This window comes from Coloeus monedula (genome assembly GCF_965178545.1).
Source record: "Coloeus monedula genome assembly, chromosome: 4".
Classification (NCBI taxonomy): domain Eukaryota; kingdom Metazoa; phylum Chordata; class Aves; order Passeriformes; family Corvidae; genus Coloeus; species Coloeus monedula.
The window spans coordinates 18823110-19111467 of record NC_138784.1 but is presented as its reverse complement, the minus strand read 5'-3'; the positions used below and the strand labels follow the sequence as shown (position 1 = coordinate 19111467).

The window sequence follows — 288358 nt, the reverse complement described above, 5'->3', positions numbered from 1 at the left end:
CTGCCAGGACAAGTGGCTGAGTGCAGGGGGCAGCAGCAGCCTGGAGATATGCCAAATTAAATTTAGCATATAACCACAGCTCTGGAGTCCCTACAGGCAACAAAACCTTGTCTGGCATCAGAATGCCACCAAACTGCAGGAAATTAAACTCGCACCAATTAAAAACTATAGAAAGTCAAAATATTAACGCTTTATAATCTGACAGGTAGCACATACTTAAGGCAGGAAAGAAGCAAGATTTCCAGCATAGAAGCACATTAAAAAAACCCCAATGAAGTTAACACAGTGCAGGAACAGCACCTCTAGCAGGTCACTGCAGAAGACACTGTATGGAGGACACTGATTTCAAGCAGAATCTGGGCAATTAAACCCAAGCCTTGCCTGCGGAGACCCTCATAAACCTAAGCACACACACCACGAACACCTTAAAGTCATTCCTGCAGAGAAGATGTGCAAGAATTCCATGCCTTCACAGAACCTCAGTGACTGCTGGATGAACTCAGCTGACTGACCAACAGAGAAACCTGTATCAAGCTCTGTCTCAGCATATATAGGTTACCCCATCCACATTCTTTGTTTTGAGATTAAACAGCTTATCTGTATACAACATTCCTTTACTTGACTGCAGAAATAAGGAATAGTTGTTTACCTCTAAAAAAAAAATTCTTATCAAAGACAATAAACACACCATTTATTATCATCTCTAAAGACCACAGATGTGAACTTCCCCACAGGCAGGATCTGTGCAATGTGGCGAGCAGAAAGCAGGGGCCTGCCTCACTAGTGCAGCCATGCTTCAAGAGGCCTCTCAGTCTAGACCAACTACTTAGTTCAAATTTGCAGAAAATACTCCAAACCCAATGCAGATACATGGAAATCAATGTGAGCTATGCCAAGTATTCTAGATACATTGAACCGTCTCTTACCATGGCATATTAAATTTAGTTTGAATGGTTATTAAGATTAATCACATTCTTTTCAAAAAGCTGGTTGATATTCTCATAGTACATTACTGATCTGCAGTTTAAACAATTAATCATTTAAATTATAAAGGCTTTCACAGTAATTCTACTTTATAGGAAACTATAAAACATTTATTGGCTACACCATGGCAACTATAATCTTATCTTCAGTGCTTTAAGGTGCGAATAACAATCTAACTGTACTCTTTGCTAGCTATTTTTCTTTTATCTTTCAAATGAAGTATTTTATTCCTGTGCTGCTTCTAACTTCCTCCGGAACACAAAGGAATTTGACATTGACAGACAACGCAGAAAATAGAAATTTTCAGTTCCCCTTGAAGTTGCAAGATAGAAATTAAAAGACTAACTAGCAAATTAGCTAAAAGAATAAAAAAGTAGACACACAGGATGCTAAATGTAACTGGAACGAGTGGATAAACAGATAATAGAGAATATAGTGGCTTTTGTGCCAAAGTTATGTAACAAGAAGCAAGAGCGCATGCCCTAAGAGAAGTTCAAGGCAAAGTCATCTTTTGCAGCATTGGGGACACTCGGTGACCACCAGAGACCCCTTCAGACGACCCTCTAGGACCATAAAAGGACTTCTAATAGGAGGTGGATGCATGCAAATTAGTTCTAGGAAAGTGATGTTTATGTATTAGCCAGGAAGTACACTTTAAAGAAAATGTATGTGCATGATGGAATAAACATCTTGTTTTAAAGTGTCACGACACTTTATCCTCCAGATGTCTCCGGCTATGCAATAAAGAATGCCTGCTTTTTAATACTTCGAACTGTGTTAGAAAATCTGAACATGAAGAAAAACTCAAAACAAAACACCATTCACTGGATTCTCTGGGGCCAGGTGAAGCCTGGGATCCTCAGCCGCTCCTCCACATCCGGATCTGTCAAGGATCATCCCGTTACCTTCCTGCCAAACCTCGTCACCCCTGTCACTCCTGTCATTCCCTGTCACCTGTCCTGTACCTCCTCCCAATGGGGCACCTCTGACAAACCCTGCCACCTCTCCTGCAGCTCCTGACCGCTGCCGAACCCTGTCAGCACCCACACTCGCTGCACCCGCTCCGCCGCCGCCGCCAAAGGCCTGCCGAGCCCTGCCCCCCTCCCCGTCCCCCGGCCCGGCCCCTGTCACAGGCCGGGCAGGCGGGAGCGTGTCGGGGCGGCACTCACAGGTCCAGGAGGAGCCGGACATCCTCGCCGGCGCCGTCCCAGCTCATGGCGGGGAGCGGGGAACACGGCGGGGAGCGGGGAATGTGGGGACGCCGGCCCGGCTCGGCGGTCGGTGCCGAGATGGCGGCGGCGCTCGGGGATGACGGGAGATGTAGTCCCGCTGCCGGCCCGCCTTGGAGCGCCTCGGGGTTGCGCGGGGAGCGCCTTCCGAAGCGGCTTGGAACGCTGAAACACCCCACAGCAAAAAAACCGGGGCTGTCACTCTCCATTTCCAGAGCTTAACAGTTAGGAGAAAGTGTCCTGCCAAGCCTGGAAGAGGTACAGGGGAGGTTGGGAACCTTCAGGCAAGGGGCACAATGGTTTTAAGGGCCCTTTCCCTCCTTGCTGCCATCAGCGGAGTCATTCCACAGCAGCGGGTTTCCTATTACCTCCATCCATCTGCAGCGGTAAGAGCCTGCTGTCTGCCAGCTCTTTCGTCCTGCAATCAATTTTGTCTTTGGTTCTGGGTTTTTTTCCCCTTTTTACATTTCTGCCTAGATGGTGTGATATAAATTGAGACCACACAGTCCTTAAAAGTTAGCAGCATTATTAATAAACACTGCATCATCCTCTTCAGACCCAAGACCTGCCACCTACCCCTACTAAAAAGACCAAGTGATTGACTAACAGAAGGAAACGTCTGTTTTCACAAAATTAACTGAAGGATCCATATCTATGAGAAACACAGGTTGTTGCTGATGCCTGATAACTTTGTTAAGTCAGCAGCTGAAACATCTGGATAAACAAATAAACCACAAGGATGCTGATGCGTGATGATGCTGCAAGGCCTATAAAATATACTTTGTGACTGGATAATTAGAAATATGCATTAGTAGGTAATTGGATGATTAGAATCATACACTTGCAGTAAAAGCTATAAAACCCCCTAAAGAAAAATTGCTTGTATGTGACCAATTTGGCTGGGACACCTCATGCACATAATTAAATATTTATTCTTGCAATGCTATTCAGTCATCATGAGCCAGTTATTGAAACAAAGGTCAACAGACAAACAATTTTTTCTGTTAAAAACACATTTATTAAGCCAGCTGAGAGAAAGCATTAGAGCCCATGCTTTATGAAATGCTTCTCTGTTCCATATAGAGTTCAGTGGGTTTATATAGCATTTTTACTACATTTCCTTATTTCCTTTTTTTGGTTAGTGTTCAATAAGCAAGTGGTTAGGTATACATTGCATCAAGCTACTATATTTTTAACCTATTAATGCAAAACCAGCCGGTTTTCCTTATCTCTTGCCAGCACAGGGGTATAGGTATACATTACATCCAGCTGCTTGTCTTCCTGTTTTACCAGTTTTGCTTACTAAATTTTCTTCCCATTTTTAGCTCTTCTGTTATCCTGAATTTAAAGTCTTTATTTTGTTCACTTATAATCATGTCAATACTTTATTTCACATGTGTGAATTACAAGCTCCTGGTTTCATTGGCAGGCCTCCCTGGAGGTCCCTTTCCTGGCGTCAGGAGACATGATAAAGCTGTAGCAAACTGTGTGGTACTGACATAATCTCTGTGCCTGAGTGACAAACCTAAACAGCACACAGGCCTGGCCGACAAGCAGCCAATTCTCTTCCTATTTTTCATAAGACTCAGTTCACCACTTTCTCTGTCAGTGAACCTGGAAGGGGGTAGTCTTGTGCTGAGGGTAGCTTCTCAGCTGGAAGTAATTAAATAATTACTAGCCCAGTGACTTTAACTAACCTCAGGAGCTGCTTCTGAAGCAGCTCATGAACTGCCAAACTTCACACACCTATGCTGTATCTCAAGCTAGCATCAGGTTATCCCCAGGAGCAGACACATGCTGCTTTTACACTGGTTTGACTGCAGGCAGCTGCGGGAAGGACTTCAGCCACATCAGCTTGAACATAGTGAGAAACTACTGATAAAGCACCGGGCTATAAAGAGTGACTCATGAAACACTCAAACATAGACTCTCTGCAAAGAGTGAGGCCTCAGCTTGTACTGGTATATGGGGTTATTCCTCCACAGGTGCAGAACTTCACTTGCCTTGGCTGAGCTTCATTAGGTTCCTGTCTGCTGATTTCTCCAACCTGTCAGTTGTCCCTGTTCAGAGGGACATCATCATGTTGCCAGATGAAAAATCATCTACACGTGGTGGGGTAACACAGTGCTTATTCTTCAGAAGCCACTGGCTTATGGAACTGCACAATTTCCATTCTCCAAGAAGAACTGGAGCACAACCAGCTCACGTGCCAGCTTCTACCAGTTCACCAGGCAGTCAGGTATCACTTTGGGGTCAACCACCACAGACCGCCTGAGAGACCCCCAGGACAGAAGAGTATGTGCATAAAGAGGAGGGAAAATATGTTATGATTTCAGGGAAATTATCATTGTATGTTTATTTTGGGAAAATCAATGACTATGCATGTAAAATACAGTATATAAACAGGAGCTTTTCTTTATTCAGCATTCACAGAGGAGATGTCCCCTTGTGCATCCAGCATTGAATAAAGAATGCCTACTTCTTAATGCTATATTGGTGTTAAAGGGTTTTTTAATTTTTACCCATTTTTGGTAACAATCAGGAACATCAATCATTATTCCTAGTTTTGAATATCTGCAAACTTGTGTGCATGTACTCTTTGCATATCACATTGTCAAGGTCCTTAAGGAAGTTGTTGAGTGATATGACCTTAGTATTGACACAAGGGACTGGTCTCCAGCTTGTCTTTGTGCTGCTGATCCTTTGAACTCAGAAGCTGAAGCTGTTTCCAATCTACCTCACTATATAAATATCTGTACTGGGCTGGATAGAAACCTGATCAAGCTCAATGGAAACCTGATCTAGTTAAACATGTGCCTGCTCATTGCATGGATGTTGCACTAGATGACCTTTAAAGATCCCTTTCAACCCAAACTGTGTTATAAAGACTGAGGCAAATAAGGCATTGAGAACCTCAATCTTTCTATGTCTGCTTTGTAGTGTGAAGTCCTGGCTCTGTTAGATCTCAAAAGGAAAAAAAAGCACAAGTTGCTTAAGAGAAAAAGGTGTTCTTTAAAGTTAGTCTTACATGTCTCATGCAAAGCTGGGAAACATGCAATGCTGCAGATCTGGACAGTCCTCTCTGGTGGAGCCACTGCTGTACAGAGTTCTGTGGTGAGGTTCAATAGCTTCATTGTTCCTCACATCTTTACAGTATTCTTCCAAGTAAAACAAATCCATCCATCTCCTGCTGTACAATACTGAATGTTCTAGAGGGTACAAACTGAGGTCTGCTGTAAGCATTACACTTTCACACATTCCCGTGGGAACAAGCCCTTACAAAGAGTACACACAGACTGCATTTTTAGTGGCAGCACACCTTGTATGCTCAGGTTCAGCTGTCCCTCATGCTAACATATGCTTCTCTGTGACCAAAACCTACCACTGAATTCTGCCTAAGTTCTGCTTGAAATCCCTCTCCTTTATAATACCTTCTGTGGTGGCCTACTGCAGTGTTCTTTTTTACTATGTCCCAGTCACATTCAGGGGCAGGTGCACATTTTCTGTTGTAGAAGCATTTCTTATTGTCTTTTACATCCCTTTACCAGATTGATTTGGTTTTCCTCTCATCCTTGCACAGTTAAGACAATGGCTCTATTCCTTCTGAGTAACCTGTGCTTATGTCCACCTCTTGCATGCTTCTTTTTCACGGTTGACTTCAGTCAAGCTCTCCTTGCACATCCATGCAGAGCCTCCTGCACACCAGAATGGGCCATTCTTGAGCTTGTAGGAAGTGAATTCCTTGTGAGATACAAAAAAATCCAACCAATCAAAACCAAAACATCTCTTCTGGACTTGTTCCCTTTTCAGGACCATATCAAGTAGATCCCTGAACATGCTGAAGTGTGCCCTCTTGAAGTCCAGGACAACAGTCCTGGCTTATGTCTTCTTCCCTCCTTTCAAGATCCTGAACTTCATTCCAATGGAGTTCATTTCCAGTAAAAACACTTTTTAGTGTTGAAGGATGCTGAGATCAGCCTGACCAACAATCCTAAATTAAACTCATCACAGGGATGTGAAAGATAGATGTTTCCTGACAAAGACTGGCACAGACAAGGATGTGAAAGACAAATGCTTACGAAAGGAGAAAAACAAACAAGTGACAACATCTTATTTAAAAATAAAGCTGGCATGGCAGTGACTAGCCTAGCAACAACCAATCACTTTGTGCTATAAAGGCATAGTCCTGTCTTCCAGCAGGGAGGACTTGTAGGAGTGTGTGTGGAGATTCCTCCCTTGAGTGGAGAGGCCCCTTAAGGTTAATCCTTAGGCCTGAGCAAAAAATACTTGCTCTTGGTCATCAGTATGGGTAACATCAATCGACTTGATAATTATTAAGACAGCTTTGAAACTTAGTTTCAAAGTTTAAAAAGCAAGGGAATCCTTTCTGAACCTTGTGTTTATATGCATGTACTTGGGTAACACCCAAGTTGATGATAAACTCCATTCTGTTTGCACAAGCCCTCATCATTTGCTTGATAACCACATCCATCACATCTTCATTTGATTGGCATCCTCTCTTCCCCATCATTCTTAGTTTAAAGCTCTTCTTACCAGCTTCACCATCCTGTTGGCAAGGATGCTCCCCCACTTTAGTCCAGCCCTTCCAAGCAATATTCAGGCCTCACAGAGCAAACCATATTCATAGAAACCAAAACCCCATTGTAGTTGGCCAGCAGGGCTGAGAATACACCAGATGGGCTCTTATGCCCTCCACCATCACTCCAGAGCTATATTTGTCATATTTGATGCTATCCAGGTCTGTCCAGTAATTAGAGAGCATTTGATGCCCACATGAAAAAGCAGCAGGCATCAATAATCAGAGAGCCAGAGAGGCCTCTGCAGGCTCTCCATGATAAATCAGAGTCCCTGAAAAGCAGGAAAGTTCCCCCAGACAACAGGTCAGCAGACAAGCCCCTTCTCTACAGCAGAGGGGTCAGCATTAAGGAAGCAGCCCTCAGTGCTTCCTTCTGGTGCTCCTGTAGGGCTTAGGCAGTTCACTTGGCAGAGCTCCCAGCCTCTTTTCTCCAACCACAGCACTGAGCATATTTTATACTTACAAACGTGCAGGCAGAGCATAAGCATTCGTCCTAGCAGCAGGAATGACAAACGTGCAGCTTTCACCATCCTCAGAGTTTTTACATCCCACCCTGACACATAGACTCAGCCTGGCCTCCTTCAGTGCATAACTCTATGGTTTCCTGAAGCTGTAGGGCCTCAGAGAAGATCCAGTCTTTCACAACCTCTGATGATGCATAGCACACTAACATCCTCCTGCAGCTCAATGAAACATTTCCAAAGGTGCGTCTCTCCCTCTGCTCCACACAAGCACCCTCCTTCTGAAGGTGTGTTGGGGTTGAGACCTCCAACATTACAGGGGAAGTTTTTCCAAGAGCTGCTGAGGACAACAGCTTCTGGCACACCCTCAGCACTGCAGAGGAAGTGTATTCTGCTATGAGATAAGACACCAGCCCTTCCCACACCAAATGCCTCAGAAAGTCTGTGTGTTTCAGGCCCAGCTCTTATATAGCCCTCAGGCTGAGTGGGGGACCAGACCCTAATCAGTGTCAGCTGAAACAAAACCTCCAAGGGCCTCTTAAATCAAAGAGAAGTGGTAGAGCTCACTAGCCTTGCTAGAAGTCAAGGCCTCCTGTAGCTGTCTATTCCCAATAGCTTTAGGCAACCTCAAACTTCCACAAGGCTTCCTAGATGTCCCTTGACAATGATCCCAGAAGGCCACACATCTAGAAGCATGAGCCCATGCACTGCTGCTCTGTTCACTGTCTTAGCTGTGCTTAACAAGGGAGATTTTTCTGGCTATTAAATTTTGCTAGCAAGGGTGCTAAATCTTGTTATTGCTCTGTATTAATGTGACTGAGAATTATGTTGGCAAGGAACAAGGTACCAGAATGCATGTTGGAATAGTAATTTTAAAACTTGAAACAGCTGGAAAGGTATATTGCAATATCATCATGATCTGATCCGACTGGCAGCCTGTGCTGACATCTGGATACAAAACAAGGAGTTGGGAGGGGGCACAGCTGGGACAGCTGATCCTGACTGGCCCAGGGGATATTCCACACCATATGGCATCATGCTCAACAATAAAACTGGGGGGAGTTGGCCAGGGAATGGTGGCCCACTGCTCAGGACTGGCCTCAAGAGCCGGATACTTGATCCTATACAAGCATTTGTCGTTTGTTTTCTTTAATGATAGCAAGATAACACTTGCAAGCAAAGCATTGAAGAATGCCAGACGGATTCTGCAGACCTAGTTGTGAAACAATGGTGCACGCATAACTAGTTCATTTTGGAATATAAAGATCATGCTGTTTCTAATGGTTGTTATACAATCCTTGTCCAAAATCTATGTGACTCAGTGGTTGGCTGATATTCCAACAGGCAGTGCCTTTCTCTCTTAGACATCCTTCAAGATACACTTTTCTGATAACATGGACAGTGTTTTGCAGGTGTGGCATCATAACAATCTTTGCTTATGATACTTATGCATAACATGCATACCCTTGATTTAGGGTCAGTGGATAGATTGTGCATGCATTCTTGCCCAAGGTTTAATTTGTTTCAGAGACTATATATATACACACACTGCTTTTGCATTATAGTTATTACTATTTGTTTAGTTATGGCAGTGTTACTGTCACAGTGATGTATCAGGTTTACTTAAATGTATTTGATTCCCTTCAGGTTCTGACACCAGATGGACCTATACTGAAGTAAGTAATCATAAATCCTACTTGATTTGCAATTCAGAGCTCTGTTTACTGCTTAAAGAGCCAGGAGGTCACTGAGCTGTATAAAAAAAAAAGAAACATTGTCAGAGTTTAAATAGTAGTAAAACAATTTTATAGTTTCTACTCTGTCTTGTTTGACAGCTTTTTTTTTTTTTTTCACTCACACAGTGATAGCTTGGTTCTTCAGGCACAAGAGATGATAGGATTCACTCAGTGAGGGCTTCATTTTCCATGATTTTGAACCCATGTATTGTGTGGGGTCTTGAAAGCTTTAGCCAGCCCAGCTCAGCTGCAGAGCTTCAGAATGACAGCCATAATGAGGGATCCGTACAGACATCCCAGTGTGGGAGACTGTGGTTCTCAGACATAGTAAATGCATCACATATACAGGGTGTCTGGAATGCTTCATTGTAAAGGATGAAATCTTTTCATGTCCTGGAACAAGATACACAGATAAGGACATCTGGCTAAATAGCCTCCTAGGAAAGAAGGGACATTTAGGCACCCCTAAGTAATTTTTAGTTGATTATTTATTTACAACTGGCAGACTTTTATTATACCACAGATTAAATCTTATTCATCTGTCATACTCTGCTTGAAACCTTCAGAATGCCTTCCATTTTTTTATACTACAAATCTTGTGACTGTTAACTATCTATATATTGTTTACATAGTGCCTTTTAGCCCATAGCATGTATTAAGGAATTTCTAATTTCTCATGTAAGTTCTGGTTTTTTTGGACTACCACATATAAAACCACCTGAGTTCTTCAGAGTGATGCAGCAAGTGTAATATGTTCAGTTATGTTCATTGAGGTCAACAAGAGTGGTCTCACTGCATAATTTTATTTTGAAAATAATATTCATGATACTTCCATGGATAGTTCATTGCAGTTATCACATGGTGTGAAGAGTGAAAAAAATGTAACCTGAAAATGTCAAGTCTTTTCCAAGAGTACCTGCTTTTTTATTGTTGCAATATGTAATTGTACAGAAATAGCAATAGACTGCTAGAACAATTTACCAGAGACAGTGACAGTTCACGGGCATTTTGAAAGATCCTCCATTTTACATTAACTTAGAGAAGATAAACACACATAGAGGTCTATTGCTTTGGCTTCCCAGCTGAGATTTGTAGTAAGAGTATTGCAATTACTCTGAATGGATTATGAATGTAACATTTGTATGTGAAAGGAGGAGGAAAAACAATAGAGGAAGGGTTAAAAGAGTGCCTTGTGTTGGTCTCTAAGTTCAAGATGACTAAGAGCAGTAAAACTGGTAAGCACCAGGAACATACTGTCCAAGGGTATAGCATGTACCTGATCTTGGATGCCAGAAGGTTTCTTTGCCTAGCAGTCACTAACTGCTACTGCTTTCTGGTTCATTAGCCTGTATGAATTGTAAGATGCTCTTTTCATGCTAACAAGCATAGTATTTTTCTTAGGAAAATTGTCTCATGTTAGCCAGTGTAGTTTGTGTCTGATCAGTGGACTCTGTCACTTGAAACTGGAATTGCTGCATAGAGAGCAGACCTTGTGTCCTGCTTTTGTCCCTTCAAAGGGTGACTGTAAGTCAGTGATGGTGGCCCAAATCACAGGTAATGGGCAGGTGAGGGGAAGGTAGTTTGTACAGCCCTCATTTCAGAGCTGCAGCTGAGGTGATATTGGTGTAGGAGACCACAGGCAGTGCTGGGGTACAGTGAATTCTGTAGTGGCTGAAGTAAAACCAGGTTTTGTCTCCAGCTATTCCAGAAATGGCCTAACCTAAAGAGACAGAGTAATCTAATGACTTACTTAACCCTGGATTGCTAACTGTTAAGAGTTTCAGGTATGGACAAGTTAGGGCAAGAATAGTTCAGGAAGCCAAAGAGCTGAAGCTGGCCTGGAGAAGCCCAGCAGCGCAGAGAAATGTGGCACTGAGATGGATCCTGGGCAGGGCTCGTGAGGAAAGGCTTTGCTGGGGCAGAAGCTGATCAGCCAGGGTGTCACTGTGGTGAAATGTTTTAGAGAAGGAGCTGAGTCTCTTGGAACAGCTTTTCTCTCTTGCTTCTTTTTCACTCATTTTCCTATTGCTAGCTGGGAGATGGGCTTCACTTGAACTCCTTTCTGCTCACCCCAATGGTCCTACACACATGCTGTATTTTGCATTATCTCCTTATAATGGTCCAATCAACATTTATCACCCTTGTGCATCTTCTTAACAGACATTTTCCAGCAGTTCTTGTCTCCTTTTATTTTGCAGCTGTTTGGCTGGCTCATGCTGTCGGCCTTGCTTAAAATGCTCCATCTCCCTTTTAGTGCTTATGTTAGGTTAATTCACAAAAAATAGGTACGAGTGCTCAATTGCTTTGTCCCGGTAGGAATAAGTAATTAACTTCATTTCCATGAGCCTGCACTAATTCACAAGCCCATTGATTGTTTTGTGTCTAGTCAATGATGCTACCTCTGAAATGATGGTGAGATGACAACTATAATTATCTCAGTGGTGGTCTGAATTGTAAATGCTTAGATTTACTTTGGACCTCTCTGTTGTGAGTTGATCTCTACAGCCACTCACAAGTCTTGTGAATTCTAACAAGGGGGGTAGGAAATAGGGCTTTACCACTGAGAATAATAATGAATTTGACTGTAATGTAAAAGGAGAACAAATTTAAATTGTGTAAATGGGGCAAGCGTGAGAAGGGATATCATGGGAAGATAAATACCTATGAACTATAGAAAATTTGTGGTGTCCAGTGAGGGCTTGGAGCTGCTTGACATTTCTCCTTGCCTCTGTGTGGTGATGAGAATGCTGGGGCTGCAGGGTAATACTGAAATTGGCTAGGGAGGAGGCTTTCTAACACAATTTTGAAGTATTAGAAAGCAGGAGGTTTTTATTGCACCATGCTGGACACCTGGAGGATATTTCCTCTAATCTGGTGTGTCATGAAACTTTAGAACAGGGTATTTATTGCATCTTTAGTATGCATATTGATTACAGTGTATTTCCTGGCTGATACATACACATCACTTTGCCCAGAATGAATTTGTATGCATCTGCCCCTTACTGGAAGTCCTTTAATGGTCCTTAGAGGGTCATCTGAAGGGGTCTCTGGTGGTCACCGAGTACCCCGACATTATAGATGATTTTGCCATAAATTTCTTTTAGTGCTGTTGTTTCTTATTTCATGGCTCTGCCACAAAAAACACTATATCCCTCTTTATCTCTTTATCCACTGGTTCCAACTGCATTTAGCATCCTGTGTGTCAACTTTACACATTCTGCTATCTACTTCTTTGAACTCATTGTTCCCTTACTCAGACAAATAAGGCATCATTATATTCCATTCCTTTTATCAATTGCATGTCACCAGGAGTGTGTAAGGGGGGCAGCTCCCCAAAATACTCTTCTCCCTGGCTGCAGGAAGTGGCTTGGGTCACGGGCCCAGCTGGTGGACATAAGTTCCCAGTACTGAGCAGTGAACAAAGTTTTGTGTGCTAAACTGAGGCACTTCCTAATTTTTCCAGGCCTGTTATGATCTGTAAGTGCTTGTGGTTGTTTATCAGGCTGGTAACTTAAGCTGAACAAGATGCCCCTGCTGCTCAGGTGATTGTGGATGACAACAGGCAGCAATAAAGAAATGATTTGTGAGGCAAATATAGATCTACTGCCTGGTTTACAAGTCTCAAACAGAAGCAAGGCAATACTGCTCACATTGTGCGCAAAATAAACATCTTTTGGGAAAGAACATGAGCTACTGCTATGAACTATTCAAGCAGTAGTTAAAGGTGATTGAATATTTGGCACACTGCGAAGGCTCTCGAATGAAATAAAACTTAACGGGCATACCATGTATATATGTGAGGGAAGTGGAGAGTAATTGGATTAATGCAGGTCTTTTAAGAGATGCAGGTGTAGAGCAATGGGAAAAAGTATGTCTAAGAGCAATTTGAGGACTTGATATTGGTTGCAGGTGAGTTATTTTAATCAAAATCTTTGCAATGAGTAAGTTTTTGCTCTGCTTTTTCTGCTTAGCTTGGAAACTGTCAAAGATGACAAAGCTTGAAAATTCCCGCACATAAAGTTCTGTTCTTTAATTAAACTTAAAATTAACATAAACGGAACTTTCACCAAACACCCTAGGGTTTATAAGTGATTGCAAGAAATGGCTGGCAGATTCTGTTGGCTGACCAAGCAGTATGGGTGGACCAATACTGGCTGCACATGTGAAGGAAAGAAATATGTTTTTTCAACTTCATTGCTTCTCTGAGGATAGCATCCATCAGGAATTTCTGCACTTGTCTCCCTGTTCTCTGCTTTGCATTTCTTTAGCTTAAGCTTAACCCTTTGAAACTGTCAGCCTGGCTATCAAGTCCTTGCCCTTCCCCTTCCCCTTTTAAATCCAATTAGCTGACATATGTTGTGTAATTGAGAGAACTTCCATATCAATCATACTTCCAGACTGATTTGTTTCTGTGAAATTCACACCAAACTTGTAACACTTGCTGCTGAAGAAGTAATGTACCAGCAAGAGGTAAAGGTGGATGATGCTGCCTGTTCATGCCATACAGAAATGTGTATTCTGTGCCAGATGTTAATACAAATCTTTCTGGGATATTCTGTTTAAAGCAAAAGAAAGGCTTGCAGAAACAGCTTCATGGAATGTTTAATTAATGGTTGCTGTAGGAAAAGCAGCTGGGACATGGTTGTCAATAATCATGCACTAGGTAGGAGACAACAGGAAAGTGTGTCATGGGAGGAAACCACAGGATAGAGATTTCAGGATGAAGGTCAGAGAACATATGCTTTTGTCTGCTTAGACATCTGTGAGATCTGTAAGAACTACCTAACCTATTTTAGCTTAAATAAGGAGAAGCTTCCTCTTAACTACATAGTTACGTAATAGTGAAACTTGGGTTTTCTTCAAGTGTCTTCCTCTTTGGTGGTGGTGGGGGGAAAGAAATTAAAATAGAGAACTAAATGTATTTTACAAAAACTAACCACAAAAACCAATGGAAAAAGGCTACTTCTCCTTGAACATAGATTGAGTAAACCTCATTTCAGAAAAGTCTAGTCTTATGACTCTTAACCAACCACACACATGCTCACACTTTGCTCTCTCTGCTGCCTAGTTTTGTCTTGTGCAAAGCCACATTACCTGTTACAATGCTTTGTGTCTAAAATTTACCAGAAATATTGTACTGTTAAATTACAAGAGCATAAATGTTGAGGAATACACATAGTGCAAGTAGGTTGGGTTGCAAGCTGCAGGTTGAGCTCTGTGTGCTGGGAGCCCCAGGCAATGAGAAATGACCTGTCTCCAACCCTTTGCACAACAAAGGGCACCACGGGGACATGTGGGGTAACTGGACACCCAGAGACACACCAGGAGCCCAGGACTCAAAACCCCAGACTATCACAGGCTTAGACAGTGAGAGTATAAAGGCCCAGGGATTCTTTTGTTTGCGGTCCCTTCTTGGAGGCACCAGCTCGAGCTGTTGCTCAATTGTTGCTGCACCACAGTTAAGTCACTTAAAGGAACCAGACATCTGAGGCTCTGCTATGGGCAACCTGGAGTTGAACCAGTAAGGAAAACTTGTCTGGCTATGTGAGTGTGGGGTGTGTGGGGAGCCAGGTGGGGACCTGTGGGGTCACTGGAGCTGCTGCTGCAAAGGGGCCTCAGTCCCAGCAGTGGAAGCCTCTGGTGGTGGGAGTGTGACTGCCAGAGTGGCTCCTGCATGGTCAGACAGGAAAATTTTGTCAATTATATAGTACACTTGTATATTGGGGTTTACCCTGCAGGGATGGGGTAATGTGATGGATGCACTTGACCCTTACCTGTCCTTTGTTTCAGACTCATGAAGAAAAAACAGGCCTCGTGTCCTTGGGGAGCACTTGCAAGCTGTAAAGCCCCTGTCTCACCTACAGGGGAGTGAAGGCATTTTGAAAATATGAAAACATGGTTTCAGCACCCAAAGGTTCAAGATAACCAGAAGTACAGAACAAGATATCAGAGCCAAAACAAGATATTTGTCCTGTTCTTGCTGTTGACTTGCAGCCAACTACTTCACTATACAAGCACGGACAGCCTGTGCAAAGCTTTGAGCTCCCTTTGCTGAAGCAGAGACTTCATGGCAATGATACCTGCCTGAGGTTACTCCTTGAACTTGAGAGACCCCTTAGCCAGGAAAGCTTCTCACAAAGGGTCTGAGAGTATGCTGAATTCATACTGTGAAGGATTACTGACCTATGTAGCTGCTCAGGTGTTATGGTGTGGGTAATTCTTTAGAAGTGAACCATTGACTGAATCTCAGACTAAGACAGGATCCAGCTGTACCTAGGCTCTGGAAAGGAGCAAAGGGGTCTACTCTGCACCTCGTGGCTCAACAGAAGGGTCCTTCTTACTCTTCATACCTCCAGTCCCTGTCCGAGCCATTCTAACTCAATTTTTCTTTGTATGTCTCCTCCATACAGTAATTAATAAAGAGAACTTTGACATTGAACTTCATCGAAAATCATGGTTCTACCTCAACAAAACATATTACTGCCTCTCTCTTTTGAGTGAGGTGCATCCTTCTTGCATGATGGAATCTTCAAATATTTAACTTAATTTTGGACAGTGCATCTGATTTGATAGCCAGCTTGTCTCTAAATGGATGTACTTCACACTTATTATGAGCACAATAAAAACAGTAGGTGAAGTTAGACATTTTATTCACCCACTAAAGTGAAATTATTCTCCTTCACTGAAAGTTCTGCAAGATTAATCAATAGAGCTGTAACCACTGAGTTAGCAGAGCAGAGTTTATTGGGCATTATAATTAGTCCTTTTATTAGTCTAAGTTTTAAAATTGCTTTTTAACAGTTATTATATATAGTAACAATGGCTCAAAATGGAAAATGGGGAGTTGCTTTTCAGTCATGATCTGTAGGGCCTGGGTCACCTTGAATCAAACAACTGGCACCTTGTAATGTGGGGAAGAACTATCAGTTTTATTGATTGTGTCTGAACTTCATCGTATGAGCACACAGAACTGATTTAGTGCCAAGAACCCATCTCCTGACATACTGAGTTCACTGCAAGTTCAGAGGTGGATTTTTCTGGGCTCAGCCTCTCTCTCTGCCTGAGAAGGACTTTATTTGATCACACTGTTATATGCTAGAATGAAAGGTTGTACAATGGGCATCCCTATTAACTGCTTTTCACGGTAGCAAGTATTAATTTTAAAAAAAAATTATTATAAATAAAACAAGTTAAAAATTTGTTTCATCAGGGTCCCATTCTCCCTCATCATAATTTTCATCAGACCTGACTATAAAAATGTGTGTATTCAGTTTGTTGCCTGCAGCTGTCCCCCCTTGATAGGCCCTGTGACTCAGCATTCAGGTCACAGCCCCATATGGTAAGAGTTAAGATGCAGCACAAGCCTGAGAGCAGGTCAGTTCCATTAGCAAAGTATTTCCTTCATCCAGATAACCACAAACAGAAAGGATTGAAGATACTCTTTTTGTGTGGTGTAGAATACATCAGCAAGGGATAACACATTGAAAGGTTATTTAAAGTAATACAAAACTGGGTTATGTCAGAGGTTGTGATAAGTGTATGAAATCAGGCAGAAAATAACCCCTCTGGCATTCCAGCTTGTCCTCAGATCAGAGGGGTTGGGTGAGGCAGGTTTTAATTTCGGATTATAACCAATTTGGCACTATAGGTCATGTTCAATAAGAACTTTCATGATCACAGGTTAACAAAAGGTGTAGTTTATTCAAGCAACAGGTTGTAGATTTTTGTAAGATTACTGGTGATAAATGCACTAGGTCTACAAAATGTAAGTGTATAGTGCCATGTGTAGGTGTTCCCAGGTATACTCCAATGCAGCTGGAGGTGCAGATCTTAAAAAAGAGGTGTTGCTGCTCTGGGGAGGACAGAGGAACCAGCCCACAACCTTGTCTGCAAAGTGGGGTCATATTCTTGTTCTCCAAAAGTAGAGGATTTGAAATATAAAATGCATACTTTTGGAAAAATGGAGATGTGACTATAGTAAAATAGGATTGGTTCAGGAATATCATATCCTGCAAATGCAGGATTCAGTTTGGGAACAGTTGTTTTCTCATGCTGTTATTGGTGGGGATATTTTATAATATGCAAATGAGAGACAATGAGGGTCTTTGGTTACCTTTGGTAAAATGGAGTTACCTGACTTACAGAGAAGCAAAGACAGAACAGAACCATGACACTTCAGGACCCTCCTCCTCTGGCTGAGGCAGCAGCAGAGGCCATCTGACCTTCACCAGAGAGTCTTTACATCCTTATCTCCTCAGAGGACCAGAGTTATAACAAGGCTCCCATGGATGAGGGGGAGTGAGGCTGGTACAGTGACACTGTTGTTGTTCTGTGCTTCTCAGAGACAACACTGGGCTGTGAGACCTCTGCTTCCTCACAGACAATGTTCTGTTGTTAAGCCTTGCTCCAGCCAGGTGCAAAATAAGCATGGCTTAGCTCATGTTTTTCCTCAACCATCCTCAATACTTCATGAGAATTTTGGCTGGCAAATCACAGCACTTATGAATCCTGACATAGCAAGCCTGGCAATTTTCCACAAATATCACCTAAAGAGCAAATCAGAAGTGTGGATGTGAGCATTTAGAGCTGTTATGAACATTTTATGGATGTGATGTACTCCTGCATGGGTATGTTTTTGAAGTGCCACTCTGGCACACAGCCCAGTAGTATGGTTTCCTAGCCCATTTTAATCTCTTAAAAATTTAATGTTGACGTTTTGATATATTGAATACCATGGGAATCAACAGAGTCCCTGATAAGAGATCAGCTTGCAATGGGTTTCAGTGGAAAAGGTCACAGGGATAATTATGTGATTAATCTTTGACAAGACTGATTGTCAAATTATTAAAAATATTTTAGAATCATGGTAGGTCATAACAAAGTGATACAGTTGCTCTAATATTAATGTTTTGTGTAATGTGTTAAAGATTACCTGTATTCAAAAACAAAAACCAAAAAACAAAAAACAAACAAAAAAATCCTTGTGTTCTTTAATTGTTTCTTTTTTTAATATAAAGGATTTCAATGTCTTACCAAATTTGTTGGTTTGGGTTTTTTTAACCTTACTATTTTACCTTAAAGTTGTGAGATAATGACGGAGAAAGTTACCTAGTCTCACTATCTGAACCAAACTTTGCAGGTTTTTTTGTTGTTAATCAGTAGCTATATCTAGGCAGTTAGGATTAAGCAACTGCATTGTGAAACTTATAGAAACTTGTAGGCTTGGCTAATCCTTTGTTTTAAGGAAAAGGGAGCACAATCCCGAGATGAATGGGCTGTCTGGATGAGAGCCACCAGTAGTGAAGTCAGCAGGACTGAGCCATAACTGGGGGAAAAGTAGTTCTGGCAGGGGAATGGAGACCACTGACCCATTGACTGCCTCCTCAAAATGGACACCCAGTCCATTGGAGGGAAGAACTATCCATGCTAATGTGGACTAATTAGCATCAGAAGTGAGAGATACAAATTAGCAAATACAGGTTTGAGTACTAAATAATGGAAAAGCTATGTAATTTGTAACCAAGCCATGCTGATACCTTTGTTTGTTAAAATGTATAAATAGTATAAAGTTTTGATGACTGGGGAGTCAGCCCTTTGGGGGCTACTACACAGCTCCCGACTTTGTGCAAACTGCAATAAAGAAATAGAAATATCTCTCCTTGGCATGTGAATTTGAGTTGCCCACTGGGTAATGACCCCGCATTTGGGACAATAAAAGCTCAACGAGGACACAAAAAATATGTTAGAACTGTTATTAACGGGGTAAATGTAAAACTTCATTTGTAGGAGTAATGATGGTCTCGTGAGGATGGAAAAGGGCTCTTCTGAAGTCAGCTAAGTTGGAGATGGTTAAAAGATTGGATTGACCTGAAGAGGGTTTGGTCACAGGAAATACTAGCGCAGTGTTGTATGAACTGCATAGGAAATACCCTGGTGAGAACTTACAGGGGGTGACTTTGTTTAGAACAAACTGAAACAAACCTACTTTCAGTACTCCACACATGCACCAGAGGTTTGTGGTGTCCAAGGAGGCTACCCAGATTCCAGATATCAGGGCCTGGGTGTTCAAGCTGTGTGACCACCAGCCAGGCACCATGACACCATCCAGGTGTTGTATCCAAGATCTGTGACAGGGAGGACAAGTGATGCTAACTACTACTAAGTACTCCCAGCCCCTGGGTGGTTCTTAGGCTGACGACCATGGGCAGGGTTTGGATATGTAGTTTGTAGTTTGGTAGTTTACTATCTTCGAAGTGATCAGTTGTGTTTCTATCTCTGTGCTCATCAGGAGTCGTTACAGTTCTTTGTCTGCATGTCTGTCCTGTGAAACCGGATGGTTCTTGATGACCTGCTAGTTGAGGGCTGTTAACACAGGCTCCTCTTCCTGATGGATGCACTTAGCTGTCTCCACACCCAGACATTCCAGTTTATGTTCCATTCGCACCAATTTTAGCCTTTCTATCACAGTTCTCACAGTTAAACTCGTGGACATGGTTGGTGTCAGCTAATAATGTTGCAGAGATAACACCTAAGGCCAGGCCTACATTCCTTTACTTTGACCCAGAGCACTGTTCATCACCAGGGTGCTTTTATTTATTTTGTAGTGATGCAGCTGTATTGACAGAAACTAAGAAGCCTCAACTAAATTAATAAAAGAGTGATCCTGCCAGCATACTTGTGCCACTGAGAAAACCTATATGAATTATACATAATTGTCTTCAGCTTTTCTTCATCTTCCTCTTGTTTTTGTAATAGCTATGCCCTGCTTTTATTATAGTTACCACGTAGTATAAACGTGTATGAATATACGTACACATATGTGTGTGTGTGTATATATATATGTAGATAGTTACTGTATAGTTACAGTCCATAAATGACTAGTGGCTTCTTGTTCCACTGCCAGCCTGAGATATGTGTGGATGCAAGGTGTGATGCTCCTCATTGCCCAAAAATTGAGGTAAGAAATGCTTCACCACAGCAGTTGTGGGAAGGATGTCAGCAGTTGTTCCTTCCAATAACAGAACACTTCGTATATGTAAGGACGCTGATCAGGATCCAGAATTCTGCACACCCAGTCCTGAAGAAGACAGGAATCCAAGCAATGTTTCTTGCAGTCTCACACCCACACTGTACAGGCACTTCCACCTCAGCAGTGAGAATGGTTGATTTTTCTCTGGGAGGTTGGGGTTTTCTTTAGCTTGGTATCCTGTTTATCTGTAGATCACCCAGGAGAAGACTGTAGCTAAGAGTCTTCATGCATTCTTGCTAATCAAGATAAGTTTGTTAACTTCAGACAAAGACTAAGGGTCTTTCAGATGTTGCTGTAGGTGTCACATTTTCCTAAGAGTGATTCCAGATAGCCCTAATACCTTCTTTGTCTTGTATAGCAGCTTAGAGATCCCAAGTTTCTCAGAATTCCTGAATATTCCTATTGCATACCCTTTGTTATTTAGTTTACAAATTGAGCTGCAAATGGCTGGCAAATCCAAACGTTCTTTCTCCTTCCCTGCCTTCTGAACATACTTACCTGTCCTTTACTTTTTAAGTTCATCAAACAAAACTGTTAAAGCCAAGGAAAATTAAATAGTCTAAAGACCTGTTTGTCTGGCTTTCCTTCCAAACCTACTCCACCCTGGTCATCCACCCTTTTCCTCCAGAAATAATAAACAAGAATGAGCTTTGCTGATAAAAATTCAATTAACTTGTGTTAAAAAGTTTGTTTGTTTTTTCCTAAGAAAAACTCGTGGGTTTTGGCCTGCTGATGCATTTCAGTGGTGCACTGAAGCAACATACAGTGTTTGTCCTTAAAGCAGAGGGAAAGGTACAGGTGGCCTGAGAGCAAGAAGTTCAATGGGAAGACTGATCAATGACAGCTTCAGAGGTGAGTTAGCCCCCATAATTTTTTTCAGTCCATAACTTGAAAATAATTGAATGGGAACAACTCATGACATGATATAGGCTCATATCCTACAGAAACAGGCTGACCACGTGATGGGAAAAGCTCAGGCACAAGCCCAGGCAGAGGTGATTACTGAAGTTTATGAAGTGGTATTTGGGTGGGCAATCACAGCTTTCCAGAGACAGTGCTTGTTTACCTGTCCTCCATGGGGGAAGGCCCCTCAGGCTTTAGGCAGCAAAAAGAGACTCAGCCCGTTTATAGAAAAGTCCCTTGACTCTGTAGGGATCTGAGGGACACAAATATGCTGGTGCTGTGTCCATCTGCTCCATTCCTGTATGGTGAATGCATCTGTCCTTGGAGGAGGAGATGCTGCTGTCTGTGAGGCTCTGCTACTACAGCTCTATCTGGCACAGCCTCACTGCTCAGTGTAGGAGCACGTGTCCCACCTGACCTCAAAACAGCTGTCAGGATCTGCTGCTTTCTTGTGCACACAGGGTGAAGCTTTTGCAGCAGACTGTGCTAATGCAGCCCTTGGTATAACCTTTTCTATATTCCCACTCTAAGATGCAATAAGAAGCTGCACTTTTAGGGAATTTCCAGTAAGCCCTTTCTGAACTGTCTTCTTACCAGAGAGCAGAGAGAACCCAGATTTCCTCTTGGGGCCACAGTTGATAATAGGCTGGATGAGCCTGGCATGTGTCTTCCTGAGGATTATTGTCCCTTTCAGAAAGTGATCAAAGTGTGTGTGGGATGGAGGTCCTGTCATTTGTGTAATTCCAGTGGAAGGGAAGATCTTTGGGAATTATCAAAAAGCTGTTGAGGATTGATGCCCACAGCTGATTATGGTGGCAGCAGGAAAACACCCTACAATGATTTATTTTCTCTAGAGACAGAAACTATTTTACTGGCTTTCAGTGAAGATATCCTTACATTTCCCATGGAGAATAGCAAGCAGGAGCCAAACATATTTCTCTCTGTAAGAGGAGACAGCAGAATATATTCAGCAGAATATATCCAAACAGTTCAAGACAAGGCAAAAGCATGATGTACCTGAAACAAGTAACCCAGACCCAGGTAATCCTGGTGAACCAACCAGGCAAGACAGCAGAGTTGAAAAGTCAGATAGACAAATACCTGATAGAAATTAATGGCACTTTCCAACCCCTTTAAATTATATGTAAATAGCTGAACATGCTGGTACTACTTCTCTTAAGGCATGAACCTGTATAAATCCATGAAACGTATCACAGCTTTTCCATGTTTTGAAAGTTCAGCCTTGAGAAAGGAAGTCTTACTAGTCTGCTTTTTATTCAGTGCTTATGTCACTGTGAGAACATGTAATGCATTTTTGGGAAAGGCTCTTCATTTGGTGTAGAGAACATGACTGTACACTGCCAGTAATTTTTCTTATTAGTGAAGAGAGAGAGAGAAAAGGACTGTGAGAATACTGGCTCTATATACATTTTGGTTGGGCTAGTCAATCTTTAAAGGTCCCTTCCAACCCACTCTGTGATTCTGTGATTTTAGCATATATGCCAGGCATTCTGGCAATGTATGACATTTGATTTAACAGGGTTAAAAAGCAAAAGCTATAGGTACATGGATAGAGGAGAAAACACAGTTTACTGTGGAATAATTGGCTACTTAATCTATGTTTAAATTCTTGGGCTGCTTCTCCTTTACACCTGATAGGACTAAATGCTGTTTGCAGGAGAAAAATGTCCTGCTACTGATCTGTATTATTTTGATAGAAGTGCCTCCCTAAATATATTTAGTGATAATATGTATCCAGGAAAACAGTGGGATTTTATCAGTTTGTTCCCATGAGATGCAAGTAAATCACAGCTCCTCTGTGTGACCTTGCCTCCCCACGTTGCTTTTCATTTTTCAAGGCAGGAGGGTTTACAGTGTGCTTTGAGACAGCATTAGCTTAGTTGTCCTTTAATGAGCTGGTTGTATTCTAGCAAAAGAACGGCTATTCACTCATGAGAGATCACAGCCAAGACCACATCTGTCTTTAGCACTACAGGAGACATAAGCTCACTAAAAGATGCACCTCTGACACAGAGTGGTCCCACCAAATCCTCTGAAGCCCTGTCTTTCCCCAGCAGATGATCTCGGACTGAGAGCCATGAGAACATTCAGAGAGTGAAAAAAATAAAAGTGGTTTGAGAAAATTCATTCAAATGGTACCTACATGCTTGGGATCTCCAAGGTCCCGGGTAGCAAGCATGCAGGTTTAATGTCCAAGTTCCCAGTGAGACACACAAACCATGATGGTCAAAATCAGAGTCTTACTTGACAGATCAAATACAGGAACAGGAATGTATGAGTGTACACATTTTTGCTACAGGTCTTGTTAAACATTGTCCCCGGTTGTATGGGTTAAGAGTTGCTGCTCAGTGTACGTGGAAAATTGCTGGGTTATGCCAGAAGGTCAAGATGACCTAAAGAATCAGTAAAGGATTCAAAAGCATACCAAGGCCAGCCTATAGATCTTGGCTTCAAGACCCATCTTAAATCAAGAATGTGAACTACATAATTAACTGCTTTGGCTCAAAACCAGTGTCCTTAATGGAAAAGTAATTCCAGCAGTGGGAGATTGTGACCACCAACTCACAGCCCACCCACTCAAGAAACCCCCTGACTCAAAAGATGAGCAGTAGTTATGTTGCCTGCAGGACTAGTTAACAAACACAGAATAGCTGTTAGATAGGGACAGAGAGGCAGATCCAAAGTGTATGATTATGCATATATTCTTCAGATGGGGTGCTAGCTTTGTGGAATTACCTCCTAGCAGCCACCTTGAGTCTTCAGTCACGTAACTGACACTCCTGCTCCCGTTTGATATGGACCTGTTTGTCTTCAGCCACACAACTGAGGCCCCTGGCTCCCCCCGATAAGGGCTTGATGAGCAAGCCCATGCACCCAGATCGCTAACATGGTTAACCTCACTTTTAGCTCCTCATTTTACAACAAGCAGAGTCAAAGTCCATTGTGTGGGACTTGGACAGTCCTGCTCTGCTGCCTTCTGCTATTTACATTGATTCTTAAGAAGATTTTTTAGGCTTACCCTCTTTAACAGAAAGGGGCTCTTCATTTGGAAGCAGTGTTTGGGGCAGCACCAGCAGAGAATGCAAGTCCTGGGCTGAGTCAGGAGTAGTAGCTGGCTGCTTCTCCTGGGAACAAAGTCATTGGGAGAATCATTCCCTTGAAAGGCCACTCAGGGCAGAGGCATTAGCAGCTAACAGCTCTTTCAGCAAGCTAAAAGCTCTTTCTAGGCACTTGTGGTACCATGCCTGGAAGGGGAACTGCACCATGATGCATCCCCAGTCCATGCCCATCAAAGGCTCTGGGATTCCAGAGCTTCCAGGGAAGAGGGTCCAATTGATTCAGTAGCTCTTGAACCTGATTGCTCATCCAGCTCATTTCCTTTTCTTTATTGCCAAAGGCTCCTGCCCACTCACCCTCAGGCACGCTGGGAAACCCTTCCTGCTTAACCCTTGCTGACGTTCTGTGAGTCAGTGGACTACTCAGGAGGCAAGCTGGAGCTTCGTGTTACACAGCAGTTTTCATCCAAGGTTTTTGGGGAGTGTTCATTTCCCGTCCAATCAGGTGCCTCTCCAGAATTTTCATAATGTCTTAGTTCTTTATTTAGTGATAAACACTTATCACCTGGTCTGTGTAGCCCAAGTACAGTATTCACCTGATGTGTTTAGATTCACTCACTTTTTATTCTCCTGACCTCGTGGCTGACCCTGGTGAGATGCCTGCACTACTGTGAAGGGGCAGAGAGATGCACACAGCCAGTAAGAGCTATAGAAATATTAAAGTATTCTCACAGTCTTTCACTCATATAACTAATAAGCAAAACAGCTGGCAGCCATGAGTTCATGTTCCCTGCAACTGAAGAGTCTGGCCCAAAGATGCAATCTATGTTCTTCCAGAAAAATGAACCTAAAATAAAAGGTGATGATGAGTCATGAGAGTGGCTCAGCCCTATCATGCAGCTTTACCTTGCTGTGGTTTCACAAGCAGATGGGTCCGGATTAGGTCTCACTTTCCCGGACCTCACCTTGCCTCTTATCTTCGTGGTGCCAACCTCACCCTTGCACTTCTGATTTCAGTGAGAGCTGATGAAAATAGCCACCTACCCTGTATGTGGCTTTTTTTTCAGTGTAATTACTCCCCTGTATTAAACAAATTTCGTACAGTGGATTTTAAAGTGGAAACTACAATGTGAATGGCAACAATCAGTATAGTGGAGGTGTGGTTTCACACACCCCCACACTCCCTAAGGCATAGCCATCACCAAGATGCATCCAGCTTACTCTGGACTTTGGGGGATGGATGGCAACATGGTGACCAAGTTCTCTCTGAAACAATGACCCAGATGTCTTGCTGATCTGCAAATGTGACTAAAAGTCAAACATCCTGCTGCATAAGTACTGTACAGCCCAGGGCCCACTGAGCATTCCTGCGGGTCAGCAGGCTGCACACTATACCCATGGAACAAGGATGCCTCTCAAGGTTATTCTCCAGGGCTGAGAGATTCCTTGCCACATTAGGTTCTTGGTGAGTGATTGATAGCATGCTAAACTTTGAAATCTTAGCTAAATGATGTAAAGGATTGATTGTGCACATAAAATCCTTCAGACACAAACCTTGACCAAGTCTGGTACTAAGTCTGGATCCAGCTGCACCCAGACTCCTCCCTGAGAAGGAGTTCAGAAAGCAAGGGGGTCCTTTCACCAATTTGTGACACAGTGGGAGGATCTCTCTGTTTGACCCTGTTCTCCATGCAATAAGTAACCAAATGTACTTTACTTTACTGAATCTCGTTAAACCACTGTCACATTTGCTTTTTTAACTCACTGCTTTATATCGATAAATTATGTTGTTGATTCTCCCTTACAAGTGAAGTGCATCACTCCATCCATGACAGCATGGACCTGAGACAGCTGGGACACAGTTGAAATCCACACCAAAGGCACTAACTGCAAAAGTAATGTGCCCCACAAGAAAGACTTTTTTCTAAGGTGCCTAGAAAATTAGAGCAATGATGATGTTCAAGGGAGAGTGAGCTCAAAATTTATGCTGCTTCTTAGAAATTAATAGATTTGTGAGATGAGGGTGTTTTCTTGGAAGTGGTGGATTTGCTTTTGATTCAGGAACAGGAGTGTTAGGATGCACCAGAATTATGTTAGGATCCCACTTCTGGAATAATGTTAATGTTCAATTATTAAAAGATGCCTCTGCCTGAATTAAGGTGCAAACAAGACCATATGCCAAAGTCAATGGTACAAATAGTACTTAACAATGAATGTGAGGTAGAGAGAGAGAGAAATAGGAAGAGAAGGGGGGGAGAAAGAGAAAGAGAGAGGGACAGAGAAAGATTGTAGTCACCACCACATGGGTTCTCTCACGCAAACTTCTTGCATGGCAAGAGACATAAAATACCTTTCCACACCCTCCACATATACTTCCACTTGCTCATCTACTCAGAATTTTGTGCCTAAATCTGTTCAAGTGATGTGGTTAAAACAGGTGCTTTGTGGCTCAATTTGTCTGTGACAAACATCATAAGATTAGTCAAATGATATAAAAGAAGTCATCATAAGTGTACTATATGACATAACGTATGTGCACATGGTTCTAAAACCCCACAGAAGTGCTGAAAGATGTTTGTACTGGTCATAGCAGATAGGAGTTGATCCAACAGTCTTGAAAATCCTCCAAACAAGCACTAAATACCTACACTCAGGAAAACAACCCCCAAAACAAACCAGTACTAAATACCTATGCTAACGGAAAAAAACCCCACAAAAATCTCCAATGCCCCAAGACTTAATTAATCAGCCTAATTAAGGCTTAATTAATGAGCCAAAGGAGAATAAAAATTCAGTACCACAAGACCCAGGGTCATCACCGTGACTTTTGCATCACTCATGCAAAGTTCCTGCAAACTACAGCAAGGAGAAATAACTGTTTACTTTTTTGTCTTATGCTTTTACTTTAACTTTTTATGTCTTTGTTGATATCATTAACCATCTAGACTGACACTCCTAAAAAAATATAGCATGGAGGTTTATGTCCTTCCAATACCTGACAGAATACATGGTTTTCAGAGGAGGCCCTTTCATAAAATCCAGTCATACTTCAGAGAAGAATTAGTTCAACTGATTTGTTAAAAAGGGGTTATAAAACACACTTGCATTGTACTAGAAAATCCTCAAGTTGACGGGGATGCAGAGAAACCAACTCAAACCTTTAGAAAAACCTGAAAGGAAACAGCAACTGCAACATTTAAATTACCACAGATCCCAGAGGCTGATCCTCTACAAAAGCTTCAGCCAAGCTCAGCCTGTCTGAATCAATGACTAAATAGCAAAGGTACCCCCCTCAGGGCTGGGGTACTCCAGACAGCCTCAGACCCTTCTCTCAAGAGACCAATTTGCAAATAAACTGGGCTGCAAGCTGGCCCTTGAAAGGCAGCATTCTGTTTAGCATCTAGGTAGAAAGCAAGTGTGTTTAAAGAGGGATTTTTCTCAGCAAAGGGACAGATCTCTAAATTACCTCTGAACCTTGCCCTGTACAGGCAAAGCATTACCAGTCTTGCTTTGAGATGAAATATTTCCATCAGACTATATTGTCACTGGGACTCTTCCTTGTGAAAATTATGGAGACCCAACAGAGGAGCTGAACAAATGGTGAGTGGTGTTGTAATAAACCCTATCTCTGCAAGATAACCATCAGAAACCAAGAATCAAGGCCCCACTGCAGAGAAGTGAGAACAAGATGACACCATAAATCTGCCAAACAAGGAGATAACACTGGAACAAACTGTTGATAAAGCCAAAGAAGAATTTTGGTTGAACTTTTGTGCTAACCTTTAGTTATTTGCATAGTAAAATACACACCCATAGGCTATACTATCCCCTTATTCAGATAAGCCCCTTCCCCATAGAGCATGCATGCTAAAATAAATGGGTGCTGTGCCTTTACATGAAGGTGGGAAGATAGATTCACAATGGATGTGGGTTTAGACTGTTGTGTGTAGGGGAAATGTTTCTCTTTCACAGTCTGAAGTGCATAAAAGCAGGTAGTTGGCATACTAAGTGGGTGCTAGCTTTGGATTTACCACCTTGCACCCACCTCTGTGCAGAAATAAAATAAATATCTCTACTCTGTGTGAACTGGCTTCTTGCACTGGCTTGGTAGAACCCATATTTGGGGCTGCACTGGGACTGTTGTAGCTGGCAGTCACCAGCTGGTTTTGCTCTTGTTTTGTCACAAAATGCTCTGTAAGGTCTCAAGTCCTCTGCAGTGTTGTGCATGACACACATGTTCTCCAGAGGGGTGACCCAAGAAAACTGTAGGGCTACTTTTAGGGCATTTGATATGCTTCTGTTCTTAAGACACTACACAATCCTGGGTTGCTGGGTCCACAGATACTAAATATGCCTTAGCAACTTTTAAAACAGTGTATTAACCTATACTGAAAGCATTTTTAAAATTCTTAAAAAGATCCAAAAGAACTGGAAAGCATAACAGAAAAAACACCTCAGAAGCAAAGAGCTTTCCTGTGGTGAGTCCAGCTAGAACTTGTTTGACAACAGAATAGACAAATAGGACTAGCAATTTAACTTTTATACATTATGCTAGTGATTGATGGCATTCAAGTAGAAAGCAGCCTGGAATCCTAATCTGTCAATGAACCCCAAACTTTTACTTGGAACTAACGCAGACATTTGCACCATGAATACTCAGGTTGTTCTGGAAGTGAGAGTGGAAATGTGTTTGGGCAAGTGGAAACATGAGAAGAAACAGTAGAACAAGAACTAAAATAATGACCTATATTGTTATCTAGGGTCAGAAGTTCACCTGGATCACAGTGCAACCTATGAATGGTTTCAATCAATAACCAGAGAACAAGAAAATGAAACCATGAGATAAGATGACAGGAGGATAAAGGAGCTGGGCTGGAGCCAGAATGGAACTAGAAAAGGAAAACAAAAGCAAAACAGTGACCCAGCAGTGTTGTCTGAGACTCACGTGCAGTGAAACTAGATACCAAGATTAGAGGAACTGTTGACTCAAAGGCTAGCCAACAACAGTGAAAAGGAAGTAGCAAATGTAGACAGGATTCAGTACTGGCATGCCCTGTCCAACATGTTGTGCACAAACTGTCCTGGCCAGATTACCTGTGTTGGAGTGAAAGCTTCTCTGGACTCAGGCCCAGAGGGAAGCCAGAGCACAAGGGTTGAATTAAAACATTTAGACAAGCTGAGATACATGAAGCTACACCAAAGTGAAACAGAAATATAGATTTTTAACTTTTAGTAGAAATATGCTAAGTGCCTTAAACATTAAAAAGCTGCAGCAGTGTTACCTTTTCACAGAGTTCTTTACTTTAGACAAAATATAGATAGAATTACACTGTTCACATTTTTTAGATAAAGTGTTCACATAAACAATAAGGGCTGATAGAAACTGTATATGCAAATCTGTGTGATACCTATGTAACACTTGTGTAAGGCTTATGACTGTTAGACCAGGATAGGTTCAGAAAAGAAAGCTAGAATCATGTGTTAATCTTGTTGGTCAGTTAACAAATATAATCCACACTTCTGTAAGAAAAAAAATAAAGAAGAAACTAGAATTAGAAGAAGAAGCTGTTTTCTGCCTGCTGTTTGCCTGCTGCTTGGCTTCATCATGTAATCCCCTTCGAACTCTGCCTTCAAGAAAGCTGTGAGACTATGAAATAAAGAACTTAGCAGAACAGCAGCCTCCTCTGCTCTCTTACCCTGGTCCAAGAAGGAAAGGTTGCACCTGCTCTATGATCTCCATAATTGTGGCCTTGGCCTTCATGTAAGAGCTGAGTAGTGAAGTGCCCCTTGACCATACTGGGAACTCTTGCAAAGCTGAGGTGGGAGCAGCACTGACCCTACCAGGAACTCCTGCTGCCTGGTCAAGGTGGGAGAGGAGAGCAGGAATAATCTGTCATCCCCTGACAGCCCAGAAACATCCCTTATCTGAATTGTAGCCTGAGTGGAACCGTACCACCCTTATTGGAATTTTGAAAATTTCAGTAATTTCCAGGCCTGGATTGCAGCCAGGAAATTTACTGGTGACTGAAGCCAACAATCTCATGACCCTATAAACATCATTCCTTTAAGATCTTCTGAACTGCAGTGGGCTGCACCAGCATCTCCCTCTGAGTGGGACCTCTCAGAGCGTGTGAACTCCCAAGTTTGTGAAACTTGGAGGACCTTTGGCTGGTAATGGGACTTGGGCTAATATTCCAGCTACTTGAGGCTCAGCCCCTGCCACTGAGAAATGCCAAAAGGCATTAGATGGGGGTATCTCAATCATTCCTGAGGGAAATTTTTAATAGGTGTACCTTTGTACATATACATATCTTGGTGTGTGTGTGTGAGTGTGTATTGACTTGAACACCCTACAGCAAATATAGTATACATGTTATTATCTTGAATGCATAACTGTCATTATTGTCATGATTGTAGTTGATTATTGGTTAATTTAACATTTAAGGGCTGCTAAATCCTTTAGATGTAAACCATTGACCAAGTCTGAGCCTGAGTTTGTATCCAGTTGCATCCAGACTCCTCTCTGAGAAGGACTTTAGAGAGAATTGCCCTTACCCTTTTCTGCTTTGCCCCTTTTACCTCCCTGTCCTCCATATAAATCACTCTAAATAGGTTATATTTTGCTTTTCCTTTATATGTATAATCTATATAATAAGTAGTAGGGCGGACCTTGCTGTCAAACTTTGTTGTGCTTTTGCAAATTCATATTAAAGTCTGTTTTCACTGATACCTTCGACAGTGATTCTTTAAGCAACTGAAACCACTCATTTTGTTACAGGTCCAAGGCAGGAAGAGGCTGTAAGACAATTGAAACTGGCAACTTTTCAAGCTGCAAGACTAAAAATGCCACATTCAACACATCCTTCAACGCCGTGTCAACTGCATTGCCAAAGGCAATAGTCCTGTCACCAAACAACCATCAGAAAGGCAAGCTGGTCCCACCTACAATCCCCAAAAAACCAATCAGCCACAAATCAGGTGATATGGTCCATGTTTGGAAATGTTTAGAGAAAACAAATATTCTGGGTATATATGGTCAGAGATCCTGAAATCCCCTTTGGGGCATAGATTATCAGATTGACTGGGAGGAAAAAGTTTCTGAGATTTGTATTGCCCGAACAGGCAAATACTCCTGAAAATTCATCTCTTGGCCCAAATGGTTGCACCCATATTCCAACAGTTACTTCAAGTGGAAGTAATGAGAGACAACACAAACCTCAGAGGTGTATTTGCCTTTACTAAGGTAAAACTGAAATAGACAGCATGATTATAAAATGGTAGTGGTTGATTCTGCACACCTGATTCTGAAACAGTGATGCCTGTGCCATCTGTATTTAATATATATATTATTATATAATTATATTATATTATATGGAGTTATAACTGTTACCCTGCTCGTGGTGTGTGCGCTTTGTTGCAGTCATAAGCGTACACCTAAAGATGCTTCCAGTTCTGATACCAGTCATACACATCCTCAGCAGATCCTGGTGGTCATGTTACGGGTCCCTTGTGCAATGTGTGAATTACAGGGTTTTGGTTTTCTTCAACACTGGGCTGCAACGTGTACCATTTGTGTGGGCTAAAGAAATAACTTGTACCAGCACAATTTGTGACTAAAGTAACTGAAGTCTTAACAGCAAAGCATTGCTATCTGTCTGGTGACAATGGTAGCAACATTAATAGTCTAAAGAATATAAATTTTACAGTAAAAGCCACATTAGTTCACAGTTAAAACAGCTGTAGGGAAACTTCCTAGTACCTGTCCCTCTTCTCTGGTGTTAGAATCACCCTCTCATGACCCCTCTGGCCCCAAAGGTTGACCGTGAAATAGGAGATTTGTTTGTGTCCCTTGTTCTTCGCTGGAAGAAATTTGATGCTGATGGTGGAAACATCCTCTCTCTAGGGTCTGTGCTTGGATTTATTTTTATATATTTTGTAACGTGCACCACATCTTCCTCTTTCTTTATTGCCTCACAATTCCTTATTATAACAAAATTCACTGTCTGTGGTTTAGTTTACATTATGTTAGATACTTGCTCTTTGTTCTCACTCTTTTTTTTCTTCCCTTAAACAGGTTTTATCCAGCTCCCAAGGCTACATTCCTTTAGTGACCAGTAATTGAGTACTGGTAATATGTTTATGACCCTGTGGTCTCTGGTATCATCACGTGCCTGGACTTTCAAGGCCTCTGCTATCATCCTGCACTCCTACTCTTCTAGGCAATTCTAGGTCACAGACACAGAATAATGACCTATTTGCACTAACCATAGTTGCACAAAAAACTTCAGTAACAGTACAGCATACAATTGCACAAAGTACCTAATGTCAAAATAATTTAGATAGTATTATATGTAATCTGATTGTTAGGCAACTGCTGTTACATCTAAACAAACAAATGCAAAGCCCCTTGCAGGCCAAAATGATCTCAGACAAAGCAACTGTTGGCAAATCTCAGCCTTGAAGCAGTACAATACTAAAGTGCAGCCTCCTGCCTCTGCACCAGCAAAGGCAACACCAATTTACTTGGGCTTCAAGGCTACACCATCAAAATACAGTGTCCTGACAGCATTTCCATTCATGACTCCATGGGTTTTACATCTATCAAGATACAATGCCCTGGTAGCACGGCTCATGTTTTCTCTGATGTAACTTGAGGTACTTCAATAGAAGGTATCTGGATAGTTTTATCTGGGTATAGAGTTCTAATAGTCTTAGCACATTCGACCTTCAAAGTTCCCTTTATGTATTAATGGTAATACAATACATGCATACAACACTGCTTTTTTCAACTGCTTCTCCTTAATATCTGTCTCATTATGGCATATTACTGGTATGAGTTTAAATTTTATTCTGTTCAGGTTATGATTCCGTGCCCTTAGTAATGAAGGACCAAAACAAGAATGCCCAACCACTGTAAAAGAATACCATGTGGGTAGAAGGCTTTGAGGCAAGAACATGTAATTTCAGCACAACCAAAATGTGGCTGACTACTGGAAGTTCAGTGTTAAGTGCATTGGGTGTGCAGCTGTGAACATCCACGGGGATGAAATTCTGGGCAGATAATCCCAGTATGCAGGCCTGACAGTGATTTTAGAGGTCATGAAGTGATAAAGGGATGAGTGGTTTGAGACTCAGATTATTGAGCGCAGGGATTATGGTTCTGGATATTTGCTTGAGCCAAAATGTGGTGGAGAGATGGGATATGGGAAGATTATTTCAAGCAGGATCCCTGTAAAGAGATTGATAAATGGATGAATCAGTCTGGGAACCATTTGTGGATCAGATGTGAAAGCTCACCAGAGAAACAGGATTAGGAAATTGAATGAAAAAATAGTGGCTGTGCCTGTTAGAGAGACTGCCAGCCTGAGGCATGTGATACGGTCAGTAACAGCAAACCTCGGTGCCCAACAGAAACATGAAGATTAAGAAAACAGGAAACTGGAAACTGGAAATACGCCCCACATGTGTGACTCTACAAGTTACTGACTCAGCTGGAGGCCTTTGCTTCAGGGGTTTAGTGACCATGACCAGCCTCCAAGGTCTGAGGATGAAGCAAGAGTTGCAAGTGTTGAGTGACCTTCAGCCATCCTGACTGCATAAGTGGTGCATGAAAACAGCTAGAGCGTTGTTAGAGAAGACAGTAGGCAGGAGTGGGAAGAACTGAAATTACCAGTTATCCCCGACTTGACGGTTTCAAGAAACCCAGGTTGATTGGCATTGGGGATTTAATTTCTTGAAACCCTTTTCTACAATGAAGATGCTGTTCTTTATGCCCTTAACTTCACTAGAAACTCCTTCAGAGCGAGATATTTTAACCTGGATAAATGAATTGCATCAGGAATAGTCAGAGATACAAAATAACATAGGAAAATGCAAGAGTAGAAATGATGGAAGTGAAGGTGCCCTCTGGAATATGTGTATATGCAGCTTTGTGTTTGAAGTTGTTGACAGAACACAATTTTCAGGATAAAGGTGAAGGTCCTGCTGTGACTATAAATAGGATGGGTCGTCTGTCATATAAAATCAATGAAATGTCATAATGAAAAATGAGTACTTGCACCACAGTTAAAATGTGTAGACTACTAAAAATATTCTGCTGGTTTATATCCCTTTGATAGCCGTGTTATTCACTGCGAGGGGAGGACTTGGAATATTGGCAAGGAGTCAAGGACAGGGCTTGGTGTGTATGATCCAGACTCAGTTCACAAAGCGAACATCCTGACAACTATCAGTTCACAGTGACCCCAGCCTCTAATTACTGCAACATTGAATTGTTTCACATGCAATTGTGTGGGAGTGATAATCTGCTGTCAGAAAGGAAGGAGTGTGTAACTGGGGATGGGGACAACCCTGAGCTGAACCTCAACTGGATGCCTTCCCCGACTGTCTGCTTTTGCCATGGGCAGTGGGGCAGGGCTGGCAGGTGGGTTGGACACAGCCCCAGGATGTCACAGCAAGGGCCAGGGGATGGACACAAGTAAGGCCACAATATGGATCTAGGTAATAAAAACTGGATCCTGTTTGACAGCACCTCCATAACAAGTGGAACACTGTTTCTTTCAGTGAAAACAGGCTTTCCTCTTATTATTAGCAAAAAATCACGGAAATAACAAGTGTGGGAGTATGTCTGGGAGCTTCATTATTCTGAGAATTCATGTGTGCCTTCATTATTCTCAGAATTAGGGAAAGTCAGTGCAATGGATCAGTAATGTTTTTTGTGTTTCAAGATGCAGGGAACAATACTGTTACTGATGCTGGGTTTTGATTGGAATAAAATTAACTTTTTGTGGACTACAAATGATAGTAATCTGACCAGTTAATACAGACTCAATCTTGTCAAAAATCAACATAGTGTAGAGTGATTATAAATGGAATCTGGGTACCTAGATGAGCTGAAACACATGAACAAGACATGCCATGGACTGCGTGTGAACTCAAGACAATGGAAATTGAAACCAGGATGTGTTTAGTCCACAGTACCTGGATTTTTGAATGCCACCATCCATAATCACTCCCAGTCCTAGTGCCAAAAGATCTCACCCTTCTTTGTCTTTACTTCATATCTAATTACCCATTTTCTCTTTCCCTGAGCCCACCTTTTCATTGTCCCTGCACGTACCTGCTTGCTTCTGCCCAGATTCCTCCCAAAAAACCCAGAATTCCCCATATTAATTCTTTCTAATTGGCCTTAATTCTGCTACTCCTGATGTTCCTTCTCAGCCTGGTGTTTCCTACACTGTTACCTTGGCAATTTGGCCCAATGCAGAATAACGCATATAATTGCAGAACTGCATCAGCCTTCAAGTAGAGCATCCTGACACCACCTTCCAATAACCAATTCATGGTGGTTATGTTTCATGGACTCCCTTACTTTTTCAGAGTGCTCTCCTGTCCACAGTTCAGCCATGGCACACACCAGGGCTCAGTACAGCCGATTCCTGCAGAGTACAACGTGTAGGTTTCCACAAATCAAGCACACAGAGGGGCAGAAAGTTATCTCTTTTACATAGTAAAATTCACATGAACCCATCTAATACATAGTCTCTGCCTACCTATTTATTTATTGCATATTTATTAGGGGATGTAATCATACACAATGCTTGAGTGATTTGGGTGAATCTTACCAGTTGAGGAAAACAAAGTTCTTCATTAAACAACTTCTATTGTAGAAGTTATCTGACGACATCAGTTATGTTTACAAAAGGTGAGAAAATTCAGCCTGGGGGGCAGATAACTTGACTCACAGAGTGCTGGTCACACACCTCATTGTAGGCAGCTCCTCTCAGTGAAGAACTTTATTGTGCAAGTATACATACTTGACCAAGGAGAGACCATGCCTGACAGTGGAGGAAGGGGCAGGGGTGCCACACCAACAGCACTAGGCTGGGAGGCATGCTCTGATAGCTTGGAACCTGGAGAATGCAAAGGTCTAGGATCCCCAAAAGATTAAGCACTGACTGGCAAGGAAACCATAAAGCCTTGGGGAACAAGTAAACCAGTACACAATAAGCACCCCAAGTGCATCTGCTGCAACAAACTCCTGCTATCTCTGCTGTAATGGGAAGTTGTGAAGTGCCTGTGAGGGTGTGGGTATGTGTGCAAGGGTAATTAGAAATGTACCATGATATTGAGTTTGTTTTAATACAGAAACAAGTTTTAATTCCTCATTTGCACGGGCTCTTGAAACCCGTCTGGCATGTTGAGGATATTCAACTCTGTAGCAACTGATTTTCAGATCGCAGAATCACAGTATACCTCAAGTTGGAAGGGATTCATGAGGATACTCAAATCCAACCCCCTGCTTCTCACAGGACTTTCTAAAACCAAACCATATGACAAAGAGCATTGTTCAGATGCTCCTTGGATTCTGACAGAATCGCAGCCACAAGCAATTCCTTGGGAAGATTGTTCCATTGGCTGACCATCCTCTCAGTGAAGAACTTTTTCCTAATGTCCAGTCTGAACTTCCCCTCACACAGCCTCATTCAATTTCCTATCACTGGTCACCAGAGAGAGAGGAGATCAGCACCTCCTCCTCCACTGCTCCCCTGCATTCCTCCCCTCCTCAGACTACTCTACAATCTCAGGAATTTTCATTAGGATTAAGCCTTGAGGAATGATTTAGGCAATGAAGCTTCCCTCAGTCTTATCAAGAACTCATGCATGACTAAAGTGGGAAGGCACTGTCCTTAGCAGAAGCTTTTGTTGCCTAACAAAGGACAAGAGATAGTCAGCCATGCCCTGACAGCCCTGGAACATTAGTTGCCTGAATCATCCTGGAGACTAACAGAAGACTGAAGCCAAGCATTTTGCAACCCTGTAAGCAGCAGTTTTAAGTGAGACCCTTGGAGCTCTCCTGGACCAGAGTCCCAGCCTCTCACTCTCAGTGGGACACCTTTAAGAGCCAGCCAACTCTCACACTCTGATACTTGGAGAACTATCACTGAAAGCTGACAATGGGGCCTGGGTTGATACCCCACTCCTCAAGGCTCAGCCTGCTGAGAGATGCAAAGGTATTCCACATGAGTACTTCACTGACCTTGGTGTGGGGGGAATTTTTAATAGGTACCTTTGTACATATTGCCTTATGTCTGCATGTTTGAGCATCTGAGTGGCTTTAAATACCCTAGAGCAAGTACAGTATGAATATTGCCAACTTAGATTTATAGTTCAGTTACTTTGCTTTTAGTAAAGTCTATTGAATAATTTTGTAAGTGTTAAATTAGTTAATGATTAAGTGCTTCTAAGTACTTTACACATAAAACTCTTGAGCAAGCCTGAGTGTGGTGATGTGATGTTTTTATTGTATTTTGTATGTTCTTTGTACCCTAATGGTTCATCCCTACCTTCCCCACTTCTACTCCCAGTTGGTCTGCCCCAGATCCAAGCTGCTCCCCAGTGCTCCCGATGCGGTTATCCCCTCCCCTTGTTCTGGCACCTTCCCTGTCAATCACCCAAACCTCTCCCAGAGTTCTAGACTGTTCTGTGCCTGTCACCAAAGCCCTCCCTAATTACCCTTATATGGTCCCCGTCAATCCCCCGAGACCCTGCCCCCTCGGATACATCCCCTCTTGGAAATCCCCTAAACCTCAAGGCCCCATTGGGGCATGTGACCCCTTTCCCTCCATCCCTTGAGACTATTGGTCTGCGTGAATGTCTATCCCTGTCCGTATCCCTCCCCCAAAGACCCTTATTGGTCCCCTGTCGGGCCATCCCCGTTGTAACACCTCCCTTTATAAGTTGTTGCGCAGGGTCTGATCTCTGTTGGTCCTCCTTAGACTCTCTTCGGCCCGTAAGGCTGAAACTGTATTCAAAGGCAAGCCTCCCCGCAACTTTCTATCCTCTCCCTCGTCGGGGCTGCTGACAGCCACAGCACCTGGAGCTTCAGCTCCCCTGGGCACAGCTGAACTCCAGAGGAGCAGCTTTAAAGCCTCGAGCCTTCGGCTGCTCCCCGCTCCTGCCGCACACCGCAGGGGCTGGCCGGGCTGAAGAGAGCGGTCACTGCGACGCCTGAGGGTAAGTTTGGCAAGGGAATCCCTTCTGAATATTGTGACCCAATGGGAGTGTTTCCCTTACCATGTAGCACTCTCATCCTTTTGTAACCCAGAGTCTGTGAAAGTTACTTAAAATATGTTCTGATCCAGTTTTTCTTTATATGCTTTATTTTATGTGGTAATAGGGTAAACTTTGCCACTGAATTCTGTTAAGTCATGCTTTCGCAAACATATTAAAACCTCTTTTTCTAATAACATAGATGGTGATTCTTTAAGTGGCCAAAATACTCATTCGTGAACATCCCCTTCAAGGAAGTTGTAGGCTGCAATGGGGTCACCCTTCGGTCTTCTCCAAGCTGAAGAAATGAAGTGGCCTCTGCCACTGTTTGTAAAGGTGGCACTTGAGGCTGTTCACCATCTTGGTCACTCTCTAATAATTTGATGTCATTCTTATACTGAAGTGGCCAAAACTACACACAGAACTCTCCCTATATACAGAGGTGAGGTCACACCAGTGCAGAGTAGAGCTGGACAATTGCCTCCCTCAAACAGCTCAAAGTGCTCAGCTTGATATCCAGCCCATGACATGGTTGGCCCTTTTGGCTGCCCGGGAACACTGTTGAGTCATACCCAACTTCCCTTCGATCTGAGCCCCCAGATCTCTTTTTGTGAGGCTGTTCTTCAGCCTCTCGTCCCTGTTACCAGTGACAGATGCCTCTGCCTGAATTAAGGTGCAGATGAGACCATATGCTGGAGTAAACTGTATGGATTTTATTTAACAACAAACATGAGGTAGAGAGATAGAAAAAGAACTAGAAAAGAGAGAGGGAGAGAAAGAAAGAAATCAAGCAGAAGATCCACCATCCACAGATCCAGGAGTGTCCCATTGGTCCTTCCTCACCCTGGGCTTCTCAGTGGTGGGGGTCCCAGGTCGTTCTTTTGGTGGTACCACCTTTATACAGTCCAGGTTCTGAGTATCTATGGAGATGTGTTCCTAATTTACATGGGAAGCGAGGTTGAGCATGCCTTCATTGCATGCTAAGTGAGCGTAAGTGAGGTTCTCTTTCTGAGCATGCTTCCTCCAAGGTTTTGAGGGGCTTTTGTTGGTTGCAGATACTGTCTGTCCCATAATATGGGGTGATCTTTGTTTGACCAGTGATGTCCATATGAGTAGTTGCTTCCTTTCACACAGCTTGCCATGGCAGAAATTTTTTGTCCGGATGCATTAACCAGGATGTGCTAACCAGATATAGCCTCCACCAGGCCTGGAATTAGCACCTTCCTGTTGCAAATTCCTCCTTTCTGTGCTTATCTTATGGCAAGTTCTTTGTCTAGCCTTAACATTAACAGTGTTTCAGAGAGGCAAATGTACTTTTTAACTCCTTACAGTCCCCAGTTTGCATATATAACCAAGATTACCCTATCTCAGGTGATGAATTCAGCACTTGCTCTTGTTATTTCATACAGCTGATGATTGCTAAAGCTCTCCAGTCAATCTAGATCTCTCTGTAGGACCTCTCTAGAAATGGGTTGTGGGAGGTTGAGGGTCCTTGGTGGTCTCAATCCTTTGGTCAACAGCTCATGCCCACTTCTTGACCTCATCTCGGCACTTGCACTGTGTTTTGTGTTGTGTGGTCTTCATGGACCAGAATAGGGAAGAATGGCTGTGGAGACCTTTAGGAGAAATGCGTCTTAATGTCTCTGTGAACACCGAGCAAGTTACAGAACCTGGACAGTTTGACCCAGACAGTTGGATTTTCTGAGCTTTAGGGTAATAGGAGTAGTGGGTCCGCACAAAGTCTATTGCAGAACCCAGAGAGCCTGAACTTTAGGAGAAAATGACCATACATGTTCAAGAGGGAAAATGTAGTAGGTGGTTCAGGAAGTCTGTGCCTTCCTAGTACCTCAGCCAATAGGGAAAGGAAGAGGAGGGCATCATGGGGTCAGGGGTTTAGATAAAAGGAGGCTGTGTGCTCCAGAACCTTGAGAGTCACTCTGTGGGGGCATGGCCTAGTGAACTCTCTCCCTTCATTAGAATACATTTGCAGAACTCCGCTGTCTCCTTTATGGATGCTGGGTTTTCTCAGTTTGGCTTTTCTGCACAATGTGAATAGGCAGACACTTCTTTATTTCGGTGCCAGGAACACGGGGGATTACTCCTCCAAGCGTGTTCTGCTTAGTAAATAAAATCCATCCATTCTATATACTTTTTCTGGTGAGTCATTGTTACATAAGTTCTTTTACATACTATGCATAATATGCCTGCTCTTAAATTTAACCTTTACCATAGCTGGTTTTGCTACTCAAATAACTTCATCAGTATTCCTACCCTAATTCAATCATTGGGCATCTCTACTGAGCTCTACTGATTGGAATCCTGGATATTCCAATCAAGATGGGAAGGGTAGGGGGTTTCCAAGCAGCGTAACTGGTGCGTATGATGGTCTCAAGAGTTTCTTGAACAAAATGTAAGATATCCAGTAGCTTCTCGGCAAGGTTTCTGTGGTTGCATATTGTAAACACGGCACTCCTGACATTCCTATGCCTTACACGTCACAATTTTCTACTTGCAATCATAACTAACTCTTTTGTATGATTAAATCGATTATTTTATCAGAATATTTACAAGATTTCTTCTACCTGAAGTCTCAAGTGGTCCTCAGCTCGTGGCGAAATGTGAAAAAAAACACTGTATTTTTCTTTAAAAATGTGATGCGCTTGAAGCAGGGAGCTGTGGGGGTTCTCTGGAGAGCTGAGAAGGCTGGAAGGGAGGCAGAGAAAGCGGCAGGGAGGAGGGGCTCAGCCCGGAGGGCCCTGAGGAGCGGGAGGCTCAGTCTGTTGCCGCTGCCTGCGGCACTGCCCTCGGCTTCCCCGCGGCCGCGGCCCCGCATACCCCGCGCTGGGCGGGCAGGACGCGCCGGCCCCGCCTCTGCCCCCGCCCCGGAGCTCCCGCCCCGCTGCCCGGAGCCAGGGTCTCTTTCCGTCTCCGATCGGGGCCGCCGGCTGGGGTTGCGGACGAGTGGTCGGCCGGGTTCGGTGAGGACGTGCGCGGCGGCGGGGAGAAGGAAGGAAGGAAGGGAGCCGGGTGGGGAGCGGCGGGGGCTGTGCCGTCCTGTCCTCCCCTCCCCTCCGCCCGCGGGGCCGGCACCCAGCGGCTGCCTGGGGCCGCTCCCCGGGAGCTGCCGGCCCCTGCGGAGGGCTCGGGGCCGGCGGGCGGAGCCCCTTCCGTGGCTGGGCCGGGGAGCGGGGAGGCCGCGGGGGCCGCGCAGCGCCGGAGCGGGGTCGCGGTGGGGCGGGGGGCCCGGGCGGAGCGCGGGGCCCCGCAGCTAGTCCGCTGCTCGTCTCGCGGAATCAATTAACATCAGTTAATAAGAGTCCTGCGAGTGCCTGAACAAGGACAATGCGATGCGCAGGCTCCGGAAACATCCCCGCCCCGATCACCTTAAGGACGCAGAGGTTTGTTTGCTGTGTTTCTCCATAGGGTATGGCAATCCGGGGAGATGCGGTTGAAAGGTATTTAAAAAAACCAAAAACTAAACAACGAGGAAATCCCCCTCCCCCCCCAAACAAAACAGACAAAAAAGAGTAATCACTGTCAGGGTTGAAGACCAGGTATTTCGAGTGTCCTGTGTTTAAATTCTGCGATGAAAGTCCAGCGTTAGTGATTTTTTTGCTTCAGACTCTCAGATGGCATCACAAGGTGTGCGGTAAGGAGCCGGTGCTCTGCTCTGTGTAAGAGGGACATCTGCAGTCTTGTATTGTGGTTGAACTGATAAAACTGTTTATATTACTCAAGAAGAAAAAAACGGTTTTTAAGAGGTATAGGCTCACTGTTTCTGCTTTGGGTTGTCTGAGTACTGTAGTTGATAGAATTAACTTGCTTATTCCATCTGCAGAGGCAGATGGAGATGTGGGAAAAAAATGCAAGTACCCCATCAACGCGTAGCAACTTTCCTCCTATGCTGTGGGAGATGTGCTTTGTGTGCCCGTGGCATAAAAAAACCAGAGGCATCAGGTAGAACATGAGTAGATTTTCCCCTGGAGCACTGGATATGTTTCAGAAGCCCATAGGAATGCTGGTGGTTGTTTTCCTAGAAGTTGTTAGTAGGTTGACTCAACTCATTCTAGGAGCTCTGTGATAAGTTTGGGCATTTCCCTGCTCTTAACTAGCCTCCTGGGAGGACTTAAAAATAGAACAAAACAAACCCAGCTCATCATGACTCCTGGTAAATATTTTCTCCCTTTTGCATCTGAGAATGATGGGGAGTAAAACTTGCTACTAACATCAAAAACTCCTAACTGGGCTCTTATCGCCCTGTTCCCTTGAACTAGCCAACTGATGTCCCAAAACATTTAGATATTCCTGGCAGAGAAAACAGACTTGTGATAAAGATTGCTTTTATGTTACTGTCTGTGAAATTAAATCCATTACTCTTGATGCCCGTGCCAGTATAAAGGTTCCCCTGAGTCTCAAGGTGCAAAGTCTTGGAAAATGTACTGAGGTTGTTCCCAAGATGTTTACCAGGAACTATTAGTTCAGTGTTTGTGTGGATTACTGCATTGAGTTGGGAGGCAGAGTTCAAGAATCCAGCTCCTTTGTAGTTCGAGCTTAAACAGTATTTTTTCCCCACGAAATAATATATTGTCTGATGTTTTGGCAGAAGAAAAAAAACATTACAGCATGCTTTATATCAAGTCTATTCTGGGGTGTTTTGGTTTCCTTCTAAATAGAAGCTAAAACTTTTTCCAGTTCATTGGTCTGCTAGATTTTTAGAAGAAGTTTTATTTTGTCATTTTGGTTCTGTTTTCTATTTAAGGCACAGCTTTTTTGCATTTCCCCTTTCCCACTAGTCTTAAAAAAAAGTAGTTGTAAAATCAGTAAAATACTCTGATTTTCAGGAGGCTGTCTCTCAAACACTGTCTCTTTAAAAGCCAAAAATTGCTGACTTAGATTGTTTTCTGCAGGCTAAGGTGATTTGGTAGGAGAATATTTTTGTACATTTCTAAAAATGACACAAAACAATCTTTCCCAACTATTTTATTTGCCTTTTCTTGTTCGGTTTCATTTGCTGCACCCATATCAGTGAGTTGGAGATGTGACACTTTGTCATAGCATTTGTGGTCTTTCTTGTAATAATTAACCTGTTTGTTTGATGTTGAGCCTTTCTTCTCTGTATTGAAGACTAAGAGTTGTCAGAGGGAGAGCAGTACTCCCCACTCCATAATTGAAAAGGCATGGCTGAAGACAGCAAAAGGAGTAAAGGAGGGAGCAGAAAACCATGAAGGTGCAATTCAACTCTCTTAGTTCCTAGAGCAGCTCCTGCTTTGCTGAGCATAGCTATGAGAGCTTGTGAAATACCTTAGACCCTGCTGGTGACTCTGACGAAGAGGAAGGAAAAAAGCAAAGGCAAGGAAAAATGGTGAAAACAGCCATTGTGGTTGTTAGCATTAAGTAATGCTAATCTTTGCCTGTATAAACTGTTACTGGGCACTAATGAAAGGAGACTGGTGCTTCACAGCAAATTGGAATTCAAAATCTGCCAGGGGATCTTGTGATATATTACTGGTAATCAGGACATAGGAGACTCTGGTGGTCTTGTTGGTACGGGTCATTGCTCCTTTGGTAAAAGCAGCACTTCAAGCTTATTGGCTGTTGTCCCTTCTAGGAGCCAAGACCAGTGAGGAGCTCCTTTTCCTCCGGTGAGTGCTCCACCTCTGTCTGAAGAGACACACAAGATTGCTGAAGTAAGTGATCTTTTTTTACTTTTTAAAGTGAAATTGTGGGAGCTATTTTACTGTCTAGTTTGGTTCATCCTGAAGCACCACAAGTAGCAGCATCAGTGCAACTGAAGAGGTAGAAATGGGGAAGAAAATAGGTTTGGGGAAGATATAAAGTTACTTACCTGTCTTCGTTACTCAAAGCATTTCTAAGTTATATTCAGTACTGTTACAGCCAGTTTTTTAAAGAGCTGTAGTACTTTCCTATTGCTGACAGGGAATGGATTTTTATTTTTTCACACATTTGATTGCTAGACACTACTAGGATGTTTCTGACTACCATTTGTGTTTCTGATAAACATAAGCAACTCAAGTTCTCAAGAGTTTCAAAACTGCATAGGGCAGTGGAAATGTAGAAGAAAAAAGCTGTCGGATTTTATACTTGGAGGAATTTCAGGGAAGCTAATTTAATGGAAGGATTGATATTGTAACTTATAGTAGGCAGGAAACTTCACCAGTCAGAAGAGAAGCTGTACTTTTAAAAAATACTCCTGATCTTGAAGGTAGCGCTGTGCCTTCATGCTGGATATAAATGGTCTCCATAAAATGCAGATATGCCAAAGAGCTCTTCCAGTACTGCTCGTGGAAGATTCCCAAGACTGAAATTCAATTAACTTCCTAATTTGCACTTCAGTGAGTATCCTGTACATAGATTGCAAGCTTGTCTCCAATGAGTAGTCATTAGACATTAAGTGATTAGGGAGCAATACTTCTAAAAGGGGATGTCTACAACTACTGGGGATGTAAGACAGTTGTTGAAATGTGCCTTGAAACTTGAAAAGAACTTGGAAATTCTTCAGAGGTTGAAGCATGTTCATGGTTTCTCAGTGTTTCTCTTGTTTCTGTGAAGCGTGTGAAATACTGAGGCCTGGAAAACAGGCCCTGAGCTGAAGTTGACTCTCAATGAACCTTCCAACCAAACATTGTATAATGGTATCCTCTTATTATCAAAAGATGCGTGATCATTAGTGAAACATGTAGTGTGATAGGAACATATTTCTTTCTGTGTTCAGAGGCCCTTCAGGGCCGTGAAATCAGATATCTGGCCTTATTTGGAGGTACATGGTCAAAGCCAGCTGCCTTGGTTCCTCCTTGGGCCCTGGCCAGGCTTTGTGTGGAACCCAAGAGGACAATTGTTACAAATGGAGAGGGGAGTTGTAAACAATTTTCTGCCTCTCCCCAGGCCTCTGGCAGTAGACAGTAACTTTACTGAGGTGGCCAGCACCCCAAAACCCACTCTGGTTGCAGGTTCTTCATAGTGACCGATCAGGCCTATTACAACATGGATTATTTATTGAATAGCCCAAGAAAAACAGAAGACTTTAACCAGACTTCTTACTACACAGGATAAACAAAGAAACACTACTAGTAGATAACATACAGTGCACGGTTAAAGTACCCAGTTTTACAGCTAGCAAAGACATAGTAAAAGATTAGGATGCAGTGTATCTTACCAACCAGTTCCTCATGGGGCATACATCAAATCCTTCCTCTCAGTTTCTGGAAAAGTATCTATGAAGATGCATCCCAAGTGTCATAAGAGAAGTCCTACACGTTTCCAGGGAGTGTGTAAGAGGCTTTTATCTCCATAATAATTTGTGTGGCTTTTATAGTTGTAAAGAGCAGTGTCTTTAGGTCAATAGTGTTTACTTTTTTTATCTCCTCGCACATCTGCTCTCCAGACCACCAAGATGTTGATTCTTAGTCAGAGGATCTCAGCCCTCTTGGTGCCAGAGATGACTCCTTGCTGGGCCTTTGACCTGGCCTGGGTTATCTCTTCCGTGTACACCAGCCATCTGTGATAGAGATGGGGGGGAACATGTCCTGCCACAACAATGAAACCAGGTGTTCCTGCACTAGAAGGTATGGAAGCTTGTTTATTCAACAACATGAAATCTGGACCCTCTCACAGCAAAGATGGAGACCTCACCAGTGGGTGGACGCACCTGAAGAATTTCCCGGTTACCAGGAGTGGCTCTCCAGTCCTTTGCTGTGGCTGGAGCTTTCCAGCTGAAGTGCAGATCTGGATGATGATAAAATATTAAGATAACTGGTGATGTACCTTCATTAATCACTATAGGCAACCTGCTGTAGTAATGATTAGGTGCATTGCTTAGCTTATCCTTTTGTAATCATTTGCTGTTTTGAGCTATAGTAAATTACACTTACTCCTTCAAGTTGTTGTCTGTGTCTTTTGTGCTGACCATGTCAACTGGCAGAACAGTGTGATGGTAAATAGAAATTTGCAGCTGAAGCATAAGGGGTATAGGTATTTTCTAAAAAATGTCATTCCATCCAAGAAAAGGCAGCTTCATCTTTAGCTGACCCTCACCCATCGTGGTAATACTCACAACTAGAAAAGCATGAGCTAGAGATAATACTTACAGATATGTGTTTCAATTATTTACATGAACTTTGCTACAGAAGCAAGGATATTCCTGTATAAAGGAGTCTGATGCTACTAGTAGAAAAGCTTTCATCTGTAGGATTCTGAATAGAATGTCAATTTGTCTGATGAGTCCAGTCCCTGTTATTAATGCATTTTCCCTGCAAATCTTTTCTGTTAAAAATTGCTTTCTCAGGCTTACAGCTATTACTCAAAAGTGAACATTTTTTTTCTCTCTGAGGAGTGTAAGCAGTGAATGCGTGGTTGAAACAGTCAAGCAATACAATCTTGAAGATTTCATTTTGTTCTGAACAGTGACATCGCTTTTGCTGGTGCTGTTGCTTGGTATCATGGAGAACTAGAAGGTTAAAATTCCTTGTGAAGCATGGCTCCTCCAAATGCCAGGAGTTCATAGTGTTTGCAGAAGATTCACTTCTACATTTCAGAATAACCTCTTGGAGCTCAGTTTTGATGCTGCTTATGACAAATTCAGATTTTTCTGTATCTAGTGCTTCTGGTTGTTGGTATGTGGAATGGTGTTTATCTGTATTAGCTCATTTGTGGTGAGAAGAATGACTTCTTTATTCTTGACCCGTTGACCATGACCACATTTCCCATGACACTTGTGGCAGTGTTGCTGGGTACAATTATTAGCTGTAGGACAGTGGATTGGGACCATTGCCAGATACCATGGAATGCTTATTCCTTGACTTTTGATTTTTGTACCATCCCTGAATAAGTCTTAAAGTGGAATTACATAATTGTAATTTCTCAACTGCAGAATTTCCAGATTCCCTCCAAGATTTAAGGCACATTCAGAGATTGAGGCTTGTTTCATTGTTTTTCTACATTTGTTTTGCCGATGGGCAGGGCGAGAAAAGACACAGGCACCAACTATAAAGGAGTGAGTGTAATTTACTATAATATGAAACTGCAAAGAATTGCAAAAGGATAAGATAAGCAAAGGATAAGCATCAGCTGGGGGAAGCCACTGTCACAGCAAAGGACTGGTACTAGGTACTAGGAGGTACCACTCCTGGTAACTAGGAAATACTGCAGGTGTTTCCACCCACAGGAAATGAGGCTTCCGACTTAGCGGTGAGAGGGTCCCATTTTTATTCTGTTGAATAAACAAGCTACCATAATTTCTAGTGCAGGAACATCTGGTTTCTTTCTCCTACTGGATTTCTTCCAAAGCATGGCTAAGGCTCAAGGAGGAACCAAGGGAGTTGTCTTTGATCCTGTACTCTGAGGCTAGATTTGGCCTTGCCTGGTTTCTAAATACTGAAACCATGTTTTTCCAATGAGTGGATACATGTATCAAATTGTTAATTATTTGGTAATGAGCAGATACCTATAATATTTGGTTGGAAAGTTCATCTAGAAGTCAACTTTTGCCCAAGGTCTGTTGTTCAGGCCTTAGTACTTCATCATTTTGCTGGTGGTACCATGAAGTGTGATAAGTAGAAATCTGCAGCTGTAGTCCTGCACCAAACATCTTTATTGAAACCAAATTTCAAATTTTTCTAACATAAATACTGAAATTGGGAACTTGTGAGTGCAGCAGGATGTTCTTTCTGTATAAGTGGGGGTGAAACAGCTTGAACTTTGCCCTACTTGCAGAAATCACCAGTGATGGAGGGAGGGTGGTCATGTTGCTTTTGGTGTTGAAGAATGCTGATATCAGCCTGACTGAAACACCTCAAAATTAAACAATATGAGGAAGTGAAGAAACTGGTGTTGTTTCCTGACAGGAACTGGCACTGGCAGGGATGTGGGAGACAGATGTTTCCTGATAAAAGGAACCAATGAGCGGTAGTGCTAATCATATATTTTAAATGCCCTTGTTAAATTTGATACAGTTGATGATTGCCCATACCTCTGATCTGTCCAGGTCTCTCTGAAGGGTCTCCCTGCCTTCAAGTGAGTCAACAGCTCCTTCTACTTTAGTGTCTTAGACAAACTTACTTAGTATTCCTTTGAGTCCTGCATCCAGGTCGTTAATGAAAATGTTGAAGAGCACAGGGCTGAGGATGCAGCCCTGTGGAACCCCAGTAGGTGACAGGTCACCAGTCTGATGTCACCCAGGTCACTACTATGCTTTGTGCCTGACCTGTGAGCCAGCAGCTCACCCATCACATGATGTGTTTATCCAGCTGTGTGCTGGACATTTTGCCTGAAGGACACTGTAAGAGACAGTATTGAAAGCTTTACTGAAGTCCAAAAAGATGTGTGTACTGGCTTTCCTAGATGAACTAGGTGGGTTACCCTGTTGTAGAAGGAAATCAGGTGTGACAAGCTGGCTTTCCCCTCATGAAGCTGTGCTGGCTGGGCCTGGTGAGTGTTGTCCTCCAAGTGTTTTTCAGTATCTCCCAGAAAATGTTTTCCATGATTTTACCAGACACTGAAGTGATGCTGATAGGCCTCTACTTTCCAGGGTCCTTCTTCTTGCCCTTCTTGAAAATTGGGACAACGTTCGCCAGCTTCCAGTCAGCTGGGACTTCTCTGGATTCCCAAGATCACTCAAAAACCATCAAGAGAGACTTTGCAATGACATCAGCAGCTCTTTGAGGATTATTGGATGAATCCCATTGGGATTTGTCAGAAGTTGATAGGTAAAAGGGGGAAATACACTGTTGGAAATGGTGGAATGGGAATCTACAAAGTGAAGTGACTACTAATCTTCCTAAGGTTAATGTAAATACACTGTGATTGACTGGCAATCTGAGATTTGTGTAATTTCCAACAAATAATCCCCTATTTCACTTCTAAGAATTTTGGGGCAAGAAAACTCAGGTGTGCTGGTGCTGTTGTGACATCTAAAATACAGTTGTAAAGAGAGGAAAATGAGAATTATGGGTGTTTATGTACTCTTTTCTTTGGGCATATTTAGTTGATTCAGGCCGTCTTTCTCTGACACTGTAAGTCAAACATGCTGAATTAGATTTAAATGCTTTAGGTGAAATGAGACATGCTGCTGCAAGTCCAGAAGCAGAAACAGGAGAGCAAAGTGTTGCTGGCCTGCAGCTGAACTTTAGTCCTTTCAGTTCCTGGAATCTTCTGTTTGCTGAACTACGTTCTGGAGAGGTACAAAATAGCTGTGATCACAGTGGCTGGCTTTGAAATATGTATGTTTATAGAGTTTTGGTTCTATTAAAGGGAGCTTTTAGCAATGAATAAGAATATTTTAGAGCTATTGTGAGTGCCTCCATTACACTTGTTGCGGAGGAGATTTAGACCACTTAGGGAACCACTGGCACAGGTAGCTGGAAACGTGGTTTTACTGAAGTAAAATGATGTAAAAGTGAGGCTTAAGAAAGTGCCCTGGCAAGGTTTTACAATGATAGTAATAATTCAAAAGTATTCATACATTATCATAATGCCCTATGATAGAAAGTTATGCACGATACCAGTCACCAAAGATCTGCAGTTGGTACGGGGTCTTTCAGCCTCAAGGAGTAACTTGGAGGCAACGCAAGGGGGGGTTACAACCATGCAGCTGGCTGCTTAGCAGGGAGAGATCAAAAAAAGGCTCCCTTGGGCTTTCATATTTGTGGGTTGAAGTGGTTGGCTTGTAGTCAAATTGAATGCCATGGAAAAGGTAGGCATAAGAGTCCTTGCACTCACAGCTTCATTTGTTCCTTACTAATTAGTCCTGGAAGAACTACCTGCTATTCATGTCTTACTCGCATGACTGGTGTTCCGGTTTCCCAGCTCTTACACATCAGAACTCTCTGTGTCACCCTGTTCCTGTGTGGGTTTTCAAAGAACAGGTTGGAACTAGAGAAGTTCTTGACCTGGTCGTGGCCTAGGCTTTTACTTCCTTGTGAGCCTAAGCCAACCTCAATAATTTGGTCTGGGAGTTGAGCTCATCCCTATGACTACAGTCAATCCACTTTATTGACCCAAAGAGTGGTAGTACAGTTACCTCTTGCCTCTGTCATCAGTGTGTGTTGTATTGCACATAAGTGGTGAAGGTACAGTTATTTGATGAGTTGCTTAGCTTAAGGATTATAATTAATGCTTGTTATGTACCATTGCACAAACAGATACTGATTTAGGAGAAGGGTTGGAAGTGTTGGCTCATATTCCAATCCCAGGTGCAATGTGTGCAGAGCAAGGAATAGAGAGGGTGGCCTAGCTGACCTGGACCTTATCACGACAAAAGTTTAGAGCCTAGGAGACTTAATATTTGCATTTGGAGGAGGGAATAGATTGGGTAAAGAAAACAGATTGGGTAAAGAAAACAGACTGCAAGACACTTTCAGAAATACCTTTGGTACTGGCATACAAAAAGACTCCTTTAAAATAACCCCAACACTTTACATTCTGGGCAGGACCCTGGCATTTACCAGGGAGAGAAAAAGTTCCTGGTGTTCTTTGAGGGCTGAAATTTGGGATTGTATCTTACGTATCATTCCCATATGTATGTGCTAGGAAAGTCAGCAATATCCTGGTGATGAGACACACATCAAGAATGGGAGAAATTTTAGCTAATATTGCTCAAGCTATCTTAGCATCAATGGTAGGACTATAGCCATAGCCTGGAGGTAGATGAGTAAAGGTATAATTAATGCCATTCCAAGTACAAGCAAAGTGAGTTTGGTAGGCCTAGTGGGTTGGACACTGGAGGAATGTCTTTAATGTCTAACCTGACGATGCACAGATAAGAGGAAAGATAAATGGCATTGATTGTTTTGGCAGCTTTCGAGACTGCAGTATGAGGCAGAGAGGGGGCAAAATTTATGCCTAGGTAGCCATCACAGGCAGAATGGAAGCTTCACACAAGGTTTATCAGGGTGACCTTTCTGATGAGTCACAGGGTGCAGAAAGGATCCCGTTGCTTTCTAAACTCCTCAGAGAGGAGTCTGAGTGTAGCTGGATGTGGTTAGCCCCAGGCTGAGTCAAAGGTTTATGTCTAAAGAATTATACAGGTGTAGTTGAATCTTTATACAACTTCATCCCACAGGATAAAGGAAGGCAGACCAATATGGAAAAATTATTTATTTTTATGGTGTTAATAGTGATGAAAATATTGATCATAATACTGGTTAGACTAAAGGACCTTAATTAGAATTAGATGCTACGCAGTTCAGATAGTTAACTATAATTACAGTGGCAATTTTAAAGCTGGCAAAATAATTAAATACAAATTGATGTTGCTCACTCATACCATGTCTTTGGGCATATCTCTTTAACTCAGCTTCAAGAAATAACCTTGAAGGTGTCTCCATTCAAAGGAGGAATCTCCACACACAATTCTAGAAGGGCGTATGTTAAGAGTGTTGGAAGCATAAAACAGTGAAGAAAATAGCAAAGCTCAGTATGAGGTGGGGCCCACACATCAGAGCATCAGTGATCAGAGCAGACGTGGGAACCTGATGGAGGTTTGTGTTGCCATGGCATCGGGGAGGAATGTAAAGTGGGAAAGGAGCAGTGCAGTCTCAATACCAGGAAATGTTTTGTACAATTGCTACCAGGTATACCTCCTACCAAGAAATACTGCATACAACACAACCACAAAGAACAGAAAATTTGACCACCCACAGCACTTTGGACAATAATGGCTGATAAGGTATGAAAGGACCCTGATTTTGTGTTTAGCTGGGGGATGACAATTTGAAATGAAAATTTTAGGGACTCATCTTCCTCGCCTTCTGCAGAAAGGGCACCTTTTGGTAAGACTTGTGTCCTCGGCTATGCTGAGTGTTTTGACGTGATTGCCACTGTATTGTTAGGGCTGCTCTGCAGTTTATGCAGATACCACTGACAATCCAAAAGAGCCATGTATGTTGCATTTAATATACCACAGTATTTGTGAATCTGACTCGTTCTTTTGAATGCAACTGGACTTACAGTTAATAGACTGTTGGAACACCTAGTGCCAGGCCCTTAGTTATGTTTTCGTAACAGGTTCCTGCTGTTAAAAATTGGGACTGGGCTTTTATAGTGATTGACTTGTCAGTCAGATGTTCCTGGCCAGCTGTTTCCACTCAGTAGCCTTAAGCTCAGCAGTGTCAGGTAAATTACCAGTATTATCACTTCTTGTTTGCTTTATCAGGAGCTTTGTTACATCCTCACCTGTGCCCATTTCTGCCAAGAAACATTGTTCTTCACCTCCTCAGAGTGTTTAACTTTGGGATTATTGGATGAGGCTGGTCTCAGCATTGTTCTACACCAAGTAGAAGCAGCATGATCCCCCTTCTCCATCCATCACTGCTAACTTTTACAGTCAGGGTATTGTTTGAGCTGCTTTACCCCCACGGAGGCAGTGTGTCCTGCTCCAGTAGCCCTGGTCAGATGCCAGGAGCCATTGGACTTGTGAGCTGACTGGCTGGGGCTGTGAAAAGGGGAAGTGGGTGCAAGTGAACACTCAATGTTTTTTCAGTTCTCTGAAAATTTGATGAATTTTGGGGCTTGCAGGATTGCAGGGTGTTAACAGCATGGGTCACTGGAGGTAGGGGAGGTGCTTCTCAGAGTCCCTAAAGTAGGGGGAGTTTGATTCAGAAGTACCAGGAAATTGTACCTTCCCTGGAGCATTATGGAGGGTCTGGTCTGTGAGTGGTTCTGTCTGTGGAAGTAAAAAAGCTAATGGCCTTGTAGGCCTTGGTAGGCCTTTCTGGTTAGAAATATCTGCAGTGTTGCCTAATGGCCTCACTGAGTAAAAGTGGCTGAATTATTGGAGTGAAATACTTGTAAAAGGATGTACTGTCTGGAGCTTATCTTACGTAACCTGTATGTTACCATTCTTTCTGGTAACTTACTGCATCTTGCTTATCTGACATGTAGTCCTGTGAAAAACAAGGCATGTAACCCAGAGGTATATAAATATAAACTCTATCACTGCCCCAGCTGGGCAAGGTTCAACTCGGCAGAAGCTGTTATTTGGCTGCTCTTGGTGGTGCCCAGCTCTGCAGCTACATGCAGTGATAAACTGCTGCTGTGCAGGCCTGACTAGAATTGTGTAAGAGCAACTCCACAGTGGAGGTTAGAACTTCCCAAAAACTGCAGCTCAGCAGGCTGGCTGGCTCTTGGGGAAGTCACACTTGACTGACCTTGAGAAGGGCTGAAGGGGCTCCTGTAACTCATGGACTGCTGCAGAGGGTGAGAGAAGTGGTCCCCTCCATTGTGATCAACTGAAGGCAGAATTTTGACTGCCCATGAGGACACACGGATGATGATACCATTGATGATGGCATGCATCTCTAGATGGGAAGTCTCTGTAAGGTGTGCTCTCCATGGCACCTGAGAATGATTATCAGGTTCTGTCTGGGATGCTGATTTTATGTCTGATAAGTCTGGGTAACCAAGGGCTGGGGGGTTTCCAGTTAGAGGGGCACTAGGGCCCTTGCTAATGCTCTGGTGGGAAAAGGTGCAGCATGGGGGCTTGTTGGCAAAAGCCAGTAAAACACGTGTTGGGACTCTGTGGGCTGCCTGGTTGGGATACCCGGGGCTGAACAGGCTTTCAGAGTTCCTTTGGTCAGGACTCTTTAGCACAGGCCTAGGGGGGTTTTAACTACCTCGACACAAGGGGTTTGGTGGTAACTGTGTCTGCATCCTGACAGAGTAGGCAGGATGACAGAATGAGCATAGCACTGGCTTTACAAATAGCTGGGGCTGTGTGGTGCTGGGCACTGTGCCTGCTGATGTTAATGGGCTCCGAGTGGGCCAGGACTCTTTCGCTAGTGGGTGCTGCTGGACCTCAGATGGATGACAAACTCATAGGACTTTATCTGGCTCACAGAGGCTACATCTATAGAATGATTGATAACCAGCCTACCTGTGCTTAATCCCAAATTTGTGGGAGTGCCCCAGGAAATAGTCAGGGGACCTTGGTCATCTCAAGGCCTTTGTCTTTGAGTATATGCTAGTGATAACTGAAATATAGCCTGTGTTTTCCGATGGAGTTTGTAGTTAGATTCCAGACCCTACAGGAGGGCCCAGGCTTCTGATTCTGAAATTCAAGGGCTATCTGCCTGTCATGTGACATGTTTGCAATTCAGGTTAAATAGCACACAATAATAGATTTGTGAGAGTGATCACCTGATTTGGCTAGGGTTTATGCCTGTGAAAAAGCACACAGAGACACAGTCATGATGCCTCCATTGACGTAATACTCAGTTTAATAGTTCGGTCTGATTCATAAGCCCAGTTGGGCTTCAAGGAGGGAGGAATATGACATATGATTGTCTGAAATTGAACTGGACCAAGTATTTCTGTCCTGATTGTCTTGATGAATTTTTGTTTCAGAAACTCACTTTCAGTCAGCTTCCAGCCACCTGTCAAGCTTTTCCTGGGCAGATACTGCCATTGCAGGGACCCTGTGGCCCTCTGATTTCTCCACAGTCACCTCAAGGCTTCTAACACAGACAGTGGCAAGAGTCGTAGAGTTGTGTCTATTCCAGCCTAAGTGTCCAGACAATTCAGACAACTGTTGTTTGTAGGAAGATAACTTGGGCTTCACCTGCATTCAGATAGTGGTCAGCATTTCTAAGACCATGAGCTAACACAAATAGGCAGGGTAACTTTCCCTTCGCTCTTTTATCTTTCTGACTTTTTCTGTTCTAAGAAGGGAACAAGTAGTCTCCTCCGTAAGAGCATCTGGCACCCACAGGCAGAGCAAGGCCCCAAAACAATCAATTCAGGCACCTGCTGCAAGGCTCAGGCCAGTCGTGATGCCATCCCTCTGTTGACACCGGAATGGAGGGACTTGATGCAGCCTGGGAGAGTTAGATTTGGAATATAGTAACAAACACCAGACCAACAGCTTTAGGGATAAACAGTTTATCTTAAAACAACAGATGACTCTAGGGGGTAGTACTGTATGGTTTCTCTTACAGTAATGATTTACCAAAACATGGGTGTGGATCTAATATCAACACCCATCTGAGACGGACAAAGACTCTCTAACAGTTTAGAGTTAGAAGGTGTATGTTTATTCCAGTGCTGGGCAGCTGTGTGGAATAGCTCCCTAATACGCAGTGCAAAGTTACAAGCCAATATAGAGTCTATTTATCTACAAAAGTTATGAATATCCAAAATACAAAGGCATATTTATAACATTGATACCTCCCATTCTCTGCTTCATTTGGTAATTAGCTTCAATGTCATTAAGCATGCGTGGTATGTTCTCTGAGTTGGGTCAGTGATCTTTTTATTTGGGGAGTGGTCTTGGGGGATGAAGTAAACCCTATCTTCCTTGTTTGACCTTTCTGTTTGTTTGGTTTTTGACAATACAAATTACTCCTTGGGGACGTCCAGTTCCCCTCTCTTCGTGACTTCTGAATAGGTTCCCAGATGGAAAAATTAGTAATTATCTTCATTTCTTTGGATCTATTTATCAGTGTTTCTGTTTCTCATTATAAGCACAGCTAAGCAAATATAAGAATGACAAGTAATCAGTTACTTACAGCTTAAGAGCATATTTCAAGTCCAGCTCTTATTAACTCTTAACTAATCCCAGCCTGGCTTACCTATCTATCTATTTTAACTAATTTCCACAAAACTAATCTTTAGCTAAAGTCTTAATGTTTCTTTTAAAAATCTATGTTTCAGTAATTCCTGTAACACACAAATCACGGCTTATAAGAATTTCAGGGTGCATCCATTACAATATCCACACCCGGTCCTTTTGGGCCAGGTTATAGGGTTTAACATTGCTATGAACCCCCTCCCTTTGTCCCCAGCCTGGCTGCAACAAGGGGTTCCTAATTTTTTTTGGTCTTGATGGTGACAATAATTGGATTTTACTCTTGGTGAAGTTGTGTGCTGCATGGAGTCAAAGTTCCTGCTCTAGCAAGGATTTTGCAGTTACTAGTGGTTGGCATCTTAGTCTTGTTTGTCTCTTTCACAGTTATGTTCCCAGAAAATGTAAATGTCTTATGTTTCCTCAGCATTTGTCTAATTCAAGAATGTGATTGTTTTATCCCTAATCATTTTTCAGGAAATACCCAGTGTACCATTAGCAGCCTGAAAGGTTCACCTTGGATGAAGAAGCCTGTTTTCTCCTCTAAGATTCCTGCATCACTGTAAGTATTGCCTTAACACTGCTGTTGATGCTTTTTACGAATTTCATGTGCAACTTTGTTTTCCTGTTTTCTTTTGTTATTGGTGTCTTATGAGAGCAGAGAAGGTAAAAGAGTGAAGAAAGAGCTGTCTTTGAATCTCGAAAATAACACCCAGAAAATTGTAACACTGGGTCTCTTATTTTTTTATAGGCTAGATATGAGAGATACTTCTGATTCTCAAATTTGAAATCAAGAGTCTTAAAATCTAAAAGAGCCCATGAAGGAAAGTCAGGAGCCTTGGGTGATCTGGGAGAAATGGCACGAAACATTTTGTTGAGAAACTGTCTTAACACCCTGCACAAAGCAAGGTGTTTCTTCTGTCCTAGCTGAGTTTGACCATACTGAGAGGAGCTTGTCAAGATGCAGACAAGCATTCATTCTTGTGGGTTGGCATGGGGGTTTTTGTGCTTTTTGTGCATTTTTGAAGTCTGAAATAGTGTTTGGCTTTGAAGGCATTGTCTCTGACAGCTTTACAGAGTAACCTGCTCACCCAGTTGGGTTTGCTGGTAATCCATGTGCATTCTGGAATATAACACATGAAGACTTAGAGATACATGACTTGGTCACCTCCTGAAGGTGTACGTACTGCAGTAGCAGAAGTGTTGCTGTCATCTCTGTGCTTCATGCCTTCTCCCAGCTGAGTAAGTTAATGCTACCTACAGAATTAGGTAGCAGCTCACTAGAGGCACAGTCATATTTCTCAAAATTAAACTAGTGGGCCACATTATTATGAGAGATTTTTACTAAACACAAAGTATTTTTTCATTTCTTCTGTTGTAGTTGAAGGTATAGTTGAAATTGAGTCTTACTGTCTGAAAACCCTGCTCTGTATTTTATTCTTCAGGTGTTTCTTATGTTCATCTCTTAATTATTGTTTATTGTGTCATGTTATACACATACCTTGGGAGTTTTTTCCATTGTTTTTGGATGAAGAAGGTAAATATAGCAATCTATTGTTAAATTAAAAGGTTGAATGATAATAGCATTAGCAGAATAATGTGAAGATTTTGTTAGTCATTAGATAGTCAATAGAATTGTTAGTTGCTTCTCTTTTTATACTTTAACTGTGTTCTGGGAAACAATTTATGCAACTTGACATTGACAGCATTCATGTCCATTAGGGTTGTGCTAATGGGGTTGCTCTCCTACCTAGCAATTATAGTTCAACAGTTCTGTTCATGATGCATTTTAAATCACTTCTTGGTAAGCGACATAGGTCTTGGTCAAAAGGTTGTAATTTTTGTAAAATTTTTTTTTAGCATTTTGGTTTTGCCTGAAGAAAAAGAAAACAAGAAAATATGGACTGGAATGTAAGGCCAGTCCAGAATGCTGATGCAAATACAAATATGCAAAACAAAGGAGCATGTTTCACTCAGTTACTTTCTAATGGACATGCCTTTCCTCAGACAAATGGCAGCTCCTCGAAAAATGCATGCACTTATGCTGAAAGCAACCAAATCGTGTATGTGCCAACTGTCAATGTTGCCTTCCCTGCTGTAAATGCTGAAGGATTCAAAACTTCAGATCAAACCTCACCAGGAGCATCTGTAACCGGTAATAATTTTTTTATGTCAAAGTACTCAGTTACACAACATTCACAGATGTACGTGACAGCTCCGAAACCTCCCATTCAGAATTCACCTTTGCGGGCACAGATGACTCCGACTTCTTGGCCAGTCTCTAATCCCTACAGTTATCCCTGTAGAAATTTACCTCCCCTGTCCTCTCAAATGAACGCAGGGAACAACGTAAGGAACGTCCTTGGGGAGCCTCAGTATGGCACTACCAACACTTACACTGTGCAGCCAGAAATGCTGCAGCATAATTCTGTGAGACTTGCCTCACTACATCAAGGTGGCATTCATCCCCAGAATAATTCTCTTCCTCTTGGTACTTCCGGGCAACATGTCCAACCCCAAATATTTAATTCCAATACTCAGTGTAAAGTTTTGTACTCAGTGAATCAAAATACTGGAACAAATGTACAGCTGCCACAATTTCAACCAAATCAGATGGGATCAGAAGCTCCTAGAGGATGTTCTGCACCATCTTTGTTGCCTGCCAACTGTGTTTCAAGACCCGCAGCACAATCTTCAATGGGTGTACCACAGGAAGTGCAAAATGTACCTAATGGATACATTGGCCAGCAGAGGTGCCCACAGGATGCAAAAAATGCTCCTGGGTTTAACAGTATCCAGCAACACTGTCAGAAGCAGCAATCTGGAGAAGTCAGTCAATCAATCAGGAATGTCTGTAATCCAAGTGGAAGTGTGACAGCAAATAGGTCTTTTAATGAAAGCTCTGTGCCATCCCCTGGCATTCCCAAAGAACTGCTTGATGTTGTGAAAGAAATAGAAGCTCTTTCTTCAAAGCCACTGAGTGATCCTGCTTCAGTTCCAGAGAGCCAGACTAGTAGTTTGATGAATGGGCCTGTTAATGCTCAGATGTCTTCATCAGCAGCAACACGTGGAGTAGCAATTACAAAGGAGAGACTGGCTTGGGAAGCTGAAAAGCTGAAATGTCTTAAAAAGAGGGTTGTTCTGCTTGAAAGGGTTCATAATTATAAAAAAAAAATCTATCGTGACAAAAATGCTCTCCTTCCTCCTTATCCATGTCCTCCTGCTAATTGTCTTCCATGTGTGCCCAAACAAAATGTACCATCTTCCCCATCTGAAGCAGTGAGGACAGAGAGGCCTGTGCTCAAGGTTTCACTTGAAGAAAGAAAGGACAAAAATCCAGCTAGTGCTGATAACAGAAGATTGGAGGTGACTCAAGGTAACCCTCAGGTGGAGCAGGGCAGCCTTTCATCAAGCTTCACTCCTGTTGCCTCTCAGAGCAAAGTCCCAGCTCAATTTAATAATCCTGAGAGCACCTTGGAACAAAGGGATGTGTATGCCTTGGCCTCTTCTCAAGGAACTGTGACTTCCTCGAACAATGCTTCGTGTTTTACTCAAGCAGGGAGCTCTGTCAAGACTGCATCAAAGAGTGTGCAAATTGGCCCCGAGAACTCATCATTTCTTCAGTTTGTATTGAGCAGCACAAATGTATTGAAAGAGAAGACAGCTGGTGCCACTGCTGATAAAATACTGACGAGTCTCCTGTGCAGTGAAAAACCACTGCTCGATACATCTCTCTCAGGTGGAAGCTTGCTAAAAGACACTAGTGAGAAGAACGTAGAAAGTTTGAAAGGTGGGCAGGCATCTGTGGCTCACACAAACTCTCCTGCATTAGAAACAACAGCATCTGTTGATGCTAAATTCCAGAGTGAGGTAGCTCAGAAAAAAACTCCATTTACTGAAAATAGATCCTGTAACCAGAGCAATTGTAGTTGCTCTGTGGAAGAGCTGGCTGCATGCCTGCGCTTGTGGGGGAAGTATCCATCAGAATCTGTAAGTGTGCAAAATAAACAGTCAAATGAAAGCCCCACAGCAAATCAGATTTCACCCTCCAGCCAAAGCACGAAGAAGAGAGGGGAAAAAAATGTTCTGGCTAGCATGGATGAGGCAGTTTTGCCTGTAACAACTACCTCTGTGGCACAAAAACTCGATACATTGAGTTCCAATTTGATAAAAAATTTTGAACCCCAAGTTGCAGTTGTCTCTCCTTTAGTACTTTGTGAACAGAGAACACTAGGTGAGCAGGCAGGCAAGATTCCAACACCTGAAGGTAAAACCTATCCAGTGATTGACCCAGGGAGCATGTGTAGTTTGCAAGAAGAAGGGAAAAATGGTTTAAGTGTGGCAAATGCTGCCAAAGGAACAACAGAAAATGCTTGGTCATCACCCAGTGATTATGTTCTGGAACAAAACGTGGACTCAGATTTGCAACAGATCAAATTAGATGATGAAAACCACAGGAAAGTTAGTCAGTCTGCACAAGATGCCAGAAAAAATCTGCATATTAGATTACAAAACAAGACTTCTCTTCCTGAATCAGACATAAATTTTTGTAGTCAAAACTCTCAAGAAGGTAAGAGACACCATGAAGACAAGCAAGCTGTGTTAGAGGCAGGAGATACGTCCACAGCTGTGCTGGAAAATGAGATGTTTTGTATTTCTAGTGTATGCTCTCTTGTTGAAGGTGATAAATTTTATAATCCACAAATAGCAGGCATCTTCAGGTCAGTCTATGAGACGCATGCATCAGAAGGAAATGCATCTGGTGCAAGGCAAAAGGAACAACATCTGGACTTACGTAAAACTGAGCTGAGCAATAACAGTCCCCAAAGAGAGAGCTTGCTGCTAAAGATGTTGGAAGAATCATCAAGTAATTTGGAGAAGGAAAGTGGCAATCCTCTTAAAGCAGTTTCTACCTCTGAACAAAACCTGTCATTCAAGGCATCTTTCAAGCATCCTGAAAATGACTTAGAAAGTCTTGCTAATATAAACCAGAAGTTAGCTCAAAATTCACTAGATTCCTCTATTAGCATAAGTGCTAAAACAAATGCATCTGCTGTTCCAGGAGACCACAGTAAACAAAATTCCATGCCCAGTAAAAATAGCACAGAGAAGGAGGTGAACTTTTTTGGAACAGAACCTAGTAAATATCTAAAAGATCAGCTGTTTGATCTAGTGAAAGAGTTTCCATATGGCATTGAAGGTGCTGATATGCTAAAAAAAGAAGCAGCACAAAATCGTTCTGTGGCTGAAGGGATGGAGATTCAATCTCAAAAAGAGGTTAGAATTTGTGACAAGAATTCTCATTTGAAGGATCCAGTAAATCAGATTAAAATTGCAGTGTTAAGCTCTGATCAGGTTCAAGAACCGTCTCCTGGACACAACCAGTGTCCCTCTAGTGACAGCAAGAAAGCAGCGAGTCAACAATCAGAAAAGGCTTCAGCTGACAAGGACAACCTTGAAGACAGTGTCCAGCCTAGTCAGAATCTATGTGAGAAGGAAAAAGACCCACAAGAAACTTCTAACCCCAGTGAAAAAAGTGAAGATGGCTCTTCAACAGGTTGTGTATCTGTAGCATGTGAAACACCACATAGTCCCTCTCAATTAGAAACATCTGGTTCAGAGAAAAATGATTGTCAGCTTTCAAAAGCTGAAAGTACTGGCTCTGCAGAGAGAGAAGACAACAACAGTCAGTCTGATGCCTTGAAAAACTGTGCAGTGGGAAGCCTGACAATTTCTGAAAAAATCCCAGACAGTATTAGCAAAAATAAAGATATTTGCAATTACACTTCTGCAGTGAACGAAAAATCTAGGCTGAAGGTAGATAATGAATACAAACTGCCTACAACACAGCGGGAAAATACTGGGCCACTTAATTCCTTTGAAAACCAGGATGTTGATAAATACAAAAGCAGCAGTTGGAAGGAAAAGCGGCAAATTGACAAAGGAACCCAATTGTCATATAAAGAACTTCATTGTGACAAAAAAGAGCACCAGACAGCATCACCAGAGTTACCAGAGAAAACTGATCATACATACGCAGACAACATGGCAAAGCTGTCCGGAAAGAAGGAGAGAGTTTTCAAAACTGAGCCGCTTTCAAACGATATAACCACACCAGGTTTGGCCACGGACATTAACCAGTTGGTGAAGTCAGACACTGTTGAAATTAAGCACTCTGAAGTCAGTCAAGGACAAAAAGTTAACACTTGTGAAGAGAACTCAACTGAAAGACAAAACAGTAAGAAACAAAAGGAGATGCTTGGGCAAGATGTAGGAATTAGTGTCAAAGAGCAAGTGAAATTACCAGCAGAAAGAAAACATAAAAAATTGAATAGTTACCAAACCGATGCTGTAAACTTCTCAGATAGTAGCACTGTAGACTTCAAATCAAGAAACATAAAATGTTCTCAGCATAAATCTGTGAAAGTTCATCCTTTGCAGGACCAGCCATATAAACGGAAGATGAAGGAAAATATGGTTGGGAAGAGAGAACTTAAGAAACTAAAGCTAGAAGAGGAAAGACTGAAACACTCTGAAGCAAAGAGTTCTAAGCAGCTTGCACATAATTGCATGCTAAATGCTGACAAAGCTAAAAAACTGAATGGAGAAAACGGTTGGAAACCAAGGAGTTCCTTAGCAGATTGCTCTGTGCTTAAACTGCAGAGGAAAAGGGCTCGATCTTCTAGCATGTCTAAAAACTACTTTTCTAACAAAGAAAGATGTCTCGATGGTCAAAACAAAGACAAGTGCTCTGACAAAATGTTTCCTGATAAAAATCTTCTATACCTAAACAGAAGAAATAACAGACTAAAGCTGCATCTTCAAAAGGAACCCAAAAAACACTACCTGAACAGAGTGGCATTTAAACGTACAGCACAGGAGCGCATCTCTCTGACAAAATTAGAGACATCACCTGTCAGACCTGTCTGGCATAGAACCACCAAAGTGCCACAAAACAGCGACTCAAAAAGAGATGTGTCTGTCTCAACAGTTGAGAAATCATGCAAAAGGGAAAAACTTGAGTTCAAGCTGTGTCCAGAGATACTGTTCAGAAATGCAGCCCCTGGCGAAGAAAGCTTAGCTGCAAAGAATTCTCCAGAAAGAGATAAAGTCGTTGTAACAGGTATGATGCTATCTTGGTTATTCATTTGTAAGTAAAAAGTCTGTATTCATTTTTAAATTCATGTTGCACAAAACTACAGACAGTGAAAACCTGGGGGACTGTAGAGGCTAAAGGCTGAGATGTCCTAACTTGTTCTCTGGCAGACCACAGCTGGGTGTTAAGCTGAAAAAGAACATGGGACTTTTCCTTCAGTTTTCTGTAAGTCTTAGAAAATGAAATTAGAATACTCTAGAGCATGGCAGTTTCAAATAACTTTGGGGAGAAGGCTTCCTAAAGTACTTGTAGAAGATAGCTTGACTTGGTTGTAGAAAGTAGATTCCCTTGGCATAGTTACCAAAGGTGATCTGATCTTTAATCGCTGTTAGCCTGGTTGTGCTTAAGTCTGGCTGGGGAGAGGAGGGAGTGATCTTTTGTGACATTGAGGAAGACAAGGCTTAGGCCAGATGTATCCTGCACACAGTCCCCATAACCTTTGCCATCTTTGCTTTAAGCATCCCTTTTTCCTTCTCTTCTTCCCTACCCCATTTTTCAACATTTTACATGGTGCATTCTGAAGCATATTTATATCAAATGTTGAATTTGATTTTTAAATAAACCCAAATCTTAAGGTGTATATATCAGCCCTTGGAGTAATTTTCATACCCAAAGGAAATTTCCTTTTGCATGTGCTAGTATATGTGTTAGAATTTGATGCTGAATAGAGGCCAAAACTTGTGATAGAGGAACTCAGAAACATTTTTTAAATTTTCTTTTTAGGTGTCAAGAGTAAAAAAGAAGATTGGTTAAAATGTGAACCAGTGAAGCAAAAAAACCAGGAAGAGATCTCTACAGGTGAAGTGACTTCTGAGTGTCCCATTTGAAATACAAGTTAAATCCTCTTTGCTTGGTTTTAAATGTTCCTTTACAGTAGTAAACCTTAATAAAGCATTTTAAATTATTATTTACTAGTTCTGCTGATTAAATGGATACCGTAGAATAGACATACAAGTCTCAAAGATTTGTGGAGCTTTTTATTGCTTTATGAATATGTTGTTGGAAATGTTGAAATTTTCCTGTGCTGTTAACTTGGATGTAGCACTGGTAACAGCATTTAAATACAGTTTTAAGTTGTGTATGAAGACTCTTTCGCACTTTCGAATGTAGGAAGTGATGTAACAGAATCTAGTGAAAGGCTTTAAAAACAGAAAGTGATTTTTAAAAAAAATCTGTCTTTCACAGTACATCGCTGCTGTCCACACATAACACATGTGCTCACAAGTTCCAGGACCTGTGTGTCCCAGTAATCTGGACAACATTATTTGTATGACACCCAGAGGAAAAGTGGGGCCACTATTACATCTTCCTTGTTTCTCTTGATTAGCAATTTGCTTTTTGGATGGTCTTTTATACCCTTTAGGAGTCAAGTGTTACAACAGTGGCAACTTTCATCTCAGGATCTTGTTTGTTCCATCCTTTGTAAATCTTGGGTGAGGTTGCTCCGAGCTGTCCTTGTTTCTTTGCTTTAAGTACCTTTCTAGCTTTAGTCTGGTTTTTCTACTGGTCTGACAGGAAACAAAATGCATGCTGTAGCTTTGTTGCCATCTGCTGCTTAACTTTCGAGCAGAGGGTTTGCATGCTCATAGCTGTGCTGTGGTATTGCAAGTAACATATTTTGCAACCTTTGCATCTTCTGTTGCTGTTGCCTGTGTCCTTAGGCTTTGGTGTCTGCCATCTTTTTAGCCCTTCCCCTTGCTTCTCCTCTTACTTTCACAGAGGCACGTTTTCTGTCACATCTTTCTTAATACTCTCCAGAAATCTCTCTTGCGAAGGCACGCAAATAGCCATTGTGTGTGTAAAGATGCACTGGAGATGGTTTTAAATCTGAGGTGCCTGGTGCTTTAGGAAGGAAGTTTGTAGCATCCTTTTTGACACTGGAAGGTCTTAAGTACCACATGCATAAGGAGTAGAGTCCTTTGAGACTCTTGCTTTAATGTGCTTGTCTATCTTGCAGCTGAGGACAGTATTCCCCTTGATACAGCTATACAGATCCTGGATGGAGATGGAGAGACTCTTCACGTTCCTGTCAAAGACTCAAAAGAGATGTTTCAGACCTACAGGAAAATGTATCTGGAAAAAAAGATGCAAAAGTCTTGATAGCACTCCTGTATCAAAGGTCTTACTATCACTGAGAAAAAAAATGCCAACACTAAAGTTTTTTTTCTGTTTACTTCATATTGCTGAATAATTGTAAAAACCCACAGTTTTCTGGTGGGTGTTGAAAATTTCCCTACCTATTTTCCTCATGTTTGTGAATAATGAACGTCTTATTCTGTATTTATTGTGCAAATATGCTTTGGTGCTGTAAATGCTGTTTTAAGTGTATTGTTTCTTTCGGCATATTTGATTTTATTTTTTTTTAAGATAGAGGAACTCATTGAATCTTGACCAAAAAATAACAGACTCATTTAAATTGTCATAGCCTGTTTTCTTTCCTGATTCTTGATAACTTCTACGTGTTACACGTTCCATTGCTGGCAGTGGAGAAATATTTCTGCTGCAAAGGGATTGCAGTGGATTCCCAAGCATTACACCTTTATTTCCCTGTTACGATAGTCTGCTTGTTTTGCTCCTAAAAAGGCTTTCTGTTTCCGTAGAAACTTAATTTTGTAAACTGGGAATAGAAATACAAACCCCTCAAGTCAAGCATACTGATCAGGGGCATTAATGAAGTATTTATGCTGCTGCCGAGTTTTGTTACGTTTCTTTTTGTGGAGCTTGTATGGACTGAACTCTGAGTTCTTAGTTTGAGCACCGTGCTGCAAACCGTTAGTTTACTGAAGAATTCTCTTGTTTTTCTTTCCCTCTGCTTTCTTTGCACTTGAAAGAAAAGTGCTGTTGTTGAAGTGCAGGGAGTTCGAATTCTCTTGTCTGGATTATGTTGCTCAGTTTAACTAGACTGTAATTAATTTCTTCGTTTATAAAGTGTTAGATTATGTTTGATTACACATTCACTGTGGCGTAACAGTTGTATTTGTCGTTGGGTATCTTTTGTTTAAGTGCCTTTTCACTGTTACTCAAAATTTTAAATCAAATCGTATTTTTACAGAGATTTGGTACTTGATTCTTTCTATCTTATTAAACCTTTATGCTGAAAGAAAAACCTGTAGATACTTCACTGAATGATTTTTATACTTGAAATAAACTTTTGAGGACTATACCTTGTCTTTTTTTTTTTTTTTTTTTTTTGTTCTAAAAGTATGAAGTTGTGTTTATGGCAGTTAGTTAAATAGGCCTTGAGGATATTCCTGTAGATGAAATGCAGCTTTAAAATGAGTGATGGATCTTCCTTGTTAAAAGTAAGTAGATCTGAATTGTTTGTTTTTCCTCTCTGGATGCCAAACTATTAGTCTGTGGGGAATGTTGTCACTGGAGCATTTTGTAATAATGTCGTCAACTCTGAGAAGGTTTTTCATTTTCTTGGCAGTTTAGTTACCTGTATTACACCGCTTGCATTAAGGAAGGTTTATTGTTGCCTTAAGTGTACCCAGTGCAAACAACACAGAGTTCCTGTCAGGAATTTAGTCTGGGTTTTGTTCTGCACAATGATACATGAAGCTGACATAAATGCTTGAGTGAATTCTTTTCAATAGGAAGTTATTCCATCCATTGACCCATGTTGTTTATGTTCTAAATATTTGGAGAAGTCTTCTCACTGACCTTGAGCATCCAATAAGTGAGAATGCCAGTTTTGAGTCCCACTGGACACAGCTGTGTCTTCTTCCTTTCTTATACCAAGAAGTGAATCTTGGCTCTGACAGTGTTTACATGGTGACTTGTGCCTACACTGATTTGGTATGGCTGAGATCTTTGGGATAGGATGGCCATGTGCCTTCTGCTTGGTTCTTGTGTTGGTTGGTTGTTGTACAGTCAAGAGAGCCATGGATGAGGTTCCAGATAAGTGTCAAGAAGAAATACATATATATAATTTACCACCCATTTTCAAAGACAAGAACGTGACCCACAAAACTACTGGTCAGCCAGTCTGGCCACTTTGGGAATTGTATTGAAGAAGCCTTGTAGCCATGACTACCAAAGTACGGTAAGGAGAAAAAATTGGAACAATCAGATTGGATTTGCAAAGTAAGATTTGTAAATCACACCTGCTCACTCTGATGGCCTTCTGTGATGAGATGAGAGATTCTGTGGACAAGTGGACTGTACAAAATATTTAACAAGACTCTAGATATGGTTCCTCAGAGTATTCTTGTAGCCTGTTCACCTTGGAGAGAGGTGGTTTGGAGAAGTGACCCATTGCTGTAGGTGGAAAATGAGCTGACCAGCTGGGTTTTGGATGGATACCTTTTGTGACCAGTGGTACAAAGTCCAGCTGGCATCTGATCACTGCTGCACTCTTCAGCAATTGATACCCAGGCTGTAATTACTCACCGTCTTCATTAATTAATTGGAGAATGGGATATAATGAACTTTTGCAGGTTTGCATGGAGGAATGCAGGTCTTCAGAAACTCAAGGGTAACTTAGTGAAGGAGTTGTGAGGAGAGGGACACTGTGTGTCTCCCAGGAACATTTGCTTCCTCTTGCTTGCTCCAACAGGTAAAAGTAGGGATACTCACAAGAGCTGGTTCCTAATGGTGTGATGAGGCTGTGGCCTGTCCAGCATGTCCCTGTCTTTGGCTTCAGGCAGCAATGCCTGTGTAAAAACAGATCTGCCCCAGAGCCTGATAAGGACCCCCTGCCCTAACCATCCAGTGATGTGATGCTCAAGAAGGTCAGTAGGGTGGAAGGCAGTGTAACAGTGGCCATTGACTTCACATAATTGTCATGACATGTTGTAAATCACACCCGTTGGTTTGCCATGTGTTACAATGTGGTTTAGACCCAGAAAAGCAAAGCAAGCTAAGTCTCTGAGCATAAACCGGAAAGAACTTAAAAGGTTCTAAATATCCCCAGAAATGAGATTAAAACCAAACGAGGTTAGATGTTGTTGCCAAAAAAATGGATGTATTTTATTTAATAGTAAAAGAGGCAAAGAGAAGGAAAGAGAAAAGAAAGAAATAGAAAAAGAAATGTGCATGGGGGGTGGGGGAACAGGGCGAGGTGACAGGGGTTAGGTGGAAGCAGATCACCCATCTGAGGGTCCCAATGACGTCTCCTTGCTCCCCTCCATCTGCTCTGCTGGCGCTGAGGGTCCCCCGTCGCCCCCGTGGCCACGCTGCTGCATGCTGCCACACCACACACTGCCACACCACACACTGCCACACCACACACTGCCACACCACACGCCCAAGAGTGCAGAATTCCATGGATTAATACACCCTGTGGTCCAGGTGGGAATGCCCATGTGCCTCTCTTGCAGGGGCCAGCTTGACACAGTGTCCCTTGCAGCACTGAGGGTCTGTTGCATCATCTCTGGTGCAGCGTCTGGGGACCTTTTGAGGGGGGCCCCTGTGATGGGCCATGTCACCCCTTCTGCTGTGGATAAGCTTCCTCCCTCCCGGTGAGCACCCCTCAGCTGCACAGTGGAGGATGGGCAGTCACTGCACTTCTGACCAGAGGCTTTTCCAAGATACCCAGAGCCTCTCCTCCCTCCACCCCTTGGTGCAAGGGTCTGTTCGAGCCTGGCAGCTCATAGCCCTGGGGCTGTGGTCTCCACCTTGGAGGTGTTAAGCCTGTGCTCAGTGAATGTCCCCAGCCCTGAGTTGCTACTTTATCTTATCTTAATCATCAAGCAGTGTCAGGCCTCAGTCAGGGCCCAATTCAGGGTGTGGGAGTCTTCTCTTCAGCTTTTGTAATACAGTTTTAAAAGTGCTTTAAGAAAATGTTTAAGTCATAAAGTATAATATTTCAGTCTCTGACACCATGTGTCCAGTCATGCAGTGATCTGGTCCTTGTAAACCAAGAATAGAGCCAGGCACCAGGAAAAAACAAACAAACCACTGAGGAGAGCATGCATTAGCAAGTACTAGGCTTGGAAGCAAGTTACCACCACATTTGGTATGAACTTTCCTTCCCAGGTTATCTTAATAATTCTTTTTCCTATTGCTGAGTTGATGAGGCATTAACATGAGTGCTAGAAAGGTGTGTGCTCTGTTTTCCAATCAAGAGTGATTTTCTTGGTGGCAGACAGGTGAGCTCTAATCTGCAAATCAGCCTTTTTTCTAGAAACCTGATCCTTCAAGCTTAATCCTCCTTTAAACCTGGCCTTAGTGGCTACACTTGCCTCCCTGTCTCAGTCCTTGTCTCTCTGCCATTCTAGACCTAAATATTTCGCCCTACCTTTTGAAAACCTTGCCTTTTTCCTCACTTTTTTTCCCCCTGCGGCTTCTTGTTTAATGTGCAAGGTTGCCATTGCCACCTTCTTTTTAAAAATATTTTTCTCATCTTCCTGAGCTCTGACTTGTCTTCTACTGCCTGCAGGCCTCCAGCCTGGTTTCATCCCAGCAAGGATCTCAGTCTTTTCCTGGGCTCTCTGTCAGCACCTCAGTCCCAGTGCTGAGATTTTGTGAGGGGGGACACCTTCTACTCATTAAGGCTGTGATGATGAAAACTGCTGTTTGTTGAAGTTCAAATGAATGCAGGCCTTGCAGTCTTTAGTGTTAAAGGTAAAATTCACCACAGTGTTTCCACTTAAGGAATAGTAGGAAGACAAAGATTTCTACCTTTGGCGTAACTGGGGCATAAATATACTCATACAGTGCAATAGTGGACTTTGCCAAGGTGTCTCTTTTCTGTAATGTTGCTTTCTGTGACTCCATGCACATATTTTGCAGTACAGATTAGTTCACTCCCTGTCCTTGTCATGGTGCTGTGATAACTGATGAGTGTTGCTTCTTGGATCCCTGGGGGACTATCCTCTTTCCTGCAATCATCAGTGCTATTAAAAAAGTCATACATAGCATTCTCCTGCAAAATAAATAAATCCCTCTGCCATGCAACACTTGTTCAGTAGTCTACAACTGAAATTTAGAAGCAGTAAACTGCAACAAAATAATCCCATAATAAATCAACATAGAAGTGGTCTTCAGAACAAAACATGGAGATACAGCTGATGAGTAAAAAAATAATTGCTATGTTAATAGTCCCAAAGTCTTTCCCTTACATCACATTAGGTATTTTTTCAGGAAGAAATTAGCCTGGCACTGTGATACCTAAAGGGTTAGAAATAGTTAACAGCTCCCCAGAGAGTTACAGAGGATGAGAAGGGGGTTGTGGAACAGGGCCTGCCTTATCAGTCGCTTACTGATGATGAATCCCACTTTTAGGACTGTAACTGTGCTCTCACCCAGTAACTTTGGACTCTGTTGATCAATACCAGCAAAAACCATAGAAGATGACACTGATGGCTGATTTGATAAAAGAAGAACCGAGTCCTTCCTTCCCCCAGCACTGGTAAAGGCAAGGCCACCTCAGCCCTCATGTTAGCCCACAAATGACGTGTGGTTCCCAGGTAGACTCAAAGAGATGCTGACTTGTACCTGTAGCAGGATGCTCTGGCTGGAGTGGGGCTAAGACAGCTTGAGCAATACTCTGTTTGCAGAGCTATCAGTGGTGAGTGCTTCTTCAAGAAGGCTGAAAACAGCCTGACTCATCAACCCCAAAGCTAAACATCCTGAGGAAGAACAATGACTCTGGATAGAAACTGCCACAGGTGAAGATGTGGCAGACCTGATAAAATACCTCATAAAGGAACTAACAAGTGACATTACTGATAGCTTACCTAAAGCCTCTGAGCTGACACAGCTGGCCCTGACACATCTGACCTTTATTTATAAAGGCCCAGTTCCATTTTTTAAGGGTAGGTTTTTCTAATACAGTTCTTTTTGGTGTGTGGAGATTCCTTCCTTGAGTGTTGACACCCCTCAAGGTTACTCCTCAAGGCTAACACTGAGCTCACCTATTGGTAAGTAGCAGCAATGTCTACTTAAGAATTGTTTTTTGCTAGCTGTAATATAATTACTTCAAAACTAATGTTCTGTAATGCTAGTAGTTTACACTTTACTGTGTACTAAACAATTTTGATTACAATATTTTAGTCTAATCATTATAATAATTCATATAAGTGATTTATTATTATAAATATATTTGGTTTGCCATTCCTAATCCTGAGGGAGAAAGTTGTATAAGGGTTCAATTACACCTGTATAATCCTTTAGACATAAACTATTGTCTCAGTCTGGGGCTAGGATTGGATCCAGCTGCATCAGACACCTCTGTGAGGAGGCATTTAGAAACAAGTCTGGTTCTTTAATGATTTAATTACATAGGTTAAAAAAATCCACTGTTTTTCTTGTGCTTTAAAAGCTCAGAGTCTGTCCCAAATCTCAGGCACTGCAGAGACAAGCTGCAGTGTTGTCAGAAGCAATAGAAGCAGCCTAGGCAAAGAGAATCAATTGCAGGATTCACCTTTGAACCAAAACTAAGTTTTGCATAGAAAGGTGATTGCTCATGGTCAAAATTAGAACAGTACAAATACAAACCTGAAAGATGTTTAATTCATAGTGTTCTCTCAGAATGGCTTCAAGGAACCAACAAAACAATATGGATTGGAAATAACAGGCTATAAATACAAGGGATAAGAATGAAGACTAAGATACTCTACCTGTCCATGAAATCTTTCTGCAAGTAACAAGAAAAAAGAATGCTCATTTTAGACACCAGCAGGAAAAAGATTCTGGCCCACCATGCAAATTAATGGTCTGGGATATTTAATTAGAAAAAAAAATGTAATAAATATTTGATGGACATAGACATATTCTGTAGGTGGATGGAAGTTTTCCTAATACAAACCAGCAGGACCAGCACATCAGCTGATCAGCTGATAAAGCATTCTTTACCTGCAGAATCCTAACTGGATCTGGTTGTGTGCTTTACAGGAAAAACCTGTCCATAAACATAACATAAGAGATTAATGTTCTTTGTGCAGGAGAAAAGACAAATGGATAGCTCACGCCAACATTAGGAATCCCTGTGTCAGTAAAACTGCAAAGATTATCTCTTTCCAAGTATGAACAAATATCAATGTACTCAGAAAAAGACAAAAGCAAAAATCACACAGGTAGAAAAAGAGAAAGCAGGTTTTTTCTGTTCATTACCACAACTGACTTTCTGAGGCATATTGACAAAGGGAAAATGGTCTGATCTTACCAACATGGAAGAATTAGTTCAGTGGTAGTTATCCTTGAGATGTGTCAGGGTTGTCATAGACTTGTAATTTGTCAAGCCCCGTAACAGATGTCCTTTAACATAATGTGGGTTCAACAGGCTCATTGGGTTCAATTATGCCGTTTTCAGCTGGTTGCCCTGTGCAGTTCCACTCTCCAGTGTAGTCACATCATAGCAATTTTTACCAATATTGGAATCTCTCTGATAAATTGCTGTGGCTCATAAATTGGCCACTATCCATTCAGACAGCAGCTGGAAGGAAAATATCTGTAAGGAACAGTGTTAGGGCTGCAAGGAGTACCTACAGGGAAAAGCCTGGAGACCATCTGCTCCACAGAATGAGCACTGTGGATATGTGCATAAATGTCACATGTAAACATCACACCTTCTTGTGGTCGTGCTAGCTTGACAGACAGATACAGAACAGATACAACTGTCTCTAGCACTGCCTGTTTCACCTGTGGGCATCTCCAGCAACTGCCAATATGAATGGGCAGTCACAGGAGCCAACATGAAAAGCTTTCCATAGGGAAGCCTGATGCTGCTTCTCAGCATTTCTGCTCTGCATCTCATGCAGCTAACTATGGTTGAACCTGTTCTGATGTACAAGTACATCCAACACAAACTTCTCCCCTGATAAGACCTTAAGCAGCTACTTAAGACAAGACTTAAACATGCATGAGTCCCTAAACCTTACATTTAGAAGGGTTGTTACGACAAAAAGATGATATTTGTTATAGAAAGAGTATGGGAAGGAGAGTTCGAATAAAGGACAAAATTGGCAAGCTTAATATTTGGAGGTGACTGTTCAATAAATAAGGTAAGTTCTAAGGGTTTAATGGCTCTGTAAACTTTGCTGGTTTTGTGGACTTGTATTCATTTAGCACTGTGATGATAAGTTTCCATACACAGTGTAAGGAAGTTTCTCAGGGATTAGAAAGTGCAGTAAGATGAGAAGCCCCACTGCTGCCTGGTGGGAGGCACTCTGCTGGGTTAGTGCAAGGGGCTTTCAGCTTTTCTGTACTCCTGGGAGGCTTTGTGGCAAGGGAGACAAGAAACTGCAGAGTTGTTCCACAGTGTTTTGATGAGAACCTCACTTATTCCATTGTTCTGTGTGTTGGGAACAGGAGAAGGTTCAAATGCATAGTTAATGAGGACTAGACATGGATGCTGTAGCTGCAAGTGCTATTTCCTGTATGGAGCTGGTCAGAGGTCTTCCTGGGATTCCAGCAGAAGAAATCCCTGTTGTCTTTTCGTGGCCCTGCTCTGCCATTGCCTCAATGAAAGAACTGAGTGTATTGCACCCTGCAGTGATTGCAAGAGGGGGAGGAGAGGTGCCTGGGGTGATGGAGTGAAGCTGGGCCTGGAATGGGGGAGGAAAAAGGTTTTACCCGTGCACAAATGTTTGTTTCTTTTTTTTGAAAGAAAAATCCAAATCACTACTCAAATGTTTTTATTTACTGGAAATTAAGTTAAATTCCCTGAGAAAAGTCTGTTCTGCCTGTAGCAAGATGCTCTGCCTGGTGTGGGGGTAAACTAGCTCAAACCTATTTGGAGAGCTCTCAGTGGTGAATGCAGACCAGGGTGTCATGCTGCTTCCCCCCAAAACTGAGCTTAAGCACAAGTACTAAAGCAAGTATATCTACATGCCTTACTTGGGAGACTTGGTCTGTGTATTTGTGATAAGATACAGGAGGAGAACTCTGTTCTGAAATAACTGTTCTCCTGTCCTGCCTTCTGTTACTCCAGTGGCCCTTTCAACAGGGACAGGTTTCTGTTAAAAGCTTGGTGACAGGGTGGATTAGCTGTCATCTCCAAGGGAGTGGCTGCCTGCTAGCAAGGTCTAACACAGACTTGACTTCCAGCAGTTGTTCTTAGCTCCTAATTCCTTGTCCTTTTTGTGTCCTATCCTTCATTTGCTTACCATCATTAGAGTCGATCTAAATTCTTGAAAATTAATTGCTGAAGAAGCCAACCCAGGTCTCTCTAAAGGAGGTTTCTGCAGTCCCAGCTTTTATTTAGGAGTCATCCATGAATATGAATTTCTCCCTTCTGCTGCACGTCAGTGGCCTCATATTCTTTGTTTACTACTTCTGACAAGTCATTTTCCTTCCTCTCTCTGTTTTTGTAAGAGAAGCTGCAGGTAGTGGAGGGTCACAGACCCCTGCTACAGAAAAGGGACCACTGAGTTGAGATGGGACAGTATCAAAATTGCCAAAGCAGCACAAACATATTTAGCATTCCTTCTATAGGACAGAGACTGGCCAAATCACAGACTTACTATAACTGCAAAGCAGTAAGAGAATTGCTGATCTGGAGATAATATATTTAGCTAATTGCTGATTTAACATGTGGTAGACCATAGGGTTGATGTTGCAAAATCACAGTTCTTGAACCAGCTGCAGAGTGAAGAAGTGATCAGTTGTCCCTGTGTGAGCCTGGGGAGCTGACTCCTCAGGAAGGCAGCTGTGGGATGTGGATGGAGTGATGGGCTGCCTCTGGGACACACTCAGAGCTGACTCCCAGGAATGAGGAGCTATCTGGCTCCATAAATGAGGTAGTACAGAGGGTCACAGGTCACTGCAGCTGAGAGGATGAAAAGGAAAATCAAATATCAAGAGGTAGGCTTAGCAAAATAGGATCAGCATTGAAAATCCCACTGTCTGGGTGAAACATGGGTTTTAAAAGAAATATTAAGATTTTAGTTAAAGGTTAGCTTTGTTGAAATTAGTTAAAATAGATTAATAAGTAAGCCCAGCTGAAATCAATTAAAAGTTAATCATTAGGACCTGAAATGAGCTTTTAAGATGTAAGTAACTGATTGCTTGTCACTCTTATATTTGTTTAGCTGTTCTTATCATGAAAAACAGAAACACTGATAAATAGATCTAAAGAAGTGTAAACAATTACCAACTTCCTCCATCTGAGAACCTATTCAGAAGTCACGAAGAGAGGAACTGGAAGTTTACCAAGAGTAATCTGTACTGTCAAAACCCAGAAAGGTAGAAAGGTCAGAGTGAGGGAGAATAGTTTTACTTCATCTTCCAGGACCCCTCCCCAAATAAGGAGACCACCGACCCAATTCAGAGAACATACCACGCATGCTTAATGACATTCAAGCTAATTACCATACGAAGCGGAGAATGGGAGGTATCAATGTTATAAATATACCTCTGTATTTTGGATATTCATAACTTTAGTAGATAAATAGACTCTGTATTGGCTTGTGGCTTTGCACTGTGTATTAGGGAGCTATCCCACACAGCTGCCCAGTGCTGGAATAAACATACACTTTCTAACTCTAAACTGTTAGAGAGTCTTTGTCTGTCTCAGTTGGGTGTCAATATTAGATCCACACCCATATTTTGGTAAATCATGGGAATCCACAGCTACAAACATCTCCAGGCCACCTTGACACATGAGGTGGGACACTCCTCATGAGCATGGAACCAACAGCTGCATCATGCAGACTCTCTTGAAGTGGGAGAACTCAGGATTTTGGGGGTGATTGTCACGGTCATAACTGCACTTTGCTAATATTTGTCATACCTGCACACTGCTAGGTTTATTGTTGTTCCGTACTTGTTAGGTTTAGGCAAACATAACTGGCATAATTGTGTGTCATAATTTCCTTGTGTTTGGAGTACTTGAATTTATCTGGCAGTTTCTCAGAAAAGGAGCCTGCAAACTGTGGGGCTGGAGCCTGGAGAGGCAGAGGCACTGTGTAGATACAGACACCCAGTGTCTTCAGCCTGTAGAGCTGTCTTTGAAGCCTGAGGGGTAGAGGGCACCTACATCACTCATATAAATCTCTCAGGGGATTTATTCTGTCCTGCATGCACGTGAAACTTATGTCTACCTTAATTTAAGGAAAAGATAGAATCTCCTAAAAGAAAGGAAAACACATTCTGCAGTCACTGGCTAGCAGTGGGGAACTAGCCTGCCCGGGAATTACAGTAACCCAAAGAAAAAGTCGTTGTTGTATAAACGGTTTAAAATGAAGAGAATGCGATTATTGTAAAAGGGGGATTCAGAAAGGAGAAATCCCAAGAGAACTGGGCGAGAAAAGGCAGAAACTGTACAGGAAAAAGAAAAAAAAAAAAAAGATGTTTAAGCTGCAGTTATGTTCAGTGAAATTACAGTGTAGTATTAAACTGAGCTCCGGCTATCACCACTAAATCCACTAGATGACGGTGTGGAGACTGCATTCAGCGTGACAGCAACATCTATCTGTTCCTTACGGGCCTGTTGCCATTGTCTCGCTGCTAGAAAACCAAAGTTTGCAGTGTGCCCCTGCTCCTGCGCAGGGGCTTCACCCCTGTCCGTGAAGAGAAGGTTGTCTTGGGCAGTAATAACAATAAGGTAACACTGGCGTGAAGGATTGATCATCGTTTCTCTGGCACTGGCTGTTTTTTCCAAAGCCTAGGGGTCTGGGGACTTGGATTTGGGGAGTGGTAATGGAAAGTGGTCTGAACGATGGAGGGACACCTGCCATCTCTCTTGCTGTGCCTTGCAACCAGGCATGGAGGGGGACAGACATTTTAGCAGAGCCTGTTGTGACAGGACAAGGGCTAATGGCTCTAAACTAGAAGAGGGTAGGTTCAGACTAGATAAAAGGAAACGATAAGAGTGGTGAGACACTGCATAGGTTGCCCAAAGAGGTGGGGAATGCCCCATCCTTGGAAACGTTAAAGGTCAGGTTGGATGGGGCTCTGAGACTCCTGGTCTTTGTGTGGTGGCCTCCCTGGGGCAGGAATGTTGTGGGAGGCACTAGTCAGAGGGCACAAAACCATCTCATTGCTGGCAGTGAGGTTAAGCTGACCAGCTTCTGCTATGTCTCTCCCCTATTCAAAAAGATGCCTTAATTCTAGAGACAGGAAATAGTAATCTGTTGGGCCATTTATTCTAGCGCAGCATGCACTGGAATCTCAAAGTGCCCTGACTTTTGTCTTAGCCTCATACAGATGCCTTGAAACTGGCACTTGGCAATTGTACTGGTGATTTTATAACACCCAGGGTTTTAGGATTTTTGATGCATATGCTGCATAAACTTGCCCTTATATGGGATAACATGGAATTCCACGAGTGAGAACAGATGGATTTTCTTTTGCCCTGCTTTTTCTTTCCATCTAGGGGAAGATTTGTCAGTCTAATTTTCCTTACTGCCTTTTCTGTGGCTAGAAAGAGGAAAAGAAATGCCATGAGTGATCTCAATTAATAACAACCAGTCTTTCATGGCCTTTGTATCAGGCAGCTCTGTGGAAAAGGATTTAAAAAAGCAGCATGTCTGTGAATCTTCCTTTTCTTCTAAATTAACCATATATTGCAATTTCATAAACAATTATTTCAGTCTCTTTACTTCTCAAACACAGTATTATTTATCATTAAAGGCTGCTTTGAACATAAAACTATTAGGATGCCCCTTATTAGAGTGGCTTACTGCAGCTCCCTTTCTAATGAATTTTTTGCTTTATGACTTGCTGGCTGAGTTTGGGCTCTTACTTTAAATCACACAATTGATTCAGTGTTCAAAGTCAGTTTATCAGACCGTATCTTCATGAAATTGCCTGCCAGAGAGCAGCCAAGGCAATGAAAAATTAGGATGGAAAACAAAGTAACCTTGTTTTTATAAATTGTCAAATGTTTGGGATTTGCTTCTGCAACCCTGAAACTCAGAAGGGTGGGGAGCTTCTGACGCTAGCCCAACAAAGCCAAAAACAATCCTTGGGAGTGGCAGTGCTTCCTTCTGGAAGGGGTAATGGACAGCCTGTGACTGTGGCAGCTTCTCTGATGGGTTTGTCACATGGCTGGCTCCCTCTTCCTAATTTCCCAGGGAGATGTCTGCAAATGCCTATGCTGCAAATTCATTTTCCCAGTGGAGTGCACAGGGAAGGTGTCAGGCCCCAGGAAAGCCACTGCTAATGCATGTGAGTCTCCTTACCTGCCATAAAAAACTATGAAGTAGCAAAAGACACTTTACAAGAAATTGTAGTTGAAGTGATGATGAAAGACATCATTGGAGAGGACGAGGTTATGATGGATACTTCAGGAAAAACATTTGTCTTCTCTCAGCTAGTCTGGTCTTACCTTGGTGAGGCAGAAATTGAGGGATGTCACGAGGGAGACACTTAAAACTGTGCTGGGTACAGAGCTGAGGGTGGTTTGTACATGGGAGATCTGCAGTCATGGAATCATGGAATCATTTAGGCTGGAAAAGACCCTTAAGATCACGGACTCCAACTATTAACCCACCACTGCCAGCCCACCACAAAACCATGTCTCCAGGTGTCACATCTACACAAATTTTAAATACCTCCAGGGATGGTGACCCAGCCACTTTCTTGGGTAGCCCGTTCCTAGAGTCAAGGGTAAAAGCTCACCTGCCCAGGGGTCAGACAAACATCTCATCACCTTGATAATCAAATTTATCTGCTTTAATTTTTCAGTGCATCAGTCACAGCTGAGCCGAGGCTTGGTTTCACACACATCTCAGTGGTTTGTAGGCAGGGACAGAATCTGACCCTTCAACAAAAGAAAATTCCATGATGCAAAATCTCTTGGTACTTATGGATTAAGAATTACCATGGTAAGTACTTCCTGAATGTGCAAATGCTTAATTTGGGTACTTGGGCAAAAAAATGCCTTGCACTGTGGTGCAGTATAAACTTACAAATACTTGACTGCACAATGCTGCCAAAACAATTTGTAATTTGCCAGCAGAACAAGGAGTTAAATAAGATCCAGAAAAATCCTGTTTTTCAAAGAAATATCTCATTTTGCATCTTCTTCTCAGAGAAAATGATTTGTATTAAATATACATCAGATCCCTATACAGCTTTTAGTCACTTTGTATTGGGGTTTTTTTGTGTGTGTGTGGTTTTTCCTGTTTGTTTGTGTTTTTGTTCATTTGGTTTTTTAGAAGTATGTTGAGGTTTGGTTAGTAAAACCATGTGCTTCAGTGCCTTGGTGCTGAAATAAAAAACTGGATTGCTATTTATGAAAATTACTTCATTTGTAAGCCACAGTAGAGAGAATAATGACACAGACTGGGTAAGAAAAGCAGCATTAGAAGACAGCGTAGGAGTCCCATAAAAATGCTTTCATGAAGAGGAGACCAATGGCTACCAAAAATCTCAGGGAAAGGATTTTACTCATCAGTGAAGGCTGCAAGGCAAATATGCAGGTGGAAATATGAAATATTGTCAGCCTCCTAGCTGAACTCACAGGCAGCTTTGAGACTCTAAGAGGTAATTTCTAGAGCTGGGTGAAGAGAGATCAAGAGAACTTGATAATGCAGTATTAGTTACGACCCAAATTAAAATGCAAATATGAAGTACTTTCCCTTCAAGATTTTGTTATAGAAGTGCTAAAAATTTGCATCAAAACAAAGCAGCTGGGCATTGAGCAAGGGGATCACATTTTGCTCTAACTTCTCGTGAAGTTACAGTAACACAGACCAAATTTTGGTTTTAAATAAGGTAGTGGAGCCCCACTTGTCAATTTGTTGTGACTGATAACAGGACTTGGTTCTATAACCAATAAATGTTGCTGCACTGTATAATAATCACATGAATAACTTCATAGGACAAAGTCATATTATCTGGAAAATAGCTCTTGATTTAAAAAATACTTCAGAGTGATTTGTCACATGCAGCTTTTCCAATATTGTGATTGCATCTTGGATGTTGCTTTTGAATAAGCTGATGCTCACTATAAGGCAGAATTTTCTGGTCAGACACATTTTCCATAAGGCTATGAAAGTCCTGTGGCTCCCACAATGAACCATTCATGTTTTTTAAATAAAGAATGCACTGAGCTGTGTCAGGGAAACCAAGACATTAAGAAAGAATGGAGATTGACACTCTAATTTGTATCATGCAAGGCACTGCAACCAGCAGTTGCAATTAATTGTAGAAGTGGTTCAGAATGAAACGTTTTGGGTAACTTGGAAAAACCTTGAACTTCAACTTCAGTATATTCTGCATTGAGTACAATGAAGATAATATTTCAATTATTCTAATTGTAAACAAAGTTTTCTTAGTGGAAAATTTTGATTCTGCAAAAGTTGGTTTTGTATCAGGAAAGGAGCCAACCGTTTAATGCCAAAAAGACTTTCAATCAACTCTTCAGTACAGGGTCCATATGGCAGAAAATAAGGCCTGTAGTCTTTGATCTTATTTGGGTTTCATCAGAAAGAAGGAAACACATGATCAAGACTATTCTGAACTGTAATTAAACATTGTCCTCCTGTTGACCCAGTTATCAAAAGCTACTTCCTCATGTGAGCTGGAAAAATCAAAGTAAGGTTGGTATGACAAAGTAATGCATCTGGGTTTGGAAACTAGCATGCAGTAACTGTGCTGCTCTAACAGGCCAAAAGAAGTCAGAAATGCCTTAATTGTCACATTCATGGTGCTTGATGAAAAATACATACCAGCAAAAGCAGGAAGGGTCATAATGAATTACTTTTAACTGGAACCTTAGATCTTTGGGTGTTGCCTTAATATTTTCTGCAGAGCAAATAAACAAAGATCTAGTTAAAGTAATCTGAATAACTTTGTCTCTTATCTGAGGAGCATGTGACAAGCCTTGCATTACCTGGCAAGGCGTGGAAGTCCTAGAGGAAAGCCATCAGGTAACAGAAGGCAGGGGATTTTTTTAAAAAAGGAGTTCTTTGTTGATCAGTTTCTGGAGAGAGTAAGAAGGTGAAGACCTGGCCTGGAACTGGGTGGAACAGAGCCAAAGCTCACTGCCTGGAAGTTGAGGATTGAAGGGGTGGAATGTTGAAAAATGCTGAGGAAAGGAATTGCTTGCAGGCCTTGCTGTTAGCAAGCTTTAGCTTTGTACAATCTCCTGATCAGTTTTTAGTGTAAATCTAGTGTTTAGATACTCCTCTGAAGGCTCTGTGAGGAACTTGCTCTATCACATCCCCCATGAACAAGAAAACCAGACCCAGCCTGGGGCATCCTTGGTCTGTGCAGAAGCTGCAGGTAAGATATGGATGAGCCAGGAGTTGCTTTCTAGGTCAGGTAAATGAAGTACATCAAATTGGTGGCTACAGAGCATTTATTTGGCTTAGGAACTGAGAGCCCTGGGTATGAAGGACACAGCAGTCATGAACAGCCAGTCCTATGAACACAAGATACAAGAAAATGGAAGTTCAGCCTCAGCACTGTAGCTTTTGCACATGAAGCTTACCCATGGCTTTACCAATTGGATTAAAGTTTATTAATTCTGGTAAAAAGTAGTGGGAGTAGAGGATAAATAGAGGAAGAGACAGGAGATGGCAAAGAACTATTAAAATCTGCAAATCATTATATGAGTGCCTGTTCTGGATTTAAATGTGTTAATATAAATTAATTATGAACTTGCAATCAAAGGGAAAAGTGGAGTATTTATGGAAGGGTTACAAAGTAGCATAATCTAAAAATAAAGTAGTTTGGGCTGAATAAGAGGAAAAATGGGGCCAAAAAACTTCCAGTCATCTATCTCCAGCTTCCATGTGTTGATGATAATTTGTCTGAGTTTGTTCTCCAGTGCTGCAGAGTATTACAACATCAAAAAGGCTGACCCACATGGAAATTTCTGCTGGAAAATAAAAGCTATTCCTGCTGCTTTTCTGACACGAGTGAGGTCTGATAACAATGCAAATCACAGGAATATAGAAATATGCAGCTGAAAAAAATTATTTTAGGAGAACTTCCTTTTCCAACGTGTCTTTTGAATATACATACACCCTTCTATCTGCACACAGACACCAGGGATACGGGTCTTTGGGGGCAAGAAAATCCCATGAAAAAAAGCAGATGGAATTTCTTAGGATTCCCTCTAAAAAAAAAAAAAAGGTATAAATGACCCACCCCCCCAAGGAAAAATGCTGAAACATTTCAGTTGAAATATGCTGAAAGCAACCCAAATAAAATACCTACCCCTGTGCCTAAGTTTTAGACTCTGAAAGGATTTAAAAATATACAGACATTAAATGGAAGCAAAACTTCCCTTTGTATCTGGGCCAATTAACTGGACATGGCATTGCATTGAGACACTACTTAGACCTTCATAGCTGGTAATGTGATTTAAATTTCAGTAATATGTGTAATAACAAAAATGACAAATAATCACCGTCTTTAAAGAAAAACCTTCTAAAGCTGCAAGACTCAGTGGAGATATAAAGAATCTCTAGTCTGTACCTGAATAATCTGAAGTAATTTTTAGGTTGAGATAATTAATCTAGTTGTCCTGTGAATGGAGATGACATTATAATCTTTCCTGGGCATGTATCATTTGAAAAGTCTCTTCTCAAAATCTGTTATAGAGGCACTGAGGTAACCAGTGCTTCTATAACCAGTAAAACCAGTTCATTATTTTAGCTGGAGAAACAAATTTCTCTTCTAGTAATACTGATTTCTTGCAGTACCTATCTGTCAAGATGGTCCTAGCAATTATAGTTCCTTATCAAAATGAAAATAAGGTCTCTTGTTGATGAAATTGCTAATATATCTTTGGCACTGGCTGGGATGTGAGCTGGAAGGTAAATTAAATGCTGATGCTTAAGGCAGTACTTTGATTTAAGTCTGTCTTAAATTCCTTGGCATCACCTTTAGAAACAATGTGAAGAAAATAACTGGTTGTACATGGGTGCTCCACACTCCCTTCTTATTATTTCTGTGCATTTCCTCAGTTTATATGATTTGACTACCAAAGTCTAAGTTCAGTCAGCTTTTTTGGGGGGGAAAAAAAGTCTAATTTTTCCTCCTACCCCTAATTAGAGAGAAAAATGACAGATATGTAAATGTCTTCATTTTGCCCTATTGACTCCTTGCAAAATTTAATCCTGCACATGAAAACAATGCTGCAAACAATGGAAAAGTTCACACTTTCATTGGAGAGCAGGTATCAACCTCACAGGAGGTCTACTTCATTGTGTGCTCTATTTTTTCCCTCACTTGTATAAATTTCTATTGTTGTCATATCTCCGCTCCTCCAACTTTAAAAGTTCAAACGTTCTGTATGATTCAAGACATGTAGATTTTATTTAAGGGAAAAGTAGTGTTGTTTTTGCATGCTTGATGTTCTCATGGAAACAATGTCAATTACTCTGATTTCCCATTTCTGACTATATAGCTTTTGTAAATAGTCATTCTGATGAAACAGAAGACAAACTGTATGCTGTTCTGCATCCATATACCCCATCTGATGTATTGCCTTTCTACTACAGCCACTGGTAGTAAAGAAAAAGTCATAAACCCAATCTTGGATTCATATTTTTTCCAAGATACTTCTCCAATTTCCGGCAAGTTTTAGCTTAGAAACTTTCTCATCTAGAAATTGTATCTATGTGATGTTGTCTAACTGTCCTTGACAGACCTTTTTTCTAGGAATCCATCTAGTAGCTTTCAGAATTTATTTATACTTTGGGCATCCAAACAAATTAGGAAATTATAAAATAACAGGATGTTACGTCCTGCAATACAATTAGGGACTACATGTGCAGTGCTTTTTTTTCATTTGTCTTTGACCTGCTGCTTAATGATTTCATTTAGTGCCCTGTGGTTCTAGGCTCATGAAACATAATGACTAATCATTCCCTTTCTACCTGCTCTGTCATTTATGTTTTTCTAGACCTCTGTAGTGTCTTCAGTTAATCTCTTCTCAAACTGAGAAAACCAAATGTTTTTGCTCTCCCCTACAGCAGAGATTTTTCCCTATTTCTCACCAAGCTGACCCTCATAACCTGTATGCTTTCTAGTCGTAAAACATCATTTTTGCTGTGGCCAGAGCCTCTCAGAAAGCTGGGTACACCACAGCCTTATGGAGTACCAGAAGATAGTTTCTATTCCCTTCCTGGTCCGTTCGCTGGTCGGGGCATAGAAAGCTTCCTCTTCCAAAGCGCTGTCTGTAGCGACGTAGAACGCCTGGTGACAAAAGCTGACATGAGAACTCGCTGTTTGGAACATGGAATTAAGGTCACTTCACCGTGTGCACTGCTTTGCATTCATCTGTGCTGCTTTTCTCTTGCTGCTTTGTTAGCTGAGCAGTCCTGGCAGATCTTCCTGTAACTCCTGGCTAGCAAGTTAGGTGCTGTCTCTCTGAAGCACGGGCCCTTCCGGATAAAACACCCAAGCCCAGAAGTGATAGAGGTTTATGTGCCACATCTCTTGGAAGGGTTTTTTTCCTCCCCTTCTGTTTGCTTCCAGTTGTTCAGCAGCCTAGAGTGAAAGAAACAAAAATAAACACAAGAATTCATTTTTTTTTCTCAACTTACTTTGCTTCCAAACTGTCAGGCAAACCCTTTCCTTCAGTTACAAACTGAAGGCAGAGACCACAGGTAGGTTCCCTGACCATGGAGGCTCCATAAGTAAAATTTTCAGGACCAGGCTAGAAAGCTGCAAGGAGTGGCAGAATAACTGCTGGGAGTGAGAGGTCTGTCTGAGAACTCCTCTGATGCTGCAACTAGAACAGCCTGAGACATGGGATCGATTTGTTCACAACGAGTCCTGGCTGGCTTTGGCACACTTCATTATACAGAGTGAGAAATAATTGGTCTCATTGGTATATAGCTCTTTTATATGTGTTTTTAAGGATGGAGATACATCACATGTATATTTTATCAGTGCCCTGTCAGTACACAGCAGCTGAACCCAGCAGCAATGACAGTATTATTTAGATTACAGTTTATATATAGAAATGCTATGAATTTTCACTTTATTAATGGCTTTGCAGGACTTCTTGTCTTCTATGCAGTATAAATATGAAATTAAATCACGTAAAGAAGTGTAGCTTTTGTTGTACAGCTTAATAGTATCAGTGCTAGGGTGGCAGGAGAAACCTGAGGAAAGCAGAGAGAATAAAGGGGAACAGAGAGAGGACAAAAAGAAGAGGAATATGGAGAACAGAGTGCTACATGGTGTTAGAGGAGGATTTAAGAAAAACAAAGCTGCTCAAAGACCAAAAGAGAAGATGTTTTTGTCTCCCAGGGAACCAACTGAAGCTTCTTGGGAACTACTGGCATATAAACCTGTGAGGAAGAACAGAGAGCAGAAATGTAAAGCATCCATGCCTATGGCAAATAATTCTTGCAGTAGGCAGGAGCTAGCCCTGCCTGCTGCTCCCTGCTGTTCAGAAATGTCTGCAAGTGATGCAGTGGGAAGTGCAGGAACACATCTGGAATGTACCACAGAAACCTGCCCTGGCCACTTGAGAGACCAAGCACCCTGGGCACTGCACAGCTCTGCTGTCCCTGCATGTGAGCGTGGAGCTGGGTTAGTGGTTAAGATGATGAAATAGTCTGTGGAGAAGGTAAAGGTGATTTTTCACATGTATTGGCAGATCTGCAACATTAACATGAAGGATTGTTTAGAGACATACTCATTTACTTCAGATCTCATTCCTAACTTAAGGAATAAACACCATTAATTCAGAGCCATTCACTGTAAACATCAGATCTGCGTGACATGGAGAAAATGAAACAAAAAACTGCAGAGACCTTTATCTTTAAAGGCTTTTTTAAAATTCACCCTGACAGTCAGTACCTCACGCTCCAAAGATTGAAGCATTTATTCATGTAGAGGTTAAGTGCAGTCAGAGCAAGCAGTTTAGCCATGCTCAAACTTATCCAAAATTGGGACAGCCTGTCAGTTTAGGTGGGAGGGTGCCTGGGGATCCGTGCCTCAGGCATTGCCTGATCCCAGCGTCCCAGCATCCCCATCCTCCCAGCTCCCTGAGCCAGCCTGGCAGCTTGTGATGCTGTGCACTGAACAGGGCCAGGGAAGTAATCCACCAGGAAATTCTGGTCACCTGTAATATATTTTGCTTTTCTCTTTAAGCAGATCACTGGTTAGAGGGAAGATCAGGAGTCTCAGAGCAGCTAATGTAACCTCTACCTACATTTGTTGTATCCAATCATTACAACCACAGCTTATTAATAGCAATAATTGAAAAGAAACATTGCTTAATAGTGAGGTTTCTTTTCCCCTTAGGCTGCCAACAGCTTTCCCGTATATAATCTCATTTTTCAACATCATTTCATCTATCAGGCTGGCTATAATAAGTCTTTTACTTCATTTTTTAGTGCTTAGTCACCCAAGTAAGTTTTCTCCTGATATTTTTGTTCAAGCTCCTCTATCAAGACAGTAGAATCTGGAGCACACACAGACCCAGACTGAAGAGAGAGCTGTGCAGGGGAGCAGGCAGCTGGCTTGTCATGCCAAGCAGCTCCTTTCCTGACATCCATTTCCCAAGAGTATGGCAGCAGCAAGGTACTGTTTTCTGAAGGGACAGGAAGGGAGGACCTGTTTCACTCTGCAGTCACATCCCCAGACATTACTGACAAGGATCAGATGGCAGATCGCCATCTCTGAGGACAAATCCCTACCACCCTCAGTTCTGTCTCTGATTTACCCACAATTCTCAGCCACTCACTGAAGTCTCACACATTTTCCATAAACTTTCTGATTTTATTTTTGTCTTATTGCCACATTCACAAAGATTCCATCCCTCTTTCTCTTTTCCTCCCCCTATTTTTCTAGTTCCCATCTATCACAGGTGGAAGAGAAACACCAGACAATGTGCTACTGCCAAGCTCAACCAACTTAGCTCTCCAAGCAAGGGACAGGCTGCATGGGGAAGAGCTGCAGAAATAGGGCTCACACATGAGAATTAACTAGGATCTTCACCAGGTGCAGTGAATTGGCACAGTTAGTCCTGGAGGAACGTGAAATTGCTCTGCCCAATCTGTCTCTGTGTTGGGCAATGGGCAAATCTCCTTCCATGAGATGTTGGATGTTTTCAGAGCAACGCCTCCCCCTAACTTCTATTACTCTTTGGTGCTCAGGGAGTTCTGGCTGGATGTCAACATAGGCCACCAGCAAATCTCTCTACGAGACCACCTTCCCAGCAGTTTTAGATACTGTTCTCCAGTGGCTTTTTGATCCACAGCCCATTCCAAGGCTCATCTCACTGTATTTGTATTATCCTGTCACGCACAGCCCATGACAATCAGTAACTCAGCCCCTGATCAAGGCAAAGTCATGATTCTCCTGTAATATTATTTATAAACAAGTGTATAAATAAATGTGTATCTGTGGGTGTTCAAATCTTGTTTTGTATTTACTTAACACCACATCTCAACTGCTTTTTGTAAAAGATGATGAAAAAAGTATTCTGCTTGCACTTTTCTTTGGATAATCTTGGAGTGTATGTGTGTACATGTCTGCTGCAGCTTTCCATGCATTCGTGTCAAAGGAAGTCATTCAAGAGACTTGACTGCCCTGACCATTCCTATGTTCTAAACAATTCCCTCATCCTGCTAATTCACTTTCAAAACATGTTTCTACTCTGACAGATCCCTTGCAGAGAGAGTCTGTGATGAGTTTGCAAATCAAGCTTCCCCTCTGCATCTATCAGTAAATTGTCAAATCCCTTAAAATTTAGCAGGTGCCATTTTCTCACAATATTAAGGAGAGAGAATACTCTTAGGGAAAAGTAAGGAGGAGAGAAGGGTTAGGATTTGGTTTTCTCCTTTTAGCTGGGCACTCGTATTGTCTTCTCCATGGTGGTGACTTCTTGTGGAAGATGTTTCCTATTTCTTTGGTTGCCTGTCAGTGGCAGCTTTGAGTGATCTGCAGCTGACAGCACAGCAGCTGTCAGTCAGGAAGAAGCAGGAAGGCGCTCAGGTGCCCACATTTATTTTTCCACAGTTGTACTGAATGCTCCAGACTACCATCTTTCTTATGGGGAAGTTGACGTCCCCGTGTTCGCAGACATTGTTTCAGTCATATCCTACAGATAAATGTGGTGATAGCAGCTGCCTGAGTTTTCAGACAGCCTGAAAAGCAGAAAGATTCATGAACTTATTAATTTTAAAAGGAATAATAAATGGTAGTCGTCAGGCATCAATGTTATGTAATATCAAGATATATTACCTCTGCTTGTCAAAGCAGGCAAGAGTGAGAGGTGATCAGAGATGATGTCAGTAGCAGAAGTGAGATGTTCTGCAGGACTGTGCAGCCTGGTACCACAGCTATTGTATGAGCTTCCTGTGGACTTTCCTTGCAGCCAGGTTTTCACAAGCTGTTCTCACTGGTGTATTCCATGCAGAACATCAGGGAGCAGCTGCTTTGCATGTTGTCCTACATAACTGAGTTGCTTCAACTTTTCACAAGCCTATTTTGGGATAGGATATTTCTTTTACCAAGAGCTGAGCAGAAGGACAGCTCCCTTCTCGTAGTGTCCCTTCCACAAGCAGAGCTACTCTCTCTTCCATCTTCTCCCATGCAGCCCACAGTCACATTTGCCTCTCACAGCCTGTTTCTGAAGCTTTTCCACACAGTATCTCCAGGAGCTTGTAATGGGGAGCAGTAGCAGATGGGTTCCTTGCATCAAAGGAATTACCATCTGTTATTTCTCTTCTCAATTTTGTGCACTGCTGGCAAGAATTTGACTGTTTCTCCTATTCTCCCTTGATCCTCTGCTGCCCAGCTGGGCAAACAAAGGTAGGCAAATAGCAGCATCCCTCTTGCCTTTTCCCCTGGTTGTATCAGGAACTGCTGTGAGCAAGGGTAGCATTCAGCACCCAAAGGTGGCTGTATCCTCACTTCATATACTCCCCATGCCAAGCTCCATCTGCTGTGCTTTCAAAAACTCCTCATCATTCAAGAAGGAATAAAAAAAGCCTAGCTTTTTTTATTCCTTCTTGAATAAAAAGACAACCTCGCAGAAACTCCCAATTAATTTTACCCCCCTCCCAAATGGTAGCACGTATCAGGAAAGGCTCTGGCACTACAGGATTGGTTTTTTTATTCTTTGTATTACTGTTTCCCAGCTAGACACATTCAGATAGCTACTGTTAAAGTGAAGCACAAAGCCTTTCTACATATCTGCATTGACAAGACTTTCTTTTGAAAGAAACATGTTCCACCCAAAAAAACCCTTACCACGTTCCCCTCCAGGAGACCTCTAGGAATTCAGTCATGTTTTGGGGTCTGTAAGGTCAGGGTTGGAAACTGCTCCATGCTCGCTGTGTTTTTCTAATTTGCAGGCTTAGTTAGAGTCTATCTCTCCTGAACCTCAAAAGTTCATTCAATAATCTGATGGTGATTTTTTTTTTCCTTCAGTTTTGCAAGAATAAAGCTCTTGATTGTAAGGAAACCTGGAACAAGGTACCAGCCAGTCTTGATCTGGCTCAGAAAGCATAAGGCAAATAAAACCAGTCCCAAATATTGCATCAAAACAAACCACAAAGAAAACACTGTTAGGAATTTTTATGGATTTTGATTTCTTTAAAGGGTTAAATTTCACAATACAGCATTCACATTAAATAACTTTATGCAGTACTTATTTTAGCTATTCCAATCATTGTTTGTATGTTGAATAATGTGTTTATTATAAGAAGAAGCATTTACAATACAAATGCAATTATTGAAAAAAGTTGTAGAGAGGATTTTTAAGTAGTTAAGCTTGCAGTACCCTGCATTGTGATAGACTAATCATTTAATTCAAGATATACCAAAAGAGAGTGGGAAAATTCCCACTGAAGTCAGTCTCCAGTTCAAGATCTTAATCTACTAATTGGACTTTGACTCCTCTCTTAGCTGAGGAAAATAATTGTAGCTTTGATCCAGATGCCTTCTTTGTAATCCATTGTTTTAGTGTTCTGAACACACACCACCCATTCCGTATTAGGTATTTTGATAAAAACTTAACAAAATCCAAGTTTATAGGATAGAGTCATAAACCTGGCACCTTTCCCAAATGCCACACTCACTTAATAGAAATGTAATGTAATTTTCTTTGTGTTGTGGGTTCTGCATTCATTGTGTGTTTAGAAGCTGAGTGCTGAAATATTAGCTCAGAGCTCTTGAAAAAAATCACTAAATCATGTGCTTTTTTTAGTATCTTAATCAAATTTTCTTCACATTATCAACACAGCATTACAATTAGATTCCACATAAAAATTTCAATTTCTCTTTCATTTACTGTCTGTAAATGTTTTTAGTCACTGATGCACGATAAGGAATGTAAGGCAAATGCCAACTTTAGCAGAAATAAGTGGTTTTTGAAGCAATATTTAATAGGTGCACTGCAGATTCTAGGCTTTGAATTTCAAGACAGGGCATATTGTTATATAGAAATACATTCTCCTCTCACACTAATCACTTCTGAGGAGAAACACTAGTCAAAATGGGATCATGACCTGCAATCTGGTTCTTATTTCATAGTCAGATCACATTTCAAGTGTGAGATCTACCTATTATTCTGGTTTTGCCAGCTGCTTTTGCCCATGCTGTGGTGGTAAGAGGAAGCACAGGAAGCGAGCAGCTCTGCACATCCACTCACCCCAAAGATGTTGGTGGTGACTTGACATAACAAAAGGAAGAAGGAGACTGGAGGAATAATGTATAACCTCATTTCACTTCCCAGAAACACACTAAAGATGACTGAGAAATTGATTTGTGAGAGTCTGGAAAAAATACAACAAACCAGAGGGTTTAAAAAGTGCCAGGGTAGAACTGCCAAGAAAAGAGGGCATCATCCTGTTCCTTTTGGCATTAAGGACAGAGCTGGCTGGGGGTGTAAGCAGCAGTGTGAGGCTTGGGGCACCACTGCTGGAGCAAAAAGCCTCTGCTCTGTGGAGGGACCAGGTGTTCCAGATAGAAAACTCCCTTGGTCATCCCCACAGGTGCTTTACCCACCTCAGGAGGGTCATTGCTGACAGCCTGGCCACAGTGTGACAGCCTTCCCCAGGGTGCTGGGGAGCAGGGGGTGGGCAGTTTGACAGCCTCCAAGCACTCAGGGCTCTGCTCCGGGGGATGCCAGCGGGGCAGAGCCCCCAGGCTGCAGCTGGGCTGATGGGGACTGGGAGAAGATGTGGTGAGAGGGAGTGGCCATTACAAAGCAGGGAGAGCCAGGGACTGTGGCCAGCAGACAGGCCCCGAGGAGCACTCCAGGTACTTGCAGTTCTTGGAGTACTTCTGCTGTATATCCAAGATAAGCCATGTTCTCCCTTCTCCTCTCAGGTTTACATCTGTTCAGTAAGGAACACAGTGACACTGATTTATCTAGGCCAAATTGCTGACAAGTTGTTTGGACAAAGTATTCTGAGTGGGCAGATCTTCCTTGTGTCACAGGAGAGTGCAGGGCAGTTTAAACAGGCATAATAATCCTTTCTGTGCTCCTTTCAACCATGTTTTATTTGTATTCTGAGTCTCTGCATAGAATGGCATAGCAGTGTCCTGGATCTTGAGCCTGGGGGCAATGCTGTCAATTAAAAGACTCAGCTTACATTTGTGGAGCTGAACCAAGACCCATGTGCAACACTCACTGAAAGCAAAACCCTTTCAGGCTGAAACGATATTATTCAGTATAACAGTTATTAATTCACATTCTTTGCTGTAGTCTGTAGTTTTTCTATATGCAAGTATCACTTTGCTGCTTAGTTATTGCTGACTGTATTTTCTAAATGTCCTTATGCTTAATTTTTTTTGCAGTTTTTCTGTAAAACTCATTTTTGATTCTCTAACCCCTGCTTATTACATGCAAAACATCCTGCCAACCATTTTTGTGCAGCCCTTTTCTCTAATTTCCATTGTTGAAGTGTTCTGTTTTACTCCATTTTCCTTTCAGGTTCCATATGTTCTGCCTAAGTAGTTTTCAACCTCCAGATTTTTGGAGCCCAAAATTATTCTGGGGGAATTATGGTTTCCTGTATACCACATTCAAGTCCACCTGATAATAGGCCTTAAAAAAAAATCATTTACCTTTGCAGATCCTTTAAAGGCAGCTCACAGAGGGCTCACATAAGGACAGTCCTGTTTGAAAGCCTTTTTTCTGAATACTGACACTGATTCATCAGAGAAACATCATTACTTTTCATTATATGCATTATTGTTTACTAGCTCCTGTGTTTAGTTTCTCTTAACATTCTCCATAAACTAATTTTCTTAAAACCCATTACCATTTCTATTTCACTAGGATCTCGAAATACCTTTTTAAAATTTCATTTTCTTCCCAGTGTCTCCCTTTTATCTCTAGGCTGGCCATTCATTACAAAGGTGATGTTTATATTCAGCACTCGAGAAGGATGAAGCTTTGGCAGTGTAACAGCCACTTGTTTATTCCCAAACCAGACCCAGCACAGTTCCCATAGAGCCTTCCCTCAGTGCTTTTCCCTTCTCTTTTCTTTCAGGAAAACAATCCCATTTTCATTAACAATGACAGATTGGTCCTCATACCTTTATATTTTTTTGGTTTTTTTTCCCCCTTTGGCCATTCCGGTGAGCCTGCTAGACACTGCTAATTAGCTGTTGCTTCGATTTGGGCTTTGGTCCTCTGAGATGCTCCATACAAATGGACTCACAGGGATGTCTGTGCATGCTGTAGGTGCAGATTCAGCCTTCTGCAATACAGTACAGGGTGCTTTTATAGCTGCATTGTCACTAAGGCATAGAACCAATAATTCATTTCATATAGGTCATGAAATACTTCTTAAGTGATCTGAAATTTAAATAACCTCTTGAGCAAGATTTGAACTGCATAATTTTCCCTGTCCTTGAATATCTGATTGTTTCAAAAAAATGTGTAATCAGTACTGGAACCTATTATCCTTAGTTTAGGAATCCACTAGTATGACTTATCAGGAATTCAAAGGAATTCAGTTTCATGCCCATGAAATGGATGTAGTCAGAAGGAAGCTTGTTTTATGAAGGCATGTGCAATGACATGTAGACAAAATTACTTTAGACTTGTTTGAAATATTCATGTGAAGGTGGTACACAGGGCAAAATGAAGGAGAAAGAACAATGCAGGGTGATTTGCCAACCTTTAATAAGACCAGGGCATGCTTTTTGAGCTTGGGAGGGCAGAAAACGTAAGAGCATTGTAGCAGGACTTAAACCAATGTGAGGTGATCGCACCAGGGCAGTGAAACTATTTAAAATGTCAATATAATTGTTTTAGGGCTATCTGCACTGATAAGTGAGCTCCTAAAGGTACCAGAACTGTGACTGAGACCAGGACTTTGCTGGCACCACTGTACAGTAACTTCAATCCATACTTTATCATAGGTGCTCCAGAAGGCCAGAGATCTCCATCAAAGGAGGTCCCACTGCCTCTTTATGAGATCATCCCTAGGGAATGACCACCCTTGGGTCATGCTGCAGCACCTCCTTCTTTAATGAAGACTTTGGCTAACACTTAGATGCTATTATATTGTAAGATCATCCATCTTTTCTCACCTCCACAGAGTCAGGAATGAGGCAAAACCAGAGCTCCTCACAGAAAGGGAAAGGAGCTTGAATATTTTTCAGATCCATCAGTGACCTTAGTAGTCCATTACAAATACAGATGGAGGATCTTGATAACGGAATGTAGGTGCTGGTTTTAAGGCCTAAGAAAAGACTGAGAAGTGAAAGATGGGATTCATTCAATTAAATATGTATGTCTGAATGTATCCATGTTTGTGCTGCCCAGCCCAGGTGTAGGCAGCACAGAGAAACTGACAACTGACAACAAAGTCCCCTGACAACTGGGGACTTTTAAAAGAAGACTTCTACAGAAGTAGATTTTTAAAACCAAGACAAATATCACCGAAGAAGCCCGGTTTGATATTGCTTATATTTAGGAGGCAAGAAGTGGGATAAATGGGCACTAGTCACAGCAAATCACGGGCATCTGGGTGTTTTCAGTTCACAGTAGCTTGAGGACCCCACAGTCACTGTGCTCTGCTGCACTGTGCACATACCTGCCCTTCACACGGCACTTTCTTCTGAGGCGTGGCAGAAAAGCTGGCAGGGTGTAAGATGCCAGATTTCCCCTCGGGGTGCAGATGTTCAGATGTGGTGAGGCTGCCCTTGGGTTGTAAGATTGTCAACCAAATGACATTAGATGGAGGCCTGATTAGCTATAGGCATCCTGTTGCTTCAGCCTGTTTCCACACTATCCTTGACCCAACCACTCATTTTTAGCCTTTTGGTCTCAAAGATGTTTGTTTTCTGATCCATTCCCATGCTCAATAAACATTTCCTTGCACAGTGGCCCAGGTGCAAAGTTGAGAAAGACAGCTAGACTAGAAGTAGTAAAAGCTGTTGAGACAACATTTTGCTTCTCCTTTGGATTTTGGGCTTTTGTTTCCCTTCTGATTTGTGGAATCTCTCATTGTCTTTTAAGAAAAGGATGTTGATGTTAGCTGTACCAGGGGAATTACATTTCCAACGCCGGTGTTTTCCTCTCTTTTGACATTCAATCATTGATGAGAGCCACTCGCTCTTCTCTCATTAACATATTAATATTCACACTTGTTCCTTTCCTATTAATATTCACACTTACTTCTACAGTAGAATTTATTTAAAATGTGCATTTTGGAAGCAGTTTTCAACTAAAACTTGATAGAACATCTATTACTTTGCTTGCTTCTTCCATGTATGTTCTCTAGGCAATGAGAAGTGTTTGTGGAGGCTGGATTACAATGCATTAGTTATGTATGCATGCACATATATTTATAAAATTGATATATGCCATATACTGTATGCATATATTGTGGAACTAATGTGTTTCCATTTGCAGATTTCAAAGAACTTTGCTGAGCAGTTTAATCATTTTTACCTATTTCTTAGTCATGGGGAAGCCGCGGTAGAGAGGGGATGTGGCTTGTCTAAAACCACATTATCAGGTCAGAAAGAAAGGGAATCTATGTCTTTGATTTCCAATACAGTGCGGCATTGGTGAGCAGGGATATCCATCCTCTTACAGGTAACTTCTATTTAAAATAAACACCTCCATTTGGAAATTCCAACTCAATTGTCAACCTTTAAAGGAGTAAATTTAAAAATAAGAAAGGTCTGTAAAACGTGAAAAACAGGTCCTGCTGGTACTTAAAACTTGACCAGTATCAGTTCAGGTCTATTTGCAGGCCACAGTTAAAGGGAACAGTAAATTGAGGTTTTAGATTCCTAGTACCAACCAAAAAAGGCTGTGACATGGGACATTATGACATTGATCCAGGATGAACTCACTCTTCCAGTTCAGATATGTAAAATGCGCCTAATCTGGTGTGTTAACTTTTTACTGGCAGGCTTTGTAAGAGATCAGTTACTGTCTGTCTGCACCACTCTAATTTTATGCTGGACAAGTAGCATCTGTCTTTCCGCAGCCAGCATAAAGCCAGCATAAAACTGACATAATCTATGCATCAGGTCCTCCTGTTAATTTGACAGAGAAACAATGGTGTGACCGCATCTGAGCTGGATCCGTTTTGTCCTGCTGTCTAATCAGTGACACTGAGACCGTGTGCTAATGGTGATGGAAGAGCGGCCCTAGCCCTATGGCCCGACCCCGCCGCCGTTTCGCATTCAGGTTGCCTTGACCATTCCCAAACGCATTCATTCAACCGGGGACAGGGAAGAGAGCAGGTAACTCTGCTTTCCCACTTTCCCGAAATAGCAAGGGAATACTTGCGGACGCCCCCCCGCTCCCGCAGTTTGCTGGGCTCCATCTCCCTTCCTACTTCTGCCCGCACCGCCGCCGCTGCGGCCATGGCTGCACCACGCTGAGCAGAACCGAGAGGCGCTGACACCGCGGCGGAGGGGCGGGAGGGGACCGGCAGGGAGGGGGCCCGGGCGGGAGCAGCCCCGCAGGCGCAGCGCCGACATCCCGGCGGCACGCACCGCTCCGGCAGCTCTGCCGCTGCTGCCGCGCCGCTTCCCCTCTCCGCCGGCGGCAATGCCAGACCGGAGGACGCTGTCATCTTAAGGAGCGCAGGGGAGGGACCGTGCGGAGGGGAGGCGGCGGTGCCGGCGCCGCGGGAGGAGGCGGGCGCCAGCAGCAGCATCTCCGCGGGAGCCGCCGCACGAAGGCGCGCTCCCGGCCGCCCCGCTCGCCGCCCCGGCCTCCAGCGCGCCGCCGCCTCCCCGGGCAGCGGGGCTCGCCCGCCCGCTCGCCAGCCCAGGCGCCCCCGCCGCCGGGGCCGCCGCAGGGCCGGGGGAGGCGAGCGCGGCCTCGCCGCGTCCCGGGCGGCCGGCGGGGGAGGAGGGGGCCGCGGCTGCGGCGGGGCGGACCGCCCCCGCGCTCGGCGGCGGCTGCCGCAGGCGGCTCCGACCCCCACCGCCGTCCCCGCCGCCCCGGGCCGGCCGTGCCGGTGCCGCCCCTCGGCCGCGCCCGCCCCCTGGCTGCCTCCTCGGCCGCGCGGCAGTGCCGCCGAGGCTATGGCTGCGGAGGAGGTGCTGCAGGGCGCGGACCACTACAAGAGCGAGATCGAGCGGCTGACTCGGGAGCTCTCCGAGACGACCCACGAGAAGATCCAGGCGGCGGAGTATGGGCTGGTGGTGCTGGAGGAGAAGCTCACCCTCAAGCAGCAGTACGATGAGCTGGAGGCGGAGTATGACGGCCTCAAGCAGGAGCTGGAGCAGCTGAAGGAGGTGAGCCAGCCCGGGCTTTTGTCTCGCCCCGCCGCCGGGGCTGCGGGCAGGTGCGGGGTGCCCCACGCGTGTCCGTGCCCGGCCCCGCGCCAGCCCCTGCAGGTGGGCGAGCGGGGATGCGGTGCGCGGGCCCCGGAGCGGCTGCGGGCTCCGGGGGTGGGGAGGAGGGGTTTCGCGGGGCCGAGGATCAGCCGGGACCGTGGAGCTTAAGGACGGATTACACGAGATCGCAACCCCCTTGCCCTGAGAAATTTCCCCGGGGCCGCGCTCCGGCTCCTGCCGCCGGCAGCCTCAACTTCTGGGAACAGGCGTTTGCGGCAGTGGAGGGTCCCCCCGGTCCTACCTGCACCGCATCGCCCCAGGCTTTTTTAGGAAGAGGAAATGAAACAGTAGGATGAGAGCTGGGCCAACGCAGTGTATAAGGAGTCGGGATCTCTGTAAACAGCTGTCTGCAGTGCGTGAGGAGAGAGACAATTCCTTTTGAAGTTATTTATAGACCCGCTTTATTCTGCCAGTGAGGGGAATCGCTGCCATTGGGAGGGGGGGGTATACGACAGTCTCGAGGTCATCCATCAGTGGAAATTAAACTTCTGCGTCATGCTGAAAGGGTAAAATACTTGATTGGAGGGGTGATTTGGGGTTATCTTTCAAATGTGTTTTTGTAACACTCAAAGTATGAAGTAGCTGGGTGTTACGCCTTACCTTTCAGCTCTGCTAGAAGTGACTCCGAAAAATCATCACCCTCCCTGTGTTCATCCGTAAGGGAAGTAACTTGAGACTGATAACGGTGCATGTACATGGGAGCTACGGAAGGGCTGTGTGTGCACACGTATGCAGCACTCACAGCTCTGCACTTCATGGTGTTTTTGTACCATCTCAGAATGTAACTGACTAGGTTTTGTAAAGAGAAGATAAAGCATCAGACAGATATTCTCCCAAATTAAGAATGTATGTTTCTAGTCTACAAAGAAAAGCCCCCCAAAATACTGCTATATAGAATGTGCAGAAATTCTGTTACAATTAATGAAATTTCCATTAGAAACCATGAACATGTTCCATATGGAGGGAAGCCACTTAAAAAACTTAGATTATTTATGAATATATTCTTTAGAATACTAGCTGATGCCCTTTTAGAAGTACTTTTAATTAAATAAAGATTTCATTTTACTTGCAGGTAAATGAGTTATGCTACAGACTTGGTTCAGTGTCCAGAAGAGTTGAGAACATTATATTTTCAGTACGAAGAATAAAGCTGTTTTTCAGAAAAACCTATTGATCTCCTTAAACTTGATCTCTGCCTCCCTGCCCCCCTGAGCCTATGGAGTAGGCTCAGGACTTCTGAAACCAGTAATCACAGAGTGAGGGATAGAGATACATAACTTGGCACTGGCATGAAGGCAGTGCTGTTCGAAATGACCTGGCAGTAACAGAGGAACAGAATTAAGGGGGAAAAGTGCAATGCAGTTTCTAGGGAAAAAAAGAAGAAGAAGACGACGAAGAAGAAGGAGATAAGCAAAGCTGCAGCTAGCTGTTATCCCACCATAATCATGTACAAAAGAAGACTGATCAGAAGCCAGGATGACACATGGGTGCACAAGGCCACAGATAGAAAAGATAGTGCAAAGAATCGAGTTGAAGTTACTAAACTAGAGGGATTAGTCAATGCAATTAATTGAAATCAAAGATGAGCACAAACTCTCTTCCTGTTTACCTCCCCTTGAAGTCAGTGAGATTGCACGTTCTGCAGCCCAGAATGTCTCCTGTGGGGCCATGCCTTCATGCTGTGCCAGCCACAGCATGGATACTGAGGGGATATCCACAGAGAGAGGAACAGGAGAAATCCTGTAGCTTGCCTGATGCCGAGCAAGAGTGGAGCTTCTCCAGTTCCCAGTCCAGACCTGGGGCTCTCAATTCCAGAGCTCTCCTTAGCAGCAGGTGGGGCATTTCCATCCCCCACCTAGGCTGCAAGAGATTTTATTTCTTGCTTTTAACCTTTATAGCAGAAACCACACTGATTCTCACTGCACATGCACCCTGCAAAGGAGAATTTTCTCTTAGCCCTTCCTGTTGCTGTAATCTGTTTTCTACTTCTGTGTTAGCACATCCATTATGACAGTTCCCTTAGCACAAGCCAGACCTGTAACTGTGAGACACAAGCAAAAGGTGCCTCTGACGACACCAGTGAGGCAGAATTCAGGTAGTTCAGGCAGACTGTCCTGTGGAGTGTAGATGTGGGACTGTAGGGTTCTGTCTGAAAGCTCTTAAGGGGGCAGAGAAGTCCAAAGACACTTTTTCTAAAAATTAAAGCACCAGCCAAAACGTGTGGAGGAGGGTTTTTGTGTCCGTACTCCAGCAGGCCCTTCCAATAACATGCTGCCCAATGGTAGGACATCAAATGCCCTGACTGACTGACTGACTGACTAATGGGAGCTGGGAAGAATTCTGTGCATTGCTCTTACTTCACAGCATTTGCATCCTCTTTGAAGCCATGTTGGGGCATAGAAATTAGGCCTCAGGTTTGTGCTCAAATAAGTAGTTTGTCCATTCCCAAGGAATAGTAGGTGCAAGAGGGTAGCCATGGTTACGTTACAGCTATTGCCTCTCCTTCTTCACACCTTCTCTGAACAGATCCACTTACTATGGTCAACTTTTTTTGAGGCAAGTCTTCATCTTTCAACAGTTTTATTATTGATTTCTTGTGTTCTATTGTTAGGACCTCATTATATTGCTCAGCAAACAGAGCTGCCCATCTTTAACTACTCAGCCATCTTCTCCCATCCTCCTTGGCAATCCAAAACTCCAGTGGACTTCAGCAGTCCTTTTCCATATAAGTGGCAATACCTCAGCTATACAATAATTTCCATCATTGGAGAGTGAAATGGGAAACTAAGGCCATTACAGGATGTTGAAGTAAAAGCAAATTACAATATATTACATTAAATATTAATACTTGTGTACAGGATATATGCTCTCCACTCTGCAATATAAATTGTTTTAGTAACCTCTGAAGTTTCTTCTGCTGTGTTCAGGGGTCTGTGCTTTAGCCCAGGATTTTGATGTTTTGGGCCATGAGATAAATTTATGCAAAACCACTATTATTATTTAAAACTTTATTAATTTTCGTGGGCTTTGGGTTTGGTTTTTTTCAGTCTAAAAATGATGTTTCTCCACCTCAGTCAACTACATCTCAGTCTAGTAGAATTTTTGATCTTTGGTAAAACACTATCGTTTTAGGGCCCCTGTTCAGAATGTTACTTTAGCAGATGTGCTTTTAAACCTGCAGTCCATAAAAATTCAGAGGCTAAGACTTGTTGCTATTAGTCATGGGATTGAAGGTAGCTTGTTTTCCTTTTGTCTTGCTGAGTTGGGAGTTTAATTACCATCATGTTTTATGTAAAACATCTTCTAGTGGTTTTATTATATCTGGTCTTACATGTTTACATTGCATTTGCTGTAAGAATAACGTGTCTTGTTAGTTCTGTTTCTTTTAATGGAGGTGTAAAATGGCTTCATATTCATCTTCTTGCCTGAGCTGTTTGCTGTAGCTGTCCCTGCTTTGGCCTGGGGTCCCTTCCAACCTCAGCCATTCCATGATTTTCTGGTCAGCTACTGGGCACTGGTGGTCTGTAAAGTTTTTAAAGCAGAGAAATATCAGTCACTTCTAGTTATGATAAAATGGGGATGGAAGGCACCTTTGGTGTCCAACTCTACAAGATTTAGGGCTGGGAAATCGTAGCAGAGATTTCTTTTCGGGAATCCAATCATGAACATAGCAGCTGTTCCTCTCCTTGACTCCCTCTCTGACTGACGAATTTAGGCAATACCTCACTTGACTTCTTGGCTTTTATGTACTTCATTCTATGGAGATAAACTCTTCTGCTGGATTACACATGGCACTGGCTATCTGATTTCCAGGAAGTTTGGTGCTTGCTTTAATTTAAACCAAATTATCTGTGGTAAATGATTGGAAACCAGGCTAGTGGTGAATAGCCCTATCCTTGTCAGGTGTTTGTTTTCTTCACCTCACAGAAATGTTGTATCAATGATTATGAAGTGCTTACTCAGTTACTAACAGGGCTTCCAGAAGTAATTCTTGGTCTGTGTCTGAAAGGGTTTTTTGAGGAGTAGAGCTCTTCCTTGCACTGTTTCAGCACAGGTGACTCAATCTTCATCTCTCCTCTCTTCTGAAGTGACACTGCCCCTCCAGCTCCCCCACTGTTCTCCAAAAGCTCTCACCCTCCTGCTACTTGAATCACGTCTGCCTCTTCCATCTTTGAAGTGTACATTTGGTGGGACTTGTCTGGATCCAAAAAGGCTGGAAGAGGGGGAGGCTCCTCCCAAAAAGTACTCCAGTTACAGCCCTCTTAAATGTGGATTCTTATACACTCCTGTCTACATCATAGGATGCTTAGGAAAGCGTGAAGAATCCCACTGAGATGTTCTAAATTCTCCTCAAAGCAGAATGTGTTCCAAATATGGAGCTTGGGAGCTGTGAACTGATGCCATGTCAGTATATCTTTACACCTCCTTCCAGTGACAGCATCTGTGGCGGATGAGGCGAAACATTTTCGGCATCTCATCCTGATCTCACCACTTTGTCCTTGGCGCCTGTTCACGTTGTGTCACTCGGGAAGGCCGTGCTGCCCCACACCAGCTCAGAGATGAGGACATTCAGTTAGTACAGGCTGGGGACTGACTGGCTGGGGCTCAGGTCTGTTGCAAAGGATTTGGGAATCCTCAAGGACAGTAGGCTGAGTGTAGGACAGTGGTGTGCCCTGACACTGAAAATTCCAACAGCATCCTGGACCTTTAGTAGCAGAAGCAGAGCTGGTAGATTGAGAGAAATGATTATCACTTTCAAGCTGGCAGTTGTTAAACCACATCTAGAAAACAGCATCTGGTTTGGGCTCCCTTAATACAAGAAGGACGTGGATAAACTGGGCTGCATTCAGCAAAGGACCACCAAGATGGTCAAGAGCTGAAACACTTGCCCTGTGAAGAGAGGCTGAGGGGGCTGAGCTTGTTCAGCCAGAAAAAGAGAAGGCTGTGGGGGATCCAGCATCAGCCTGTCCATACATAAAAAGAATATTGAGATGTTAGAGCCAGGCTTTTTGCAGCAGTGCCCTCTACCTCTAGTTGGAGGCCTGTCACTAGTGGTATCCCCCTAGGGTCGGTACTGGGCCCAGTATTGTCTAACTCATTCATCAGTGCCTTGGATGAAGGGCAGATGCCTCCCCAGCAAGTTCCCTGCTGGCACAAAGCTGGGAGGAGTGGCCGATACCCCAGAATGCTGTGAGCCCTTCAGAAGGACCTCGACAGAGATGGGAAAGATGGGCACATCTGAAATTCAGAAAAGGCAAGTGAAGGATCACGTCTCTCGTGCACCTGGCTGGGTGCTGGCCTGCTGGGAAGCAGCTCTGTAGAGAAGGACCTGGGGGTCCTGCCGGACAACAAACTGTCCATGAGCCAAAAAAAGTGTCCTTGTGGCCAAGAAAGCCAATGGTATCCTGGGGTACATTGGGAAGAGCATTGCCAGCAGGTTGAGGGATGGGATCCTGCCCCTCTACTCAGCCCTGGTGAGGCACATCTGGAGTGCTGTGTCCAGTCCTGGGCTCCCCAGTACAAGAGAGACACAGAGCTCCTGGAGCAGGTCTAGTGGAGGGTGACAAAGATGAAGGGACAGGAGCATCTTACAAGGATAGGCTGAGGGAGCTGGGTCTTTTCAGCCTCGAGAAGAGACAAATGAGAGGGGACCTCATCAATGTTGATAGTGTCTACAGGGAGGATGTCAAGAGGATGGACCAGGCTCTTCCTGGTGGTGCTAAGCAATAGGACAAGAGGCAAAGGGCAGAAATTGTTGCCCATTACAAGCAAGTTCTGCCTTAACATGAGGAAGAACTTCTTTACTGTTCAGGTGACTGAGGACTGGAAGAGGTTGCCCGGAGCAGTTGTGGAATCTCCTTCCCTGGAGGAAGGGAGGTTGGACTAGCTGACCTCCAGTGGTCCCTGCCACCTGCAGCCATTCAGTGATTCTGTGAAGGGTGGGAAGACAAGAGATAACTGACATAAATTGAAACTATAGAGGTTCAGACTGAATGTAAGGTAGATCTGTTTCCCCCTGAGCACAGGCAGTCCTACAGGTCGACCAGAGAGGTTATGCAGTCTCTTTCCCTGGGATTTTTCAAGCCCCAACTGGACACAGCCCTCAGGAACCTGGTCTGAGCGCAGAGCTGATCCTGCTGTGAGAGGAGGTTGCACTATGGGAGGAAGGGGGCAGACAGCAAGGGACCTTGAGCAGTGCAAAGTCTCTCAAGGGTTCCCACTGTGCCTGGTTGAATTCCAGTGGCAGGTTGCTATAGGGTGAGTTACCCTATGCACAGTAATGTCCTGCCTGGAAACAGTGACTGAGCCTCACTTCGTGCTTGAATTTCATTTTCTCTTGCTGGTCATTAAGTCTGCAGTGACCTGGGGTTACTAAGGGTGGAGTTTGATGTGCTCATCTCTCAGCAAGACACTCCTACATCTCTCTCTGCCATCCCTGCCCCTGTTCTGGCTCTCAGCTGTGCAACTGTTCATACTGTCACAGCAGGGTAGAAAACTAACCTCAGTTAAAAATAACCGAGGAGGGGTTGCTGCTGTCTGTAACCCAGATTGGCTTCATTATCTGATTCACAGTACCTCCCAGTGAACTGTTTTACCTTTGCCTAAAAGTCAGCACGAGGAGAGGAGTGAATGCAGAGGGAAGAGGGGGATAGGATGAACTGCTGAAGCGGGTATTGATGTTAAGAGAGATGCTCATCAAATTACATCAGGATTGCTTCCTCCAAGAGGAAATGAATCCTGTGCATTAGCCTACAGAAAACATAAGCAGCTGGAATCATGTTAGGGGGAAATTAGGACTATTGTTGAAGCTTTGGCAGCATGCAAAGATAAATGTAGATGAACCTTTCGGGTTTTTTTCCAGGGACCTGTATTCCCAGTTCCAACTGTGTTGTATCCTTAGGAGCCAGTACAGATGAACATACAGTATTAGTCCTCCTATAATAGTCAGCCCTTAAGCAGGGATGGTCAGCTTTCAACACTGGGGGCTCACATACTCACAAAATAAATCTAAACAGACTTCAATTTGTTTCCTCCCAGTAGTTAAAATTGTTTTCTTCATTTTGCTCTTTCATCAAATAAATCCTTTTCTAATCTGAGCGATTCTGATTGAATCAGTCATCTGGGTTGAACTCCTCAGAGATAAATGGAAGTTACAACTGGATTTTATGTCACGGAAAAGTAAATTTTCCGTAGATTTTCTAGGAAATATTGGATTAGTACCAAATCTAATATGACTGATAGAGGTGTTACTGGGTAAGCCAGGCATTTTTATTGTGAGCTACTTCCTGTGTAAGGCTTATGAATGTAAAATTAGGGGTCACAGGAGAGATTTTAATCTGAAGGTCCACATCTGTTTGGAATTAGGCCTTTTGTAGTGGATTAGAAGAGAAATAATTTGCTACCATCTTTTCACCTTCCTTTAGGTGAAATACTTTTCCTTCCCTTCTGTGTTGCCTAGTGGATTTTCTTTCTCAGGGTGTGTGTGTGCAGTCTGTGTGCACATCAGCATTCAGGATGAACACCTGGCTTTATTGAAAGTGCAAGAGGGACAAAACAATGGTGGAGAAAATAAGATTTGGCATAAAACAGTAATTTGTGAACATTCATCATGGTAAAATGAGGAGCATTCTCAAAGTCAGAGTAAATTTGCACCTGAGCAACTTTAGTATACCTTATGCAATTGGCAGCTGGCAGAAAATACATGCAAGATTTTGTGTTTTCCTGGCTGTATTAAGGCTGTATCTTCTAGAGGAAGAACTTTCTTCTTGAGATTGAATGTGTTTTTTCTTCAGTACCTTGTTCTCTCTTATGTATTTGCATTGGTGTTTTCTCCATATGGACAATGGGAGTAAAATCCTGCTCCGGCTTCCCTCGGGTCTCTGCTATTTTGTAGGGCTTTGCCTCTGTTATGGATTTCCCTTCCATCTTTGTTTTGTAGCTGAGGGGGTAATGTTTAATTCAGTACAATTCCGTACTGTACTTTTTGTTTTGGGAGGGATGATTTTAATTTCTAATGGTAGAGACTGAAAAGCATACATTCATTTCTGCTGAACTGTCTTACATCTGTTGTGTGACTTTCATAACCCTTTTCTTTCTTTATTTCCTTGAGAACTCAACAACACTCACTTCATGTGGGAGGAGAGAGAGTATTTTCCTTATTTAGAGGAATTGATATAGCATGTAGAGACATGAATGTGCCCTTTGTCCCTTTATCACTTGCATCACTCACAGCAGATGATTATGAGGAGAAACCAGCAATTTTTTGTACTGTACTGTGAATGCAGTCTGTGAGTACAGACCAACTACAGATGGAAGTAGCTGGGACTAGTCAGAAGGTGAAAAATGTGCCTGAGCAAGGCCAGGTGCTTAAGGCTGAACTAGGCAGGTAGAAATTAAGCTAGGTTGCAATTAGTGTTTTATTGAGGTCTCTACTTCTCTGCAGAGGGTAGTATTAAAAATAATTTTGAGATTATAATATTTATGTTTCTGAATTTCTTTCACTGTCAAAGTTTAATTAACTTGGTAGTTAAAAGAAGAAGCAGGCCACTGTCCTAAATCTCTGGTTTTGGGACAGACCTATGAGACACCAAAAGGCTTTCACTAAGACTGAAATGCGTCCAATCCCATTTTCTTCATCTCTCTTGGGGTTCCTCTCTCTCTTGTCTGCAGCCTCATTCTCATTCTTGTACAGTGTTTGTCTCCTGTTCATGATGGTTTATGTACTTTTAATTTTTTTTTTCAATCTTTGCCCTATATCTTACTCAGTGTTCATTTGCTGCTCTCTGAGATGTGGAACTGAATTTTTTATCTTAAAGAGCCTTTTTGTCATTGTGTGAATGTAAGAAATCTGGCCATTTTTGGCAGACTAGACCTTCCATACTATGCTCAGATATTGTAAGGACATGAGGGATTCCTAGAAATACTTTGAAATGTTGTTTTAGCATGGACTGAAAATGAAGCAACCAAGGATTTGTCCCCTCTGCTTTGTAGCAGCCTCACCATTAAAATCATCCTTGGAAAGATCATTTTTTGGGCAGCTTTAAAATCGGGTTGGCTGTGTGGATGCATAGGAGGAAGACACCTTTCCATAAGGCTTTAGGAAACTCACCACCCCTTTTTAAAAAAGGGTTATTCTCCCTTAAAAAACCCCAACATATATATATATACATACACATAGAGTATGGTTTTTGGAGTTACATATTTAAGCCCAGACAAGACAACAGGTGCCCAGTGAGCTTATATAATGCACTCTTTTTCTGATCACCACTGGGAACGGGGCCCATTATCCACACGGTCCTGCCATACCCTCTCCATCGCCCTTGCTCCCCTGAATCACACCTAACTTTCCTCTGCACTGTCTTCAACCCCTCTACACAGCAAGTAGTTCTCTAGCAGTGATAGAGACAACTGTGCGTAGCCAAGAAGCGTGAAAGACATCCTCAGTTACCAGAGTTAGTGACCTTTCACTTCAGTCAATCACCTCCGGGCACATTCCAGCTGAATTTTATAAACTTCAGCTTCCCTTCCTGGTGGGTTGGGTTTTTTTTTTTTTTTTCGGTCTGTGTTTGTTTGTTTTTAATCCTGTGATCTCTCAGAGCTCCCAGGTGGCACACGGGTAGGGGGGCAATGCCGTGCGTTTGATGTGCGCTCTGAGAAATCTGTCGGCACCGAACGGGCTTTCCTCGGGTGCCTGAGTCACTCTGGATGGAATTAAATGTCAGCGTAGAGAGAATGAGCTGCAAAGTGCTGTTTGTCATCACTGGCTAATGGCGAATTCCCACGGAGGGAAGCTGGAAGCTGCCAACAGCTGCAGTTTTAACTTCTGTTTTGGATGCTTAGAGGGGGAAACCCAGCTCCTAGTAGTTGTAAAGCTCAGAAAGGAAGACAGAAAAGCAAGCTTTTAAGGATAAAGGTAGGAATTTGGGTCAGGCAAAGGCAACAGGTGGCTTGCTGAAATAATTAATTTATAAAAGCTTGGCTGTTGGCCAAACATGAACACAGCACGATTTGGATTTTGTCTTCTCAGGACTGGAGTATTGTCTACTCACACCCACAAGGCAAGGTGCAGGATGCCAAACTGCACTGAAGCCTGGCCCTGCCCAGAAAGATAGAACTGTCCACCTTTTAGCATTTGAGTGTTAAGAGCATTTGGTCTGGAGGCAGATGGAGAGTTCACAGTTGGGCTAAAGTGTCTGTGTAGTCGCAGCTTCTGGTTCTCAATTTGATGGCTAAGCCAAGATACTTAACAGCTGTATTGTCCAACCTGAACCTATGATTCCTTTTATTAAAAATGTGCTCTCAGTAGCTTGTAGTTCCTATAACAAATACTATTAATAAAGACAACTTGTGGGGCTTTTTTTTTAGGTGAGTAGGAAAAGTTTTTCTCATACCCTGAATACCTCATAGAGTTTTTACAAAGCATGAAAAGGTTGCACGGGTCTGGGTAATTCCAGGTGACTGCACAGAAATGACAAACATGCAGAACTCACCTGAGGTTACTTGAGGACAACATTTGCACTGTCCTTTCTTTCTTTGATAATTGCTTGTAATTCCCACCTACAAACAGGAAACATTTAAGCATCCTATGTGAAGAATGCTATCTCTAACAAAATATCCTCTATTCAGGGTTGTCCCTTAGGGTCATCTGTAGCAGGTATGACTTGAAGACCAATGCTGAAGTCCTGCCTCTATGGGTAAGTCAAAGATAAAAGGGGGCAATGATTTATTGTTGAATCTCTGCCTACCACCCACTGGCAACCAGCACTGTCACCAAGATGCAAGTGATAAAACGTGTTGCAAACTAAGAATTCAGATTTCTTCCCACTGAAGTAGGAAGAACTGGCATAATTGTAATTATTGTGTCTCAAGCATGTGATCTTGTTGTTGCAGTTTAATGAGCTGTCATAACTCTGCTGAGCTTCTGTGACTGCTCATGTGCGTGCACTTGACCAGCCCCAAATGTGTAAGAGCAAGGTGAAAAAAACCCCACAACCAAACACAGAACACAGCAGAAATCTGAAGGAAAGAGTTTTCAGCTGACATGGATCTTCCATCTGCAGTAAGCTAAAAATGTGCACTAGATCAATTACTAATCCATAAAATCTTAGTCATAAATCTGGGCCCTTGGTGACAATTTTTAAAGTAAATTGTAAGGATATGGTACCAAGGACTCCTCTGTGAAATAAAGTGTATGATACATAACATTAGAGAAGAGAAACAGAATTTAGATGGAATATGAGTGTCTGTGTGTACCAATAAGGGAGATGAAGTCTCATGGCATTGTTAGGAGTACATTACTTTGGGCATTAGGTAATTCCATTTCTTGGGCATTAGGTAAGCTTTTTATTTCTCTGACAGATAAGGGCTGATGGTTGCCATTTGTGGATCTAAAAAGCAGGAGCAGAGGAATTTTCCAGCTGCTGAAGCATTTCATGAAGTTTTCCTTTGTCATGCTTGAGCTGAGAACCAGTGGAAGACGGTTCTGTAAACGAACTCTCTATCTCCCACCTGCAGGGCTGTTGTGAGAGCATAGTGGAATGTTTTGGTTTGCTGAGAATAATATTTTGAAATGGGTGGTTATACCTCTTAGCCTATCGCCTTGGTAGGTGGTTGACTGATGGGCCAATCATGTAATTTCTCTTTTGTGATCCATGCTATAAAAAGATGGGTTTTTGGCATTAAAAGGGCGGCTTTGACCGTACTTCTCTGACCTGAATCGGTGTCGTTTTTCGCTGTCCCTGCGTGCAACAGCGACACATAATAACAAAACTTTCCCTTAAGATGCTGTAAGATCAGCTGTGTGAAAATAGTAACAAATCTGGAACAACACAGTTGAGGGACAACATTTTTTCCAAATGTGCTGAATTTAATGTCACAAGGATGCTGTAGATTCTGAGATGCTTTCTATTCCCAAAATAAAATCCATGTTAAAGTAATAGAACTGAATTATCAAATTTAGATACCTGGAAATTTGTCCCCAAAGTCTGTATTTTATTTGCATTGGAAAACATTGGGTTTGCTTTATCAAGCAGGCTGAACAACTTGCATTGAAACCTATATTGCTTCTCTTTGCCCCCATACTTTGAAATTACAGATCACATACCTAAGTGATTGTTGTGATACACACATAGGCTCCTGGCTTTAAATATTTTTGCTGTAGTTATTTAATACTGCATCATGATTTGTAATTTAAAGTATTTTCTGTCTACTTGCATGTGGAGAGATATTTATTCAAGAACAGAAAATGCAGGGATACCTTGATTATAGTTCCAACACTTGTGTTTGAGAAGTACTTTACTCACTGCTCCCTGGGCTGATGCTAGAGACACTCAGAGTCATGCCTGTGTTTTTATGGTTGTTGGATTTGCTTTTGTAGCAGATTAGACTGATGGGAAGACACTTAAACCTAAAACGAGCCTTGTTTGGATATAAAGAACCCTTTCCCTGGGTATAACAGGAAGAGTTGCAGGTGAAGACCATGCTGTGTTCACTTTTTATTCTATAAAGATCTCTCATTTGAAAGATGCTTCTTGAAATGTGGCCCCTGGTTTCTTAAGCAGTGGGAGCTTGAGTTAGGCACCCCCAGCTGATGCTGGCTGGGTACTGAGAGCTGCTGCTTTGCTGCCATTACTCAAGGATGTGCTTGTTAAATATTCCAGTCTGAAGAAGTGGGTTTGGGAAAGGGGGTCCTGAATTCTGCCCCAAAACCCTGTAGCAGAGATTCTTCTCCTACCATCAGTTATTTTTGTAGCAGAAAGTAATCTACCCCTTGAAAAGGCATCCAAAATCTGATAAGCAACATTTTTAGGAGCTGCAGTCCAATGGTTTGTGCTGTCTGTGGAGAAAGGAATCGCAGCTTTGCAAGTGGCAGTGTAATGAATAGTCAAGCTCTTACCGGAGCACTGGCACTGGATGGATGCAGGGAAAAGCCAGAGGCAGTGAGTCAGCATGACCTTGGCTGCTGCCAGAGGGATGGGTATCACATCCAGCCTCCAGGGGCACTGACATTAGTTGGGGTCTCTAGCAGAAAGGGGCTCTGGTGAAGTAAAAACCACTGGAATAATTAATCACTAGTGGTGTGTGTCTGAAAGGTGTCAGTTGTATGCAGAGTCATGGAAGCATCAACTTAAGGCAGCTGTAGTTATTAAAAGTAGGTCTAGTTCTTTGTTAGCCTGTGGCAGCGCAGACTGCACTCCGGGAAAGCGGAAACAGCCCGAAAATTCAGAATGCTGCTCCTTCTGTGAGCTGCAGTTTGGCACACTGAGTCTCAGCAGGGTGGGATAAATTGTTTTTTGCATGACAGTAACACCTGGGGATTCTGCGATGCCTGGTACAATGAGTTGCAGGCATATAAATAGAAGATTAGAGATTTTACCGTGGAAATTGGACTTTGTCAGGGATTTGCTATTAAGGAATAATAAGGGGAATTCACAGATAAGTAACAGAGGTCCAGAAGCTGTGGCAGGATAGGCTGTTCAGCCATAATTTCAAAGGAAGTCTGTGGCTAAATCATAAGGAAAACATGGATTTTTCTCAGATCTAGTCCAATCATTTATCTTCCAAATCCTTCCATTTAAAAAAGCTGGTCAACCAGAAAGCCAAAGCAATCAACTGCCCTGTGCTCACTGACCAGGGTGTGCACTGGCAGTGTCTCCCACTGGTGCCAGGGTGACCAGTAAGGCCATTTAGGAATGGTGTTGCTGGTAGTTTTGCTACTTTATCACCACCAAAACTAAAGGAAAAATGAGGATGAAAAACTCAGATGAAACTCTTTGGTTTCTCAGTTCACGGTTTGGCAGTTTTTCAGTGGCATTCTCTCTTGTCATTAGAGACCATCAGCAGCTAATCAGAGCATCCTATCTCCTTGGGCTGTACTGTCCCTGTGTGGTCCCGCTCCCACATACTCTGGTGATACAGAGCACATGGGAAGTACCTGGGATCCTGGAGTATGTCCCCATCTCTCACCCCGAGCTGCCCTTTATGCTTTGCTCTTTCCCCCTTTGGAAACTGACTGCTCTTGGCTGCCATTCCACTATTTCTAACAATCTTCCTACTCCTTCCCGCTTATCTCTTCCTGAACCACAACTCTTCTCTGCTGGGACTGAGATTTTCACATTAGCATTTACTAATCCCTGCAGCTGGTTGAAATGCTTAATTTTTCATTTGCTCTTTCCATACACTTAGTTGTTCAGTGCTGGTTGGGGAAACCAAATTCCAGCTGCCTCTCCCTGCAAGGAATGCATCTCACCTCTCCTTGCCTGCGGTCTCTGAGTAGCCTCAGCCCGCCAAGTACCCCTTGTTCCTGTTGCTGCATGGGGAAAAGTTAAATGACAGGCTTTACTGTAGTGAGATCCAGCATGTGGGATGACCTTTACAATGGCAATATGTGGGAAATCTTCATTGAAATCTGTGAGGCGTGACTTTTGTAGTTCTTTGGGAATTCAGGCCGGCTGAAATCTCATGGGGTGTGTTGAGCAGTAGATGAGGTTTCTTGCAGAGCTGGCAATGGTTAACGTGGAGCTTGGACCAGGAGCTTGTGGAGGGTGAGCTCTGTGGGGCAAGGCCTGCCCTCGCCCTCCTGTTTGCACAGAATGAACACAGTGAGCCTCTATTCTTGGCTGGCACAATTAGGTTCTATGGCAATATGAGTAATTAATAATAAAATGGGGCCTCTTCTGTGGAGGGGCTGTTAGAAATAATTTCCTTCTGCCAGTTGCTTCTCTAGAATGTGGTTTTGAACTTTGAGATCCTGAAAGAGATAATCGAAACACAAGCAGCTGTCACAAACCTTTAGCTCTGTTTGTGTAGGCAGTGGTGGAAAATCCCAAAATGAAATTGTTGGATGGTTCACTGGTTTGTGCATCTTTTGTTGTAACATCAAGCTCTTATGCAATGGACCTCTGTTTGATTAAAGACTCTTCACTAAAAGTGGGTTTCAACTGTCCAGATTTTTAATCAGGTGAAAAGAAGCAGAGCAAGCTACTGATCTCCTGGTTGCTCTTCACCCAGTTCATGTATGGCACGTACAGAATCAGCTGTGCTGTGCTGGATCAGGGTGATCCAGCTGCTGCAGCTGCAAGAAGTAGGCTCTTGTTTCCAGATGTGGTGTATGAGATGGTGGTGGATCTGAACCCTGCCTTTACTCAGCTGGGGTAAAAGGTGGGATAAAGCATTTGGTTGCTTTGTCACATCACAGTCCTTCAACAGCTGTTCCCTGTCCCCTTGGCAGGAGGGTGGCATCTGGCCATGGAGATGGGCTTCTGAGTGGTGGGAGCACAGTGCCAGGAACAGTGTGACATGTCCGGGCCACATGGCTCATCGAGGTCTGAAGGCTCCTCCTGTCCATCTTCTTTCTCCAGATGTCAAGGAAGCTGAACTATAGAGGCCTTCAGAGACTTCTTCCACAAATCTCTTTTTATCCTTTGCCAGATGTCTGCCAAAAAAGATGGTAATGACTCTGAAATTTAAATTTAGGTATCCAAGGTGTACGTGATTCCTCCAAGTTTTTTACTAAGACTAATAAGAACCTTCTTCCTTCAATGAGCACAAACCTGACATTTTCAGGAAGCTGACAGCTGGTGCCACGATGGTGAAGATGACTGACTGAGAATGTCACATCGTGATTCAGGGGTTTAGAGTAGTGGGCTCCCAGTAAGCAATGCAAGAATGCAACTATCCTTGTTAGGTTGTATCTAACGAGGAGTGTATTCGTCCCTGAACTGTTTTTTTCAATCCATGTTCTATTCCTACTCTGGTAACCATAGTAATTGCACTAGAATTTTGTGTTTTAACATATTCATGCCCAAAATCTCTTCTGGCGGCCAGTTTATTTTTATAAAGATCATGTCGTGGCCTGCAGCCAAAAGCACTGGTGCTGATCCAGAATGCAAGGTATGCAGAGCCAGTTACAGTGAATATTTTTTCAGGTTTTTTTTAAAATAAAAATATTGGACTCCGTGACAGCACTGTGAGTTAAGATCTGAATTCTCTGCTGCAGCACCTCTCCTGAAATCAACAGAATTATGCTGGCAAAGAACTTGGTTCTTCATAGTGCCAAGTCACACAACTCTTGACAGTGACTTCATTATGGCATTCCCAGAACTGTAAGGTGTTTTGATGGGAGGACTTGGCAGCAGACTGGAAGCACTGGTGACTCAGTGCACAGTGCCCTGCCTTCTGAGTCAAAAATGACCTGGTGTCCTGGCAGTGTGGTTTGTAGTTTGGTTTTTGTGTTGCTTTTATGAAATTATTGCATATTGCTTTTTGAAAAGGAAAATTAATATTCTGCTGCTTTTTTTTTTGGGGTAAAATTAATATCAAGGTAACTACCCTCAGCTGTCTGTTTTTACAGAGTTGGTAGGAGAGATTAATCACCTTTGTAATCGATATCCTTCAGTCAAATTTGGTCAGAATTTGCCATCAAGATATTTCAAGTTACTCCATAGGAAACAGGGTAAAAGTTGCTCCTTGTTTGCCCTGGATAGTTAGGCCTAAATTGGTGCTCTGGACTTGGCTCACCTTCCATGCTGAACTGCAGATGACCTCCAGAAGTCCTTTCCCCTTCAGCTACAGTGTGAATCTGAGTCTAAATAAAGGAGTTCTTAAAAGTGTCTTCAAAACTCACTGTTTACATGTGAAATCCATGGAAGATATTTGCTTCTCTGCTTGAATTCCCTCATCACATCCTTAAAGGGGAAATAAAGGAATGTAGAACAAGAGGTCAGATTTATAAAAGGAGCCAGACAAGGCTGCACACTGGATTGTCCCCAGCAGAATTAACTTTTAATACCTGTGGAAGACCTCCTGAACTAGCTGGAACTGGGATGCTGGTGTTAGATAAACCCAGTAAATTCTTTGGTTTTGTTCTTATGAACTCACTGCTAAAGGTTTGTTTAACCATATCTTTGATGGAGAGTGCTGGGTGTGTTCTTTTTCCTCTTTATGCAGTAATAAGTGTAATCTAAATATAAAACTTGGGTGTATGCAGGCCTCTTATCCCACAGGAACAGACCACTTTAAGAGGGCAGATAGATACACATGGAGCAACAGGATCCCTAAAATGTGCATCCTTCCCCCTGAGATACACAGGCTGTCATGCCATGGCTGTAAATCGAGTTGTTCTGTGAGGGCTGTGAATCACAACTACCAAGAGAGAAAATGGACAATGTTGGTTCTCCTTCCCTCAATAAACAACAGTAAACAAACAGCAGCTCCCCTGTCCTCTCTGTCTTTATGCACATTGATTTATGGAAGTGTATAAATGTCAGCAGGAACTGGAATGAGATGGCATCTCAAACAAATGTAAAAATCTTACTCTTTGCGTAATCACTGTTGTATTTGTGGTCACAATAACTTTGGCTGTAATTTAGAAGTTAAACTTGCATCTGTAACTGACTGAAATGAAACAGTTTCTAAATTAAGCTTAAAACAATTTAAAATAAATTGTGTTATTTCCTTTCAGTTCCAGTGGAAGCCTTATTTCCCAGGCTGTATCAATTTTATCTACATATCTATGTCATTCAGAGTAGGTGGGTTTCTCCCTTCTTTGTAATAGCAGTACAAAGTGGTTTGAAAATATATGGGGTGGGGAAAAGGTTGCAGTAGGTATTCCTTTCAAATTAAAATATTGTTTGTATCTTCTGCAACAGTTTTTGTTTGTTTTGTTTCAGCCATAATAATGTAACACATTTTCAAAATATTTCTCCTGTCTTTAAATATTTTTAGAGACTTGTGAATGAAAGTGGACTGCATTGCAAGACTGTTTTCTATGATAGTCTTCATGAGATGTGCAGGTATTCATGCTCTGTAATGGATGCAACAGAGGACAAGAGAGCAGCAAAAAAATAGCTATAATTTACAGTTGGTGAACTGTGCTGCCTCTGTCAGCATCAAAAAAAGCTGGTTTGTTTTGTATCTGAAGTTCTTGTCCAGAATAATCTAATCAGTTATGGGCTCTGTAATATTGACATTTTAGTGAAGCATTGCTCTGTAAATATTGCATTTCTGCGTTGTGCTACATACCTGTAGTAATTACCATGGCTTAAAGAAGTCTGGTTCATAATTTATGAATGACACAGACGTTCCCACAAGTCCTGAGTGATAACACCTTTGATTAGAGCTGTACACAGGCACGAAGAAGCTCATTTTGAATTCACAGGGATTCAGTACTGAGTAAGGTGACAGTTTTAGTGCCAAACATGCCATGAGATGGGGGAATTTGTGTACATGGGTGTATGAAATCTGGCAGTGGCTTCTGCTGCATTGCTGGATGCCTTACTGGAGGTGAAGCCATTCGTGTGCTGTTGGGGCTGGGTCCCCCATCTTCTGTGTGTAGGAGTAACTAAAGAGATGCTGAATTTTGACAGCATTCTTTCCAGGGAGAGCACCTCAGGATAAGAGGCTGGTTTGGAATGTTTGAAGAAAACCAGGCTGACCCAGTTTTTCTGCACATTTGGTGTTTACAGGAATGAATTTACAGCAATTCAAAGAGACCAGGTAGTCTCACTCTCCCTGAAGTCCCACCATGAGAGCACAGGAATAACTAAGCCTGCAGTCATACACATTATTCCTGCTGTTGTTTTACCAAATTAAGGGATTGCTGCCTTTACTTACTGACCCTTACCTATGAAGGTCTTCCTCATTGCCCACTGGTGATTGCTCTTTAATGCAATTCTGGAAGAAGCATGTGAAAAGGAAAGTCTCCAGTCCTTAGCTGCAAAATTTTAGTAATATTGTGTCTTGTGTGGAAAAGAGATATGTAGGGGATATATATATATTTTTTTTCTTTTTTTCATGGCTTAGCAACAGGATCAGCTACAAAATAAAATAGGCTATAAAGGAGAAGGGAAAGGAGGTAGGTCTCGAGGGGCAGAGATGTCCTGTGGTTACAAGAGAGAAGTCATGGGGATTCTGATTAAAAAGTTACAGACTGATCCTGAGTAATATTCAAGGAACTATTTCCCTGCCTTAGTTTTCATACCGAAGTTGGTAAGTACTGCTTTGCTCTCTGTGTTTTCAGTGCTATGCAAAGTACAGAGCAGCTGGGTTTGAAAGCTTCAGGCAGTCTGTCTGCTTCAGCTGTGTGTCCCTGAAGGCTTAGGCCAGCTCAATAAGGGCCAGCTGACAGCACAGGAGCTGTGATTAAGCTTTGGCTCAGGGTCTGCTGTGCTTATTCTGAAGGTTTTTGATGCTTCAGGGAGGTTGAAACAAGTAAATAAACAATCCTGGTGTGTTTGCAGTAAAGAGATGAGGTAGATAGACTGTGTCCCCAGCTGCCTGCTCTGCTCCTCTGCTTGGCTTCTCGCTCCCCGGGCTGAAGTGATGCTGCCATGGCAGGGAGCAGCACTCCTGAGCACTGCCTCTTGCTGCAGGTGAAGATGGGTTCACACTAATGCAGGGGGCTGTAAATTTTGCTGTCTGAGGGGGAGGGCTTTTGGGGCTTTTGAGAAGGTTCTGTTGTTGAACTCTGCCTGTCCTATAAAGACCTATTTCCTTGTTGGAGAAGAAGGAAGTGCATCCAAGGAGAATGATGGGTCTGGCCTTTGCTTGCAGATGGGAGAGTGCCAGAGCAGCAGGGGTTTAACTGTGTTGGGTTATCTGGGGAGTCTCTTTAGGGCTATGAGTCCTGCTTACCTTGGGAGAAAACTTTGTATTTTTATCAGTGTGTATTTACCTGGTTTTGTGTTGTTTCCAGTGTAGTCAGAAATATTGGCTGTGGAAGCTGCCTAGTCATGCATAACCCTTCTCTTTGCTATGCTGTGTGTCTGTCTTGACTTTATAAAATGTGCTGCTTCTGCTTGTGCTTCCTGAAAGATATCAGAATATTCTCAGCCCTGGTTAGGTAAGTAAGGTCTTAAATTATGCTATTCCTTTTGTTCTACATCTTTAGCAGCTCAGTTACGGAAATATATCTTGGGGTGGTAACAGAGCTTCTGGAATTCTTTTTTACTGAGGTTGTGTGGGAAGGGGTGAACTCTGTGACTTTGCTATCTGTTGGCAAGTAGTTGGGAATAGTATTTAGAGAAGTCTTGTTTTTTTTTTTCTTGTTAGCTCTCCCATAAGATTCTAAGCATAGAATCCTAAAATGTCAAAATTTTTTTCTTCTTTTCTGAGGGGAAGGAAGGTAGCAGTGGAAGAGAAGACTTGGTAATTTCAACACAAAGCTATGCTGGTATTTTGACTGTAGTCTGAGTTGATCCCCTGGGCTAACCAAGTGTCAGATATGTGATAGAATTGAAAGAGAGATTGACTTTCCTGCTTGTTAGCTGACAATTTAGTGATGTTTCTGTGTCAGGCAATACATGAATGTGAACATTTGTAGCCTGCTCTACAAGGGTGAGTGTATGAAACTGAGTATTTTGATGGCATTTCCTTTCCCTACTGCATTCTCCTGCCTTAATCTGATAAATGAGGCTTCTGTTTTCTGTAAGGTGCTGTATGAGCTGGTCAAAGGACTTGAGTTCAGTGTTAAGGGTTTTGTGTTGTGTACCTCCCCTTGGCTGAAGAAGTTGCTGGATGCAGCTTTCAGTTCATCATGGATGGTCTTCAAAGAAATTTTATCTGATAGTTCAGGATGCAAAGTTGTTAGCTTTTGATGGGCTACCCTTCCTTTTTGGACCAGGGTAAGAGAGCAGAGGAGGCTGCTGTTCTGCTAAGTTCTTTATTTCATAGTCTCACAGCTGTCTTGAAGGCAGAGTTCGAAGGGGGTTACATGATAAAGCCAAGCAGCAACAGCAGCAGCAGGCAAAACCAGCTTCTTCTATATGTTCTATATGCTCCATATATATTTTTTTTTCTTACAGAAGTGTGGATTATATTTGTTAACTGACCAATAAGATTAACACATGATTCTAGTTTTCTTTTCTGAACCTATCCTGGTCTAATTCTAACAGTCATAAGCCTTACACAAGTGTTACATAGGTATTATACAGATTTGGGTATACAGCTTTTATCAGCCCTTATTGTTTATGTGAACACTCTATCTAAAATATGTGAACAGTATAATTCTATCTATACTTTGTCTAAAGTAAAGTATTCTGTGAAAAGGTAACACTGTTGCAGTAAAAACTGTGTTTAAGGTCTCTGCTACAGCTTTTTAATGTTTAAGGCATTTAGCATATTTCTACTAAAAGTTAAAAATCTTTATTTCTATTTCACTTTGGTGTAACTTCATGTATCTCAGCTTATCCAAAGGTTTTAATTCAACCCCTGTGCTTTGGCTTCCCTCTGGGCCTGAGTCCAGAGGAGCTTTCACTCCAACACAAAGTTGGTTACGGATATAAAGTAGCCTTGTTTTTAGGTCTCAAGTTTTCTGTTCCTTTTGTTTCTGCTGAAATGTATCTATTAAATATGTAAGGTTTGCCTTAAGGATAGCACAGGCTGTTAAGTTCATTATGATTTCTGTGAAAGAAAACATTTGTAAGAAAGCTTACAAATACTTAGGGTCATCACTGAGCAGCAAACTTCTGTGCTAGTGGCTCTGATTAAATGGAAATTGTGCTGAAAAGAATGGTTTTCTGCAGTCACATTAACAAATATATTTTTTATTAAAACAATTCTTGATAAGATAGGGCATTCCTAGTAGAAATTATACTGCCAGGTTATGGCTTTGTTTTATTTTCCTTTAATTAGACCTGTGTTTTAGATGAGTCTATAGTGAAGCTTGAAATTCTAGTCTTGTCCTTACTACTTGCCTGGATGGATCAAACTGCTGATAGAAACCTAAAATGCAATTGTTGTTCCAAATTATTGTTTAGGTTTAAATGTCAGAGGGTGCTATGAAGGCCACTAATACTGGAGCTATGAATTAAGTGTGAATTCATACTGGTTTAATTTCGATTGTAGAAGGTTTTTCTGAACACCAGCTAGCAGGTAATTTTTTCTAATCTCTGGCTTGACAGTACTTAGCATTGTTTACTGCACTGTCTGAATTTTTTTCTGTCTCTCAAAAGATGAGAGGAGAGTTTGCCTGCTCCGTGTCAGCTTATCATCTTGTCATTCTTTTCAAGCTCCAAACGTATTTTCAAGGACTCAAAGAAAAGTGTGGATTGTATGTGTGAGATTTTCTGGTTGTTGTGTTCTGTTTTGGTCTTTTTCCCCTTTTTTTCTTTAATTGTAGCTATATCCCAAAATTCAGGGACTGGAATTAAAGAGCATGGGTGCAGAAATGTGCCCTCAAAAGCAGAGAACTGTGAACAGAATTGGGCTTAATGGATAACTGTAATTTTCATGTTTCAAACCTTACTTCATTTATCTTCCTCTGACCAAAGAGAGACCTCTAGCATGCTCTTCTTCAAACCTGTAACACCCTGTATCTGTCCTTTGAAATGATCTCTAAGGATCATATAAAATGTGCTTCTGGCATAGTTTTAAATCACAAATAATCACTGATGCATGTGTGCTATCTGTCTTTTCTTCCTGCTGTGTCGCTTTAGTCTCTCTAATTTCTTGTTCTGTAGTGGCTTTATCCTCTATTTCCAAAGATTTTCTTTCTTGAGTGTCTGGAGTAAATCTCTGGAAAACTGCATCATGCACAGCTGTTTAGATTTTCCAAAATATTTCTTTGCCTTGTATTCAGTGACTGTTTAAATGACAAATAAATTAATGGGTTTGTTTTACAAGAGGAAACATTCCTTCACTAGCTATTTTTACATATGTAAAGGGATATTTAAATTTTTGTGTTAGTCTTCACAGCTCTTACTGCAATGAGTTACCAATTCATACTTTTGTCTTTAATAGTGCTACATCCTGTCGTGGAAGCTTCTATTCATCTTGCTGACCTCCTTCCACCCAAATGTTAAGTGAGTAGCCTTTGGGGCTGCCCCCTTACCTAATGGAGGTAGAGGGATGCAAGAGGTCGCCTCTGGAAGTGCTTCTGCTGTGAGGAGCTACTGACTTGTTCAGGGTGCACAGCAAACTTTCAGATGAATTCATATTGGGGAAGATAAATCCCATCTGAAGTACTTCCAGCTGCACCATTCAGATTTGCTCTTGGCTGGATGAACAAATTCATGGAGTGCAAGGGTTAAAAAGTGCTTAGGGCTTGTGTAGTCCGACCTTGGGAGTAAGAGCTGGAGTATAAGTCTCCTTTAGCTTTTTGCTGAACCCTATGGTTTGCATTTGTTTTGTGGGCATCTTCTGGAAAGGTGTCTAGTTTGGATGTGAAGAAATTCAAAGGCAGACTTGACTGTTTTTTTGGCAATTAATTTTAGTAGTTAACTCCCTCTGATTGAAAACTCTGTACCTAATCTCAGATTTCAATGTGTTTGGTTTTAAATTTAAATTCTAGATGAAAAATTCCTTTTTATGTGCTTTTCTTTGCTTGAATAAAAAGCGTCAAGGACACTTAAATTTCTGCTGGAGGTGATTTTCTTCTTTCCTTTTTATTAGATGTTGTAGTCATGTCACCCAGCTATCAGCTTTCATCTCCTAAACAACGTGAGCTCCTTACCCTCAATGCTGAGTTTTCATATAACCTTGAGACAGAGTTGTAATTCTCTGCATCATCTCCTGATTTTTGGTGTCCTTTTTAAGTGAGTTATTGGAACTCTTGGTTAATCCTACATCTGTGTAGCTAATACCTTACTTGGGGAGAAGAATTGCATTCTTGCTTCCTAATTCCTCTCTATACATCTGAGGATTATGCTTGCTCTTTCCTGACAAAGAATCATAGAGAGACTTGTTCTGACTTGCTCATCCTCTACTATGTCTCATTTCTCTTCAGAGCTTTTGGAGCTGCCAACATTATTCATAAAAATACCAAATAGTGCCAGACCTGTGCTTTGTTAATTAGGAACAGTCTCTGCAGTCTGTAATCTTCAATAGGAAGTGGTGGTGAAAGTTTAATGAAAAATCATGTTTGACCCTGTGTTTCATCTCTTGTATATCATCTGCCTGCAGTTACACAATTTTCCCTGGATAATACTGTAAAATTGAGGAAAAACGAATTTTTTTTGATAGCTGATTTTCCAAGATTTTTATATTGCTCTTCAAAAGAATGAATTATGAAAAAAATCTGCTTCGTATCTTTGAGATATAATGGTATGAATCTTGTAGTAAAATCTGTGGAAGAGCAGCATGAAAAATACTGATTCATATCTTCATTCTTCGTTATTGCATGGCTGCAGATAAGGATTTTTAGGTGTTTTTTTTTTATAGTATTGTAAAAAAGGTTGTATGTTGTAGAGAATTCTGAGGTTGCAGAGTTTCTTTTATAAAGGTACACAATGAATTAAAAAAAACCAAACCCAAACCAACCCTGTAACCCCCCAAAACAGTGGTATACTTATCTACACAATTATATCACTGACAGTGTATCACTTTAAGTTAATTAACTAAGCTAAGAGGGAAACAGCTTTTTGGGTACTAATGTACTTCTTAACCAAATCCCCTTTAAGAGGGGGGTGGTGGTGTGTTCATAGAATGTGTTTGAATGTCGGTCTAAAATAATGAATATTAACTGGGGCTGCTTGGAAAGAAGAATTCAATTTAGGGAATGCCAAAGCTTAAATCAGGACAAATCTAAGCTTTCTGAGCCATTAAGTTGATTTAGCGGGGGGGGGGGGGGGGGCGGCAGAAAAAAGAGAAAATGTGTCAAATGAGCCAATGCCATCATGGTTTCATTACTCCCAGGTGATCTGAAAGGTCTGGAGTCCTGTAGTTCAAAGTTAAGCAAAGTGCCAATGCTATCCTCTTTTGTTTTCTTTGTTTTGTTTGTGTTGTTTGCTTGTTTTGTATTGTTTTTGTGGTTTTTCTGGGGGTGAGAATCACTGTTTACTGAGGAGAAGCGATGGGCTGAGGGTTGAAAGAAGTTCTGGCAGCTATTTAACGAGCAGCTTTGTGAACAGCAGATGTCTCAGTGCTCTTAAAATGCAAAAGTAATTTTTCTTTGGAACTGTATCTGTTTCAAATCAAACCTGCCAAGTTAAAAATGATGGTAATTGAATCAGAATTTCCTAAGCAGCTTTTTTTTGTTGTTCTGAGAAGAAATGAACCAGAGCAAGACTTGCATCGTATTCGCACTGAACTCCTTCAGTGCAATACAACTTTTCAGTTTCCTCTAATTTTACCCCCAGCCAGCTTGGGTGCTTCAAATTAATGGTTGTGGTACCTAGGGTGATTGTCAGGGTGCTACCAGAGCATGAGCAGCACCTCACTGGTCTAAACACTGTGCAGGCACAGAACTGGGAGATCATTCTTGTCCTTGAAGTCATAGAATGGTTTGGGTTGGGACTGTAAAGATCCTGCAGTTCCAAGTCCCACTGGATCAGGTTGTTTAAAGCCCCTTATAGCCTGGCCTGGAACACTTCAGGGATGGGGCAGTCACAGCTTCTCTGGGCAACCTGTGCCAGGCCCTCACTACCCTCACAGGAAAGAATTTCTTCCTAACATCCAATCCAAACCTCCCTTCAGTTGAAAGCAGTCAAGCCCTTGTCTGCCACTCCATGCCCTTGTAAAATGTCCCTCTCCAGCTCTCCTGCAGCCCCTTTAGGCACTGGAAGGTGCCTTAATATCTCCTGAGAGCCTTCTCTTCTCCAGGTTGAACAACCCCAACTCTCTCAGCCTGTGTACATAGCTCCAGCCCCTGATCATCTTTGTGGTCTCCTCTGGATTTGCTCCAACAGGTCCACATCTTTCTTAGGTTGGGGGCCCCAGAGCTGGATGCAGTGTCCCAGGTGGGGCCTCACCAGGGTGGCTCTTCAGTCTGTGAACCAATGGTGAAACAGTTAATGTAATGAGACTCAGGATTTTTTTGTATGAAAACAGTTAAATTTTGTTGAAACAGTTTTTGTGATGTTGGATAAACTGTAAGCTGAGAGGAATCTCACTTAAAGAGAAAAATGTGCTTTCATTTGGAAACAAATTCAAGTATACATTTGACTTTAGCAGCAGAATAAATACATTTTTACAGGCAAGCACACAGGTATTGGAGTTGGAATTCCGTTGAAAAACCTTTTTCAAACTGATGCTTTTGTTACAGTGCCACTATTTAACCCCTCACCAGCATCACTTGCCTTAGTCATACTATTTTCTCCCAAGAAGTGAATGGAGGGCTGCAGAGAGTCACCTGTCCTTGCAGGTCATCAGAAAGTATCAGTTATCACAGGAATTTTATCTGTCCTGTTTCACAAAAGTTTGTCAGGAGAGGAGTGTGTGAGTTTGATACTTAGAAAACTTACAAATAAAAAAATGTGCTGTGCAATCTGATGCAGAAGGAAGAAAGAGAGGAAGAATCTTCCATAAGTTTAAAACGAAATTTTCTAGGGTAAAAGGCTTGTGGCCATCATTAGTAAGGGTGTAAGTGTACTTGGAGAAGGGGACAACAAGCTCAGTCTTCATGGAATTCCTATTTGGATATAATGAAGGCATAACAACTCCACTGTGCTTTCTGTCAAGGGACTGCACAGCTGGAAAGGAATGATAGGAATAATTTGGCTCAGATTCCAGGGGAATTTTCCTGTAAGGAGTTTGGGATGGAAAAATTAATTGGGAAGTGCCAAGAGCCCTTTGGGAAGATCTTTTCTAAGTGACTGCACAGGAGCAATTGCTTCCCTGCTGGAGCTGCAGAAGGGGGTAGAAGCCGAAATAAATCTCTGTAGTTCATGAACTCCTGGTTGTTATTTACCCCTTTGAGTACTGGTAGCTGTATACTGGGATAGCTCAGGGTAGGATGCTGGCTGGCAGCTGCCACACCGAACCTTTTACTTGTGAGGCAATGTGCCAAGTGGAATGGACTGTGATGTCCTCCCTGTCCAGTGAGGATTATGATCCCCTAAGTCCCAGTGCTGTTGGGCTGTCTGGGTGTTGCTGCCCTAGTGCACCACTTGGTGCAAGGTGAGATGTGCCCTCTCCCTGAAACTGCCTTTATTGGGCGCATATGGCCAGGCTCTGGAGCTGCTGACCTTTCTGTTAGAACACCAGATTCAATTCAAATATCACTTTTTTTTTTTTAGTGTTATGGGGTTTTTTGTCTCCAACTCGTTGCAGACAATGCAACCCACTAGATTTATGTGCAGGTGCAATTTAGCCTGTGAGTCTAAAGATAACTGCCTAATTTGTTAACACGCAGTGTAGAAATCCTGGTATATTTTGAGCTCTGTAGCTAATGAGCTTTGCAATCAGACCATAATTTAAATCACATAAATCTGTTGTCTTGTGGGATTTTTTTGTTTGGTTGTTTTTTTTTTAAACCTGGCATTCAAATCTGTCATTAAATTAAACATAGCATGTTAACCAGAACACTGCTCTGTATAGCCTGTAAATGGTTATTTTGCTGAAACAAGATAAAATATTGCAGTTGTTTTGCTTCAGCAAGGATGTAAACAGTCTAACTGGAAACTGATTAGTTACTAGTTTCTGGTATGATGTGTTGTTGATGAGTTAGAAATCCAAGAACTGCTGTTTCTCTGCATTTTGGTTGCTACTGATGTCCTGGAGGTTAGACGTAGGTGACCCAGGGTACACGTTGTTGCACCAGTAGTTCATGTGTCTGCTATTTCTAAAATATCTTTTACAGGTGAGTGCTGCATGCATACATTAATAAAAATTGTGTTGAGTGGAAAAATACTCTTCTTGTGTGTGGGTTTTGGTGAAGCAGTTTGATGTACAACAAAGCTTCAAGGGATTTCACTGGGCACACAAACAGGAGACACTGATGTGTTTGTAACTCCTTTGTTGTGACAAACAAGAGGTGCATTAGCTTCTTAAATTGAGATTATCTCAAATGAAAGTAGCACATTTGCTATTTTTGTTTGGTTCAGCTGCAGCAAAAGGGGGTTTCACCTTGGCTGGTTTAAAACATCAGAATATTTTCATTTGGTTTTGATTTGGGGGGATAGAATGGTTTGCCAGTACTAACAAGCAGCTTTCTGTAGTGCTCTTAAAATAACATGGTTATTTCAATGATTAATAGCGTTGCACAGTCTACTAGAGTGATAACACTGGACCACGTGATTATATTTTTTCTTCTGCAGTGTCAATGTTTTTGTTTATAATTTTTTCTTTTAATTTTCTTTTATGGAGACATATTTTGCTTATTAAGCAATCCACTATGCAGTTAAGTACAGAACTTAATTATTTGCCACGTTTGCATCAGCAAGGCTGATGTTGCTAATACTTGTTAGGCAAAGCTACTGTGAGCTTATTCTTGCTACCCTGCTTTGACAAAACGTATTCGGTAGCATTGCCAAAACATCCACAAAGAACTGCAAGCTCTTGTAGGAAGTTCTGTTGGGACTGTTTATCTGCTTAAAGGTAGGCTTTCATTTAAATCCATGATGAATGTACTTGAGGCAGAACATAAACAGTTCTGAAAATAAAGTATTAAAGCAACTGCATGCCAAATTATCTACTCTAAGTTAATAAAAAAGAGTCTGCAGAGCAGTTGAAGGCTTTGGTACTGTGAAAGGAGAGAACCACAAAAGGTGTGATGGTTTGTACATAGCTTCTGACCTTTCCTTCTTCAGCCTTTGGCCAAAGTCAAAGCATTTTAGCCCACGAGGGCCATGTCATTGTCATTTAGGTGAGAGTACTTGTCAGTACCAGGAAAGACTCAGGTCTGAGGCTGTGTAGTGACTGTTTTGAAGGGTGGTGTGAATCGAGTCGAGTGGAAGATAACAGGACTGAATGATAAATGCTTTAACTAGTTCATAGTGTGTTTTTTTTTTTTTTTTCTTTAATCAAGACAGATGTTAAAGATACTCTTTTCTCTGTCTGTGTGTGATATTGTATCATTTTTATGCTGGAAGTCCTCATGCATCCAGGCAGAGGAAATGGCTCCTAATGAGTAAATCTCCAGTCAGACACTTAATGGATCATAATGGGAATTGAGTGCTTCAGAATTCTTATGGAAAAGACAGAATCTCTAACAGCTGTTCTTTGAAATGTAGTTTTTTCTTCCAGCAAGATATGAAAGAGATGAGGAAAAGAGTATGTGGAATCAATCCCTGCCAGTTAGATCTCATCTCTTATTGTAGTTTATTCTGCATTGGACACCTTTAAATGGAGGGTTTATTTCTCCAGCAGAGCTGCGCTCTTCCATTTTCCACTCTTCCATTTTCTCCCCAGGACTGTTTCTCACTCCCATCTCTGTGGAAGCACACCCCTTTCTCTCTGTGGTCATGCAAATGATACTGGAGGGATAAGTCAGGAGGAATGCCTGAATTTGGGGGAGATGAGGGAACAAATCTGCTTACAGCTCCTTTAATCAAGAAGCAGATGGCTGTGTGATGCCTGAGCCAGGGGTTCTGTGTATCTGCATGAGGCTACAGAAATGGAGGAAGGTAAAGCAGTCATGGCAGCCTACCCTGTCTGTAGGTTTTCTGTTTCTGAGTTTCCTACATAATTAACAAGCTCTGCCTGGATCTCTTTGCTCATCATCCAAATGGCTGATTTCCTGAAAATGCTTCCAGTTTGATTCCAGCCACCTCCAGCTCTCTTGCTTGGATGTTTCTGGAGAGGAGCCCTACCCTAAGCAAGCACTTCAGAATTAACAAGAGTGGTGATGGCAGCTTCCTGCTGGCACTGGAGCCCTCAGTGATGACTCCTTGCTTCCCGCACTTTCAGCAGGGCTTTGCCAGACAAAGGGATGACTCCATGACGCTGCAAACCAGAACCAAGTTTCAGTCTGGAATAGTGCAGTTGCTCTGGTCCTGTGATGCCAGTTGAGCCAGAAGCAGGGTTACATTAAGGAACAAAAGCAGCTTCTATCTGATGGCAGCAGCTTGTTCCATGAAGCACATGCCTCCCATTTCTTTTGCAGATTGGCTTGTGGGAAGATGGAGAATTCAGCAAGAAGTGCCTTGCTTCTAGTTTACCAAAAAGTATTTGTGCATCCAGTTGTTTAAGCCATTTAGACTCAATCTGGTGAATGAGTTGCTTAAAGGATGATGATTAATGTATGCAAACCACATTGTCCAGCTGAAACTTGTTTACCACACTAAAATGTCAACATTATTATCTGCTGCTATCTTGAAGTGTTAGTATTTCTGTCTCCAGACAATGCAGCATTGCTGGAATACCAATGAGGCAGATGCAGTGAGGAGTCAGAGAACTTCTGAAGCTCATAAGTCCTTATATAAATCCATGTATAAGATTCACTTCATACCTGTCATTTTGGGAAATAATGAGATTTTTGTGCATGTTTCTCAAAATACATGACTTTCTCTTCACTATTTCAAGTGTCTTTATCCACATAAGAAGGGATAAAAAAACCTTATGAAACTTGTAATTAGTTCTTAGGTAATAGATATTAGGATGTGACTTATGATTGACAAGTGGGAAAATAACCTGTTTGTTTAAAATTATGGGTACTACCAAAAGTGTTTAGAGTCTTAAGTGGTGGTGTTGTCTGCAGAAATCTGATTTGTTGTGGTGTGCAACAAGCCAATGATTGCATGCTTGAGAGAAACGTAAATTATTTATTTCAGAGTTGTGCAATCCAAGGTGCTTGCTGGAATTCCACAAATCAAGCACATCAGCTATCAAAATGTTTTACTACTTACACATTTTAGCAAGGAAGGAATACTAATAAATAAGAGAACTATGTAACTTGTAGCCTAAGAACACTAATTCCTGTCTTCTGTTGATTAATTATTCTCTTGCTTCTCATGCTAATTAGTCCACATGCCAAGTCTTTCAATCCTCTTGGGTTGGTCGTCCTGATCTCCCCCTGCTGGAAATACCTTTTACCCAGTTGGAGCTGATTTCAGCACAGTTGCTCAGTTGGGTTTATCAATTTCTTCCTTATCTTGAGAGTTCTGCCTGGAGACTTTGTGGCCCATAAATTCTGCATTCCCTGTGTCTGCTGTCAGTGGTCATCCTTCTTCCCGAGGTTTGTTAACCTATCCCTAGGTCTGAGATCACTGAAGCATGTCAAGCCCTAAACTTTAACGAGGCAATTCTTCCAACAACTAGTTTGTTTTTCTAACACATGGACATCACTTAGAGCTCACTTGTTAGCTGCTCTTTCATGGATTAGAACTCCATTCTTGTGGATTAGGCTTGAAAGCATACAAAGATCAAACATCAAAGAACATCCTTTCTTAAGAAAATTTTTGCATATTCCACATTTTGCAACAGTGGAGGTTTTTTTCCCATTTATTACTTTTAAATTCACTCCTCACCCTGCTTTTAGTGACAAAACACTACCCTACTTAAGCTGGAGCTGTGAAGATACAGCCAGGATACCTGGGAGCAAAGGCTGCATGTTGTTTCCTAGCCTGGGTCTCTGCACTGAATCTACTTGAAGAGGCAGAGCTTCTTGCTTTCACCTCAGGGAATGCTTGTGGCAGGGGGCGTGATGTGTGCATTTGCTGCTCATTACCAAATAACAGAGGCCAAGGGACAAATGTGCCAAGACCTAAGGAGACAGATGCATGGGGAGTCAGAGGGATGAGCACCTTGAACTGATGGGAAATGGTATTTCTGGATCTCAATGCTTTTGGGAGGCTTGAAAGGGAGGGTAGAGAGGAAGCATCTTAATTATCTGGGCTTTTCTGTAGTTTGTTGTGTGGTAGTTCCGGCTCTTCCACAGTGCTGGATAATTTTCCAACACCTGCCATTCCAATAAGGAATTCTTTACTGTGTGGTATTTTAGGAGTATTTTAATCAGTATCAGAAATTAATGGCTCATCCTCACTTACTGATTTATATCCTCTACAAAAGCCTGTTATACTAGATTGTTTGAATTGTTGTCACCCTCTAAGATGTTTTATTATGTACTTGATCTAGGGGATAGATAATGATGGTTTGTGTCCACAGTTATTACCTGTATCTCCCAGGCTGATCTGGAGGTGAAAATCAAAGTTGTTTGGAAGTAACACCTGGTTGCTGCAGGAATTTTCTGATAAGGATTTTGGAAAAAGAAAACCAGATGTTAATAGCTGAAGGCTGAGCTGAAAAATTGAGCCCAATCTTATCCACAGTGTAGTTTTAAATCATCTTGGAGTTCTTTACAAGAACTGTAATTGTAAATTTACATGCTCTAGTGCAAAAGGCTGTGTGAGATTTGGTCCTCTGCCTCCAAGTCCTGTCCTAGGGCTGCAGGGTGAGCCCGCTGCCTGCTGATAACAACAGTGGCAAAGGCAGAGAACAGTTAGAGGAAACCTCAAAATCCCACAGACAGCCCAGCCCCTGGGTTGTCTGGAAAATTCCAGATACTTGCACTGTGTGATCTCATCCTGAGCTGGGGTTTCCTTGTGTGTGTGGTACATGAGATGGGCCTGGTGCTGCAGAGGAGGTGCTGGAGTGTGGTTTGAGCTGCACAGCTGCTCCTGTAGCCCTCTTCAGTTCAGTCTGCTCCGTAGCAACCTCAGATGTGCCCAAATAAACCCTGCTGAACTCAGCAGTTTTAAAGGCTCTGAGGGTCTCTTGTAAGGCTTGTTAGCTCTAAAGAGGATTCTTGATTGCTTAGTGCTTTTAGTGCCTTTGTGCTCTTAGCCTGCAAGCCTCTCTGAAAGGACAGAGAGGAGGGAACATACAGCTCAGGCGGGGAATTAATTTAGAAAATGCATCTTTCAGAATGCTGGCTGTCAGGGAAACCTCTGCCTTTTGGAAATATTTCTTAGAAATCTCCAGGAGTTGCCACTTTAAGATGTCTCCAAGGTTTCCACTGTAATTGTGTTCTGTCCATAGTTAAGCCTCAGCTTTTGCAGGACAGGTTTGCTCTTGGGTGCTTCCATGGTCATTTTAGACAAGAATCAGCATGTCTGAAATTTGGTATTGTTCTATGCAGTAAGGAGAGTTGTGGGCTTAAGTGCTCAGAAAACGTTGTTTGGTTTAAACATAAAGATTTAATGATCCTTCTTAGATGTAATATTGTTGTTTTATTCTCCCTGTTAGCCTATATCTATCTTTTGATAATTCATAATGAAACATGGAATGCTTTATAGCTTAATATTTTTAAAGAGTACCTAGCATCATAAGAGCTTCTGTGTTACAGTGATCCAGCTAGTAACAATTAATTGTCCTGAGCTTCCTCCCAGCTCCCTCTTCCAAATGGCCTGAGACCCTGAGCCTTCTAAAAACTCATTTATGGCTCCTTCTTCCATTATTCTTAATATAATATGCCTTTGCAAGGAGTAAATTTGTGCTGTTGTGGCTGTAAAATAAACTGCTGAAACAATTTTTGAATTGGCTATTTTGTTTGATCTGCACTTAGCTTTTCTTGGATAAGAGAGATTGCCTTTCTGAACTGGAGTGTGTAATACCTGCCCATTGGAAAACAGAAAGGCAGGAACCTTAGGGATGGTGGGATTTAGTTTGCTGTCTAAATAGGAATATCTGCAATATTTGGGAGTTTGGATTTGAAGGTTTGATGTGCACTGGCATTTTAAACTAAAAGACAGAAATATTATGAGGAATTAAGAGGGAGAATCTAATAGGTACTATATCTGAAGCATACTGGTGTGACTAATCCGTCCAAGATGTGCATATTTGGGTTATTATGGAGTGTCCTTTACAGCCTTTGAAGGGCAGTAAATATTTGGAAACAATAATTAAAGCTTTATATTGTGATTTGGCATACCTAATATAGTTTCAGTTGTGTGTTGACTTTTCCAAATGATCTACCTTCTGTGTTATCAGCCAAACAAACCCTTCCATGGCAAAATTTCCTCTGCTTCTTATTCTCTGTTTTCTTGAAAGTGGTTGTGTAGGTTGGTTTTTTTTCTTTTCCAGTTAAGATGGAATTGGGTAATTTCGTGTCAGTGATGAAGGGCTTGGTCCAAACTGCCTAAGGTCTGATGGTTTACAGTCAATGCAGCTGTGTGTGGTAAGCCTAAATGCTTGTTTGGTGGATGTATGTGTTTCAGGCAGAATGGGAGCTTCCTAAGTTCATCAGGGAGAGCCTCCCACTGAGTCATGAGGTGCAGAAGGACCCTCTTGCTTTCTCAACACCTCCTCCTCAAAGAGGAGTCTGGGTGCAGCTGGATCCAATCCTAGCCCCAGACTGAGTCAATGTTTATATCTGAAGAGTTATAGAGTATAACTGAACCTTTATGCAATTTTGTCCTGCAGGATTGAGGATGGCAAATCAAATATATAAATATAAATTATTTCAATTGACTGTGATAATGATTAGACTAAAATGCCTTAATCAGAATTGCAGAGCATCCTGCTATAGAGTTGATTCACAGCAGGTGATATGATCTGTTTGTGCATGGGTTCAATTATTTATTTAAGAATTGTAATAAGCTGAAAGCAGCTTCATAGAATTCCTCTGATTTTTCGGGAAGTGTTGCAAAGAAATTGCTACTATGAAGATAAACTTCATAAGCAGTCTTAAAAACATAAGTAATTCCACAATGAGTGATGCTTATGCTTCTGGCATTAGCCATGTGTGCACTCTATATCCTGATCACAGCAGTATTACTGGATTTGGAAGCTGCAGAAAAGAGCTTATAACTTTTAGTAGGTTTTTAAAGTAATGGTTATGTTGGTAAGGCTGTAAGAAGTGAGGCGAGGAAGGAAATGTGATAACTCTTATTAGAGCAAAAAAACAAGCAGTGAAAAGTAAAGAAGCTTTCCAAGGCAAGGGAGATGCTTGTGTCATCTGGCAATATTTTGTAGTGCTCTGGCAAAATGAGGAGCTGTGCTGTACTCGCTGTGCCTTCATGTGGTGTTGAATTAGTTGATATTAGCCGAAATCTGTATAATATTTAAAAATACGTGAATTTATTAATTTGCATTCGTTTAATGAGGAAAATTAAATATGCTAATATACCTAGGAAGTTTTCAGAGTTTGACTTGTTGCACTTTTTATGATGTCCATTGATGAATCAGTATAATATACATTATGCTTAGACATGTAGTTAATTGGGGAACCCCCAGACTGGCCTGAATAGGGACTTCTTAAAATGGAATTCTAGGATCTAGGAAAAAACAATCTTGCTGACAAGTATGTAATAAAGCCTGGGCAGAGAGCAAAGTGTAGTCCATTTTCTGTGTTGTTGTTTTTTTTCCTTGTAGAGATGACAAGAAGAGATGTCTTAAAATTCCAGTGGTTTACATTTCTGCCACAAATACATGTAATTTGTGAAATTCAGAATTTGTCAATAGGTCTGTTCCTAGGCTTTCCAAGGGTATCCCAGCAACCTGCAAAAAAACTGTATCCCTCAAGAAAAAAATGGCTTTATGTCAACACTGGAAGCACAACCAATAGACTTTTAACCCCTTTGGTTTTTAAAAAAAAATAAATTTCTGGTACTGTGCCTGCACCTTCTTCCTCTGTGGAGAAGCAATAGGTGCAGCTGTAGCATGGCTGTTATACAGGTGCAGCTCGTGCTTCCACATTTTAGGTAGAGCAGAAGCCCCTTGGAAAATGAGGTTCAATCCTTTTACATCCTTTGTGTTTAACACATCATGTTAAATTTATTTGTCGTTGTTCTTTTGGCAGTGATAAATGGCTTATTGGATCAGAGGGCTGGGATAAATCAATAAGGAAACTTCTCCTTCAGTGTGCATGCATCTGCTGGTACCTGGAGGGATGTTACTCAGTATCAGAGATGAACTAAAAAAGAACTCTCTAACAGCTGGCAATCTGCTGCTCTTGTCTGATAAACACACAAGAGTCTTGGAGGAGTTAAAAAAAATTTAGTCTTAAGCAATTTAGAGTAAATAAGTAACCACTTCATGTAACATCTATCCAAGGGTAAGACCTCTTGCATATATCTAAAAGCAGAGGTTTGGTGTGGCTGTGGAGGCTGGAAAGCTTCTCATCCAAGCAATCACCTGTGTCAGCACCTCCCTCTGTGCTCAGTAGCATGAATAATTTAGTTCTTTGTTAATGTCAGTGAGAACTGTTTTAAAGCTTCCTTTGCATTAACTTTCTAGTCTTAATACGTGGGCTTCCCTCCTGCACCCCAAAATTACTCACATAGAGGTGATGTCTTTCTTTCATTGCAGTGCCAGAGTTGTGGAGAAAAAGAAGTGCAGTGGCAGTGAAGGAAAGTCCACTCCCATCCCTATTCCTCCAAATTCTGATGGCAGTGCAGAGCTGTGGCTTCTCTCACAGCACCTTGACCTTGTCTGTCCCTTGCTACTCTGAGTGGTGTGTGGAACATGTGTTGCTGTATACTTTTAGGGTGGTTTTGTGTTGTTCACAACGATGGAATGCCACTATAATTTTTATGAAAGGTTCAGTGTAGGGTGTCATTGGGGATTTAGGACTATCTGCTGCCAGGCAAAAGTAGGGATATTTAATCGCTTTCATGTTTGTGCTTCTCAATTTCCTGCTCTGACTTTCCAAAATAATGGTTTATCTTTGCTTCTCAGAACAGCTCAGGGCTCTTGGAGCCAAAGCTGTCCTAAGTCAAGGGTGGCTGATGTTGAAGGAAAGCTGGGGGATGGAGGGGCTCACTGGCACTGCTGTTGCTGGGGAAGTTTGCTTTTGGGTCAGCAGTGCTAGTGTTGCTGAGGGAAGGGGAAAAGAGGCAGAGAAGGTTATTTAGGAGCATGTCAGGGCTGAGTGATGCCAGTCCTATCTCTAAAGCAGCAGCCCTAGTAGCAGCAGGAGGGTGGTGACTTGTTGTTGAGGCAATTGAGTGTGATCATGAGTCCTTCTCCTTGTACCATGTGCATTGCACTGAAAATATATTCCCAGGCTTTTTGAAGTAGGAGGAAGTATTAAATTAAGGGGAATATATTAAAGCCAGCTTGTGTTACTCAAGTAAGGAGTGCCTGGTGACCTGCTGGTTGGGCACGGGAGTGATGGTGGGCATGACAATGTGTTTGGACAGGCTCCTAGGAAAGGAAGAGGAGGACTCAGTGGTCAAGATATCTTGCCTGTATCCATGGTGCAGTGAATCCAGAGATTCTGGAAACAAAACTTAGGCAGTAACTCCTCAGCCCTCCTCTGTGTAGGTCCTCTTTTGTCCCTTATCAGTAACTAGGTAGGAAACAGAAGGGAAGAGTGGGATCCAATGAAGTGCTACTTAAACATGCACAGAGGAAAACAAAATCAAAACATTTTATATGTATTTCTGCATTAATCCCAGAAACCAAAGTACAAAAATGCAGAACTAAATGCTTATCTTTAAAAGAGGATATCAACATAATATGCATCTTAAATGTGGTAGGAGGGTGACAAATGCTGGGATAATGCAGTGTCAAAGTACAGAGAGAGCTGGAGTAGGCTGAGCTGGCAGAGACACTGTGCTGTATTTTAAAGCTTAAAGTCAAGTCAGATCAGTGGCCTGCTGTAAGTAACAGAAAAATCCCAGAGAGTTTAGGCATAGAAAAGAGCAAAAATGGTAATAGGATTGTGTTATTGCCATCAGTGCTCTGAGGGAAGGTGGGAGAGACTGTAAAGGGGTAGGGTGCAACAGCTGTGTTGTATTGGGAGGGGATGCTACAAATAAGCTTTAAACAGTCAGTGGCAGCTGCAGAGATGAGCTAGTGAGGGGATTCATAAGGGGAGAAGCAGCATCTGATTCCTGAGCATACAGAGCAATTTCAAAATGTCTCAGTAAAGCTGCCCTGTGGTAGTAGCTAGTGTGCATAAATTCAGCATCTCTGCAGGGGCAACAAAAGGGAGAAGACTCCCTCCCAGAAGCTGAAGACAGCTCTGAGAGAGTGGAAAAGGATATTTGCTGTGGGGGTTGGTTTCATTTGTGGTGTTTGTTTTTTGGTTGGTTGTTTTGGCTTTTTTAAACAAATGCTGAAAGGCATAGTTAAGGGTCAAATCTCTGTGGTGGTTTAAAGACACAGTGCTGAAGACTCCAAGGAAAAGCATTTATCCAATAGACTCTGTTCTGTGATGTGCATATCTGTTCTTTTTTCAAAAACATTCAGAGAAGTAAGTTGCAATAGTAAAATCAAATTATTTTATCACTTTTGCCATCCCAGTGGAGAATGTGGGAGTTTTAAATGCCCCAAAACCTCCCCTATGAGGGAAGCAGGTACCAAAGGATTTGTCTTGGTGCCTGTAGAATAGGTGAGGAATAACAAAACTAAAATCGATTATGACATGTCATCACTATAGTGTGGTGTGCCTTGAAGGACAGAAAAATTACTTGTGATATGTAACTGCTCAATTTAATATGATTAATTTAATATGATTTTATACTTTTGGAAGACTGAAAGGATGGTAAAGGGCAAGGGGGAGACAGTTTCCAGGGAAACCCAAAAAGCCCACTGTCCTTATCTGGGAGATTGAGTTTACTTTTAATGATAGAATTTACCTTTGGGTAGATAGCAGAATAGTCAGTATGGCTTTTGCAACAACAAGATTTACCCCATTTAATTACTGGAGTTCTTTGAAGCACGTGGTGAATGTGTGAACAGAGATGATTGTTGGGTGAGGTGATACACTGGCGTTTTCCATAGGTATTTGACAACATCACCAACCACACTTCATTTAAAAAAAAAAAAAATTAAAAGCCCCCAACACTGCAATGGACCAGCAAGGTAAATCTTCAAATGAATTAATAATGGACAAAAATTTACAGAATGCAGGTATCAGTAAAATGGGCAAATCTCATGGTGGAAATCAAGGCACCAGAAAATGACTGCAGAGGTCTCTGCTGGAGCCTGTGCAGCTCGATATATTGATGAGTAACTTGGAAAAGCAGTGAACAGTGAAGTGAATGAGCTGCTGCTTGATGGTTAAGTATTCAGGGTAGTCAGACTGGGACCTAGCTGAGAAATTGCAGATGGGCTTTATGAGGTTGAGCAACTGGGCAGCAGAAGGTCATGGGTAAATCAATGTACTGATTTGAACTGCCAGTTTACCTTCAGAAAGAATGCCTTAAGATTGTAGAAGACATTCTTATGAAACCAACCTCTCAGAAGTGGTCAAAACCCCCACTCAAACCTGAAATCAAGAGGTATGGTCATTTCTAAAATGTCACAGTCTGACTGGAGGAGATGTGGACAAGAGCAACAAGGGTGATTAAAGCAAAGAATGATTTCTGAAAGTGGAATGATGAACTATACTACAATTCTTCAGGGTGGCAAGGAGCTACAGTGACAGATATGATGGATGTCTGTGTCTGTGATTGTCAGGGGGGAGATGCCTGGGGAATGAGTGTTCCCTGTGTTTCTCCAGCAGAAGAGCTGGCAGCATCCAGTGTAACTGGTAGGCTGCAGGTTCAAAGCACAGGAAAGAAATGCTTTTCTGCACAATGTAGTTAGGCTGTGTAGCTGTCATGTGGCCCTCTGCATTGGTTCACAAAGTGACAGAATAGGTTTCAGGAACATCTACTGAAGGCTGTTAAATAGGAAAAGGGTATTTCTGCCTCCAAGCCTGAGCCTCACAAGCTAGAGTGTGTTCTGAGGACATGGTGGTGCATGCTTTGCCTCTTTATGAGCCGATTCCCTGAGGCTCTGCTGTTGCCGGCTGTTGGAGAGCAAAAATGGGCTCTTGCCTGGCTTGTACAGCCTTTCATACCTCACTGAAAACAGAAAACAAGTGTATGTATGACATACTTGTGAATTACACTGCTATTCTGTAGACTTTGTGGTTTAGAGTAGTAATTACCAACAAATCCTCTCTTCATCCCTTATATTTCTAGGGCTACTTTTAGAGCTGCTGCCTTGAAAGAAGCAGATGAGAGCCCTACTTTGTTGTAGGTAAAGCAGGTAGTGCTCTAGATCAAGCTTATTTGACCTATAGCCAACTTACCAAGTAGTAGACAGGATCATTGGTGACTGAAAAGGGAATTAAAGGCTTCTTTCTTGGTGGTTTTTTTTGTCTTGTTTTTCATTTTTTCCTTGTGAGTGTGTACTGGGTTGACTTTTTTGGATGCTTGATCTGGCAGTCAGCACAGCTCCATGCATCCCACTGATGATGGGGCTGTGGAAGGCAGGGGGAGGAGGAGGAGTTAGGACCAGGAAAGGCTCTTCATGGAAGCAGATTGTGCTTGCCTTTTTCTGTTAAGCTGTGCACCTTGGCCTGCTTGTGGAAGGTACATACACACAATCTTTGCTCAAAAGCTGTATTTATTCAATCAAAATTGCTTTGATTTTTGAAAACTGGTATAAAATAACAAGCAGAGTTTCATAAACCTATGTGAACATGTTGGCTACTGGCTTAGCTTACATTAACAAATAATGTCTCTAAAACATTGCTAACAAAACCCAAATTATAATTAATGATGAGGTTTTGGGGCAGTTTCACAATAGGAGTTTTAAAATAAGTAATTTTTTGGTTAGGTTGCAAATACTTTGTGTCTGTGTTGCCACAGGGCTCAGAGGCTTCAGGAAAGCTTCTTTAGAAATCTTTCATGGTCTTTCATTGAGAATGTGACCTAGCAACCATTTAAAGAGCTGAACTCTTTAAATGATTTCTATTTTGGGTGTTTTCAGAGCAGAACAGAAGAGTAAGGCTGGTACCAGGAAATAGAGGAAGAGACAGGCCCTTTACTTCATACAAAATGGGTCAACATTCCCCGCTGCCGTGGGGTAACTCTGGGTGCCCCAAAATATGAACTGCAGGGGAGATGCGTGGTGTAAAGTGTGCATCACCCTCTTGGCCAAGGGAGCGAGGTGGCTGGGAAACAGAGAAGCTCATCTGAGGATGGGTACTGGGTGATGGAAGCTCACTGGTGAGCTTAAAGAAAAGTTGCATGGCTTCTTGAGCCTTATAATGGTTAAAGAAAGTCTGTGCGGAGTTAACACAAACTTAGTGTGAGAAGCAGCTTTAAATAATGCAAATATTGCCAGCAGCTGATCTATGAAATCATGGTTTTTATAGCAAAGTGTTTTCCAGTACAGCATAGAAAAGCATATTGTCATCCCTCAAACACATGGTAAAAAGTCTGTTCCTGTTCATATGACACATGGGAATTGGTGTTTGTGGTCCCTAACAATTTAGGGCGCTGGAAACTGACCTGTTAGAGGGTGTGTATGTGCAAAATGGGCAAGTTTAAAATCCTGTTTTTGAACAAACCTAATCACCATATTTTTGTTTCTTTAAAGGAAAACAATTAAAAATCATATCTATCTCTTCAAAAAGCAAAACTTTTAAAGTAATGTGTAAATGCTGATAGCATTTATTTAAAGGTAGTACTAATAATGGAGACCTACAGAACAAAATGTTAATTGTCCAGATTTAAAATAACCACTATAGTAATTAATGACATGAATGTTCTTAGTAGCTAATGCTTAACATATAATCAGCTTTGTAGTGGTTTTTTTCACTAATTCTCCTAGTCTAATTTTGTGTATATTTAATTGAGCTAGCATGGCTAATTCAATTTCTTTTATCAACTCTACCCATGGCAAAGGTCTGTGAAGCTCTTCATGTTGCTGAGCTGGAATGTGAGGGAGACCTTTCCCTCTCCATAAACTGATGTGTTCCTTTACTACTGCAAGGTGCCCTGAAACCCATTACTTGTGCTGCAAAGTACATCTTGATTGAATTACACTATTGACATTTCTGCCTATCCAAGCTCTCTTGCTCCTTTTCGGTTGTCCTGTGAAACGACTAGAAATGTTTTCAGGTTTTGCTTTTTGCTTCCCCTTGAAATGGTGATTTTAAAAAAAATTATTAATAATCTGTCTGCGCGTAAAAGGGGGAAAAAAAAAAATCTAAATACTGTGTGGCAGGAGCTACCTGATCCCTGCTTAGCTCCTTTATGTGCTGGCTGTGCGTGAGCAGAGTCTGATGAAGCTCTGAGTTTAGGCTGTTGCCACGATGCACTGATTTGAGGGGATGCTGCTGTCAAGAGCAGGGTCCTGTGTACCTCTCAGGAGCCAGGGTGGGGAGAGAAACTGTCCCCAAAGTGCCTGGATGTTGGCACTGAGGTCCATGCCCCTGGAAAGGCTTTCCCTGGTGTTTAAAGGCCAGGTTCCCTCCCTGCTTGCCTAGCTTCTGTAGCAGCATTGCTCTTCATGGAGAGGAGGGGAGGGACTTGATTATTTTTCTGTGTAACATAAGCTTGAAAGGTTGGAAGCAATGGAAGCTCTGAGGAATTAATAGCAGGAGTGAAGACTGATACTGCAGTAGATGGATTTTTTTTTTTAAATTTTTAAATTGGATTTAAACTTCCTTTACTGTAGAAACACTGACTCAGCTTCATAAATCATGAAGGAATGAAATTGTTCAGAGAATCTTCTTGAATAAAGGTTCCTGCTTGATTAGTGACTTCATTTTTCTCTAGGTGTTCCGACTCTGTGATGACCCAGACAATCCTTTGTATAAACTGTTCCAATTATTCTGTTTTTTCTGTGCTCACTTCAATGAAAAAGAAATGGACTCTTTGAAACACTTGAGTTGTGATACAAAGCTGGAGTAAATCTCACTGACCTAACTAAAATGGAAAGGTAGAGGGCATCTGAGGACTCCCTGGTGGTATCTCCTGCACAGCTGTGAAAAAACCCAGCCCAAATCAAAGCACCAAACCATTTTCAGATCACCACAGATCCTGGAAGCAGAGATGGTACTTTGCAAGTATTAGGATGTTTTTGAGATTTTAATTTTTTTTCTGAGGGGGGAAAAAGAGTAAAATGATTCAATAAAATCACTTTTTCTAAATGTCACAGAAAAATCTGTGATTGTCATACATAAGATTGCAGGTCTTATGCTTGGAGCATAAACTTTTTTCATAAGCATCTTCAGTTCAGTGATAATGAAGCTAATTGGATAGCATTTAAACAGTGAAGTAGAAGTGTACCATATATTAATACTTTCACAGCAGAAACTCCTGGGAGCAGTGAAGCTTTGATGTCCGTAATGCTTTCTTTGCTCAAGAGCACTTGCCATCCTTAAAAACAAACAGAAAACTCCCCTGTGGTTAGACAAAATCCATGTCCTACATGTGAATACATGTTAAAATTTGACTGTATCTGACCATTATTTTTCAAAATTATTTTTCTGCATGAATTTCTGAAGAAAAAAGGACAGCTTATGAATGACATAGGTTTTTTTAAGTACATAGAAGTACTGGTAGAAGAACATTCACAGGGTTAACTTCCCTCAGAGTTGAAATGTGTTTGACCTACTGCATCCTTCATTTTGGCCATCTGGCAGAGGTCCTTCTACTTATGACTAATAATTACTTTTTACCCTCCAGGCTTTTATCTGTTTGCAGCCAGGTAAAGAGTAAAGAAAACAAAGTAATTTGTACTACTAATCTGTAGTGAGGCATCATGCAAAAATAGTGTACTGAGCTACAGAACAAGGAAGGTTACAATTTTAGATAAGATATGGGTTTTGCAGGAGGGAAAGTTGAAGGAAAGTTGTATGATTTCTAAATAGTTTCCTTGCTTTTTGAATCTGACAGATGGGGGTAATAATTTTTCAGGATTGAGTCATCCTGTATATTCTAACTACAGTTATAACACTTTTTTGAGAGGCATTTCATAATTTAGTCACTGACAGGAGTTATCACAGCTGTCTGCCAGATGAAGATTTTTCTCAGCACTTAAAGAAATAGTTGCCCTACTTTAAGTGGGATCATTCTCAGTGGTCATCTCTGGATTTCAAAAAAAGAGGCAGGTGGAATGTGGGTGCATTGTTATAACTCCAAACCTGCTGTGGTCTCTTCTCTTTGCTGAGAAGGTCAGTGAGAGAGGTAGAAGGTATCAAATGTGGGGGAGGAAGCAGGGAATAGCCCCAAATACATCTTAATGAAATGTGTGAGATTAAGCAGAAAACATGGTGAATAATGAGCTCATCTGCCTGCAGTTACAGCATAAAAGGCAAAGATGATGAATAACCACAAATGCTGCTGTCTTTAAGACCTAGACAAAAGACAGTTCTTTAGACACCTGGTAGGGTTGCACCCAAAAAACCTTTAACCTCTCTTTTCCTTATTAGAAGCATAGTTCTCAGCCATCTTGTATCATCATTATTAAATAGAACTGGCTGTGATCTGAGGGAGGGAGGGAAAGGAATGGTACTAAAGTTTGTGCTTGTCCTACAGGGGATTGGGAAGGAAAGGGTTGGGTTTTGGTGAAGGAGTTTAGTAGCAAAACCTTTTGTCACCAGGATTTCTTGGATCTCTGCAATTAGTTCTGAGCTTCCTGTGTCGGCAGTGTGTTAACAGAAATAGCACAACTCCCCCCAAATCAGTGGGAAATGGTGAATGTTCAGCCTATTTAAATTGGGCAATCTTAAAATGTAAGATTAGCCATTTGATGGAAAAAATAGTATTTAACTTGCATAGTGAGAAGAGATGGGGAAAAAGCAAAAATTCTGAGCACAAGAGCCCTTGAAGTGAGAACGGAAATGTTGACTTAGTGTTGCAGCACCTTGTTCTGTAACTCCTGCAGCTCTGCCAGCCTTCCTTGCCCCCTTTCTTAGGACGTGCCTGCCACGTGGACGTGTCTTTTCTTTAGATGACATGAGACAAAATGACTGGAATTAGGCATGAACAGCTTTTCTCTTAGTGCAAAGAATGCTAGTGACTGCCTTTGAATGCAGAATTTTAAATACCTTTTCTCCTTAAAAAAGAGGCAACAACAAAACTCAAAAAACCCCAAAACCTTCTTTATAATGATATTGGCTATTGTACTGCATGACCCTGAGTGTAGTTTACTATATAACAAAGAATTATTTTGCTTCCAGATGGCAGCATGGAGGAACATTAGCGAAATCAATATCACATTAAAGATTCAGGCTGCATTAGGTTGGTATGACAGATTATTTTCTCTGAGTGCTGACATCATGTTTCATTATGTCCATTCCTGGATCTTCATGAGGTAGTGATGGAGCTGACTCAGCCCTCCTGAGAAGTTCAGTCTCTCAGGAGATCCTCCCCCCACGGTGCTGTACCCAGCAGTGCTGTTGCCTGGTTATCTTTGTGGAGGCTGCAGCCATGGGGATGTCCTGGCACTGCTGTCTGCCCCGGGCACGGTGCTGGCTCGGATGCTCCTGGCAGGCCTTGCCCGATGGCTGAGTTACCCAAAAGGGGAAGGTAGGTGGGAGTGTTCTGCAGAGAGCCAGCAGAGGACGGGTGATGCTGGGGAGGCCAACAGGAGAGGGGGTTTCTTTGTTGTCACTTCTGTAACAATTTGCGTGATAAGGTGTGGTGCGACAGCAGGGTACTGGAGCGGGACAGAAGAGCCTCAGCCTTGCACCTTGGTTACACCTCTGGCTCATTCTGTGGCCTTGAGCAATTTGCACTCACCTTTCCCACAGTTAAATCAAGAAAATAATGCTTATTTACCCTTTTATACTACTTTGACATGCCCAACAAAAAGGTGGTGAGTTTTGTTATTCATAGACTTACATCTTTTTCCAACTTCTTGTATTAATTTTTTGCTCCTTAGAATTAAATATTTACATCTCCTAGTCTGGGAAGATTAATTTCCCACTTAAAGATTATATTTCATGCTTGCCAAATTATTGCTTTAATGATAATTGTCCCCGAGTGCTGCTGGAGAGCCTGCATCAAAGGAAAATGCCAGAATGGTTTGGGATTCAAAGGCACAATGTTTTTATTGCATTGTGTACAGTGGCTGGTAGGAAGGGAGCTCCCTGAGTATCCAACTGTGTTTATAGGAAACTGTTGGTCTCAATCAACACAGTGCCTTCAAAGCCCAGGAGTAAAAACTTGCAGTGCTCTTTATGCAATTAAAGAGTTTTCATAATTACATTAGCACATCTAGTAAAACTTTATCAAGTAGGGGAGGTAAGCAGAGACTTTGCAAAGCAGCTGCAAAACTCATTTGTCTACAGATCAGATCAATGATATAAGTTTCTAACTTTAGATTAGATTGTTTATACTCTCAGTATTTAATTTTGGATGTGCCATTATAAAACTTCACTACGAAATGTGATTTTTAAAATGCCTAATCAGCTATCCGTTCTTCAATTTGATTCTCCATTAATGCAGAATTACATCTTCCCCTCACTAATGAAGTAAATAAATCAATACAAATGACTTGCAGTCATAAAGTCTACTGAGTTATAAGCTTATACAGCACCACCAAGTCCATAAATGCGCTATTTTAGTGCCTCATCTTTGGTTTATAGAGCAGCAAGTTGAAAAGGGAGGTAGTAAGGCTGGTGGGAAAAAGTTAAGGCAAAATTTCTGTTCTGGAACAGTCTATTTTGGACTCTTTCCTGCTGTTCTGTTTGGAATATTCTCTATGGGCTTCCCAGTCACTCCAGTCGTCCTCCACAAGGAGCGTGTGAGCTGAGGCTCCCAGGTCCAGTGGTGGTACCCACACAGACTTCCCAGTCCTCAGTGCTCTGGGCCTCTGCTGCTTCTGCCCTCCTGCTGGCAAGTGGGATCAGTGTGGTATTTGTCTTCTCAACATTTGGACTTTTCTGTCACTTTCTGCTTTTGGCACCTTCAGTTTTTTTTCCTTTGGAAAAAGGATTGCTTCTCTACAGAGAAATGGATTTAACAGTCTGGAGGCAGCAGGTGACTAGTCACCATTATATATGATAAAATATATATGAAGCATATGTATACATAAATAAATTTTATGAGTGCTAATATGCAATATTTATAAAATTGTAGATTATAGATGCCAAATGTGTATGGGGTGTATATATACAAGTATTTATATAGGTATGCAAATATGTATATGCATATACTCTATATAAGTAAATAGAAGGTTTTAATCCTGTACAGAAGAGGCTTAAAAAACTGCTCAGATGAAGACTTGTTCTGTCTCTGATGTAATTTATCATTTTATTATTAATGATGTGTTTATTTTTTGTTGGGTCCTGAAATCTGTGTGCAGGATTGTGGCACTGTATAAAATAGACAGTAATCTCTTCAAGACAGAAATGGAATAAAGGTGAATTGAAGGCAGAGGACAAGCAGACATTGAAGACCTGAACTCTGCTGTTCTTTGCTTACACCTGTTTATTTGTGTGGGTAAAAGCATTAGCTTCCCAAAATCAGGATATAACATATGTTGTTATGAGGTAACAATTGTTTGCTAACATTTTTGTGTCGTAGTAAAAGCAATTTGTGTCTTTATTTTTTAAAGTGCCTGTCAGTAAAGAAAAAACCCTTATGTTGTGGGTTTAGAGAGCAGTATGTGTTACTCTGCTACTTCTGGCTTTAGAGATTAAATCAATGGGAATTATACAGTGCTCTGGGGATCTGATAGCTGATAGTAGCCAAGCAGAGACCTAAAGCCTGCCCAAGCAGTTTCACAGCTGCATGAGGAGGTGGTGCAGTGCTGGAGGTGGAGCCCAGCAGCGAGGCTGTGGCAGTGCACACTCGCTCTGTGATTTGGTCATGGTCTGATGGATTTCAGTTTATCTAGATTGGATCAGAGGCAGATCTGGGAAGGAAACGGAATTTTCAGTCTCATTCACCTAGGAAGCTTCATTTTGATGAGGACTAGAAATAGTTGGGAGCTCAGTTAAACTCACATTCTGATCGAAACAGTTGTTTGCTAGCTTTGTCCGAATGCAGATTCTCATTGCGCACCACGTGTGTCCAGCAGAGTTTGTGCTGTGGCTCCTGATCTCCAGCAGCCCTACTCACTCTGCCTGCAGATGAGCTGCTGGCTCCTCTAATTTAAATTACTGATTTTGCTTCCTAAAATGGATGTTCCCTGACTTCCTAGGGCACCGTTCTAGGAGATGTTGAGAGATGCTCCTGTTTGGCTGCCCTTTGAGTTTCTTCCATTCCATGGTGCAACTCTGTTCCATGGCCTCTTGTACACTGCCACAAGAACTAAACCAAAAAAACAAATTGAAAAGGAGTACTGATTAACTGAATTCTGATTAGGAAGAGAGAAATAAACGTGGGATGCAAAGGAAATCACTCACTACTACCTCCCACCATCAGACTGATAAGTGATGCCTACCTGGGGCAGGCTGTCTCCAGTTTAATCACAGAGTTTGGTGTTCTGTGGTCTGGATTATTCCTTTGGGCAGTTGGGGTCAGCTGTCCCAGCTGCATTCCCTCCCAGCCTCTTGCCCACCCCACTCACTGAGGGGACAAATTGGGAAAAAAATGTGGCCTTGATGCTCTACAAGCACTGCTCAGCAGTTGCCAAAACACTGCTGAGTTAGCAAGGCTGTTTAACCATAGATATAAAACCCAGCACCATCTGGGCTGCTGTGAAGGAAGTTAACTCCATCCCAGTATACCATGATATGGTTAATTTGAAGATACATTTTGTATCAGCATCTGTGAGCTAATACTTAATTAAGGGAAATTTTTAATGTTAACAAACTTTCATTTTGCTTACTGTAACTGTGGGCAGTAGGCAAAAAGAAAATACTTGGTTTCCTTGTTTTTACTCTCTGAACTTCAGAATTGGAGCAGAGGAAATATAAGGAGCAGAAATAAAAACTGGTTCCTTTTAATAAATGCAAGCTTCATACTTTTCTTTTGCCAAGCATGCAACTTTCTTTGCTGGAATATTTTTTCATTTGTCTTGTCTTAGGTACAGATGAATTGTTCACTGCTGCAACTGAGATGTCCATACACAGCATGTTGAACAGACAAATTCTGTCCAGGTAGTTTTGTAAATTAATTTCATGTGGAAAGGTTCAGATGTGGGAACTCCATAACACCTTTTTTAACACCATATTAATTCACTAGGATGGAAGTTTATCATGTCATATAAGTGAAACTCTCTCTTGATGTATGCTCCATTCATGACAACACCTAATATATTGTGCTTCAGTGACAGCTTTAGTGGGAGTCTCTTCAGTTCTCGGACGATTGTGGGTATTACAGCTCTCTGCATGCATTAACTAAGAACCTAAGATGCTGTTGTCTTGGTCTGCTTCCAGAATAAAATTTAAATTGGAGTTCCTTGATGCAGAGGAGGTACTGCTGTGTTCAGCAGCTGGATTAACTTTTACTTGGACTATTGAAAATAAGGTTTTCTAGAAGATACCAGTATCCTTTTCTCCCTTTTTTTGTTTTTGCTTCTACTGCAGTAGAAAAGGGAATTTGCATAAGACTTCAAAAACGTCGTGATAGTTCAGAATTTATGTGAGATTTGAGGGTAAAGTTAAGGACTTTTGCAGATTTATCCGTGCTCTTTGATCTGTCTTTCTAAAGATGATCTTAAATGCAGCAAGAGCCATGTCAAAGGAAACATAACCTGTTGTCTGCTCCTCCTGTTTGCACTCTTTTGATTCTCTTTAGCCACATCTTTAGACCTCACTAATGTGAATGGGTGGTTTTATTTGGGGGTGGGGGAAAAGGTGTGTATTTTGTTTAAGCTCTGTAAAAGAAGGCTGCTTCTTGAGAAAACGAGTGGAGGTTCTGGAAAGGGAGGTGGTGTATTTAATGTCCCCCCCCCTGCCTAATTAGGGGTACAGAGCAGGCTGGTGCTCTGTGTATGCAAGAATTTATTTCACCACATCTGTCCTTGCATTGTCCTTCATTGTGTTATTTCTCTTATGTGAATTGCTCTGCAGGCTTTGTGCTACTTCATCTCTTCTTGGGAAGACTGGGGGACGACATCATGTGTGTCATGGGCACTGCAGTCTGCAAGAACAGTTCCATGGGGGGTGATTTTTGATATAAATTTGGGGATAACACCATCTTAATGGCCAGTCCTACAGGCTGACTGAGTCAAGATATCTGTAGTTGAGTAGTCTATCCTTTAGCAGACTGTCCAATACTTCCTCTGTTGAAATAGTACAGAAGAGAAATTATGTAGGAAATACAATGTTGATCTGATAATTCTATAATTGATATTTTTCTAACAGCAGAAAAGTGACATGCTGTAAGATGAGGAACAACAGATGCAGAGCTGCTGGAGATCTAGGTTGAGTGTTCTAATAGGTCTTGGGAACACGCACTTTGAATGTTTGCATTCTTCTAGATGGTTCTGCAAATCATTTAAGAAAAATTGATCAGCTTATTTTCAGAATTATGTCTGTAACTGGCTCAATGTAATGATGCAAGAGATTCCTGGAAATAAGGGCTGCTTCTGCATCAACTAAAGCAAGTAGAGAATGAGTCTCAAGCAAAATATTCCTGTATTTGCACCTTCTTGACTTTTTGCATCTTCTTGACTTTTATTGATAATCGATTTTGGGCAAGCATATTCAAGAAGCAAGTCATGAAGAAAATGTCAGGATCTGTTTGACACACTGCTTAAAGTACTACTTTGGGTCCTGTGGAAAGATGGGAAGGTGTAGTAATACAATTAATGGGAGAGGCAGAATGAGAAATTTAGCCCGTTATCTGTGTAAGTGTTGCTGGTGAGGTGCAACTTCTTGGTTCTCTGCCACGTGTGATGTAATCGCTGTGCTTTACCATGTGCTTGGAGGTCTGGTGGTTTTTTCAACTTCATGAGGATGTGCTACTCCTACTTCAAATCTAGTATCCTGAGTTAAACATGACAATTTGTTCTTGCAATTAGAAGGTTTAAAATGTTTATCTTCTGTGTTTTCCTCTTCTTTCCTCTGTAGTCAAGTTCATTACCATCATTCTTGGCAGTTAACTGTTTTATTTGTAAGCTTAATGCATGTCCTTACTTCCCTTTTAAGCAGAAACACAATGTCCTGGTTTTGGATTGGGACAGAGGTTTTTTTTTTCTTCAGAGTAGCTGGTTTGGGGCTGTTTGGATTTGTGACCAAAACAGTGTTGATAACTCAGGGATGTTTTGGTTATTGCTGAGCAGGCCTTGCACAGAGTCAAGGCCTCTTCTGTCTCTCACTCTGCCCTACCAGTGAGTGGGCTGGGGGAGCACAAGGATTTGGGAGGGGACACAGCTGGGACAGCTGATCCTAACTGACCCAAGGGATATTCCAGACCATATGGCATCATGCTCAGCATATAAACTAGGAGGATGAAGCTGCAGTGTTGGTTGGGGGGATGTTCGGAGTGATGACATTTGTCTTCCCGAGTCACTGTTGTGTGTGATGGAGCCCTGCTGTCCTGAGGATGGCTGAACACCTGCCACCAATGGGAAGTGGTGAATGAAGTCCTTGTTCTGCTTTGCTTGTGTGTGTGTATGTTGCTTTAGTTGTTAAACTGTGTTTTATCTCAACCCATGAGGTTTTTTTTCTCTTTTTACCCTTTGAATTCTCCCACTGGAGGGGAGTGAGTAAGCAGCAGTTCAGGATTTTGTTGCTGTCTGGGGTTAAACCATGACAGTCCTTGACTGAAAACTGTAATGGCAAATAATAAAATTAATGGGGATTCATTCCTTCTGTCAAGGGTGGAATGATTTATCTGTTGGGACAGTCAACAACAATGCTGTCCCATGCCTTCAAGTAAGTTTGAGATTGTCAAGTAGGGAAGCGAAAGTCCTGCCTCCCTTCCTCTCTGCTATCTGTGGGAGTGCTTGGCTGAGCTTCATCCACCCACCCCTCACTGGCTCTACCTCTGAGGACAGCTTCAGGTGACATGGCTGATGTAAAGGCTGCCTTTCTGTATTTAGTAGTTTGGCAGTTATTTTGAGCTTAAAATGCAAATTTGTCTTTTTGACTTTTTTTCTTATGTATGACAATGTTCTCATGCTGAAAACATGTAATCAAGCTAGTCTTTGATCTCAGACATTGTTAAAGCAGATGGAAATTATTCTTTCAGGGTAAGATGGGAGTTACAGGAGACTAACTGCAGGTGAATATACATTTTGCAGGTGTATATTTAAACAAAATAAATTAAGGTTTTTTTGGTGTATTCTGAAGAGATGGCTTTTTTACCTGTCGTCTGATTTCCAGATCTCTCCATTTCATGCTCACCTGCTGGCCAGAGCCAGCAAATGAGAATATTTGTGAGGACAATGCTGAGGCCTGAGTTAAGATCCTCCAAAGTAAATCAAGGGGTTCCTGCTGGCACCCACAACCGTTTCATCAGGGTAAATGCAAGTGGTGGTGATATATGATGTGCTCTAGATTTAGGTGAAATCAGTGGTTTCAGTGGCATTTTGGAGTGCACCTTATTCTGTATGGCTGAAATTTGTTTTTTGGTGTGTATATGTGTACATGTACACAGATATCGTTGCCCGTCTTGGTACTGTTTAAACTGAAGAATTTTTGTCTGTTTAAAAATGTTTTTAAATTAAACAGGCAAGCTTCATAGCTCAGTCCCTGTTTCAAATTTTAGTATTATTTTTCAAATGGTTAAAAGAAAGAGAAAACATTTTCATTACCATGGCCTGAAAAGGAAAAAGTAATCTCTTGATCTAAAGAGAAGCAAACAGATTATCATCGAAATCCAATAATGGGCTGAAACATAAATGAGTGAGTACAAAGATGATTTTCATCTCTCCTGCCTTAAGTCAAAATTGTTTTTGCCCGAGTTCAGTCCCAGACACCTTTAAAAAAGGAAGGACAAAAGGATCAGGCTGAGGACAAAGGACTGAAACTGCCGTGGAGAGCAATCCCTGAAGCAGCAGGAGCACTTGAGGTGCTTTTGTGATGGGAGAAGTCCTGAGGATTGGTCAACTCGCAGGGCAGGATTCAAACTTGGGCAAGAGCTAAATACAGATTTGCAAACAGAGCAAGCAAGAGATACTGGCAGCTCCAGGAAGGGTAAAGGCAAGGGAAGGCATGAGCAGTGTATGACTAGAAGGACCCAAGGGAGGCTTGTGTCCTGTCTGGGGATGCATGGAGCAGTAGAGCTAACATTACTCAGGGCTGCCAGCTCAGATCTCAGGTCTTGAAATCATACCATGCCTGGATTACCTTGTCAAGCCATCACTGCAGAGCCTCGGGAGCTAAAATGGGATTGGCATTTTGTCTTTAGTGATATTGCAGGGTTGCATTCCTTATGAATGTGAAGATGGCTGGGACTTGGGGTGTGGAGAATGGTGCAGAAAAAAATAAAAGTACTCCCTAAATAATGAAATGGCTGGATTTTAGGCTGGACTTCAAGATGGTTTTCCATGATGGTGTTTGTAACTAATTAATGTTTTTGGCTGAGGGATTGCTGAAGAGCCAGGTGGAAGCCTGCCCATGTCATTGAACAGTCCTTGGCAGGGCATTTTATCTTTGCTTAGTCTGATTTCTATATGCTGTAGGGGAAAAGATTGCCAGTAGAGTAAGACAGGGAGAAAGAAGAAGGAACTATAAAAAAAAAAAAGCCCTCTGGGTGCCAAATCTATCATCTGCTTTATTAGTATGTCATTTGCTGTGTTTAGTGAAAACTCCAGTCGTGCTGGGAGTTATCCATCCGATGTGATCCATGTGCTGTGGCTCTTTCTCTGAATAAATGTGATTTTTATCAGCTCTGTTTGCAAGATGGAAAAATCATGCAACTTCTGCTAAAGCCTTTACTTTGAATGTCTCAGTTTAAGGTACTGGAAATGCCAGTTCTGAGAGGATCTTAAAGATAAAAAGGAAATATGAATTTTGTTTTTTAGTTGAGAAAGAAAGAGTTATCAGAAGTGCAGCTAGTATAGTTTATGCATTTTTTCAGAAAAATTAACTAGGAGTTAAGACATAAGAAGACAGTAGTAAGGGACAGGGCTCTGTCTTCAACAAACAGACTGAAAACATGTTTGTACTGTGATGGAAAGAATCAGTTTAAAAAAGCAACAGGCTTTGAGTAACTTCAGGTGTATTCCATTGTCATGACCCCTGTAAAGCATGTAGAAGAAAAGGGAAGAATGAAATACCCAGCTCCTCATCCATAAGCTAACTGAAATAATAGTAACTTGGGGGATTTTTGTGCAAGAAAGCCCAAGCTTGTTTTACTTTTTCATCTACATTACTCCAAGCTTAAGTATTCAAGAACTGACTTTCAACTTCAAGACAGATTGGGCTGCAGCCCACTTAAGGTAGGAGTTTATGCAAGACAGTATGTGTGAGATGAGCCCAGCAGTGCTGTCATTATAGATGTGAATCCCAATTATAGAAGGGAATATTGATCAGCCATTCCACCAGCAGTGGCAGATCTGTCCCTTGGACAAAGACTGCAAGGCTTCTTCCTTGTGTGCTCAGTTTTGTGCATCTTCACCTGTGCTGTGTAACCTTTATTGCACTGCTTCCCTCCTGTTTGGCATCTGTGGGTTTGGGCACTGGCAAGTTTGTTGAATATCTGACTAGGCAATAACCTTGGCAATCTCACCATCAAAACCTAGGTAACAGAAAACCTCATTATTCGATGTATTATCTCCTTTTTCTTCCAGACAGAAGCACTGCCTATGAATTTCTTGTTTCATGTCCGTGTACTTATCATTATGACTTCTTAAGTCTTCCACTTCTGCCAATTAAATCAAAGTTTATGCATACAGCTGGTACAGGGCTCTGGGTGCTGTAATCAAATCCTTTTTCTTTATGAGAATGAATTATATTTTCATCCTTTTTTTTGTCTAGAGCTTAGACTTGTCACAGAAAGAAGCTGACAGGCAGAGGGCACTTTGCTGCTGTTTTTTTTGTAGCTGTAATTGAATTCTGTCATTATGAAGTAACTGATGGAAAAGAATCTCTGTTCCTTGTGATCAACAGGTGTCATACTGAGTGTGCCTCGTGGATGGTATCTCCACAAACAGATTGTAGGCACTGCTTGTTGTGCCACTGGGTTGTTTTGTGCTGTTTTTATATAATCTCATGTTACTAGCATCTTACTCCAAAGATTGCCTGTGGATAATTTTCTTTTGCTTCCTAAACTGGCTATTGATAAAGATGTCTATCACTTCAAAGTACAGAAGACTTTAGTTCCATACACATGCATAAACACATTTGAGTTAATAAAACATTTGTCTTACTGACTTTGAAGTTAATTTCTATTGCCTAAAAACCCCAACCTTCCATTCTGTTTCCTAGCAAATAGTGGGATCTCAGTTGCTCACATGTCTCAACAATGTTATCCTACAGTTTTTGGCTGTGGCCAGACCTGGGAAGTCAACCCAGTGCCATTGCTGGAGCTGGCTGTCTGTAACCTTAGGTCAGAATTCAAAAATGGGCTAAAAATCTCAGTATAGGCTTTTATTCCCTTCCATGAACCATAGCAGCAATACAATGAATATTAGTGATGTTAGTAAAGGCATAAAACATTAGCAATCAGATTAATCTGATTTTTGTGAATTGGAATGGTGAAGTATACAAGAGTATTTGATATACAATAGATGCTCTTGGAGAATATGTGACTTCTAAATGGGAGAAGTGGGTGCATAGGCAGCAACTGCAACTCTCCTATTGTTTGCTCTGCACTCCTGAATTAAAGATGCAAATTAATCTGCATATGCCTCCTTGAGTATATTAAGGGATGGTGATTCATTAAGTGTTTTCTGAAGAGAAGGCTTTTCAGTTTAGGCAGCTGTCAAACATATTAACTCTCTTCTGAAGGAAGTTGAAAAAAATTTGCTTTCACTTGTGTATTTTGTTGCATTTTTAATCAAGGAGGGAGAAGGGGGATTTGTAGACATATGCCAGAAGTATGCAAGTTGAGTGAAACATTCTGCCAGCAGACCAGAGGCTTTCTCTGATTGTGCTGGATGTGTATTAGTAAAATCAATGCAAATATATTTCTCATGCAATTCTCTCTCGTAGCCTCAAGTTCTGTAATTTAGCCGACTGTAACACCAGAGAAACTACAGAATGAATTGGCTCAGGGAAAAGCTCTTATCACAGGTAGGTGCTAGATAAATGAGAGGTGCAGTGGAAAGAATCCTTGGACCATGATCTCCTGGCAGTGGCTGTCTTTTCTACTCTGCACTTTTAATATCCTCATTGATTCATAGAGCTATTATGTTTTCCACATTGCTCACTTTAACTCTGCTGTAGTCTGGCCTGTAGGAGGGGTAAATAGATAATTGTACCAAAATGAGGAATGTGATGTATTCTATTCTGTATCTTATTAGAGGAGAAGTGATTTCAGGTTATGCAGGGAAAACAGGAAGTTTCACTGAGATAAACAAGCTTAGATTACGTTAGAAATAGAAAATATTAATCAACTATGTTGATGTGGCTTTATTCTAGGGATTTATTCTGAATCCCCTCAGTAAATATATAATACATGCATTAAGAGCTTTTCTTGTTAAAGATAATATTTGGAATTGTTACTGTCAAAAACAGTGCTTCAAAATACTTCATTTTGTTGTTCTCACTGGAAGATGCCATAGAGGAGCTCTTATGCTGCTCTCTCCTCTACTGAGAGCGAAGTACAGAGGTTAAAATAACCTTTTGTGCATTTGAAGAGACAAGCTGGCTTAGATTTCAGATAAAAACCAACTCTCTCCAGAAAAAAAGATGCTCTGCAAGTGTATTTTCTTGGATCAACAGTCAGGAAGCTGATGGCAGCCTGGAATCATGTACCTCTGACCCAAGCAATGCATAGTTATGAGTTAGGCTGTGTAGGAAGGTGCGGGGACCAGCCAGTTCCTGATTTGAGGTGCTTCTGCCATCAGGGCTGTGACCAGCCTGTCCTAAAAGCATCTGAATGTGACATGGTGGCTGAGAGAGATGCCCTGTTGAAACAAAGAGCTTTCAATCTAACAGCAAAAAGCTGTTAAATGAATATGCCTAATAACAATTTTGAGTCAAGGTTGGGTACATAGTGGGAATTTATTCGCCATAGATGTCTTCAAAGAAACAACAATTTTCAGACATTTGTATACACTGTAACATCCAATTTTTTTTTTTTATAGACACTCCCCAAAGTCTGCCCAATTTACTGCATCATGGTTATAGGTGTTTTGTTTCTTTCAATTACTACCAGAACATCTCATCTATCTTTGTTTAATGGATAACCCAAGTTTTATCCAGCTAAACAGTGCTTTAACAAATTTGCTGTCCTGGTTAGACAATTACTATTGATTAAGTTTTCTGGGATGTACAAGCCTATGAAGTGGCTCCCTTACTGCAGCTGCAGTGTATTAATCAAGTTTTCTGGGGTGTATAGGCCTTTGACTTCTTAACTCTCTCTAGATATCTTTCTTGTTTTACAACAGCTAATTCATGTCTAGTTATGTGAAAACCATTAAACAATTCTTTACTGAATTTTGTTCTTCAGCTATTAAGTTCTCTAAGGGATATGGGTCCATGGCGTTCCTTTCTGCAGGTGCAGTGAGGCAATTCCTCAGGGTTTGTACTGACACTCAGGCAACACAGATCTGAATCAAAACCAGCTAAAACAACACAGTCAAATGTTCCTGAACTAAGTAAAAACAGTTCATGATAAAATTTTTAAAGAAAGTCTGTGTCACTTTTATCTCCATCTAGCATCTCTGCTCCTGGGCAGTTTTTTGGGAGACAGCTGCATGAGGGCAATTACTTGGGGCTGGTAGGAAAAGTGGGGATCCTGAGATAATGCTTGGCTTTGGCTGTGATGGTGCAGTAGGACAGATTGGGTGGAAACTTGAGTGCATGTTTTGCTCAGGCTTATACATTTCCTAAATTTGTTGCTGGAGGAAAACAAATTAACTTGTTTTGAATTTTTATGTTTACATGACTTCAGCTTTTCCTTTCATTGGAGCTGTGCTAAGTTATGCTTTTGAAGCTGCTGCAGATGGCAAATAAAACTCAGTTAGTCAAAAAAGTGTGGTCTTGTGAGATCATTCCCTAATTTGATAATGGTGTGGAGTTTTGTTAAAAAGCAGGCGTGCATTTGTCTCTCTGTATTAAACTGAACACTAAGCTTCACTGGGGGAAACAGACCAAGAACCCATTTCTTTTGTGAAATATTCATTATTGCATATTACTGTCTCTAAAACATAGTTGGAAGATTGGCTGTTTTGAAAGTAGTTAACCATTATCAGATTCTTCCAAAATATTGCTGTGGGTAGACTAAATGTAATAGAAGTACCCAGAATCGTGTTACCTCACCTTTTATCTAATGACTTTAAAAAAAGATTGTTTATAGATGATACTGTATTACTTGTGTATTTAGAGTTATGTGAGTTTCCCCTCACATAAATATGAAAAATATGAAAGTGGAATAACTAAAATTTTCAGTTTTAGGACTGTGAAAAACACCCAGGATAATATATTGGTTAGTATATCTGACTGTTCTTTTTTTCAGGTAATAGCGAAGTCTGTCTGTGAATAACCCAGGCCATTTTCAGCCTGAAAGAATTACTTGAGTAGCTGCAAGGAGAAAATAAGGGGTTCTGTCCTAGTGCAAAGAAACATCTTCTTTGTTATTAGTGCCATGGAAACCTGGAGGCCTCTTTACAGGCTGAGGTTATCACGTGCTTAAGTGCTTTCCTGGATTGAGAATTCTTTTGCGTCTTTATTGAAAATCCACTTAAAAACCAACTGGATCAATCTTGTTGCCGTTTTGTGTCCTAAAACGGGTTTTGCAGTGCTGCTGCTTTCGCACTACTAATGCTGAATCTCTTTTGCACTGCTTTTATTGTTCTTCATGACTTGAAGTGAACCTGATTCCTTTTTTCAACTCCTTTAGGGTGAAATGCTTTGCTGACGCTTAAAGAACAATGATATTGCTGATAATCAGTGTCAGTGGAGGGAACTTTTTTGATGTTTACATTCATCTTACATGCTGAATCAAATCACTACCACTTCATATGGCCATTAAGTTTGTGTATTTTACCAGGTAGGAGGGTAAATCTGCATTTTAAAACATCAGCTGAGATGTCTTGAGCTTCCATTTGAATTTGGTAGGGCTGAAATTTTTAGAATGCACTTTAGTCTTGAGATCCTTCAAGATAATTGTCATTGTCTAGGTCCTGATTAAGATAAAAATCACATTTGACAGAAGCATTAGTGATATTTGAGGGAAAGGAGAAGGGAGGACAGATGAAAATAAAGAATGTTTAAGTTTTCTAATGTGCTTCTTCAGGACAACATTTTACAAGATAAATGTGCATATAGTTATTCTTATATCTTGAGCTGCTAGGGAGTTGAGCAGCTGTTTCACTATGTGAATTCAAAACATAAGTAGAGTTACTAGTCAAGATTTCTGAAGGGTATATATGACCTCACCTGTGATTAATGCTGGCCCTAAGGCAGTGGGATGAATCCAGCTCCCTCTAAAGACTTTGATTAATGTGTTTATTTAAGTGAGTATAGTAATTGCTGCATCTGGCTTGCTTTAGGAATGAGATGTTTGTATCACAAAAAAATGTACCTGTAAATCCTATCTATAGAATAGGGGGTGTTTGCTGTTTCTGTAGTAGAGAAGGAACATCTTGAATGGAAAGTTTTATGATGGGAGGATGTATTTGTTTGTGGTTGGGGATTTATTGGAAGGGGTGAGGTAGAGGTGATGTTTCCCCCACTGGGAGACCCTGCCTCTGGAAAAGAATTAATCATTCCTTAAGTTGTGTTACCTGACCCTGGCAATTATTCACAGTCACACTTTATTTCATGACCTAAAGGAAAACATAGCAAGATAAAAATCTGTGGATCCCAGTAACTCTTAAATTTGTGTAATAATGTTTCACATAATGCAGCTGCCTAAATGAGAGCTTGTAAGTGGCTCTGAGTGCATGATGTAGGGATGCCTCACAGATCTGAAATTACTTCTCTTAAGGGGAGAATGAGTAACTAACCTAAATATAGGTTTGATGTCAATTGACTTAAATTCACTCCACAGCAAAGTTCTTACAGGTACCTGAAGAAGAGAAATGCAGGAAATCATTTATCTAAATTGATTTTCTGGAATCTCAGAACCCTATGGGTAAATATCTATTCCAAGATAGCAATATATAAGAAGGATGGTAAAAATAGTCTTGAATAAGCAATGAAGACATAACATGGGCAGATATTCTGGTCTCTTGTGTTGGATAACGTTCATATGACTATGAAATCCATTTTTTGGCAGGAATATTTTCTCATGTAGGAGCAACACTTGCCTGGCTTAATTATTACCTTCTGTCTTGGCTTTCTGGAATGAGTTGGAAAAGATTTGTTAGAGACATCATTAGAAATTATCTTGTTCTTTCCTTGCCACTACCTTCAGCTGCTCTGTAGCATCAATGATTTCAGGTGGGCAGATGCATTTTCTTTTCTAAGGTTAGGCATCTCAAAATCCATATATTCCTTACCCTGAGCCCTGTAAATGCAGGCTGTAGGTATGAAAACCTGTAGGTTTTATCATTTACTTGAAAACTACTTTACCCAAGAACCTGGAAACATCTGAGAGTTTGAAGGGGAACAGTATACCAAGCAAAGCTCACACTCATTTTGGTGTCTGATCTAGCTCATTCCCAGCTAACTGTGTGCATCTGTATGGCACTGGGCAGTGTTTAGCACACAGCAAAGTGAGATATTATCAGTGATACTCTCATGGACCCCATCCTGTTGGAGGCTGATACAAGGACAACCTGTCTCTTAGAGCTGTAAGAAAGGCTTTTGTGTCACTTACAATGTACGTTTTATCTTTTTATCTCTGGGATAATGTAAAAAAAAAAAAAATTAATCTCAGCAAACAAAACCCTCAAACCAAAGAAGAAAAGGGCAAGTCTTTTTTGCCCAGACTTCTTAGCTGGGAAATGGTACTTTGAGCATATTCATGTCGTGCCAGATTTTTATCTGTGGGTGGCACTTCACACTCACTGTTTCCTTGGAGCCTGGAGGACGTTTTTGGTGGCTGCAGCTTTTCCCAGTGCAATAGGTCAGTCTGTTCCTTGGGCCATGGGTCTCCTGTGGCTGCCTGAGGAGGCACCTCTCTAAGCTGCTTTAGGTTCAGTGACTGGTTCTTCCTGTAATATCTTCCTAGAATATCGGTGTGATTCTGTGAACACTTCTTGCTGGAGATCTGAGCAGTTGGATCAGTACCCCCTCCTCTATCTGGGTGCTCATTATTTCACCCATGGCCAAGGTAGCAGCTGGGAAGCAGGGGGCTGACAAATATCACAGGCTGGCCTTCCTCCCTGGCAGAGGTAAGGCTGTGCCCTCTCTTCCTTTAGCACAAAGGTATGTACAGTAGTTACTTGTAGTATTTTGGATTCAGAACAGCTGGTTTGATTTCTTAAGTCATACTGAGCTGATTTTTATTAAACTACCTAATTCACTGGTATATCAGGTTGTCTTTGTGATCTTATTTCTTTAGCATTTATTGGTAAAGAAAATAATTTTCTTTCTGTCTTATCTTCTTTTCTGTAATTTATCAGAAAGGTTGTTCAGTCAGGTTTGGTGTTGATGGCAGCAGCAATTCACAGCTGCTTTTTTTTTTTTTTTTTTACCCTCCTACTTGTGTCCCTGGAGCTGGTCTGTAGCTGAACAGAAGGCTGATAATTCCCCACTGAATTTCCAGGACTGCTGAATGAATAAATGGTGTAGGGGAGTGAGTGGGAGGGAAAACACTTCTTCTTTGTTGTGGCTTTTTTTATTCCTTTAATGAAAAATGTATTATTTAAAATAGTGAAGCAAATAACTATAGAAGTGAGGAGCACCAACAGTAAAATGAGCTTGAAATGTGCAGGATATAATATCTAAGTATGGTGGTTCTGTCGATAAGCTATATGATTTTTTGTTTTTTTTCAAAGCAAGTTAAAAGCAAGTTAAATTCCATGCTTAATATATGCATGGAAAATAATCTTTAGTATTTCATTAGGCTACTTTATATTACAGGCTGTCAACTTGGACAGAATCCAAGCATGGAGGGGAGTTCTTAAAAGCAGCCCTTCCCCTGTCTTCCTCCCCCACCTCAATTAAGTACAAGATCCAAATGCTTTAAATGTGTTTGCATGCTCTCACTGCAGTAAATAGCCCCAATTATAATTGCTACATATATATACATATCCACACAATATTTATAAATATTGAAAAGTATTCCTTATCATTGTCATAAAGCAACTATTTATGGCATTTCAGCTTTTTTTTTTTTTTTAAGGATGCTGCTGATGTGTACAAGGAAAACAAAAAATACTCCCCAAACCTTGAAGAATCTGATGCTGTCAATTTGATGCTTAGAAAATACAGGCTGTGCAAGCATGAAACCTCTGTGGAATAATAGGCAAGACATTTTGAAATCATAGATAAAAATGGATAGGTGATTCAAACCAGCCTGTTTAGTCAGGAAAGATAAATTCAGGCCCAGACCATTACAGAAGATATTGTGAATAAACCCGGAGGGTACCTGCAAAAGGAAATGAGATGTTTTCTGGCTGATAGAGTAAGCAGAGTAATTAGGTGTGAAAGTACACTTATCACAAAGCAGCTTGAAAATATAATTGATGGGTCTCTAATTGGCTCCTAGCAAGGAAAGAAGGGACAGTAAATGAAGGCAAAATACCTGATATTTTTTTTTTTTTTTTTGTCAAAGATGTTTTTATATTTAGTGTTAAAACGACAGATTGCAGGCTTGCTTGCCCACCATGCTGGCACTGTGGGCATATGTTGTATGTGATCATTTTCCAGCTGACCCAGATATCAGGTGAAGTTTTAGTGGGGGAATGATCATCTTTGTAGGAGCTTTTCATTTTCCCTAGTGTGCTGTGAGATTCTAGACTTAAGTTTCAGCTTAATACGAACTCCTTGACATGCAGGAATTGAGTGGCATTTCATCAGTGAAAGCAGAAAATTGGTCTGCAGTTGTTAGAAATGTGCTTAGAATTACTGAGTGTTTTTCTCTTTTTTTTTTTTTTTCTTCTCACATGTTTTCAGAAATGTGGTTCTTCAGTGCTTTTCAATAGGCTAAAATGAAAGTTGAAACCTAACCAGCCTTGAAACTGAATTTCCTTTAGCTATCTGTGGCAGCATCTTGTGTGCTGCCTAGCTCCCCATCTCTCCGAAGAGCTGAGGATGCTTTTGTGGATGAAGAAATGTGTCTTTAAATGTTTGAGCCTCATTCCTTATTTCTCCTCAAAAATCATGAGTAATCTATCCTATAGAGTGATCTGGTGTAAAGAAGCAGTCCAGGATATTTCCTTCAGATGCAGTTTTGGAAGGGGCAGCAGCTTTGTTCAATAAAATTGATCAAGGTGTTAGGATGCACAAATATGCTGCTGTCTCTGCTGTGTCAGGAGATTAATTGCTATTGCCATGGAATAATTTGTGCATCCTGGACAGGCAATTTGCTCTTCTCACAAAATGGATGTTAGATGTGCTATTAGTGAGAAAATAGGGAAGGCAAATATCTGGTAAATTCAGTGAAACTTTCTTTTGAAGTGGAAGCTCCTTTGGGGTTCCTACAGCGCCATGTATCTTGTGTACTCCAAAATTAGGACTAGTCTTGCTTCGAGCAGCTGTCACAGTAGTGGGAAAGTTAAGGGTCTGAAAGGATCTCTGTCTTACAGCACTGAGGTTCATTTCTTCTCTTCCCTCCCATCTCCCATATCATTTCCTGCTTATTTGTCTGTTATCCTTCCTGCTGCCTTACAACTGATACAGATCATTTCCCATGGGACCAGGAGACCTGGCTTCTCTTGCCATGGTCACATATGCTGGGAAGAAATTTGGGCCAATGCTATTGATCCTTGTCTGTGAAGAGATATAAAATAACAGTCAAAATGCATATATTCAGCCAAGTAGCCTATTTTTAAAAGAAATCATTTATTTGTAATCCTAGTGAAGAAAGTGAGGCAAGTTCTATAGCTGGCATCCCTGGAACTCTGTCCTGTTAGTGGATTTAGGCTTTTGGCATTAACATATTTTTTGCTTTCTATAAATATACTTATATGGGGGTGTGTATATATACATAAAAAGTTGTAGTAGCATTATCTAGCTTTTAAATTAGTGATAGTTTTTTAGGCTCTAATTTTGTGGCTGCTGAAGATACAGCAAAGACTTGTGATAAAGCATTCAAGTATAAAATAAATCATACTTCTTCCCCATTCTGCTTTCCTTGTGACTATCACCTATTACCTTCTTGGTGAACTACTTGAAATGAAAATAAAGAAACTTAATGCAAGAGAAACTTAGTGGAAAAGAGACTCTCTGTTAATTTACTGAATAATGCCCAAAGATCAGTGATGGAAGCTCTGGTATCTTGTAAATGGAGAACTGCCCTAAAAAAATCCATAGCAAACAAAACCTACAGGGAACGTGTACCCCCTTGTTACATGTGTTAAACTGCATTTTAGGAAACTGATTGAGTCTTTCTAATAAGATTTCTGCTTATTCTACATATGAATAATAGTTTTTTGGGAAGCTTTGTAATTTCAACACTGTCCTTCACAATAAACTGAATGAATGTCACCAGTGCTGGCTTTTAACACACACTGTTATCTGCTGATCTTTCAGGGACCTTTGTAAAACACTTTGAGATTGCTCTAATGGGACCTCCTTATTGCAGGTAGTGTCTTAAAACACTTCTAGTAATGTACTCTTATTAACATAAGAGTTTCTTTCTGGTTCAGCAGAAATAATAGGGCAAGCAGCCAGGCCATCACTCACTGTGTCAGTGTTTTAGCAGCTTAAAATCTAATTAGTTTATCTCAGAGCTGCTCTCTGTAGTAGGAGTTTGCCAATTTAAGTTCTGTGTACAGAAATGTGCTAACCCTTATGGTTTGAGTAATAGTTGCAGATGACATCCACAGTACTTTGGGGGAAAACCAGGGGTATTTTCTGCAAATTGTGAGGCTATTTCAGCAGCATTAAAATTGGCTGTATCATTTTACTGGTGGGGTTTTTTTGCCTACTGGGACCACAACTGTTTCAACAGAGAATCACAACAGGATTTCTGTCGTTCTTGATAGGTGATTTACCCTCAAAGATTTATGTGGATTTTCTGAAGCATTTTGAAAAGTAAGTAAAAATGCACAATTGTGGCATTGACTGGTGACTTGTACACACACAAACTACTTACAAAGTAAGATTTTTTGTAGTCAGAGAGAACGTACAGTTGGTGGCTTATTTTAAGCAAAAAGATTTTTTGCTATCTTACTTAAAAAGAGCATATAACTATTCCTGTAGCGTGTAAAGATTTGTAATTTGCTGTTGCTGCCATTAATAATGCTTGTAGCATGTGTCTAGTTATAAACAGGCTAAAAACTTCTGTTTTGGGACTGCCCTTAACAGAAGTTCCACAGCAAACTAAGCAAGCAGGAAAACATTAACACTGCTATATCACGTTTGATAGTTTGAACAACAAAATCCAAGTATGATAATAGTATCACCTCTTTTGAGAACTAAGGAAATGTGTACATAGCCACAGATTGTCAAAATGAGTGTGGGGAAGGGATTTGGATTCTTTCCCTTTACCAGATCCCAGACTCCATGCTCTTCAAACTGAAAGGTTAGTATGTTTCTTGCATTTAAAAGTATGAAGTCTCCTAGATAGGGAAGGGTTTCTGCTCCATTTTTTGAGGGGAAGTACTAACTAGTGTTAACCTTTCCAGGAAGCTTCCAAAATAACAGCAATGAATTACTTATGAGTGCCCAGTTTGAAACTACCTTCCAGGGGACTTGATGTTTAGAAAGCACTGACTGCTTGGCTTTTAAAATTCAAAGGCCTTTGAGGCACATAAATGTAGATGCTTGCTACTCTTTGAAAAACGTTGGGTATTGTCTTCAGTATTGAAAACCATTATCAAAATGATGTGGTGGTGTATAAAGCCCTGATTGCTGTGGTATCTTCTCGGTGTATAAATTGAGCATTGATCTATCTCCACCATCCTCCTGACTGTATGAACACCATATTCCTGTCAATATGTTATTATTTATTCATACTGAAGTGGTATCTCTAAGTTTCAGCTATCTGAGGAGGAAGAAGAATTTTTGTTAGTTAATGAATAATTAACTTAGTCGAGTAGTGGAGAGGACTGATGCATCCAGAGAGGTGATGCAAAATGAGTGTGGTCACATAGGAAGTTTTCCTGCCTTTACAATATAGTTTCTTGTTTCTTTTTTGCCTAACTTGTAACTCCTGTCTAATTTTTAACTCTTTTCTGTGGAACTCATGGATGATAACTGATTTCTACATGGAAAACATTCTTTACTGTTGAATTATCTTAATATCTCAGCTAAAACATAGACTTTTGAGGATAGTGACAGTGTCAGAATAATTATGATATTGAACTGTGACTTTCAGTTAACTGGAATCAACTCAGCAGTTACCAATGTAGGTCCTCCAGTGTTTAATTTATGAAAAGAGGAAGGATAATGAGCTTTATTCAGATATGTTTTTAAAAGACCAGGAATGCTCAGAGAAGAAGAAATCTGAAAGCTGAAACAGACTGTTGTGTTAATTTTCTCAATTTGCTGTTAAATACAGGCAATAAAATTTTGTAGTAATTATTTTCTGTTGAATTTAAAAGCTTATGTTTGACTAATGTAGTCATGGTGATTTAGCTGCAAGTGAAACTGTTTGTGAAGTGGAAAGGTTTTTAGGGCTTGTTCTGTTGGATTTGGGACTATTCTGTGTATTTAGGATTCTATCTCCTGCCTGCTGCAGCACTGACCAGACTGCAGAGCTATCTGTGCAGGGCTGCTGCCTGTGCTGCTTTCTCTAATAAACTGCAGTCCCTCCAGCTCCTGGTAAATCTCTGTACTGGCACTGTGGGGCTTGACCAGTTACAAGTATGTTCACTTGGACACTCCCAGCTTTCTGTTTCTTTTGGGTTGGGCACTATTGCCCAATTTGAGTAAATCATAGAAATGTAGTTCTCCCTAACCTCTTTCATAGACATCTGTTAGCTAAATCAGCACCAAAATATTGTCCCTTAAAAATAATCTGCTTGGGATGGCTTGTTGTGCTCCTTTGAATCTGTCTTTCTTTGAACATACAATGGTCTTTTCCCTTGCTAATTACCTGTTGGTGTTTTTTTTTTTTTTCCCCTTTAGTAGCTGTGACACCAGGACCTTCCCATGTGCTCATGATCTACATCTTCTGTCTCTGTTGTCCTTCTCATCCCCTTTGGTACATTACTGCTCTCCTAATTTGATCATAAAGGTTTGTGGGAGTTTTTTGGCCTGTAACCATAATACCTTAGATATTTCATGTCTCTGTTTTCACTGAGACTTTCACCAAAGCTCTGGTTTCTTATCTTAGCTGTATCTTCTCCCCATCCCTCTAGTTACTTCCAGATGTTACCCAGTGTTTCTGTTTCTGGAATCATTTAAGGAAATGCCCAGAATTTTAAGGCAGGTTAATCTACATATTTTTATTTTGGTTTCCTTTTCATACATGAATTTTGCTTCAGTCTCTAGGCCCTCATTGTAATAGATTATCACTTGAACAGGCCCTTCTTCAACCTTTTTAAAAAAGCATGCAGAAGTTCATCTCAGTCTTCCTGTAAAATGTTTCAATCTTTCAGAAATCATCTGTAAGATCGTACAAGAGAGCTCCTTATGTCTGCTGGGGTAATGGTCACCTTTAAAAGATGACTTCATCCTTCTTCCACTGTTACTTTGAAGCCCTCTTCATTTTAATTATGTTCTCTCTTGCTCTTGAGCACAAATGCTGCTACAGTTCCTAGCAGTCACTTTTTTGTGAAGAGCAGTAAGAAAAGGTGAGATCTGAGGGATGTATAGCATTAAGGCAATCTTAATAATATAGCAAAGCCTTTAAAGCACTGCAGGACTCATCAAGTCCATCTTATTAGCTCATTTTTAGTTATTGGATTAGCTTGCATTTCTGAATTGAGCCTGACCCTGTCATCTATTATTCTGGTTCCTTGAGCAATTTGATTTTGTTCTGTATTTTACCCTTCCATTGCAAATCACCCATGTCTCCCTGCTTAAATGCTTAACGAAGTTTGGTACAGTTCTAACTTGATTGGCAGCTAATTTTATTTCACTAATAATTTGCTCATTTCTGCTTTGCTCATGATCCCTGGCTCTCTGTATTTAGTAATATGCTCTGTCACAAAGTTTTTGCATTTGGGTTATTTCTGTTTCAGTGGTGTGTGGGGAGAGCATGCACTGTATGCTGTAAGACAAAGTCCTGCAAGATGTGATGCATATTGGGTGTTTTTGTTTTAGCTCTTTCAATTTCCTTCAACTTCTGTGGCTGTGCTTCTAACTAACAAATGAGACTTCATTTTGCCCTTTTTCTGAGACAACAGGAGCAAGGATGGAGACCTTTCAATCTGTGTTTGCTGAGTGTTACTGGTCTGTAGCACTGAATCACGTAGATTACTTGAGTGTTTCCAACTACCTTACAGTGAAACAGTGAAAGCAAAAGTTTACAACTAGGTACTTCTATCAAAGCAGAAATGAATAATGTGCTTTTCTTTATTTTTCTTTGATTTTGGTGTGTTTTTTTTTTTTTAATCCCCTCTTTCACACAGTGGTAGTCACAATACAGTTGAAAAGTTTGGGTTTCTTTCAGAGTTGTGGTGGACAAAGAAGGTGGCCAGTCACAGGACCTCAGCAACCACTTCAGTCCATTTAAGGGACTTGGTCAGATCCCTGATGAAACAGGCTGGTAATTAATGTGCAGTGCTGCTGTTTCTTAGAGAGATCAAATGAGTAACATGTTCCCAGGTATTTAATTTACCTTCTTCCACAGCAAGAAATTAGTGTTGCTAAACATGATTGCTGTCATTGGTGACCCCTTTAAAAGAAGGCTAATAAATTACTTTTTCATTAGAAATGCACTTTCCCATGCTGCCATTTGAAATCTTTTATGTAGGAAATGTGTTCAGCAATGCAAGTTACAACTGAGAATCATTCAGTTTTTAATAATTGTTAAAACAGTTTGGTCTAATTTTCTGCATAGCGTGGGACATATAAAATCTTGCTCTATGTTGAGCACAAAATCTCAGTCTCAGAATAGAAGCAAATTTTGTGATGGGATCACAAGATGAAATCTTGCCACTTTTTCTGTGATTCTCAGTGTTTTTGTCCTGAGAAGCCCAGACCATCAGAGCGTTCAACAAATGGTGTTATTGTGTTTCTACAGAAAATGTTGTCTTCTTATTCTGACTTTGACAAAACCCCGGACCTTCCTCTCTGATATTTCACTGAAGTTAAAAGCTCAAATCCCTGTTTTTTTCCCCAAATACACCTATTCTTTGTCAGTCAGTGAGGGTTGCTGTGTGCTGTCATTCTAATATTTGTATTCTGTGCTGCATTGCCAGGGTCAGCAATGAAACATGATTATCTTGGGATCTAATGAAATAGTTTCCTGCCTCCTGTAATTCTCACAGTGGCTCAGACATTTAACCTTTTCACCCATTGGGACTAGCCTCATAATAAATATACTGCTATGACAGCAGAGCTGTCTCGATTGTTTGTATTTCCAAGAAGCCAGGTATTTTAAACACTTGAACATTTTGCTCTTCTTTTAATTCCCCCAAATGATGGTTTGTTTTTTTTTTTTTTTGAGCATAGCTTGATAAACCTAGTATGTGTTCAATTTGAGTCTTACATGTGTCTACATGAGTTTTAGTATCATAAATTGCAGCATGCCAGGTATTATCTGGAAGAATTTTTAAAGGCAGGAATTGAAATATCTTGTTATACTACATGATTATTTCTTTTTTTGGCCCTTTTTCCATTATCATCTTTGTCATTAGCATATGTGCTGGGCTTTACCCTAGACATGGCTGTGATGAGGTTTTGGATCCTTGATTTCTCTCCCCTTTGTTACTGTTCCTCTGATGTCTCTGGGCACAGTTTCATCATGTGCCTGTTTCTCAGCTGTGAGATGACAGTGCTGGTCCAGCTCAGCCGTAACGTGCTCCTGCCAAATAGACCTGCATGAATTTACTAGGAGCATGTTAGTTAAAAATGGATTGAGTAACCTTAAAAAAAACCCCAATGAGATGCTATTTTCGAAGCAGTTTAGGAGTTTTAGGCAGTCTTCTAAATAAAAAAAAATTGTCACCAAAAATTGATAAAAAGAACTCCTTAACACCAATGTAGCATTAAGAAGCAGGAATTCTTTATTCAGTGCTGGATGCACGAGGGAATATTTCCTCTGTAGTATTGTGCATGCTGAGGACAGAAAAGGCTCCTGTTCCTGTATTAATTTTTACATACATGTGCATAGGTCTTCCCAGAAGAAACATTCTTATGATAACCATTTCCCCAGAGTCATTAGCATATACTTCCTCCCACTGGCACATGAGTCCCCTTTTCCCAGGGATCCTTCCAGTGGTTCCCGGTGGTTGTCAAACCTGGAATTGTGCTTTGACTGCCCCATGAACTCAGAGCTACTTTCCAAATTAGGAGAAAGGTTGGCATAACTGGTGTAGTGCATTAATTTGTGGGTCCTTAGATCAATGAAGTGTAGTTTCTTACTCCTTGGTTAATGTTTATTATAGTTTTGATTGTATGGTTCCGTAGGCTAATGATCTTGCAAAATGATTGTTGCATTAACCCACCAGGTGCAAGCAATTTGTCACCTGGCAATAAATCAATCTCCATGTTGGAGTGTTGTGAAATCACCAGCACTGGTGTGCAATTAGGTGTATGTGCATGTAAATACACAGCACAGTGTCTTTGTGCTGTTTCTGTCACAAGCAGCAGTCATGATGCATTCAGTTAATTTTTTTTTCTTTCTGTCCTAATCAATTTCTTTTCAGAACTCTAGCACTGTAAGTCTGAGTTCTCCATATGGGCAGCCTTTTAAATTTGCATTAGGGCAGAAATGTATGGTAACATTATACTAGAAATTTATGAAAAATAGTTCATTGCATTCTTCTTTCCCTGATTTTTTCCTTCTAATCCATGATAAGCAGTGAAGTTTGACTAAAATGTCATCTGCACAGGTTTTATATGAAGTTACCACTGTTTCTGAAAGTCTGGCTTACAGATTCCCAACAGTAAAGGTTGTTGCAACTATGTTCTGACTCCATGGAGCATCTATGAATTACAAAAGAAATGTGTTGTTTGATGACACTGTATTTTCACTTAGTGCTTCTTTTTCTAATGATATGTGCTCCCTACAAATTAACTCGTAGACGTGCTGCAGTTCACAGGTTCAAGTTTAAGACAAACAGAAAAGAAACCATCAAATCTCTCAGGAATTGCCTCAAAGTGCAAGTCAATAGGGAGCTCTTTGTCCCCTTCCAATGTAAAATACTTCAATTAACTGCCATACCTTCCCAATGTGGATTTGTCTGACACTCTCAAAAGGCTCTTTGTCTGTAAAGCAATGAATTGAAAATGAGCATCCCTATAGCAAACTGCATCCCTGTCAGGTGTCATGTTGTAACAGTGTTTTTTCATCTAAAGAATCATCAAATATGATACAGTATAAATTGCAAATGTAGACTAAAAATGCTTTTTCAGCAATGGAAGCGTTTCATAACACAGAGTATGAGAGACTTACAATAAATGGAAATTGCTTCCAGCTTGTTTTGTGCTGAGGTGATCCTGGTTCTTTTGGGATCCAAGTAAGGAATATAAACAGCCATTGGGTATTTAAATTATCCAATGACAGATGGGAATTATAGTAAATGATAACAATCTTGCATCCTTCCTGATGCTGGGATCCTGCCTGCTGTGGCATTGGGTGAGCCCAGGATGGCACAGAGCATCCTGTGTCCCTTCTATCCATGGTGAGTCTTTCTGTTCACCTGGAATTCTTAGAGGGTCTTGTTCATAACACCTGTTCATCAGTCACTGACAGTGGTCAAGTGTGGAAGATGAGCTTTGCTTTGAAAAGTCTGCTGGAGGATGTGCTCCACTATCTCCTATCAATAAAATGATAGTTCTTGTACAGGTGCACATAATATTTCAAAGACAAGATGGTGCAGACATATTCTTACAACTGAGTATATGTTGTACATATACACATTGATTTTGTGTACTCTCATTATAATACAGAGTGGAGCAGCCATGCAGTATCTGGTGCACGTGTGCACAGGAGCAGGGTGGCAGGCTGGTGTGCTGTGCTACTGGGAACACACACACGTGAGAAGGAAGAAAGGGTGTGGGTCACTGACTCCAGACCACAGTTTTCCAGCTTCACCACTCACTACACCACTGGAGGATGAACTCAAACTTGTGAATTGTGAGGCATGCTCTCAACAAAGTACTCGCTGTGTTACTCACCTGCCCAGTGAGCCAATGTAGTTCCGGTAGTATGAAGAGGTCTTACAGTGGGTGTTTAATGTTAGAGAGGTATATATGTTTTTCTAAAAAAACCCCCTCATATCCCAATTGAGGCAAACCACTTGTACTTCTAGAGACCGTATGGAGTGTGTAGGTGGTGCTAATTTTACAGAATGAATCAGATGTCTGACTTAATACCTACCTACACTCCTTTTTATGCAGATTTCATTCTGTCACACTCTTATACATTCTCATTCTCAAGAACTAAGATGTGCATGTGTGCACAAGTGGTCGCATCAGGAACATTTGTGTGATATGGGACAGGGGACATTGGGTCCTTAACATGTGTCTTACTGACTGGGAATGCCAAACTGGCTTTGTGCATTAGGAGTAGACGGTGGTTTTGATATTGTGCATCGTATTTCGTTTCATTCCTCCAGAAGAGTGAATTTCACAATTGTCTTTTCCTTTGTCTGGATATTTTATGGCTCCACTCCTGTTCTTAATTATCTTGACCCCTTATCTTGGGGTCAGTTTGTTCTTCCTTTGCTTTTACGTGAAATCACATGTATGTTACTCTAGCAAATAACTGCTACCGTTCCTTTTAACCCCTGTTCTGCTGTTTCTTGTGTTGTGCGTGTGAGCACACGTGCAGACATGTATAAATATGGCTTTTTGTACTTCATTGGCGCTGATATTAATCGTTTTGCTTTAAATCTCTTTACAAAAGCAGGAAATCGTTCACCTACATTTGTAGGAAGCGTTGATATTTGCATTCCGCTGTTGCGATTGTGCAAATGGCCATCAGCTCGTGCTGCAGTGCGTTCCGTGACTAAGTTCCGAGCTCAGAGATGTGTGAAAGCTTCCTTTCTGCAAAAGAAAGGGACAGCTCCCGCATCCGGCGCCGCGACACATTCAGCCAGCCAGCTAAGCACTCCATCTCTGGCTGCTGACTGGGGTGTTCTCCTGTCTGTGCTGCTGATCCTCTGCTCTGCAGGCCATCGGCCGTGCTCCCGGGGATGGCTGTCGAGGGAGGAGAGAACACTTCCTATTTCACGAAAACGGCTGTTGTAAAAAAGCGAGGTTTTCTAGAGGGAAAATCCTGATGATGCTGGTGAAGTAGTTTGGAAGCCTCTGTGAAAATAGGACTCTTACTGAAAGAGCTCAGATTGACAGGTTTTGCTGATTTTTGAAAAGTTTGTTGTTTAAACGGTTTGTAATTTGCTGGCAACTTCCACATGAGCAAATACAGTGAATCAGGAGCTAGAATACAGTATGTCATCTAGAAATAAATACCCAAGGGTAAATTCTGGGCTTCACTGAAGCCAATGAAATGTCTGGTTACTTTCTCAGTAGAACTAGATAAGCCGTGGATGCTCAATTTGCATAGGCTTCTGCAGCTATCTTACAGTCTGGAAGATCGGTCACCCTGAGACAAAGCTGCTGACAAAGCAAAAGAATATTATCCTCTTAAACTTGTTATCCTCTGCAAATTGCTTACTGGGAGACAATGTATTTCACAAATGGGAGTTTTCATCATCAGGCAGTATTATGTATTTAACACTGTCAGGGAACAAGGCTGGGAACTACTTAAAATTTTGGTTGAGCTAAGACAGGTCCATCCTATAAACATGCCTGCAGCCCTGGACGTTGCCTGTGATTCCTGGTCTCATTGTTTTGTGTGCAGTTTTCAAATCCTATCATTTTTGCAGCTGACTTCCTCTGAGTTCATGCAGGAAAAGGCAAGTGGTGTAAGGACACCTGAGCCCTTGGGCAAAAGCACTGGGAGAGCTGTGGCTGGACACATGGTTTGGGTTGCACATTTCTTGCTTACAAAGCCAAATCTTTGTTGGACTACTGCCTTTTGCTTGTGTTGGGGTGACAAATGGGATCAGTCTGGAGCCCTGCTGTGCTTGGACAAGTAGATGTATAAATGCACAGCATGGGGTGTAGTCTGCCTTCTTCAATTTGTTGTTGGGTTGGCTTGAGACAGAAATGTGTGGTGTGATGCAGTAGTGCTTGGAGGAGTGCCAGGGAATCTACCTTCTCATGCAAGCTCCTGTGTCAGACATGTCCCTCTGTCCTCCTGAATAGATCTTCTGGTCAGTAGTGTACACCAAGTTCCTTTCATCACTGTCTCTGCTTTGGCTGGATAAATGGGTAGGGTTTTTTGCTGGGTATTCTGGGTTTGGTGTTTTTTCTTCTTAGAAGAAGCACTTCTTCTATGCAAAATGAATTAAAGCACTCTGAAGATTACAGTGGGACAGTTTATGGCAATCCCATTCTTTGAGTCTCACTTTTTTTGGGGTCTTGAGTAGGCAAGCTCTTGCTTCTGGAACATGATTATCAGTACCAGCATATACCTTCAAATCTCACTTGCTCTAGAGGCATGAGATTATCCAGCACTGGCAGTAGACACCCAGCTGCAAGAGCATTCTGTGAAACAGTTGTGTGCCCTGCACTGATCAATGCCAATGGAAGCATAAAGTTCCCCATGGTAAGTCTGTGGCTGGCAGCACTCTAATTAAACCTTCCTTTGAAAATAAGTGAGAGGTCTGTAATTTTGGCCTCTTGTTCTGAAGGGCATGCTTTTATTTAGAGATTTTTCCAATTTAAAGTTTTAGGAGTTTCTATAAATGCCTGAAGCAGCAGCCATCTCTGAATAATCTTTCTCCTTTCAAACCTTTGGTTAAAAAAATTATTGTTCTAAAAGTTAATGTGTGTAGCCCCCTGCTAGCTTATACTCCAGCTCCTGGAATTCCAGGAACTGGAATGTGGAGGTCTTTCCCTGCATTCCATTGTCCATGGTACATGCTAAACACAACTCTGGTTGCCACATGCTGACATAAAGCGAGTCATGTGTGTTCACAAGGAGAGAGTTTATTCTTATTAGTCACCTCTGGAGTAATCAGAACTGCTGTGCTGGCAATTCACATAAAGAACTGCAGAGAATAGGAGTATAAGTGTAGCCAAGCAAATTAAGGCTTTAAATTTAATGAGCATGGTCACTTTAGTGGGATATACAGAAAACATGTATTCTGTAAGAATAGTTGTTAATGAAATTCATATTTTGGAAGACCTTTTTCTGCTCTGACTGCTGTAGGCCTAAGCCTCATCTTGCCTTGTTACTATGACTTTGGCTTAGATCTCTGATTTCTCTGATGTCTCTGGTTTGTGTGAATGCTACAATGAAACTGGTTGAGAGTGCTGGTGTCACAAATAGGTAAAGCTCAAGGTCCCTTTGTGCTCTTGGCATTAAAACCTCATGTCTTTGTATGCTCTATTTAAATTTGTTTATTACAGTAAAACCGTATTTGTCTTGCATTTGGTCATCTTCAATTTCAGACTGGTGTTGAAGACAACTAAGAAAATGGCCAACATGACTCATAGGTCTTTCAACTGTATGGCCCATGAGAAGTGTAGTGTCTACCAGTCCTTCCTGCACAGAGTTGCTCCCTGGATCACAATAGAATTTAGTTTGCAAGAGGTTCCTGAAGATGATCTTATCTGTCCCCTGATGGAAGTTCAAAGTTAAGTGATGTTCAGGGTCTTGTCCTACGCAACTTTTGAAAGTCTCCAAGGATCGAGGGTACGCAGCCACTCTGGGCACTTATTTTGCTGCCATGCCACTCTCAGGGTGGATTTTCCTTTGTTTTGTGTGAATTTCTTTGGTTTCAGATTGTGACCTTGGATCCTGCCCTTTTCCTGTGCACTGCTGAGAAGGGTCTGACTCTCTTCTCCATCCCCCTTCAGTAAAGAAAAGACTGCAAGTAGGTCTCTCTTTTCTTAACCTATGCTACTTGTGCTGAACAAAGAACCCAGTTCTTCTCTTCTCTAGGGAACCTTTCAGACACCCTTGAAATTCACTTTGCTTTCCTGACTTCTGCTCTTCCAGGGCTGCTTGTTTCACTGGGCTGTTATGACAATGAGCCCTAAATGGTACCCCCTCTCTATTCTCCCATTTCATTTACAAAAACTGTAGAAATCAGCCTCTTTAGATGTTCATGAAAAGGTTCAAATGGGGTTGCAAATTGCTGGGAAAAAATAGCATTTATGAGGATTGGGATGTCAGTGTTTACCTCTGCACATGCTGATTGTAGTCAGTTCTCTTCCCATCTACTTGGCGACTCACTGAGAAAGACAAGCTGTAAAGGGCCTATTTTGAAAAAGATTGAGAAGCACAAATAAGAGCAGAGCAAGTCTTTAGGCTTGTCTCTAAGTGTCACTCCAAGGATAATATAGTGCTGCTTTGATTATCTGAGACCTTTCCTGTGGGTTTCAAAAATACCTTAAAGGAGATAGGGCTTTTTGTCCTCCTCTGTGAAAATGCGGAGAGCGGAAATGCCCACTGTAGCTTCTAATTTCTTTTGTTTAAATGACAAAGAATTATTCTGAGCATAAGCTTCTGCCTGAGAGTGACATGTTACAGTGCTTTGAAGACAAGATGGTAACAATATTATTTGTTTTCTTGTTCAAGGGGAGGAGCTTCCTGTTCTTGGGGAAGTAAATCCTTAATTTTGCTGCTTAGCAAAAATACCACCACTTACCCTAGAATCCAGTTTTTGATATCTGGGTTTTTTTTTTTTAATGGACTCATGGAATGGTTTGGTTTGGAAGGGACCTTATTTTCTCTTTAATTGAAAGAAAACAGTAAGAAATATTAAAAGAAAAGGATCTAAATAAAGTAGGTGTGCTGTGGCTTTTAGGATATATGTAAATACAGCTAAGTGTTTTGCAGCAGAAGAATACCATTTCTTTCTGGATTTGAGACCAAATCCCAGAAGGCCTCATAAAGTGAAGCCCAGCTAATTTAAAGCTTTCAGGTGATTCAATAAGCAATGGGTTGTTTTTATTATTCACTACCAACATGACTTTGCTTAGACCACTCCTAAAATGCTTTATAAATGTGCTCTGACTGTGGAATGTGAATTTACATATGGGGAGCTAATGTGAAATAACTATAATATCCCAGCAGGCTGGCAACTCTTAAAGAACTGGATTTTGGCATTTATTCTTTGCAGCTTTATTCAAGCAAGCACAGGAGATAGATTTTCAATTATTTTAGCCATTTCATAGTTAGAAAAAGAGAAGAAAATCACTTAGAAAAGCAAAAAAAACCCCCAAGTCTTTGTACCCCAAGTCTTGTAAAAATGAGATTTTTGTGCTTAACACAAATGTAATAGGGCCTCTATGGAAGGCTGGTTTCATCTCTGCCTTCAGGCACATTTTGTTTAAAAAGTGTTAAAAAATCTCTGACAGTCTTATGTGCTTGTTCTGGTAATGCTTCTATTGGTTTTAATTGAAATTTTGTAATAGTTGGATGTTGTTCTGATAGTAATTTGTGGAAAATTGTAAGCCACCTTATGTTTCATTAAAAAGGTGTGAATTATTTTGTTTATAGAAATAATTTAATTATTGGCCATAGGAATTTTGAACAGAGCTGCTTTAAAATTACCAGCATGAAACTAATTAGTTGTGCTGTAGATAAGTGGTGCTCTTTGTTACAAGCTTCTCTATTCTTGTGTTTTCTGTGCCTGGAGGGAATGCTCAGGGCTGGGGAACTGAAATCCCTATCTAGAATGCAGTTAAAGGCAATTAAATGGAAATTCTTATTCACTCCCCCTTTTGCTGGATTGCAGATGGACAATGGAAGTTGGCATAGAATGTTCATTTTCATGGTAGTGCTTTCTTCTTGTCTACAAATATTTCCTAACCATCACATTTAGGGGTGGTTTTGTTCCTTATTTATAAAAAGGCAGAGTGGTTGCCTGAGGCCTCACACATATTGATGAAAATCAGCACGTTCTGTACTGGGATTGCAGAAGCATGGCAGGGTCTGTAGCTGAGCTGAATATAAATTTTTCTGTTTTCTGAAAGCTTTGTTGATTAGCATCCAATATATGAATTTCAAGAGGGCTGTAGACACTGAAGGGATCCACTGAGAGCAAATAGAAGCATCCACATTGTTCACACTTTTATCCAAATGTTCCTTGGGGAAAAGCCTGTGAATTGTTGACATTTGTCCTACTGCTCTACATCGGTAAATAGACTCAGGATTAGTTATGTTTTCTGTGTATCTGATTTCCTCAGCAATTCTGGCATAGGTAAAACCTCCATCACCTTGGCTTGCAAGTCCCTTTTGCAAGTGAAATCTCTCATGTAGATATTGACCTACGTGATTTTATCACTGCACCAGCATTTGCATTTTTATTGAAGAGAGTTGAATTAAGTTAGCTGCTGCTTGAAAATAAAGCTAAATGCTTTTTGCCTTTAGGTGGTAATAAAATAGCTTCTTCAAGTACCCTTTATAGATTTCTCAGTTGCCTGTACTATGCTCATAGAATCATTAAGGTTGGAGAAGCTCTCTAAGGTCGAGTCTAAACTTTGACCAAACACCAACATAGCATGAGTGCCATGTCTAATCATTTCTTAAACACTTCCAGGGATGGTGATTCCTCCCCGGACAGCCTGTTCCAATGCCTGACCACCCCTTCAATGAAGAAATTCTTCTTGATGTCCAGTCTGAACCTCCCCTGGCACAGCTTGGGGCTATGTCCTCTTGTCCTGTCATAACTATAGTATATTTTATTTCAGATCATGAATGGATCTGTCCTAACATCTTTTCACTGAGTAGCAGATGCTGTCCTCTCCATTTTTTAAATGGGAAGTTGAGGAACAGCTTCCTCAAGTATCTGTATCATGAATTGAAAAAAACCCTGCTATTTAAAGTTTAATTTTTCACCATTTTCAAAAGGCAGACTGCATGCATGAGAACAAGTAAGGACCCCCCACTTTGTTAGCTCGCTTCATACTTGACTGCAAAACATTTAACCTTTTTTTCTGCAAGATGGTGTATATGAAGTAAAAGGTATGTTGTTACATGAAGAAAATAAAACTCAAGCACACAATCCTATTCATCTTGTGTTCCATAGAGCATAAAACTGAGCATCATGACCGGTGCTTAGCCAGTTGCTTGGGTACAATGGAATTTTGATAAATTATCTCATTCCTTTTGACTTGAGGGGCTGTTAAGTGTAGGGACCTTGTTTGTTGTTCTGAGCAGAAAGCTGAATTAGTGATGAGATAGAAAGATGCTCAATCTTCTGCCTCTGCAGAAGAGTTCAGTCTCCTGCTTTGCTGAACACAGGAGGAATCAGACAATCAGCTGTTTTCAGCTAACCTGTCAACCCAGAAGTTCGTGATCTAGTTTTCTTGCCTCTAAGCCCATGCTGATTCAGGCTGTGTTCTCAATCTGTTTTTGAGTTTTCAATCTGCTTCCCTGCGAGGGCTGTCCATCTCACATGCACTATCCTCACAATGCCTATTAATTTTTTTCTTCTGTCATCATTAGGCATGCATCTGCCTGTGTTTTTATTGCAATATGCCAAGTATTTGCATTTGAAGGCTGTAATCACTTCAGTGTTGGCTTCCAAAAGGAAACTATTGACCTGTCTCAGCCATCTTAAATGAACATGAGGAGCTGCATGCCAGCTGCATAAGGATTTAGTCTACACTATGACAAAATTTAGAGGCCAAAAACTTTCCCAGGTTTTAAGAAAGCAGATGTAATATGCCTGGAGCCCATCAATCGCCTCTGCACGGGTACTTTTTGCTGTTGCACTGCCAAGAAACATGTTGGATTTAGGTTCAATGCCACATCAAAAGTTATGGAGGAGGCAGTTTTGTACCAACTGGTTTTGAGGGAAGATGTACACCCTGCTCGGCTGCTGCTCCTCTGCTCAGCCTTGCCTAGAGGGGATTTCCTCACAGACCTCTGTCTGCCACTGATTGCTTCTTAGCAGAAAAATTTCAAAGAACCCTGAGCTTTTGTTAATTAATTTTGGTGGGGAAAAAAGTATGTAGTAAGCTTGAAAAATAAATCTTTTCCGAGAGAGACAGAATTGCAAGTGACTAAAGGAATATTTTGGTGATAAATGGGCATTCAAGCTGTGCAGCAAAATAAGGCCTGTCCCTGACATTAACCTGTCACATTCCTAGCAAAGATTTCCATCTGTGATGCCATACTGACATTTGATTAGGAAATATCCTACCCTTTTGGATAATACAGGCTGTTTTTTTCCTGATTTTGTGCTATGAATGTGGAGGTAACTAATACATAATACATTCTGCTTGCAGCAAGCTAGCAGCTCAAATAGGTAATCATTTGAACTATTCAATGCTGTTGCATTATGCATCAGAAAAGACTACACTCGGTGTCAAAGCCATAAAGGTAGGCTGCCTGCTTGTCCTGATAGCAGTCAGGTCATGTTTTATTGCTTATTAATCATTGCAGACTAGAAGAGTGAATTTTTGTGAAGCACTTCAGAATTCTGTCCCCAGGAGGTGATTAGTAAAAATAAAAATTGAAATTCAGAAATAGCAGCCTTCATTACCTAGTTATGTTTTTAATTGATCTTTCTCATGTGTGCTGCTTTCTACACCTAAATTAGAAATCCAGCTTCGCTTTTTCCTTTCTTTCTTGAAGTGCTAAATATAATATTTGTTCTAGACATCATTTGTTGTCACTGCACATTAGCTTTCTATTGCTGTTTATATTTATCATATAAATATGACATGTCTGGAACAGTCATATTTTTCTATTGTTCTTTTGCAAATCTGTGCCTATTTTGTTCCCAGCATTATTTTTGTCATGCTTGTTTGCTTGTGACACTGGAATTTCCATCTGGGGTTGTTTAGAGTTCAGCAGTAAATGGCTTTCTGTGTGATAAAATTGACCTCTTCCTTGTGTGCACCCACTTTTACCATCCTTTATCATGACCTCAAATAGTGATCAGTATTTTATTGTTCTCGAAGTTCAAATTTTAAGATGCCTGTGAAAAAATCATTGTAGTGTTATACAATTCTGAGGTCTCAGGATATAGAGATCTATATATTTATATATAGTTTAATGGTGTCTTGTTACTTGACTTTTACAGCCAATTTATAAAAAAAGTATCTTCTAACTCAATCAAGAGCATTCTTTCAAGCAAAATCTTGAGCGAATTGATGGGACCAGTGTAAGGTGAAAATCTGACTGGTCTCTGTTAGGACAGGTTTTGTCAAAGCAGTAAACTTGCCTCAGTGTTTGTAGATGATTTAAGCTGTTGTGCCTACTCTGGGAGCATGCTTCTCAAGGAAACAGAAGCCCTGAAGGGCTTCACAGCCCCTTCTGAGTCCAAACTTGAATCTGGAAGATGATGTACTTTGTCAGGAAAGCCCCACACTGATTACTGAAACCAAGAGCCACCAAGGGACCAGTAGTGATTTCTAAGTGGTTTTAATGAGGAGTTCCACCAAACACAGCAGCACCATGCTGGAAAAAACAGGGTAATTAACTAATGCATCTGCACAATATAGTATAGCACCTACTCAGAATACTTGGCACCATTCTGTGATTTGGTGAAAATACCAAGATCTTATTCAGTGGTGAATTCAGGGATCATCTGCATAGTTCTTCCTCTCCCTCGGTGTCATGTCATGTCAAAGGAAAGCTGTTTCTCCAGTCAGGCTTCCATAGCAAGCTGTTATTCCCTCATATACAGTACCATAAAATCTATTCAGCAAACCAGTTTGTATCCCACACTTGTCCCAAATGCAAGTGAACTTTCTATAACTTGCAGTCTGGGTAGTCACCTTCTCATGTGAGCACAGTTACTTGAAATATTTCACATCATAGCAAGGTTATAAGGTTTTATAGATAAGTAAATGTATTAAGCAAATTATTAGAACATAAAATCAAAATAGAACAAATACTTGACTACCAGCTGAAAAGTATTGATATGTGGTTTAATTGAAAAGTGATCAATCTCATGGAAGACTTTAAGTGGGCATGTCTGGAAAGTTTAAACTTTTTGATGTTCTGTACGGACTAAGAAATAGTGAAGCAGAACTTTTTGTTTGCTTATAATTAAAAGGTATTTCATGTTCGTCTCCTTGTTGCATTGATCCGCATAATTACCATCAATATGGAAAGTGGACTGTGATTGCTTGCTTTCCTTACCTGATTTTTAAGATCTTGATAGCAGTTTAAAAAAGAAATTAAATATTATGATATGTGTGAGCTGGGACAGGCTAAAAGCTGGTACATGGTGGCTTGGCCATCAAAGAAATGAGGAAGAACTCTTTTACTGTACCAGTGACTGAGCACTGGCACAGATTGCTCAGGGTTTATGGAGTCTCCCTCACTGGAGATGCCCAAAAACCTTCTGGATGCAATCCTGTGCCATGTGCTCAGGGATGGCCCTGCTTGAGTAGGGGGGTAGGACCAGGTAAGCCACTGTGGTCCCTTCCAGCCTGACCCATTCTGTGATACAGTAACATTCAAATTCGGTTTCATAAGGAAAAAAAAGCTTATGTGTTTTCTGTAGTCATAGGTACAAGGAACTGTGAAGTACAGCGTAGTTTTCCACTATACTATGCACCCTTCCCAAAATCTGTATTCGTAGCTGTTCTCAAACATCACACATGCTAAAAATGCACCTTCAGTGTACAGTTCAGGAAAATCTGGAGTGCATCTGGAAGGCTGTCCTCACTGTGTAGTGGTATTTAACTGTAGTTCTCTGGTGGAGAGGGCTCCAAGTAACACTTGCTCATGAGCTTCTCCATCCCTGCAAGTCTTACCTGCTCTCCTGCTGTGTTTTGATTTTACCCCTGGAGAAGTGGCCTTTACATTTCTCTTGTAGGGTCTTTATTGGACTGGTGCTTTTTGCTCAGTCTCAACCTAGGAACAGTGAGCCATCTAATGTAAGTATGTAGAGTAAGATAATTTATTAGCAGTGTTCCTGAAACAGTTGTCTTTGATAGGCAGATATCTGTGCTTAACAGTTTCATTAAATTGAATTTCTTGTTATTTGGAAAATCCTATTTGGCAAGTTGCTGACACTTGCTATTTCAGTAACTTACAGCTTTTTGAGAAGACAGCTGGGTTAATACATTATTGAATATTTTTAGAATCCTTTAATGCTGAGTTCACAGGATTCTCCAAGTGAAGTAGACTTAAAAGCTGAGAAGTTTTTGAAGAGAGTTTTACTTTGAAGTTTCTAAGGGGCTGCTTCAGTTCTAGTGCCAGTAAAGCTTAGAACGTGTTCTGAAAGGCTATAAATAGCAGCAATAGAACAATGGATTTAATTTGGCAAGTCTTATCAATGGGGAGGCAAAGGATGCCACAGCTTACAGTGGGTACAAATGTGTGCTGTGCTTTGTGGTTTTATGGAACTGGGTAGAAATGAGGCTTTTAGGGATAATTTTTCACTGAAATAGCATGTAACCATGACTCAAATCTTTTTTTCATGTATTAGGACAAAAAAAAAAAGGTCTTTCAGATGTGTTCACTTTAAGATGTATGAGAGAACTTCTGCCTGTGTCAGGCTAAATACTCTTAGCATTAGAAGCCTTCTTTTGTCTTTCTCCAGAATTAGGTCATGTCATTTTTAACTGTCTTTTTTTTTAAAGGTAATACACTTAAATCAGGTTTTGCTTTTATTTTGTTCTATATATTATTATATCGCTATTTTTATTTTCTTTTTGTGCGTCTATTATTTTATTATATATTTTTTTATTTTAATTATAGTTTTGCTGGGTTTTCCCCTCGGTTTTTCATAGTTAAATGATATCTCCATCTCATCATGTCTACTATCATGGCTTGTACTTTGCTTTCTTCCAGGTTGCTCCAGAGCTGTCAAAAATAACATCAGAAATTGTCACTGAGAAATACTGTCTTATTAAATTGATCAGTGTAAGCCAGTAACAAGAAGACAATCACTGAAAATTATCTCTATATTTAGATGCTTCTCAAACAGTTAACTATTTAGCAGAAGCAGAAAACACTGACTATAAAGGAAATAAAGGGACTGACACACTGTGTGTTTAGCATCCCTCAAACATAGATTTAAAAGAAACAAAGATTTTAGTTATGGGCTAGCTGTGTTGAAATTAGTTAGAATAAGAAGGAATTTGGGCCCAGCTAGAGTTAATTAAAATGGTTAAGAGAGCTGGACCTGAAACAGTTTTCAAGATGTTAGTAATTGATTACTAAATAATTGATTATTTGTCATTTTTATGTTTGTTTAGCTGTGCTTAGAAGGAGGAACAAAAACATTGATAAACTGGTCTAAGGAACAAGGACAATTACCAATTTCCTCCCTCTGTGAGAGCCTGTATAAAAGTCACACAAGAGGAAATTTGGAAGTCACTAAAGTAATTAGGATTGTTAAAGTTCAGAAAGGTGGAAAAGGTCAAAATGAGGGAGATGAGCTTACTTCCATTTTTCTGGGACCACTGACCCAATTCAAGACCACCAATTCAATTTAGAGCACACACGAGGCATGCTTAATGACATTAAAGCTCATTTCCATACGAAGCGGAGAATGGAACGTGTTATAGTTATGAATATGCATTTGTATTTTGGATATTCATAACTTTTGTAAATAAAAGCTTTGTGTTTGTTTGGACTGGGGCCCTGCATCTTAGGGAGCACGTGCCACGCAGTGCCTGGCGCCAAATAAACATACACTTTCTAACCCTAAACCGTTAGAGAGCCTTTGTCTGTCTCAGTTGGATGTCGATACTAGATCGATATTCATATTTTAATAAATCATCCCAGAGGTGTAGATGGCCACTTCTTGGTACTCAGCTCATTTATCTTCCTTCCAGGTTATAGGAATATTTTTGCCTACCAGGAGATCAGCTCCTATAAGAAAAGATTGTTGGAAATGGAAAGCAATTCAGAAAGATTTGTCAGCTATTTATGCTCTTTAAAGCAAAGCAAGTGTAGAACGTTTATTTTGTGGAACCAGAGAAGAAAGGAGTTTATGAATTATGGGCTGGCCTCGTGCAGGAGAGTTAAACACTGGTGTTAGTTAATGGCCAGTTAGCAGAGCACCATTTTGATCTCAGTGGACGCTGGCTGGATGGGGGCCATAAATCCCTACTGCAAACGGGAGCAGCCTCAAGATGCTTCGTTTCAGCTGCTGGGATGCTGCTAAGGCAGTGTTTATTTGGTCAGGGTTTGGGGTTTGCAGATCTATCCCATCCCCGCTGGTTGTGCAGCTGCTCCTTACTGTTGATAGTTGTTCTGGGGCTTCAGTAGGTTTTTACTGTGCTGTTTTCCCCTTGCAGGCTTTTGGACAGTCCTTCTCTGTTCACCGCAAAGTGGCCGAAGATGGCGAAACACGGGAAGAGACTCTTCTCCAGGAGTCTGCATCAAAGGAAGCCTATTACCTTGGGAAGATCTTGGAGATGCAGAACGAGCTCAAGCAGAGCAGGGCCGTGGTCACCAACGTTCAGGCAGAGAATGAGAGACTCACTGCTATTGTCCAAGACTTGAAAGAGGTAAATGGGGCTGAATTTCCTTAGGGTGTCATGGATAACATGGCTCTGAGTAAAGAAAATATTACAGGAAGTTAAAATTCTCACCTCCTAGCCTGTGATCTTCCCAGAAACCACATGGCCTGAGAAGGCTACAATTTAGAAAGAAGGAAATATAACTTCTGTTGTTTTTATACAACACCACCTTACAAATATAATAAAATCCAATTCAAGAAGCTATAATTTCCTAAGTAGCCTTAATATTTTGCAATGTATTTTGTAGTACCGAATTTTACATAAACACATTTTCTGCACACTTCTGGCATTCAGGCAGCTCTTCTCTTTCCCAGTATTCACATAATTTTTCAGGTATTTGGGACTGCCTAGAATTAAATTAGGCTTTCACTGGTTTTCTTCTACTGTAAAGCAAAATTAAAACGCATGCTTATATCTAGAAAATGGGTAACAGTAAGGAAGTCAAATGTAGTTACTGACCATATGAGACGTTCAGTAAGTTTGGTGGGAGAATTTAGTAACAATTAATAAATTGCCTTTTCACCCTTGGAATCTGGAAGTTACAGAATGTAGCAGAACTACTGCATGCAGGGGAAGGCAGCACTTGGAAATGAGCCCACATCTTCCCTGCATTCCCCAGGAATGCTTAGACTGTAGGGATTCTCCCCACTGCCCAGCTGCTGGAGGAGATATTTCCTATGTGATTCTGGAAAGTGATTATTCAGTGCATTAGCTTGTTAATATTAATGATTACCATGTTTTCTGTAGTTGAATGGAATGGCATCCTTTTAGCCTACAGAAAGTCCTGGAACAGGGTATCCCTGGAACTGAGTCCTTTACTCTCCTTGAACATTCTTGCTTAATGGTTGTACTGGGCTTGCCCATAATACAGATCAGATTTCAGGAAGAAGTACATACATGCCATTTGTTCCCATATTCCAATTAAAATATGTGATTGTAATTGCTGTTGCAGTGGTTAACAAAACAAAATCAAATATATTTTTAATTATTTTTGATCTACTTGTCCTAAAATCCTATCCAAAGTCATCTTGGTGGCAGACAGGCAGCTGCTCACATGCCTACCTGTTTTGTTTAGCTCACAGGTCCTTTTGACTTGGGGCTCACACACAAATGAACAACCAAGTTAGAGAAAATACACTTTTGTCTTTGTACTCGATTCTTTTCCTCTGGGGTCTCCTTGGGATTCCTTCAAATGCAAATCTCCCTTCCATTTTCTCTCATGGTTATTGATCTGTATTTGTTCAGGAGGCAGTTTTGGTACCCGTTGTCCCTGGAATATTGATTGTCCTCATTTCCTTGGAGATAATAGTAGCCCCTAGTGTGAAGCCAACTGCAATTATTTCCTGCTCTAATGCTAAATAGAAACAAGCCATAGTAGTTAATTAAAGTGCAATAAAGGAATTTACCTGAATAAAAATAAGGCTGGTAAACTGATAGTTATTATTAAGATGATGTTGCACCCTGAGTATCAAGTCCTTTACTGTGTGGAACTTTTATTTTGTCTTACTACAGTCAATGTACTTAAACATTGGGATATCGGATATAAATATAAATGGAATATAAATGGGATAAGTGCAGTCAGTTCATTACACCACATGCTATTATGATTAATTACTTGAATAATAATAAGAGATAGAGGGTGATTGTCACTTACTTCGGGCTCTTTTTGATCTTTTCACACTGAATTACGCTGGTATTTCACCTTGTGCTTGAAGGAGTCTCACCCTTGTACCCAGCCTGGTATCCCTTGGTCCTATGGCTGTGATGTCCAAGTTGCTGCTGAAATGAGATGACCTTGTCCTGTAAGTGTTTATGAATTTTGTCTGCTTTGTTCTGCTTCCTACAAGTAGGGAAAAGCAGACTAAACTTACTCCAAATCTTGACAGCTACAAAGGGAAGGAAAAAAAGTATGAAGTGGCTGGTATGTTTTGGGATAAAGTCAGAATTAGATGCTGCCGTGGGTGGAGTGCTACAACAAGGAAGCAGTTTGTCTCGTTAGGCAGTAAATTTGGAAATCTAATTAGAGAAAAAAATGAAAGAAAAAAGATGATCTTCATGTGGGCTTCTGTACTGAGTGATGCAAAGAGAGATTGGTAGATTCTGGGCATAAGTTACCTGATTGTATCCCGTCTTCTCCCCTCCCTGCCCACTACCTCTTTCCCTCAAGACAAACATGCTTTATAGTTGTTTTTTAAGCCTTAATAAGACATCTTATAAACTAAATAAACAAACAAATAATTCCTTTCTCCTTCAGTCATAATATAAAGGTTTGAGTAACTGCTGTGTGGTTCTGGGAATAGTGTTTTTGTGTGGATGCCAGAAATGTGTGGCAGTTTCTCCATGCATTCAGCCACTTAGGATACTGAAGACTGATAGGTAGGTTTTCAAACAATGACCCCTGTTATTGGTATTGCATTCCTAAATAATACACTCAGGGCTTCTCCACTCCCCAGCCCGTCGTGGGAGTTATCTGATGAATACATTCTGCTCTCTGAATGTGCACAAAAATCCATAGTCATATGAATGTGTATGAGCATTTTCTGAACCATCAGAATGCACTCACATGAATGCTGATGACTTTTAGGAATCCTGGGAATTCCATAGCCCGGAGGTTAAAAATTCATACGTTTTAGCAAGTATCTGCCTTACAGTCACAGCTCTGATGTCTGCAGGGCAGCTTGACCTGGATCTCCCTTGCTGTAAAAGGGAATGTATCTGTTGGTGATTGAGAGACAGGAGGCAGCTTGATGCAAGCAAAAGCAGTTTATTGTTTCTGCAGTATGACTTATATACTCTTACAGCCTTTGGACAAAACTTTCCACTACCTTAATAAAAACCACAACATTCATGTTTCCTAGCAGTATTGATTAACTACTGTCTTGCATGATTTCTCTTAGCAAGGCACAATGTAGTACATAACATTGCTTCTGCTTACTACAAGTCCTTGTTTGCCATTCCCAGGGCTTGTGGCCCACTAAGGTTAAAATGTCCACATCATTTACCAACTCTGCAGAACTTTCTGCTCGACTTCCCAACTGTCTCTCCATACGTATCAGGCTCAGGTCTCTGGAGATTATGCATCTCAGACTGCAAAAGCAAAAACTGATCTCAGTACCCATATCTTGAAAAGGATTTGTTTTTAAGAACTTGATCAGGTGTTTCACCCTCATGGGGAATGATGAACCAAGAATCTCTGTACATAGATAGCTTTCTACTTCATGTTAAAATGATTAAAAGAGGAAAACACCACCAGCTTTACTTTTGATGTAATAAAAATCCTTAGAGTGTTGGACAGGAGTCTTATTAACAATCACCTAACTAAATAAAATATACATTTTGGAAAGCTGGTAGATTTTTTTTCTCCCACCAAGACCTCAGATAGGGAATGTAGGCTGTTTAATTTGAGCCAAAAATACACAGATTTTAAAACTGGGGCCAGAGAGATAATATTTTGGCAGTCAGAGACCAGATTTACAAAATCTGTATGTTAGGCATCACACATTTTATGGTAGATGGCCTCTCTGTATGAAGAGATCGTTATGGTTGTTTGATCATGTAACCTTCTCTAACAGTGTATGAATTGCACTCATTTATTATAAACATTAAAAAAATACTTTTCCTGGAAAACGTCTTTTAAAAATATAATCTTTTATCCTTTTCTGATTTTCTGGAATCTGTTTTTCTCCTATTTAAAAGCACTGTTCACTTACAGTTGGGAGATGAGTAACTTTATTTCCATTTGTGCCACTGAAAAGCCTTTTCTTATGGTGACTATAAGCCCTTTATAGGTACATAAAGATGAAATCATCACCTTGAGAAACTGATAGCTGACAGAGGTGGTTGTGAAAGCCCAGATGACCTAGCTCAGGAGCTGGAGAAAGCTCTCTGCCCACAGACAGGAAATCTCCATATAGAGGTGATGTCTGTATATATTCCTCCATCATGGGAAGGCTGAATAACTTGGAGCTTGGCATCTGACTCAGAACAGGTGGCAACTGGAGGGGAAAAAGAATGAGGCAAAGATGAAGCAGGTGAGACTGTAGAAAATGGAGATAAAGAGGGATGGTACAGTTCAGGTTTTGTAGGTGTTATGAGACTAGGTGAGGAGTTGTTTGGGGTGGGTCGGTGTGAATGTTTTGGTGTCTGAAGGGGCAGGTATGGATCAGCTCTTTCTTCCCATTAAGACTAGTGAAAATGAGAAAGCCAGGAAGAAAGGGGTTAAAACTCATAGGCTCTTTACTAAAAGTCACTGCAGCATCTGCAGGGATTGCAGAAAGAAATGGGCACCTGGGTACCTGCTGTCTGTGAGGTAACAGATGAACAGGGAGGTTTATGTGATGACAATATTAATGGGCCATAGAAACAGCACACACCTGGGCTTCTGGAGGGCAAAAACAGGAACGAGGGCAGCGGAAGAATGGGTGGAGGGAAAAATACAAATTTATGATGTATTATTTGCTGAAAGCAGGTGAAAAAATGTCAAAGGTGAAATTGTGCAGCCTCGCTGCCCTTGAAATCCATAGCTAAACATTTATTCACTTCAGCAGTACAAAAATCTAGCAGTACAAAAATTAGCAGTTCGTGCTAATCAGAAAATGTATAGGCATGGTAGCCTGGATTTTTTTGAGGGGAACTAATGTTTGAAAGCAGAAAAAATTTACAATCCTAGTCTTCAAGTTGTCTTTCCTCTAAAGAATTATATATTAAGAACTAGACTTTTTATATTAAATGTGGCTTAAATCATAATTGGCTGTTGCCTATTTAGAATTTATAGTTTTTCAATCTGAAAAAATAAAGTTTTTTCTCATTTTATAATTTCGAGTAAATTAGGTGCCTAAATTTCCACCTTCTGTAAAATTTTCTGTCCATCTAAAGGTCTGGCTTGGCCTGAGGTCTGTCACTACTCTGTTACTGCATGTTGAGCACTGCTGAAGGAGCTACTGTGATCTTCCAAGGAGAGGTTTCCCAGCTGACCTCCTCATCCAGTGATGTCCTTGCACACTCTGGTTCTGTGATTGTGGCGAGGTTTGGGGCTCCAGTTTATTCTCTGTCCTTCTTTCTCTGAAGAAAGTGCCCTAGCAGTCAGCTGGCAGACGCTCTTTGTTCCTTCAGATGTTTCACATGGTTGGGAGATAGTATTTTGTGGGTCAGGGAGAGTGGGACCAAGCAAGCTGATGACAATGACTGTAGCCTAAAGGCTAAACCACTCAGATGGGAATAGGGAACAAGTTCTCATCCCTGTTTCAATTAATGCTGGATAAGAAATACTTAAATATTCATTGGGGTGGAGACCAGAACCCCAGCTGCCCCTCAGCAAAGGCTGCCTCCATCCCTCAGAGGAGTGTGGTCCACAGCCTTTATCTCCCATGGCTGTGACCTAACTGATGAGCTCTTGGAGGGAGGTAACCCTGGGTAACCAAGTAAGGTGACTTTTACCAATTCTGCATTGAAAAAAGACAGAAAAGCTAAGTCTGGGAGAGGAATCACTGCTAGGAATTATGTACTGCAGGAATAACCTTTTGTTTGCTTGGCTGTAGTGACAAAGCTAGTGAGCTCTCTTCAGTTTTGACAGCTTGCTTTTCTAGTAGTTGTCTAATTTTATGCATGCACAGCATAGGGAGCCTGTGACTGTGCTCTGGTGATTACCCCAGACAGTGAAATGATTTAAGTGACTGCAGTGGTGCACCTGACCAAGCAGCATCCTTACATGATCTTGTCTGCTCCCTCATGGTGTTGTCCTGTGCTTTCAAGTGTCTGCATCAACAGACACTCAATGTACTCCAGGATGGAAGTTTGTTTTGGCATCTACACCAGTTCAAGAAAGCTTGCATTATAAATATTTATCTGCTTGCTAATATTATGGTGGCACTTTCAGCAATGGCTTTGTATCATGACCTGGACCAGGGGATTGAGTGCACCCTCAGTCAGTTTGCAGATAACACCAAGCTGGGCAGGAATGTTGATCTACTGGAGGGCAGGATGGCTCTGCAGAGGGATCTGGACAGGCTGGATTGATGGGCTGAGGACAACAGAATGAGGTTCAACAAGGCAAAGTGCTGGGTCCTGCACCTGAGCTACAGCAACCCCATACATCACTACAGACTTGGAAGACAGTGGCTGGAAAGCTGCCTGGTGGAAAAGGGGTGCTGGTTGACAGCAGCTGAGCACGAACCAGTGTGTGCCCAGGTGGCCAAGAAGGCCAATGGCATCCTGGCTTCTGTCAGCAGTACTGTGGCCAGCAGGACCAGGGCAGTGATTGTTGCCCTGTACTCAGCACTTGTGAAGCCACACCTTGATTCCTGTGTCCAGTTTTGTGACATGAAAGACATGACAAAAAGGACATTGAGGTGCTGGAGCAAGTCCAGAGAAGGCAGTGGATCTGGTGAAGGATCTAGAGCACAAGGTCTGTGAGGACCAGCTGAGGGAGCTGGGGTGTTTAGTGTGCAGAAAAGGAAGTTCAGAGGGGCCCTTATCACTGTTAAACAGCTTCCTGAAAGGAAGCTGTAGCAAGGTGGGGACTGGTGTCTTCTCCTAAGTAACAAGCAGTAGGACGAGAGGAAATGGCCTCAACTTGTTGCCAGGGGAGTTTAGATTGAATATTAAGAAAAAAATTCTTCACCACAAGAGTGGTCAAGCATTGGAATAGGCTGTCCACAGAGGTGGTGGAGTCACCTGGTGGCATTTAAAAGACAAGCAGATATGTCATTTGTGGGTGTGGTTTAATGGTGCACTGGCCATGCTGGGTTAATGGTTGGACTTGATGCTCTTAGAGGTATTTTCTAACCTGAATGATTTTATGATTTTTAGAAGGAGAATAATTAAGAAAATATGCTGAAGTGTTCAACATGACCGTTGTTAATGGTGTTTTGGTCTTAATGTACCTTAATGCAAGCACTGCTTTTTGAAAAGAAGCTGTAGGATCTAGAGCAGCCCATGGACATGACTGGGGGTGTCAGAGAAATAGAGTGGAGCTGGGTGTGATAGAGAGATGGCAGAACTGTTCCTCCTGTCAGGAGAGTGCTCACATCTCAATTTAGGGCATTATTAGCATAGTCAGTAGAGTTGATGGTATTTACATTCCTTTGTTTTGGAAGTTACTGTCAGTTGGGTAGAACCAGCTCTAAGTTAGGCTGATAATATAAATGTGTTACTTTGTCCAGTGAGAGGTGTTTTTTTCTCTCTCCTGTATTTAGAAAAGCCTGCCATAGGGACATTGTGCCAGGCCACCCCACCCTTGTAAATGTTTTTCCCTCTTTAGCTGATAGTGTTAATGGCTGATGGTTTTGCCTTTAGAGGTTGCAAAATTTACTAAAAATATATTGTTTCCTACTGCTTTCAGGAAAAATTTCAGATGGAGCTTAATCTGAAACAGTGCCTGTTAAATGGTTTCCTCTGCTCTTTACATGTACTTTCCCTGTTCACAGGACTTCTGAAAAGAAACAAAGTTATTTTCTTTGTCTTGGAGACAAAAATACAGCAAGCTGTGACTTGTAATCCTACCAAATCTCTCTTATGCTGTGAAATTAATGGGTATACTAATAGACTGATGCTGTCTCTCTGTCAGAGAAAGAGCTCCGAGCATAGGCAGCAAGACCAGTTGACTGCTTCTAAGTGTCCTTATTAACAGACAAAGATTTAATTACAAATCTGCCATTCAACTCCACCTTCCTACTTAGTTACCACCAAACACTTTTTTGGGTTCTTGCTTCACATTTTGGCTGACAAGCCAAAGGTGAATCCAAAAGTGGCTGGGGTAAGATTAACCTTTTTGTTTCCCGAAATGTGGTTTATAATCCTAAATTGCTATAATCACTCATAAGATGGTTGTGTTTCCAAGTTTGTACTCCTCATAAGCACCAACTGTAATAGCATTGGAAGCTCAAGAGCTCAGGATAAATACATTTTGTTGTGGCACTGTTTTCTCAGGGTAACCATCAGCTTGTTGTTCTGCTGTTCTTACCCTCAAATATACTTGCGAGCCACCAAAAGCATCTTTGAGTGGTTGTGTTTCCTGTTAATGAGGCCAAACAATGATTTTGGATATAAATTTGGGATTTGACACATTCATGACACTGTTTTCTTTGGCAAGGTTCAGGCATTTAGCTCTGCTGGGAATAACAGAGTCAAACAATGGACACTAGGGAGGTCAAAAAAAGGCCAAGTGGGATAATGGAGCATAACCAAGGGACTGTTGCATAAATACAGAGTACCTTATTAAAAATACTCAAATTCCCAGCTCCTTCTTTCAGAAAAGGGGCCTCAAATAGAAGATGAAAGAGGGTGTACTTTCAGCTGCCCTTGGTAATCTTTGGGCAGTAATTAATCAAATCAGGATCTGGCAGTGCTTGTTATTACATAAGTTCTTTGAAAGAATGACCCCTTATTTGTGCCTAGGTGGTGCCAAATCCACCCTTGTGCAGGCTATTGAGTAAGCACGTGCTGAGAGGACAGCTCTGGAAGCCAGAGGTATTACCTGGGTTTAAAGAAGAGGGAGGTAAATTTCATGAAGTACTGGGCCATCAGTGCTGCTGCTACCTGAAGATCCAGTCCCACTGCCCAGGACTCGTAGGGGATGCCTGGGAAAGCATCTTCACATAACATCCCTGTTTCACAGGTGTCACACACCAGTGGCTGCTTGGATGTTGGGCTAGCAGCTCTCTGAACTTGTCAAAATGGTATTTTCTTTTTCTTTGTGGCTTCTACATTTTTTAAAATGCATAACTTTTCTTGCTTTTGTTTCTAGATGAGGAAGCCCTCTTAAGAACTTCTTGTGCTGACTCATTCTTTTTGGTATTAATTTGCTAGTTAAAAATAACTTGGGGTTTTGTCTATTCAAGTGGTGTGGAGTAAGATGGTTTTTGGCAGTGCTGGGATTAGCTGCTTGCCAGTTTTTACACAGTCCTTGCAATGTGATCTGGATGCTCAGGAGCAAGAGCCCAGGAGCTGTGTTGACTTGTACCTTGTGACTTCATTCATTTGCCTGGGATTAAGTGGGAAAGGAAGAATACCCTGGTGCCAGACTTTCTGAAACTTGGGTCCAAAAGCTTCAGCAGCCTTCCAGATAAAGTAAAGGCATAAGGAGAAGGAGAAATTTTTGCTGAAAGTCCTCACTGCCTGAGTGCATAAGCAAATTGAGCATAAATTGGGGTGACATGTGTCACTAATAATGAATATTAAACAATGAATGAAGGTAAATTTGTTGCCCCTGTTCCAATTAATTTTCTTTGATTTTTTTTTTTTTTTTTAATATCCTGAGCTGTTTTCAATTTAAAAAAAAAAAGATAGTTAAAGGTTCCCTGAGAGACTAATGTTGTTATTCCCAGTCATTCAGTGTTAGATGTGCCTGGTAATTGATGAATGTTTTATGCCTTCAGTACTCATTGGGATTACAGAACAGGAATCTGGATGTATTCCCAGCAATCAGTACACAAGCAGTGTGGTCACATTTCTCTTCTCCTGGGAATCCACACATGCACTGTAGCCCTGCATGATTGTACCTTCTGTTGTTGATTTTCTCCTGTTCCCTGCATGTGGATGCATCACTGCCTGTTTTCCTTCCTCCTAAACCTTTTTGCTCATTATTAAGAAGTACAGAATGGACAGCACTGACTGGTCATTGGTTCAGAGATGAGATCCACCAAATGAAACTGAGAAACCTAATGATCTCTACTGGAGCTGTGATTAGTACTTGGACTTTGAGGGAAACTCATGGGTGCTAATCACATGTGGATAATAATTACCAGCAAAGGTGCTTGAGCTTCAACACCTGCTCTTACTTGTTCAAAACCCACATTTATTTTCAGTCTATTTTTTTTTCTTGTCTTTTAATCAATACTGATTTATTTGTAAGGGTTTCTCCTGGGATTTACTAGGTAATTTTGGGAAATGGGATTTACCTTTTCCTGGGGATATGTCTTGGCTGCCAGGACATGGAGCATTGCATGTGACCTGACCCCAGAAGTGCATGATTTGTGAGGTGCAATCAGAGTGAGATGGAGCAAAACACATCTAAATTATGCCTTTGGATAGTTAGCAGCTACTAAAGAGATTTTTGGCAAAAATCTCCTACCAAACAAAAAGAAACTGCATAGAATCAAAACCTGTGAAACCATGAAATATAGAAGAAAAGTCAGCATCTTTGGGGTTTATATTTTGTGCTCTTTATGCTGTCATTTTCTCATTTGGGTTCATTCAGACTACATCTTACAAAACAGAAGTCTTTTCTGTGTGGCAATGTGAGGCTATCCTTAAGCATGGCCCTCTGTGGGGCAGGTTCTTCAGTTCCCCATTTCTGCCGCAAAACCTCAAACTCATTACCAGTTTGTCATTGGTATGAAATCATTAATAAGATCTTGGCTCCCATCATCTGTACTAATTGTGCTTTCTACAACAAACTCTGTCCTCAAGGGGAGCATTTGTAAGAGGAAGGTGACAGAAGGGTGAACAGCAAAAGCCTCAAATATGCCACCTCTTTTTCTCCCTTTGCCCTTACTACAATATATGAGACAAGCTGGTTATTTTTAGTTATTCTCAACAGTCAGTGCCAGTCAGCATCCAGGAGGTGGGCAGCAGGTCAGGCAGAGGTCAGACAGTGTTATCACCCTTTCATTGTGATGGTCAAATCCACTCTTAAGCTTCAGGATTGAGAGAAATGCACTTTTGCTGGCAAATGTTTTAGATGTGTACGTGCAGATGCTCATACATAATCAGAGCTTGTCTGCTTCTATGATGTTATTGTTAAAAAAACCCCCATCAAATAGGTAGGACTAGATATGAATGCAATTTTTGCCTTCACTGCTCATTCATTCTGCCTATGTAGCCTTTCCTCTCCTCCTGAAGCACAGTGTGTTGGCTCTTTCAGCTAAATGTGCCTTGAAGGCATCATCTCAGAGCTGTGATTTTTCACTTCAGTGAAATGATTGGGCTGTCTGCTCTGATACTCACTGTGAACTCTACGTGAAGAGTGGCTGTGGCATTACAGTGTCAGCTTAGAGTGGGGTGGGTTAAAAATGGGTCATTTCCCATCAGTCCTGCACACCTAGTCACGAAAAGGGGATCCAGAGGCAATGCTCTTCACAAATGCAACACTGTGAGGTTTGGCTCATGATACCGGTTTTTTACATTTTTTTCTTGGGGTCCCTTTTGTCTTGTTTTCCCAAGGGAAGTGGCAACACAACAGCAGTGAGAAGATACAGGATTCTGGTTCTTAGTAGCTTAGTAGCTGAATGCATAAAATGTCAAGGGTAAAATTCTGGTGAGTGCGGAGGAAGGAAAGTGTTTCTTTCACAAACAGCTTCTCTCACATGCCATGACTGTCTGCCCTCACCGGATGAGGTACGCAGAGAGACACATAAGAAAAGCAAGGAAGAAAAAGTAAAAAATTCCAAGAAATAGGTGCAGACGGGGATTGATTGTCAAATAAATGGGAATATATTAAAGGGAAAAACTCAATATTTTGGTCTATATCAAATCAGCAACAAGGTTTCCTAAAGTCACTCTGCCTTGGCTTGCTCCAGAAATCTGAGAGGAAAACGATGTCCTTGGTTTGTTGTCCAAGACATAAATGCAGTGAGGAAGAAGCACTGAATCTGCAGACCCCTTTGCAAGATGTTCACAGACACTTTGTAAATCTGGAGCTCACCTTATTTTGGCAGCAATTCAAATTGCCATTTTACTATTTAAGCAGCTAAGACATAGCTATAGATGTAGATTTATTTGATTGGTGTTGTTTTGATATTAATTTTATTGAAGATCTTTGAGTCATCATCAGAATATTTTAGTTTTGGAGGCTAGGATGTACAGCTGTTTTTCATGCAACATGGTTTGCTAGTGGTGATTTGAAGTCAGCCCCTTGACAGCTTTCATATATTCTTTTTGCATTGTTTTATGTTTTTATCCATTGTAAATGCTTTTGAAAAGCCAGTTACGAGTTTTACATTACTACTTCTCTTGCCCTCCAGAATTTATGACTTACTCTTTCTTCCTCTTAACCTGACTACCTAATTTCTTCCCACCAAAGTTGTTGTGAGATGGAGCTTTATGCCAGAGTCATAACTGCCATAACTCTGTTTTAAAATAAATCACTTTATAGGCTGTAAGTGAAATTGAACCTTAAATTGCTAATAGAATTTTAAAACACTTCTGTATTGTTAGTCCACTTGAAATTACATTAACTTCTTCGAGGGAAAGAAGTAATGACAGTGCATGTTTTGAAGTTTAAAAAGTGAAAGAAGTTAGAGTATTAGGAAGGAAAAATAAAACTAGGAGGGTCTTTAAATTTAAAATGAGAAATGCACAACCTTGGTGGTGTTTCTGTTTAAGAAAGCCTCCTCCTTTTAGCATGTTATCAAGAGTAATGAACTTTTGTTTTGTGGTCAGCTCTAACACAGGACAGCTGCACTACCTGCCTTGTGCTGAGTTCAGGCTGTGGATTGCCTGGGTGAGCTAAGGACCAATTTTCAGGAATTCAATGCATGCTATTACCTAGCTTCTCAGAAGGGCAAGGAAAATGAACTACCAACTCAGCTTCAGCAACATTTATCTTTTATGATGCACTTTGGGGAAACATACTTCCTTATCATACCCACTAAATGCATGTTACAAAATGAAATGCTGAAGTTCCCCTACCACAGTCTATATTTTTCTCCTTAGCTGCATTCAGAAATACCAAAGATACCGATTCTTTGCACAGTCAGAATAACCACTGCTACAGCCTCTGTAACTCTGTGCCTTGAGGCAGAAAGAGCCATGATCATCTATTTAAAGGCTGGATAGTTTGCAAAAAAAAGGTTGGGTTTTGACTGCAACTGGAAAGCTCCTTGCAGCTGGAGCTGCAAGGTTGCAAATATATTGGAGATTATTTTCATCCCTGTTGTCATGTCATTAGAAATCCTGGCAATAACTCAGAGTGAACTGGAGAGATAATCTTTCTTTTCAAGAAGCAAATGCAAAGATTGGTTTATCATTCTGTTTCTCATATCATATTGCACTGACCTCTTCCTCAAGGGTTGTAAGCAAGTCCAAGACATTAAAAACAGAATAGGCTGGTTTCTTCTTTATTACATGCCCCTGCTTAAGGAAATTTACCATGGCTATTTCTCTTCTGTCCAACGCTACAGCAAAATATATAAGCTACATGTGTTATAAGCTACACCATCTTGCAATACTTGTCTTATTACCAAAACCTAAAACCACAGTTAGCTTTTGTTACATGTGTTTAAGCATTTTTCTTTAACATGGGTTTTTAATGCTGAGTTTTATAAGGCAATTACTTCTCTTAGTTGTACCTTGTAATAGTGGAGGCAGCTCTAAGCATCATTCCCATCCAAGGTCCAGAAGGTAGAGTTATTTTTAAATCTGGTGCTGAGCTGAAAAACAGTGCAGGGCCTATAAAGTTGTCATTCAATGGGATGGTAGAATGGGGTGTGAAAACAGCAGTAAAGTAAAATACACACAAGTCACTTCCTCCACTGAAGCACATAATTCAAGGTCTGTTGGGGTGAGGAGCCATGTGCCTTCTCCCCTTCTGGCTTTCTCTTTCCGTGTCCTGTCTGTAATCCATTAGAGACTTTCATTATTTCAGCATGATTGGGGTTAACTTCTAAACATGATTTATTGCTGCTTTCTCTCATAAATGCATATAGGAAAAAGTTTCACGAAGGCTGTCTGCACTTCAGGCGGCTCTCTTGAAAGCTGTTTCTTGCATAGGCGAAGTTACAGCATTTCAGGGAGTGGGTGTCCAGAGCCAGCCCTACAGCTGCCAGCTCCAGCTGTAGGCATACCTGGAGCCGCTTTCTGTTCAAGTTACAAAGCATTATATACTTTTCTTTGCAGAGTATCTTAATACGTAACAACCAATAAGCACCATACACAATACCTTTACATTTGCCTATAGCCTATCATTACTACCACCATCACCATATTATACTCATTATTATCCAGTCACAAGAGTAAGTAAGTTACAATTTAAGCTTACAGTAGAAAATTCTCAGACCTCTCTTCTTCTTGCTACATCAACATTTCTTGTTTGCCTGCCATATCTCTCTTTTTGGTTAAGATGTGTTTTCTATTTACTTATGCTCTTCTTGAGACTTATTTACTTGGTGAAAAACATGTCTTTGTTTGTAGTCACATACCTTTTTCCTACTCCTAAAAGTCTCCTTCCAACTCATCTCCAGCCTTTGCATTCTCAGTTACTCAGTGCTGAGTGTTTCAGCAAAACATCTTTTACTCTATACCAAAACTTGCTTTCATTTCTATCTCATCCTCAGTTTCTACATTCAGAGCTCTTTCTGCCAAGCCTACATACCTGTGAAACTTTCTTACCAAACTTTCATCCTTCCCAACAAATACAGAGATGGAATTTGTGTTTTCAGCTAGCGTTACAGTGGGGATCCTGCAACACGCGTATCAGACAACGAGGCCTGTGGACAAGAAATATCTATGGACCAGTTCTTGGTAGATGTTTCAGAGATGTTTATTTCTCCAGCCGCATGGCTGGGATCTGCCAAGGAACTCCTCAGTCACGGGACCAAGGGTCCTTTGCCCGTGCAGGGAACACAAACCAACCAAGGGGAACGAGGCTGACCAGGGCCAGGGAAACCCCGTGTCTGTCCCCTCAGGGCCCCTCTCCCAGGACCACATGGCAGGGGGAGGGCTCCAACAAGCTCAGATATTCTCCAGCTAGATTGGGATTTTTTTTCTTGCTGTAGTTTTCAATTCATCATGTGGGGTTTTATTGCACAGCCTTGATAGCCTATTATTGCTCAACCAAGGGGGGGGGAAATTAATTTGGTCTGAGAGAAATTGTATATGAAGTAGACACTTTGATTTTGGCGTGAGAGAGGTTGTATATGAAATAGACACATTGATTTCGGTTTTAGGAAGCACTTTCTTGTTCTCCAGAAGATTAAAAAAAAAAATTATTATTTTCCTACAGTCTATTTAGAAAATACCAATAAGCACTGAAGCACTAATCCGACTCTTCAGCAAAGTGCACCTGTAATATGAAGTATCTCTCACCCTCCCCTTTCCTCCCATGCTGCAGCTCCTACTGATGTGTGTGGTGTTCATGAAGTTGGCCAGCTGAACAGCAAGTCCATTGCAGTACCAGTATCCAGAATTTTCACTTACCTTGGAGTGAGAAGCTTTACTGAAAGATAAAAATGTCATTTATTTAAATAACTTTTGTAGCTAGATAAAGAATAAGCAAATTCTTTTAATAGCTGAGATAGTTTTCCCAAGGTGAACGTTTTTCTATACTTACCTACTTAACTTTTCTCAAAAGAGGCCTCAAACTTCCTTTAAAGCAAAGTATTCATCACATATCTTTGTCACACAGTCCAAGCCACGTCCCACTCCTTCTCTTAAATGCAGCCAGATTTGAGATGATGTTGTCCTGGGAGGTTTAACTGTGATGATGGAGATGTGTCTGGGTGTGCAGAGCTCCCTCGTGCATGGCTGGCCTTTCAGAGGGCACTGACTGCAAGAAATGTGGTCCTAGCAGAGGCTTCCTGTGCTGTTGAGTAGCTGGCTGGGAGCACTTGGGGCTTATTCAAAGAGGATTTTTCTCCCAGAGGAGATGGATGAATTTCCTGTAGTTCCAGCATGGCTTTTCTGGGACTGGATAAGCAGAACAGCAGTCACGTTCTGAGGGGACATGGATGTGAAAGAAAACAAAAAACACTAATAGAGCATCTTTGCTGATTTAGATAATGAACACTAAGAGGTTGTATCTGGGCCTTGTCTCTGGATTGATGGGATGCTAGGCTTTTGTTTGTTTGTCAAGATTGCTGCTCTGTAAGGTAAGTAGGATTGGAGTTGGTGTTTTAAGAGGAGCTAATGAAAAAAACATCATTCAAAGCTGATTCCAGGTCTTTTTTTCAGCCAGGAAATGGCTTTTGCTGTTGTTCTGAGTAAAGGGAGAACTATGGGCATGTCTTGTGGACTCAAACATCTTTTCTGTGCATCCCCTCCCAGGAGGACTGTCTTCCTTTCCTTACCTGTGCATTATTGACTTTCAGTATATTTTACAGCCTTATGCTTTTAATAATTTTGTGCCTTACTCAGACCAGATACATGCATTTCAACTATTCTCGGTGTAAAAATAGCCTGAAGGCAAACTCAGGCATATACTGCATCTTAAACTTAGTTAAGAAACTCCTTATTCAGGGAATGCAGTGGTTATGCCCTCCAGCACTGTGCTGTTATAGAAAAAAAAATCATCATCCCTCAGCTTTGTGCGCTTCTCCTGATTCAAGGACATTAAACCTCACAGTTATTGTTAAAAAATGAACGCAAGGTTTGCATTGGACCAAAGTTCTGCAGCACAGAAAACATTTCCAACCTTCTTACATTGCAAGAGTTATCCCAGAAGGCTTTATTTTCCCTCTAAGGTATGGCCAGCAGGCTACAAGAAGCCTCTTAGTTGGTGCCAGTCCTGACTCGAGAAGCTCTGCTCCAGTCTGTGGTCTGATTTGATTTCTTCTTTTCTAATGTTCATGTGAGGGATAAGCTTTCAAGACCTTAAGTGCTTGTGCTTTCTCCCCTCCCCTCTTTTTACATCAGCTGAACTATATCTAGCATATATTTGCCTCATTGTTTGAAAATTGCTACTAAAAATTGCTACGTGTTGCTGTTTAACCATTTGCATGATGGCATGCTAAGTCAGAGGAAAAAACAACCAGACAAACCCTTAGTGCTTCTCTTTTCTGTAGAAGTGAATGAATTGTCCTCTGTGTGCAACACTTCACTTAGAGCTCATGAATGGAGTTTTTAGCTGTTAATGATAATAGTGATAAAACCAATTCTTTTTTTTCTGAAAAGTCTCTGCTGTGCTCTGTAGGCAGGGAAGTGCTTCAGTAACTGCTGTAATTAAAACCTTTCTCCTTTGGAACATATGGCAGGATGGGATAAACAGGCAGGAAGAAGTAAGCTTTGTGTGAAACACACAGTGGGAAAAAGTGCTTTGGTTGGAGAGAGACACAATTTTATAAATTAAAAAAGTGCCCAAAACCAGCCATGGTTTGCCTTCTGTGAGTAAGAGACTGGCTCCCTGTAAATGCTGTTGCACATGTTTTGGCTGGGTACACTAAGTGTGCTCTAAGCTTGTCTTTTTTAGGGGTAAGATGAAGGTGTGTTTGCAGTTCAAGAGAATCTTCTCCAAAAGAACACCCTGCCTACAAAGAAACCAAACCCAAGGTAGCTACAGCAGACTGCATATAGCTCACATTCATTCTGAATAGTGCTCTTTCAAAAAAGAAAGCCCACAAATTAGCAGAAATGAGCTATCTCTGTATGGGATTTCCTTTTAGAACCACTAACATTACCATGGTGGGTAGTCCATAATATTTGATTCCACAGGAAACAGAAAAATACTTTCTACCTCACCCTCCAAATGTTGTATTTCATAGGTGAGTAATTTTCTAATCTTATGGAAATGATAAAGATTATCTCGATAAGCAAGGACCGGTGATGTCTGGTGCTGCCATCTGTTCAGCTCCCTGCCTACTTGGTGAGGCAATTTAACCAGCCTGTTCCTATAGCACACATTTATCTCATTCATATGAGGGATAAAATACTGTGGAAATAAATTCTGCTTGCAGTAACGTTATTTTTTTAACCAAGACATGTTTTGCTAATTTCCTACCTCCCTATATAAATGCATACATTGTTTTGAATGCTAATAGAAAATCTGCACTGTTTTAAATGTACTCTAATTCAAGGTGGATAATTTGTACAGATTTGTTATCATGAGATGATTTTTTTTTTTCCCCTTAATGGGATGTTGAGGCACTAAGGCTCAGATCCCCATTTTTAGTAACTGGCTGCCCTCTTGCATTTTTTAGTTTCTTTGACACTTGCTGATCTGTGTGAGATGATGGAGGAAGTTTGTGTTGCATCCTAAAGCTCAGAAATTCCTGGGATTCTTGTACCCCTAACTGAAGCGTATTGTTTTCCCTACCCAAGGTTCAAAAATTGTAATCTTTTTTTCCAGTGCTCCTGATATTGAAGAGCTTTTGACAGATCTAATATGCATGTGTTTGATTCTTCTTTATATATTGCAAAAGAAGACCCAGACTCTGACATGTAGCAACTCCCTTTCACATGCATTTTGTGTGCTCAAACATGGAAATCACTAGCAACACTCAGCACTTTCCCTGATGGAGTATTTAAAGAACCTCCCATCCTTTTTGGTTTGTTATTCAATTATAGGGTATTACAACTGTCTTTCTCTGTAAAGAAAGGTTTTTTCACTTTGAGAAATCCCTTCTCCATAAACTCTTCTGTCTCATTCCCCATTTACTTCCAAAGCTGTGTACCAATGCTAAATCCAAGCTTCTAATTGAGATTCTAGGCAGGAAAAATTGCATCGTTGGCTTTTGTTCTCCTGTGAAAGCCCATACTAATGGAAACTGCCTTATATAAAACAGTCCCCTTTCACCTTGGAAAACAAAGAAGAGTTCCTGTCTGAAACAAGTACTGTGGCATTTCAGTGTTTTCAAAGAGCTGTGCTGAGCTTTGTTCGGAGCCTTGACTGTCCTTATCAGCTCGATTCACACTCAGCACCGGTGTTGGGGTGATGAAATACCTGGTGCTGGCACAAGTGGGGCCGTCTCTGAGCCAGATCCTAGGGCTGGGAGAAGGGGAGCCCTCAGGCTTTGTGCAGAGCCTGGCAGAGAATTGGTGTTTCACCCCAGGGCCAGTGCAAGAAAATAGCTGTGCTGTAGGCTGGTGTAGGCTGTGGGACCTGCTGCCCTCTTACCCATCCCTTCCAGTCTTGCACTTAGCAGAAACATCCCATTCACATCTCACCAAACTGACAGTGTGTGAGAGTTTCCTATCTGAATTCTTCCCCTGATTGTCCTGGATTTGGGTCAGACTTAGGGTTTCTTTATAAAAGAAAGGGGATGATGGCATGGGGTATCTCTTACCACAGTCTATTGCACCTAAGTGAAACGTGTGAAGGGACTTCTGTTGTAGGGGAAAAATAAGATTTGTTTGTGATTAGTCAAGTTCTGACTGGTTTTGATTTATTACCCTTCATCTCAAGCAAACATTCAGGGCCTTGTCAACAGGAAAAAAAGACCTATTATAATATCTATGATAGGAGATCTATCATATGTCTTATATTTGATATTATGATTGATGGTTTCTGCTGTATGCTTTTAATGTGGGTTGATTAACACACACTAGCTGGTATAGGTTAAAATATGCATTCTCACCTATGATCTTAAAATGAAGGGAGAATTTGGGAGGAAATTTTAGTTTAAAAAAAAAAAAAAGGAATTTGATCGCCATAAGATATCCTGACGCTTACTAATATTATTTGAGACTGGTTTGTCTCTCTGTCCAAGAGACAGCCAACACAGTGACAGAGACTGCTGCTGTTGGTCTGTTTCTGGTTTTTGTTACTGGGGTGTAATATTTTCTTCCTTTTTAGCAAATAAATAGCTTAAAACATTTGTTAAGGTTGAGATATGGATGCATTTTATTGATCAGGTTTGGCAAGGGATCAGCCTGCAAGATTAGCAATCTTTTTTATTTTCTTGCAACTTTGAATTTAGCTATTAAACATTATTTGTATGTTTTTAATTAACCCCTTGTTTCATTAACCCAAATGGTGGATATTGGGGAGAAATTAGTATTTGATGCGAGTTCAGCACACTGATGCCTCTGTTGAGAAAACGTAGAATAAGAAGTAAAGGTTAGAGGGGCAAAAGAATAAAACATTTTGACAGTCTTTAGTTGGAAGAAAAAAGACCAGAAATGGTAGAGGGAGCAAAAATGGAATTGGTGGTGATGTTAGGAATGGTGGGATGTTTTTATTGCTGAATTTAGAACAAATCAGGGCAGGAAAAGCTTTCAGTACAATGTTTAGATTTAAGAAAAGATGTGCTGGGATTTCTCTGGGTCACCCAAACACTTCCCTAAGAGAATGAGAAAAAAAGAAAATGAAAGTCTGTTTGGAATGGGATGTTTAGTTTTGCTTGAAATCTGTCTTCTCTGTTAGGAAACTAGCAGGCCTACTCTGAAATATGTAGTGTACTGAGTAAAAGCAGTTTCTAAATAAAATAGCTGATTTGTCAGGGTCAAACAGGAGCCTGTCAGAACAGTGCTACAGCAGCTCCAGTCCCTTAAGGGGATGGACTGAGGAAAATGTTTAGGCTTTATGCTGCATTTATTTACAAAAAAAGGGTCCTGGTAGAAGGGGTTGTGATACCGTAGTGTGTGGGCTAATACCCAAGAGCACATCTGCATTCTGTCTGGATGCTCCTGAAATGCAGCTAACATCATCTCTGAGGGACTCAAGAGTGTGGGGGGAAATCATTTAGGATTCAAAGGCTCCCTTCTTGTCCTTTGGTTGCGATGTGAGAGCTGTCTTCAAAAGCTTCCCATTTAGTGATGATAGTTCAAAAGGTCCACAGGGCAAGTGATGGTTCCTACTTTCTGAGGACCAAAGCCAGAAATGGATTGTTAGCTTAAACTTGAAGCTTTGAACTGCACATAGAAAGAATCCCATACTTTATGGAAACCCAGGGATTTTGACATGGTACCTCCCAGGGTGCACAATGTCTCTGATTTGTAATAGGGATTTTCTTTTCCTAAAACAGCTCAGCTGCAGCTACAGCACTCCTGTGGCAGACACCAAACTGCTGCAAAGCAATGGCCACCCTACTCTGGAACATTAAACTGGGTAGCACTTTGATTTCATATACTGGGGCAGATTGGTCACTTGATCTTGAGTCTCCATTAACTGAGGAGGACGAGGGCAAAGAACAGACAGATGTGGCTGCAGGTTTAGTTTTTTCTCCTTATTTCTGTCTTTCACAAGATGTACTGTACAGGCTGAAGAAAAATTACCTATGTTATGGAAGTTTCAATGTGATCAAAGGCAGAGACTATTGAGCAAGGGGTAATGCACTGCCAAAGGTTGTGATTACACCAGAAGTTCTGTTTAGGGGGATTTTTCCCATTCTGCCCTTGTATTTGGCAATGTCCTACATTACCCTGCACAGAGAGCCTGGTGTAGGTGTGCTGTGTATCCCATAACCCATATATATATATGTATATATATATTTGTAGGGAGGCACACAGGATCAGGAAGATGCCAAGTCGATTCTCTGATTGATATTCTGGATAAACTCACCCTCAGTATAATAATTAAGAGCCCAAGGAATTGTTGCAGCCTGGATTGTTTTCCCTGTAGACACTGACAGCAGCAGTATTTCAGTGATGAAAAACCTGACGATAGTCCACAGCTGTGTAGGTATGACATAGAATATATTGATGAGTTAATGAAGGGGAGTTCACAAACTTCATCTTATTCCTGTTGCTTGTCTGAATTCTGACTCAGTTCAAGTGTGATGTTGTTTTTTTCTCCCTGAGGTTGGCTGTTATTTTATTAGATTGATTATTCTGCTGCACATTTTGCAGTGTACAACTGAGTTCAGTTGTGCTGTATCAGGCCACTGGGCATACAACAGAATTAGGAGTGAAAAACTTGCATTTAAATAGTTATTTGCTGAAACTGATACTGAATTTCGTTAGTAATGATGGCATGTCAAGGTCATGGTTGAATGCTCTAAAAACTCAGAGAAAATTTAAGAACACTGTGATGAATTTGGAGCCACCCTCTGAAGTTTTGCTGTATTTTATATAAAAAATAAGTTAGGCAAAACCAAAAGGAGCTTCAGCTATCAATCAGCAGTGGTCTGCTGGGAGGATAGGAAGTGGAGGGAACAATGAAGACTTTGGACTGCAATCCTTCACTGCCAAGGAAGTTTCTTAACAGTACCTGGAGATTTATAGTCCAGCACCTCCCTGCCTTGCACCTTGGGGGCATGGCTGAAGGCTGGATGGGGAAGCTGTCACACTGCTCTCAAAGTCTCCCCAGGCCACTAAGCCTGCCAGGGCCAACAGCGGGGCCAGTCTGGCACCCCCATTTCACCCAGCTGTCACTGGCAGGCTTGAAGGCTTGAGAGAAGGCTGAGTTCAGAATTTGGAAACACTGATACTGACATAGATGAGGCTTAGGTGAACATGTCTTTGAAAATCAACATTTTCCCCTCTACTTCTCACATGGACGTGTTTTTCTAGATTTCCATAAATCTGGAAAGAAAATAGTTCTTCATTTATCCAGGTCCTTGAGCACAGCTTCAGCAAGGACAAGCAAACTCCTTCCTTTTCTTGCTGTAGCTGAGCCCCCAGAGCTGCTGAGTCCCTTTGCTCATGTATGCTGTAATGATCATCAAGATTACTTGATATTTGCCATGACATACTGTCCTCCTCATGCCACAAGGTGTTTATAGAAAATATCAGTGCTTTAGTGGATTTTTCTTCAGGTTACTGAAGGGCTGTTTGCAGGGTTTTTTTTTGTGGCTGTTCCCAGTTGGGTCTTTTATCTGTATCTTAGTAATATATCAATAATCTGTTTAAGCAGAAGGCTTCTGCTATCAGACCAACACCCAGGGTGAGCTGGCTGAAAGTCTAGCAGAAACAAATGGTGAAAGGAAAACAGCAGTGGTTTTAAGGGGGAACACAAGAGAGTAGAAAAAAATAGATTTAAATATAACTTTAATACCCATATCTAAACAATCCCATAACTTGCTTGATACTTTACTCCCTGAGCAAATACAGAATTTTATGGCATTTTTTTTCCATTTTGATGCATTGCAGGCAGTTAATGATACTCGGTGTTTATTCAATTCCCAAAGGAATAACATAATTCTAAGGCTGTGCAGCTATAGGCAACATGCTACAGTAATCTCTGTGAGAACTGCAGCATTAATAGTCAGTCCTTGAACTGTGTTCTTATGGCATGTATTACATCTGTATTTCTGTCCTGCATGCTGAGCAGTAAGAATCTTGTTTGCTCAGCCTTTTAAGGAAAAGATAAGAAAACTGTCAATGTGGAAATTACTTCTGCTGACTGTAATATATATATATATATATATGTAATGTAAATGTGTGCAATTTACAGTCTGTATTAAAATTTAAATGGATGGGCAGATTATAAAGAGCCAAGATCAGGTTTCAAATCAGTTTATATTGAACAGTGAAGAGTACTACATTGTTACAGCCACACTACCTGGGTACAGGTATTTTCACTGTCCATATCAATAAATTCAAATAACCTTCTGTGCAATTTACTTTATAAAATCTTTTATGTGGGCATTTGTATTCATGAATCACCATGTGTGCTGCAATGAGCAACAGTTATGTGTAAAATTCGGTCCTAAAAGCTGGGGTTTACAGACAGATGAGGTACTTACCTTTGACTATATTTGCCACCTAGGTCACTCAAATATATGCTCTAAAATAAAAACCCTAAGTCTTTGATGAGAGAAAGTCATTAGTCATCAAGCCATGTTCATCTTTTTAATATTAATCAACTGCTGTTTCTGAATTGATGTTTCTGCTCATGCCACAGAAGAATTAGTGGGGGTGGGTGGGTGCTCTGCACACAAGGTCAAATAAGCTGCAGAATGCTGTGCTGCTTTTTGCAGCAGATGGGTAATGTTACATGGATTTTAATTACTGCAATTGCTCCTGACTTTGAGGAAGTACTCTCCCTTAATAATGACAGATTTGGCCACATAATTATATTTAAATTTTGTGGCTCAGATGTGTTTGTTTAAAGATGCCATGCCTCTGCCCATCTGGAGAAGAATAATTACTGAAGTTTAACTTTCTTGTTCCTCTTTTCATAGCAGCTTTTATACTGTATTGATATTTTTCAAGGGGAACTTGAAAGAGCCTGTTGTCATTGGGAGGGTGGTGGGTGTAGATTCACAGAGCTTTTAAAACACCTCTGCAGCTGGCAATCTGCAGGAATAATTTTGTTGAGGGAAGCTCTGCTATGAGCATGGGCTTATGGAGCCCTTTGATGTTGAGCTCTCACAGCTCCTCTGCAGCACAATAAAGAATGTGCCAGCAGATGACCCCTTGAAATAGATTTGTACCTGTGAAGAGTTTTTTTTTATCTCCTTTAGCCACTTATTCACTCCACTTTCTAGAAAGTATTAAAGGTTTCTTCTTTCTCTCAATGTATTTCTCCCCTCCCAATCCAGTGTGAGGAACAGCGAAGGAATACTGTGTTACTTGGGGGTCTCCTATTCTTTTTCCCTGTCAATATCTACTTTTTGTTGTTTCTCATTGCCCATCTCCCTGTATGTCATGCAAGGGCATCTAAAGACTTTGTTCTGTGGTGGGAACTATCTGGAATCCTCATTTCTTACCTGCTCTTCTGGTTGTAGGAGAGAGAGAGATGGCTGAAGATGGGTAGAGTGGGCAAATGGAAATCTCCTGCAGAGAGGAACAGATGCATTTATTTTCCTGCCTTCTGTGGGTAGGAGAAGAAGTACTGTTTTCTTCTTTCAGTGTGAAAGACTGCTTCAGATTTGACATTCAAAATAGATCTCTGGCAAAAGCAAAAGTAAAGCCAGGAAGCAAGTTTCTGAGAAGGGTGATGGGGTTGTTGGAAGTCTTTAACAAGAGATCAGATGGATACCAGGAATGATATAGTTGCTCTTATCCTGGGAAAGATAAATGGACTACTGAATGTTGCCCAGGGGCACCTTTGAGATCCATTTTTTATTACTTTTATGATCTTTGGTAAGCTGAGGATCAGGATTAGTTACATGTCTGATTAATTTAAACCCCTACTAATTTAGCTGCACTGTCCAAGGACCAGATTTATTGGTACTGCTGCTCAGCCCTGGTTCTGCATATGAACTCCCTCATCTTTCTGTGCTCTCACCCAGTCCTGCAGCACAGCCTGCCCAGAGCAGGGGAGAGCAGAGGCACTTGCTCACAGGCATGGGTGTTGCAATGCCTGTCCTTGATCTGGCTAGTGATGTGAAAGGTAGCACTGGCCCAAGGGAGGGTCAGGACCTGGGAACAGCAGCTGTGGGACTGATGAGCTTAAACTGATCACAGCCCCACACCCTGTTAGCACAAGTTTTCTTTTGTCGGTTAGCTGGTGCCCCTTTTGGGTCTGGAAGGAAATTTGGCATTTTGGATCTGACAGATGGCCTCACAAAGAGATACGTATAACTGGCAGATGCTTCTCCTAAGTGATCAGTTAGGCTTTAAAACCAGCTCTTGGCCTCTTGATGAGCTTGAAAAGGCCTGTGCAGCTTCTCCATCAAAAAGCCTGCCTTGAGGCATTGTCATGTAGAATCACTGCTGTTGGCTTCTTAAACTGTATATAGAAAGTGACAACATAATAGGAAAGGTTATAACTGGGAAAAAAAAATTCCATCCAGCCCAACATGCCCCAGATCCAGCCCTTCTTTATTTTTTCTTTGAGCTAGTATGTCAAGAGCAATTTGGGTTTGGTATCTTTATAATACTACTCATCTAGCCACGAGGTAATTGAGTGATGTGGAGTGGGCAACAGCCCCCTGCTTCAGAGAGTGCAGACCTGAAAAAAAGGAGGCTCAGGGGAGACCTTATTGCTTTCCAGAACTACCTGAAAGGAGGTTGTAGCCAGGTGAGGGTCAGGCTCATCTCCCAACTAAAGATTGTTAGGATAAGAAGAAATGGCCTCAAGTTGTACCAGGAGGGGTTTAAATTGGATATTAGGAAAAAATTTCTTCACCAAAAGGATTGCTAAGTACTGGAACAGGCTGCTCAGGGAAAGTGATTGGGTCAGAATGCTGGAGGTAATTACAAGATCTGTAAACATTGCACTTATGGACATGGTTTAGTGGTGGCCTTGGCAGTCCTTGATGTGATGGCGACAGAACATGATCTTGTCAGGTCTTTGGTCTGCATGTGCATCCTCCCTCCACCAGCACCCTCTGTCCCCTGCCATCCCTGACAGGCAATGTGGTTTATCCTAAGGCAGGTGCACCAGGTGGGAATTGCAGGAGGACCTGTCTGGATGCTCACGTAGTTAATGCACTCCAGAGGTGGGGGAGCCACGAGGGTTGTGATTGACTTTGGTACACATCAGCTTTTCTACCACACTTGATTAACAGTTTGATTTGAAGATCTTACAGGTCTTTTCCAACCTAAATGGTTCTGTAAGTAGGAGCAGGACTGTTCTTTGGACTGTGGGTGAACATGATTTTGTCCACTGGTACCTGGAGAAATTTGAAAGCCATTCTAGGCCTGATGGACTGCAGGGAATGCTGTGTTTGCAGGATGTTGTTATCAGCCTGCTCCAAGGCACGGATGTGTCATTGCCTTTCTTTTATCCAGTCAGTGTGGAGTTTAGAAATAAATCCTCCCACTTCTTGGATATGTTTAATGCCACTAGAGCTGCAGGAGACAGATGAGTAGCAGAGTTTTAAATTTAAACAAAATGACATCCACAATGTCCTCCTCATGGCAAAATTTGTTCCAGCCAATTGATATTTTGCTATTTGCAATGATCATATGATCATGCATGATGCCATTCCACAGATATGCAGAAGAATCATTTTAACTCGACAGTGCTGTAACCCTGGAGTCTGAATTTTCTCTCACACTGTTTTGATAAAGTTTAGTTTGGTGAAGTTTCTCATCCTTTGAAGGAATTAAGAATATTATAGCAGTGTTTGTTATACACAGTGCTGATATTAATTATAAATAAGTGTAATTAATACATTAAGAGAATTTATGTATAATTAGTGCACTAATAGTAAGGCATTAATTGCTGTAAATGCAGTCAAATCAAACCATTGTTTTTCAGATAATATGCATGATTAGAGATTTGTGGTTCATACCATCTTATAAAGAAATCATCATAATATTATGTTACCATGATACCCAGCAGGAAAATTTAATACCTGAACTACCAGAACATTCCTTAGTTCTATCTTTTTATATATAGTTATATATGAAAGTCAATAAAATAGCTACTTTGTGGGGATTTATACATAGCAAGATTTACAATGTTAAATATTATGGGTTTCAAACTCTGTGGTAAGTACATAAATGGGCCATTTAATTGCCCTTGATACAAATTCACCCTACTTCTGTAGATTTAGCTATTCCAATTAAATGCACTGAGCATTTCAGATGATTAAATTATTAGATGTATTGTAAATGCTTTATTTGAGATCTGTTGCTGGTGAAGGAACTTGAAACATACATTATCATGATCTGGCTTCTAATCAGTATGCTATAGGCAACAAATATATGGCTTTTTTCATGCTTGGCTTTGATAGTGTTGCCATTCTGTAAGTAAATCCATGGAAGGGAAAGATTATAAGTACTTACATTATGCTACAGTTACACTTTCAAAAATATCTTGTGCACAATAGCATGTTTATTTTCCTGGTTTTTAGACAGTAAGTGATATATCTAAAGATAAGGAATGTCAAGATCGTACATAATTTCAAAAGTTAGTGGTTTCTGGGTTTGGACAATAGGAGCTGTATTCATGTTCTTAAAGTAGGATGTCAATAGAGCTGCTTAGAGCAGATACAATATAATAAACTCTAATAAAGACACCTGAATGAAGCTTTTTGAAGGATTAGATCAGAAAAATTCAGGTTAAAAAAAGAGGATGCAGGCTGCTGGCAGTGATAAAAAAAATCTTTGAAATAGTTTATTTTGGGATGTAGAGGTATCTGTGTTTTGAAATAGAAGCAAAAATAGTTCTGTATGAGATGCTCCAGCCCTACTTAGCTGGGCATCTGCATGTATGAATCAGGAGAATTAGGGTGTAAATTTGACAAAAGGGTCAGACCAGGTCACCTAAGGTCTTCCACAAAATCCCTTTATATTTTTAAATACACCTGGAAGCATGGCAAATGCCATTCTTTCAGTTCAAGTTGAATATTCCTGTATGTGAGGGAGGGAAACTTTAAGACTTGTGTAGAGGACTCTGGGGGCTTAAAACACTTGATGACAAATAAAGAAAATGGTTTTTGCTCTTGTATTGCCACTGTCATTCTCTTTCCTCTCAACCCCTGCTGAATTGAATTTGCTATCGCTATAACTGTTCTTCATAAAAAATACATCTTTTATTTTCCTCTGCAGAATAAAGTAAATATGACATACAAATTTACAGTGAGACTTGTCAACAAACACACAAGATCATGGATCTTAGGCTGAGCATAAGCTTTCTTTTATATTCGATTTACTACTACTGCAATAACACTGTTGTCAGATCGAATGGGATTTTATCCTGCATCACCTATAAAACAGTGCCATTAAATTGGAAGTAGACAATTTTATCATTGTTCTCTTGCTCTCTTGTGAGTTATGAAAATTGAAAAGTTATGCACAGCATCATGCTATGGCTTGCATATTCCAACATATAATTAGGGATTTAGTCTGGGTAGTTTGGGGCGTATAATTGATGATTTGTAAGGCTGTTTTTCAGTGTGCAAAATAGTATGTTTTGCTGCAGTAAGGATCTGAAATCTCTTAATGAACATTTGTTTGAACAGAATGTATGGAAAAAGCCCAAACACTAGTTCCACAATTTTTGGGGGGGATAAAAAGCAGTAGACAAAATACAGAAATAAAAAACCCCTCCTTTATGTACTCCAACATAGGGGGCAACCAAATTAGTTAATGGGACTGCATTCACTTTAAAAAGAAGGCTTCAAAACACTGCCACTTTCCAAGAAATTCAGTTTGTTTGTTCACAGTTCGGGAAACCAGAAGCCACTGGAATTCACTTCTCACCTCAGAGATGAGAGTACCCAGCTTTAGGGGTCCCTTCACTTTCTTTAGGTAAATTGATAGGCCACAGGAGCATAACAGGTGCCTTCCTAGGGCAGTACTTGGGAGTGTTCCACATGAAAATTGTGTATTTTTTCATAGTGTTCAACATTAGCAATTTCCATTCCTTCATTTTGAAGTGCCTTCTCACTTGCAATTTTTGATATTACACAATGTATTGCAATGGATCCACACACACTTAATACAACCTGCTCTGCATGTAGCATATAAAATACAGCATTTTAAAAGTCTGTGCTGTATCAAAATTTAACAATATATATTAATATATATTACATTTAATTTGCTAAGAAGTACAACCTTCTATTGTTTAATATTCCACTGATGCTCAGAGACCTGTCAGGATTGATGGCTGGTAGTACACAGTCATGGTCCTCACCTCTGCAAAACCTAGAGATGTCTTTCACCTTTCATATATTACAATTCTGAAACTATATCGAGGTACCAGTAAATAGGTGACCTGGACAGACTTTGTCTCGACTGAGCCTCCTGTTTTTCATTTGCCATGGTCTGCTCCGTTATGTGTACATTCATTAGAGGTGCTGTGGGGCTGACATCTTCCACAATTAGTGCTCATGTATAATGAGATGCAATGCTGACAAGGACTCTCTTGTTTTCTATAGTTCCACTGAAAGGCCTTTTCCTTCTTCTTTGGCACCAATCCATTAAAGCCGTTGCACCATGTTCAGCTGGTGGCTGGGATTGAAAGTCGTTTTCAGCCATTAAAACTTTGCTCGTGTGTCATCAGCTCCACCTCTTGGATTAATTTGGTTTCTGCAGATCCAGACCATAGTTCATAGGGGAATTCTCTCTGGGAATGTAAAACGTCCCGAGGGCAGTGCCCTAGTAAAAGCATCTGGCTCAATTGCTTTGTCCTGCAAGTTCACTGCTGGATGAGTAGTAAAGTTTAATTACAAATTACTTGACTAATAATTTGGGTCACATTGTCCTCTAGTGGCTCATGTAGATAACTGCCCTGCTGGCAAAATCTTTTTGCCTTATGTTTTTGAGTCCTCTCATATTCTTTTCATACAAGTCCACCAAATAAAAAAAATTGCCTCTTACTGCCACTGTATAAGTACAGGAAGATCTCTCCTCTATAACTGCAGATATTTTGCTAAAGAAATATGTATTTTAAATAGTTCAAAATAACAATAAGATTGTGAGAAGATAATATATTTAATTAAAGCATTTGGTGAAAATGAATATATCCTTCATACCAACAGTAAAAGAGAATAAACTCAACACGTTTTGTTTTGTTTTTTTTTTTAATAGGTTCAGGACTAGTTCACTTCCAGAAAATACATAGAGGTCTTATATAAGGGAAAGCAGAATAGCCCTCCACATGTCCTGTGGCTACTCATTTGTAAACCTCAGTAACACTGGGTTTTGGGCCTGTGGAGTGGAATCACTGGCTTTCCTGGCAAGCATGGAGAGCACTATAGCACTTTGCCTTTCAGCTGGGTGTTTGCCAGCAGAATGCAGATGTTTGTAGGAGGAGAGATCTGGAGCATGGAGAGTAACTCCTGGGCGTTTGCAGTGACAAAACATACATTTTATATTGCTTTGAAAAGTTGATGCCATATTCTGTGATGTGCTGAGTTGGTTTTGCCCCTGTGTCTGAGCAGTGGGATCGCTGCCAGTAAGAGGCCTTGGCCCTGGCCAGGGGAAGGGTGGCAGGCAGTGCTCAGGCAGGCATGGCACATGGGCTGCCTGCCTGAGCACTGCTTCTCCAACTGGCAAGTCTTCCTTTTTCCTGCTGTTTCTTCCTTGATGAAATGCCATGAGTAAGGACAAATAGAGGCTGTGCTGCAGAAAGAGTTTCTCTGTGTGTAAGAAGAGGAGAACGATAGATGGTTCTGTTTATATCTCTAAGATTACGTAGGAAGCAGCAGTTATAAATGCTGAAGAAATGTGGTATCTCTCTTGAAGAAATGGTGGTGCGCTCCAGTGAGGTGATAGCTCATGTTTTCTGTTGCAGTTTGCAATGACAGGGGAGACAAAGGAATACTCACATCTTACAGAATTCATTTTCAAGGCTTTTTCAAATGACCCTGCCTTGTACTCTATCAGGGAAATGCTATATCAGGATGCTGTAAAAATTCCTTGTTCATGTCCTCCATTTCTGGCTACCTTTTTTATTCTCCCCTTTTAGAATGACGGAATCAGAAAGTGGATTGAGTTAAAAAGGACATTAAAGATCACCTAGTTCCAACCCCCCACCATGAACAGGGACACCTTCTGCTAGAGCAGGGTGCTCAAAGCCCCATCCAGCCTGGCCTTTTGGGGAGGCCTTCCTTTCCCTCAGCAGTGTTGTTGGCAGAGGCAGTTTGTATCATGAGTAGATCTGTCCTGGCTGTTGCTGCTGCTGGTTTCACCCCAGTGAGGTGCAGGCAGCGCTGCTGGGAATGGCTTGCTGAGCAGAGCTCCTCTGGGATCCTGTTAGGATGCACCCTCTCCCAGGCTCCTGTGAGCATTGGATGCATGTCAGCCAGCTCATTCCCCGGGCTGATCATCCTCAAACACTGGGAGAGTTGCAGAGCTGCTTAATTATCCTTGACATGGCAGAGTTGTGCACCTGGTGTTGTCCCCATACTGTCTCAGACTGGCACACATACTCACACCCTGCCATAGCAGGGAATGTGCTGGCAGAAGCTAAAGGTATAAAGGCAGCCTGGGGGGTATAAAATGCCTTCACCGTTTGAAATCATCTGTGATGCTGTTATTACAGTTTGCTCAGAGGTTGATTAGGCAGTGATGGATGCAGGAATATACACAGAGTTACTTTTATCTGGTGCTCTGTGACTCTTCTTCCACTGGGAATATTTTCAGTTGTTTTTGGTTAAGAAATTAGGTAGTTTCTTTATTTCTTCTTAATTAGCTGCTAGGAGGAGGGTGATGTTTTTTAGTTTTCTCTAACAAAAAGTTTTCATTTTTAAAAACACTTCTGTAGAGTCTTGCATCAAAATTTTTTTTTTCATATTTTGTGAAGTTCTTCTCAAGGGGTTTTGTAATTATTTAACCTAGATGCTAAGCGAAGTTCTGTTTATCCTTAATTCAGGATGTGGGGTTTTATCCTTCATGTACCAGAGGGTGAGTGGTACAGATTGATTGATTTAGAGCTCCCTGACTACAGTTTCTGCTTGAACATTTGACTTTTTTTCAGGTAGCTATCAGGCCAGTGGTTGCCCCCCTCCACACTGGAATCTTTTACAGAAACTCATTACTGCTTCCCTGGTGTGCTCTCTCTGACATCCCAGCAGCGAGGGGGCTCTGCCCCATCAATAAGGTCTCTCCACCAGCTGCTGTGGCAATGCTCAGGATCCTCCTGCAGGAAAGGAGATGTGATTTACCATGCCCATTTCTATTAATCAGACAAATGCAGACTTCTCTTCAAAGTAGGGCAGGAGGTTGTTCCTGCCAACCAGCTGTATTGGTCGCTGTTCTCTTCCAGCTGTGTGTTAACTCTGTCTTCCTGTAGTGCCTTTTACATTGTGGTTATGCCAGTAGAGTCTTTCCAGAATAACCTGACCCTTGATGTCAAACTCAGAGCTGGAATTGATTTTTGGTGAAACTGATCCCTCATGTTCTCTCTCATAAGGCTGTCTGGGTACTGTATGTACTAATGGGAAAAATAAAATTGTGACCTTGTGTGTTCCCGAAGTGCTGGGTGTGATCCTGCTCAGCACAGCCAGGCGTTTGTCAGGCTTTTGACAAGTGCTGTCCACCCTGTGCCCGTCTGTGAGCCTCTCCAGTGCCTGCAGATACAAATGTGAGTGCACCTTGCTCCCTAGCAGATGTCTTTGGAGAACAGATGTCAGTACTCACTGCTTTTCTATATGAATGTAAAATGCATCCTTCAGTGGAAAACAGGTGGTAATTTTATTTAAATCCTGCTCTATTGTAGAGCAATGAAATTAATGAGATATGCTAAAGCCTTGCCAAGGTTTCCATTTCAGTAAGCATCTAATCTTGAAACTGTTTTAATCAGGCTTCTGTATCAGATGTTCTTATTTCTGCATTGCCAGCACCCCCCTGAAATTATTGCTTGGCCTCAAATTAATAAGTGATGTTATTTTGATGTGCACTGTTAAATCACTTCTGTTTCAGGATTAATTTGTGTCTGGCCTTTTCTAAAGGCAGTGTTGAGCATTAAAGTGGCTGAGCACGAATGGTGATGTACTTGTGTTTTCTCCTGGCAGAATAACGAGATGGTGGAACTGCAGAGGATACGAATGAAAGATGAGATTCGAGAATACAAGTTTCGAGAGGCGAGACTGCTGCAGGACTACACTGAGCTGGAAGAAGAAAACATCACTTTACAGAAACTGGTGTCCACACTGAAACAAAATCAAGTAAGCATCGAAAGATTCAAGGCACTGTACTGTAAACTGGCACTGTTTTCTCCAATTTCCATAATGTGATCCTGCACAGCACTTTGATAGAATTTTCTTTGTATGCTTGGGGTTTTTTTCAGTTGGGTTTTTGCTGATCACTTACCCTAAAATGGTGTTACTGGCCATTTTTGAAATATGGGGAGGCCCTTACTTCAGTTTTGAAAAATTCTGGTGGAATATGTCATTGCAGAACTATGTAAGCACAGAGGAATTATTAAAAGAGATAGAGTTGCATATTTTTGCTTCATGCTTTTCCTGTTCCTTAGGAGCTCGGTGTCCAGTGGCTAGTTGTCCTTTAAAGTGAGCAAAAGACATTTGGTCTCCTGTCAGAAGAGTTAACTTGTGGTGATCAAAGTTTAAACATCCAGGTTAGACGGTGTAACACTTCCTGCCTTTTTGGTGCTGTCCAGACCATCGTAACATTGCACTCTGTAACACCCTCTCTTCACCTGCTCTCAGAGGGTCACAGCTCTGCACTGCAGCCCCTGGTTGTGTCCTGACCTATTGCCTGGTGCACTTGGGGCTTCTGTGGAAGAGCCAGCCTTGTCAAAGTTTCTGATGGCAGCCCTGGAACAAAGCTGCCTTATTCCTGCAGGAATAAGTGGTGCTATTTCAGCTCTCTTATACTGCTTTTTTACTGCTCTAGCACAAGTGTAATTGAAACACTTAAAACAACAGAGCTGTGCCACAGGGAATACACAGGTACTGGAAATGGGTGCATAATTTCTTTATTTATGAAGGTGCCTAGTCTTTCACACTCCTGAAACTGAATTTACAGCAGATCATCTCTGTTGTGAGAGTTATTTACCTAGCCAGAAAATTCCTCCTTTGAGGCATGGATTTTTTTCCTCATCAACCTCGTAGGAGACATTTTCACATTTTCAGGAAGTATGTGACCTCTCTATGGACTGTCCTAGTTTCCCCTGAAAATGAAATCTGTTTGCAAGTGTTTATATTTGTCATAATAATTCATTCTTACTGAAACCAAATGCCAACAGTCTGTGGAGAGAAAAAACATTGCCACATTTTGAATGGCTCTAAAAATCAGTCATTTTGCATCACAGATCCATGTACTTGTGGTTCCTAAAAGTACTTTAATCTACAAGATAAAATTTTAAGAGCATTTTATACTTTAATGCTTGAATTTACAAAACTGTATGTTGTAAGTCTTGGTGCTAAAATGTCATTATCTACATGTTGAGGTTTTTTGTAGCTTTTTGAAGTAAGAGTCTATGAGAAGGTAACCATAGAGATATAGACCTCTAGGTTTTATATGGATTTAAAATTGAAAAAGTAGTGGTTGTTTTGTTTGGTTTGTCTTATTTTCATGTCCTTAAGTTATAAACATAGCTACTTGACTGCATTTCATAATTTTTCCAGATGGACCTGTTCCTCCAGTAAGCAAAGATACTAAATTGCCAAGTGTAGATTTGAAACTCTCATGGATTTTCCTTTTCTATTTAAAAATGCCCAATATGACTTTGGAACTTTGTTGTTTGATATTTTTCCAGTTTCTGGGTTTGAAGATTAGTGCTTTGGTTTTTAAGATTGCCTTTCTAAAGGTTTATGAGTTGAAGACTTTTGACAGGTTGATAAATATTCTCCTTCAATAGGAATGGTGGATATTTTTATTTTTGCCAGAACCTTATTTTAGTTTGATTAAAAATCCATATATATCAAATATAAAAAAATTCTATACAATGCCTTAAGATTGCAGTTAGTAATGTGTTTGAATTAGAAAAGCCTCAACTGCAAAAAATTGGGGCTTCTTATGGAAGCATGAAAATTCAGTATTTTTTCCCCTCTTTCACCCAGCTATTAAATTATTTCACCTGATACTGAGATTTTTTTTTTTCCATTTGGAAATTAAGATGCAGATGACTAACATGATGGGAATTAAATTTAAAAAATCAAAGTGTCATCATTTTTACCAGGAGTGCTGGTTGAGTGTGGACACAGACCTTTACTAACGAAGCTCTTCCTTTTCATTGCCGTGGGGTTTTCCAACAGTGAAAAGGAAGATGAGGAAGAAGAGCAAAGGGGAAACATTCTGCAGTGGGGATCTGCTGCCCTCTCTAGCTATTGCTGATCAACTGGTTTGGAGCTAGGCTGGGTTTTTCCAGGCTTTGTTTCTTGTCAGGTGAAATGGAGAGGACTGAACAAGGGAGCTGCCTTTAAAGGACAGAGAGGAAGATGCTGCTTAGCTCAGCTCACAATGCCCATATACACCTTGATAAAATACCACACCTTGGTGTGGGGCAGGGAGCTGCCCTCTGAGAAGGACAGACCAGTGAGTCCCTCCAGTGCTGTCAAGGGGTGTCACTGGGACACACTCCAGGCACTGTGGTAGGAGCACCAGGTTCCTGTGTGCTCCAGGAGGACGTCCCTACACGCAGTCCGAGGACTGTGGGGGGCTGAATGAGCTGTTTGCTGCATTTTTCTGGTGGTTTAAAAATCTCTAACAATTTTGGGGCATCTTAGAGTTTAAACTGATTGTACAAATAGATTCTTGTTTAATTTTTAAAACTAAATGCCTCTGGGACAATGGAGAGCCTTGTAATATACAGAGAAGAGAGCCGAGGCTCTTCTACTGGTTTTGTACCTTCCATCCATATTTTTGAAAACTACCAAGATACTTGGGAGTATCTACGCCTGAGTGACTTTACATCTAGTAAGAAATGAGATATGAAGTCATCTTCAGAATATGTGCAAATCATAAATCAGGCTATATGAACCTAAGATCTATAAATACCGTGATATACCAACATTGCTTATGGCAATTCAGAGTAAATCTGTTACCAGGACATCTGCTAATAAACAGCCTTCTTCCCATGGAATTACACTGTTTGTCATAAGTTATTCAGAAAGAGGTTTTCTAATTCTTGATTCTCACATGCTGAAAAAGTGAACACTGGAGTATTTAACAGAGTGAGCTCCACTTGCACTCTTTTTTGGGTCATTTCTTTGCAGCTGTAGGCAATGTCTGGTATTCCAAACCGTAGTTTCTCTAACACCTATCTCAATAGGGCTGATAAATGGCAGGTTTTCACAACTCAAGTTTTAGTATTATGAATGTTCTTTGTCTTGTCTAATTCAGGTTGAATACGAAGGCTTAAAGCATGAGATTAAACGATTTGAGGAGGAGACAGTGTTGCTTAATAGCCAGCTAGAAGATGCCATCCGGCTGAAGGAGATTGCTGAGCATCAGCTGGAGGAAGCTCTGGAAACTTTAAAAAATGAAAGAGAGCAAAAGAACAATCTGAGAAAGGAACTCTCCCAGTATATCAACCTCAATGATAGTATGTATAATAACCATATTAATATATCAGTAGATGGGTTGAAGTTTTCAGAGGATGGGGGTGAGCCCAACAATGACGACAAAATGAACGGACACATCCATGGGCCTCTTGTGAAACTCAACGGTGACTACAGAACCCCCACGAGTAGGAAAGGAGAATCTCTGCACCCCGTCTCTGACCTCTTCAGTGAGCTCAACATATCAGAGATACAGAAACTGAAGCAGCAACTCATGCAGGTAAGGGCTGAATTTAATGTCCTGGAGTGTTTAGGCACACATCCTATGAACCCTCGTGCCAGTTTTGAAGTGATCATTCCCAGTGATGTTTTTGACCACATATGTCCATTTTCCAGACTTCTGCTTTGGTGTTTCTTCATATCCAGGTTTTGCTAGAAATATCCCTAGCAAACAGAGTATCTGTCTGCACAAAAGTCGGTGTGACCTGAGCAGATATTTAGTGCAAAGGGGAGAAAGGGATGTAGATGCTGGGGTTGCAGAAGGTTAGATTCTTTTTTCTCCTGCTTTGATAACGGTAAATGTCCCTGAAATTGCAAGTGAAATAAGGTATTCTTCGATATGACTAAAGCTATCTGGAAAAAACCCCATTAAAATACTCGTGTGTACAGACTTGATTACGCTCTCTTGCAAGTCCGAAGGAGTTTTTGCTATTAAATTCAGCTCGAGCAAGATTTGGCACGCGTTCAGGAGAGAACAAAAGGAGAGGAGCGCTCCACTTAACAGCCGTGCACTGGGAGCATGTGGCGTGTGGGCTGTCACAGAGCGCCCTTGTCCCGCTGGCAGTCCCGGCGGATGCGCGGGCTGCAGGGCGTGCTTCGGGACGGCACAGCCAGCGTTTGTTCTCTGTTCATCCATGCCCAGCCAGAACAGGAGCCTGGGATGCGAGCCAGATAAAAACTCAAGCTGTTGACATCATCTCAGAAGGGGTGCAGTGCCACGCAGAGAAAGGGTCCTGCTGCCCAAGCTGTTGAGCATCTCGTCTGCCACAGCAGCTTGAAAGGTTTTGGCACTGTCAAGGAAACATCCAGCATTTTCTAGCTTCAGGCTTCTGAAAAGCACCTCTTCTAAAGAGAGTAAATGTGAGCCCTTTACTGCTTAAAATGTACACGGTGGTTTGGAAGTGAAGTAGAGCAAAACCGGTTTTCAGTGCTTGCTAGAGAACAACAAACCCCTATGTGGTCTGTCCTATTTGCTGAAGAGTTAATTGTTTTATTTACTTCATTGCCAAACTCACTGTGGCAAGTTTTGGTCTGAGCTGTGACATGGTGAACACGGATGACATCTAGTGCTTTGCACCAATAACTTTGATACAAAGCACACATCACTTAAGTGTGAAAGCACGAAACTTAGAATTTTATTTACATGAAAAATTCTGTTAAACTTTTCCAGTTTTAAAATATACACAGTATATATTTTGTATGTATGTATACAAATATGCACCTGTAAGTACATATACATGTATATATATATAATATGTGCAAATATACATTATATGCAGCTTCTAATTTGATTCAGAGAGACAATGTTAAAAATTTTAAAACACAGTTTCAAAAGAAATGCTTTTAAATTTTCACATTTTGAAATACACTGTAAGTATTTTAAACCATAATTTACAATAAAATACATGCAGCATGAATTTGGAATGAAAGTTGCTTAGAAATGAAAAAAAAAAAGGACTGCTTTGGGTATGCTTTTTCTTGATTTTATTAAATTAAATACTGAGTATGATGAGTTAGCAAACTTCTACTTGAAAGATACTGTAATTATCTTCTCTGGCTTAAAAATTTATTTTATATCTCTTAAACAAAGAGACAGCCTTCTCGCAGTCACTAGGAACAATCTTAGGACCCTTAAAAAGAAACTATAACTATTTTTGGTCATAGCATTTTTTGGTGCTGGGCCCCAGCACACCTGTGCCAATAGCGGCCACCACTGCTTGGCATTTACATCCTGTTAAAGGTTTATGGTTTAAAAAGACAGACTAGACCTCAGTGAAAGCCTGATTTCTTTAGCTACTGTAAAGACTCACTGCAAAATGCTGATGTGCACTTTTTACAAAGGGACTACCTTCTCTGTTGAGTTACATCAGTTCATGTCACACAAATTAAATTTGGGTCATACAAATTAAATGTGAAAAATTCCTCCAAAAAGTTTTGCATGTGGTAGATGGGAGACTTATTCAGGTTTAAAAGCTGGCAAAAGGTAAATCATCAGCAAAATCGGAATTTAATTTCCTGTATGGTGTCTTTGCCATGTGGTGTTCATTCAGTATTTGGTATGAGTGCCTCCTGTTTCCTCTGAAGAGGCTGCACTAGGACAGAGTTTCTGAAGGAACTGACTGTTTTTTTGGGAACTATTTTCATGTCTATAGGACAGCAGGTTCCTTTTTAGGAGAAAGGTAAACTTCAGATTTGCCATTTTGTAAGTGTGTCTAGCAAATTGTTTTTGCTCCTCAGTCTCAAAAAGAAGACTTCACTGAAACAGTACGACAAATAGAATTCCCTCTACAGCTTTTGGATGCTGCTGCTCCATGAGTTGTGCTGGTCCCTAGGAGAGAGATTTAATTGCAACTATTTCCTTTCCATTCGTATATCTGCTGTGTAACAAATGTCTTGCTGAAAATTTTTGTATTCTGAGATTTTCTTGGAAAAGCTCAGGGCTTTGCACTCTTCCTTCCTGTTTGTTGTCCAGTGGAAAGAATTTTCTATATCATCTTCGAAGCCTAGGACTCCTTTTCTTCCCATGGTCATACGTTCCCCTTTTCTGAGGCTAATATCATGTTTGGAAAACTTAGATTAAGTTCTCTTAAAAAAGGAAGAAAAAGAAAAAGTTCTGCAGCTTAGTTTCTGACACTCTTCTTCAGCTGCCTTGTACTCTGTGACAAATGTGCTATAGCTGAGATTCAGGGTTCTTGAGATGAGTTCTCCTGTTAATTTGTTCCAGTCTCCCCCAGGAATTGTTCCTTGAAATTCTGATGATGTTTAAAAAAAGAAAAAGGTGAGGAGATAAATAACTATTGTAAAATTGGTTTCAATAATTGCAAACTATAGATGCAAATTGGGAAGAAAATCTCCTCAAGCTGAAATCTTTGAAGGGAAGGATGCATTGCAAAACAGGTACAGCTACTTTTGAATTGTTTTTATTTTCATTCTAAATGAATGATAAAAATCCTTACTGCAGCTACCAATTTCAATGTCAAAAAAATGCACCAACTGGGCTGAAAAATACCTGGAATTGCCATAAGTTTGCTGTGGTGGAAAGAAGAATATAGTTTTGTCTAGAAGAAGAAATATCATTACCATATTTGGGAACAGCAGAGTCATTAATATGCAAAAGGTGTGCTCAGGAATGAGCTGGAGCTTTGGGGTTTTTCCCTTGGCACTAGGAGCATGTATTTATGGTTTTAAACAGAAGGGGATTAGCTTAATCCATTATTGCTGGTCCAGAATGAATAAAATTGAGTAGGTCTGTGTATTTCCTTTTGCCTGCTGTGCAATTTGATATATGGGTTTCAAAAGTTTAAAATGTTTTCTCTGGAAAGAGTTCTTTTTATTTGAAAGGATTATGTTTCCAGAACACATTTATGTTCAGAAGAGAAATTATCATCAAGATCCAAATTAGCCATGCTACAGTTTTTCTTCATGATAGGGTATAATGGTTCAGATCAGTAGTCCTGCAGGATCAATTCTGTCTTATTAATTTAAGCAGTCACTGAAGCACTGTGCTGCTTTAACACACAGGTGTTTTCTCAGAGGAAAGGCTTTATTATCGATAAATATTGTTAAAAATAAATATTTATTTTTACACGAGTGCAATCTGCAGTGAATTGTCTTCTTTGGTGGGAACATGCCCACAGTGGACCCATACACTTTAATAAACCAACTGCCTGTAATATGTGGTTCTTTATTATCAGTACAATTTCTCTCTATAAGGTGAGATGGTCCTTTAAATTAGCCAAAACACAGATTTTTAATGCTTGTGCATAGCTCACATTACCAGCCTGAAGGAATAAATACCTTCATCATCTGATGAGGGCAGTGTAAGTAGCACTGAAGCCTGCAATACCAAGTGGTAACAACTGGAGTTCAGCTGAAGGTTTCCAGGGAGAGCAGACCTAGGGCAGGCAGCTTGATGAAAAAAAGAGGAAAGCTGGTGAAGGGACTCCTGCTGGGTTGATCTCTGAGGGTCCCCAGGACAGGCCTGACCAAGAGATCTGTAGAAAGTGGTCACCTTTTAAGAAGATGCACTTGACAAAAGGCAAGTTTGCCCTATTTTGGATTTTCTCAACCGGAGTGGTGGTTGAGTGATATGGGGGGGTGAGCAACAATTAGGGTGGCAAACATACTGGGACAGCAAGAGGGGAACAAAAAATGGAGGAGGATACCAAAATCCTTGTGATTCTTGGCTGTCCTCTTCTGCACAGACTAGGTAGTGCCAAAAATGGAACACTTCATATCTAAAGAGATAGATTCTTCCTGGATCATAAAATAAGGATGAGGTTTGTCCCTGGTTTTTTTAATTCTTAAGGCATCAGTCCCCTGTATACAAGAAAAGTATGCTGTTTTTTTCAGATGCTTTTATCATGGCTTCTATTTTTATTTGTGCAGTTTCTGCCTGCAATCGATTGCAGATCCTAATGGAGGCCACATTTTGAGAGCCTCTCTGTAAAACCAAGGGATCAATGTATGCTCTAATGTCTTAGTACTTCTGAGCAGCAGCCACTGCTCAAAAGCCTGGTTAAGAGGAAACAAGAGTTTGAAGCACTTCTTAGAACATTTTGTGAGATGGCATTAATACCTTCCCAGTTTCTCAAAGGCTTTTTTTATCCTTTGCTAAGATTCATGGTGGCTAATTTGATTCTCTTCCACAGACTACTGATAGGGAAGGAAAGTTTGTGTTTGTTTTTTTTTTTTTTTTCTGTTTTTAAAGAATTTTCAGAACTGAAAGCTTTGAATTCTCAGAATTAGTAATGCCACCACTCATCAAGGGAAGTGCCATTTTTACTGCGTGTGCTGAGATAGGGCAACAGGGGGAGAAAAGAGCAGTAAACCTGGTAGGCTTAGGGTCCTATTGTAAAAGCCAGGAAAGGAACAAGGATCCTATCTCTGTAAGCCTTCCTCTGCTTCCTAATTCACACCTCAGAACAGGCAAAGACACAGGAAAAAGTTGGAGCATTACACTTAAAACTTGAAGTGGAAATCTTTCAGGGATGTTATCATGAGTAGCAAATACCTGAGCAGATTAAACTTGTTTGTCATGTTCACTTGCTTTAAAATTGCTGTGCATTAAAACTTCTAGAGGTGCCCTTCATGACGTCTTCTGTTGTTCAATCCACATTTCTCTGTGGATATTTGGAAAGACACTTACTAGGTCACAAGCAGCTGGTTGTTAGTTACACCGCAAGCCCTGCTTTTCCTGGCTTGAATTTAAACAGATGGATTTTGCTTACAGATAAGTGCTGGGGATGGGTACTCCTGGGAGTTGCATGTGCTCAGTGTCCTGATCTGTGTTACATTTCCACCTACAGTAGGTTATTTAATCTGTGGAAATGTACACAGCTAGTGTAGTTTTTTTACTGTATTTGCCTTAATGGAAGCGTGCAACAGTTCAAAGATATAAATGGATATTGTGAAAGACTGGTAGAACTGTTAATGGGAAATATAAATTCAGACTCCACTGAGAAATGGCTTACAGTTGACAGTGATGCAGTTGCTGTGTTCAGGGAACGTATCTCCTAGTAAATCATGGATCATCACTCTAGCTGATGAGACAGTGCTTGGACACTTGGTAACTCTTCAGTGGGCAGCATGTAAAATTGTGACCTAGTGATATTGGAAGTTGTAACAGAGGCTGGGACTTCCAAAATCTCTGAGTTACACAGCTCTCTATAAATTAATTTTATGGTTTAGGTGTATATGGCTAAAATCTCTCGGAAGCCCTCAAGCTGCATGCAGTGGTGGAGTGGAAGGAGATAACTCTGACTGCAGAGTTTGGTGTTCAGCATGGGTAGGATGGGATCCATCCTGGGTTTTTCACTCTGACTCTGTTGCAGGTGGAGCGAGAGAAGGCCATTCTCCTGGCCAACCTCCAGGAGTCTCAGACGCAGCTGGAGCACACCAAGGGAGCCCTGACAGAGCAGCACGAGCGCGTCCACAGGCTCACGGAGCACGTCAATGCCATGAGGGGGCTGCAGAGCAACAAGGAGCTGAAAGTTGAGCTTGACTGTGAGAAGGGCCGAGATTCTGGCGAGGAAGCACATGATTATGAAGTGGATATCAATGGCTTGGAGATCCTGGAATGTAAATACAAAGTAGCTGTTACTGAGGTCATAGACCTTAAAGCAGAAATCAAAGCCTTAAAGGAGAAATATAATAAGTATGTGGAAAATTATACCGAAGAGAAGGCCAAGTATGAGAGCAGAATCCAGACGTATGATGAGCAGGTGATAAACCTGGAGAAGTCGACCAAGGAAAGCCAGGAAAAAATGGTCCACATGGAAAAGGAGTTACAAAGGATGGCAAGCATAGCAAATGAAAACCATAATACCCTCAACACTGCCCAGGACGAGCTGGTGACGTTTAGTGAGGAGCTGGCTCAGCTGTACCACCACGTCTGCCTGTGCAACAACGAGACGCCAAACAGGGTCATGTTGGACTATTACAGGCAGAGCAGAGTCACCCGCAGCGGGAGCCTGAAGGGACCGGATGACCCTCAAGGTCTCCTTTCCCCACGACTCGCCAGGCGGGGGGTGGCATCGCCTGTAGAAGCCAGGACCCCGACCGAGCAGGTGACGAAAGAGGCCACAGAGCCCGGCAAGGAACAGAGCCCAACAAAAACACCTTCCATTTCTCCTGTCATCACAGCCCCTCCTTCCTCCCCTGTCTCTGACACCAGTGACATCCGCAAAGAGCCTATGAACATCTACAACCTCAATGCCATAATAAGGGACCAAATCAAGCACTTGCAGAAGGCTGTGGATCGGTCGCTGCAGCTGTCGCGCCAGCGGGCCGCGGCCCGCGAGCTGGCGCCCATGATCGACAAAGACAAGGAGGCCTTAATGGAAGAGATCCTGAAGCTGAAATCGCTCCTGAGCACAAAGCGAGAGCAGATCGCGACCCTGAGAGCAGTGCTGAAAGCCAACAAGCAGGTAAGGTGCTCATAAAGCACTCAGGAAAGTCTGTTATTTTTACAGGTCGCTTACAAGCTTTCCCAGGGGTATTTTGGAGGAGAGGTTTTACTCACAGGTTATTTAGCCTCTCACTCAATCACAGCAAGGGCACACCTTTGTTCCCTCCCTTCCCAGCCTCCTCTTTAAGCAGTTTAGTTCTGTTTTTGTCAGCATTTCCCACCATTCACTCAGCAGAGGTGTGGCCAGGGACGAGCTACTGCCCAGGCATGTTGCTGGTCTTATCACAGACTGATTAAGGTTATCAGGGTTGGAAAACAAAATACAACATACCTGGAGAGGCTCTCAGTGGTGTGCTGTTCTATTTAAGAGAATAAAAACCTCAAGTCATTATTTTGAATTTTTTCAAATCTTAAGAGAAATTCAACAAGCCGTTTTATTTTTGATGTTTCACCAATGAAAAGAAGCCGAAAATTATAGTACTTGATATCAAATGCCAAAAGAAATCCATCTTAATGCTATGTTTTTCAAGAGTACTGTCAATTTTCTGTGCATAGTATATATCTACCAAGCCCATTGCGTCCATTAGATTCCAGCTCTGAAAACACTGTAAAAAAACCAAAAAAACCCCATGCAAATAGTTTTATTTACTTTGATGCATCTCCTTTTGCCCAAAATTAATCTGAATGCAAAAGGCTGCAGCGGCAGTGTCATTGTTCTAGGTCTCCAGGCACTTTTCTCATCTGAAAACAGTGCAGTGATCACCACGTGGGGGCTCGAATACTGGTTAACAGCTTGGCACACTATTAGCTGGTGACAGTGATGGGATTTCAGTGTTAAAATTCCCAATAGTCAACTATTCTGAAGTTACAATTTCAAGTTTAATTGATTGTTGTATCTGTAACTGCATTTCTAGGGTACTGGGGATTTTTAAATTGCAGCAATATTTCAACATATATTGAGTCTTTTATAGCATTTTCCCCCCCTCTGATACAACACATGTTAAATATTAACTCAAGTAATTAAATACCATCTCTAGCTAAGCAATAATAGCTCTGAGCAATTATATGTGTTTTTCCATGTAATTAAAATGTAATTTAGATGGAATTGATGTATGTGGGTATACATTCTGTGATCCCAAATTAAAGATTTTTCCCATTAGCATAGAGCTATCATTTATATTTTGCTACCACCAGAAGATATATCTCAGTCCCACTCTTTTATTGCTGTCAGAAATAATGCATTATCCTAAGGGATGCTCACTGAAATGGAAAAGATAGATTTGCTGACTAAGGAGCCTCTATTAACTAATCTTTTATTTATTGGATAGCAGCATTGGTAACTGTACCACTGGGTACAGAAATGTGCCATACTTGTTCATGCCAGCCTAATATCAGCTTCCTCAAACTTTCAAGTTAAAAGACATAATAATATAAAGGGAAGGAGAAATTCAAAGTTGGAGAGGGGAAGAGTGATTTATTATGTGCCAGCCTCAAGTGATGAGTGTACCCCAGAACCCAAATTCATGTTTTGACTCATATTCAAAAAAACCAGGGTTACAGTTTATCCTCTTGAGGTGTTCCCCTTCAAAAGATTAAGTTTCTAAGCAGCAAAAGGCTGGGGATGTTTTTCCCTTGTGGGACCCTTCCCTAGGTCTGGTATTTTGGGCTGTACTTTAGTGAAAACACACCCTTAACTAGGGAAACACAGTCAGTATCTAGTGATGGTCAGTAGTATTCGTAAATAAGAATTTTAGACTACACAAAGCTCTAGCAGGATAAAAAGAGAAAGATTTGATGTAAGAAAATGCAAACATAGGTCCATGAAAATGTATTCTTAAATCAAGTGCCCAGGAAAGCAAGGCACATAGATATTGCTGGCTTGCTTGCTTGCCTTGTCTTGATTTATGTATCCTTTGTTCATAGCCCAAATTACTGTGTCTGCACCAGATCGGTGGAATAAACATTAACAAGTGGCACAAGTGAGAAAGTAAAATCAAATTAATGATGCAGTAACTTTTAGGACCAGTTCAATAATGGGTTTGGTTTCGATTTCTAATAGCAATCAGAAAGCAAAACTGCCTTTGAGGGGAATTTAATATCCTGAAGTTCTGATGGAAAGCTGATATATTGTTTTCATAGCTAAATAGTTCAATAAGACAGAATTGAGTCAGCGAGACCTTTAATTCTGCATTAGCAGTAACTATGGTGTCTCCAGCTCCCATAAGTGAAATACCCATAAAAGTCTTTCAGAAAAAATACCTTGATAACCCCAAACATACAGAACCTTATCTATAAACAAATGCCCTGATATTATATGGACAGAACACAGTAGAATTTCTGCGGTGAAAGAGAGGTTTGATGAAAAGACCTGGTACCATGTACAACTTGTGCTCTAAAAATACAGGCTAGTTTCTGCTTTCTTGTGTGAAATAAAAATCCTACCAGTGTAGGACTTAATATTTATTAACAATTATTTTAGCTGGTCTGCTTCTCACACAGCTGATGTAAAGTAAATGACATACGAAGCCATCTTAGAAAATGAGATCTGTTCACAGATTTCAGGATGAAGATGGCAACCTTTAGGCAGATGAGATGGGGCAAACATCTCTTCTGTAGGGATATGGAGGGGGATGGAAAGGACCCTTTTAATTCTGGCAGTGCTTGAGGTCCTGGGGTCAGGTGTGTGCTCCCCTCAGCCTATTCACCTCCAGGGCTGGGGTTTGAGGATGGGGAGGGGAGCTGAGCTCTGTGTGTTCCCCAGGTCTCATTTCCTCGCTGGTATTTCACACCCTGCTGGAGTCCAGGCACTGGAGCTCCCTGCTCCCTCCTGGTGTTGCTGTAAATTCCAGGTGACTTCTTCTGCACAGTAAATGCTACATGAGCCATCAATTCCATGTCTGCAGGTGGCTGGCTGAGAGCCTGGGTAGTCATTTGCCCAGTTCCTTGGCATGACTGGTCTGACAAGAGTGTCATGAGCACCTCTGCTGTCTTATTACATTATTTACTTCACTGAAGAGTATTAATGCATTTTTTTTCCCCGTGTTTTCATCTTTTTCTTGTGTTCTCCATCTACTTGTGTGTTGAGAGATTGCATTTTGATGTGGAACAAAATTCTCTCATTTTTCTGATACAAATTTTTTTACTTAGCCACAACTTAAAACCAAGTGCTTCAGAAAGAGCTGTTAAAGCCAGGTCCTGGGCATCTGCTTCCTTTTGGCACCCACCACTTGGAGATGAAGGCTTTTATTTACCCCATCCTTCCTTTCAGAGCGCTCTCTGAATGCACTGTTCTGGATTATCTAAACCTAGATTATTCCACAGAACTGGTTTCAGGCACCACCATATATGTGGCTCAATGGGTACAATTTTGGAGATTGGCTGAGATGGGGAACAAATAGAAATCATTTCAACAAGAGCTGGCACTGGAGGAAGAGTAACATGAGGTTTCATGTGGCTTCAGTTCATTTTATCCCTGTTAGTTTGGCACAGTGTGACAGTACAGCTGAGGTGACCAGACACACTTAATTGGCTCTGATGATGGAGGCTGAGTTCCTCTTCTATCCTCTGCCTCCATTACACATTCAGGCTTCAGGATGTTCTCAGAATTCAGGCAAGTTTCCTGTCTCTTCAGGCTCCCCAAATTTCCAACAGAAGCTTCCTCAGCTTGTGCTCTCCTTCTTTCTTTTGCTACTAAACCCACTTTTTTGGTTAGTTTTATTTGCTTCTATAGCAGAGCACATAGGAGACTTTCAGAAGGGAGAACCTCAGCAGCTTGGCTGGTGCATGGAGAGCCATGAAGCATTTCTCATAGGATTTGAAGCTTATGCTTTGTTTTCTATATGTTTTATAGGAAACTTTAATAGGAAGAAAAAAAGTTTAAGATTTGATACAGTCCTTCCTCTTTTACTTTTATTCACCAAGTAAAATATATTTTCATCCTGTAGTGTTGCACATCCATTTAACTTACCCTGACATCCAGACTAAAACGTAGGGATCATGGTCTGTCTGATCCTTGTGCATAGTTTCAGTGATATGTAAATTACTGTGAATTTATGAGTGTACATTTTTGGTCATGGCTGAAAACAGACAAAAAGCTGATGATTTCTGCTTTATCCTGCCACGACATAGACTGGTGTCCAGTATCCTGCATTGCACCAAAGCATATATCAGCAAGGTTGAAAAAAGCAGAATTGATTTGAATAGAACCCTAAGTGATTGATAATTTTAACATGTATTGCGGATGATTTCAAATCTGGTTTGGAAAAATTTATCTATTTAAAATGATAGGTGGTTGCTAGTACTGCCCTTTAAAAATCCATTCTCTTAATGTAAATTGGTGTGAAAGTAAGAAACTATTATTGGTGAGTATACAATCAAAAAGTATTTTAATGCTGCTATTTATAATGGTGCTATTTAACGAGACAAAAAGAATAAAGTTGTAATTTAGTAGGAGATTCTAATGTATTCTTTTGTTAAGAGACATTGCTAGTGGGAAAGGTATTGAGTTCCGGAAAACTGAGTTTAAAACAGGTTTCCAACTGTTTGGTAATTACCATCTTTTGTCCTGTTCCCTTGCTGGTTGCTTTAACCTAATGTTCTTCTAAACTTCTCTCCCCTGGTGGTGGCTCAAGAACCCATAAGGTAACAGGGGAAATTGATTGCCTGTATGAATTGCTGCAACTTATTATGTACCAAATGAAGTGAAAAAACAACCATAACACACTCTGAACAAATGTAAAAGGAAGCAAATTTTTCTTCCTCTCATTCAAAGGCAATAATTTTAAATGTCCCAAGCAGCAGTAGGTATAAAGTCTCTATAAAACTTTGTATTTTGAATAACTTAAAAATGATAGTAAATTCATAGGTAAAGCAGAATGTTCAAGTCTTGCAAAGATAAGACAAATGTAGCTATTAAAAGCAGTAAAGTAGTAAATTAAAGAAATTTAACAGATGAAATTGAAAAAAGAAGGAAGGGAGCAGCAAAACTTTAGGCATAGGACAAATACAAAGCCTTGTTTCCTGTTAAATGAAAACTGTAATTTACACTCTTTTTTTTTTTTTTTTTTTTTTTTTTTTTTTAATGGTTAAAAATGCTGAAATAATGCTGGCTTGCACAGTAGACATTGCCCGTTCTCAGACATTAATCAAGCTGCCAGGTCCTGGCCAACCCTGTGCCCAAGGAAAGCCTCGGCCAGCAGTAGGCTTGAAGCCAAACACGTTGATTCACAACTTGGCTGCAGAGGCTGAGCCTCATGTGCCCTGTGTCCTGTTTGCAAAGTGGCCAGGGGACACACTTGGTTGTTTCTTGCACCTCAAACAACCTGGTAGCAGCTCTTGTAGTAACTTACTCACCTGAGTCCTCCACATACAGCTGCAGGGTGTTGCAGGGACACTTAAGGTGCAGAGTTGTTGCCAGTTGCTGTTAAAATGGGCTTTGTCCTCTCATCTGTATTCTCCTTTTCCTGGTTTCATGGAGTACAACTTAAAAGAAGAACGTGAAGGGTGCACTACAATGGTGATCAGGTTTGATTTCTTTTCCTGTGTGAATGAAGGACATCAAAACCAAAATCAGACATGGGGTTTTAGCTGTTCTCAGATCTCTGTCTTATAAGCACATATGTTTGTGTTGTTTGTGTTTTAGACAGCTGAAGTGGCACTGGCCAATTTGAAGAATAAATACGAAAATGAAAAAGCAATGGTGACTGAGACCATGACCAAACTACGGAATGAACTAAAGGCTTTGAAGGAAGATGCAGCAACCTTCTCATCCTTGAGAGCAATGTTTGCAACCAGGTAAGGGATAACTGGTGTCACCGTCTGGCTCAGCACTGTAAACATGTGTGTGCTAAGTGAGAACACACTTAGCTGTATATGTTGGGTGCTTAGGAGGATAGAGGAATTATTTTCTGCATGGTCAGGGGTTTGCTGGATGAAGGTGAATGAGTCCTAGAATGCACACTGTGCAAAACTTGCAAGCTTTCAAGTGCTGTTGAGATGTGTGTCTTGGAAAATAAAGCTGAAGAATAGCAATGTCAATACAACCTTGAGTAAAGTGTTATAAATGACAATAGATGCCTCTAGCATATTTGCATTTATAGGGTTTTTTAAAGTGAAAATCAAATAGTGGATTTATGTGGCTGATTTTCCCATTCAGAAGAATGCAGTGATTCTGTCTTGTAAAGCTATTGTACGGTTAATGATGATCTTCAGGATCCCATTTTTTCATTACAATGAGATTTATTACTTACCAGTAGTAAAATCTATTTCATCAACCAGCCTATGTGGTAATCCAGTGCTAATAACTGTAATTTCCCACTCCAGTATAAATTCTTATTTTCTCCCACTGTGATGTTCAATTTATTATCTTCTCCTTCACAGGACAAAAGCTTCACTTACCTTCTGCAACATAGTTCCTCCTGGCAGGACAGTAATTAATCAACTTTCATCTTTCCTTCTTCCACATCTTTTTCAGAAGAGCTTCCGGTTTTACACAGAATCACAGAATCAACTAGGTTGAAAAAAAACCTCTGAGATCGAGTCCAACCCATGACCCAACGCCACCTTGTCATCCAGATCATGTCACTGAGTGCCATGTCCAGTCTTTCCTTAAACAGCCCCAGGGATGGTGATTCCACCATCTCCCTGGGCAGTTCACTCCAATGTCTAATAGCCCTTTTTGTGAAGAAGTTCTTCCTAATGACCGCCTAGATCTCCCCTGGCACAGCTTAAGAGTGTATCTTCTCATCTGAGCTGCTTTTTAAAAGGTTACCTAAAAATATATTTTTTTAAAGATCCAGAATTTTCATCAAGAAATTCTTATTTTGGAAATACACAAGCTAGACTTTTTCCCCCCTTATGATCAAACACGGTGCAGATTTCTTGTTTGTGCTTTAGTCCATAAATGATGAGACGTCTTTGTGCCTCATGCCAACATCTCTTCAGTGCTCCCTGCAGTGCCATCTCACCACTTCCAGCCTTCTAAGGTGCTTTTTTGCTTAGTGGCAGTGGCAGCAGCAGCTGGGAGAAGTGGGAAGGAAGGAGAAAAGGCGCATTTATATGTTGTGACGTTGGTGCTGTGTACAAATTCATCATAGGTCCATCGTCAGAAGAGTGCGTGTAGCGACATAATGGAAGTGAAGACCCAGCTCAGCAGGTGGTGTGAACCAAGGCAGCCTGATTGATTTCATTGGCATCTATAGATTTTCTTCCAGAAAGGAGAGCTCTGTGTGTGTGTGTTGGAAATGCATATGTTGACCTTTCCTTGCAAGCTCCTTACTCTAGGAGACACAGGAGTGTACTAACTCTGTAAGGCCTCATGGAAGGTGGGTAACTCCCAAGCAGGGCAGTGGCATTGTGAGCATAAAGCAAACAAGGGTCTTGCATGGGCCGTAAATCATCAACATATGAGGTAAAAGTAGTTTGCAAAGATTTAGAAGTTAATTAAAGGGAATGTTAGCTTGTTGGTGTACTGCATGCTCCTTACTCAATTTGGGCATCCTGAGTGCAGACGTCAAGGCATATCCTAAAGCTGATGGGAGGCAGCAGCATCACCTCCATGAGAATTAGGCTGCATTGACTCCACTCATCCAGATACCTTTTCTAGATGCCACATGTGTAGTTTGCAAAGAAGCTTCTCTTTCTCTTCTATGAACTATAAAGGGAGTCCATGTGACTTCCTGAGTCACACATTTTTAATTTATAAATTTCTAATCTTAGTAGAGAAAAGCTTCCCCCAAAGAATTTACTGCTGTTGGTAAACTCCATGTATTAGTGATTAAACACTCCATATAGGGCCTATGGAATGTATCCCTGCCCTTGACGTCCTAAGTTCTGCCCAATATTTTCTGAGCACAGTTATAAAAATTATTCACTACAAGGTCTTCCACATCATTATGCTCCTATAGATTTTTCTATTGTAAAATATTCATTTTTCTTCCCTAGCATGGAGTTTAATGGCCTTTATAATTAAATCAATCTTCCTAAATGGTCAAATCATTGACTCATTCCAAATAGTCCATTTGGAAGGGCATTTGTTTAAATGACAGAGGGTTGATATACTCTACAAGTCCATTGAAGAAGAGAAATCTGTTTGAAAATACAAGGATGTAAACACAAGATTTTGTGCAGTAACGTTAGATGCAGTAGCAACCTTCAGCATAAAAAAGCAATTGTTCAGTCTTTAGTTGAATAAAACCGTGGTTTCCATGGTTATAGTGCATCACATGGTACTTACTGCTGAATTTCCACCACAGGGAGATCATCCTTCTGATAGTAGGACTGTATTATAGATCTGAAAATGGTTGCTTATACTGTTTGATAGAACAATAGCCTTTCTCTTTCCATAAACCACCATTTTGGTCTCCAAATGGATGTTCATCTGGTGCTGAACTGTATGGTTCCTTCCTCAAATACACTGGATAAAGGTCATAGCACGCGTCATAAGGAGAGCACAGCACATCTGTTTCTGTTCTGAAGCAAAGTTGACGCTTTTCTCCAAAGCTCACCTATGCAGAAAGCAGGAGCCTTCCTTTTTCTGTGTTTTTCCTGACAATTGTTCATCCATCACTCCTTAAGTTCTTTCCTCAGTTCTTCATCTCAAAAGTCTTTCTGTCCTGCTTGACCCTCTACTTTTGCCCCTTTTCCCTCTGGAGCAGGTTATTTCCCCAATCCAAAAATCTCTGAGATTCTGGTCTCTACAACTTCCTCCTTCCCTTTTCATTAACCTTGTGATCGATCCCTTTCTGGGATTTATGTGCTTCAGACCTGTCAAGAATATTTCCCAGAACACATCTCTTAGAAAGCAAGAGTGTATAAAATCTGTTTCATGAGATTCAAGGGGTTGGCAAAGCAGAGTTGAAGTGTCTGTTTGATGCCAGGGCCACGTGCCACCTTTAACCTGGTTATTTTGTCGTGGGCTGCTTCTGGTATTCCCAGAGAAAACGGGGAGTTCCCAGAGAAGCCTTTTCTGACCCTCCTGTTGCTTCCTCTTTGTTGCTGACCCAGGGTGAGCGCTGTGGGAGTGCGAAGCAGCAAGCGGCACTCATCCAGAGGAACAATAAATAATAAATTATTTAAAACATAAATTTTACAGTCTAGAGCAGGTGTCGCCCTGTGAGAGGAAGTCCTGTGCTGAAGGAGAGAAGGAACTGCTTTTAAACGGAATCGTAAAGGGTTTCAGGAAGCTAACTTCACTGAGTCTCTACACTGCTTGCTTTCCCATCCTAAATAGAGATAGTTAACAGGAGAGAGCAGGAAATATTGCTTGTGATATTGCCATAGTCCTGACACTGCATGCATGGATTTTATTCTTCATCCATCAAAATATTTTCTTATGATTAATTTTTAAAGAAAAATGTGTGCTGAAGAGGCGGAGTAGGGAGATTGGACAGGTCCTGGAGTTGAGAAAACATTTATGAACGGAAGAGAATTACGATTATGTGGTTAGAGCAGGGACCTGTCACTGTCACTGGGTTTTAGCTCAAGCTCTGCTATGATTTATGTTACCTAAATTACACATAAGCCTGACTTGGTATTTGGTTTACATTCCTAGACAAGAGGGATAGATGGAACCAGAAATCCCTTAAAATCCTGTATAAGCTTCTTGGATCAGTTCATACAAAATAAGTGGGCTTATTCATCTGTCTGCTTCCAAATGAAAAATAGGTGAAACCTTGACTTTTGTTCTGACTATAAATAGACCAGCAGACAGCAAGAAAACAGTGCTGTTTATTTAATAGCCACTTGCAGCTTACAAACTGCCCTGGGGCAAGAGGGAAATTGGGAAAGAGTTCTGACTCAGGAGGACATAACCTAACTTTTGGGATCACTGTTTGAGCCTTTCTGAAAGACCTGTTCAGAGCCCTGGAGTATCCTGGAACCCCACAATGGTCTCTGCCATGCCAGAAGTCATCTTTCTTAGGAGCTCCTTACCTTTTTCTTTTAGGACCTCCTCAACCTTTTTCTTACTCCTGTGAGACCTGATGAATGTTTATCAACTGTGTGGGTGAAAGGCAATATAGATGTGTGCAGTGCTTTTTTTTTTTTTTAATTGGAAACACTTCTCCTTTTATCCCACACTTACACATAGCTGGGAATATTTCAATGAAGGGAAATATTATGGCTGCAGGCACTAGTTACCTCCCACTACATGGAATAAACTTCAGTGCTGCTAAATTCCAGGAGATCTGAGGCTGTTAGTTCAGCAGTTTCTAAAGTTAATTAAGGCCTTTACTTGGGTGATTTAAGTTTAACTTTTCTGAACATTGTTTCTCAAAAAAAAAAAAAAAAAAAAAAAAAAAAAAAAAAAAAAAAAAGCTTGAGCAGCAAAACCCAGAGACAATGGACCATGCACCTGTGAAAAATAATTAGGAACTTTGAGTCATGGTGGAGATCAGATGACTGGAACCACCCAAACACTGCAGTGAACTACCAGAAATGTGGACTTGCTCTTAATGGGACTCTTCTAGGAAGAGTTCTGTAATTAATCAGAACAGTTGGAAAATGTATTCACGAGATTTGTTTTGTCTCAAGTATGAGACCAGCTAACAGCATCTAGTATATCCAGATTTCTCAAGCCAGCTTGATATAGCTCATAGCAGGTTTGTCTAAGACTGCTTTAGTAATGCCCACCTTCATGGCATTTGTTTCTTAACTGTTCAGTTGGGCTGTTTTACAAATCAGATGTGCAAATACCAAGAATACCTTCTAAAGCCTGAGCTAAATCAGTCTTTTTCCAAAACTAAAATTGATTTATTTTATTTATATATAATATATTTATTTTATTTATATTAAAGCAAGGCAATTCATTCTTCTAGTGGCAGTGTGCCGCAGGTGTTGCTGCAGGTGTTACTTCTAAAAATTTTCAACAGAAAAACATACTTGGAAACAAAAGAGGTCTCCTGGACAAAAAGGAAAGCAGGAGAGAATAAGAGACATGGATACAAGATCCATCTGGTTAGAGGAATGAGTCTTTAAAACTCTGATAACACAGACATTAAAGTAAATTAATTTGAAATAGGAATTACTATAATGATCAGAATGCTGATTTCATGTCTCTGTCAAGGAAACTGACTTAAGCATCAATAGACATCTCATGGCTTAGAACAGAAACAGGTGTGCAAGTTGACTTTAAGCCAACCAGCATTTCATAAATATCTCTTTTAATCAAGGCTTGGATAGTAACAATCATGCTTATTAAGGTCCTGTAGAAGAAAGATAATACTGAAACTGTAGATGAAGCTGTATCTGGTGTAGTAATTTTGCTTGCAGTGCCTGAATTGTTCAAAAGGGGAGCTCAATATATGTGTTTGTGTGTGAAGAATAACTAACTACACATTTTCAATAATACTTTGTTCCTGTTTCCCAAGGTGAATATTAAACTTTCAGAGAAATTAGTTTCATCCCTCAGTTTGCAATATTTCAAAGGTTTGTTGCATCACACATTTTGATAAGGAAGACTAAATTAATTTTCTATGCTTGCTTTCTGTAAGTGATAAAGTTACATCCTCATCTATTACACAATTGCAATTACACAGCAAAGCTACTTAGAGTCATACAGATCTTGTGGGAAGGAGATCTGGTGAAAGCTGCATCATTCAACATGAAAAATCCTTGGATATTTCCACAAAAGTCTGATGGTCAGGCAGTATTGCTGTCTGTGAATCATCTCACTGCTGGGATACATTTATTTTTATTACTCTTGGTTCTTACTGATTAGATGGTCTATTGCTATCAAACTGAAGCTATTTCACTTCAAAAAGTGTTTTAAGACAATTTTGAGATGCCTTGCTTTTCCTGTTAACTTTAGGAATTACTGCTAAAAGCAGAAATAAATTGAATTTGGTCTTAAATATAACAAAATCATAAGAAAGGTGGTTTTCGTTCTCAGAGATCTAAAGCAAATGAAAAGATAATTTTTCATGTGGGTAAAAGAGGCTGAGAATTAAAAATGGAGTAGGTTCATAGCAATGAACACACCTCCAAGAGATTCAACAGTAAATGTGAAATAACTTCCTCGTGTGGGGTTTCCTGAGTAGTATCTTTTTAATCAATGGTAAATAATGGCAATCATGGTAATAAATGGTTAACAATGGGAATTAACTGAGGGTTTCTCATTTCACAAAATCTGATGTGTCAAGTATCCAAACTACTCGCAGTCTTCTTTTGTAATACTTTCTTGAAGTGGATATTACTGCCTGTGGAAAATAGTATTTTCTAATTGGTAGACATTATTATTCATGGTGACTTACTAGTAGAAGCAGCACCCAAAATTCTTATTTGGGCTTTAAACTGGAAATAATTCCATACCTGCCCTCCAGCTGCTTGTTGCCTGCATCAGAAACATGTTACATTGTCATAGACTATGTTAATATAGGCACAGGTTGTCTTGCTGAATGGGAAGTGTTGACATTCAGATCCAAGCCTAAATTTATTCAAAGTGGGAACAGAAGAATTCAGGCTGCCTGCTTCCAGGATTACAGTCAGCAAAAGCTGGGATCTGAATCCGCCTCTGTAACTGAAGCCCAGGAACGTGCTCACTGGTAGAGTCGGTCCTTGGGCCGTTTCCCCAGATTTCTGCCCTGTTTTTCTGCAGGTGTGATGAGTACGTCACACAGCTGGATGAGATGCAGAGGCAGCTGGCGGCTGCAGAGGATGAGAAGAAGACCCTGAACTCTCTGCTGCGCATGGCTATCCAGCAAAAACTTGCCCTGACCCAGCGCCTGGAGGATTTAGAGTTCGACCATGAGCAATCCCGACGCAGCAAAGGCAAGCTTGGAAAGAGCAAGATCGGCAGCCCTAAAGTAAGTGAGGAGGCATCAGCCACCGTGCCAAGCATAGACACTTTCCTCCTGCATAGTCAGGGCCCACAGCAACCAAACTTACTGGTCAGCAGTGGCACTCAGAGGAAAAGGTATGCATGCAGTGATCTTTACAGTACAGTGCAGTAGCCAGACTTGCATTAAAGTTGTTCACCGAATTATAAACAGAATGATTCCTTTTTTTACTTTATTTTTTCTTTCCGTACTTTGACTGGGGAGAAGGAGGTGGGGAGGATATGAGTATGAAATTCAAAGCCTGGCAACATGTGGTTCTGATCCCCCTACTCACTGTTATTTCCTCCTTCTGAATGCAGTGTTTTGAACTATATTCTGTCAGTGTCTCAGTGCATCTTGTATGTCTTTAATATTAAGTGTGAATGTATTTTCTTTAACAAGTTTTCTTTAAGTCTTCCCTACAGTTTTCCATAATGAGCATCTGGAATAAAAAAAGGATTGTGCTCTATGAGCATTTAAGTGCTTAACATGAAGGAAACTGCATTTCTTTGTTAAGCTCTGGTGCTCACTTGATCTTTATCAGTGTGAAAAGAATATGGATGTGTTCACTCAGATCAATTTTTCTACATGGGAGCAAGAAACCTTTTGAAGGGGGATGGCTGCCATTCGTAACCTAATGCAAATATTTTGCTGTTCAAGCAGTGAGTTCTTGTCTTGTGCCTGCCCCTGCCAAAAATCTCTAGGTGTACGCATCTCCATGGTTTTGAAGATGAAGAGGACTCTCTTAGAGAAGTCCTAGATAATCATCCCCTTTTCTTGTATGCTCCAATCACAATGCAAAACCAAGAGAACCTTCAGGGAGCCTCATACATGTTGACTTGAGGATGCTGAGATATAACCCAACCTCATCTCCTCCTTCCCCAAATTGAATGAGGATTTCCAATGCAGGAAAGGTGTCCTGCTCTGGAAATGACATGGGGTGTCAAGGATAGTTGATTTTTACTTGTTAAGCAAGTTGAGATGCTATTGTCATTCGTGAGGCTTTGAAAGGTAATTAAAGTAAAACTCTTTTGTTTCCATATGTATTTTTCTTGGATCTCCTGCAAGACTATTCTCACCTTCCCTTTGTGATCAGAGCCATCCCAGGACTTCAGGGACCTACCTCCAGAAATTATTAAGAGCCCCCCCTCATCCTGCCTCCACAGAATCATATCTTCTGAGGGGCCCCCCTTCCATGAGTGAATTCATCCATGGGCACCGTCTCAGCAAGGAAAAAAGGTTAACCGTGGCCATACCAGGTAAACATTTTTTCCTTGGGTGCATGTGGTGCTGAGTGGTTAGCAGAGCAGGGGACCCTCCCAGCACTGCAGATGCAATTTGATTTGGGCACCTTCTTGAAAAGCAAAATGTCTCCTCCTGTGTCACGTGTGGCAGGAGATGACATTCTGCTGGCAGCGGCCCAAACTGGTTTCAGATGCAGTGTGGAAAGTCCTGCTGTGGTATATGTGGGTGTAGTCCCACTGGCATCCACAGAGGCTGCATCCCTGTGCCTGGGTGGAGCTTAGCCTGGTGGTGGCATTGGTAGTTCCCCTGGAAGACACAAATCCCATGGGATAGAGGAGTCAGATGCATGAGGACCAGCGAGGGAGCAGCTGGCAGTGTGCAGGAGCCTCCGCAGCACCCGTCTTCTCACCCTGGAGCATTCAGTCAGGTTTTTCCAAAGGGTGATGCTCGACTCACAGAAGGCTTAGTTTATACAAATTGAGTCATGAAGTTTATCTGTGCAGGAAGCTTTTGCTCTTAATTTCCTGCCAAAATGCGGTATCTGCTTTGAACAAGGCGTAGAAAGGAAATGCAAACTGGAATGGCATTTCAAAGGTGTGATAGCTTTCTTCTCCTGAGAGACCAGCTAATAATTTCTTATCTTCTGCACCTGAGCAGAACCTTTAGCCTTTAACTGTGCACAGTCTTGTCTGGTGGTAATTTTGTTCATTCCTTGTTTTGAAATATGTTATACACAAAAAGCATAAGTAGAAAATATGAAAGCTAATATCCATAAGAGTAGGTTTTGCTCAAGTAAATGTTTATTCTGGGAAGTTGAGCAGTACCCTGTTATAGGTTATATTTCTCACCTAGTGCCATCAGTGTCAGAGCTGCCTTTGAGTAGTGACATGAAAGTAACACCCACTCAGAGGACAAATGTAAAAACTGCAGAGAATCTGAAGACATTTTCCTAGGGTGTATTGCAGTAAATAAATCAAAGAGCTGTCTCCTGAGGAGAAAAACATGGGAGTGGGGGAAAGAAGCATCTGATATCTCATGGAACATCATGGATGTGTGGACCACAGATTGTGAAACACTGGCACAGTCTTTGTCCAGTAACAGACCAAAGGATGAAGCAGCCTGAAAGGTAGAATCGTCCAGAAAATTATGTTTGTCTGGAGCCTTGCCTGTCACTTTAGGTACATCTCTACATATTTAGAGTATAAGGGTCTTGAGACAGAGTCACTGATGTATGTTACAGTTGTCCTTATGAATCTACAACCATCTCTGCTTTCTGAATGCATTTGTTAGAATTTTATACCATCACATGGCATCACATGACTTTAGTCTCAGCCTGTGAGACTGACAGATCCAAACCCGAGATTTTTCTGAGCATTCAGATTCCAGTGTTGGCAGGACCAGGTTAGAACCAGGCTGAGGATTAAGCAGGGAATTATTCATCATTGTTTTTACCTGTTTCTGGAAGATTTCTTACAGTTGTTAATAGATGAAAGGAATGATGCACTAAGTAGGATTTTTTGCCATCTGTCTAATTATCTGTTTCCTAAAAGTAAGGAAAAGTGAAGAATGTTATTCTGCTGCTTTTACTGAGAATGTTTAAAAGCCTTGTCTCACAAGGAGTTTCTGTTCTCAGAAGATTTGTGCAGTCAAGCAAAGCAGCAAGAAGTGTAGCAACCCACACCTGCTTCAGAGAGGGTGCAAAAAAGCAGCATCCAAAGTCAAACAGTATGGAATGAAGTGTAGCTTGGCTTGAGGCTAAGGCCTCAGGAGTGGAGTGAGAATGAATCAAACCTATATTGAATGGAAACACGTTTTGGTGTTAGGATTTTTTTTTTTCCCTCTCTTTTAAATTTGTGAACTATTTCCTTCACAAGAATTTTTCACCCATGTGATGTGAGAGCTTTCATTAGCTCCCAGGGATGTGGGGACTGGGAGGCTGTACCTGGGAATGTGTTTGATTGGAGATGGAGACCAAGAGCCAAAATAGCTGAACTTGGTGTCAGGAGAAACAGGACAGGTTCCTCTGCCCCATGAGCCCCATGCAGTAGCAAGCTGTGCCTCTGTTTCTCTTGCACCTTCTTCTGCACTTGGTGCTTGGCAGAAGAGGCTGCTTTTGCTTTGACTGCTGCTGCATACCTGGAGAGGGAAAGCCTGACTGTTTTTGGCAGCCGTCTTCAGAGGAAGGCCAGCTGAACTGAAGACCTCTGAAGCAAGAGATTGTCATTTCCTGCTCGATTTCCATTTGAAAGCCCTCAGCTCTAGATCAGCATGCAGGCACCCCTGACAGGAAGCTGCGACAGCACGACTTGATCTGGGCTTTCTAATTGAACTAATAGCTCTTAACTGCCTGCAGGGGCTAAAAATACCACTGGTGCTTTTCCAAAGTATCATGTTCCATTGATCCTAGGTACTGGTATGCATTTAGCTTTGTTGCTTGTTTCTTCTTTGCTTCTGTTCTGCTGACATGTATTTTTACACTTTCAAGTCTTTATTCTTCTGATAGACAGAAGCATCCAGTATGTGCCCAGTGCAATTCCAGCCCACCTTTGGATGTGTTTGTGTTTGTTTTCCTAACTACATGAAAAGGTCAGGGCATATAGAAAGCCTACTGCTGGGTTTGACAGTGTGTAAGACTGAAAAATGACCTTTCCTTTGCAGTTGTATTCTCCTCAAATATGAAGTCACTAGGTGCCTCTTAATATAGCACAGTCCCAAATATGAAATATGGCTCTCTCAACCTCTTCAAGGAAAAAACAAGACTAAAAAGGTCTCCTGTAGTATCTGCCTCGACAGCACTCTTTTCTCTGCTGATGCCTAGAGGTGGCCACCTAAAAACAGAGGCTAGACAAAAATAAGAGAATAAAAGTAGGTATTTATTTGAAGAGCCTTCAAAGGTACACCCTGGACAGTCAAAAGGCTACACCCAAGATGGATGCTGAGTCATGAGTTCTTCACACTTTTATAAGTTTGGTTCATTTGCATATCAGGGTTAACTCTCCAATTATAGCCTCAGTTGATGATGTGATTGCCCCAAGTTTGCCCCCCCTTCTCTAGGCTTTAGTTTACACATTTTGGGGCCTGCTGTCCTTGAAGAGCAAACCTAGAGGGGCTTGTTATGTCTAACCAGCATGAGAGAACAGTAGTTAATAGGCCACACGAAACTTCAGAGTTACCCACTAAGCAGTGCAGGATTTGAAAAATGTAAAAGTTAAAACCTAAGGCATCACTGTCAGATACTTTAACATGGAAATTCCAGAAGCTGAATATCAAGTTCTGCTATTTTAGCTTAAAATTAAATCAAGATCCTTGTGTAGAAGATGTACCTGAAGTAAAAGGTTTCCCAACAGGTTATGAGAAGGACAGTAATCAATGGCTGCAGTGTTCTCACTCAGAGTCAACAACAGACCACCTGAGAGTCTCCTTTGCAGGAGTGCCCTCCAAACAAAATGTGGTAGATGCTTCTTTCCCCTATTGTTTTTGCTTGGTATTTAAAATCCCACACAGGAAAACACTGTAAAAAGTATTTCATATTTTGAAGGAATACAGATCATAATGAGTAATCCTTTTCCTTTTTGAGAAATTTTTACAGTCATATCTATTTTATTTTATTACAATAGTACAAGGAAGGTAGCAGCCTTAAATGTGACACATTTCTCTCAAATTCCAAGCCCAGCTGAGGTCAGATGTTTGGTTGACCCAAGCCGGGATAGACCGGATTTCAACAGAACTATACTAGTTTGCTTCAGTCCCAAATTTGTGGTTTTGTGGGATTTAGATTTAATTGTTCTTCGTTGTTACAAAGAACAATTAAATCCATTTCATAAAATAGCTCTTTTGAAAACCTGTAAAAAAAAAAACAAACAAAAAAACCAAACCAAACTTGCAAAATTAAGTAATTCTGTAGTGTTGCTCCTTTCTGAAAGCACACTAAACCTGAAAGCACGCTTGCTTTTCAGCTGACTTTCAAGAGTGATTTACAGCCTGGCATTTAGTTCCCACAAGAAGATACTAATGTGGAAGATAAAGACAGCACAAAGAATGCCATATAATAGTATAGCAACTGCTCAGGCACTAAGCTCACCACCTACGATATGTAATTAAGAGTATGTAATAGTTACTCTTACTAAAACATAATACAAGATTTATTTCAGTTGTAGCCCTATGGTTACAGGCAAATCAAACATGAATCACAATATGATACAAATAACTAGCTCTTGTTTGTTGGTTTGCATTCTTACCATAAAATTTAACTTAATTTATAAAACCTCTGTCCCAAAGGAGATTCCTATAGTGTCACCAAGAACTAACTTACAGCTTCTGTAGGTGGAAAGTATTTTTTAAAGCTAACAAGGAAAATGAAAATAAAAAATCTCAATGACCCAAAGTTGAGGTCCTAGGGAGTCTTATAATTAAATCTTTAAGCTGGAACTCAAGGGAAGTTGCTTAAGAATTGTCTTTGCTACTTGCCTTTGCACTGAGAGTGGTTTAAAATGTGAAGAATAGGTAAGAAACCTTGATCTGTTTGATGTAGCACAAACACAGTTTAGCACAACAAGGAGTAGAAGGTCTTCTGAGTAGGTTGGCTCTTAGTTTTATAGGGAATCAAGGGCTTTTGGTAGTCCATGAGAGGTATCGAGTAACCCATTTTGGCTCAAGGGTTGAAGAGTACACTCTCATGCTATTTTAAAATTTTTTCTTTCTGGATTTTGAGCTTTTTTTAAGTGCAGTGTTTTAGATATGACTTGAGAAATACTCTATAAAAGGTTATTCTCAGTGTAATCAGAAGCTCATGTTCCTTCTGTATTTTTCTTTAAATAACCTTAAGGTGGAACCTGGCATGTGGGGCAAGATTGTTGGTTTTGGCTCCTCCTTCTTGCTTCTTCATCTTGTTTAGGTAGTGTGAAGATATGGGAAATCATCTTCAAAAGGTGTGTTGTGAGTAGAAGCTGCCTTGCCCTCCCCTGTTGAATGCAGGGGTTGGGAAGCTGAGCAGAGGTTTTCAGGCTGACACCACTCTGCACAGAGGAGGCTGTCTGGAGAGGTGTGCCTGTGTAAAGGTCAGGGAAATACATTTTTGACAGCAGGTTTGTGTCTGCTTTCTTTGTGTCATGAAAAGGGTTTCTGTTCAAGGTCTTTAATTGTGCACGTTTTTTGTTTGTTTAGGAATATTTTGCCAAAAAGTTTCAGCTTTGCTTTTGAGCTGAAGTTCCAATGTCAGAAAGCTGCTTACAAATTTTTAAGCCTTGCTGCTATAGGCATTACTTCAATATCTCAACTTTGCTTCTTTATGTACATCTCAATTTTGAAACAGCAGGACTGTTAGAAATCTGAGCACAGAAGAAAGCACAGCTTCTTTTGAAAATGATTGTGGAAGAAGTCCTTTGAGGAACACCATCAGCTCAGAAATGAATTTTGCAGGAGGGTGCTTTGTAGATCTTTGTGATTGCTCAGGTCACACAGTGAAGAGTTTTAAATATTTCTCATTTCTCCTTTGTGGACAAATTTTATAGATTGATGAAGAGGAAAATCAACATGACTAGGATCTAGATACCTCTATCTGTGCTGATTTTAACTTAGATAATTTTATACTGAGTTCTGAACAATGTGGATTTTTCTGTATATTAAGTGAAAGAATTTATTCTTGAAAAGCAGGACAGGCGGCTAACCAAGCCACCACTATTATACAAGATCTGCAGCCATATAATACTTAATTAGTCAGGCTAGTCTACTCTGAATTGTTCCCTCAGGAAAGTTTGATTTGCTTCATCCAAGCAATCCAAAGCATGTAAGTTCTTCAGAATCATTATTTCTTTAAAAAAACCTGCAACTTTATTCTGGCAACACAAATTTAATCTGAGTACAAATTGCCCTTTGCTTCATTAGAGATCCATGGATGATTCTTCTGAGAAGGCATGGTATATTTTTATCTGCTGGGAATTTGCTTGTGTTGATGATGATCCTGTACCTGCAAGGTGTCTCTGAGCTTGTGCAATCAGACAGACTACTGGCTGTTGTAAGACTCATGCAATATTGGTCTAATCTGTCTCTGCTCTTCATGAAAAATGGATTTTATATGTTTTTAGTAGGCTTTTCTAAAAAAAAATCATGTGTAAGGGTTTTTTGATGCTCTTCACAAAAAGGATAATTGTCATTATTTACTTATTATCTGTGTTCTCTCTTTTTGTTCTGCATTGTCCTATTTTCTGTGGGTTCTATAAACATGCCATGTTTGTGTCTGTATGTGTTCATTGTTTGATGAGTGGTATCAGTGCATATATACAGATACATGTATATATCTTCCTGCTCTCAGGGCCATGTCCTGCATCTGATATGCTCATGTAGCTCAGCTTGATGAGCATTGCATATTTATGCCATTTCAAGCATGGTGTGTTGTCCTTGTGGAGGCTGTTTTGAATTTGAAGAACCGTGTCCTTGCCAAGGACATTGGTTGGCTGTAACTGATGAAGAAGTCTGCTGGCTAAATGTACTTTTACCTCTTGGTGCCACTGTGAACAGGACCTTTTCACTCTGTGCTTTTCCTCTCTTGCATTTAGCTTTACAGTTGCCACTGATGAGACCAAACCCATACATTTCATGCTGATCAATGTAATTTAGCTACTTCAATATGCTTTAGCTATTGTGGCATGAATTCACTGCAGTTCTACAAGTTTAATTTATTTTTTATTTATGTTTTTTGACTATATAAAGAAAAAATCCTGAAATAAAATCTGTTTTTAATAGAAGCCCTAATTTGATTGATAAAACATAAAAAAAAAAAAAAAGATTGCAGTGAAATCCATGCCTTACTGCTGTATATTTTCATTAAAAGGTTATTGACATTTTTTTCTCTGTATCTAAGCTATGACATCATTGCTGGATGGAATGGTTTACATTAGCATCATTTGTTGAAGTTCTCCAGTAAAGTCTTATTTAGACTTATTTTTCTAGCTAAACAGGTATACAGGTGACACATCAAGTCTTTAAGGCATATTACCAGATATTTGTTGCTTTCTCTGAAAATTTTTGGGCTTTGGAATCCAGTCCTATCAATTAACTAAAACAGAGATTGAAATATCTTTACAGTGTTGGTAACAAAAGCCATCCCTCTCTATCTTCTTTTATGACAAGGTTTAATGTGGTTTCATGACTTGCTGATTTTTGCCATCAAATACACAGGAGTATTCAATATTGTGCTTTTTGCCTATAAAATAGGCAAAATGGAACTGAGTCTCTGTTTAAATTAGACATGATGATATTTTAGCTCTCTAATAGAGCAGTTCCTTGGGTTGTTGTGGTGTGTGGAGTAAGCTCACAGCAATTCTTTAAACAAGACTAGTGTCCTTGGTTGTAAGTATCTCCCTGTCTGCATTTTTTAGGGGCCTAGAACCTTATAATTGTAACTTATGTTGTTTCTTCCAAAGCCTACTAAAGTTACTCTTCCCACTGACTTCAAGTTTTGGATCAGGCCCTTCTTTATCCATATAATAGTGCAAGTATTTTTGCTCTGGATGATTTTGTGACCTGAAATGTATCCTTGTTATGTTTCCATGGTAAACAACAAGATCAAAGTGTGATGATTTCTGTAATTTTAAGACCTTTCTTTTCCTCTTTTGAAATGTTTAAAATGTGTGTCTTTTAGTGAGTGTTTCATGAATCATCAGACCTTTCTAAATGTGCTTTTTATGAAATGTATATAAAAGAAAGGAACTGAAGATAAATTTTTCAGCTTATGCCATTTCCATTTCTGTTTTACTAACCCATTATTTAGCTTCTCAGTAGATTTAATGAGGAATTATTTAAAGCATTCACAGAAACCATTCGAGAAATAATATAAACATGTTGTGATATAGAAAGTGCGAAAAAGGCTACAGAGCTGACAAGAAACCTCTTAATGTTCTGAGCCTGTAACTGAAGAAAAATACATTTCACTAATTTTGTTAATGACAAGGTATTACTTCTGTTTTAAAAGCTATTCTTAATGTGAACTACAGGAAAAGGCAAGGCTGGGATATAGCTTTATCACACTACTTGGAGCTAGCAGGCACATCACCACTGAAACACATGGACTGATGGGGGAACAGCTCTCTAGATTTGGGATAACTCATGTCTAAAAAGAAAATACAAGTGAAGTCATGCAGAAGAAGGAAATTAAGGGTAAAAGCACTCCATGTAGTGTAGCTGTTGTATAGATGAAAGAACTCACTAGGACATACCCAAGAAACCTGACATGCTTTGGAAAGCCTCTGAATCAGTGACCTACTAAACCATGGCTGTCTGTGCTGTGTGCCAGGCAGTGCATGAAGTTGTTAGTGATGCTCCATGAGTGCGTTTGTGGAAATCACCAAGATAGGTAGCATTTCCCTAAATGCCATAAGAAAATAGCAGTTAAACTCCCTACCTGCTCTTACTCTTGAGAAGCATTTAGCAGCAAGCTCTCTGTTAGGTTAACTCTGTCTGGCCTTGTCCTAAAGTGCTCAGAGGAGGAGCAGAAGGAGGGCCTGTGTCAGGAGCTTGTGATTATTGTAGTAACAGTGGGACATTCCTGGGCCTGCTTTGCAAGAGAAAAGAGCATGGGCATGGGGAGATAGCAGCTGATGAGGATTTTAGATGCATCCTACAGCTGGTCTACTGCATTTTAGGGCAATATATGGATACTGGTACTTAATGGGAGGTCAGCAGCATGCTCACATCTCTTATTCTTCAAACAGTTTTTAAGAAGACTAAGAAATAAGTAGGGGAAGAATTAATTGTTGTTGTAACTTCTCCAATCAAAAGTAATCTAAGCTATTAAGGTTCTTGAATAGCAAGCTTAAAATGTGAGTTACCTGTGTACTTGCACTCTCAGCACAGGAATTTCATAGTAGATTACCTTGACCGTGTAGAAAGCTGAAAATGATAGTTGGTTGACACATTTCTCTATCTCCTATCAATGATCCACTGTTCAGTGGATAGAACAGAGGTAAAATTCAGACAGTGGGAAATCCCAGCTAATGTGGCTGCTGGAAAATGTGCAGGAGCTAAGTTGCACTGTGTGCTGCTGTGCCAGGATGGGGCTGGCAGTCACGGAGTGGTAGAATGTATCAGCACAAGGGCCAGTCCTCCTACACTGCTCCTTCTGCTCACAGGCCAGGACAATCTGAATCAATCCTGCTCTGAGCAAGCTGGGGTTAATTAGGCCAGCCAGGATCCACATGGAACCCCAGTGGCTGCTCCATCCTCTCATTCCAGGGCAGCTTGCAGAAACAGGGAGCTGTGTCCAGTTTTCAGCTGAGAGACTGATCTTCTGGGCTGTGTGTGTAGGGCAGAGGTAACTGTGTTATTTACAGACTCAAACTGACCCTGGAAGCAGGAGAAGGGAGAGACTCTTCTAATCTTTGACCTGTACCATTGTTTGTGGCTCTTTCCGAAGGTAAGTCACAGCTGTCCTCTCACCAGCTGTTCTTTGTGATAACTGTTACCTCTTAAAGTTCCTCTTGGCCTTGAGGAAGGTCAAAGTTTTCTTGGCGTTCGTTAGAAAAATGAAGATAAATTATAAGTAAACCAGCTGTCAGCTGTATAAACTTATGTCCTCATCACCCCTGTATATAAACAGTTTGGGGACTTTTCTCATCCTGTCAGATTGCAGCTTGAAAGCATCTCTGTAAATCTCAGCAAGGAGGGCAAGCATCTTAGCACCTTCTGCCCCATTCTCCTTGACATCTCACATTTGTCTTTTGGTTTGGAAATTTTCCTTGTTCTTCACTTTTGAGCAGAGAGGATTGATTTATTATCTTTATAGGTCTTGCTCTGTGATATAACACGTTTTTACATCTGCACAACCAGGAGGCTACTGATCTATTCTTTGCCCAATACTTTCAAGTCATGCTATTAACCATTCATTCTTTCCCATTAAATTGACATTTCAGGGATGAAAACAAATCATTACCATATTAATGGAGACAGCTTCTCTTTTCAAGTAGATTGTCTATAACAGCTTCATAGACACGTTATCAAATTCCTCAGACTTGGTGGAACAAGTTCAATTGACATTGAGTAGCGTAACACGAAGTCAGATAGCCTGAAAAGTTTTAACTAGCAAAGAAGGAGTTTCTGTTGGCCTGAAGTGATCAGTGGGATGCCAGGGAAGCTTTGTTTTAACAGGCTGAAAAAGCCTCAGTCATATTATTTTATTATTTATTTGGTCATAAACATTTACTGACAGCTTTTCTTCTATCAAGAACAGATTTTTCTCAATGTTTGCATATCAGAAATGCCAAATCTGTAACAGTACCTGTGGATCAGCTTGCTGTTTGACTCTCAATTTTACCCTTTCAGATAAAGGGGGAAATTTTTTTTCATTGATAACTGAACTAAATGCAGTTAAAAGTATGTTATGCTTATCTTGGGATTCTGAGTAGTCTCGGTGTTTGAGAGCGCTGTGTGGAGATTAGGAATTTACTGAGAGTCAAAATGTGCTGAAATGTTCATTGCAGTGTGCTGGGTCCTGAGCAGGTGGGACTGGAAATTCTTGCATGTAGGTTTTTCACTGAGGACATTGCTGATGTCAACAGAAGGCAAGCCCATCTCAGACACAAATAACCCAGTAAAGCAGACCTGTGTTGATTAGTCACCCAGTTCACAGACTGGAGGGCAGAGCACATCTTGTGACACGAGGGAAACGTGTTGTTTTTGTGGCTGAGCCAAAGGGAAGCACAGGAAAATACTCTTTTTTTTGGTGATATTTGCTCCCAGCAGATAATTTACAGCAGCACATTCAGTGCTCATGTGAGCAGATGTAGTTTCTCTGAGCCTGGGTATTTTTTTAATGCTCTTACATCAGGAGATGATTAGCTTGATTAGGACTAGGCCTTAGGTTCCAAAGGAAAATCAGCAGTGGCTAATCTGTGAGAGAGAAAATCTCTGAGCCCTTTACATCATCATTGTGCAAGTGGCTAAAATGTCAGGAACTGAAAAATTGAAACAAAACTAACATATAGCAAGAATCAAGCCTCAATTCCAATGGAGCCAGTGGTAAGTGCTGTTGGATATTGTCACAAGGCTCTGCAGGCACAACTCCTGCTGAATTCAGTGAAAACTGGCATGTGAATTTCTGTGTCCAGTAGCTCCTCTTTGCCATCTGTGGTTGAAATGATCACTAAAATTCCTTTCTTTGTTATAGGTTCATAGAATTGTAAAAGGACTTGAGATCAGCCAGCTCATCCCCTGCCCCAAAGTGATTTATTTCCTCACAGCAAGTGAAGATGATGGAGAAATAAGATAGTCTGTATTTAATAACTTTATTCATGATTTCCTTGGTGGTAGTCTTAGAAGACACAACAAAAAGTGTAATCTGTGTCTGTACCCCAAGTACCTTCTTCATAAATGACAGAATGTCCTTTCGCTCTGTAGCTTGACTGACAGGCCCTCAGATTTGGAAAATACAGGTAACAGGCTTCTTCCAATGTGATTTTAAAAAATATTTTTACTTTTTTTAGTAAAAGAGAGCATGTCTTTCTTACCTTGTCTTCATGGCATGTGACATTGACCACAGAATTAGTAAAGACTTTTTTGAGACTTTTAACCTTCAGCAGAGTATTTCAGAAAGAAACATTTACTTGATACAGGCAGGAGTGCCTTACTAGAAAGAAGTCATTTTATGATTGTCGTGACATTAGAGAAGGGTGTTACAAATCTTCCAAAATGCTTAAAAGGATTAAATATAGAAGGAATAAAGTTAGCTCTCGCACAGCTACTTGGGCATAAGTAGATAAGAAGGTCCTTTGAATTTGAAATGTGTCTATGTAAGCCATATGCATTCTGCTTAGCTCTTTCCTAGCATAATCCTCAGAAACTTCACTCCTGGAGGATGTAGGAGGACGATTCAGTCATCTTAAGACATGTGGATCACTAGATCTGCTCCTGATGCAAATGTGAGCCGCATTGCATGAGCTTTGCTGACACCAGCTAGAATTGTGTTTCACACAAAGTCAAGGGAGTGTGCTCACACTGAAATAGTTATTACCCAGCTTGCATAATCCTCCCAGAATCTGGCTCACTGTTCGTGCACTCTGCCAAATGTAGCAGATCAAGATGCATCATAAAATATTTGCACCATGTTTGAGATATTAGAATAGGATCATAAATTAGGCATTTGTGTTGTTCTGGAAAAGCCTGTCAGAACAATTTCTTCTGTATTAATGAAACCTGTCTGCACCTTTTCATCACACAGCATTCTGTTCTGTATTTCTTTCCTCACTGACTACCTTGTATAACCTGTGGGGCATGACTTTGCTTTGGACTTCTGCAAGCTATTTTGTTTAGAATAAAGCATTAATTAAAAAAATTTTTTTTGCTATCATTTTCTGCCTGAAGTTATCCTGATCTGTCTGTTCCTCAGACACCTCTTATTCTAGCTGAACTTCGTGCTGAAATGACAGACCCTTCTATTCATGACTCAAATACGTTGCCAATTCTTGTACTGCTCTGCTAGAAGATGCACTGAGGGCTATAGTGACAGTCCTGGTAAATGAGAGTGGCAGAGTATCCTTTCTTACTCCATTTCTGCTTCTGGACACAACGGTGCCAGCACAAACTGTGCACGTATTTTTCGAACCTGTGTACTAGAAAATAGGTCCAAACCCTTCTCCTCTTTGCTGAAGCAGGAAGAAACCAGTGATTTGGGTGTACTTGCTTCTTACCCACTGGAGGTCAGCACAGATCTTCACAGGAACTAGGGAGAGGCCCTGTGGGCTGGTATGCAAGGGAAATGTTGTAATAGTGGATATGATGCTCAGTGTTGCTATGAAGGTGTGTTGCTCTGCACTACCTGATGTCATCTCAACACTCTTGACAGCGAATTACTTGCATGTTCTTCCACTGATTGAGACAAATAATAGAAGGGGGTTTTGAGAAACGTCTACATTGTAAAGAAAAAGTATTACTGGTGTTGAGCTTTAAGTAGCAACCAGTTGAAGAAAAAACAAAAAAGAAATTCTTTCCAAGTCTGTGAAGTTCCCTTGTCTCATTTTTAAGGTTTAGGGGAAAATAACCCCATTCCACCAAAGAGGCTGAGAATCAGGTTGAAGCAGTCAGGAAGGTCTGCAGGTCTTACTGGAGACAAAAGGTAATCTCCAGTAGTTTTTCGTAAGATCAGAATTTCACCCATAGATTCTAATGTTTGAAAAGATCCTGATGACTCTGTTGTGTGACAGTCTGAATCAGACAGTGGAGTGAAAAGGCCAGAATGCCGCAGGGAAAATGCGCAGATCTGGAGATCTGGAAATCTCAGTAGACTCTAGTGACTTAGAAAGCAGGGTTGTCTTGTTCCACTACTTTCATGAAGCCCCACAAGTATTATCCAGTTTAAAGCTGTCTTCATATTTTGAATGTCACATGAAAACATAAAAATGAAGGATTATTTGGCTTTACTGTTATTTAATAAATTAAGAACCATAATACAGCTTTGCAAGTGATTAATGTGGAAACTCCTTTGGCAGGGAATTGATAAAATAATCTAGACAGAACAGTGAAACTGACTGTATCAAGTTTTCCCTTTTTCCTACAAAAACCCCAATCTCACAAGCACTGTTCAGAAACTATAGACTCTCTTACGAGCTTTTTCTTGTATGTTGTAATGAGATGACATAATTGTTTTTATATGGATATAAGTTCCTTGGATAAACTTTGAGTAGCTTTATTGGCCCTTTTCATATTAGATGTGAGCAAAACAACTTCATGATGAGCAGAAGAATGAGAAGTACAAGGTTTAAACCCAGATCCTGAACACAGCCCATTATTGTTGTCTGTTTAAACAAAAGTTTGCCAGTGCTAAGGGAAAACAAACAAAAACGTTTCCAGTGCTTCTTCTGAAAAGGCGAAAAAGGCAACAGCCAATGTCACTGCAATCAGAAAAAAGGTGTTTCTGTCAGATAAGGCACCAAGAGCACATTCCTCACTAAATCTCTCCCTGAGATGCATAGCTTGTGTACTGCCATTACTAACCCCTTGCTCTGTAGTCTCTCTGTATATATGTCTAATTTATCAGTTTCTTGTAGATTGTCAGCAGCCTGCTGCCTCCATACCGCCACACGGCTCACAACTAGCCAGGGGGCCAGATTGCCAGACTGTCAGGTAAACTCTGCTAACTCTCTTCTCTTTGCACATAGCTGCATGCACGCCTGCCACCCCCCTCCTCTTCCTCATACAGAAGCTCTTCACTTTTTCTCTAACAGCAAACTTTTAACAGCTTGAGGTACAGTGGTAATTTTTGCAGTGACAGTACAAACATGAGTCACAGCACTCATGCGCTTGTTTCCCTGTAAAAACATGGAAAAAATGCAAAGCTGGATCTTGCAGCCCTCATTAGATATTTTTATGCAGTTTCTAAATGATGCCAAAATAGTGATGATTTTAGTTTGTTGCTAGAAAGATTTACTTAAATGGGGGACTTTTAATTTCAGGGGTAGGTGTAGGCTTCCCTTTTGTAAGGTGGCATTTTAAAGACATTTTTGAGATTTTAGCGGACACTTTCAAGTTCTCCCTGATTGGAAACTCGGACCCAACACAATCAGTTTTTAATCTTGTTTTTAAAAGTAAACTCCTGGTGTCCTTGCTCACAGGTGGAACAAAGGCCAAGTCATGCTTCTGGGATGGCTGAGTTAATCAAGGCACAACCTCAAACCTAAGCAAAGCAAAATGACATTACAATAATTTTCTTTATCTGTTCATGGTACGTTCTGTGCAGATATTTATTTATGTCTGTGCTCTCATTTGAAATAGGTTACATTTTTAGGCCTTTGCCTGAACTGTAGTGACCAAGTTAGTGCCTCTCTTTTATTGCCTACAAAATGGAAGTATTATTATCTTCTTTACTATGTAAGAGTAATATGAAAATTTTACTGAGAAGTTGGTGTAAACTCATTATAACTGAAAAGTGTCATTTACTGATTTGCAGTTTAGATTTTTACAGCTCACTGAAAAAAAATTGCAAGTTACATTTAAAATCCTTAAAATGCCAGTAAAGTGATGCTGCTGTATTTTAGATGTTACAGCAATTTGAGATTAAGTGCTTTGGATACATGGAAGCCTAATGTCAACGAGTCTTACTTTAACCCTTTTCAATTTACTGTCACAAACTAAAGTCTGTTCTGTTCCTTCCAGAGCTACTCTCCTAGTGGAGAATATGCTCTACTACCATCCCTTTCTAAATTCTAACAAACAATTGCTTCTGTAATTTTAAAACTTCTTCTCAGAATGGAAAACCTACCTGATTTGCTACTGGTGTACGTTTATTTATCTGCAAGCATTACCATCTTCTAATAATTAAAAATATGGTTAATATTTTAAAAACTTCAGGTCAGTCATCCTACAAACAACACACACCTTACACACTAAGGTGAAAAATTGACTTTCAGATAGCTATTGTTTTTACCACTAAATTGATACTTGTCTGGTGAAGTCAAAACAACACTGTTTTTGATATATTCACACTGCTGCCTTGCTTGCCTCAGCCACATTACCTGCCCAGCTTTGTAAAGCAGTGAAGTGGAACAATAGATTTAAACCAAATCAGCACAATGGCACAAGTTGTTGAGTTCTTTAAATAAGGTAATTGGAATCTGGACTAAAATTTGAGGGCATTTAAGGAACCAGTTGAACTTACTGAGGTTTGGATTTTCTAAATGCAGCAGAGAAGGAAAACAAGAGCTTGTCCCACCCTTCCTTGTCCTCTGACTGTCCCTATTGAGATGGCACATATGATTTACACCACAGGGTGATGCCAAATGAGGCTAATGAAAGCTCTGCCCAGCCCTGAAGTCACCCATTTTAGGAGAGAGCTGGGCTTATTTTTTAAAGTCTCCAACGCAATTCTTGCAGTAATGTGACCTCTCAGTGGCATTTCGCTCAGGACTAAACAAGAGCTTTTTAAGGCTTGTGGTTCACACAGATGTTTTCCACATCCTGCGATGTCTAATCGTGCTCAAACCAGTTAATATGCCTGACCATAAGGCAGGTAGATTCACAGATTTCCCTCATTCATTATCTAGACTATGGTTTTTAAGTGGGACTTGTATAACTCTGGCCTTTTTGTAATTGTGGTTCCAGTGCATAGGCTTTGGTAAATCTCACTGGATAAGCTACGCAGTTTCAAGCCAAATGAGACTCCAGGGCAGATCTAGTCAATTTGTTTTAGCTGTACATTGGTCTTTTTGCTTGAATCTGCATGTTTCAACTGAAACTTGGTTGGAGAACTTGCCTTAAGAGATCTTTTTAAGTAAACTGATGCAACAATGCGTGAAAATCTTGCTCTGCCTTCCACTCATCACCTCAGTTTCTAGGTCCAGGGATATGGGGCAAGCAACCAAATCCAGGCCTGCCCGGAAAATTACTGGGTGCTGTTCCCCCTTCCCAGCACCTGTAGCTCTACCTGTCCAATACCTGGACAAGACTAAAATATTGCCATTATCCAATATTAAAAAGAGTGTGTCTGTCTTTGGATTGTATTCAGGTTTCTGTTGAATACAGTGAAAACCTTACTTTCATTATCAAAGGACAAAACTCTAGACCCAAATTATCTATTAATAAAAAAACAAACCACAACTCCCCAATGCCTCAAAATAAATTAACATTGCCTTTTAATATGAAATAATGCTTTTATTTATATAAAGTAGGAAATAAATTTAAAATAAGGTAAAATATGCAACCTGATGCATGCAAAACTTTTGCAATCTGAAGATATCATCGGTCTGTTAATATTTTCCTTTGCTGATTTGTTACAGTTACAATCAATGCCACACAATGTTGCATGTAAATGACATTTTTAAGACAGAACAGAGTGCTTACAAACACTGAAGGGCTTTGCACACTATTTTCCAGGAAATTTTAGAAATACATGATTAGCATTTTGAGTGCTAGGGAAAAAAATAAAAGAGCTGCATAAAGCCAGACAATAATACTAACACAAAAAATTGCACAGGCTTTATTCATCAATTGAATGAATTCATCCCCAAATGATACAGGCATTTAAAGAGATGTTTACAAAAATGTCTGTGAAAACCAAATGTGTTAAAAAGTACACATATCCCATGGGGTGATTGTGACAATGTTCTTCCTTTTTCTCTGTTTATAGTCAAAAACTCAGGTCCTTCCATGTCTCTCTCTTGCTTTGTGTTATTAATCTCCCCTGCCATCCTCTGCTGTCTGTGACTGTCAGTGTGTGTGATAGCTCAGCTCCAGGACCTGCTGCCACCAGCACCTCTACTGCCATAAAAAGCACATTGAATGCCGTGTGTCACTGCTGATTCTGGTGTATTTTTAGTTTATGTATTGCTACAGTAATCTGCATTAATGAACTGGATGAATTGTGTTTCTGAGGAGAGGAAGGTAAAACAGCAGAGTTTTAGAAAAAAATTTAAATCTATTGGAGCTGCAGGTGATGTGGTTATATATGTTGCTATAAAGGTGCCTGATAGCCTTGCAATTTTATTTTCCTCTTCCTAATGCCCCTAATAGTTATTATTTGTTGAAAAGGAAACAGTAAAACAAATTTTTCTTTTTCTTCTGTGCACAGAAGTGTGCTTGTATTTCAAAGTAAGAAGCAATGCAGAATTACCAGGAAGAGAAAATTAATATAATTCTAATCTGAGCATAGCCTGGGATAATTTGTATTAGTTTTTACTGTCATGGCTGTCTTTGTACTGAAGGTCATGCCATAATGTTATTATAATTGCTTCTATTTGTGTAGAGGAGAATCTTATGTGTCTCGGAGAGGTTCTTGCAGGCCACTGCTGTACGTAACTCATTGTAACTACAGCCATTTCCTCACCAGCCCTCTCCCTCAGAGTATGAGCATCTTTTGCTGCTTATTTTTAAAGTTAGGAAGGAAGCCCCAAAAGACAAACACATCTCTGCTAACAAGCAAGGAATGTGTGCGTTGAGTTTCTGCTCCTCTCTGGCAATTATAGGAGTCCCATTTAAAAAGAAACAAGGCAGCAAGGAAGAAGAGTAAGCCAGTCTTTGTAGGGTCATGTAATTACCTCCTTGTTTGTCTTCCCCAAATGTGATGTTAAGATTCTAATTCAGTTTTCTGTCTCTGAAGGAATTAAGGCTAGGGCTTCTCCTAAGCCTGTCTTGAAAACTTAGGAGGTGCTGAAGCCAGGAGCTGGCTCTTGATGAGTGGATAAGTTTGAGAGTAAATACAGACCTTTTGGGTCAATCTGCAGTCCCTCCTGTTCATTGGTGTGGAGCAGGCAAAGATCTCAATAAGAGCTCTCTGTGGATGCTGTATCTGCATCTGCATGTGGCAGAATATGGTAGAGGGAAAGGATAGATATGGCCATGGAAAGAATTACTTAGAGAAGGAAGGTTTGATGTGTTGTCAGGGTGTTTGATAAAACAAGTCCAGCTACTAAAGCTTCAAGAAAATATTTTAGATTAAATATTTATGCCTAGGTGCTTAGGTTTAGACTAAATCAATATATAAACTGAGGTGTCATAGTCCATAACACTACACACTTTGAGACTGAGCTATTAAACAGCTGAGCACAAAACAAAACTTGTGAGGTCCTGAGCTTCTATAGCCCCCTTCACCACCCATTTTTCAATCAAGAAACTCATCTTCAGGAGCATTAATAGGAAACAGAATCTAACTTAAGACATGCAATTCTATGATCTTCAAATAAGCCCAGAGCTGCTCCTGCTGAATACTCGTGTATTTGTGGTCAAAGCCTCCCAGATTTCTCTGATTTGGAAATGTGGACATTGCCATCAAGTTACTTAATGGTGGTGGTGCACACTCCTTTCTTTCTTCAGTCAAACACAACGTCATCCCTTTGTTTCCTTAAGTAAATGCTATATGTGGAGACTAAAGACATTTTCAGTACCACTGGCATTTCCAGTAGCAGTTTTCCAAATACCTCTGGCATTTCAAATTGATTCATTTCCAGCAACAGGCTAATTGCATTCCTTCAGCCAGTACTCCAACAGTCTGTGCTGCAGAGATAATATGTAAAAGCACGGTTTCTAAAGAAGGAAAACAGAAAAGGCAAATTCTCTTGAAGACAGAGACATAAATGATGGTGCTTTATCATATATCACTCTGTTGAGCTTGGAATAACTTCAACGCTGTAGAACATTTGAAGCATTAGGAAAAAAACCTCTTCCCAGACTCATTAAAAAACTGGGATTTGTGGTATTTTTTTCCTTTTTTTTTTTCTGTCTTTATAAACAACATTTTCTTGCATTTTGTTTTGGTATCTTGTTTTTCTACAGCTCTGCACCAAGAAGGGGGGTGTGTTTGTGTTAGTTACCCCTTTTCTTTGCTTCTACTCCAGCCCCTGGAAGCTGGTTCAGACCTCTCTGCGCTATATGCCAGTGAATGCTATAAATGCACTTTAGAGTCTTAACAGGTGAATTCTGTTATCAGACATATTGTACATGAAAAACGGTCAAATGACAGAAGTATATGAGGGAATGAAGAGAATTCAAACAGCACAAACCCCAAAAGAAAACAAAACATTAGAAATCCCCACACTTTGGGAATGTAAATTATAAAATATGTAGTGGTTAAGGGGCCTGATGAAGAAAACGACACTGTATTTGTACAAAAGGACTAGTAAATAGGTCAAGATCAGTAAGACATCATATTTTCACAAAGCTATGAAACCTGATTTCCAGCCTGGCATTGTCCTTCATGTCAAACAGTGAATCAGCTGCATGTAGAAAATCTTTAATACTCACGTAAAGATGGCACCTGCATCTTGTCCTTCAAATTCGCTCCCCCATTTCACAGATGCATTTTTTCTCCACGCAGCCTTTGTCATCCCAGCATGCAAACAGCAGTTTTGTACAGGAACTGTGAAGTGGGATATCTGGGCCACGTCACAAATGCATCCAAGTGTCCCTGACTTGCTGTGCACTGGGAGTTTTCTTTGTGTATACTGTGTGTCTGAGGATATGGATTTAGAGATGAGGCTTCATCCCCTTTAAAAGTTTGTTTCCAGCCCTGTACTATTTACATGCTTGTAAAAAGTTTGCCTTGTATTTTAAGCACTTTTTCTCTTTTTAATTTTCAGTCCTAATGCTCTTCCAGAAGAGCAGCCACATTCCAGCTCTCAGTGTGCCCCTCTCAACTGTCTCTCTAAGCCTCCTCCTTACCCCTAATCTTCATATGCAACGTAAGAGAAAATGCAAACAGAGTGGAGTTCATGCAACAAAGGTTGGGATTGTTCCCAGCAAGCGGGTAGACAATCCTGCCTTGTTGCTGCATTGGCAAGTCTGGATTCATATCCCCTGCTCTGGCAACTGAGGGAAGGTTGAGAAGAAGAACACAAAGCACAGAGCCCAACCTATCAAGAAGACTTTTTATGGTTCCTCTGATTGTACTCAAACTGTGCTATCACAACTGAAGTGTAGTGAAATTTAGCATCTCGACAAAAATGTTCCTCCCAGCTGCTTGGCTTTACCTCTGAAATGATGAGAGACTTAAGCCAATGTTAAAAAAATATGTTACAAAAATCCTACCCTCACATCCTCTAAGTTCAGCCATAGGAATCAGTTCAAATTTCCTTTTGTCTTCAAAGGTGTGATATTTATTTCTTACTTTATTTGCACCAGAATTTTGTGTTTATAAAATATGGTCTTTTTTTTTTTTTTGTGAGAGTTGTATTTAACTAATTTTATTTTTTAAATCCAAGCAGAAATAGCTTCAGAGAAGAATGACTGTGTTAATATTAAAAAGAGGCTTGTTGCATTGGCCAGCACATGGCCAATTTTTATTGCACAAAAATGTTGGAAATGGGTTGAATTGGAATGTTAACAATGACTGTATATTTTGCTGCTGCACTGATATTGTTTATGCACTTGTTTTTTCAATTCCTATTACACTAGCTTCTGGTTTTGTTCTAGCTCTTCACTGAAAGATAGTTATTAAGCCTAAGAAGGAGATGAAAGGATAATGTACTGATTTGTTTTCAGTTGTTTGCTTGCATTGTAATTATACTTTTCGCATCATGAATTGGTGCTGTTTTTTGGGATTACTTTCTATTTGGTATCTGAGAAAGAAAATCAAAAATAAGTAAAATGCTGTGTGCTAATTAAAAACATTCTTTCCTCCCGCTCCCATATTCAGGATCCTAGCTCGAGGCCTTACCAGGAAAGGCTAGTATGAATGGGGAAGTCGTGTGCATTTCGTGTGAAGTATTCTGTGGTGAAAGGACTCATGCAGGTAGGGTTGATGGTGTGGGTCAAAGTCAGCAGGACTTTACTGTAGTGTATTTTTTCCTTGCCAAAAATCAACAGACACAGAACCTTAGCTCATGTCAGTTTATGACAAATACTCAGGTGATCAACACTACGCAGACTCTATCGCAACAGTGCACAGTGTTCCTAGTTAAAGATTCTTTCCTGTAAAAGCTGAGTAAGCCTGTTTTTTCTTAAAAGCAGTGAGTTTCAGAACAGAGTCAAGGATAGAGCAATTTATTTTGCACAGTACCTGGCAACAAGGCAAGTGGCTAAGTAGAGGGTTGTGATTCAGCATCTATGGGTTTCCCACCTGGTCATCAGCTAGAGAAACAAGTCTGCAATGCTGCCTACCTGCCTACTTGTTGGTAACTAGCAGGCTCCTTGTTTTGTTAGGTGGCCTTAATTTATTTACAGAAGAGAGGCTTCGATATTTCCACGTGTTTATTCCTTCTCTGCAGCACATCTATGACCTACGAGTGGGAAACACGGTACAGCCTAAGGTATGGGGCAGCTGGGGAAAAAAAAATTGCTGCAGGTGTGGCTGGAACAATACTTTCAAATTCTGCCTGAATCTGAAAATGAAGTCAGTTTTGTAGGTAACAGTGCTTACCAAATGTTACAATTCACAAAACATCAGCAGAGGAAAGAATCGGTGACCACTCAGTGTGCCTAACAAAACATTACTACCATAGTACCAAGAACAAAGGTGCTGTAAATAGAAATATTTTATGTCATCAACAGCGTCTGTCGTGTAACCTTGGCAAAGCAGCTGAGCTATTGTAACAAAACACAGAGATAGAGAAAATAGGAACAAACTGATACCCAGTCCTGATCAGATCAAACAGATAACACTCAGCAGTGTTTTGACTTTGGTTTCCATGGGGTTCACGTGATTCTTCTCATATACCTTTACATCACTAATCAGTATCATATTTAACCTGCCTGTTGTGTTGTCACAGAAAGGTCAAGTGAAACCCTGTTCAGCTCTATCATGATGTCTGACACTGAGTTTAGCTGCTATTTTGATTTAAAAAAAAAAACCCCACAGTATTTTCTCTGAGGCAAACTCAGCTTTCAAAAAGCATCTCCAGATTCCTGATCTTGTCCGATTGGTGTATGGATATCTGCATCCAACAAAGACAGCTACTGTATATTGTTAATAAGAGAAGGAATTTGCATAGCACTTTGCATACAGTTACCACTGACTGCACTTGGAATAGTTTTTCCTATTTTCATATCCAAATCAAAGGCATTTTCATAAAATTTAGTTAAACAGTCATTCAGTGAAATACGTTTCCTTTCTGTATAGACACAAATTTATTGGGGGAAAAAAAATGGTATCAAGACAGTTTAGAAACATATGCATGCCCACGTGGATCAAGAGCTATAAAAGAACATTCAGTGGTATAGAAGTTGTGGCCCTGTTTTATAGAAATACATTTTTTTATTCTCTTAAGTTTTAAATTTTAAATTTCTAAGTTTTCAATTTACATTTTTTTATATGTAATAAAATGTAAGTGTTGGAAATGTAAGAGAACTAGAAACAAACCAACTTCAAGGTGCAAATGGTTGTAGTTATTGCATTGTAAGTTACAAAACTATGTAGGTCCCTGGGACAATTTTTGTCAGTTAACCACTATAAAATAAAATAAAATACATGCCTTGAACTTCAGATGAAAACCTCTTCTTTGTTATATACTGATTGATAACATAAAACTTTGTGAGAGATTTTGTAGGAAATATTTACATGCAGACAAAACCAGAAGCAAAAGCCTGGGATTTTTTTAAGGGTTGCAAAAGATTACATTTTTCCCATTTAAACATAGCTTATGTTGTGTTGATATCTACTCTGATTTTTAAGGATTAATAAAAAATTATACATATATTTGTAATGGTTGAGTATACTTAGAAACACTACTATGTGTTCTGCTCATTAAGGAAGAAATTCAAATTCTGCTCTGACTTTTGTGTCTGAGACACAGATTTTTTTTCTGTTTGATGGCCTTGAAATTTCTTTGGATTTGAAATAGCCTACTCAAAATAGGGTCATTTAGGTCAAAATAGGGGCATTTTGGTTTGGCTTTTATTTTCTGATGTAGTGAAAAATTATTCCTTGTTCAGTGAATGACCTGCTTCTGGAAATGCAGTTTATAGGAAATGTGTGAGGAAAAAAAGAATAGGTAAAAAAATCAAAGGGAGAAAAACATGAAAAATAAATTGTAAAATGTAATAGTATGGAAAAATATATTTTCTATCCGTCAGAACATATATGGAGGTTTTACAGAAAGAGGACATATAACCATTTTTCATGCTAATTGTATAGAATTTTCTAAATGGAGGCAACAGTGATATTCTTTCTGATTGATCTGATTGACAGGTTGGCATCTCTGTGCTTTCTCTATCCACATTTTTCACAGTAAATTTGTGTAATCATAGCTATACAGCAGAGTTCATAGAATGAAACTCTAATTAACGCTGCAAGTTTTGATGCCAAGTTGATTTTCAGTTTGTTTTTTATTTTAAAGAGATTACGAAGTTGTTTAAGTCATTTGCCATATTAATGTGTGTACATAAAGGAGATTATGTTATGAAATATAACCTCAGTTATGAAATGTGACCTCACCTATGAAGGCTGCTCACCATACTTATGCTGGACATACTTAAGTAAGCTGTTAGTAAAATCTGACCCAGTCCTTATCCCACTGGGAACGACACCCGGAGTCTGGGCCCTAATTTTGGTACCAACCTTGTCGTTCATCCTGCGATGCCAAAGTCAATAGCTGTGCTGCCAACTCCACTTAAAGCTGGATTGATCATCATCATAAGGTATAGATTACATCAGCCTTTCTGAGGTCTGTTCCTTTCTTTGGCAGAAGATGCATATCCACTGAGGTTACAGTAAATTTCTTTCTTTTGTTCCTCGGAAATCTTCGTTTGAGAATGGCAGGGACTGATGTTTTACCTTTGAAGTATGATAATTGCTATAGTTACCTCTTTAAAAATTCCAGTCATCACTTATTCTTCAGTTTTCATTTGCTGTGTATGCAGTGAGTCCGAAAGGGATATATACTATTCAGATGTTTTTTAACCATTAAGGGGTTTTTTTAGTGTAATTAAGCATCCTGAGGAAAAGAAATAAAAAAGCAATTGCCTTTCGCCTTCAGTCACAAATGCATCAAAATATGCAATGGAAAATGTGTGCATGACATTGTTAACATTGTGTAGCTTCTCCATATCTGTAACTAAGCTAGAAAATTCTTATTTCTTGTGTGATATGCATATTCCTCTTGCTAGAAGGGCAAGAGAACTATCACAGAGAGTCTGTATCTTTCATTTGGAGGTGCACAGCTTAAATCCTTATTGGTTTTTAATCTGTTTCCTGTGGAGTTCTTGAAAATCCCTTTTGTAAAATGTAATGCCAACCAAGTGACAAACTGACAAAGGAAAAATCCAATATTTCATTACTGGAGTTAATGTGCGGGCAGACTCTGGGTGATAGAGCCTTGTATTTCAAAAATGTCTTTCTACAAAGCTTTCTATTTGTTTTGTTTATCATGATCTGCTGTACAAGAGTGGATAAGAGTGTATGTTTTTTTCTCAGTGTTATTAATCTGAGTTTTTATTGAATATGTGGTTACTTGATTTCAAAAATATTTTGGAAAATCAATAAACAGAAGCATTTGATAAAAGTTTCAAGTAGACTGGCTTGCTAGCTAGTTGGTATTTTAACAGCTATGAACAAGAAATAGGAGTAATCTAGCTTATTTTATTATTATTTCTCCTGTTCACAGATACGGCTATGTGTGCTATGCCAGTGGTTAAATTAAGTCCATTTTATTACTTATTGCCCTATTGATTTTCAGCCCTGTGGTTTGACTGTTAAAGGGTTAATTAACTTGATCCTTTGTAAACAATTAAAAAAAAAAAGAAAACTGATGTTTTGTGACTTTTGTAATCTATTGAATGTTTCCATTTGCATGATGTTCTGTATTTAATGAACCGTACAGATTGCTCTGTTCCTTTCAAAAGAGTTTTAGCATTGGTGGAGTTTGTGACAAACACAAATTTGTATACTGTATGTTTACTGCTGTAATAACTCAGCTACTCCTATGTTGAATTGACATTATGTTGTCCTGCCTTCTTGGGGTTAAATGATGAAGTGTTTCTAGGTGGTGAAGAATATAAAAGTATATATGTTCATTTGCTAAAGACTGAGTATTGGAAACTCTTCTTGTTGCTACTTTATGCTAAAAGCAAAAAAGTTAAATAATTCTTGTTTCCAAAAATGCATCATTTATTTTTAAAATCGAAGTAATTCCCATGTTAACTTTTCCTTGTCCTTGTAGACAATCCTAGATTAATACCTTGTGAGGGATTCATAAAGTCTGTGCTTGTACATGTGTAATATGATCATGCAGTCAAATGGTTGGGAAAAACACTCTAGTGCTGAAGAAAATAATTAAACGAAGCCGATATACTGATTCTTACATCTTTATGTTCCAATTAAAATTACAGTGTAATGCATAACTGTTCCAGTGAATAAACTGGCCATTTTTGTTCATTTAACACCATTCTGTCTGGTCTACTTCTATTCACAGCAGTTTGCAGTGCTTTGACTTGGCTTAGACTTTCACAATTATTTAATTCTTCGAGATCAATGATTGTAAGTTTAAAAGGTATCAAGCAGGGAAATCAACATTAAAGGAAAAGGGAATCAGAATTAAAGCCAAGGTGCTTCCCCTGTTTTCTGAGTTTGAGGCAGATACTAAAATACTGATTCCCCATACAATGTTTCCAGCAGATTTGAGTGATCTCTGAAATGCTGCTATACCTGCATAAACTTTCAGGACAAGAATTCTCTGTAAGATGCAAATCTCCATCCTCAGGGGACGTGGAAGCAAAAGAAGAGCTGAAGTCAATATAAAATTGGTTTGGGAATGCTGTACCATACCTGCTTTTTTACAGTAAGAAACATCCTCTTCCCTTGTGGAAGAACCGTGCTCTGAAAGCAAAGAGGGGAAAATCCCCCCACAAGGATCCAGGAGCTCAGCCCTGGCAGGAAGGTGGCTGCTGCAGCTCCTCCAGTGAACCTTGTTGTTCACAGGGTCCCTGAGGGGTAGAAAATGTCCAGCTTTTAGAAATGGCCCAGGAAGATTCTGGAGGAAGGATTGCATCTCCAAGCCTGCTGTGATATTTGACTCAATGGGAACTGTTGGACAGCTGGGTTGGTTTTTGGCTGGCTGGGGGGGTGCTTTGGCTAGTAACATGAATTGTGCATAGTGACAGAAATGGAGTCCAAGAGCTGTTATTTGTCTAGGTTCTTCCCACTTGTCTCTTTTCTTCCTTTTTCTCACCTAGCAGGGGTTGTTCTCCCAGGTTATCTCTGCTCATTGCAGAAATGCCTTGGGGCAACAGTTTTCCATAATCATTTAGCGGAAGTGTGATTGCTAGAACTTTTTACACTGAAAGATCCTCTCCTTTAATTTTGAATTGAGAGTTTCTGTGAGTTGAAAAAGAAGGGGAAAGCAGACTTCTCATCTTCAGCTAGTTTGAAAGCAGTTTCACAGAGGACTACCCCTCGTGAGAATGTTCTCATTTCAAAGTTGATGTGAGAAGCTTCTAACCGGTATTGCTCCTTCCCCTTCCTCTGTGTCATCCCTTCAGCTGGTCCTGTGCAGCACTCTGAGAGGAAATGGTATGAGTAAAGTCACGGAAATAGTCTGGGGTAAAAACAACCCCAACCATCCAAACAAAACCCCCCCTCAAAAATACAGCTTTGTTAAAGAAAGTATCTGTATAATTTCTGCCTTGGGAAGAACCATTACTCCATATTCTGGAGCAGCAGGTAACTTCTAACCATTGAACGGTTGGTTTTCTGCTATATATACACCAGATTTTAATGGAAAAGATCCTGAAGCTAAAGTTTACAGTGACTGTCACAGCAAATCTTCATTTCTGGATACTTCCCTTAGTAAATCCTGTGGTGGTGCATAAAGAAATGCAGAGGGCTCCCAGTTGTACCTAAAGGCAGCAGGAGCCATGGTTTGACTCTCCTAACACTATAAAACACTGTCAGGGCACTGGCAAGTGAGGTATGCAGGAAAAAATTACTGCATAATTTTGAACATGTTGAAACTTAGGTTTCATTTGACCAATAATAAGAACAGAGATACTAATTATGAAGAGGCCCTGACAGCCATGTCTTCTAGCATCCTGTGAATGACAAACATAGAAGATTTTATATATAGAATGAGATAGAGGGGGAAGATGGAGCTAAAATAGTCATAATTATGTGCATCCTGGGAAAATTTATTTGGAGTAAAGCCAGTTCTCATCTATTTGTTTATGGTAAAGGCACAGGCACAACTGCTTTCTTCTCAGTAGAAGGTTTGAGTGATTGCCTGAATGGAAGAAGAATATCTAAACTTTGCACAAAAGTAAGGCTCAGTGCTATAGCTGACAACTCAGCAGAAGCTTAATAACCCAGTAAAATATATTGACCTTTGCAAGAATGATTCCTTCTTGACTAGAGTGGTATATTAGAAAACACATATTTCCTTCATTATTATTTATAAATTCTCTTGTATCATAGTGGAAGTATCCAACTTCAGGAATACGATTTCTTGGCTGGTTTTAGAGGAAAAAAAAGTTTAATTTATTGTAATAACAATTTATGATTGAGAAAATGTTATTTGTGAGAAAGCTCCATATGAGGGGGGGAAAGAAGGACTTTCATATCCCTTAAGTGAGTTATCAGGAAACTTTGGAAATAAATCATGAGGCAGTTGTATCCATTTAAATTAATTCATAGGATTCCCTATCTGGGGAGGGCTTTCATCTTTTTAAGCATTGATTATGTCTCTCAAGGAAATTGATTTTTGCTATTCAATGCTGTCATATTGGTTAAGTTATTAAAAAACTGAAGCTGTTTACTCAGATTGGAAACATGATATGGAAAGTGACATGAGTGCAGAGCTTCCTTGAAGAGCAAATTGTGAATGTAGAGAATGTGGGCCCAATATTTGGTGACCAGTTTGTGATTTAACTTCAGCCTTGCAAACCATAAAATTAGAACTGATGTAAAATGCACTCTATACAAACACCAACAATCTCGAAGTCCTACACTACTTAAAAAGAAAATGCCTCTGGGAAGCCACCATGGCTTTCAAAGGTTTTTGTTATCTTAGACAAAAGCAGACTAACTCTTTTTATCTTCAGAGCACTCTATGCATATTAATTCTTTCCCAAAACATCTTTGCAAATTGGGTGCTGTTATCGCTCACCTACAGATAGGCAAATTGAGTGTTGTGATGGGAAAACATCAACACTCAATAAAGTGATTATGTGTAATCCTTCACCTCTCCACACACCTCACCCTGTACACACTGAAATACCAAAGTGGTTTTAGGTGTGGCCAGGAAGGTGAGTTATTTACTCCATGTGGTACATACACTGCTCCAGAACCTGCATTGCTCAAGTGCTGGAGTTGGTTCAGAGCCTGTTCCCTATTTCCACAGTGCTTGGTATTAATAGAGCCTCACTATAAATAGCTGGAGTTGAACATCCTCTTTCTGGTTTTAATTTCTGTAGACCTGTGCCCTCCTTCTGACTGTCTGCCAGGCTTGTTAACCAAAATGGCAATTTGACTCACCAGACCCAAGACAAAAATAATGCCTAAACATGGGAAAACTTTTCTTTCCCCAGCAATGTTAGCTCAGTAAAATATAGATATTCTTATTCTGGTAAGGAACTTGAATTTCCTTCTAAGTGACTACAATCTGTTAAAAGAGTGTTCAAAACCATGAATATAAATCTGTGACAAAGGACAAATTAAGATTCTGGAGGTTCTGAAGTTTCAGACCCCTCATCTGTGCAGTTATGCTTAGTTTATCTCTGCTGGAATATAAACACATGGCACATTTCAGTATGGAAAGGTACAGCCATTTGCAGTGCATAAAGCACTATAAAGATTGTTTGAAGTACTAAGTTCCAAAATTAGACAATGTTAGATCTCTAGGGGTAAAACTAAGTTTTAAAAACTACAAGTATGAATAGAATGTTGTTTTTTTTAGATTCACGATAAAACAGCAAATTAAAGTGGAATACAAGTAGCATTTATATCCTTTTCACAGTCATAATAATAACATTTCATCCCAGAAACATCCAAGGGAGTCTGTGGAATGCAGAACAGAATGGAGGAAAACAAGGGAGAAAAACTTAAGAGGAGTCTGCAAATGCAGCAACAGCTTTGAAGTCTCTCTGTTTTAAGTCACCATAAATTATTAAGAAGCATGTTGAAACTCCAGTGCATGTACCATATGCCTTGTTAGAAGGAATATGAAGTACCTGACAGGTGGGTTTTTACAACAAGGGAAAAAAAAAAGTTAAGGCAGTATTGCAATATTGAGACTGGAATATTTTCTTCCAGAGCTGGAAGTTATAATTAGGCTTTTATTTTCACATCATGCTTTATCAGCCATTTGCTCTTCCTGTGTTGATTTGCTAAGCAGAGAACCAAAACATTTTGCTTTACTGTTTAGGTAGGCCTTCACAGAGGGACAGTGGTTAATGTTTAATGTATACAGCACCTTAGCAGTGCATGACTCTTCAAACAAAGCACCTCTCCTATGGAGACAGGCAGAGGAAGTTGGGGTTGTTCAGCCTGGAGGAGAGAAGGCTCCGGGGAGACCTTAAAGCCCCTTCCATTGCCTAAAGGGGGCCTACAAGAGATTTGGGGAGGGACTTTTTACAAGGGCATGCAGGGATAGGGCAAGGGGGAATGGCTATAAACTGAAAGAGAGTGGGTTTAGATTAGATATTAGGAGGAAATTCTTTGCTGTGGGGGTGGTGAAGCCCTGGAACAGGTTGCCCATGGAAATTGTGGACACCCCATCCCTGGAAATGTTCAAGGCCGGGTTGGATGCGGCTCTGAGCAACGTGATTTAGTGGAAGGTGTCCCTTCCCATGGCAGGGGTGTTGGAACTGGACGATCTTTATCGTCCCTTCCAACCCAAACCATTCTATTATTCTGTGATTCTACAATCCCATACATCATATCCTCAGTGAAAGACAGCAGAGTTTGGGAATAAAAGCAAAGGAGCAGCGAAGAGCACTTAATTTCATGGTCACCCATTTGCAGGAGGACAGAGCCCCTGCTCCCAGCTGCAGCTCATCCCAGAGCTTGTGAACCCCTCAGAGGGAACATGCCAGAGGAACAACTCATAGCAGCCACCAGCTCCTTCCACACAACATGTCATCTTTTTTCCAGGAGTCACTACCAAGTGTGCCATCACCTAACTAGGCATGGGCCCTTCTGGGAAAAGGGAGAAGTTGCAGGGCTTCCCAGGAGAAGAGATGGTGGGTAGGAGCTGGCTGCTGCTGCCGCCATCCACAGATTAGCACAGCCCACCACCAGCTCCACAGCCACCTTTGGGGAAAACACTCCCAGGATCTTGCTGGCATGTATTTTCCTTCACAGGGAACTGCTGGGCCATATAATTAGCTTTCCCTAATTTGTTAATTCACAGTTTTCAATGGTGAATTTAACCTGATCTGGTAAAAAGCTAGATTTTGGATGTGGGGTACGCCTAAAAGAGTTGTCACTCATGCCGTAGGAATCAAGGCATAATGGGCATAAGGCCCACTAAAATGTCTCAAATGACCATTCCTTTTTAATTTTTTTTTTTAAGGTTGTCACTGCAGAATGAAAGAAGAAATAGGAGAGTAGAGCATTTTCTCCACCACAGCTTGCTTTCTCTCTCCTTTCTGCTTACATGACCTTATGGAAGTTTGTTTTCACCTGTTGTTAATGCAAATCAAAGCTAAAGCACTGTTGCTAATGGTATCTAAATGTCTGACACCAATTGGATAGTGAGACACATTTCATTAATCTGTGGTGATGATAATGAAGAATATTCTAACTTCTGAAAGCAATCAGTCTCTGTTAAATGAGTGCTGTTCTGCAAGACTTACTTAACAAAACTGATTAGAAGGAGCAATTACTCCCTCTAAGCAGCAATCCTTCAATAAAACTAAGGGATATGTTTGATACCTTTATCTCAACGTGTTTTCCATAAATTCCAAAAATTTGCTTGCAACAGATAAAATGCTTCAGTGCTGCAAAAAGAGGGATGAGACAAAATTAACAAGGAAATATGTAGGAGGGATGTTTCTTCCTTTAATTATCATATTGCTGTTCTTGCAAAGCTATGTGTTAGCAGCCATCTGTGTGATAGAGGAAGAAACCCTGGCTCTAGGGGGATATAAATAGGATTCTTTATTACAGTGGCTGGAAGTGGACAAAACCTGCTGCTGGTTAGTCCCCATCATTATCTTCAATGGGGCCAAAACTGACAACAGGGAGAAACAGATTAAACACAACATTGTTCTCTCTTACACAGTCAAGCAAGGCAGAGCAGAGATTTGTATTATATTATATTATATTAGAGGCATTGTTTGGATGAAAGAAACCTGCCATGGATTTTCGTCTGAGGGCTGTCTACCCATCCAGTTTTGTTCCAGCAGTTAATACTTAGGATTTGTCTGACCCCTTTTAGATTGCTTGTCATGGGTTACTTCTGATGTTTAACTCCAATTCCCACTGTTGACCCTGCAGCTCCTTCTCATGGGGAAGTAAAGCCATTCCTAAGATATGGCAGCAAGTAACGAAACAGCCCAAGTGCATTTTTTGGTGGAAACCAGCATAATGCCACACATTCAGGCTCCCCACCCTGTTCTGACACTCACACGGGGTGCTGGGCAGGGAACAAGCACCATGTCATACATGAAATCCCTATTTGTGCTTGGTCTTTGCATATTAAGTGCTTTAAGTAATTAATTTTGAGTTAATTATTTTTAAATTGAATGTTACAATTAACCCATCAGCCCAGGTACAAAAATCCAGTTCCATTATCAGTGTTTCCATTTGTTTAAAGTTTATTAATAGAGTTGCACCCTTCCCAGTTAAAATTTTTCCCAGTAAAAAAATCACAAACTTGCCCCTTTTCAAGCTACAAACCACTGGTACACCATAAGAGTTACCTTTCCTGTGTTTACTGTACACTTTTACAAGTGTTTTGAGGTGTGTTGGATGTATTTGAATACTTTTTGTAGGTGTTTCACTTGCATTTTGATTCCAAGGCCAAACCCCCCCACCCAGTCTTAATAGCCAGCAGCTATTTTTAGCCACGGCCATTACTCTGCAGGCAAGTTCCATGGCAACCTGAATACCTGAATTTTAATGAAGGTATTGTTTTCCCTTATCTCTTAACTGATACCACCCCCCTTGACAACGATGAGCCATTGGTGGATGGAGATGATCCATCAAAGGGAAAGCACCAATCGCCTTGGACCGAAGGGGCGGGCTGTGGGCGGACTGGGGGCGGAGCAAAAACTATAAAAAGGACGAAGCCGAGAGGCGGCCTCTTTTCTTTCTTCCCCTCTTGCTTTCTCCAGACCAGCTGTGGGAGACATCGGTGCTGGGCATTAAAAGCCTTACCCCTTTTAAGGGGCTTTTAGTAATTTTTTAAAGTCAACCCAGCACTGCAAGTTTTTTTCTCTACCTGAGGTCTAGTGCTGTCTCAGCCAGAAGATCTCAAATCCCTGTGCTCCTGGGGCATACCATCTACCGAGCCATAGGATCCCAAATTTTTATATTTTTCTGATTTCTGTAATTTTTCAATTTTTCTGTTTTCAATAAATTAATCTTTTTAAGAGTTGTCTCATTTCTCACACACCAGGCCTGTGTCTCCTCTTTGTAAGCCACTCCCCAGGCTAAGAAGCAGAGCCTGCAGCCTCAGGCTGAAAGTCACATTGCCTTTGAGTGCTGGGTCCTGTGTTTGCCTGCATCAGGATTTAAGGGAGGTTGAGTATCTGCCTCAAATTCGCTTGCTTAGTCTGTGTATCAGTTTCACACACTGCAGTGGCTTTGTGCATTGTAACTGCTGCTGCTGCTGGAAGAGACTTTTCATCTGGAAAGTGCATGAGGGTCTGAGATGAGTGAAATTCTTCTCTTAATAGTATACTGCTCAATCTTTTGCTCTACCGGTTCTTGTTCTTCATTATACTTCCCTGCTGGCAGAACTGGTTTTGGCTTAAATGCGGTTCACAGAAGATTCAAAATGATTGATGTGTTATGCAATAACTTAGGCAGGACTTGGCTTGGTTACCTATGTATTTAATATGGATTTTCTGTACTATAGCCTACATTTTATTTCAATTTTTATTTGGAGTTTCATACCTAAGAGAAAGGCAGTTTTCTCTCAGACCTCTGAGAAGGTACTATCCAAATCAGTGCTAAAGACACTACTCTAAACAAGTTGATGTTTTTAATGTTTAGAAAATTTTATAAATGTTTTTCTGTTAGGTGCTGAGTTCATGCATCTTCTTTCTCAGGGTCCTGTGGACTAATGCTCTACAAGTATGTTACTGTACAGATTTGCTGTGGGGTACAGCACAAGATAGTACTCAGACAAATCACAGCTAGAGGCCTTGAACTGAATCCTGGAACAGATTTATAGTGCAACTATGGAGAAAATAATGCTAAATTCCAGCAGAAATAAAGAATCTTGACCAATGGCAACAACAGTAACAGTCTCACTCAAGGAGTTAGTCAAAACCGAGTTTTCTGAAGGTTGATTCCATTAGTAAAAGGTTAATCCAAAGAGGTTCACTGGAGGAACAATGGAAAGTGAATGGAAAGTGAAGCATTTATTTTCTCACAAACTAAGCAAAGATTGCCTGTAAAGTCCTGTTTCCCTGAATGCTTTGGGTCTTTAGCAGCACGAAATGACTGCTTCCAAGACTCCCATACACCTGAAGTACTCTTTCAACTTTTTCTTGAGGCTATAGCTTGCCAGCTGTCCTTGCTTTCCTTCTCCACCTCTGTGTGCTTCCGCAGGTTTCCTGTTTTTCCTCCCACATGCAAATAAGGTACAGTTAAATCAAGTCTCCACCACTGCATTTCTCACCTCTCCCACAGAAAGCCTTGGAGCCAGATGGCCCAGCTATTGCCCATGCTGGGTTGGCTGTGGCTCACTGGTGACCAGGCAGCAGAGGGGTGTGTAACTCCTCCTGCACTTTGCCTGAGGTGGGAGGTGTGCTGCAAGGCTCTTAGCCAAGCAGTGCCATTTTCTGACCTTGATATATTTTAAGCAGTACTGGCAGTACTGTCTACATGTAAGCTTATTTTTCTGTTCTCAGATCCCTTCTCCAGTTATTACACTAATCTTTTAATCATTTAGGGTGATGTTTTCCAAGATAATACCTATCTCTGATTGACCTTTTATACTTGAAATGTTTTTCCTCTTGCTGACGTTGCCAAAGGACTCTGTGTCTGTGCCCGGAGACGGAGAACAAGAGGGATTGAGAGTTTATAGAAAAGGAGGAAGGTCGTGCCAGAAGGGGCGGAAGTTTTTTCCCCTGTCCAAGCAGGCGGAACAGAGCAGTTGCTGGTGTACAGCAGCTCGGAGCCAGCTTGAACCAGCTGCTCCAGGTCTGTGTGTAACTAATTGGAAAGAGGAGAGACAGTAAGCTACTCTGGGAACCCTGCACCACACTGCAGTGTACAAATGCTCCGCAATTACCGTGAACTTACTGTCTGCCTGAATTCCTTCTATCACAGGCTGTCACCTCACTGCTTTAAATATGTCAGCGTGCTTCAGGAGGATTTTCTCAAGAAAAGGAGCTTTTCTGACCAGCTTTCTGATTCCACAGAGTTGGTATGATTCTCTTTTCTTAGGTGATCTTTATTTTCCAGTGACACTGTAATAAGTTACCACTCACTGATACCATCTCAGAGAACCATTTCCAGTTCCTATCATTTGGGTAACATTTGTAGGGTGTGTTTGCCCTTGCTTCCTTAGCTGCTTTTCTTCCAGGAGCAAAGCTCTGTGTTTAAAGAGGTAAGTACAAAGTTCAGTAGTAAGTGATATATGCATCTCCATGTGCCCAGCCCTAGTCAGGTGGCTGAAGTCAAGACATGAATTAGTCTTTTATCTCTGAGTCACTGCTTTTTTGTACATTTACAAAAGTAAAACCTAGTGTGTGTGCAATTGCAAGAAGACAAAAAGGACCCAGGAGGTGATCTGGCTGCTTCATTTTTATTGGGAACGGAAGGGGGTGGCTGTAAGATAACCCTCTTCTGGGAGAGAATGATTATAGAGACCAAAAGAGTGAGATCATTGGCACATGGTGGCAGATGTCCCAGCTGCACCAGTTCTTCCCCCCTGCTCACTGCTGACCTGCTCTCTGACCCTGAAAGCAGAAGACCCACTCATTTGGCTTCTGCCTTGTGGTCCTTCTGACTGCAACATGAGTGGTATGGGAAGAACCACCATGTCCTCTCTCCTGCTGTGCCTCCCAGGGGTCAGACACTGTTGGTGCTTCACACAGTGGTCCCCTGACATCAGCAGGCTGTGTGTTACTGAACTGCATGCCAAGAAAGCCTGCTGGAAAAGACTCAGCAGGAGTCTCACCCTGTAGCACAGGACTTTGGAGGAAGCTGATGCCCCATCATGTAATTCCCCCCTGCAGATGTGTCTGTGTTGTATGCATGGCTCTGTGGGCCATGACAAAAAGTATCCTTGTCCCTTGGGAATCAAGGAAGTTGTGAAGTCAGCAGCTTGCCTGAACAGTCCATAAAATCTTTTTATGGTATGTGTAAAGCCTAAGAATGGCTGTTATGTGTCAAATGAAAGGTCTTGCCCACTTCCCATCTCTGACAGTGGCCAAAAGGAGATGTAAGAGCAGGGTAAGTACAGAGGGGTACTTCCCCAGAATATTCTTCCAAGCCCCAGCAATTCACGTGTTTCCTGGCAACTAAAGGCTGTGCTGGACCACTGCCAAAGGGATACCATCCCTGGAATGTAGCTGACTGCACTCCTCTTTTGTGAAGAAACCTTTCAACTACAGCTGATGGCAAATGAGGCAGCATATTCCAAAACAGGAGGCCACCTTTAAGAAACTCCTTAAACCTTGAGTTTCCAAAGCCCAGCAAATCCCTGTTTAATAGGAGCACTGCTTCTCAATTGGTTTGCCTCAAACTGCACCACATCAAACTCCCTGACAGACTTCAAAGCTCTTAACAGACTGCTCTCACAATGGCACAGGTGGAGATGTTCTGGTGTTTTGGTTAACCAGATAAACAGGTGCTTTCAGACACTGATGCTGTAGAAGTGATGGTAATCTCAAAGCAGCATAGCCTGCTGATTGCCTTTCTCATTGATGAAAATTTAGACTCTTTGGCAAAGGGCGAAGAGCTTTGGCCTTGGTGGAATTATTATTGATGGAAGTATTGCAGCTCCATCCCTGGCATCAAAACTCACGTTTAAGTGCTGGGACTCAGAGATGCCTTTCAGAATGTTCTCGTCGGACACGAGGGATTGCGTTACGGCCAGCTTGATGTTCCTGCCACGTCTGACAGGAGTTGGGCCTCTCCTCGGAGGGCAGGCATTGCGGAGGTGATCGGAGGGAGAGCGCGGCCGGCCCAGGCGGCTCTCCCGCAGCCGCCCACGGGAACGGGGCCGGGGTCTCCCGGCGAGGCTCCGGGAGGAAGCAGAGCAGTTGCGGTGCCCGCGGGGGGAACTTGCGCTGCGGGCGCCCGGCTCGGGGAAGTCGTCGAGCATCGACGGGACGGGCGCGGAGGGCTGCGACTCGCCATGCAGGCGGGGAGCCTCGCCCCGGGCCGGCGGCCGCTGGGCAGGTAGCGAGGGCAGGGCTGCGGGAGGCGGTGCCCGGCCAGGTGCCGGCGAGGGACGGCGGGGCGGGCAGCGGCGGCAGGTGAGGGGCCAAGCGATGCAGGCGGGCGGCGAGGGAGGCGCTGCCCTCGGGGCAGTGCGGGGGGCGCTGCGGACCCCCCGGCCTCTCCCTCAATCTGCCTTTCTCCGTTTCTCCGCCGCCCCGAGGATGAGCGGAGCCGAGGGCACGCACTTCAGGAGGGTGGCGATCCGCAGGAAATCCGGCGCCGCTCCCGATGCCGGCGGAGCAGCGCCCACCGGCCCCGCGGGAGCCCCCGCAGGTAACAGCGCATCGCTGCCGGCGGGAGCGGGGCAGCATCGCTCTGGCCGCGGGCTGGGTGCGGGCTGGCGCCCAGGGGCTTCCTCCGCCCGCCGGCTACTGATACAAAGTGCTGGTCCCTCGTCAAAGCCGGGGGACGTTCGCGTATCAGCTTCTGCCGTGCGGGGCTTGCGGCTGGGGTGGCTGCGGGGCTGCTGCTCGCAGGGGCTGGACTCGGGGGCTTACGAGGAGAACGTCCCCCGGGCCTTTGGAGCCGCGGGCAGCTCGGCTCATACACACCTTCAGCGGGAAATGTACTTAAGGTGTACTTTGTTTTCATATCTATGTTTGTTACATTGTTGTGCATTAGAATATTATATGTTTATTTATATTTTTATATATAAGACTTTTGTACTAACAGTTCTTAGGATGGCAGGAAAGGAATGTTCCCCCTCTGACAGACCATGTCTTGCATCTGCCCCTCCCTACTGCCTCTCACTTTTCCCCCTTCAGCAACAACCTGTGCTAGACTTGTTTGACATGTTGCACTTCAGAAGGCAGCCGTGACAACATTCATGCATAATGTTGAAAGGGACAGTCAGCTCAGGCTGGTTACCTCTGTTACCTTGGCCACCCTGAAGAAGTACACTGTTGTAAAGTCTGAACTTTGGAAAGTTGTCCTATATCAGCAAGTTAACACACATACATGCCCACATTTCTAGGTCGGAACTCTGTGATGTGACAGTAAGCGTGACATGGTGCTCTCGTGCTTGCAGTGTCATGGCATCTTGGTTTTATGGGTGTGTGAGGGCAAAGTGGGTGAAATAAAACTTGAAATCTCTGATGTATGCTTGTTATAATGTCGGGAATTATGACATGTCAAATACCATGATGGGATATTTTGCTTGGGGACAGTCTTTCCATGACTTCGTGATGAAGAGGGCTGCTTAATTTAACAGTGAATATGCACAGAAAAGAACAGACAATCACAATGCTGTTCACAGAATCCTTTATTTTAGCTTTAATGTGTAGTGACTTTGGATTTGTGCATGAAACCACAATTTTATTATTTGTGGTGGGATTTTTTTTCCCAAGGCTTTATGTGTTTGTTTATATTGGGAAAGAGGAATTGGTAATTGTGTCTGCAGTATGTAGACTTGGATTGTTAATCTCTAATAGAGGCGTACTTAGAACCAGGACCCTGTGTTTTCTGTTAGTTTGTAATTTAGTTTCTTTAGTCTTCTGCAGTTGCTTACTTTAACCATAGACTCCTGGGTAGTGTATTTATACTCATCTGCAATCTATTTATTGTTGCTCTTTTCATCTGTGCACACACCAAGTCTACCAGGTGATTTATTTACTAAACATTTGTGCAAGGTGTAGCTTTTCAGTGTGACCACTCTTGCTGGCTTTTGGATTGCAGGAAGGTTGTGAGGGCTATGACAGGAACAACATCCTGCTAATCAAATGTCCCTGCACTGCAATAACCAAACTCACAGTAGTTTCTTGTATGGTAACTTCTAAGTATGGAAACCTCACAAATTACGATAAGGAAATGAATCCCAAATATGTGGGAAATAAAAGGGAGATTTGGTCATGATTTCTCCATATAAGTGCATAAAGCATCTCTTTTTTTTCCATTCATAATAAATTTCTCCCAGAAAATGAGATGAAGAAACCTTCTGAATATGACTTCTGTTGTTATAGTGGGACTTTGGCTCCCTGTCTGCTCTTCCTGTTGCAGAGGCCACTGGAGCAAGTTCTTCAGCATCCAATAATCCCAGGACAGATTTGTAGTTTCCCTCTCTGTAGCCAGAATGTGACTTCACTTGCTTCTGTGGCTGACAAAAGCTGACCAGACTGCCTTGGTCCTGAAATAAATTTATTTCGCAGTTGCAATATGAAGCTGGATGTGTTCTTTCTTCTATTAAAAAAACTCAAAAACCAAAAAACCAGGTGTTTACACATTTCTGGCTTATAAAACACTAACTGGATCTGAAAGGGATTTTCTAATGCAGCAATATGCCTTTTGACCTGCTTGAAAATCTTATAGGAAAGGAGTTAGTGTAGCCCATCTCCAATCCTTGTCTCTGCCAAGTGTTGTGCAGTATGAGAGTTATTGACATTACTGCCTGGGAGACAGGACTCAGGCGATAATTGTCTCAGAACCTTATCTGGAAAGGAACTCGAGAAAGTAGATTTGTTTCATGAGCTGTAAATGCATTTGAAACAATTCTGGATGATGCATATGGCAGGCATATCAGAACTCTTCTCAAACTAGTAAATTGTGTGTTAATTAGTGCAAAGACTTAATAAAGACTATTGTAACTCCTGTACACTCAATAGTTGCCTCACAGCCTTTGACACTGGACTGATGAAGGAGGGAATGTTGCAGTTTTTCTGTGCCGGGAGACAGAAGAGCAAGGAGTGTTTCCATTCTTGGTGTTGCTTACAAACATTGCTGAGATGAGCTACTTAAGATTTCTGTTACAGCATCAGCCTTTTGTTGTGCATTGCAATCAAAGTGTCTGATACGTAACAGAAAAATCTTTCTGCTCTTCCACACACTACAGCCCAAAGTAATTGTCATTGTCATGTGCAAAGTGGCATTTATATTTTATTAACATGTGAGTTTGAAAAAGCTGGGTGTGTTTACCTACCTACAGGACAAAGCAAAATTTCTCTCTCATTAGAAGTTGACATTAATTGAAAAGTTTAGACAAAAGAGTACTTGAGTTTTCAGAGATGCTTTGAAAGGGATGGGAAATGTCAAACCTGGTACCTGGAGATGGTTTAGAGAAGGGCATTGTGTGGAGTAATATGATTAACAATCCGTTTTTGAAGGGAGTACCTGCTGTGGATTTGGCGTCTTTTTTTTTTTCCTGCTGAATTAGAATTCAGAGTTCGTGCGAACTTGAGTGAATCTTTACTTCAAATGTGTGTGTATGCATGTTAACTCAAAATTAGCTTCCTGCCAAGAAACAGGTGTAGGCCACAGCTTGCTTGTTCAGCACTTTCACAAGCCAAGAGCTCTGCAAGGTGTGAGTGTGGCACCACTTGGATTCTGCAGAGGATCAAGCTGCCCTAGGAGGTTCTATCTCCACTTAGTCAACTTCATTAAGGTGTGAAGCCATCACTCAGAGTACAGGGACACAGTAACTCACTTTCATAGCAAGAAATAGCTTACTCCTGTCATCAGCACAGTCACCTCTGGCCTTGCTGCACATAAACTAGATTAGCTTCTGTGGCATTCAAATTTTGCACTGCTTCCCTGCCTTTGTGCACTGAAGTGCAAATTTTCACCCTTTCTGGAATGTTTTCTTCTGACCACCGACTTCCTAAATGTACATCTGCTGGCACTGTGCTGTCTGTTGGCAGTCTCAGACATTGCAGATTGCCTCGTGGGGAGCTGAGGCAATTTGCATTCAGGACAGCACTGACTGCAGCAAGGTGTCTTCTAACACTGTCAGGAAAAAAAATAGTTCCTCGCTGCTGCTGTTGTGTCTCTGCCTGTAAATGGATATGATTTGATGGGATTATGTTAAAGAAACTCCAGTAATCTTTTGGGTTTCCACCTTGCAGTAGGAGATAACTGAGACTCTAATAGCATGCGGCTCTAGTCTTTGAAAAATGTCTTTGTTGTTTATTTTTTAAATGCTAGAAGGACAATTGTGCCCTGCCTGACAGTTTCGCATTGTCATTGTTTTACCTTTGAAAATAAAGGAACGAACATAGGACTTTTATTCTCCTTGTTCCTGGCTTTGTATAACACTGCATTTTTTGCATTTTGACTGGTCTATAGTGATTGAAAATTTTTTGTATAGTGTATTCAGGGAAAACCTATACAATCATTAGGACTAGTCTTAGCAGTGGTTTGCATCTCTAGGTGCATTAGAGACCACTGACAAAGGGAAATAGCTGCATTACATCCCTTCCTGGGAGTTGGAGGCTTTCTGACATTTTTCTAAAGTTGAGCTTTATCAAGGAGTGTTGATACTTTAAAATGTTGAGAGAGGAAGGTGAATATGAGGAAGCTGCTTCTAAATATTCCTCTCCCTTGAAAAATGAGGGAAAGTAACGCATAAAAAATTGCTTTATGCAGAACTTGCATGAAAATACATTTTCCTGTCATTAGAGAGCTTCCTCTTTCTGTGGAGCAAATTAATTACCCTTGCCTTCTATTGAAGCAAATGTGGGGAAGTGCCAAGAAATGGAACTTTGCTTTTATCCTTTCTTCCCCCACTTCTTCTCCAAACATTTAGGATCAAAATAATCCCCTTAAAGCCAGTAAGAGTGTACTGTTTAGTTCATAGACTATCCAGTCATGTATATGTGTATTTTGGGTTGGCTTGATGTGTCTATTTAGCTCTTGCCTGACAATGTCTACTTTACCCAATAATTGTTGTTGGCCTTATAATATTGACTTCCTGTTGATCTGGATGTTGATTTCCTTAAATAAGTTAGAATTTTTATTCACTGATTGACTTTCTAATGGCAATACACAAAAGATTTCAAAGGAGAGTTGCAATTTGACATGGTTTTGCTGAAAATGAAGTCTGCTCCTTGCTCTAGAGACTGCTATTAAATATACCCTGAGAGGCCAAAATCACTGAGGTTCTGGTAAGTACCATTGCTGAAATGCTTCTAGGCATTGCTGAAATTGGGAAAGTAATAATTTGCACACCCAGTACAAATTAGTTTGTTGTACAGAATCATAGGAGTAGGTTGCTCTTGTAGATAAATTAACAGATGTGGTTGGGAGATTTCTGGATTGGAAAAGGAGAGGTTATTCAAGAAATGTGTACTTTTGGGTAACAAGTAAAATTGAACATTGACAAAGGCAGCTGTTAGTTAAAAAAAAAGTTGTGATTTACCCTTGGCTATTATTTTGCTCCTTTTCTGTCAACACCCCTGCTGCTTAAAGCTGCAGTTATCCGACTTTTCCCCCACTTCATAACTCCCAGTGAGGAACTATCTCATCTCCCAGCATTCCAGCCAAAATCCTGTTCATAACTGGCATTTGGTATTTGGCACTGTTTGTCAGTATGTCTTGGGTACAGCGAGATCTGTGATAAAGCACTCCAACTGCTGGTTTTGCAGTGTTGTGTCTTAAAGTAGTGTTATGAATTTGATGTATAAGATATCTTCCCAGGATGAAGGATTTGTCAGACGGACAGGAAAAATATGAAGGAAGAAAATTTTAAAATGAGACACTTGTGGGCTTTTTCCTCTAGTTCTCTTAATATTGGGTAGATTTTCTTCAGAACATTTCTGTCAATTCAATATTTTAATGAAATTGCTCACTTTGAATTTTGCAGCTGAAACTCTTTCTATGGGATATTAGCTCTTCTGAATATAAGGCAATCCATGATGAATATTTACACTTAGATGATCAGAATGATCCTTTCCATTGTGTTAAATCTGTGAATAAACTTTGCCTCCAGCTACTGATGGTCAAAACATTTTAATCAAATGTGTAGCAGAGGACAGCTCAATATATTTAGGCCATTGTCAACAAACTCCTGTACTTCTGACAAGGAGAGAGAGAATGCTGCTTAGGGAGTGTATCCCCAGAGCACCAGGTTATGTAAATAACCTGAGCATAAAGGAGGAAACTGAAAGAAGAATTCTTAATGGTTTCTTCAACTAGCTGCCTTCGAAATAGCATTTTAACAGAGATCAGCCTTCAGCAGAAGAAAAGACTTTTGAAGTAAATGTAGGGAAGGGAGGATGGGGTTCTGTTGAAATGTTGGCAAGCCATGTAGAAATCAGATGTGGCCCTGGTGTGCAGACACACAGCAGTAAGGTGGTATCAGAACGTATAGAGAGTTGAGCAAAAACAGGAGAGAAGAAAAATTAACTGCTACAGTAGTCTGCAAAACTAGACATGTAAAGAAATGTATTTCTAATGAGTTTCAGAGCAATTTGACACCGCTGATTGCACTGAAACTCAGTAAAGTGGAGCATAAAATGTGTTAAAATTGGAGGCAAAAGACACTGAATGGAAGGTAGAACAGAGCAATGAAATAGCGTTCATTATAAGTATTAATGTTAAGTATGTCAGATGTTAATGTAAAACAAGTTAAATAGCTTGGGAAGAAGGAAAAATGTGGTGGAATTGTAGTGTGACATGAAATTCTGTGATCTGTTAATGACTTTTGAACAAATGTCTTGCAGCACAGTTGATAATGTAGCTTAGACATGCAGCCTTCCTCTCATGGGTAACTGCAGGCATTTCCCTCCCTCTCACATAGATGCTGGTGTGGCCGGAAGTAGATGAGGCTAGGAGAGAGACAATGGTGAACAATGATTAAAAATCACTGACTGATTCAGTGGCTGAATTTCTTCTGGCCTTTTTAAGGGTTTGGCTTTTTATTAGTTGAGCATGTGATGTTTCTGTGCCAGGCTTTTGGCTCTGCTGGTCACCGCTGGGGACTTTGTGGCACTTGGGAGGTGCACAAAGAAGTCAACAGAGAAGTTTCTAACTCCATCTTCGGTTTGTCTTCTGTTTCTGTGAAGCACGAAAGGCCTCAACCTGGAAAACTTGAGTGCAGACCCCCTACCCATTCCTGGTGGCTTAGAAGGTGTAGGGAGAGAGTGCAGAGCTCCCTGGCACTGCCTCTGCTTCTGGCTGAGCATCCTTGTCCCCACCAGTCACTGGTCCTTGTGGGGACTGTCCAGTCTTTAAGCTCCAGATAGAAAGCTGGGGTAGGGAGACTTTTTATTTATTTACTTAAGGGTTTATCTTCCTACCAGGCTGAGACATTTGGTTGCTTAAACTCAGCAGTCTGTCGTATGCCACGTAACTTTCTTGAATGCTGTAGTGTTGGCAGCCCACAGGAGACCAGGCTCCTAATTTCTCTTCTGCCATGAAACAGGTATTCTAAATCAAAAGTCAAAGTTAGTGTCTACAGCAGACTGAAAAAACCCCAAACTCTATCAATTCCCTGAACTGTAAAATTGTTAAAGCAAATAGTATTTGAAGACAGATTGCTTTTTCAGTATTTTTGTCTTGTATCACAAGAGCTTGATGACAACTTGTTGCAGTGAGTTATTAGAACATTTTTCCTCTTTGCCATCTTACCACCTTACTATCCTCTTTGCCTACTTACCACCTTTCACTATCTTGTCTGTGATACTTCACTTCTTTAATTGAATACTAGTATATATGCATTATTTATATTAACATCAGTAACTGAGTTAGGAAATTAAACTTACTGGCTAATTAGGTCTCTCTTCAGAACTGGTGAGTTCAGAATCAATGCAAAGTCACTGATACAGAAAAAGTAAATTGTTTTTGATAGAATTGAAATTTTTCTCAGTTTTATGCCATTATACTGCTATCAGCCTTTTCTTCAACTGACTCTTGCCAAAATGTCCCTGTCTTAATACAAACATACTGTACATTCCTCTTTATTCAGTCTGACACTAACTGTCCTTATTCGGTGGTTGCAATTCATCTGTGAGGGCAGACTTCTTTTGTACTTCAATTATTCTCCTATGGGTTAGCAGTACTACAGCATTCAAGAAAGTTATGTGAGATGAGACACCTGGGGATGGCTTTCAAAAGCCTGAAAATTCTTAATTCTTAAAACTTTAAAAGAAGGCTTTTATGTATTTAAAAAAAGCTTGGAAATTCTTGTGTAAAATGTGGCTCTTGGGAAGACTTTGCAAAACACCTGATTTTTGTGGTATGTACAATGAAATCAGAATTCCTATCGGTGCATAAAATTATTCAGCATTTGTGTTTTGGCTTATTTTAATTCTAAATATAGAGCAATGTGAATTTTATTAAGATGTACTTCAAATTTCAGAGCAAGTTGCACCAATTTACTACTAAAAAACATTGTCCACTTTAGAAAGCAGAGTGACTGTAGTGCAGCATCTTAAGTTGACCATATTCTGGTAATCTGACCTGACTGTTGCTCTGTAATTACCTTCATGTGCTCTTGAGTTATGCATGATGATGAAGTAAACAGTGTTCTTCGTAATTTATTAATCTATAACTGATCCAGGGAACAAAAAGGCTCACCAGACCTACAAGTGAAGGGCATGCAGGTGCCTGAGCTGGCTCTTAAGGTGCTCTTTAAGCCTGCCAAGGTAGGTGAGGCAGCAGGGGGTAATTGCCATGGCTTTTGTGTTTGTGGAAGGGTGTAAGCAAGTCAAAACACAATAACCCAAGAGGTGGGTTGTGCACATGCTTCTAAACTGCCTTACATCCTTTCCCTGTCCTGGATCAAGCAAAGAGGGTGTCTTTAGAACAGCATTCCAGACATGCAGTCAAGGGGTGAGAGAAATATCTAACTGCTGTGGACAGCCAGCAGGAGTCCTGGCTTGTGCTGGTGTGGGCTGCCCTTGGTCTTCAACTTCAGTGTGGAGAATTACCCCTTTAACTGTTTATTTATTTTCTGTACAAGGGCTGCTTGTGCGTGGGATGTATGAAAAGCTTTTTGCTCACAGAAATGAGAACAATATTAACTTTGTGTGTGTTAATAAGGAATTTAAAGGAACTTCAAAACCCAAGAGAGTTACCTCTTCAAAGGATTTTCATAAGGCTTAAACAAACAAGTGTTTGTTCATCATAACTGTGGAGAATTATTACTTCCGGGTTTTAACAACTGTTACCTTTTACCACTGTTCTGGTTGCTTTTCCAAGGTGGCCAATGCCAACTATACAGTTCACTGTTTTTATATGTGATTTTTCGGGGCTGTTGTCACCAAATGCAGTTGAGCTGCTGGAGAAAAGTAGGCTTACCATTTAAAAACCTGAGTAATGTCAGGCTGTTGTAACATGCTATGTATCATGTACCTTATCTCTGTGAATATTGTGACCTCTTTGCTAGGTCCCCAGTGCCATTTAGCTGCTGTGTGGGACTGGATCCTCATTAAAATGAATCTTAATTGAGTTTTGTGCCTCACGTAGCTTACAGGAAATGTTGAGATAGGACAGTGGTAGGTTCTAAATGAAAAACAGATTAAGTAGTTTCACTGTGCATGTCTTATGATTTGTTGATTTAAAGACTTACATCATATAGAAAACAGGAGTGTTTTAGGGGCGTTGCATGCATCTCAAATTGTAACATTACTTTTTCCCCCCACAGGGATAAACAGTTGATTAAAGGCATCTGCCAAGGCCCTTATTGATTGCTTATGTTCTGCTGGGGTCAAGGCATCTGTGTCCAGCATTCATCTGAAATAGCATGCAGTCTTTGACAATGGTGAGCAGGACCAGAATTCTCTTAGAGGAGACATCAGAAAGCTTTCACAGTCTTCTAAAATGTCTTTGATCCACACAATTCAGACTCTTATTCTCTAAAAACTCATTACTTTCACTATGGATTTCTGAGAAAATATTAATGTAGTCCTTTCAAATAACAAAGAGGTTTTGAATGTGACAGATAAAAATGACTGGTGTCTAGAAGCCTGGCTTGAGAATGCCAGTGACATACCTGCATGGAGAACAGCTCCAGGGCACAACAGTTTAGAACTCTTTTCCAGTTCATTTGTTTAGGTGTGATATAAGGAATACTCAAATATGGTGAAGTTACAGAATCCAAACCCTCACTTGCAGAGAGGTAACTCTAGAGCAGTGCAAGTGACAACTCCAGGTACAGGGCTCAGACCCACAAAGTGTCACAAGTGTTCCTTTGCAGCACCAGGCTTTCCAGTTGTTTCCTTTTGCCTAGAGGTAGAGGTATTTGATAGATCAGGAAAAAAAATTACAGAAATTCTCTGTCAGAGTGTTTTTTGGAAAGAGTTTTCGGCAGAAAAGAGAATTCCGTTCCCTCTGCTGCCCTGTGGCGTACAGTGCTATTGCTCACACCATTTCTGGCTTAATAGAAAAAAACAAGATCTTTCACTCTTTCCTTCCTCTCACTGCAGGGAAGGAGATTAGAGACCTGGGCAGAAGTAGATGAATTGTTCTCTGTGGAGACCATGAGAGTGCATATATTTAGTAAACATTTATTTTCCACAGTGCTCCTCTGAGTACCGTTTGCTCATACAGAAGTACTTATGGAAGAAAAGAGCCACTCCTTCCCCTCTCTGCTTCCCATATGTTCATTCTCAGGTGGTTCTTTTTGCCCCTGTACCACCCTGAATCTATAGTTTGGGATGGAAACAGAGGAATGGCTCCAAGTACTTTTCCTTCTTCATGAAATCAAACAAAGTAGCTGCTTGCTGTCAAATGTTAGCTTCAGTTTCAGGAAGGAAAAATGGTTTTTAAATATGAGAAGTGAGACTATATTATCCTTCCTGAGAATGACAAGGACTACACGCTTATTATAGTCAGTGAGCTGACAGGCAACACTAAATGTGGGTGAGGCTAGCAGAGCTGGAAACTGAAATACACAGAGCTGGGGGATCTTAAGTTGTGCAGTAGGATTTTTTTATTTTATTATTTTTTTTTTTTTGCCATGTGTGGAAGAGCAGGTTGTTTGAAGTTAAAATACACTGTTTGCTGTGGCTCAGGGTATAGAAGCCGGATCAGCTTCCTGATAAGGCTTTTTTTTCAGGTATAGTACACAAGGGATTAGAAAAGCAGAAGCTATTCAGTAACTAAGGAGAGGACAGCATGGTGCTGAAAGGATCCTATTCCTAAGGATTTTTTAAAATTTATTCTTTATTTTTCTTTATTTTTTTTCTTGGTGCATGGGCTTACATTGAAAGAAGGAAGGAGAATTCTGATAATTGGTAAGCATGTTAAACTCTAAATGAAAACTTCTGAACTGCATTACAGCAGCTGCTAACAAGCCACATAAAACTAGACAATAAAACTGTGATCATGAAGAAGAACCTCCATTTTTACCATAAGCTCTCAAAAGACATCCATTCAAGAACAGAACTAAATTTTGTGTGGAATGGATGCTTCTCCCTCTATATATTTTTTTTGCTATGTGGATGTTATAACATTGAACAATCTGCATTTAAATTATGATTCTGTAATTAATTCTTTGGTGAGTGTGGAAAACGAACTCTTCTACTCTCTTCTACTTATTAACTTGGAAGGTGTGGGATTTTGGGTTTGTGGGGTGGGGTTTTTTTGTTTGTTGTTTTTAAATACTATTCTGTTCCCTAATTAGAACTGAGCAGATACATTTAGGAATGTACAGGCAAAATAACCTTCGGAAAAGTTGCAAAATGTTTCCTGATTAGTGGATTGTGGGCAATGTCTGCATGCCCTCTCTGATTCATTTATTTGATATTAAATAGGAAGCAGGTGTGAATTCGTTCTATTAATTCTAGTTTAGGTGTTTGGATTTTAAAAGAAGGCACACCTGTATTTTACAACTCCTCAGAGATTAAAAGGAAGTTAACCTTTACAACGTTATATGTATGAGAAGAATCTGAGTTTTGAACTCTAAAGCAGAATTTTATTCAACTTCAGTTAAGGTAATTTTAATATAAAGTTAATAAGGTAATTTATATTTAAGTAACTTTATTCTACTTCATCTTTTAAAACATTGCTCACACTGGTTTGTGCACAGAATTGTGCCTTGTGTTGAAAATGTGAAAATGCAGTACTAGTACATTATACCTATGTAAACTTCAGGTATGAGCAGCTGCATATTGCTCTTTATTGACAAATATCAATAAAACAACACGTAGTCAAGTCTTGACAGATGAATATTTAACTCCATGTTTGTACACAGAGTTAAGTAGGGATCCTGCACTTATTAGGCTCAGAACAGGCAGGCAAAGTAAATGCAGAATTTTTTTTTTTTTTACATTGTAATTGAATTTAAAACCTTGTTTCCCTCATGCCATCTCTCTGAATTCTCCACCAACTTTCCTTAAAAATAGAATAATAAATCGCTTCTGTGCTGGAAGCAGGAAGGGAAAGCTGCAGCATGTTCACCACAGCAGCTGTGGACACAGAGCAGTGGGGATGGCAGGATTTAGAGGTTGGACTGTTGAAGTTTTCCGGCTCCTGCTGCTGTCCCGTGGGCCATGGCAGTGCTGTGCTCTGACAGCAGGGGCTACTGCTGAATTTCCAGCTGGCTGTGGCTCAGCTAAGCTTGTCTGGTTTTCCTTCCTGGACTGGCAGTTATGGGCTTGGGCTGTGTTTTGATTTAACAGTGTTTAAGGGTATAATATGAAACTCCTTAGAGGTTCTGAGCTTTTCATGTTCAGGGAAAAAAAAAAGGCAAACTGATAACAGCAT

General features: G+C 41.1%; 3 protein-coding genes across 13 annotated transcripts in view; 2 read left to right on the top strand and 1 right to left on the bottom strand.

Moving 5' to 3' along the window:
* Positions 1-2200, bottom strand: part of AMN1 (antagonist of mitotic exit network 1 homolog) — a gene marked incomplete at its 5' end in the record, with an annotated part of 11822 nt that extends 9622 nt beyond the window's left edge. For both annotated transcript variants that reach the window (XM_082280089.1, XM_082280088.1), the window contains one exon: positions 2154-2200. In XM_082280089.1, coding sequence (XP_082136215.1) covers positions 2154-2200 — 47 coding nt within the window. The remainder of the gene's footprint in view (positions 1-2153) is intronic.
* Positions 2201-40971: 38771 nt separating this feature from the next.
* On the top strand, positions 40972-65907 carry RESF1 (retroelement silencing factor 1). Its single transcript, XM_082280188.1, has 6 exons — positions 40972-41046; positions 43677-43755; positions 56118-56202; positions 57501-62763; positions 63520-63594; positions 64754-65907. The coding sequence occupies exons 4-6, from the start codon at positions 57540-57542 to the stop codon at positions 64894-64896; spliced, it is 5442 nt and encodes a 1813-aa protein (XP_082136314.1). The 5' UTR covers positions 40972-41046; positions 43677-43755; positions 56118-56202; positions 57501-57539; the 3' UTR covers positions 64897-65907.
* A 30213-nt stretch (positions 65908-96120) lies between these two features.
* Positions 96121-261124, top strand: BICD1 (BICD cargo adaptor 1; the record flags this gene model as incomplete). 10 transcript variants are annotated; one of them, XM_082281002.1, is made up of 10 exons in its annotated part: positions 96121-96333; positions 181178-181390; positions 214288-214440; positions 217580-218017; positions 223851-224945; positions 230568-230719; positions 237519-237726; positions 238835-238997; positions 253017-253092; positions 259035-259210. In XM_082281002.1, 10 exons carry the CDS (start codon positions 96121-96123, stop codon positions 259120-259122), a joined length of 2799 nt encoding a protein of 932 aa, XP_082137128.1. The 10 variants fall into 10 exon arrangements, with proteins under 10 accessions (XP_082137128.1, XP_082137127.1, XP_082137125.1 ...); XM_082281001.1 differs by having other exon boundaries at positions 237519-237836; positions 238807-238997; XM_082280999.1 differs by lacking the exon at positions 253017-253092 and having other exon boundaries at positions 237519-237836; positions 238807-238997; positions 259035-261124.
* Positions 261125-288358: the final 27234 nt, after the last annotated feature.

Bases quoted from the DNA above. Each gene is read 5' to 3' on its own strand.
- RESF1 (XM_082280188.1), top strand. From the start codon at position 57,540: ATGGACTGGAATGTAAGGCCAGTCCAGAATGCTGATGCAAATACAAAT. The intron at 62,764-63,519 runs GTATGATGCTAT...TTTTCTTTTTAG, and splicing joins AGATAAAGTCGTTGTAACAG to GTGTCAAGAGTAAAAAAGAA. The intron at 63,595-64,753 runs GTGAAGTGACTT...TCTATCTTGCAG, and splicing joins CCAGGAAGAGATCTCTACAG to CTGAGGACAGTATTCCCCTT.